At 48.5% G+C, this 288,358-nt stretch overlaps 2 protein-coding genes across 38 annotated transcripts in view; both read right to left on the bottom strand.

The window, feature by feature from the left end:
• Positions 1 to 78,497, bottom strand: part of EIF4G3 (eukaryotic translation initiation factor 4 gamma 3) — a 408,790-nt gene extending 330,293 nt beyond the window's left edge. For 13 of the 32 annotated variants that reach the window (XM_065574796.1, XM_065574797.1, XM_065574810.1 and 10 more), the window contains exon 1: positions 77,903 to 78,497. In XM_065574796.1, coding sequence (XP_065430868.1) covers positions 77,903 to 78,096 — 194 coding nt within the window. In that variant the 5' untranslated portion in view covers positions 78,097 to 78,497. Of the gene's footprint in view, positions 1 to 76,815; positions 76,865 to 77,721; positions 77,753 to 77,902 lie in introns of those variants that run through there. The other 19 variants (XM_065574813.1, XM_065574807.1, XM_065574809.1 and 16 more) reach the window with 7 other exon arrangements.
• Positions 78,498 to 104,961: 26,464 nt separating this feature from the next.
• Positions 104,962 to 261,284, bottom strand: ECE1 (endothelin converting enzyme 1). Of its 6 annotated transcripts, none has more exons than XM_005281717.5 (19): positions 260,941 to 261,284; positions 191,724 to 191,810; positions 160,484 to 160,625; positions 159,434 to 159,646; positions 146,033 to 146,157; positions 143,414 to 143,560; positions 143,112 to 143,177; positions 141,877 to 142,068; positions 138,941 to 139,083; positions 136,144 to 136,258; positions 133,813 to 133,923; positions 132,509 to 132,607; positions 131,169 to 131,246; positions 128,220 to 128,323; positions 114,853 to 114,963; positions 113,484 to 113,551; positions 112,142 to 112,332; positions 110,140 to 110,235; positions 104,962 to 109,073 (listed from the first exon to the last, which is right to left on the bottom strand). In XM_005281717.5, the coding sequence occupies exons 1-19, from the start codon at positions 260,941 to 260,943 to the stop codon at positions 108,897 to 108,899; spliced, it is 2,268 nt and encodes a 755-aa protein (XP_005281774.1). In that variant the 5' UTR covers positions 260,944 to 261,284; the 3' UTR covers positions 104,962 to 108,896. The 6 variants fall into 6 exon arrangements, with proteins under 6 accessions (XP_005281774.1, XP_065430919.1, XP_065430917.1 ...); XM_065574847.1 differs by having other exon boundaries at positions 131,169 to 131,242; positions 132,505 to 132,607; positions 260,928 to 261,279; XM_065574845.1 differs by having other exon boundaries at positions 131,169 to 131,242; positions 132,505 to 132,607; positions 260,941 to 261,277.
• Between the last annotated feature and the right edge of the window lie 27,074 nt (positions 261,285 to 288,358).

Genomic DNA, 288,358 nt, shown 5'->3' with positions numbered 1-288,358 from the left:
ATTGACAAGAAAGGCTGATAGAACCTCTCCTATGGCTGTAGGAAGGGTCTGCTGAAGCACTACTGCATCTGTGCCACTATAGCATTTTAAGTGTAGACATAGCCTAAATCTGAGAAGTTGAAACAGGGCCATCAACCTTGAATGACAGGACAATGGGGGCTAATAGCTAAGTCCTGACTTTCAATGATCCTCTGACAGCAACCCACTTGAAGACTGGATCATGGAAAATTTCAGCATAAGAGAAGCAGGAAAATGTACTTGTTTTTAAACATGACAGACTCTGTACCAAAGGAGCATTCCATCACCAGAATGAGAAGATTGGGGCCTGGTCTACAAAGTTTTGCCATCAGAGCAATACCAACCAGGCACATGGACACACACAAAAAAACCCCACAAACCCTAGCCAACACAGCTATGCTGACAGGACACCCAGTGTAAATGCAACTATGCTAACAGAAGAACGCTTCTGTCAGCATAACTAATGTCATTCAGGGAGGTAATGTCGCTATGCCTGTAGAAGAACTCTAGAAGTGATGAAAACTCTGGAGCAAGAAACTGCACTCAGATGTTTGTTGTTTTTCCATAGATCTGTAAATCTCTTGAACTCTCGATAAGTAAAATGTGTGCGCAAAAAGTTCTTTTGCAAAACCTGTACTCCTTACAGTTTCTGTCACGTGGTCCTGTGGTGGGGCGGCTTGGAGAGGCTGCGCAGAACACTGCCAATCAGGAAAGGGCTCATTGGGAGAGCCAATCAAGAGAAGGCTTACTGGAGCAGCCCATATATAAAGGGCTGCTCAGCAGAGAAAAGGGTGTCTCTCCCTGGAGGGCAAGGGGGAAGGACTGTCTGCTGAGGATCACCGGAGATACTGCAGTGCTGGGCAGGGTAGCGGAGCAATAGGGGAGCTCTTAGCTGACCATGGCCAAACTGAGGCCCTGAAGCAAGGGCAGGGAAGGTGCTAGGGCTATGGGGGAAGTGGCCCAGGGAAAGTAGGCAGCAGGAATAAGAGGAGCAGTAACTGGCTGCCAGCTATAGGGTCTCTGGGCTGGGACCTAGAGTAGCGGGCAGGCCTGGGTCCCCCCCTACCTTCCCCTTTACCCCTACTTGCCAATGAGGAGTGTGGCCTAAATCCAGACTGCAGTTTGCCCCTGAAGCCCGGGCTAGACTAGAGACTGCAGTTGGCCACTGAGGCAAGTGGAAGGACTGAGGACTGTCTGTCCCCTGAAAGGGGAGACAGCAGGCTGAGGCACAGCTGGAGGGCCATGTCTCAAAGAGGACGCCATGGTCCAGGAGCAACGTGGGTCCAGATGCTGGAGACGGTGGAGGAAGTGGAAGTTACGGCGAGTGAGACACCACTAGTAAAAGGCGCGATGGTGGTCCCAGAGAGCTAATTCCCAGCACGACCAGTAGGAGGCGTTGCAGTGGTGGGTCTCCACTGCTAAATTGTGGTGGAGAATGCGATCACGCAGTCGCCCCTGATACAAGGGGCAAAGCAAGGACTGTAGGACCATTTCCCGGATCTGAGACTTGAGAAACTGAAGGTGGAGAAAATGGTGGACTGCTACTGGAGAGCCTGTGTGGCCCAGCTAGCCGAGCCACAATGGGGGTTGGTTAAGCTGCTGTGGGCGAGGGCCCAAAGACAATACGAGCCAGGCACCAAAGACAGGAGGCTGGTGTTGTGGTCTGAACGATGTTTTGCCTGTGGATGACAGGGACACTTGAAGAGGGAGTGTCCCTACCGAGATGGGGAATGGTGACCCCATCGGAGAATAGTCAAGAAGAACCTAAGAAAGCCGCTCCCCGGTGAAGAGAGCAGGGAGGTGGAGGACTTGTTGGACCTGTGGGGAACCGGGCACAAGAGGGAGTGCCCAAAGGGGACTTGCAAGGCCCAGGCTAGCCTTGAGGGAAAGACTAAGCCAGAAATAGACTGCAGGAGTGCTATGGCCAAGGGAAGGCACAGAGGAGGTGCTTCCAGTGCCACAAAGGATTTATAAGACTGCATTGCCCCCAAAGATGGACCGGGATGCTGAATAGTTGGGCTCGGTCAGAGACTGCTCAGAAGGAGGAGGCGGTTAAGATCGAGACCCTAGCAGAGGGAGTGTCTGGGGCAAACGGGCCCCAGATCAAGAGGGAAATCCAGACAAGAGTGAGACGAACTATGGTGGGGACCCAAACAGAAAAGGGACCCCACGCAGGAGCCGAGCAGGCTACAGTGGATACCCAAACCCTTAAGGAGGGAGGCCGGTTGCTCCTCGTGCTGGAGAGCCTGCGGCATGAAAGGGATGTCCTGTGGGCCCAGCCAAGGGAGAAACTGGGGAGATAAAAACCACCATCACCACCACCCCCAATGTGTGGTCTTAAGGGAAAGGGAGTGTGGTGGGGCGGCTGGAGAAGGATTAAGACAACCTTGGAGAGGCTGCGCAGAACCACGCCAATCGGGAAAGGGCTCATTTATTTATCTGCAAACTGATATGCTTTGGAATGAATTTCTCCATTCTCTGAATTGAGGATTAAGTGTCATCATAAACTCTGGGACTAGAGAGCACAGTCATCAGACAATGCTATATCCAGTCAAGAACATGCATGAAATCTACCACACTTTTTAGTATGTTTAGTGAGCTTTAATTATTTGGCACATTACTGTAGCGTCTGCTATACTTCTAGTGGATTTTCATGTAAGATGTTTTATTTACAGTAATGTAACTGAATTTATTCTACCAATTTATATTTTATGGTAAGAAAACATTCAATATTTGTAAAGGGTCATAGCTCAGTTATTTTTGTGTCCAGCGAAGATATAAACTGTGTATATGTTGAGCAGAAAGAAATCATCTAGCTCCTATAGGAAGGGGAATAAATCAAAGTTGACCACCACATTGATCTAAAGAGATGGAAATACCAGACTTAGAGACAGAAGTCTGAGGGGACAGGGGTCTCTCAGAGATAATTAGGTGACAACAGTTATTTAGCTTTTTCCGAAATAGGACATCTGCTCAAAGATGTAAAGTGTTGATGAAACCTCACCAACACGTTTTAATGGACTAACACCTGAGAAAGGCATGGATAGCCTCTATAAACATTCAAGCTGACCCAAGGGCAAGGAGCTGGTATCTGGACAGAAAGCATCACTGACAGGCTAACCAAAGAGAGGTTAGAGGACAATTGTGTTCACAAAACGTAAGATGTTTTTCTTTTTTCTCTATAACTAAGTTGAAAATGTATTATTTAGTTCAGTGCATGAGAAGTGTAATCTAGATAGGATAAGCAAACTTTCTGCATTAATTCCATTTTCTGTTTTTAATCTCATTATTTTTAATAAGATTACTGATTATGATTAATTTCACACACACATCCCTGGAGAAAAGAGAACTCCCTAACTTTTAAGGAGAGATATTGAAGGGTAAAGAACTTCTGGAACCTATAACCCCTTAGTTTCACTCAAAGGGCCTCAGGAAAGACATCCTATCCCAGTTAGTTGTTGTATTAAGGCTGCAGCTGGCAAACACAAGGAAAGAGGCCATAGGGCCACACAGGAGATTAAAGGTAGCAGAGGTGTTTGTCACAAGAGGATTTTCCACTTTGATCTGTGTCAAAGCACTCAACTATACTGTAAAACAAATTCCTCTCTATGAAGGCTCCAGAATACTCTACTCCTGTGCAAGATGCTCCCTGACATGCCTTGAGAGAGAATAATTTAGTTGGCTTTTAGAAGAGGCTTGTGGAATTGGCTCTACTCTGCCTTATGGGTAGTGATCCAACTGTTTCCATTCACATAAGCTTGCTGCAGCTGGAACCGGTCTTACTGTGCCCAGGTCTACACTAGCAGCGGGGGAGGAGGTCGACCTAAGATATGCAAATAGCGTAGCTGAAGTCGGCGTATCTTAGGCCGACTTACCTGGTCATGAGGACGGCGGTGAGTTGACTGCTGCTACTCCCCCGTCGACTCCGCTTCCGCCTCTCACGAGCTGGAGCTCCGGAGTCGATGGGGAGCGCGATCGGGGATCGATTTTATCACGTCTACACTAGATGTGATAAATCAACCCCCGATAGATCGATCACTACCCGCCGGACAAGGACACCTATGTTGCTGTTGAAATAAATAACCTCCTTTTACCTAAAACAATGTACATGTTACTTCAAAATTCTTACCTTGCAACCTTTTTGTGTGTTCCCCTTTTCTCAAATCACCTTCCTTGCTTCTTTTTCACATACATCTCTACCCCGATATAACGCTGTCCTCGGGAGCCAAAATATCTTACCGCATTATAGGTGAAACTGTGTTATATCGAACTTGCTTTGATCCGCCAGAGTGCGCAGCCCCGCCCCCCGTAGCGCTGCTTTACCGCGTTATATCCGAATTTGTGTTATATCGGGTCGCGTTATATCAGGGTAGAGGTGTATTAGCAATTTATATAAAACTATGTTTGTAGTCACTCTATTTTACAAATCTATCTTCTCTTAAAAATAAGCTGTTAGCTCTCACAGGAGACTACATCGGAAATAGTCAGATTGAAGGTCAATTGTAAAGATATCTCCAAAAGATGTTCTCCCACCAACATTGGATTACTGTGAATGAGTGTGAAAACTGGCCTAATGAATCACTAAAGGGGAGGGGTCTCTCTCTCTCTCTCTCACACACACACACACACACACACACACACACACACACACACACACACACAATCAAGCATATATTTGAAAAAGATTCATGTGGAAATACACATTAGGGATTAGATTTATGGGAACAATGCACGCATCCCCATCTTGCATGGTAGAAATGTAAAACAAGTGCAGATTTTTTTGCAGACTTGACTTAGACAACTTTTCACTGGTAACTGAAGCACTGTATTTTGATTTTTATAAAGCTAGGGATGTGAATTCCATGTTCCAGGAAACTCTTGCTCCAGTTTATTCCACGGTCATGATTCTTAAAGATAGAAACACCTGAGTCATATTTCACAGTCTTAATCTATTTGCAGCCTCACAGCCAAAGTTGACAACACACTCTCCAAGACCTTCTCAATAAATGGTGCCACTTGATAGAGATGGGGTTGAAGAGTCTTCATTGTGATAACCACTGACCAACACAGGAATCCTAACACGTAAGCAAACATTTCTCAGGTCAGCTGAAGGTCAGCCAAGCTCAACTCAACTGCACTATACAAACTGAACATTTTTTTAAAAATGGGGTGATGTATAGGGTTGCCAACTCTCCGGGATTGTCCTGAAGTCTCCAGGAATTTAAAGTCTCCAGCGAACAGCAGAGGCTAACAGAGGGAGTTTGCCTGGGATCTGTCCGAGAGGAGGTACGCTAAGTGCTGCATTAGGGGGGTTGTGTTGGTGAGTATCTGAGGCCTTGGCTACACAGCAGCGCTGTGAAGCGCGAGTGTAATCGCGCCGCAAGCGCGCTGTATGTACTCCACCTCTCCGAGGGGAATAGCTTGGAGCGCTGCGAGCAAGCGTGCAGCGCTGCAGGCTCTGATTACACTGGCGCTTTACAGGAAGATTTTAGAAGGAAGAAACTATGGAAGCTGAGCGTTCAGTTGTTGTAACTTGCACAGGTTGTGCCATGTTTCTCTTTCTTCCACAGGTCAGAAGCGACTTTGTCTATACAAAGTGCAAGCTGGTCTCCATATTGGAAGAGAAGGTTCGAGGTCTGGGGAAACAAGTATCGACCCTGCGTTGCATAAGAGAAAATGAAGATTTCCTGGACAGACGTCAGGATATGCTTCTACGGGCACAACGTTCTGAAGAATCGGAGCAGGCTGTGCAGAGGGGATAGAGGGATGGTGAAGAAATTTGGCAGCATGTGACCTCCAGAAGAAGAAGAAGGAGGAGCGTCCATGTACCAGCAATGGAGATACTGTTGAGCAACCTTTTTCATGTTCTCTCAACAGGTACTAATGCGGAGAGTGGAGTAGATGATACATCTGAGGGAAGGGAGCAGAAGGAAACTCCTCTGATTGGAAGGCATGAGATGCACTGTCCTAGGAATGGGAGTTCCACGGCCACCGCTCTCAAGAGAAGGAGGCGGGTGGTGGTGGTTGGGGACTCCCTCCTCAGGGGGACTGAGTCATCTATCTGCCGCCCCGACCGAGAAAACCGAGAGGTCTGCTGCTTGCCAGGAGCTAGGATTAACAATGTGTCGGAGAGACTGCCGAGACTCATCAACCCCTCGGATCGCTACCCCTTCCTGCTTCTCCACGTGGGCACCAATGATACTGCCAAGAATGACCTTGAGCGGATCACTGCAGACTACGTAGCTCTGGAAAGAAGGATAAAGGAGTTTGAGGCACAAGTGGTGTTCTCGTCCATCCTCCCTGTGCAGGGAAAAGGCCAGGGTAGAGACCGTCGAATTGTGGAAGTCAACGAATGGCTACGCAGGTGGTGTCAGAGAGAAGGCTTTGGATTCTTCGACCATGGGATGGTGTTCCAAAAAGGAAGAGTGCTAGGCAGAGACAGGCTCCACCTAACAAAGACAGGGAAGAGCACCTTCGCAAGCAGGCTCGCTAACCTAGTGAGGAGGGCTTTAAACTAGGTTCACCGGGGGAAGGAGACCAAAGCCCTAAGGTAAGTGGGGAAATGGGATACTGGGAAGAAGCACGAGCAGAAGAGTGCAAGAGGGGAGGACTCCTGTCTCAGACTGAGAAAGCGGGACAATCAGCGAGTTATCTTAAGTGCCTATACACAAATGCAAGAAGCCTGGGAAACAAGCAGGGAGAACTGGAAGTTCTGACACAGTCAAGGAACTATGATGTGATTGGAACAACAGAGACTTGGTGGGATAACTCACATGACTGGAGTACTGTCATGGATGGATATAAACTGTTCAGGAAGGACAGACAGGGCAGAAAAGGTGGGGGAGTTGCATTGTATGTAAGAGAGGAGTATGACTGCTCAGAGCTTCAGTATGAAACTGCAGAAAAACCTGAGAGTCTTTGGATTAAGTTTAGAAGCGTGAGCAACAAGGGTAATGTCGTATAAATGTCTGCTATAGACCACCAGAACAGGGGGATGAGGTAGACGAGGCTTTCTTCCGGCAACTAGCAGAAGTTACTAGATCGCAGGCCCTGGTTCTCATGGGAGACTTTAATCACCCTGATATCTGCTGGGAGAGCAATACAGCAGTGCACAGGCAATCCAGGAAGTTTTTGGAAAGTGTAGGGGACAATTTCCTGGTGCAAGTGCTGGAGGAACCAACTAGGGGCAGAGCTCATCTAGACCTGCTGCTCACAAACTGGGAAGAAATAGTAGGGGAAGCAAAAGTGGACGGGAACCTGGGAGGCAGTGACCATGAGATGGCCGAGTTCAGGATCCTGACACAAGGAAGAAAGGAGAGCCGCAGAATACGGACCCTGGACTTCAGAAAAGCAGACTTTGACTCCTTCAGGGAACTGATGGGCAGAATCCCCTGGGAGAATAACATGAGGGGGAAAAAAGTCCAGGAGAGCTGGCTCTACTTTAAAAAATCCTTATTGAGGTTTCAGGAACAAACCATCCCGATGTGTAGAAAGAATAGTAAATATAGCAGGCAACCAGCTTGGCTTAACAGTGAAATCCTTGCTGATCTAAAACACAAAAAAGAAGCTTATAAGAAGTGGAAGATTGGACAAATGACCAGGGAGGAGTATAAAAATATTGCTCAGGCATGCAGGAGTGAAATCAGGAAGGCCAAATCACACTTGGAGTTGCAGCTAGCAAGAGATGTTAAGAGTAACAAGAAGGGTTTCTTCAGGTATGTTAACAACAAGAAGGAAGTCAAGAAAAGTGTGGTCCCTTTACTGAATGAGGGAGGCAACCTAGTGACAGAGGATGTGGAAAAAGCTAATGTACTCAATGCTTTTTTTGCCTCTGTCTTCACTAGCAAGGTCAGCTCCCAGAGTGCTGCACTGGGCAGCACAGTATGGGGAGGAGGTGACCAGCCCTCTGTGGAGAAAGAAGTGGTTCGGGACTATTTAGAAAAACTGGATGAGCACAAGTACCTGGGGCCAGATGCGCTGCATCCGAGGGTGCTAAAGGAGTTGGCGGATGTGATTGCAGAGCCATTGGCCATTATCTTTGGAAACTCCATGGCGATCAGGGGAGGTCCCGGACGACTGGAAAAAGGCTAATGTAGTGCCCATCTTTAAAAAAGGGAAGAAGGAGGATGCGGGGAACTACAGGCCAGTCAGCCTCACCTCAATTCCTGGAAAAATCATGAAGCAGGTTCTCAAGGAATCAATTCTGAAGCACTTAGAGGAGAGGAAAGTGATCAGGAACAGTCCGCATGGATTTACCAAGGGCAAGTCATGCCTGACCAACCTAATTGCCTTCTATGAGGAGATAACTGGCTCTGTGGATGAGGGGAAAGCAGTGGATGTGTTATTCCTTGACTTTAGCAAAGCTTTTGATACTGTCTCCCACAGTATTCTTGCCGGCAAGTTAAAGAAGTATGGGCTGGATGAATGGACTATAAGGTGGATAGAAAGCTGGCTAGATCGTCGGGCTCAACGGGTAGTGATCAATCGCTCCATGTCTATTGGTGGCCAGTATCCAGCGGAGTGCCCCAAGGGTCGGTCCTGGGGCTGGTTTTGTTCAATATCTTCATTAATGATCTGGAGGATGGTGTGGACTGCACTCTCAGCAAGTTTGCAGATGACACTAAACTGGGAAGAGTGGTAGATATGCTGGAGGGTAGGGATAGGATACAGAGGGACCTAGAAAAATTAGAGGATTGTGCCAAAAGAAACCTGATGAGGTTCAACAAGGACAAGTGCAGAGTCCTGCACTTAGGACGGAAGAATCCCATTCACTGTTACAGACTAGGGACGGAATGGCTAGGAAGCAGTTCTGTAGAAAAGGACCTAGGGATTACAGTGGACGAGAAGCTGTATATGAGTCAACAGTGTGCCCTTGTTGCCAAGAAGGCTAACTGCACTTTGGGCTGTATAAGTAGGGGCATTGCCAGCAGATCGAGGGACGCGATCGTTCCTCTCTATTCGACATTGGTGAGGCCTCGTCTGAAGTACTATGTCCAGTTTTGGGCCCCACACTACAAGAAGGATGTGGAAAAATTGGAAAGAGTCCAGCGGAGGGCAACAAAAATTATTAGGGGGCTGGAGCACATGACTTATGAGGAGAGGCTGAGGGAACTGGGATTGTTTAGTCTGCAGAAGAGAAGAGTGAGGGGGGATTTGATAGCTGCTTTCAACTACCTGAAAGGGGGTTCCAAAGAAGATGAATCTAGACTGTTCTCAGTGGTAGCAGATGACAGAACAAGGAGTAGTGGTCTCAATTTGCAGTCGGGGAGGTTTAGGTTGGATATCAGGAAAAACTTTGTCACTAGGAGGGTGGTGAAGCACTGGAATAGGTTACCTAAGGAGGTAGTGGAATCTCCTTCCTTAGAGGTTTTTAAGGTCAGGTTTGACAAAGCTCTGGCTGGGATGATTTAGTTGGGAATTGGTCCTCCTTTGAGCAAGGGGTTGGACTAGATGACCTCCTAAGGTCCCTTCCAACCCTGATATTCTATGATTTTATGTCATGTTATAAAACCTCCAGGAATACGGCCATCCAAAACTGGAAACCCTAGTGATACAGCATATACCAGTACGAAGGAGAATATATATTTCAAGTGCATTTATATCACGTACTAGCCAGTATATATTGAGATTATTTAACTCATTTCCTAGATACTTTAAGTTATTGCATTTAAGGAATAAATGTAACAGAGTACATACCACTCTCAAAAGGGCCGCAGTATACCATTTCCTTTACATTTTATAATTGAAACAGCACTTAAGAAGAAAAAATCAGTTTCACACATACAGAATTGGCAAGAGACTGTCTAGGAAGGAGTACGGCAGAAAGGGACCTAGGGGTTATAGTGGACCACAAGCTAAATATGAGTCAACAGTGTGATGCTGTTGCAAAAAAAGCAAACATGATTCTGGGATGTATTAACAGGTGTGTTTTGAGGAAGACACGAGAAGTCATTCTTCCGCTCTACTCTGCTCTGGTTAGGCCTCAGCTGGAGTATTGTGTCCAGTTCTGGGCACCGCATTTTAAAAAAGATGTGGAGAAATTGGAAAGGGTCCAGAGAAGAGCAACAAGAATGATTAAAGGTCTTGAGAACATGACCTATGAAGGAAGGCTGAAAGAATTGGGTTTGTTTAGTTTGGAAAAGAGAAGACTGAGAGGGGACATGATAGCAGTTTTCAGGTATCTAAAAGGGTGTCATAAGGAGGAGGGAGAAAACTTGTTCACCTTAGCCTCTAAGGATAGAACAAGAAGCAATGGGCTTAAACTGCAGCAAGGGGGGGTCTAGGTTGGACATTAGGAAAAAGTTCTTAACTGTCAGGGTGGTTAAACACTGGAATAAATTGCCTAGGGAGGTTGTGGAATCTCCATCTCTGGAGATATTTAAGAGTAGGTTAGATAAATGTCTATCAGGGATGGTCTAGACAGTATTTGGTCCTGCCATGCGGACAGGGGACTGGACCTAGAGGTCCCTTCCAGTCCTAGAATCTATGAATCTATATGCAGGAAAAGCCAAAAGGGAGGTTTTTGCTACCTTCCATCCTAAAAGTAAAATCAGTACCTGAATGGCCTACAAGAAAGGCAACTTTAAAACAAACACAAATCGAACTTCAGAACCATTTCTGTCAACGCAAAAACTTGGCATCCCCTGTGTTTAATGTGTAATCTTATAGAACAGTGGTTTTCAGCCTGTGGTCTGCGGACTATGTCTAAGAGGTCTGCGAAAGGTGACTATGGCCTGGTCTACACTACAGTTATGTTGATGTAAGGCAGCTTACGTCAATCTGTGTAAGTGTCTACACTACAATGTTCCTCCTGCCGATTTAACTTGCCTGATACACTGACCTAATAACCCCACATCCACAAAAGGTGTAGTGCTTAGGTCAACAGTGTCCATGTTGACACAACAGAGAGTCCTGTGGCACCTTTAAGACTAACAGATGTATTGGAGCATAAGCTTTCGTGGGTGAATGCATTCGTGATGGCTATAGGTCGACTTAAGTCAATTTAGTTTTGCAGTCAAGACATGCTCTCTGAAAATAAAGTTTCAGATCCCAGAAAAGGCATTCAAAAGTATGTGATAACCCCAACCCACAGGTCAAAAACCAGAAGTGTTGTCATTACCATAGAAGCTCATAGTTTAGTACCCTTTCTCATGCTACATTAAATGCCGTGCTGAGCACATGCAACATTTATAGCTGAATTCTGTTCAGTCAGTTTTCAGTCTAAGACTTCTATGGTAGGGATCCATGAACCACAGGTTGAATTTCCAAAGGGGTTCACACCTCCATTCAATTTTTTTTTAGGGGTCCACAAGTGAAAGAAAGGTTGAAAACCACTGTTACAGAATATGGATCTTTTCTAGATATTAGCTATAGTTTTCTGCATTCTGATTATACAGATGGGTATAGCCAGACCTCCATCTCCATACATTCCAAACCAATTTAATCACCTAGCATCATGTGATCAGATCGCTAAAACAGATTATACCAAAACAAGCCAAGTATGTCACTTTGCCAAAATGTGTTTTGAAGAGAAACTTTCAACAACTTAGATCAGAGGTTTGCAAATTTTTTAAATCCTACAGAGATAAAAGATTTTTTTTTAAAGTGAGAGAATGCTTTCAAGTTCTACAAACTCCGCTTTCAAGCTCAGTGTAACCAGCAACCCCTTCAGAGCCACTTCAAGTAATTAAAATGTACAGATGTCCACACTGAGTTTAGTGATTCATTTTTCACATGCATTCACTAACAGATTAATGGAAAATATAAACTATATTATATTATATATAATATACTCCTGACAGAATTCTGGACTGATGCGGGGGCATAGAATTCATATGGCCTGCATATTTCTGTGCCCCCTGCACAGAAAAGCGCAAAAGAAATCTGCAGGGGAACACGCATCTCTTCCCTGGCAGTCCATGCAGCGCGTCTGTTCCAGTGTGCCTGGAGCAGCTTCAGAGACGCAAATCACTGGGGGGGGAAGGGGGACTCTGCCTGCGTGCCTGCAAGGAAGACGTTGATCACCATCAGAGGGCGGGGCTGGCCAACAAGCAAGAGAAACTCTGTCCCTCTCTCGATACTGAGGTTTGAGGGGCCTGGAGGAGGGTAGGTCTTTTTGTTATGCAGAAGGAAGGCTCTGTCCCCGAGGCAGAAGTGTAGCAGCCTAGTAAAATGTAACTTCTTGAGAATTGAAAAAAAACACTTAATTAAATATTAGTATCATGTTACTGAAAACTGTTTTTAAGTTAAAACAAATAGGTTTTGTAAAAAAAACCACATTTTGTTAATGATGCTGGTTAATTGATCTCATTCTCTGAGGCAGAAATGTAGTAACCTGCCTGCATAATAACATTGTTAATTATTCTATTGTTAGTTAACTGTTCCCATTCTCAGTCAATTCCCCCAGGAGCATAAAAACCTGTAGAAGTTTTAAGGCTCCTACATTGACAGAGTGATGTAAAGCCTTATAAATGATAGTAAGGGAATCAGCTAGGAAGATCTATTTGCTTTCTCACTTTTTTCCTGTGCCAAAGTGGCACAATGGGTTTAGATTTTTACTTATACATTTAAAAAAAAAAAAGACTTTTGAGGACAAATAAAACATTTATTTGCCAAGCAGTCAATAAAATGTCAGGACAATCAGAACCAAGCACTTCCCAAAGTACCCAGCTAGGTTCAGGACAATGATTAGCAAAACCGTATGACTTTCACTTCTGAGCAATTTAAAATGACATTCTACTTTTTTATTTTTCTGTTTGTTATTGTTCTGTAATGTAATTTAAATGAAAATCCAGGATTATAACTGGAATGCAGGGTATTAGTTATCAAGTATTTGTAACTTAACTTTCATGTGTTTAGGAAATGCTGTGACTATTTTCTGTATTGTAGTTTAAATAACTTACCAAAACAATTGAAACTGGTGTGATTATATTGCATTATTTTGATAAATAAAATCAGCAGAATTTTGCAGAATTCTTAATTTTTTGATGCAGAAACCCCCCATGAGTAAAATCCCATGGGAGTAAGAATAATTTGAGAAAACCACATCATCACTTAGACTTACTTCATTTTAAACATCCTTAAATGCATTTAAAATGTACACAGCAGCTGTTGGTTAGCTAAAGCAGTGGCTCTCAATCTTTCCTTTCAGGAGTTTGATTTGTCTTGCAAACCAAGTTACACCTCACTTAAAATCTACTTGCTTAAAAAATGAGACATAAAAATACCAGTGTCACAGCACACTTATTGAAAAATTACTTACTTTCTCATTTTTACCATATAATTATTAATCAATCAATTGGAATATAAATATTATGCTTACATTTCCATGTATAGAGAACCTATGAGGTGAAGGATTTGGGGGCATCTCGTACTGGATTACACTTTGAAAAGCTAGCTGCTGCTCAAATTACTCAAATTGTTTGAAATGTTTAACAAGGTGTCTTTTCACATTTAAATACAATTATGCTGCGCTAGTTTCTAATATGTTCACTTAGAAATAAAGTTTTCGCTTCAAAAGACAACCAATTGTGAGTTTGCATCAGTGGTCTTTACTTTTATCCAGTACAAGTCTTCTTCCACTACATGCCAGATCTTACAGATGTCTTATTTTTTTGCTTTCTGGTCACCGTTTTAATCCAATGAACAGTCTTTTGGGAGGAGGGGAATCTATTCCTCATCCATCACAACTGGGATCTTCAGCCGTTTCATTCCGATTTATTAAGGCCTGTCTACACTGGCAAGTTTCTGCACAGTAAAGCAGCTTTCTGCGCTGTAACTCCAGAGGTGTACATACTGCCAAGCCACTCAGTGCGCAGAAACTGCACAGTTCTAGCGCTGTAAAAAAACCTATCCCGACGAGAGGCATACAGCTTTCTGCGCTGGGGGTACAGCACTGCGATGCCAGTGTAGACACTGTGGTCGATTACAGCACTGCGATTGGCCTCCGGGAGGTGTCCAATAATGCCTGTTCTCGCCTCTCTGGTCATCGGTTTGAACTCTACTGCCCCGCCCTGAGGTGACCGACCATTATCCCCACTCTGTAAATTCCTTCAGAATTTTGAAAGTCCCCTTCCTGTTTGCTCGGTAACGCGTGCAGTAGTCTCAGTGCATCTTTCCAGATGGCCATGCCTGCTCCATGCACCAAGCGATCCCCCACTTGGAGCAATACCGAGCTGCTGGACCTCATCAGCATTTGGGGAGAGGAGACTGTCCAGCCCCAGCTGCGCTCCAGCCGTAGGAATTATGATACCTGCAGACAGATTTCACGATGCATGACAGAAAGGGGTCATGACTGGGACACACTGCAGTGCAGGGTCAAAGTGAAGGAGCTGCGGAACGCCTACCACAAGGCACAGGAGTTAAACCGCCACTCCGGTGCTGCGCCCATGAGCTGCCAGTTCTACAAAGAGCAGGATGCAATACTTGGTGGTGATCCCACCTCCACTGCAAAGACCACTGTGGATAATCTCGGTGGCTCGCGTGTCAGTCGAGAGCGGACCGAGCCAGGAGGAGGAAATCTTGGATGAGAATGTGGAGGGGATGAGGGGGACCCAGAGGCAGAGGATCACTCAAACGTCAGAGATGCATGCAGCCAGGAACTCTTTTCTACCCCAGAGGCTAGCCAGTCACAGCTGTCGGATGTTGGCAAAGCGCAAACAGGAGAGGAGGCCCCTGGGAAAGTGGGTTTGATTTTGGGAATTGCTGAAGCAAGTTGTTGGGGGCAGGAGGGTAGCAGAAAGCAGGCTTGTCTCCCACCACATGCCTAGTCTGAGCGTCGGAACAGGCTGTTGATTGACTCCCTCACTTAGAATCATAGAATCATAGAATATCAGAGTTGGAAGGGACCTCAAGAGGTCATCTAGTCCAACCCCCTGCTCAAAGCAGGACCAATTCCCAGCTAAATCATCCCAGCCAGGGCTTTGTCAAGCCGGGCCTTAAACACCTCCAAGGAAGGAGACTCCACCACTTCCCTAGGTAACGCATTCCAGTGTTTCACCACCCTCCTAGTGAAATAGTTTTTCCTGATATCCAACCTGGACCTCCCCCACTGCAACTTGAGACCATTGCTCCTTGTTCTGTCATCTGCCACCACTGAGAACAGCCGAGCTCCATCTTCTTTGGAACCCCCCTTCAGGTAGTTGAAGGCTGCTATCAAATCCCCCCTCATTCTTCTCTTTGGGAGACTAAACAATCCCAGTTCCCTCAGCCTCTCCTCATAAGTCATGTGCTCCAGACCCCTAATCATTTTTGTTGCCCTCCGCTGGACTCTTTCCAATTTTTCCACATCCTTCTTGTAGTGTGGGGCCCAAAACTGGACACATTATTCCAGATGAGGCCTCACCAATGTCGAATAAAGGGGAACGATCACGTTCCTCCATCTGCTGGCAATGCCCCTACTTATACAGCCCAAAATGCCGTTAGCCTTCTTGGCAACAAGAGCACACTGTTGACTCATATCCAGCTTCTCGTCCACTGTGACCCCTAGGTCCTTTTCTGCAGAACTGCTACCTAGCCATTCAGTCCCTAGTCTGTAGAAGTGCATGGGATTCTTCCGTCCTAAGTGCAGGACTCTGCACTTGTCCTTGTTGAACCTCATCAGGTTTTTTTCGGCCCAATCCTCTAATTTGTCTAGGTCCCTCTGTATCCGATCCCTACCCTCTAGTGTATCTACCATGCCTCCTAGTTTAGTGTCATCTGCAAACTTGCTGAGAGTGCAGTCCACACCATCCTCCAGATCATTAATAAAGATATTAAACAAGACCGGCCCCAGGACTGACCCTTGGGGCACTCCACTTGAAACCGGCTGCCAACTAGACATGGAGCCATTGATCACTACCCGTTGAGCCCGACGATCTAGCCAGCTTTCTATCCACCTTACAGTCCATTCATCCAACCCATACTTCTTTAACTTGGCGGCAAGAATACTGTGGGAGACCGTATCAAAAGCTTTGCTAAAGTCAAGGAATAACACATCCACTGCTTTCCCCTCATCCACAGAGCCAGTTATCTCATCATAGAAGGCAATTAGGTTAGTCAGGCATGACTTGCCCTTGGTGAATCCATGCTGACTGTTCCTGATCACTTTCCTCTCCTCTAAATGTTTCATAATTGATTCCTTGAGGACCTGCACCATGATTTTTCCAGGGACTGAGGTGAGGCTGACTGGCCTGTAGTTCCCCGGATCCTCCTTCTTCCCTTTTTTAAAAGTGGGCACTACATTAGCCTTTTTCCAGTCATCTGGGACCTCCCCCGATCGCCATGAGTTTTCAAAAATAATGGCTAATGGCTCTGCAATCTCACCCGCCAACTCCTTTAGCACCCTCGGATGCAGCGCATCCGGCCCCATGGACTTGTGCACGTCCAGTTTTTCTAAATAGTCCCGAACCACTTCTTTCTCCACAGAGGGTTGGTCACCTTCTCCCCATGCTGTACTGCCCAGTGCAGCAATCTGGGAGCTGACCTTGTGCGTGAAGACAGAGGCAAAAAAATCATTGAGTACATTAGCTTTTTCCACATCCTCGGTCACTAGGTTGCCTCCCTTATTCAGTAAGGGGCCCACACTTTCCTTGATTTTCTTCTTGTTGCTAACATACCTGAAGAAACCCTTCTTGTTACTCTTAACATCTCTTGCTAACTGCAACTCCAAGTGTGATTTGGCCTTCCTGATTTCACTCCTGTACGCCTGAGCAATATTTTTATACTCCTCCCTGGTCATTTGTCCAATCTTCCACTTCTTGTAAGCTTCTTTTTTGCGTTTAAGATCAGCAAGGATTTCACTGTTTAGCCAAGCTGGTCGCCTGCCATATTTACTATTCTTTCTACACATCGGGATGGTTTGTTCCTGCAACCTCAATAAGGATTCTTTAAAATACAGCCAGCTCTCCTGGACCCCTTTACCCTTCATGTTATTCTCCCAGGGGATCCTGCCCATCTGTTCCCTGAGGGAGTCAAAGTCTGCTTTTCTGAAGTCCAGGGTCCGTATTCTGCTGCTCGCCTTTCTTCCTTGTGTCAGGATCCTGAACTCGACCATCTCATGGTCACTGCCTCCCAGGTTCCCATCCACTTTTGCTTCCCCTACTAGTTCTTCCCTGTTTGTGAGTAGCAGGTCAAGAAAAGCTCTGCCCCTAGTTGGTTCCTCCAGCACTTGCACCAGGAAATTGTCCCCTACACTTTCCAAAAATTTCCTGGATTGCCTGTGCACCGCTGTATTGCTCTCCCAGCAGATATCAGGGTGATTAAAGTCTCCCATGAGAACCAGGGCCTGCGATCTAGCAACTTCTGCTAGTTGCCAGAAGAAAGCCTCGTCCACCTCATCCCCCTGGTCTGGTGGTCTATAGCAGACTCCAACCACGACATCACCCTTGTTGCTCACACTTCTCAACTTTATCCAGAGACTCTCAGGTTTTTCTGCAGTTTCATACCGGAGCTCTGAGCAGTCATACTCCTCTCTTACATACAACGCAACTCCCCCACCTTTTCTGCCCTGCCTGTCCTTCCTGAACAGTTTATATCCATCCATGACAGTACTCCAGTCATGTGAGTTATCCCACCAAGTCTCTGTTATTCCAATCACATCATAGTTCCCTGACTGTGCCAGGACTTCCAGTTCTCCCTGCTTGTTTCCCAGGCTTCTTGCATTTGTGTATAGGCACTTAAGATGACTCATCGATCGTCCCTCTTTCTCAGCATGAGACAGGAGTCCTCCCCTCTTGCGCTCTCCTGCTTGTGCTTCCTCCCAGGATCCCATTTCCCCACTTACCTCAGGGCTTTGGTCTCCTTCCCCCGGGAATCTGCCTCAGAGATCTCCAAGAAACTCTCATGGAGATACTGGGCAATCCACTGCCACAAGTTCTTTGGCAGAGCTGCTTTGTTTCTTGCCTCATTAACGGTAACTTTTCCGCACCACTGTGCCGTCATGGGGGGGACAGAGGGTGAGAGGGGACGAGACCATTGCTGAACACAGGCAAGCCACATAAGGACCAGGGCAGAAGCCACAGTCTTGGAGAAGACCCTCCCTTGATTCCCTGCTCACCCTCAGCAGCGAGGTATCTTCTATAATGATCACATCCTGTGGAAAATGTGAGGACAGGAATGATTATCAGGCCCCACCTCCAGCGCTGGCTCTCCCCAAGAGCCATGTGCCCAGTGTACAGCAGGGTCCGGAAAATGATTTACCCTACCCCTGCGGCTACTCACCATTTTTGGGGTCTTGTGGCTCATGTGTGCTTGCCTGGGGTCAGCCAGTTAGTGACAGGTGTGTGACTACTGGTTGTGTTTTAAATCACTGAATCAGTGTTGTGTGTGTTGCAAACAATACTGCTTCTGTAAAATGTTGCATTTAAACTTCACAGAGACAACTTTGGGAGCCCAGCCTCCCACTTTGTTATCGGCAGCTGAACGGCTGTGCAGAACTCGAAGGCGGCCACGAAGAACTAAGGAGGACTTTCTGTGTGATGTTATGCTGCACTCCACAGCCGAGAAACAAGAATTGAAGGAGTGGCAGGACAGCAAGAAGAGGGACCGAAAGGAGAATGCGGCATGCCAGAATGAAGCCACGGAGCGGCCCAAACATTATGGAGCACCAAGCAGACATGCTCCAGGCGATATTAGCACTGCAAACCGAGCAGCTCCGCGCCCGCCCTCCCCCTTGCAACTGTTGTCACAAAACTCTTTCCCATGCTCCCCCCAGACACCACCAACACACTCTTATTAACCTCCTGGCTCGAGTCTACACCCACTCTTCCCGCGTCAAAGTGCAGCACTGCGAACCCCCACTACTCAACACCCATCCCTCTGCAGTTTGGCCATACTGAAGTACAGCACCCGCTGCACTATACTCCAAAGGAGAAGGTTGGATATGATCCCTGGACATACACAAATCTTTAGCCGTCCCGGGACCCCACCTCCTCCTGGGACTTTCCCTTCCCCCATTCCCCTCAGTGCTGATTTTTTTTTTGTTTGACTCTCTCCTTCGGTTGTTGTTTTTTAATAAAAGAATTGTGTTGATTTGAAAGCAGACAGAGCCCTGCAAAGCAACATACAATTATGTTAAACCTTCATATTGTATAGTCTGCACCAATCACAATCGCCTCCTAGCATTACAAGCACTGCACTCCGAAGCATAGCAACAAATATTAGTGGCTTTCAACTTCAAATTACTGCCTCAAGGCATCCCTAATCCTTATGGCCCCGCGCTGCGCCCCTCTAATAGCCCTGGTCTCTAGCTGTTCAAACTCAGCCTCCAGGCGCTAAGCCTCAGCGGTCCCACCTTGAGTGAAGCTTTCACCCTTCTCTTCACAAATATTATGGAGCATACAGAACACGGCTATAAGTATAGGAATATTGTCATCAACCAGGTCCAGCTGCCCATAGAGGCTGCGCCAGCGGGTCTTTAAATGGCCAAAAGCACACTCAACTGTCATTCTGCACTTGCTCAGCCTGTTGTTGCTGTCAAGTTGCCCCGTGTATGGCTTCATAAGCCACGGCATTAAGGGGTAGGCAGGGTCTCCCAGGATCGCAATTGGCATTTCGATTTTCCCTTATGGTGATCTTCTGGTCCAGGAAGAAAGTCCCTGCTTGCAGCTTCCTGAACAGGCGAGCGTTCCGAAAGATGCGTGCGTCATGCACCTTTCCGGACCAGCCTGTGTTAATGTCTGTGAAATGCCCACAGTGATCCACAAGCACCGGGAGAACCATTGAGAAATACCCCTTGCGATTAATGTATTCGGTGGCTAGGTGGTCTAGTGCCAGAATTGGAATATGCGTGCTATCTATTGCCCCTCCACAGTTAGGGAAGCCCATTTGTGCAAAGCCATCCATAATGTCACACACGTTGCCCAGAGTCACGGTCTTTCAGAGCAGGATATGATTAATGGCCCTTCACATTTCCGTCAACATGAGTCCAACGGTCGACTTTCCCACTCCGAACTGGTTGGCGACTGATTGGTAGCAGTCTGGAGTAGCCAGCTTCCACAGTGCAATCGCCACATGCTTCTCAATGGCAGGGCAGCTCTCATTCTCGTGTCCTTGCGCCGCAGGGCTGGGGAGAGCTCAGCACACAGTCCCATGAATGTGGCTTTCCTCATCCAGAAGTTCTGCAGCTGCTGCTCGTTATCCCAGACGTGTATGACAATATGATCCCACCACTCGGTGCTTGTTTCCCGAGCCCCAAAGCGCCATTCCACTGTGGTCAGCACCTCCGTGAATGCCACAAGCAATCTCGAGTCGTAGCTAGTATGCGTGGCGAGATCAATGTTGCACTCCTCTTGCCTTTGTAGTTTAAGGAATAACTCCACTGCCACTCGTGACATGTGGTCAGAGCAAGCAGCACACTGGTCAACAGTTCGGGATTCATTCCTGCAGACCGAAGAGGCAGAACGCGCAGTACACAAACTGCTGAAAGATGGCACCAAATGTGGATGGAAACACAGGAACTGATGGGATGTGAAGCAATGCATCACGGGTCAGTGAGACAGGACCTAGGATGCCCCGCAACCCTCTCTGTCTTTCCACAACTCTTAGCGGCAGAAGAGGAAGTGATGCTCTGTGGGATAGCTGCCCAGAGTGTACTGCTCCAAATACCGCTGCAAGTGCCACAAGTGTGAACACACTATTGCGCAGGCAGCTGACAGTGTAAACACACAACAGCGGTTTCCCTTCAGCGCTCTCTGAGCGGCGCTGTAACTCCTGGTGTAGACATTTCCTTAGTCAAACTTGCAGCATCCTGAAGAGCTTAGTCTACACAAAGTTGTGCCAGTTTAAAAGTAATTTAAAAATTCCTTCAGTGCACAACCTACGTGGACATTCAATTCAATTTAAACTTGGTTTATATCTATTTAGCTTAAATAGCTTCCTTAATTAATTAAGCCAAATCAATATAAGCCATTTTAAGATACAAATCTGTGTACACATAAGGCTTTACACTTCAATGCTCTTTTAGTGAGTGGCTTACTTGGGAAAGAGGGTACATAAATTAAGGGTGATTTTTAACAATTCAATCATCATGCAATTACTGGGGTAGTCACCTGCCCTAATGAAACCCTGCTGTGCAATATGTACTATCTTCACGCGATGACAGTTAAGAGAACACTATAGTCACTGCCTTGATGGCTTGACCTAGTTACTGCTCAGATTATTATACCAGTGCTAATCAATCTAAAGTAGAACATGGCAATTATAATAAAAAAAACAAACTCACAAACATAAAAATCCTTTTTGCTACTAAGGTCATCTATTTTGCATTAGCCACATATTCTACTGACAGAAAGAGTTTTCTTTCCACTGTTCTGCCATAGAATTGAATCCTTGTTTTGCTATAGACAACAGCCGTGAAAAGAAATTCTTTAGGACTTTGTAGCACTGTGTACCTCAAAGCAGCATCACAGAACCCCATATTCACCACTGTCATGTAATTATATTGTGGAAAGTCTGCCATGTAAGATATCATAGGAAAGGTCATTATCTGCTGGAACCCGTGACCTGTCAAAATATGTATCTCATTAGTGTGTATGAAGTTATGAGATTTTGTTGCATGATTCTTATTGAAATATGTTGTAAGTTTGGGAGTCATCCCTTGCTCGTTCTCCAGTGACAACAAAAGAGGTGATCCACACCTAGGCAGCTGTTAAACGACCATTAATCAGCAGGGGAGTTGTAAACAAGGGATTTACAATTCTGTAAGAGAAGCAACACACAATGGGGCTGCACAACCCTGTGGCTCAGGAAGGTCCTCCAAGGAATGCTTGGGCTAGTTTCTTTCCAGGTACATGGACCTGGAATATAAAACAAGGGACAGTGACATCATGTGATTACCCTTCTCCTCCCCCACCTATGCTAGAAGCAACAAGAATGCTGGAACAACAAAGACTTAAACTGAGGAGACTGATCCCAGGTTTAAAGGGAAAGCCTGTATATTAAGGACCCACCTGCTACATCCAGTGGGTTGAGAAAAACTGCTTGATCCAAATATTGCTCACTCTAAATAAGGTTTAAGATTTAGACTGCGTTAACTATCTCTGACCTTTTATGCCTACCACTTATCACTTAAAAATCTATTTTTCTCTAGTTAATAAATCTGTTTTATATTTTACCTAAAACAGTGTGTTTTGGTTGAAGTGCTTGGGAAATCTCAGCTCAGTTTACAAAGGCTCGTGTGTCCCCTCTCCACATCGAGGGATGGGCAGCCTGGGTAATGAACTTACACTGGTCAGGCTTCTGACTACGGTAAGACGGTACAGTTCTGGGGTGCTAGGCTGGAGGCTTGGGAGATCTGCTGGTGCCTTTCTCTGTGTGATTTGTGAGTGGCTCAGGGAGCATTCATGCAATCTAGCTGGGTGTGGGGTTCCACAGCCTGTTGTGCTGAGTGATAACAGTGCCCAGAGGGGTTTGCTGCTTGTCACTAGCAAAGCATTGTGAGAGAAACCCCAGGCTGGAGAGTTAAGAGGGCACAGTGGTACTCCAGCAGTTCCAGGTTGTACCCCGGTGATCCCGTCACAGACTTATCTTATTGACACACTCCCGTACACATCTCTCACACAGAGGGGATGACTGACCGAGCCGACCCTCCCTGCTCTGCGCTCTCCACCCTCTATGCCTGGCATGGCCCCTGGGACAGACCCACCTCTCCTGGTACTGCGTCTTCCCAAGGCAACATGTGGTGGGGGGGAAGACAGGGTCACATGCCCTCCCTCCCCAGATTTCTGCCAGAGTTCAAACCAGAATGTGGCCAGCACCACCCGCTCAGCACTGTGCAAGGGGGAAGAGATGGGAGCTGCTTCCAGCCACGGTGAGGGGAGGAGAAGGCGGGGATGAGCTGGCCCGTGTCTTGGCAGAGCTCATCTCTCCCCCTCCCATCCCTCGTGGCTGGAAGCCGCTTGTCCCTGCCTGCCTGCACAGTGTTGAAAGGCAGCTAATACCTTCAGGCTGCTGCTGGCCACCCACCGACATAACCCAATCGCCTTCTGTCCCTTGGCTACAGTGTGCGCAGGAAGGGATTAAGCCCTAAGGATGCATTGTACACCAGGGTCCAGGGAACCTGACTGACAGGGCTTCAGCAAACCCAGCCAGACAGGTGGCTCAGCATTAGAGGAGGCTGCTTAGGAGACAGAGCAGCCCCGCACTCCCTGGGAGCAGGACCCAGGGTGGGGTGGGTGGGTAAAGAGGATGTTAAGCCCCTGCCCAGGAGGCAGCTGTAGAGCCTGCAGGGCTGAAGTGCGAACAGGATGGAAATTGTTTCCCCCCCACCACTCCAGAGCTTAGCTGAGGGGTGGAGAGGCTTCCCCATGCCAGCGCTGTGCAGGGGCTTTGGCTCCTCCTGGCCAGTGCCCCGGGACGAAGGGTCTCGGGCTTTCGCGGGGCGCCGGCCCAGCCAGAGGCAGTGGGGGAAGAAAGGAGCCTGCTGGCCACGCTGTTCGTGAGCTAAGCACTCCGACCAGGGGCTGGTTCTCCGCACAGTGCTGGGAGCTGGATGAGCCCTGCCGGGGAGGAATATTGAGGAGTAGTGGGGCTGGGGGGGGAGGGGATGAAGGGGAAAAGCAGGGATAGGACAACGAGAGGGAGAGCATGTAAAGGGCCAATGGGTGGGCAGCAGAGACGACACGTAACCGGCCGCCACCTGGCACCTGCCCACACTTACCGGCTGCCGCAGCACACAGCCAGCACTAGCTGGAAATGGGACAGGGGGCAGAGCCCTGCTGGCCGAGAGCCAAGTCACAGTGGGGACTGCGCTGACAGACCAGCAGGGGGAGTGGCCAGCCCCGTGCACTGCCTCTTCGTCCCGCCACCAGTTTCGCACACCCACACCCATTGTCAGGCACTGGACTGCCCTACCACCCCCACCACTGGTGGGCTGGCAGCTGGCAAGCAGGGATCCGTCCAGCAGCAGGACCCACCGGTACTTATGGGGGGGAGGGACAGAAAATACGTGACAATTTGACCATTTTTAAGAAAAAGTTGGGACACCTGCAGGAGGGTTTAAATACGGGACTGTCCTTTTAAAAACAGGACATCTGGTCACCCTACCTTTCAGACCCTCAATTAAAAATAAAATATGAATTCTAAGAAGATTCATCTCACAGACTGATATTTTAAATGTGCTGAGATATGGAAAAATATATACATCCAATTTATTATTTCAATTCAGGCAAAGAAAACTAAAAGTTACAAATATTTAAATAAAGAGAAAACTGAAAATTCAAAAGTATATGTCTAACACATTTAAGGAATAAAATATAAAAACACTTCATTAGACACCTTTAATACAAGCTCACCTTAAGAATTTGGTATTTTTACTATAATTGCACCATTAATTCATTAGCTATTTAAGTCATCATTACAAATATTTTGTTTCAACTTAAAGTTGCTCTCTTCTGGATCTACTGAATCCACTATATTAAAAGAGCTACTAAAATACACCTCACCATAACACAGACAAAATTAACTTTGCAAATGTCTTCTATCACAATCTCAGTGCAGAGGGGAGAGAATTTTTGCATTCCCTACTCATGCAAAAAATGTGCTTTAAGAAGTCATGTTTTTGCTTAGGCAGTATCAAGTCTCCCTTTGTGAAGATATCACTACAACGGCTATGTGGTCCAGAAGACCACATCATCCCCATCTATTTCACAGCCTCTTTTAAGAATAGAGAAACTGTTTTGTATAACCAGAACAACAGTCCATTTAGCTGGTTACTCAATCATCATTTGCTATTGCCAGATGCTTCACTTGAAGGCATAAAGCCCTAAGTTACGCCTGTGTTCCAGTATATTACTGGAAGAAAATTTCTTCCTGATCTCAAGCTTATAACCTGAAACATAAGAATTGACAGCAATTCCTTTTTAGTTCTATTCCTTCTATTTAGTCAACTGCAGATACCATTTTTGGTTTATTATTTTATGTTAAGCACCTAAAAATAGTCTGATGAAGTGGGCATTCACCCACGAAAGCTTATGCTCCAATACTTCTGTTAGTCTTAAAGGTGCCACAGGACCCTCTGTTGCTTTTTAAAAATCGTCTGTCTCATTAGGTTCCATAAGTTAACCAATTAACTGCATTGTGATTGCTGCATATTTAATTCAGGTGGGAGGGGGTTAATTATACACTGATTGGACTAATTTTTTTAAGTTTGCTCCCTTTAAATTTTATTGAATATTTTCTCCTTTATTATAAGGGTAAGTTAAGAGTCACATGATTGGCTTGTGCTGTATCATTAATTATTTCAGACACATCTATCATTTCCTTTTGCCTTCTCCTTTCCAAACTATAGAGCTGTAAGGTAAAATTTTCAGGAGTGTCTAAGAGACTTAGGAGTCTAAGGGCTTGTTTACATAGAGTTGTAATGAGCCCTAAGGGGTGTAGTTTCTAAAACACACTAATGTATTACACATTCATCAGTCCATGTAGACTCTGCTGGTGCACACTAAAAAGGTTCCCTCACACACATTAACCCAATGCTGTTTACAAATCTCACACACACACACACACACACATCCATAGTGAGCATTGCTGCTCCATGTAGACAAGCCTCAAGTCCTATTTTCAAAAATGAGTTTGGCATGGAAGTCCCAGTAACTTTTAATGACATTTAGCCTCCTAAATCACTTTTGAAATGGGACTGTTGCTTTTGACATTTTTATCCCAATCCATTTACCTTCTAAGGACTGCATACACAATCCAACCCATACTTATTTTTCTATGCAAACAAAAACAAAACAAAAAAAATAAAGACGACGACGGGAAAATGAACAGGGAAAAGGATATAGAGGAACACAAAAGCAAGAAAAAAAATACAGCATTGTATTTTTATTTCAAACAAGTGAAAATCCATCTTTGGCCACGCTAATATTTATTGCAGTCTAAGCTAAGTCTGGTATCTTTTAGTACAATAGCCCATGTAAAAAGGTTTAACTTAATTATCAACAGAGAGTCCTGTGGCACCTTTAAGACTAACAGATGTATTGGAGCATAAGCTTTCGTGGGTGAATGCCCACTTCGTTGGATGAAGTGGGCATTCACCCACAAAAGTTTATGCTCCAATACATCTGTTAGTCTTAAAGGTGCCACAGGACTCTCTGTTGCTTTATACAGATCCAGACTAACACAGCTTCCCCTCTGATACTTAACTTAATTATATTATGGTAATGTATTGGCTCAATCACATTTATTTCCTGAATCAGGCCCTGGGTTTTAGTAACACCATATCTACACCAGAGTTGTAGGTTTGGGGTTTGTTTGTTTTTTAAATTCCTCAGCAGTATTAGCACAGATGGCAGTCTGACTGTAGACAAGGCTCTAGCAGCTTCTAGCTTTTTTACACCTGTGTCAGTCAAACCTGCAGGTTTACTGTATTGTTAAAAAAATGACAGAACCTACCAGAGTTTTGTGTACAGTAGGACTCCCACTAGTGCTTATACCACTTCAGCCAAACCAAAATTAATACACATGAGTTTGAGAGATTGATTTTTGTTTGTTTGTTTTTAAATTCCCTAGAGAAGACAAGGTCTAAGGGACTAAGGGTACGTCTTCACTACCCGCCGTATCGGCGGGTAGCAATCGATTTATCCGGGATCGATATATCGCGTCTCGTTAAGACGCGATATATCGATCCCCAAACGTGCTCACCGTCTACTCCAGAACTCCACCAGAGCAAGCGGCGGTAGCGCAGTCGACAGGGGAGATGCGGCTGTCGATCCCGCGCTGTGTGGACCCCAGGTAATTCAATCTTAGATACTTCGACTTCAGCTACGCTATTCGCTATTCGCGTAGCTGAAGTTGCGTATCTTAGATCGATCCCACCCCCTAGTGTAGACCAGCCCTAAGTAAAGGGTTGACTCTTCTGGAAGAAAAGAACTGTTCCAGGTAATTGTTTATGGTAATTATTGTCAAAGTCAAGCAATAATTGACTAATAATAATATTCATTCACTAACAAGAAGCCAGGTAACCATGTTAATCCACTTTTTATTCACTTTGTTTCCTCATAAACATTTCCAGCAATCAGCCCTGTGATCCAGTGCATTCGTAATATCACATGACCATATTTTTTTTTGTTAAAGATCTCACTTTATTTGAATAATCAAACCAAAAGTTTTGGTATTCGAGCAGGAAGTGCAGTCACATCTGTCTTAACATAACATATTACTGGAAATCACCACAAACATACAGCTTTAAGACATCAAAGATAGGAAAGAAAAAAAGTAGTTTAAAAAATGGCACTTAAGGTCAAAACACGCATGTGAGCACTTTTAATACATGAGAATTTAGTTGTGCCAATCTTCCAGAAACACTTAAAAATCAAGAGAAGGATATCAGTTGTTCCTCAAATAACAGGACAGATAAAGAATATAAATTCAATATTCAGTTGTAGCAAAGCTAAAAAAAAAAGGCACTATTTCTACTGAGACAATCCAATGACTTGTTATAGTAAGTCACTCCCAGTGACAATTGCCAAATATCAGTGTTTATGCTGAAACACACAGTAGTTTTAAATGAGACAAGGTGGATCATTTATCTTTTATTGAACCAACTTCTGTTGGTGAGAGAAACATATTTTCGAGCTACATAGTCTTCTTCTTCTGGTCTGAAGAAACCAAATTTTTCTTCAGAACAGAAGAGCTCTGTATAGCTCAGAATTTTCTCTCTGTCACCAACAGAAGTTGGTCCAATAAAAGATACTACCTCACCCACCTTGTCTCTTTAATATCCTGCGACCAACATTACAACACTGCATACAATAGTTGTAACAGCTTTTTGGGCCAAGGACACAACAGGATTAAGAGAAGGGATATACCTCATTATCCCACTTTGATCAGAACTATTGCTAAACATATGCAGTCAAATAAACATGGTCCAGTGGGTTTAGAGCAGGTGCAAGTAACTCCTTTACACTAGAAAGACAGAGTGAGAGCACGTATGTTATGGGGCATCACCCAAAGACGACAGAGTTAAGGTTAAATGCACATGTACCTTAACTCTATTTCCCAGTTTTCTGCAGTCTCAGATTTGCTGAACTTGACCTTCTGGAAGGACATGATCTGTCAACAGGAAATCTTGACTTTGCATTAAAAGTTTTTTTGCCATTTAATTTCCTAGGGTTTGGGGGGTTGTTTTTTGTTTTTTTTTAAACAGAAAAAAAAAACTTGTTGATAGGAGTTAGTGGTCATTGTGGCAGTTGTAGATCGCATGTAGGCCAAATGAACTACTGATCCTTGCCCTATACCCTTCTCCCCTCCATCATTCAGCTTTGCCAACCAGCCTTGTCCATTCCAATCCAGCCACCTTCCAGCCAACCCCCACCACAATATTTTGTCCAGCTTCTTCCCAACCCCAGGTGTGGAGGAGCATCCTTGATGCATCTACATAGTGGTGTACTCAGGTTTCCAACTGAACTCTGGTTTAGAATCCAAACTTCCCCCTACGAAGGACAAGAGAACCAAAGGATCTTTTATAACCCACCAAAATTTTCTGAAAAGGAGCTGTATTCTATGCATTGCTTAGCCAGTCTGGGTTTCCCCTCACATTGCACCCTCCCCCACATATTCTCTCTACTCACACAGCTCTACACATCCATCTGTAGCATAGGAGGCTCACAGAGGGGTGAAGTGACCCATTTATCTCAATGATGATCTCACCTGAATGAGACTACCACAAGGAAATAAATGCAGTCTGAAACAATAGCTCTGAGACATGTGAAGGGCTCCGTTCATGTCAGTGGGTGTTCCCATTCCCCATTCATAGTACTAGAGTTTCTGATGTGTGTTAGTATGCCTGTTCTTAGCTCCTCACCCCAGTGCCAATGGGGTGTTCATGGAGGATGCTCCAAGCATGTCTGTTCTAAGCTCCTCACCAGGATAGCAGGGCTTCCCCAGATTCTGGCTCACATGGGAAGGATAGGGAGATGGACTCAGGTAAAGGTCCCCCAGATCCTGGAACCCACAAAAGGGGAGAATGTGGGGCTGATACCCTGCCCCTATTCTCCCGCCATTCACCCCATCCCCCTCCCGAAGTCCCAACCTCTCACCTCCCCTAGCACTCCTCCCTATTTATTCCCCTTCCCCTCAATACATCCCCAACCTCTCACCCCTATTCCCCCCTCAACTCTGCCCCACCAGCAAGCATTTAGATGTCTTATTTATTTTTACAAAAATACTTTGATTACATTCCCCCAAATTAACACACAGAGACACCCCACAGAGATTTTACTAATACGCCATTCAACTTTTTCCAATTTTCTGTGCGCGGAGGGACTCAAACTGACAATGGATGGATTAGATTCAAAGGGTTACAGCTTATCCCTTTAAAATATCTAGCTGGTGGGAAAATTAAAAAGCTAGCAATCCTGTTAACTCTTCTGTCCGCGCATTCTCAATGTAATCATTAGGCACGTGAACAGACTAATTTTTCAAATAATATTTTAATTTGATTTCCCCCAAAGGGCTGGTGGGTGTCATGGACTCTGTTGGGGTAAACCTTGAGCATCTGAGATGTGGTGTGATGATCTGAGTGCTAGTTTGATCTCCAGCTATGAACAAAAATAGGTTACAAGACTCTGTCAACTTTAAAAAAAGCTTGGTTTTTTCAAGGAGTGCATCTCAGTCAAATGATCCCATATTTGGATCACAAACAAAGTCCTGCACCCGCATAATGCACACCTAATTTCAAGGCATTCTGATTAACTATGGAGATTTTAAAGCACTTAGGACAATAGAGCTGTTAACAGAAAACTAGAACAGTGTTTCCCAACTGTGGGCCATGGCACCCCGGCGTGCCATCAGGCCTGAACACGTGTGCCGCAGACATTTTTTAAAAACTACATGTGAGAACAAAAAAAACTATTCCTGTGTATTTTAATTCATGTCGGCGATGGACTGCATTCTGTACTTTTGCTCTTCAGAACAAAGGCCCTTTTAAATATTACGCATCCAACATATTCCATTCCCAAAGCCAGGTTAAGATAGCAAATCTGAGTCCTGTGGAGTGGGAGCAGGGGAGGGGAAAAAAGGAGGGGAAGCTGCCTTCTGATTGGCTGTCTGCTTCATTGTCTTGCCTCCTCCAGGGGCAGAAGAACCCATCAGAGCTCAATTTCCCTCTCCTTCCCACTCCCATCCTGTGAGCAATGGGTCAGCTCCTCTGTCCCTCCCCCTCTCTACTGCAGCTGCCAGCCAGGGGTAGGGGAACGGGGACCCCACTGTAGCTCCCCATGGTTGGAAGGGGGCGGGGAAGAACTCCAAGAAGCAGAAGTGAGGCAGAGGGGCTGAACTGGGGAGTGTGGACAGGGCAGAATTGGGGTGAGGTGAAGCTGGACTGGTGGAGAACAAGGACAAAAGTGATGGGGGCTGCAGGGTGCAGAACTGATTTGGAGACAAGGGGCACAGGATTGATTTGGAGGTTAGGGGGCACAATTTATTGCTGGGCAGGGGACAGGAAATGTAGGGGTGAGAACTCCTGCAGCAGGGGCAAAAATCCTCATACCCAATACATTTAGGAGTATAGGCAGCACTAACACATGCTCTCTCTCCGGGGAAGGGCATGGGCAGTTCAGCACTCATAGACAAACTGAGAAAACAATATAATCTCTTTGTAAATAACGACATTTGGGGGTGGGGCAATCTCCTGATATACTGGGGTGTCATTTATTTTTTGATCACTTGAGGTTGGCAATACTCTGAGTGGGACTTAATTAGATTGCATTTAAAAAGTTACACACTGTTGGAAAGACTATTTTGGCAATGAAAAGAAACAATTACTTATTAATTGCTTATCATCCCAAAAAAATATTCTCAACTGTGTGTCACTTTCTCCACTGAGCATACTTTTGTCCAGAGTTCTTGTATTCCACTTTAATGTTAGTTTCCAGTGTTGAAAATGTTAATTCTGGCACAAAAGACAGATAGCAAACTGTTAACTGCCATGGTTGTTTTGATTTTAACCCTACTAGCCTTGTTCTGGCTCATGAATATTCATATGTTCATCTGGAGACAATATGGTGGTGTGTCTCAAAATAATTAAAGGTATCATGGTTACCATGGCAAAAAAAACACTTGAAAACCACTGAACTGGAGAACTCCTGCTCTGCCACAAAAGGAACAAAACCTGTTCTGTTGGAAAACATTTTAGAAAGGGCTATTTTCTCAATTCAGCTTTATGGATACATTCCCTATTTTTACTCGGGGGGGGGGGGGGGGGGGAGAGATATTCTGCACCAAAAAATCTAAAATTCTAAGCACAATATTTTAAAATTCTGCAAAATTCTGCATATTTTGTCAAAATAAACACAATATAATCACACCAGTTTCAATTATTTATGGTAATTTATTTCAAAATACCAGTCAGCAAGTACGTCTGTAACAATACAGACAAAACAAAACATAAGAACAGCCATACTGGGTCAAACCAAAGGTCTATCTAACCCAGTATCCTGTCTTCTGACAGTTGCCAATGCCAGGTGCCCCAGAGGGAATGAACAGGTAATTATCAAGTGATCCTCCCCTGTTGCCCATTCCTAGCTTCTCGCAAACAGAGGCTAGGGACACCATCCCTGCCCATCCTGACTAATAGCCATTGATGGACCTATCCTCCATGAATGTATTTAGTTCTTTTTTGAACCCTCTTATAGGCCTTAGCTACACTCGTGGATTTACAGCGCTGCGAGCGAGCGTGCAGCGCTGATTACACTGGCTCTTTACAACGTTGCTCTCGCTGCGCTCAGGGGGGGTATTTTTTAACACCCCTGAGCGCAGCAAGTGCAGCGCTGTGAATTGCCAGTGTAGCCAAGGCCATAGTCTTGGCTTTCACATCATCTTCTGGCAAAGAGTTCCACAGGTCGACTGTGCATTGTGTAAAGAAATATTTCCTTTAGTTTGTTTTAAACCTGCTGCCTATTCATTTCATTTGGTGACCCCGCATTCTTGTGTTATGAGGAATAAATAACACTTCCTTATTTACTTTCTCCACTTTCTCCGTCATGATTTTATAGACCTCAATCATATCCCCCCTTAGACATCGCTTTTCCAATCTGGAAGTCCCAGTCTTATTTCTCTCTCTTCATACGGAAACTGTTCCATACCTCTTAATCGTTTTTGTTGCCCTTTTCTGAAACTTTTCCAATTCCAAGCTATCTTTTGAGATGGGGCGACCACATTTGCAAGCAATATTCAAGATGTGGGTATACCATGGATTTATATAGAGGCAATATGATATTTTTTGTCTTATCTATCCCTTTCTTAATGATTCCCAAATATCTGTTCCCTTTTTAGACTGCCACTGCACACTGAGTGGATATTTTCAGAGAACTATCCACAATGACGCTAAGATCTCTTTCTTGAGTGGTAACAGCTAATTTAGACCCCATCATTTTATATAGATAATTGGAATTATGTCTTCCAGTGTGAATTACTTTGGATTTATCAACACTGAAATTCAGGAAATGGTTTTTGACAGATTCCTTACTAGGCAGATTAATATAGAACTCTAATAATTCATTTAAACTACAAAATAGAACCATTTTTCCGGCATCCCTCAGAGCCAGTGCAAACGCATAGGAGAGTCAGGGGTAACAGAGCTGAGGGAGAGAGAATTAACTGCTGGGAAGGAGCCTGGGTATGAACTTGGAGGATTGTTGGGTATGGCTGGGAATAAGTATGAAACAGGTTTTTTGCGGGGTAAGGTGGGATTGTTAGGGAGCTTCCCCCATGCAAACCCTGGCTGACTCCTAGCCTCCCCCATTCAGGCAGGCACATCTGCCCTTGTCCCCATGTGTCCTTGCATCCCCTGTCCACGTGTCCCTCCACTCCCACTCAGACACCCACTCCCCAATCCCCATGTGGCCCTGCACTCCTTCAGCCAGCCTGCTCCCCAGATATCCCTGCACCTCCCCATGTGTGTCTGTGCACTCACTCAGCCATCCCCCTTCCTCCTGTGGCCCTGCCCCAGTCTGTTCTCCCACACTAGCCCTTATCTGTGACCACCCAGCAGCCCCACACTGTCTCATATCCCGTCTCCTGACCTGGCTTAACAAGCGCTGTGAAGAAGGCACCGCAGGCTCTCTCTCTCTTCCCTAGCTGGCCAGGAGCTGCTGCTCTGTTCTATCACCACAGCAGCCTCTGATGGCTAGAAGGCGGAACTGCAGCAACTTTCCAGTGAAGTTATTTTCTGCAGGGGATGCTGCTCGGTTCTAGTGCCACAACTCCCTCTGGTGGAATAAAGGCAGAACTGCAGCAACTTTCCAGCAGAAGCTGTTTTCTGCACCAAAAAAATTAAAAATATGCATGGCACATGAATTATGTGCACATGCAGTGGTGCAGAATTCCCCCAGGAGTAATACTATTTTTAATGGAAGTGAAGGCCCATAGGCCCTAGAATTCATTTCCCTCTTTGATTCACAGGAGCCCAAATACGGTTCGCCTTCTAGCCATGCAGCAAGGCCCATCTCTTTATGCACACAACTGAAAAGGATTCAGCCAGGGCTTTATTTAAATTCAGATTCCTCCATTCAACTGTGTTGCAGCACTGCAATCTTACTCCTGGCATTTACTTCTATATGCCATGGTTCTATTAATTTTTATGTAACCAGATTAATAGCATTAAAAAACAGCATTTACTAAGGCATGAAAAAATCCCATCAGCTACTCACTACTGACAATGAGAAGTTGTCCTACTAAGTGAAGAGGTCTAAAGCTATCAGTTTAATGCTGGTTTAAGTTTCAGCACAGGAAGCCTTCCAAATGTGAACCAAACTTGAAACAATATGCAGAGGTTTTCTTCCTTAGTCAGCAAATAATATAATACCACCTAGCTCTTCCCATCAGTAGATCTCAAAGCACCTTAAAGAAGTATCATTGTCTTCATTTTACAGATAGAAAACAGAGAAACAGAGGGGAACAGTAACTTTCCTAAGATCACCCAGATCACTGGCAGAGCCAAGAATAGAATCCAGCTCTCCTGAAGTCCAGTCCTGTGCCCTGTTCACTAGATAATACTGCTCCTCATCTTCATTGACTCAGCTGATGATCATGACTAAGGCCCTATCAAATTCACAGTTCATTTTGATCCATTTCATGGTCATAGGAATTTAAAAGTCATAAATTTCATTATTTTAGCTATTTAAATCTGAAATTTCACGGTGGTGTAATTCTAGGGGTCCTGACCCAAAAAGGAGTTGTGGGGGGGTTGCAAGGTTATTGTACAGCAGTGGTTCTCAAACGTTTGTACTGGTGACCCCTTTCACATAGCAAGCCTCTGAGTATGACCCCCTTATAAATTAAAAATACATTTTAATATATTTAACACCATTATAAATGCTGGAGGCAAAGCAGGGTTTGGGGTGGAGGCTAACAGCTCGCAATCCCCCCATGTAAAAACCTCACAAACCCTTGAGGGGTCCCGACCCCCTGTTTGAGACTCTGTTGTAGGGAGTGTTGCGGTACTGCTACCCTTACTTCTGCGACGCTGCTGGTGGCGGTGCGGCCTTCAGAGAGCAGAAGAGCAGCAGCTGCTGGCGGGAAACCCAGCTCTGTAGGCAGAATCACTGCCAGCAGCAACGCAGAAGTAAGGATGGTATGGTATGGTATGATATGGCCACCCTTGGTTCTGCACTGCTGCATGCAGAGTTGGGTGCTTAGTAAGCAGCCACCACTCTCTGGCCATCCAGCTCTGAAGGCAGCAGCGCAAGAGTAAGGGTGGCAATACTGTGGCCCCCTAAAATAACCTTGTAACCCCCCTGCAACTCCCTTTTGGGTCAGGACCCCCAATTTGAGAAATGCTGGTCTCCCCTGTAAAATCTGTATAGTATAGAGTAAAAGCACACAAAAGACCAGATTTCACAGGAGGAGACCAGATTTCATGGCCCGTGATGCATTTTTCCTGGCCCTAATCATGACTTCCAAGCAACAGGAGAATGAAAATGACAAGATGTCAATTTCAAAGCTGCTATTGAGAACCATGGCAATAGTACTGAAACTGTCAAGAGTTTTGTCAATTTTATTCTGATGCTGTTTGAGGTAGTTTGGAGCAGAAACTGAAGTACTGGACCTACTCCTTCTGGACCTCACGAACTGTTTTTTCACACCTATCTTTTCATATTTGTCTCCATCTAGCAAGTTTTGTTCTCTATTAATAAGTATTAGGTAACCTTTTTCAGACACTGATATTTAGACTTGTTACACAGGAAGGGTTTGTCCAGGCCAGTGGATGCCTGCATTGCAGGGGAGGAAGAAAGGGGGGGGAGGCGGGGGGAAACAACTGATCATTTTCTTTTCCACATGCTTAGGCATTCATTGGTCTAGACATCATTGCTGGGAGGCTGAAAACAGTTATAGACAAGTCCAGGGAGAAAAAGGCAACTCAAACACCCAACCATCCCAGCAATGAGGAAAAGGGCAATTTATTATTGCAATTATTTTATTTGCTTGCCACTTGGAAGCAAGTGGAAGGCACTTGGAAGAAGTCAAGGTTATGCCTAGGGAAAAAAATGTCAGACTTGTAATATTTAGTGAAGAAATACGCTGAAAACAAGTGAGCACCGCAATCCTCAGGGAAATCATTATGCTTCTCACTGCAGGTGCTCAAGAAGCCCCATGCAGAATGTTTTGGTATCCTACTAAAGGACTTATCATAGAATCGTAGGACTGGAAGGGACTTTGAGAGGACTTCTAGTCCAGTCCCCTGCACTCTTGGCAGGACTAAGTATTACCTAGACCATCCCTGATGGGTGTTTGCGAAATCTCCATCATTGGAGATTTTTAAGAGCAGGTTAGACAGTTTTCCTAGGCAATTTATTCCAGTGGTTAAACACCCTGACAGTTAAGAAGTTTTTCCTAATGTCCAACCTAAACCTCCCTTGCTGCAATTTAAGCCCATTTCTTCTTGTCCTATCCTCAGAGGTTAAGGAGAATATTTTTTCTCCCTCCTCCTTGTAACAACCTTTTATGTACTTGAAAACTGTTATGTCCCCGCTTAATCTTCTCTTCTCCAGACTAAACAAACCCAATTCTTTCAATCTTCCCTCATAGGTCATGTTTTCTAGACCTTTAATCATTTTTGTTGCTTTTCTCTGGACTTTCTCCAATTTGTCCACATCTTTCCTGAAACGTAATGCCCACATTTTCTGAAATATTGAATGCTTAGTATATGGTTGATTTAATTAATTAAAATGATGATTTTTAAAGCCTTCAAGTCTTTTTTTGGTTATTCCCATATGGAAGCGGAGGCATTAATCATCTTTTTTCAGCCAGTCAACAGTGAGAAGGATGCCTGTCAAGAAAATTTTTTGAACCATGTGTGTCAGGGAGCTACTTCTGTTTCAACAAGTTTTAATAGTGTGCTGAACCTCCATACATCAGAAATTTAAGAGGACTGTACCAGAGAAGTTCATATTTCATTTTGGTTTTGTTTAAGCAAATGACAAAATACCTCCTTTTCATATTTTTTTTCCTGCATTCCCCAAACGGCATCTTCAGCCACCTGGACAAAATATTCTGCAGTTTTCTTTTCAGACACAGAAGTAGGAAGCATTTTTACCTGTTTAGCTGCCAGTAAAGGGTCATTTCTCATGCCCAATTACCCATCTTGCATTACTTCAATGTTTAATTTTTTAGTTCCATAATTTTTTCTTCCATTTCTTCACTTGCCACATTTTGAAATGGACATGTGAAGTTAAATCTATCTGGAAGGGTACTTCAATATTTCTCTATCTGCTTATTTTATGCTATACTGAGATGATGTTAGCATAAAAAAAGGTTGCAATTTAAATCAAGATTTTTTAAGCGCATAATCAGAGATTCATATTAGCCTTTTTTGGGTGTCAAAGACTAATAGTGCTTCTGAACAAAACTGATGCTGAAGAGTTGATCAGAAACCTGGAACAGAGGCTTTATTAGTATATTTCAATAGCAAAAATGACAGTGGAAACATCTCACTTCCAGGATCAAACTCAGCTTTCTCTTCTTCCACTTCACTAGACAAAGTGTCAATCAATGGCACATTTGATCTTGAAGAATCCAAAGAAAATTATTTTCTGTACTTTGAGATGAGCAATAGTCCTTTCTACATTACTGCTTAACTTTTGACAATGTTTACATTTTACTTAAGAAGAACTGTATGCAATACTTCACTCTATTTAATTGCTTGATGCTTTTTACTTCCTTTAATTTTAGGCATGCTGAGCCAGAAAATCCTACACTGATGTTTGGTAATCACTGGACATTAATCATCATTTAGGAGCTTTCACATTTACTACTATATGAGGGGGTATATATAGGTATCTTGTTCTTTGTTTATTCCCACTAATAAGTGGAGACAACAAAACACCTGAACTGGTTTAGGCTGATGTTAAAGATTAGCAATGTAGAATCTGAATCAGAATATTCTGAATTACCATTGGAGAACAGTATCATTTTGCTATGCATCAATGCACTGAAAAAAAGCTGTTTTAACAAGTGCCTTCATTTTTAATTGGATAACTTTTAAAAAAGAAATTACATTATAGAGTTTAATCCTCAGCACTGCAATAACCCAAATCATAAATAATAATCATCCAAAGAAAAATGCAGGTAATAGTCTCAAGAACTGGAACAAACCATTTAGTCTCTACATGTACAGAGTCTGCACACAGATCTAAGCATTAACCTTCTATTTCCATGATCCACTCATGCAGTGATTTGCTTATATCTGTTTACATGATTCGCTCTCCTTTTCCAAAGGCATGTAAGAAAATACTCTAAGAAGAATACAAATTTTTTTTTTAAAGAAGGAAGTGAAAATAATTCCAGAATTCTAACTGTTGCTACTGAAACATTAACAATGAGAGTGAAGGGTGGGGAAAGAGAAAGGGGAAGGGAGAGTATTCACAAAAGCCCAACACACTGGCTGTGGCTAAATCCAGAGCCTGAAAGGATTCTTTGTCTTTCTAATCAATACATGCCCTCTGAATGTCCCAGTAAATAGCAGAAAGAAAGTGATGGTGGGAAGAAGAGTGCAGCTGTCTCTTTAGGGGACATCTCCTCAGCTGCAAAGCTGCAAGAGAGGATGCTTGCAAAAACGCAGTGGAGCTTTCCAAGCAGTCAGTAATCCAGTTACTGTCCATTGATAAACACAAATTTAAAGAACATGCTCTGCTAATATAGAACCTTACCTGATTAAGGAAACACAACTTCCAGGAACTGGACATCTAGTTCCCAATGATTCTCAAAGTGCAATATAAATAAACTATAGAAAATAAATCCTTATTCCCAAAAGGTACCTTTATTTCTGCAATCCTTTTCTTCCGACGAGTTAATGTTCCACTTTCTGTATTGACAAAACATTGGAAATCATTTCTCATTGTCCTTAAATTTAGAAACCTGCTCTACATTTCAAGATAAGTATCCAACAAGATCAAAAGCTAAACATCTAAGACATGTACAGTATACAAGCAAATGTTCCACAGTATAAATATTCTTATACACAGTACAATATTCTGAAGCCTAAAACAGAATTCATTTCTGACTTTCACAAAATCATAGAATATTAGGGTTGGAAGAGACCTCAGGAGATCATCTAGTCCAATCCCCTGCTCAAAGCAGGACCAACACCAACTAAATCATCCCAGCCAAGGCTTTCTCAAGCCGGGCCTTAAAAACCTCTAAGGATAGAGATTCCACCACCACCCTAGGTAACCCATTCCAGTGTTTCACCACCCTCCTAGTGAAACAGTGTTTCCTAATATCCAACCTAGACCTCCCCCACTGCAACTTGAGACCATTGCTCCTTCTTCTGTCATCTGTCACCACTGAGAACAGCCTAGCTCTATCCTCTATGGAACTCCCCTTCAGTTAGTTGAAGGCTGCTATCAAACCCCGCTCTTTTCTCTTCTGCAGACTAAATAACCCCAGGTCCCTCAGCCTCTCCTCGTAAGTCACGTGCCCCAGCCTCCTAATCATTTTCATTGCCCTCTGCTGGACTCTCTCCAATTTGTCCACATCCCTTCTATAGTGGGGGGCCCAAAACTGGACGCAATACTCCAGGTGTGGCCTCACCAGTGTTGAATAGAGGGGAATAATCACTTCCCTCGATCTGCTGGCAATGCTCCTACTAATACAGCTCAATATGCTGTTGGCCTTCTTGGCAACGAGGGCACACTGCTGACTCGTATCCCGCTTCTCATCCACTGTAATCCCCAGGTCCTTTTCTGCAGAACTGCCGCTTAGCCAGTTGGTCCCCAGCCTGTAGCGGTGCATGGAATTCTTCCTTCCTAGGTGTAGAACTCTGCACTTGTCCTTGTTGAACCTCCTCAGATTTCTTTTGGCACAATCCTCCAATTTGTCTAAGTCACTTAGACCCTTATCCCTACCCTCCAGTGTATCTACTACTCCCTCCAGCTTAGTGTCATCTGCGAACATGCTGAGGGTGCAATTCAACCCATCATCCAGATCATTAATAAAACTTAAAATAGTAAAAATCTAAACTGGTTAGCATCATTGTAAATTTAGTGGTTTTCAATAGTTAGTCAAAATGCTGCACATTAGAGTAGGGGTAAAGTATGATTCTATATTCGCTTTCTCTCAGTCCTTCCTCTCTTTCTACCAATCCCAAATAGAGTCTCCTCTAAGCCACCAATGCTCAGGATATTTGAGAGAATTAGTCTATTGTTAGAAGATTTGCTGTCTTTTCAAAAATTTTCACTGGAAAAAGTTGACTAATCCACATGAACACAGATGACAAGTGGGACAGCAGATTTTTACTAAATTTATAAACAAGGACCCCATAAACACGTTAGTTGAAAGTTGCACCTGTTTGGCTTTCCTCCAGTTTTAGCTGGCTATAAAGAGAAAACTCAAGCACTGTAAATCCACCTCCCACAGGCAAGTTTCGTGTCTGCAGTAACATACTCCTTTTCCACTAAAATTTTAGGAGCAACTAGAAAGCATTTTAAAGCAGCTTAAATAATCCAAATGAAGTTACTGCATTTATCCAGTTGCATTCCTCTTAAAAATTTTAAGAGCTTGTCTACACCTACAGTGCTGCAATGGCGCTGTAAAGTGCTGTAGCGCTTAGTGAAGATGCTACCTACGCCAATAGGAGAGCTTCTCCCATCAGTGTAAGTACCTCACCTCCCTGACAGGTGGTAGTTGCGCTGTTCTGGGAGTTCAGTTGGTATAACTGTGTTGATTAGAGGTATGGATTTTCCGTACCCCTGAGCAATGTAGTTATACCAACATAAGTTTGTAGTATAGACCACGGCTAATACTAGCTGTGTAAAAAATGGTTATACTGATATATAAAAAGTTAAATCATATGGTTCTCAAACCTTCACACAAAAATCCCAGCAACTGAGGAGTCTTTCCATTGACTTAGGGCCTGATCCCAAACTCCTCAAATAACTCTTACTTTTCCTACAGTTACTGTGGTCCTTCAAGATGTTTTGTCCACAAATTCCACATGTGCACTAGATCAGATTCTTTTGAACAGCAGTGTGTTGGGTCCATGTCTGGCCCTGGCTACCCTCTCACTTCCCTTAGCCAAGAGCTTAAGGGGTACAGCGGCCACAAACTGCACTCAGTCCCTTTGCCTGTAAGAATCCCATGAGAACAGAGCTCTGCCTAGCAGGGACATAAGAACATAAGAATGGCCGTACTGGGTCAGAACAAAGGTCCATCCAGCCCAGTATCCTGTCTGCCGACAGTGGCGAATGCCAGGTGCCCCAGAGGAAGTGAACCTAACAGGTAATGATCAAGTGATCTCTCTTCTGCCGCCCATCACCACCTCTGGCAAACAGAGGCTAAGGACACCATTCCTTACCCATCCTGACTAATAGCCATTAATGGACTTAACCTCCATGAATTTATCCAGTTCTCTTTTAAACCCTGTTATAGTCCTAGCCCTAGCCTTCACAACCTCCTCAGGCAAGGATTTCCACAAGTTGACTGTGCGTTGTGTGAAGAACTTCCTTTTATTTGTTTTAAACCTGCTGCCAACTAATTTCATTTGGTGGCCCCTAGTTCTTATATTATCCAGCTTCTCGTCCACTGTAATCCCTAAATCCTTTTCTACAGAACTGCTTCCTAGCCATTCCGTCCCTAGTCTGTAACAGTGAATGGGATTCTTCCGTCCTAAGTGCAGGACTCTGCACTTGTCCTTGTTGAATCTCATCAGGTTTCTTTTGGCCCTATCCTCTAATTTGTCTAGGTCCCTCTGTATCCGATCCCTACCCTCCAGAGTATCTACCACACCTCCCAATTTAGTGTCATCTGCAAACTTGCTGAGAGTGCAGTCCACGCCATCCTCCAGATCATTAATGAAGATATTGAACAAAACCGGCCCCAGGACCGACCCTTGGGGCACTCCGCTTGATACCGGCTGCCAACTAGACATGGAGTCATTGATCACTATCCATTGACCCCGAAGATCTAGCCAGCTTTCTATCCACCTTATAGTCCCTTCATCCAGCCCATATTTCTTTAACTTGCCAGCAAGAATACTGTGGGAGACAGTATCAAAAGCTTTGCTAAAGTCAAGGAATAACACATCCGCTGCTTTCCCCTCACCCACAGACCCAGTTATCTCCTCATAGAAGGCAATTAGGTTAGTTAGGCATGACTTCCCCTTGGTGAATCCATGCGGACTGTTCCTGATCACTTTCCTCTCCTCTAAGTGCTTCAGAATTGATTCCTTGAGGACCTGCTCCATGATTTTTCCCAGGGACTGAGGTGAGGATGACTGGCCTGTAGTTCCCCAGATCCTCCTCCTTTCCTTTTTTAAAGATGAGCACTACATTAGCCTTTTTTCAGTCATCCGGGACCTCCCCAGATCGCCATGAGTTTTCAAAGATAATAGCCAATGGCTCTGCAATCACATCCGCCAACTCCTTTAGCACCCTCGGATGCAACGCATCCAGCCCCATGGACTTGTGCTCGTTCAAATAGTCTTTTCTAAATAGTCCCGAACCACTTCTTTCTCCACAGAGGGCTTACTTTGCATTTATCCACATTAAATTTCATTTGCCATTTTGTTGCCCAATCACTTAGTTTTGTGAGATCTTTTTGAAGTTCTTCACAGTCTGCTTTGGTCTTAACTATCTTCAGCAGTTTAGAATCATCTGCAAACTTTGCCACCTCACTTTTTACCCCTTTCACCAGATCATTTATGAATAAGTTGAATAGGATTGGTCCTAGGACTGACCCTTGGGGAACACCACTGTTACCCCCTCCATTCTGAAAATTTACCATTTATTCCTACCCTTTGTTTCTTGTCTTTTAACCAGTTCTTAATCCATGAAAGGATCTTCCGTATTATCCCATGACAACTTAATTTACGTAAAAGCCTTTGGTGAGGGACCTTGTCAAAGGCTTTCTGGAAATCTAAGTACACTATGTCCACTGGATCCCCCTTGTCCACATGTTTGTTGACCCCTTCAAAGAACTCTAATAGGTTAGTAAGACATGATTTCCTTTTACAGAAACCATGTTTACTTTTGCCCAACAATTTATGTTCTTCTATGTGTCTGACAATTTTATTCTTTACGATGGTTTCAACTAATTTGCCCGGTACTGACATTAGATTTACCAGTCTGTAATTGCCGCGATCACCTCTAAAGCCCTTTTTAAATATTGGCTTTACATTAGCTATCTTCCAATCATTGGGTACAGAAGTCGATTTAAAGGACAGGTTATGAACCATAGTGGTTAGTTCCGCAATTTCACATTTGAGTTCTTTCAGAACTCCTGGTGAATGCCATCCGGTCCCGGTGACTTGTTACTGTTAAGTTTATCCAAAACCTCCTCTATGACAAGTTTATCCAAACACCTCAATCTATGACAATTTCTCAGATTTGCCACGTACAAAAGCCGGCTCAGGTTTGGGTATCTCCCTAACATCCTCAGCCGTGAAGACTGAAGCAAAGAATTCATTTAGTTTCTCTGCAATTACTTTATTGTCTTTAAGTGCTCCTTTTGTATCTCGATCATCCAGGGGCCCCACTGGTTGTTTAGCAGGCTTCCTGCTTCTGATGTACTTAAAAACATTTTATTACCTTTTGAGTTTTTGGCTAGTCGTTCTTCAAACTCCTTTTTGGCTTTTCTTATTACATTTTTACACTTAATTTGGCAGTGTTTATGCTCCTTTCTATTTACCTCACTAGGATCTGACTTCCACTTTTTAAAAGATGCCTTATCTCCCACTGCTTCTTTTACATGGTTGTTAAGCCACGGTGGCTCTTTTTAAATTTTTTTACTGTGTTTTTTAATTTGGGGTATACATTTAAGTTGGGCCTCTATTATGGTGTCTTTGAAGAGTGTCCATGCAGCTTTCAGGGATTTCACTCTAGTCACTGTACTTTTTAATTTCTGATAAATAACCCCCTCATTTTTGCATAGTTCCCCTTTCTGAAGTTAAATGCCACAGTGTTGGGCTGTTGAGGTGTCCTTCCCACCACAGGAATGTTAAAAGTTATTATATTATGGTCACTATTTCCAAGTGGTCCTGTTATAGTTACCTCTTGGACCAGATCCTGCGCTCCACTCAGGACTATATCGGGAATTGCCTCTCCTCTTGTGGGTTCCTGTACCAGCTGCTCCAAGAAGCAGTCATTTAAAGTATTGAGAAATTTTGTCTCTGCTTTTCGTCCTGAGGTGACATGTTCCCAGTCAATATGGGGATAATTGAAATCCCCCACTATTATTGAGTTCTTTATGTTGATAGCCTCTCTAATCTCCCTTAGCATTTCATCATCATGATCACTGTCCTGGTCAAGTGGTCGATAACAGATTCTTAATGTTATATTCTTATTAGAGCATGAAATTACTATCCATAGAGATTCTATGGAACATGTGGATTCACTTAAGATTTTTACTTCAGAGGACAGGTTTTGGAATCCATGGGGACAACACATCTTGAAGAACCACAGTTAATTTAGGGTAAGGAACCATTCTTCTTCAAGCTCAGATTCGTTGGTGACTAACAAGCACTTGTCTATTCACCTGGAGATGGGCAAAAGAAGTTCTACTTGCCCAGATATTATAGGGCTGCCCTACCAATACTAGCATCTGCTCTGGACACTTGAACTAAGGAACTTGACAGAGCTCCACACTGCCACTTTACATATCTGAAATGGGGATACTACCCTTAGAAGCTCCAGAGGCCACTTAAGCCCTAGGAGGGATCCTGGGGGATCTTTTTTAGCTAATTGCAGTAAGTCTCAATACAATCTGAAACTCACCTGGACGTCTGAGCTACAGACTGTCCCTCAGCAAACGCCACAAAGAGTCTAGGCATGCACCTGAATGAACATGTGGTCATATATAAATTAATAAAAAAAAACCCCACACCTACAAGGCTTTTATGACATCTAGCATGTGGAGTATCATTTCTACTCAGGATAGAATATGGTTTAGGGAAGAAAAGTGGGAGGTGAATAGATCAATGTGAAAGTCAGAGACTACCTTGCACAGAAACTTTGGGTGAGATTTTAAGAGTGATTCTGTCCTTATGAAAAGCTGAATAGGGAGGACCCACTACGAGGGCCTCAATCACTCCTGTTCCCCTAGCTGATGTGGCAGCTACCAGAGAGACTGTTTTTAAAATGACACATGGTAAAGAGAGCAGGTAGTCATAGGCTCAAATGAGGAACCCATCAGTTCAGCCAAAACCAAGTTAAGATTCCAGGGAGGAGGAGGTTCCCAAAAATATAGCCCTTTAAGAAACTTCACGCATCCGACAGTGGTGAAAGACCAGTGTGGCCTGGGATGGGAAGATGACTAGCAGATATTGCTGAAGTCTTACGGAACTGAGGGACAAACCCAATAATTTCAGGAGAAGTAGGTACATCAGATTTGTGGAAATCAGAGCCATCAGCAACGAGAGATGTTGCTGAACTGCCTGGGATAGAAAAACTTCTTCTATTTGGCCTTGTACATCAGCCCAGTCAAAGGTTTCCTGCTCTGTAACAAGATGTCCAAAACTACAGCAGAACATCTTCTCTCTGTATCTGTCATCCAGACAGTATCCATGCTGTCAGATGCAAGGATGTCAGACCCAGAGACAGGATCTGGCCATCATTCTGTGAGACTACGTTGGGCAAGGTGATTGGTCTCCTAGCAGAGTTGTCTGGCCCATGCCGGGGCTATCATGGTGATGTGGCAAGCATCTTGCCTTAACAACCTGGGTATCTTGGAATAAAGGCATATATCAGACCTGGAGACCAGTGAACATGAAAGGCTTCTGAGAGGGATCCCAGGCTTACGCCTCCAGTGAAACAAAACCTCTGGCATTTGCTGTTGTGACACATTACACACAAGTCCACCCATGGGAACCACCATCAGCGAAATATGACGTGGAGGACAATCCTCAAGCATTGAAGATGCGCTCCCCAGCCTTGGACGGAGACAACCATAACCAGACTCTTTGTTGGGAGTGGGATTTAGAGGCACTGCAGTGCACACCTATTAACCCACCTATCCACCAATTTAATGGGAGAATTTCAAGGACTAGCGACCAATCAGACAGACACACTGATTTCAACCACCCTTGCAAAGGCTGAGGGTATTTGAGAGATAATTAGTCTTCACTGGTGTACCGGGGTGAGTCTTGAGCTACCTTATGAGGTCTGTCATAGTCTGGAACCTCTGAACAGGTAAGTATGCTCTTCGAATCTACCAATGAACTCTATATTCTGGGTCATGGTCAATGTAGATTTTTTCCCCCCCTCTGTTGATTCTAAGCCCCAGAATGGGGATGAGGTTTAATGTCTTTTGAAGGGAGTCAGACACTTGCTGCGGGGATTTTCCTCACACCAGCCAATCAAGATAGGGATACACCTGGATTCCCTGCTGCCTCAACTGTGTGGCTCTGACTCCCAGAACTCTAACAAACACTTGTGGAGCCTGGAGAGGCCAACGAGTAGGACTTTGTACTGACAATGAGATCTGCCTACCAAGAATCTCAGGTATTTCCTGTGAGCAGGGTGTACTGAAAGGCAGAAGTATGCATCTTGTAAATCTAGAGTCATAGACCAGCCCACAGAATCCAAGAACAGGATTATAGAGGCCAGGATAAAGTGACACTTCCCAGGAGTACCTAGGGTTGTGAGGCACCTCACTACCACCTACCCTTAGCATGAAGAGGTCTTGTCTGTACCCACTATGGATCAACTCCCTGAAATCACCACCCTCTAGCAGCACAAGCACTACCTTCAGGCCTCCACAGGCCTGCCTGCCTGCCTCTCTCTCTCTCTGTACAGATTAGCAATAGGCACACACCAACCTCAAAGTACTCAGCCCCTGTTCCACTGAAAACTCACAGAATTCTTACATCTGCTATTCCCAAAGGAACAGTACACCGTTTGTAAGCTTCAACTCAGGATCACCACTTTACTTAACACACAGCACTTAGATACCTATATTAGTTGTGACCCCAGGAACCCCTGTATTCACATCCTACACAATATTGTAATGATATGTGTACAAAATATGGCTTATGACAGGGGTTGGCAACCTACGGCACGCAAGCCGATTATGAGTGGCACACTGCCGAGGTCCCGGCCCCCAACCCCACTCAGCCCCCCGCCCACTGCTCTCCCCTGCGGGGGCAGAAGCTTGGTCCTGCGGCAGCCAAGCTTCCCCCCTCCCCTGCTTCTTCCCCCAGTGTGGTGCTTTCCTGCCCCTCCTCCTCCCCCTCCCAGCACCGATCAGCTCATTGCCCTTGCGAGGGGGAGGGGGAGGGGGAGGGGGAGGGGGACGAGTGGTAGCGTGCTCCCTGCTCTGTAGAGGAGACAGAGAAGAGGTAGGGATGGGACCTTAGAGAAGGGGGTGGAACAGGGCATATCCCTTCCAGCCCCCTGCCCTGAGCCGCTCAGGGCAGGGGGCTGGGAGCACCTCCACAAGCCAAGCACCCAAGCCCTCTGCCCTGACCCCCCCACATACACCCAGCATTCTGCCCTGCACCTCCACACCCCTGAACTCCCCCCACACCCAGCATTCTGCCCTGTACCCCCCCAGACCCCCAGCCCTCTGCCCTGACCCCTGAACCCCCACACACACACACACACCCAGCCCTCTGTCCTGACCCCTGAACTCCCCCCCCACACCCAGCCTTCTGCCCTGCACCCCCACACACACCCAGCCCTCTGTCCTGACCCCTGAACTCCCCCCCACACACACACAGCCTTCTGCCCTGCACCCCCACACACCCCCAGCCCTCTGCCCTGACCCCTGCACCCCCCCACACCCCCAGCCCTCTGCCCTGACCCCTGAACCCCCCCACATCCATCCCTCTGCCCTGCACCCCCACAACCATCCCTCTGCCCTGACCCCTGAACCCCCCCCACACACCCAGCCCTCTGCTCTGCACCCCCCCACACACACCCAGCCCTCTGCCCTGACCCCTGAACCCCCCCCCAGGTCTGGGGTCGCGGCTGCAGGCCCCGCTCAGCCCGCTGCCAGCCTAGGTGCACAGAACCCCAGGCTGGCAACGGGCTGAGCAGGCTGGCGGCATAAGATCAGCATTTTAATATAATTTTAAACGAAGCTTCTTAAACATTTTGAAAACCTTGTTTACTTTACATACAACAATAGTTTAGTTATATCCTACAGACTTGTAGAGAGAGACTGTCTAAAAAACGTTAAAATGTATTACCGGCACGCAAAACCTTAAATTAAAGTGAATAAATGAAGACTCGGCACACCATTTCTGAAAGGTTGCCTACCCCTGGCTTATGAGATGATATTTGAAAACTAACACCATGCTGGTCATTAATATCACTGAAATGTATGTGACAATGCTGTATGTGGAGTTATGATGCCCTCTTATATTAATGTTTTAAAGTATGTATTTGAACAAAGTAGAAAACCAGTCTGCTCAAATCTTGAATACAAATTAAGCAGGGTTGACCAGTGACAATGGGACTGCAATGTACATATTCAGTGCACAGAAGCATCAAAGCTCATAAGGTGGTTGGGGAGTCAATGTGTTTAGGTCACAAAGGAATGGAAACTAGTAAATTGTCATCAGGAATTACTACAGGGATATTTACATTGCAAAACTGCAACAGAAAGCATCACGCTGGAACATACCAGGGACACCTTAATCAAGATGGAATTGGCCTCCTATAGAAAACTGTCAACTTATCCCCAGGGGATCAATTTGACCCTAGAAAAAAGGCAGACTTTGAGATATAAGGACACACAGAAAGACTTTGGGTTATCCTTCACCTAAGAATCCAAGGAAAGTCAGAACCTTGGAATCTGCAGGGATCCTGGCTAAGAGCTAGTCAGCCATTGCTGGAAAGGGAAGACTTGTGAGAAAACTACCTTGAACAAAGACTAACTTGTAAGTTAAATCTTAATCATTAGAAAGTGCATTTATACTTTTGTTTGTTTGTAACCCTTTCTATCTTTATTCCTTATACTTGGTATCACAAACCTATGACTGTTTAATAAACTTGTTTTACTTGTACTATAAACAAATTCAGTGATCTGACTGAAATAAGAGTTTGACAAACATCAGTTAAATTAATGGACAGCAGTGTATTGACTGTTTAAAGAAGCAACAAAACTTAGTATCTTCTGTGAACATACAGTGATAGGGGCTGTGTACTGCAGAGAGACATCTCTGAGGAGCTCTGGAGCTGGAGCTCACTGATTGTTACCTGCTAGACAAGGTTGAGGACTTGTCTACACAAACAGAGCTGCAGCTGTGCTACTGTAGTGCTTAGTGAAGATGCTACCTACGCCAACAGGTGTAAGTACTGTACTCCACTTGCTTGAGAGCAAAGAGGTTTCTCTTTGCTAAGAGGGCACCACTAATAATGGTCTTGTCTGTACATAGAAGTTGTACTGGTTTAAGTAAAATCACTTTTAAATAGATAACTAACCCAGTGCAAGCCCTTGTGTGGGCACACTTAACTGTTTACAATTGGTTTACATCAGTAATTCATCACAAGATCTGGTCAGCTAAACTGTAAGACTGTGCACTACCTTTACAGTCAGCAAACAGATGCCCTCATTTGAAGGTACCATCTCTACTTCTGTCAATTCTGAAAATATCTCTCCCAGCCAACAAGCATCTCTTCCATTTTATCCAGACTGAGCTTAAACCAGTTAGTTTAACCTAGGTCCACATATCCTCAAGAGAGACTGAAAGAGTACAGAAAAATCTTGGGTCAAGTTTGTAGAAGAGAAAGCATATAACTAAGCATCACCTGCATAGTTCTAACACTGTGTTCTATAGGCCCCCTAGCATTCCTAAGGCTAGATTTTCAAATGCTCAGCATTCAGCACCCACACAATTGGGGCCAGATTTTCAAGACAGTTAAGTTCTCATTCAAGCACCTGAACAACATCCAGATTTCCAAAAGGCTCAGCATCTAGCAGCTCCCACTGTGTTACTTATAGCCAGATTTATAACAGCACAGCACACAACAGTAGGGCAAACACAGCACCTATCTTTACAAAAGGTGAACAAAGAGGCTCTGTGGAATTATAAAATCAGTCAGCCTAACCTCAATACCTAGAAAGATACTGGGACAAATTATTAAACAAATTTTTAAGCACCATAAAATAACAGGATTAAAAAGAATAGTCAGCACAGATCTGTCAAGAACAAATCATGCCAAAACAACCTAATTTCCTATTTTGTAAGGATTACTGGCCTAATGTATGAGGGGGAAATAGAAGACATGATATATCTTGATTTTTGTAAGGCTTTTGACATAATCCCACATGACATTCTCATAAGAAAACCAGGGATATGTGATCTACATGAAATTACTATAAGGTGAGTACACAACTAGCTGAAACACTTTACTCAAAGAGTCAATGGTTCGCTGTCAAACTGGGAGGATGTATCTAGTGGGGTTCAACGGGGGTCAGTCCTGGGTTTCAGTACTATTCAATATAGGAGCGGAGAGTATGCTTGGGAAATTTGTGGATGACACCAAGATGGGAGGGTTGCAAGCACTTTGGAGGATAGGATTAGAATTCAAAACAACCTCGACAAATTGAGTCTAAGTTCAACAAGATGAAAATTAATAAAGACAAGTGCAAGGCACTTCACTTAGGAAGCAAAAATCAAATGCACAACTACAAAATTGGGAATAATGGCCAGTGGTTAGTACTTCTGAGAAGGATCTGGGTTCAGAGTGGATCAATACGATGCAATTGCCAAAAAAAAAAAAAAAAGGATTCTATTCAGCCTGGTGAGGCCTAGATCAGCAGTTCTCAACTGGGGGGATGGGGGGGAGGTCTGCGAACCCTTTTAGGGGGGCCGCAGTGCTCCACGGCTGAAACCCGGTGCCCCGAGATCCCCCTCCCCTGCCACCCAAGCCGGGAGCGGTGCGGGGCTGAAGCTGGAGGGCCTCCACACAGCCCCAAGCCGGGAGCGGTGTGGGGCTGAAATCAGGAGCCCCAGCCCTCTCCCCCTCACCTGCTGAAGAGCCCCCCCCAGCTACTCCTCTGCACGTGCACAGCGCCTAGCTATCCCCTGCCTCCAACCTGAGCTACCCTCCATCACTTCACACAGATACCCCTTCCCTACACCCTGAGCGGTTTTCAAACTTTTTGAACTGAATCCTCCCTTTGAGTTATATTTTTCGGTTGCGTTCTCCCACAGCCCAGACAGGACTTAGAAACTTTTAGAAAATTTTACCCCAAGTCTTCACTAGGAAACTATGAGTCACATTAAAGGCAAGATATTTGACTAGAAGATATGTCCCCTTATGGCAGTTGCTTTGTACTTGCAGTCTAATATAGCAATTAAACCATGAGAGCTCATATTACTTTTTTGCAAGGCCTTACACTCAACTTGACGGCATTTCTGTTTGGATGTAACTCAACTTTTGAACGCCTCATTCAAACAGTTTCAAAATTTCAGGGATTGTTCTATGCATTCCTGGGCAGACATTTATAGATTTTGGTGAAAATCAGAAAGAATTAAAGGTGAAAGGGGAACACACTGAGCCCCTGGCACGTAGTTAGCAGAGCTACCCATTTTAGCCATCTAACTGTTGGCTGAGGGCAGCCATTACATGCTGGCACCCTGAAGGAGAAAAGAGAATAAGAATGGGAAGGGAGAGAGAGATAAGGAAGATGGAAATGGGTGCGCACACAGAGCCTCTGGCAATGGCGGGGGTGGGGGGGAAGCGAATAGAGGACCCTTGTATCCAGCAGAAGGGGAAAATAAGGGGCATGAGGAGTCCCTGGCATGGGGGTTTCAGGGAGTCCCGGAAATAGAAGAGGATGGGAGGGTGGCAAACAGGGAGCTTGTGGGGAAGAATGGAAGAATGCAAGGAGTATCTAGTGTGTGCAATGCTTCCTTACAGAAGCAACAAACTGCATAACCCTCTAGTCAAATTTCCTTGGAAAACTAAATTGTCAGCAGTGAGTCAGAATCTTCCTTGGAGTACATCTCCAGTTAGTGACACCTCAGGTGACACCACAGGGTCAATAGAAAAGAGAACTGGGATCACTTCAAAGCAACATATGGCACTCCTTCCCACACCACTGTTCCAGCCCTTCTTGACTTGGGAGAGAACTAAACTCTGGTGCCACTAATACCACAAGTCTAGCCTGATTTCCCTTATATATTTTAATGTGGCTGTATTCTGAAAAGCAATCCTAAAAACTACACTGCAGGGTCCCATGTTCAATGTGGGAATGATTTCTGTATCAAGTGTACTGGATCAAGTATTTACAAGCAAAGACATTGTGACTGCCGGTTATTTAAACTCAGTTAGGGCTGAGAATCAAGCTGATTTCTTTCCATCTTGCACATCACCACTCATAATAAAGGTTTTGCAGGCCAAATAAAGCCTGCCTTTATATCTATCTGATCAGTTTCACTGTCTTCCACATAATAAATCACACAGTTGTAACTGACGAATTTAGATTGCTTATGAAGCACAAGAAAACAGAATTTAGCTCACTTAATTATTTTAACTATGCAGTGCTTATGAGTAAAACATTTTTGTCATTAAAGTCAGCAAACTTAACCTTGAATATATGGATCCATTGAGTAGACTGGTACCATTTTAAGTGTCATTTTTCAGAGTAGACTTTAAGATGATGCTTTGAAAACCTGTGGCTCATAATGCATGCCTTTGTTTACTACCGCATCATGGAAAAATTATTTATATGTTTCGTAATAAGGATGGTGATTTCATACCCATTAACATAAGGGTAATATGATCAAGGGAGAGGACCCAGATTGTCAGATGGTATTTTGGACAATCTGCATCCCAAGGACAGACTATTCAGGGAGTAGTACATGCTAGTTCTTTCAGTTCCAAAAATAACTGATTTTCAAAAGTGACAGTCAACCCTAACTCCATTATTCAAATCTTGATTAAATCTAATGTCTCGTGTGTTTCTTAATCAGCCTGCCTCAAGCGATTTTTTCAAGAATAATGTCTTAAAGCCTTTTTCCAATACTGAAAAAATCCTGCTTTAGTTTTCATGCAGCAAAAAGCACCAATCATATTGAAATGATTACAAAAAGGCCTCTTTTTACTCAAATACTTGGCAAGGCACTACAGTGTTTTCTGTTGGTTTCTTCCATGTAAAAATGAATTGAAATCCAACTGTAATGAAGTCCTAAAACAAAGCCATTCAGCACCTAGAAATGAAGCAAACCCGGAAAGGATGCATCTTGAACAAGTAATTTTTCAATTTGTGCCAACATTAGTAAAAATATTCTGAGAGAATGAATTTTTATTTACTTTTGTAATCATACTAGGGTGGAGGAGAAAGTGAATGAAAAAAGGTATTTTAACATTCTTTGTTACCAGTGGTTCTTCCACACCAGTCTCTGACTACTAAGCATCTGGTAAATATTTAAACCCTGTATATAAATGCAAAATGAATACTGTGCAATTTAACAGACATGTTAGAGAATGCTGTGCTGGCTACATGCCAGTTGCCACAGAAATTGATTGGATGCATGCGTTGCAAGTGAACCTGCAGCTTTCAAATTGGTATATTGAGTAAAAGAAAATAAATTAACAGGTAAAATATATTCTTTCTGAATCCTTGGACAGCAACTTCTAATGATAAGATCTGCCTAGTCAATCTCTTCAGACAGAACACAAACTACAAGCCATACAGAAAGGGGTTGGAGGAAGAAGTGAGGAACCAAGGAATCTTTGCTAAAAAGGGGTGTCCAAAGGCACATTTGAAGATAAAGCTTCCAGTCTACAATGTTTTGAGACTGTATCAAGAGATGACCATACAAACCACTTACACTTGTGATGGTGATTTCATACCCACTAACATATGGGTATAAGATCAAGGGAGAGAACCCAGACCCCAGGGAGGAGGAGGTGGATGCTATAAAACTTTAGAGCCAAAAAGTTATTGAGTGCCATATTTCCCTCTCAGATTTGGGCTGTGGGCAAAAATGAAGAAGAGAAGTCTCCTGATTGACAATTAAGAAAAGATACGAAAGGTACTGTATTGCTATAAGCAAGTGTCTTGGTGAACACTGAGGCTAGGTCTACATTCCAATGTAGACACCCATGGTTAGCAGAACTGCCATTAGAAGACCCTGGGTTTGTAAACCTAGGGCTTGATCATCTACACTCATTTATAACCCTAGGTTAGGAACAGCTGAACCCTAGGTCTCAACCTGGGGCTCCAGCATCTATACTGCAGGCCCCAGTCCAACCACCCATACCCCAGACTAAGTGGCACCCTCCCAAAATGTGACCACTCAAACCATTTGTTCATCGTGCAGTGTGGGAAAACTTTACTGTCCAGAGAACAAAGAAAGTTGGCCCATGGAATACTTTTGGTGGATTCTCAGAACATGAGTCCAGTGGGCCAGCATCTACACTGCAAATCAACAGGGCTTGAACCCTGGATCCTGGCTTAACTCAGACTTGGACCCTTCACCCCCTTAGGGTCCTGGGTTAAGCTCTGGTTTAGTGCGATTTGTGTGTAGATGGAAGGGCGAGCGTTAGGCTTGAGCCGGAGTTTGAACCCAGGGGTTACACTACAGTGTAGACATACCCTACATAAGGAGTCACACAAGGGAGGGCTGACTGTTCCCTAGCCTGTTTTATTTGAACATACATAGTAGCAACCAAAGGAAGGGAAGAGAACAAAGTTTTGCTTTCAAACCTGACCAGCTGGAATGACCAACCCACTGTACTGCCCTACACTCTCCCTACCTTCTTGCCCACCCAGAAGTAAAGCTAAATAGCTAAAATAGATTTGGCTGGTCTGCTATCCTCTACGTCTTTAGCCACACACTGAGAAGTGTTTATCTAATTTTGCAGAAGAATTGTACAGTATTGTATATTTAAGATACAGTGTGCAAGGTTACAAACTATCATAATGGCATATGCACAAGAAGGCAGAGTTAAGGCTGAATGCACATTCAACCTTATATTTCACATTTTTTGACAATTAACTGTTTAAGCACATTAATAATAAAATAATAATAATACCGCCACCACCACAAAATTTTGTATTTTAATTATTGGTTAGCATTACTGGGTTCAAGAGGATTCCTTGGATGATGTCCCAATTAAGCAGAATGTACAGTATGAACCATAACTATGTCATACATGCCACACAGTATTTCTATAGAACCAATTAAAATGAACAATATGCTGTGATTTGGAGATGTAGAATAAATATGAAATTAAAGAACCAATTTAAGATAAACTCTGATTAAGGAAATATATGTAGCGTAAAGAAAGGCCCAGACTAGTAAGCAAATGGTAGGCCTTGAAAGCAATGAGTTATAAGGACAGAAGGAACAGAGCAAGGAGGATGCCTGCTTTAAACAAAGAATTAATAAAATAAGTTTCTAAAAAGATGGCCCCTGACCAACAGGGGTGACTGCAGATGGCTTTAAGAAAGACAGAATCTTTCTTAGAAGGAGCCAACATGGACCTTTCTACTCCACATACCAATGTTATCAACAATTAGGGCCTATGTGAACACAGGCGCAAAGGAAAAATTGTTCTCGGAAAGAGGAAGAGATGTGGAGAAAAGATCTTGGGGAATCATAGAATATCAGGGTTGGAAGGGACCTCAGGAGGTCATCTAGTCCAACCCCCTGCTCAAAGCAGGACCAATCCCCCACTAAATCATCCCAGCCAGGGATTTGTCAAGCCTGACCTTAAAAACTTCTAAGGAAGGAGATTCCACCACCTCCGTAGGTAACCCATTCCAGTGCTTCACCACCCTCCTAGTGAAAAAGTTTTTCCTAATATCCAACCTAAACCTCCCCCACTGCAAACTGAGACCATTACTCCTTGTTCTGTCATCTGCTACCACTGAGGCCTGGCCTACACTACGGGTTTAGGTAGACTTTAGCAGCGTTAAATCGATTTAAGCCTGGACAGGTCCACACGACGAAGCCCTTTCTTTCGACTTAAAGGGTCCTTTAAACCGGTTTCTTTACACCACCTCCGACGAGGGGATTAGCGATAAAACCGGCCTTTGCGGGTCGGAATTGGGGTAGTGTGGACGGAATTCGACGTTATTGGCCTCCGGGAGCTATCCCACAGTGCTTCATTGTGACCGCTCTGGACAGCACTCTCAACTCAGATGCACTGACCAGGTAGACAGGAAAAGACCCGCGAAGGTTTGAATTTCATTTCCTGTTTGCTCAGCGTGGAGAGCACAGGTGACCACGCCGAGCTCATCAGCACAGGTAACCGTGATGGAGTCCCAGGATCGCAAAAGAGCTCCAGCATGGACCGAACGGGAGGTACGGGATCTGCTCGCCATATGGGGAGATGAAGCAGTGATAGCTGAACTCCGTAGCAGTAAAAGAAATGGAAAAGTATTAGAAAAGATCTCCAAGGCCATGAAGGACCGAGGCCATAACAGGAACACACAGCAGTGCCGCGTGAAAATTAAGGAGCTACGGCAAGCTTACCACAAAGCCAGAGAAGCAAACGGAAGGTCCGGGGCAGAGCCGCAAACTTGCCGCTACTACGCGGAGCTGCATGCGATCCTAGGGGGTGGAGCCACCACTACCCCAACCGTGTGCTATGACTCTCTCACTGGAGAAACACACAGAGAAGACGCTTCGGGGAACGAGGAAGATGAGGATGGAGGTACTGTAGGTAGCTCACAGCAGCAAGGAAGCGGAGAAACCAGTTTCCCCAACAGCCAGGATATGTTTGTGACCCTGGACCTGGAACCAGTAACCCCCGAACTCACCCAAGACCCTCAGGGCACACAGGAGACCTCTAGTAAGTGTACCTTTGTAAATATTTGTAAACATTACACATGGTTTAAAAGCAAGCGTGTTTAATGATTAATTTGCCCTGGCAATCGCGGCCAGTACATCTACTGGAAAAGTCTGTTAACGTGTATGGGGATGGAGCGGAAATCCTCCAGGGACATCTCCAGAAAGCTCTCCTTTATGTACTCCCAAAGCGTTTGCAAAAGGTTTCTGGGGAGGGCTGCCTTATCCCGTCCGCCATGGTAGGACACTTTACCACGCCAGGCCAGTAGCACGTAGTCTGGAATCATTGCATAACAAAGCATGGCAGCGTATGGTCCCGGTGTTTGCTGGCATGCAGACAACATCCATTCCTTATCTCTCTTTGTTATCCTCAGGAGAGTGATATCATTCACGGTTACCTGGTTGAAATGGGGTGATTTTATTAAGGGGACATTCAGAGGCGCCCGTTCCTGCTCTTCTGAACAGAAATGTTCCCCGCTGTTAACCACGCGGTGGAGGGGAGGGGTGAAGTGATCATCCCAGAGAATCATGTGTGTGTGTGGGGGGGGGGGTGGTTTACTTGTTTGTGCCGCATGTTAACCGGGAAACCGCAGCCCCTCCTTTTACATTGAAAACCCATTTTAAATGGACAACCCAATTCATCCTTGATATGGGAAATGCGCTGCTGTTTGAAACCTTTCCCGCATGTTAAGAAGGTTAAAAAAGCCAAAACACTGTGGCCTACCATGGCTGCCTGCAAGCCGAAATATGCAACCTTGTAATGAAAGAGTGTACCCATTGTTCTCTAAAATGTGTCTTTTTTAACCACCTCTCCTTTCTCCTCCACCAGCTGCAAATGTTTCTCCTTCGCAGAGGCTAGTGAACATTAGAAAGAGAAAACGTAGGACGAGGGACGATATGTTCACGGAGCTGCAGATGTCCTCCCACGCTGATAGAGCACAGCAGAATGCGTGGAGGCAGTCAATGTCGGACATGAGAAAAGCACAATATGAACGAGAGGAGAGGTGGCGGGCTGAATGGCGGGATGAAAAGAGCAAGTGGCGGGCTGAAGACGATAGGTGGCGTCAGCTTGCAGACAGACGGCAAGAGTCAATGCTCCGTCTGCTGGAGCATCAAACTGATATGCTCCAGCGTATGGTTGAGCTGCAGGAAAGGCAGCAGGAGCAGAGACAGCCGCTACAGCCCCTGTTTAACCAACAGCCCTCCTCCCCAAGTTCCATAGCCTCCTCACCCAGACGCCCAAGAACACGGTGGGGGGGCCTCCGGCCACCCAGTCACTCCACCCCAGATGATCGCCCAAGCATCAGAAGGCTGGCCTTCAATAAGACTTAAAGTTTTAAAATGCAGTGTGTCCTTTTCCATCCCTCCTCCCCCACCCATCCCAGGCTACCTTGGCAATTATCCCCCTACTTCTGTGAGGAACTAATAAAGAATGCATGAATGTGAAAAAACAATGACTTTATTGCCTCTGCAAGCAGTGCTCGAATTGGGGAGGGGAGGGTGGGGTGAGGTGGTTGGTTTACAGGGAAGTAGAGTGAACCGGGTCGGGGGGGGGGGGGGTTTGGAGGGTTCATCAAGGAGAAACAAACAGAAGTTTCACACAGTAGCCTGGCCAGTCACAAAACTCGTTTTCAAAGCTTCTCTGATGCGCACCGCGCCCTGCTGTGCTCCTCTAACCGCCCTGGTGTCTGGCTGCGCGTAATCAGCGGCCAGGCGAGTTGAGTTGCCTCAACCTCCCACCCCGCCATAAAGGTCTCCCCCTTACTCTCACAGATATTGTGGAGCGCACAGCAAGCAGCAATAACAATGGGGATATTCTTTTCGCTGAGGTCTGAGCGAGTCAGTAAGCTGCGCCAGCGCGCTTTTAAACGTCCAAATGCACATTCCACCACCATTCGGCACTTGCTCAGCCTGTAGTTGAACAGGTCCTGACTCCTGTCCAGGCTGCCTGTGTACGGCTTCATGAGCCATGGCATTAAGGGGTAGGCTGGGTTCCCAAGGATCACGATAGGCATTTCAACATCCCCAACGGTTACTTTCTGGTCCGGGAAGAAAGTCCCTTCCTCCAGCTTTCGAAACAGACCAGAGTTCCTGAAGACGCGAGCATCATGTACCTTTCCCGGCCATCCCACGTTGATGTTGGTGAAACGTCCCTTGTGATCCACCAGGGCTTGCAGCAGCATTGAAAAGTACCCCTTGCGGTTTACGTAGTCGGTGGCTTGGTGCTCCGGTGACAAGATAGGGATATGGGTTCTGTCTATGGCCCCGCCACAGTTTGGGAATCCCATTTCAGCAAAACCATCCACTATTGACTGCACGTTGCCCAGAGTCACTACCCTTGATATCACCAGGTCTTTCATTGCCCTGGCAAATTGGATCACAGCAGCCCCCACCGTAGATTTGCCCACTCCAAATTGATTCCCGACTGACCGGTAGCTGTCTGGCGTTGCAAGCTTCCACAGCGCTATCGCCACTCGCTTCTTAACTGTAAGGGCTGCTCTCATCTTGGTATCCTGGCGTTTCAGGGCAGGGGAAAGCAAGTCACAAAGTTCCATGAAAGTGCCCTTACGCATGCGAAAGTTTCGCAGCCACTGGGAATCGTCCCATACCTGCAGCACGATGCGGTCCCACCAGTCTGTGCTTGTTTCCCGGGCCCAGAATCGGCGTTCCACGGCATGAACCTGCCCCAGTGACACCATGATTTCCACATTGCTGGGGCCTGTGCCTTGTGAGAGGTCTATGTCCATGTCAATTTCCTCATCACTCTCGTCGCCGTGCTGCAATCGCCTCCTCGGCTGGTCCGGGTTTCGCCTTGGCATGTCCTGGCTCTGCATATACTCCAGGACAATGCGCGTGGTGTTCATAGTGCTCATAATTGCCGCGGTGATCTGAGCGGGCTCCATGATCCCAGTGCTAGCTATGGCACCTGGTCAGAAAAAAGGCGCGAAAGTAGTATCTGATGGACCAGGAGAAGGAGGGAGGGCGTGAGGGCCGAGTGACAACATGGCGTACAGGTACAGGAACAGGGAGAAACACAAACAACTGTCACACAGAATGGTCCCCCCAAAGATTAAACTGAAAACCCTGGGCTTAGCAGGCCATTGATTTCACGGAGGAAGGGGAAGCAAATGAATACAGAACAAATCTATTTTTTACATCTTAAGCTGGCAGCCGACGGTGCAGCATGAGTGATAGCCTCTCCAGTACGATGATGATGGATACCAATCATAATATACCATCGTCTGCCAAAAGGCAAGGGGCTGCTGCTGTGTAGCAATGCAGCCCCACGTCTGCCAGCCCCACGTCCGCCAGCACCCAGCATCGCCCTCGGCCTCTTCTGGGTGCTTAGCAGACAATACTGGGCAATTGGCAGAAAATAGTATACTATGACTGGTAGCCATCATCATCGAAACAGTAGCATGTCTGCCCAGGTGGCCATGATTGACAGCCACTCCAGTACGACGACGATGGGTACCAGTCATAATATACCATCGCCTACCAAAGGGCAAGGGGCTGGTGCAATGCAGCCCTACGGCTGCCAGCCCCACGGCTATCACTCATGCTACACCATCTACCGCCAAAAGGCAGTTAGCTGCTGCTGCTGTGTAGCAATGCAGTCCCACGTCTGCCGGCACCCAGAGGACATATGGTGACGGTGAGCTCAGCTGAGCTGAGCGGGCTCCATGCTTGCCGTGGTATGTTGTCTGCACAGGTAACCCAGGTAAAAAGGCGCAAATCTATTGTCTGCCGTTGCTGTGACGAGGGGGGAGGGGCCTGACGACATGTACCCAGAACCGCCCGCGACACTGTTTTGCATCATCCGGGCATTGGGATCTCAACCCAGAATTCAAAGAAAAGGCGCGAAAGTAGTATCTGACGGACTAGGGGAAGGAGGGAGGGCGGGCCGAGTGACGACATGGCGTACAGGTACAGGGAATTAAAATCAAGAACGGTGGCTGTGCATCAGGGAGAAACACAAACAACTGTCACACAGAATGGTCCCCCCAAAGATTAAACTGAAAACCCTGGGTTTAGCAGGCCGTTGATTTGACGGAGGGAGGGGGAAGCAAATGAATACAGAGCAAATCTATTTTTTACATCTTAAGACGACGATGCAGCGTGACTGATAGCCCTCGGCATCTTTCTGGGTGCTTGGCAGCAAATACTGGGCGCTTGGCAGTTAGTGTATGACGATGGTCTTCAGGCCTATTGCACGATCGGCTGCTCGGGGAAGACTCTGCTAATGTGCGATGACCCAACTTGTAATAGGATGGCTAACAGTCGTAATACACCATCTACTGCCAAAAGGCAAGCCCCACGGCTGCCAGCACCCAGATCGCCGATGAAGGCTACCAGTCTACTGCACCGTCTACCGCCAAAAGGCAGTTAGCAGCTGCTGCTGTGTAGCAATGCAGTCCCACGTCTGCCGGCACCCAGAGGACATATGGTGACGGTGAGCTCAGCTGAGCTGAGCGGGCTCCATGTTGTCTGCACAGGTAACCCAGGTAAAAAGGCGCGAATCTATTGTCTGCCGTTGCTGTGACGGGGGGGGGGGGGGGGGGGAGGAGCCTGACGACATGTACCCAGAACCGCCCGCGACACTGTTTTGCATCATCCAGGCATTGGGATCTCAACCCAGAATTCCAAGGGGCGGCGGAGACTGCGGGAACTGTGGGATAGCTGTGGGATAGCTACCCATAGTGCAATGCTCCGGAAGTCGACACTAGCCTCGTACTGTGGACGCAGTCCGCCGACTAGAGCACCTAGAGCATTTTATGTGTGGACACACACAATCGGCTGTATACAACCGATTTCAATAAAACCGGCTTCTATAAATTCGAACTAATTTCGTAGTGTAGACATACCCTGAGAACAGTCTAGAGCCATCCTCTTTGGAACTCCCTTTCAGGTAGTTGAAAGCAGCTATCAAATCCTCCCTCATTCTTCTCTTCTGCAGACTAAACAATCCCAGTTCCCTCAGCCTCTCCTCATAAGTCACCTGTTCCAGCCCCCTAATCATTTTTGTTGCCCTCCTTTGGACTCTTTCCAATTTTTCCACATCCTTCTTGTAGTGTGGGGCCCAAAACTGGACACAGTACTCCAGATGAGGCCTCACCAATGCCAAATAGAGGGGAATGATCACGTCTCTCAATCTGCTGGCAATGTTCTTACTTATACAGCCCAAAATGCCATTAACCTTCTTGGCAACAAGGACACATTGTTGACTCATATCCAGCTTCTCGTCCACTGTACCCCCTAGGTCCTTTTCTACAGAACTGCTGCCTAGCCATTCGGTCCCTAGTCTGTAGCAGTGCATGGGATTCTTCCGTCCTAAGTGCAGGACTCTGCACTTGTCCTTGTTGAACCTCATCAGGTTTCTTTTGGCCCAATCCTCTAATTTGTCTAGGTCCCTCTGTATCCTATCCCTACCCTCCAGCGTATCTACCACTCTTCCCAGTTTAGTGTCATCTGCAAACTTGCTGAGAGTGCAGTCCACGCCATCCTCCAGATCATTAATGAAGATATTGAACAAAACCGGCCCCAGGACTGACCCTTGGGGCACTCCGCTTCATACTGGCTGCCAACTAGACATGGAGCCATTGATCACTACCCGTTGAGCCGGACTATCTAGCCAGCTTTCTATCCACCTTACAGTCCATTCATCCAGCCCATACTTCTTTACCTTGCTGGCAAGAATACTGTGGGAGATCGTATCAAAAGCTTTGCTAAAGTCAAGGAATAACACGTCCACTGCTTTCCCCTCATCCACAAACCCAGTTATCTCCTCATAGAAGGCAATTAGATTGGTCAGGCATGACTTGCCCTTGGTGAATCAATGCTTACTGTTCCTGGTCACTTTCCTCTCCTCTAAGTACTTCAGAATTGATTCCTTGAGGACCTGCTCCATGATTTTTCCAGGAATTGAGGTGAGGCTGACTGGTCTGTAGTTCCCTGGATCCTCCTCCTTCCCTTTTTTAAAGATGGGCACTACATTAGCCTTTTTCCAGTTATCCGGGACCTCCCCCGATCGCCATGAGTTTTCAAAGGTAATGACCTATGGCTCTGCAATCACATCCGCCAACTCCTTCAGCATCCTCAGATGCAGCGCATCCGGCCCCATGGATTTGTGCTCATCCAGCTATTCTAAATAGTCCCAAACCACTTCTTTCTCCACAGAGGGCTGGTCACCTCCTCCCCATACTGTGCTGCCTAGTGCAGTAGTCTGGGAGCTGACCTTGTTCGTGAAGACAGAGGCAAAAAAAGCATTGAGTACATTAGCTTTTTCCACATCCTCAGTCACTAGGTTGCCTCCCCTATTCAGTAAGGGACCCACACTTTCCTTGACCTTCTTGTTGCTAACATACCTGTAGAAACCCTTCTTGTTACTCTTAACATCTCTTGCTAGCTGCAACTCCAAGTGTGATTTGGCCTTCCTGATTTCACTCCTGCATGCCTGAGCAATATTTTTATACTCCTCCCTTGTCATTTGTCCAATCTTCCACTTTTTGTAAGCTTCTTTTTTGTGTTTAAGATTAACAAGGATTTCACTGTTAAGCCAAGAGGGTCGCCTGCCATATTTACTATTCTTTCTACACATCGGGATGGTTTGGTCCTGCAACTGCAATAAGGATTCTTTAAAATACAGCCAGCTCTCCTGGACTCCTTTCCTCTTCATGTTATTCTCCCAGAGGATCCTGCCCATCAGAAAGGAGATTTAATCCAGATAAGATTTACAGACTGGAAGTAAGGATAAACTGTCTCAAACTGGTTTTTAGCTGAAGTCAGTATTTGGCAATGACACTGCTTTTTTTATACCCTTTAATAAACAAGTGAACTCTTAGATTTCATTACTAATACCTACCTGACCAAGTTGGAGCCAACCAATATGGGGTAAGCACCCCTGCTATTAGCCTGTTTGTAAATATCTTGATCAAATGTTTTGTTGTTAGGGTGTAGTAAATTGCTTATTATTTAGGCTTTTTAGGTATGTTTAGAGCAATTGTATAATACCATTTCAACTTTTAATCATATATTCCTTTATTAAATCTAATTAGTGTCATGGTAATACCCTGTTTAAATAATAATAATTCCAACAGTAGAGTAATCTTTGTTAGTTCATATATGAAATCTCTCTCTCTCTCATTCCCACACACTTTTTTTTAAAATGTACACAACTTACTTAAAATCAATCACAATGCTAATTTCTAATCCAAATTTACACTGAAATACATAACCAGATGAGAACTGTATAATTTTACATTTAGTTGGAGCAGATACAGTGTGGGAACAAGTGCCTGGCCCCTCCCAACCTGAACTCTTAAAAGAAGTTGAATCTCCTAGTTTTACCTGCAGTCCTTATGCCTACCTGTAGTAGGCAACTAAGTTATAAGGTTGGAAAACCACTCCAAAATATAGGTGCTCATGCTGCAGTATCTGTAGAAGTAACTCAAAATATTGACAAAGATTCTGAATTTGAACGAGTACATCAACATGTACTTTTGCTCTTCAGCATTGCACTAGAACAGTTTTATTCATTTTATCATACCTAAACATTTTTGATAACGTAGCTGTTGGGTTTTATTGCAACCATTTGCTTTAACACAAATTAAGACTACTGTTAGTTACTTGGGGTCCAGGTCCCTAAAATGTCGCACATACATTTCAAAATTGCATTCTCCATCTCTATATTTTATCTAAAAATAGTTATCATAAAATCAACTGAATCCAAGTTCTTCAAGCTATGAGGAATTTGAAGTGGGATTCTGATCTGTTGGTGAGAGAGACAAGCTTTCGAGTCACACAGAGCTTCTCCCACCAAAATAGCTACCGCTACTAGTTGGGGGGGTTGTTTAATTATGCAGACAGGAGAGCGCTCTCCCATTGGCGTAGAGCAGCTACATGGGAGCCTTACAGCTGCGCCGCTGTAAGGTCTCTAGTGTAGACATACTCTGTAGTGTAGAGGCTATGTCAGTGTAACTTGTGTCACTCAGGGTGTGAATAAATCGCCCCCCTGAGCAACATAAGCCACACCAACATAAGCAAGGTGTGGACAGTGCTATATCAGTGAGAGAGCTTCTCTCACCAACATAGCTTCTGCTGCTTGCGGGGGCTGGAGTAGTTAAGCTGACAGGAGAGCTCTCTCCCATCAGCTAAGGGCAGCTACATTAGAGAGCTTACAACACTGCAGCGGCATTGGTGCAGCTGTGCCATTAAACTCTCTAGTGTAACCATGCCTTAAGACTACACTGTACATCAGTGACAATTTAGCAACCTTCCACATGATCAAGGTAAACATGGGGCAGAGGGTTTTGAAGAGTGTACATACACTCTGGTTTCCTGGAATTGAATTTGGTATTGAACGTCTTAAGACAAACTTACAGTCTAAATAGGAGCAGAAAAGAAGGAATGAGAGTTTCTAATTTATCATCCTTTCTAAAGGGTATTTTCAGCATTCTTTCTGAGTTGTAAGCAGGTCTGTCAGACCTGAAAACACAATGAAGACAATGAAATAGACTAGGGGGGAACAAAACATTAGCGGATTTACCTTCCAGTGAAAAGTTCAAGATGTCTTCTTAATGCAGATTCATTTAAAAAACTGTACATACCTGCTATGTTCACTACAATTACATCATAACTGTCATAAAGGAGACTTGGACAGATCCCCCAACCATGCAGAGCCTCCTGGCTGCCCCTCTGCCTAGGGGCCAGACATGGCGGCCACTTCCGGGAGCAGCGCAGGGCCAGGGCAGGCAGGGAGCCTGCCTTAGCCCCGCCACACCACTGACGAGGAGCCACCTCAGGTAAGCGCCACCCAGCCGGAGCCTGCACCCCGAACTCCCTGCCGTACCCTAACTCCCTCCCAGACCCTGCACCTCATCCCCAACCCCACCTCAGAGCCTGTACCCCCAGTCGGAACCCTCACCCCCTCCCGTACCCCAACCCCCTGCCCCAGCCCATTCCCATATCCTGAACCCCTTATTTCTGGCCCCACCCAGGAGCCTAGAGGAAGCCCCAAGCCTCCCCTCCCTCCGCTTGCGGGGCTGGAGCCGCAAGCACTGGCTTGCCCCACTGTGGGGGGAAAGTCCAGAGCCTCCGGCCCCCCGGCTCCCCCCGCGGGGATGTGTGTGGCCCACGACTGATTTCTTCTGTGCGTCAATGGCCCCTGACAGAAAAATGGTTCCCCAGCCCTACTCTAGATTCTAAAATACAAGCCCGGTAAATTCTGAATTACTACTTGGATCTTAATTATCCTCTTTTCCTAGCAAAAAGGAAAGCACAACCATAACAATTAACTGTGGTTGTTACTAGGATAATTTATAACAACATATTCAAGATGCTAGTATTTACTCAGTCAGTTGCCATAGGATTAGGTGGGATCAATTTACAGTGGCTTCAACCATTCCTTTCAAGGAGAACCCAGAGGACACAAGAGGCAATTTCTCATGCTCCCCGAGGTGTTTCACGATTCCATCCCATCATCCTCTTATTTAACAGATTTATGGGGACAGACTTTTGGGCTGCAATACACCCTGTATGCCAATACTCAATTCTACAACTCAAATTTCTGTCAAAATATATACACTTCCAAAATTTTACTGTGCAATTCATCTATACCTTTGGCTTCCCTGCAGTCATTAGACCTCACTGACATTCTTTGATTCCCAGACAGCAGAAGAGTCTTTAAGTGCCTTTTACCATCTTCAGCTAGCCCAGAGATTGCAATCTTTCTGATGCTAACTTTACCAGTTACCCATGCCTTTAACAAATTCTGGCTGGACGCATTCTTCCTGGAACTCTCAAAAACCACCCCTGCCTTAGTTACTGCAGAATGCAGCTGCCCACCTCCTAACTGAGCCAAGCAAACATAAATGTCACACTCAGCACTGGTAAAAGGAAACCGGGATCATGCCATTCAAGGTGTTGGTTAACATTTATAAAATCCTGAACTGCATGAGATCGGACTCTCTCTGACACCACCTCTTGCCATAAGGCTCATTAAGGCAGCTAGCTGCTTTTACTAGAAAGCTTTGCTGACTACCTCCACTATTGAAGTCCAGGAGGACAAGCAACAGGACATTCACGATGGAGATCACCCAGCTATAAAATTAACTTTTTTGTACAGTCAGAGAGCCTGAATTTGATAATTTTTATTTATTTTTTTATTTTTATTTTTTTTAAGGAAACAGTACAAGGCACACGTATTTATCTAACTATCTTAACTTGAGCCTGAAGCCAAAGGACACTTATCCATTAAGAGGAGACAGGAATTGTTCCCAGCATTTGGCACAAAAAGAAAACGTAACAATTGTTCTTGTTAATTTCTGTACTACATCCAGATACCACTGTGATTGATTCAATATTGTAAACCAGGGGTCGGCAACCTACAGCACGCGTGCCAAACACGGCACGCGAGCCGATTCTGAGTGGCACGCTGCTGCCCACTGAGAGGAGGAGGAGGAAGGCCGGAATGCACCACATTGTGCGATGAAGCAGGAGAGGAGGGAAGCTTGGCTGCCGCAGGATCAAGCTTCTGCCTCCTGCCCCCGCAGGGGAGAGTGGTGGGGAGAGGGTCCCAGCCCCCTGCCCCACTCAGCCCCCCCCCCACCCGGCCACCGCTCTCCCCAACGTGGTGCATTCCGGCCCCTCCTCCTCCCAGAGGAGCAGAGCCAAGCGCAGCGTGCTCGCTGCTCCGTAGAGCGGGCAGAGAGAGGTAGGGACGGACCTGGGGGAAGGGGGTGGAACAGGTCATATCCCTCCCAGCCCCTTGCCATGAGCCACTCAGGGCAGGGGGCTGGGAGCACCTCCATGAGCCAAGCACCCCAGCCTTCTGCCCTGCACCCCCCCACCCCAACACACACCCATCCCTCTGCCCTGCACCTCCCACACTCCCCCCAGCCCTCTGCCCTGACCTCGAGTGGCCCCCAACACCCAGCCTTCTGCCCTGCATCTCCACACACATCCCAGTCCTCTGCCCTGACCTCGAGTCCCCCCCACACACCCAGCCCTCTGCCCTGAACCCAGCGGGCTGAGCGGGCTGGCGGCGTAAGATCAGCATTTTAATTTAATTTTAAATGAAGCTTCTTAAACATTTTAAAACCTTGTTTACTTTACATACAACAATAATTTAGTTATACAATATACACTTAGAGAGAGACCCCTTCTAAAAAAAATGTTAAAATGTATTACCGGCACGCAAAATCTTAAATTAAAGTGAATAAATGAAGACTCGGCACACCACTTCTGAAAGGTTGCCTACCCCTGTTGTAAACCTTTAACAAAAAAAAAAAACTAGGGAAATCATTTCAAACTAAATAGTGCACAAACCCCAAAAAAACAGAAGTTTACAAAAATATGAATGCTAATTACTACAACGCTACTAGGTACAGACCTCACCCACCACTGTTATTCTTTAACAGAAAATATTGTAGTTTTAAAAAACACGAGTCAAAGACAATCAATGTTTACTCTCAAAGGAATTCCTGTATTGCTGATATTGCTCTTCTATAATTCCTAGAGGAAAAATTATGGGCACTCTAGTCAAGAACAAATCTTCTTCATCTCCTGTCATTAAACAAAATCGAATACAATTTTCATTTGAAAGAATATCAAGATGTGCTAGAGTGGAGAAAGTAACACAGAAGATGGAGCAGTACTTTTTTTGGCAATGCGATGAGTGACATATGCCCAGTCCTCTGCAGAAGAGTCACGATGATGTGACGGCGAGGAAAAACTCAGGGTTCAAGAGAACCCCTCCCTAATATGTACCTCCCAAAGTACGAGACGAAATAAAAATCTTAATATCTTAATATTTTTAAGGTAGCTATAAGAAGGCAACGCCATTTCCTCGTTTGTTCCTTGAACGGATCAAAATTTTCGAAGATTCCTTCTAGGGCCTAAGAACTTGTACTCAAAACAGACCCAAGGATGTTTCATTAAGCTTTAACATGAGGTGACACTGCTGTCATGCTACACCCCAGCTTTTAAACATTCCCTTTGAGGAAACCCTTCAGGTGCCAGGCCTTCATGAGGTCCCACTCTTTCTTAAAGGTAGACCATGCAACCTCAACAACTCAGAGACCGCCCTTGGACTTCCGCACTCCAGGTTCACATCATGAGCTCTGTCCAGCTAGTCCAACTGAGATAGACTCTTGCTCAGACACTTACACACTCTTCAGGGACCAATGCACCTCATCAAGTATTTGTAGCAACACCAGGCAGTCTTTCCAAAACAGAGTAGGGTTTATTAGTTGACTGGAACACAGCATCACAAAGTCCCTAGGCTAGCATAGAGAAATAAAGGTTAGCATTGGCCTGCTAAACCCAGGGTTGAGAGTTCAATCCTTGAGGGGGCCACTTAAGGATCTGGGGCAAAATCAGTACTTGGTCCTGCTATTGAAGGCAGGGGGCTGGACTCGACCTTTTGGGGTCCCTTGCAGTTCTATGAGATAGGTATATCTCCATATATTTTATCTTATTTTGTATTTATTTATTTTGACATAGTCCATTCTACTTAAACCAGTGTTCTACCCAGCCAAGCTGCCATGGAATCTCTTTCTCGCTTTTCCTCTGTCCCAGGTGAGAGTTCTTCAGTCTCTTCCAAAAGAGAACTCTCATGCCAGTCACCTGCCACCTCTCAGTCCACTGTCCCACTCCTGCAGACCCTTGCTGAGTTCATATGTTCTGCCTCCAGAGATTCCAGTGGAAAAGTGCCAGCTGCTCAGTCTTTGGGACTTCCATTGTCTTCACAGCCCCTCCATTGACACTGGTCAGCTTCAGACAGTCGTTTGGTGACCCATTCATTCCACCCACACAGGCATGTGATACCACCTCATGTCACCTGCTCTGCTCCAAGAGTGCTTTTTAACCCTTCTGCACCCACTGGATTAGCAATGTAAAGTACATAGGGAACCTGAGACACGCATAGGCATCATAAAAATATTACATAAAATTTCCACTTTGTCACAAGTGCAGACCAGGTTAATAAGTCCCCCCCCCCCAAACATCTCTGTTTCCAATGCAGTGAAAAAACTCTTTGAAGGCAACTATGACTGGCAATGAACAGTGGACGGTTACCTCACACAGGATTATTATAACCCACTGTACCTTGGGCTGAACGTGAAAGCAAAGCAGAAGCTATAGCTTGTGCACAATGCAGCAGCCCACCTCCTTAAATGCTGCACAATCCTTAAAACCACAGCAACTCCACCCATGTTTTTGATCCTTTCACTGGTTTCCAAGCAACTTCAATCAGCAGTTTAAGGCTTTGGTCGTAATCTTCAAAGCCATCAACAGGTAAATAACATAAAGGACTAGAACTTCATCCACTACCCACCCCATCAACTGAACTCTCTGGGACAAGGCTGCTCACAAAACAAGTAAGTACCAAAGATAAAATGTTCTCTGATTAGGAGGGTTAGCTGTGGAACCAGCTCCCAGAGGAGGTCAGACTAATCCCATGCCTGATCTGGCCATCTTTAGACTATGCTCTAAGGCACTCCTCTGGGAGACATCCTTCTCACTGTAATGGAAATTTTTAAAACAATTTATATTATTATATAGGTATATATTTAACCCAAGCAGAGCTTCTATAACCAAGAAAGACTGAAAAGCAGAAAACTCCATGAAGTCTACTAGGAACCCTGCTATATAGATCTAATTTACCAGGGAAACACTTAGCCCTGGTCTACACTATGAGTTTAGGTCGAATTTAGCAGCGTTAGATCGATTTAACCCGGCACCAGTTCACACAACGAAGCCATTTTTGTTGACTTAAAGGGCTCTTAAAATCAATTTCTGTACTCCTCCCCAACGAGGGGATTAGCGCTGAAATTGACCTTGCTGGGTCGAATTTGGGGTAGTGTGGACGCAATTCGATGGCATGGCCTCTGGGAGCTCTCTCGGAATGCTCCATTGTGACCGCTCTGGACAGCGCTCTCAACTCAGATGCACTGGCCAGGTAGACAGGAAAAGCCCCGTGAACATTTTAATTTCATTTCCTATTTGGCCAGCGTGGCGAGCTAATCAGCACAGGTGACCATGCAGTCCCAGAATCGCAAAAGAGCTCCAGCATGGACCAAATGGGAAGTACTGGATCTGATCGCTGTATGGGGAAGAGGAATCCGTGCTATCAGAACTCCGTTCCAAATGACGAAATGCCCAAATATTTGAAACAAATCTCCAAGGGCATAAAGGACAGAGGCTATAACAAGGACCCGCAGCAGTGCACGTGAAACTTAAGGAGCTCAGGCAAGCCTACCAAAGAACCAGAGAGGCAAACAGCCGTGTGCATGGACTCCGTCAATGGATTCTCACACAACAGGAATGTGGATTTTGGGGACGAGGAAGATGATGAGGAGGAGAAGGTTGAAGATAGCGCACAGCAAGCAAACGGAGAAACCGTTTTCCCCGACAGCCAGGAACTGTTTATCACCCTGGAGCCAATACCCTCCCAACCCACCCAGGCGGGCTCCTAGACCTTGAAGGCAGAGAAGGGACCTCAGATGAGTGTATCTTTGTAAATATAACACATGGTTTAAAAGCAGGCATGTTTAATGATTAATTTGCCCTGAAGACTTGGGATGCATTCGCGGCCAGTACAGCTACTGGAAAAGTCTGTTAACGTGTATGGGAATGGGGCGGAAATCCCCCAGGGACATCTCAATGAAGCTGTCCTGGATGTACTCCCAAAGCCTTTGCAAAAGGTTTCTGGGGAGGGCAGCCTTATTCCATCCTCCATGGTAGGACACTTTACCACACCAGGCTAGTAGCACATAGTCTGGAATCATTGCATAACAAAGCATGGCAGCGTATGGTCCTGGTATTTGCTGGCACTCAAGCAACATCCGTTCTTTATCTCTCTGTGTGATCCTCAGGAGAGTGATATCATTCAGGGTCACCTGGTTGAAATAGGGGAATTTTATTAAGGGGACATTCAGAGGTGGCCGTTCCTGCTGGGCTGTTTGCCTGTGGCTGAACAGAAATCATCCCTGCTGTTAGCCACACGGTGGGGGTAGGGGTGAAGCGATCACCCCAAGAATTTGGTGGGGGGAGGGGGCAGTTAGTTGGGTTGGTGCTGCACGCTAAACCGGAAACCACAGCACCTACTTTTAAATGGCCAACCCATTTTAAATGGCCAACGCAACGGGTGCTCGGTATGAGAAATGAGGGTTCTGCTGTTTGAAACCATTCCCACGTTATGAAGGTTAAAGCCAAAAGACTGTGGCCTGCAAGTCTAATTCTGTTGCTCACCGGCCCTGCGTGTGTGATCTCTCACACCAAACCAGCAGGGTCTCAATATAAGACGCAAAATGCAACCTTGTAAAGAAAGCATACGTGCTATGTAATGTTAACAGCTTGGTTCACCATGAAAGAGTCTACCCATTGTTCTCTAAAATGTGTCTTTTTAAATACTACTCTTCCTTTTTTTTCCCTCCCGCAGATGCAAATGTTTCAACGCTCCCCGTATCACCTCCATCCCAGAGGCTAGCAAAGATTAGAAGGCAAAAAAAACTGCACTCGCGATGAAATGTTTTCTGAGCTCATGCAGTCCTCCCACACTGAAAGAGCCCAGCAGAAAGCATGGAGGCAGACACTGTCAGTGTGCAGGAAAGCACAAAACGAATGCGAAGACAGGTGGCGGGATCAAGATGATTGGTGGCGTCAGCGTGATGAGAGGAGGCAGGAAGCAATGCTCAGGCTACTGGAGGATCAAACTGATATTCTCTGGCGTATTGCTGAGGTGCAGGAAAGGCAGCAGGAGCACAGACCGCCGCTGCAGCCCCTGTGTAACCAACCGCCCTCCTCCCCAAGTTCCATATCCTCCTCACCCAGACGCCCAAGAACGCTGTGGGGGGGGCCTCCGGGCACCCAACCACTTCACCCCAGAGGACTGCCCAAGCAACAGAAAGCTGGCATTCAATAAGTTTGAAGTGCAGTGTGGCCTTGTCCTTCCCTCCTCCACCACCCCTCCCAGGCTACCTTTGCAGTTATCCCCCCATTTGTGTGATGAATTAATAAAGAATGCATGAATTTGAAACAATGACTTTATTGCCTCTGCAAGTGGTGATCAAAGGGGGGAGAGGGAAGTAGAGCGAACCAAGGGGGTGGGTTTTCATCAAGGAGAAACAAACAGAACTTTCACACTGTAGCCTGGCCAGTCATGAAACTGGTTTTCAAAGCTTCTCTGATGCGCAGTGCGCCCTGCTGTGCTCTTCTAACCGCCCTGGTGTCTGGCTGCATGTAATCAGCGACCAGATGATTTGCCTCAACCTCCCACCCTGCCATAAACATCTCCCCCTTACTCTCACAGATACTGTGGAACACACAGCAAGCAGTAATAACTATGGGAATATTGGTTTCACTGAGGTCTAACAAAGTCAGTAAACTGCGCCAGCACGCTTTTAAACGTCCAAATGCACATTCTACCACCATTCTGCACTTGCTCAGCCTATAGTTGAACAGCTCCTGACTACTATCCAGGGTGCCTGTGTATGGCTTCATGAACCATGGCATTAAGGGGTAGGCTGGGTCCCCAAGGATAACTATAGGCATTTCAACATCCCTAACTGTTATTTTCTGGTCTGGAAAGTAAGTCCCATGCTGCAGCCGTTCACACAGACCAGAGCTCCTAAAGATGCGAGCATCATGTACCTTTCCCAGCCATCCCACGTTGATGTTGGTGAAACATCCCTTGTGATCGACCGGTGCTTGCAGCACCTTGGTGCTCCGGTCCCAAGATAGGGATATGCGTTCCGTCTATCACCCCACCACAGTTAGGGAATCCCATTGCAGCAAAGCCATCCACTATTACCTGCACATTTCCCAGAGTCACTACCCTTGATAGCAGCAGCTCAGCGATCACATTGGCTACTTGGATCACAGCAGCCCCCACAGTAGATTTGCCCACTCCAAATTGATTCCCGACTGACCGGTAGCTGTCTGGCGTTGCAAGCTTCCAGAGGGCTATTGCCACCAGCTTGTGAACTGTGAGGGCTGCTCTCATCTTGGTATTCTTGCGCTTCAGGGCAGGGGAAAGCAAGTCACAAAGTTCCATGAAAGTGCCCTTACACATGCGAAAGTTTCGCAGCCACTGGGAATTATCCCAGGCCTGCAACACTATGTGGTCCCACCAGTCTGTGCTTGTTTCCCGGGCCCAGAATCAGCATTCCATGGCATGAACATGCCCCATTACCACCATGATGTCCAAATTGCCAGGGCCCGTGCTTTGAGAGAAGTCTGTGTCCATGTCCTCATCACTCTAGTCACCGTGCTGCTGTTGCCTCCTCACCTGCTGTTGAAATTTCCAGTGCTGCATATGCTGCAGGATAATGCGCGTGGTGTTTACAGTGCTCATAACTGCTGCAGTGATCTGAGCGGGCTCCATGCTGCCGTGGTATGGCATCTGCGCGGAAAAAGGCGCGAAACAATTGTCTGCCTTTGCTCTCACGGAGGGAGGGGCGACTGACGACATGGCTTACAGGTTTGGCTTACAGGGAATTAAAATCAACAAAGGGGGCGGTTTTTCATCAAGGAGAAACACACAACTGTCATACCGAAGCCTGGCCAGTCATGAAATTGGTTTTCAAAGCCTCTGTGATGTGCAGCGCACCTTGCTGTGCTCTTCTAATCACAAACAGCCTACTCAGCAAACAGCGCCAGAGAGCTTTTAAACATCCAAAGGCACATTCTACCACGATTCTGCACTTTCTCAGCCTATAGTTGAACTGCTCCTTACTACTGTCCAGGCTTCATGAGCCATGGGAGCAAGGGGTAGGCGCGATCACGTGGTGTTGCCGGCTGGGAGAGCAGCCTGATGCAAAAGCCTCCAGCTCGTATGATATTCCAGGCAGGACTGAATCTCCATTAGACAAAACTTAAAGAAGAGAATGACCTGGAGTCACTCCCATGTCTGCCCAGGCGCCCCCGACTGCCCTCACCGAGGTCAGCCAGGAGCACCCACAAGATGACGACGGTTAACAGTCGTATTGCACCATCTGCCGCCGGCAAGGCAAGGAGATGCTGCTGTGTAGCAATGCAGTACCGCATCTGCCAGCAGCACCCAGGAGACGTACGGTGACAGTGAGCTGAGCGGGCTCCATGCTTGCTGTGGTATGCCATCTGCACGGGTAACCCAGGAAAAACGGCAAGAAACGATTGTTTGCTGTTGCTTTCATGGAGGGAGGGGGGCCTGACAACATGTACCCAGAACCACCCACGACAATGTTTTTGTCCCATCAGGCATCGGGAGCTCGACCCAGAATTCCAATGGGCAGCGGAGACTGCGGGAACTGTGGGATAGCTACCCACAGTGCAACGCTCCTAAAGTCAACGCTAGCCTCGGTACTGTGGACGCACTCCGCCGACTTAATGCTCTTGGGGGGGGGGGAACCACACACAATCAACTGGATCAAATCGATTTCTAAAAAATCGACTTCTATTAAATCGACTTAATTTCATAGTGTAGACATACCCTTTGCCGCTACAGTAATGGCACTATAACAAAAAATCCTAAAAGTCTCCTCACCAGCCTCATCTATGCTCAAATGCCTGGAGTCTCTTACCACAGAAACAGAATTAAAAAATAAAATTAATTATATAATTATATATATATATATATATATATATATATATATAGAGAGAGAGAGAGAGAGAGAGAGAGAGAGAGAGAGAGAGAGAGAGAGAGAGAGAGAGAGAGAGATCTCAATAACCCCATCCCAAAATAAGCTGCAGCTGCCTTGCTACAATAACCCTGAAAATAATCATGCCAAGATATGCCCAGTCTCACTCTGTAACAGTTAAAGTGATAAACTAAGGTCAAGTTTATTGTTGCCTCTTTTGAGACCACCAGCTACCACAAAGATGGATTGGTTCCAAATACAAACAAGTTTGAAAAAGAAAAAAAAAATTCACTCACACCACCACGGAACTCAGGATGGCTGTAATTTGGCTCTAAGGTACAGTATTCAATTAACCCCAAAGAGCCAGCATTATAAACTTTAAGCAAATATGCAATTTTATTAAAGTTCAGTACAAATCAATCCATTTGTCCTTTATAATGCACTATTTGCTGATGTCCAGGCTGGTGCTGGGAAGAAACTGATCTAATTATACTGATCAACAAAATTTATTCACAATATATAGACATTTCTTTTAAAGACTCAAAAAGTAGTTTAATTAGCTATATAATAAGATTCCAGGATTGTCACTCTGTGTGACTCTGAAGTCTAGAACATCTGTTGAGTCAGTGTGAAGCAATGGAAAACAGCTACAAGCTTAGCAGAGAGGGGTTTTTTAGATCATCACCAGCTTCAATCATCACTAGGATTTGCAGACTGTCACTGTCCAATATTTACGTTTTCAACCATTTTCTACTTTTTTTACACTTTACAAATGACACTCATACAACAGCAAAGTAAAGTACCTAGTAAAGTATAACAATAACATGCCAAAAATTCTCAAGTTTTCAAACACGTTAGAGATGAGTGTACAAGGGTCAGTATGAAAGGAAACACACTCTTTAGTTAATACACATTAGAAGTTCTATTAAGCTGAAATACAAGATCCATGGTGAGCTTGCAGTCTGATGCACACCTTCACGTAAGAAATCTTAGGGCTGGTCTACGCTGAAAAATTACATTGGCATAGCTGCATCTCTCAGGGAAGTGAAAAATCACACACACAAAATGCCTTTGGTCAAATAGCACCACAGAACTTACCAAATGTGATGGCATTTTCCAGTTTTAGCCTCAAAAGTATATGCCAATCTTGCAAGCCACACTAAACTAGCATTCTCTGAAGTTGGAAATCCCGCAAAGACTCTTTTAATGATTACTTTAAAAGAAAATGCTTTTGAAACTCTAGCACCCTCATCCATTCAGGCAAGCAGAAACCATTTAACTGTCAAGACACAAAAAAGTATTGTATAACAAGTGGAAAGTTTAAAAAAAAAAACCTATTCAGACAACCCAGCACCTTGCTGGACAGACCTTCAGCTGAGCACTGACTTTGTATGTAAAAGCCAGGCAGCTAGCTAACTTTCCCACCACAACATTTGGCACAACGCTTAAAACTAAGCAAGTTCCCCGAGCAATAGTTTCACGTATCACTGCCATGCTTACTTAGGAAAAAACATACAAGTCATTCTCACTATTCAGTAAGTTCTTTTAAAAATTGCAGCATATTACAAGCTAGCCAAAAATACTAGGAAAAAGGTAGAGTTCGCCCTCCAGTTACCACTCTTAAGTCTCTAAAGACTTCACTTTGACCCAAACAGATCTGTATCAACAGTTCCCTGATTTAAAAAAATATTTGTGGTTAGCAGCAAGAATGACTCTAGAAACTCAAGAAAACAGCGGGCCTAACAGATTATGAAAGGCCTTGATTTTCTCACCTCAAAATGAAAGTAAGAGCAGTAAACTTATTATACGCTGTATAAGAAATATGTTCTTTGTGTACACATTATACAGCTCTTAGCTTGACCTCCTTATAAAAATATTCTGCATTTCCTTATTTAAAAAATAAGCATTAGCACTGACACAAAGCAAAACTAACACTTCTGGCTGAAACCACCAATACAGTCATCTTAGTGCATGAAACATACTGTTTAGGTTAACATATTGATAGACTTATCATTTCACCTCCACTGATTTTCAATGGGGATCTCTCTTCATACCCTCCCAAAAGTCACTGAAAAAAAATCAACAACTTTTCAGGGATGCTGTCCAACACTAGAAACATAAAACATGTATATACATACACAAACACACTACCCTCCTGCTGACCTCAGCAGTATTTACCTTCAGACTTCAGGCCCAGTTGCAGAGAATTAAAGACTTTTAAAACATTCATTGAAAGAAACACTGGCCTTTCCTTAAAGCACTGACATTTTTGGTGGGTTTCTTATAGAAAATGTCCTCTTCCCACCACAAGCGGCTTTACAGATACAGGTGCCTAGTGTGACATTTCCACTACAAATAATAATCATAATTTTAAAAATCCACAATTCACACTAGCCAGGGAGCTGGGCTTTCTCTTAATTTAAAAAACAAAACAAAAAACCCCACTTACCTCAACATGACCCTATATACTTCACTGCACAACTGACATTTATTATTTACACTACTTCTACTTTGAGGGCAAAGTTTGTAGCCATCCCTACTTCCTCACTTGAAGGGGATGAAGCCCCATTAGCTCTCTCCATGAAGAGATGGGTATAGCTCACACTGCATTCTCTATTTAAAGTAGAGGGGGCTATGACCCCTTCTCACAATACCACTATCAGTAGGTGTAATTCCCCAGTTCTCTAGATATGAAAAATATAGGCCCCTCACCACCACTGTAGCAGTAGGGGATAAAAGCTCCCATCCCTCCCACAAAAATAAGTGCATGCAACCCCATCTGCACAAGCAAGGGTGAAACCTCCACTCTATACATACATACAGAGCCCCCTCAGCCCCCCCCTCCTCTCCACGAAAAAGGGGGTTCAGCTCTCATTCCTTATATACTTTCGGGTACACCCCAACGCTGAAGGAAGCCCCACTTACGTATATAAATTAGGGATTGCAGTTCCCGTCCCCTGTGAGTGGGGACTTGCCCCCATACCTGGCTATATTGGGGGGCGCGGCCTCTGCACACCCTCCTCCCTGTGGGGGCTCAGCTCCCCCCACCCACCCCTCCCTGTGGGGGGGCTCAGCCCGGAAGGGGGCTGGCCGGTGTAAAGGATACTGTTGGGGCGGTTGGGTCTGTAAGGCCCTGATGTTGGGGTGAGGAGGCGGCGGCGCCACCGTTGCCGCCGCCGGGTGAGGGGGAGCCGGGGGGAGAGGCGGCCCCGCTGCCGCCGCCCCGCTCCCGGGGCCGGTCCCCGCCGCCGCTGCAGCCGCTGAGCCGGGCTTCAGAGCCGCTTTCTGCGGTAAACTCATCGCAAAGCGCAGCCACCACCCCCCAGTGCGGGGAGCGGGGCTGGGGGGAGCCGGGCCGAAGGAGCGGGGAGCGGGCCGGGGGACAGCCCGGCGGGCCAGCACCACCGGCTGGTCTCCGTGACAACGCGCCTCCGGGAGGGCTGGGGCGGGGAGAGGGGCCGGCGGGGGCCGCTCAAGCCGTGCTGCTCATGGGCCGCCGGCGGCAGGGATTCTCGGTCCCCCTCCCCGGGGGAAGCGACGCCCTTCGCGGTGGCGGCTCTCGGGCGATTCCGGTGGATTTTCCTCACTGAAGTAGCGGAGCATCAAACATGGCGCTGCGGCCGCCTTCAGCAGTCCGGCAGGACGGACGCTCGGGCGCCTTCGGACCACTCCGGAGCCGCTCGACCCTGACGCGTTCGGAAAGCTTCGTACCTTTCCGGAGCCGCTCGGCCGCAGGACTTTCGAAACACTTCGGCTCCTTCCGGAGATCCTCGGCTTCGCCGTTCTCGGGAAACTTCGGGTCACTCCGCTGATCCTTAGCTAGGGACTCTTCGGGCAATTTTGGAAAGATTGAATGTGGGATTCGGGCGTCGAGCTCGGATCGTTTCGGAGATCCTCGGGAAAGGAATGTACGCTGCTTCGGAAACGTTCGGCCCTACGGCCGAGAGGGGCTCGGATCGCTTCGCGAACACTCGGCTGTTCGGAAAGATTCGAGAAGTGCCCAGCAGAGGAGTGGAGGTGGGCTCTCCTCTCCCTCTCACTTAGAGACCTGGGGAAATGCATAGAAACCCAACCTTGGACTGTTCCCTAACTGGGGTCCCCACATAGCAGGGCCCTTCCTCCCCCTACAACTCAGTTCCAACCAGCCCCTCTTTTCTCCCTATAGCTGGGCCCTAACCCAGCCCCCCTTCCACTCTGCACCTGAGCCTCTTATCCCCCCCACCCAAGCAACCAGTGCCCCATCCACCCCACAGCTGGGCCCTTTCTCCCCCTACAGCTGGGCCTCAACCACCCCCATGTCCAGCCCCACAACTGGGCCCCTTGTTCCCCGATAGCTGGGCCCCAACCAGTCCCCCATCCAGCACCACAACTGGACCCCTTCTTCATCCACAGTTGGGCCGCTTCCACCTCACAGCTGCATCCTCTCTCCCCCCACAGCTGAGCCCCAAACAGCCCCCTATTCCCCCACATCTGGGCCCCAACCAACTCCCCTTCCAGCCCCACAGCTGGGCCCCTTCTTCCTCCACAGCTCGACCCCTACTAGTCCCCCTTCCAGCACCACAACTGGAACCCTTCTTCCTATACAGCATGGCCCCAACCAGCCCCCTTTCCACCTCACAGATGGGCCCCTTCTTCCCCTCTGCTGGGTCCCAGTCAGCTACACCATCAACACCACAGCTAGGCTCCTTCTCCCCATATATCTAGGCCCAAACCAACATACACTTGCCGCTTCCGGGAGCCACCTGAGGCAACCGCTGCCTGGAGTCCGCATCCTGAGCCCCCTCCCGCACCCAAACTCCCTCCCGGAGTTCGCACCCCCTCCCACACCCCAACTCCCCAGCCCAGAGCTGCCTCCCACACCCTGAACCCCTCATTTCTGGCCCCACCCCAGAGCCCTTACTCCCTCACTCACCCCAACCCCCTGCCCCAGCCTGGTGAAAGTGGGAGACAGCAAGCCGACAGAGGGAGGGTGAATGGGGGCAGGGCCTCAGAGAAGGGGTGGGGTGGGAAGAAGGGTCCCAGTTGCGGGGTGGATGTTTATGGATCAATGTCCTTACATAGGGCCATCCCTAGCCATTTTGGTGCCCTACGCAGCCCCTGCCCCAGGCCACCCCCCGGCCCTAGCCTGCTCAGCTCTGCTCCCCTGGCTCCCAGCCTTCGGGGGCAGAAGGGAACCACCCCCCAGCACTCGCCGGCGGTGCGGCTGGGAGCCAGGTCGCAAGTGCAGGTCCAACCCCTGCAGCCCTCCTCAGGGGAGTGGGGGCGGGGCTGGGGTGGAGCAGGGGTGGGGGCTTTGGTGAAGGGGTGGAGTGGGGGCGGGGCTGGGGCAGAGCAGGGGCAGGAAGAGGCTGGGCTGGGGCAATCAGGGGTGGGAGCCATGGAGAAGAGGCGGAGCAGGGGCTGGAGCAGTAGGCTGCTGCGCAGGGCACCAGGAAATGTGGTGCTCCAAATTCCCTGGTGCCCTATGCAGCTGCGTACTTTGCGTATGGGTAGGGACAGCCCTGTCCTTACAGATAAAGCATAAGATGGGATGCTAGTTGGTGTCTGCTACAGACCACCAAATCACAGAGTGACTGGCTCTTTACACTCCTATCTATAATGTGTAGGGAAAAAACTGTATGATCATGGGAGAGTTCAATTTTAATGACTTGTGCTGGAGATCTCATGGTGCCAGTACTAAAACCATCCTTGGAATTTCTAAACATAGTAGATGACAATTTCCTAACTCAAAAAGTGTTGCAGCCAAGATGGGAAATTCTATATTAGATCTTGTCCTAATAGATAGAGGAACTAAAAGTTAAGGATAACTTAGGTATAAGTGATTATGACTTGATCATATTTATAGATCAGAATAAAATCCAGGCCAGATCAGCTGGGAGGAAGAATTTAATCACAATATGTAAATGATAAGTGGGAATCACTGAAGAACACCTTACTAGGTGCCCAAAAAGCCACAATTGAGAAAGAAAGCTATGCTGTTTAAAAAACTGAACTGATTTAGAAGGGAAGTGAAGGCAGCTGTATGTATATATATATATATATATATATATAAGCAGAAGAAAGGGGAAGTTGATAGTAATGAATATATATCAGAAGTTAAGAATCGTAAAAGTTTGATAAGAGAAACCAAGGGACACAAGGAGAAATCTATGGCCAGCAGAGTTAAGGACAATAAAGAGTTTATTAAATATATTAAGAACAAAAATAACCTAGACAATGGTATTGGTCCATTACTAGATGGAAATGGTAGATTTATTAATAACAACGCAGAAATGCCAGAGATTTTCAATAAATATTTCTGTTCTATGTTTGGGGAAAAAACAGATGATGCAGTCTCATCATGTGGTGATGATAACGCTCTTTCCATTCAACTAGTATCTCTGGAAGATAGTAAACAGAAGCTTTTAAAGTTAGATTTAAAAAAAAATTGATTTTTAAATCAGCAGGTCCAGATAACTTGCATCCAAGAGTTTTAAAAGAACTGGCTTAGGTGCTCACTGGTCCGCTAATGATGATTTTCAATAAGTCTTGGAGCACTGGGGAAGTTTCAGAATACTGGAAGAGAGATAATGTTGTGCCAATTTTTTAAACGGGTAAATGGAATGATCTGGGTAATTATAAGACCAGGCAAGATAATGGAGTGGCAACAGGACTTGATTAATAATGAACTAAAGTATGGTAACATAATTAATGCAAATCAACCTGGGTTTGTGGAAAATAGATCCTGTCAAACTAACTTGATATCTTTTTTTATGAGATCACAAGTTTGGTGGAAAACGTAATAGTGTTGATGTGATATACTTAGACTTCTGTAAGGCATTTGACTTGGGGCTGCATGGCATTTTGATTACAAAATTAGAATGCTATAAAATTAACATGTCATATATAAAATGGATTAAAAACTGGCCAACTGATAGGTCTCAAAATGAAACTGAACAGGGAATTATCATTGAGCAAGGCTGTTTCAAGAGGGGATCCCAGGGGGATCAGTTCTAGGCCCTATACTATTTAACATTTTTATCACTGACATGGAAGAAAACATAAAATCATCACTTATAAAGTTTGGAGATGACACAAAAATTGGGGAAGTGGTAAATAATGAAGAGGACAGGTCATTGATACAGAATGATCTGGATCACTTGGTAAACTGGGTGCAAACGAACAATAAGCATTTTAATATGGATAAATGTAAATGTATACACATGGAAACAGAGAATGTGGGCCAAATTTACAGGACAGGGGACTCTATCCTGGGAAGCAGTGACTCTGAAAATAATTTGGGGCTTGTGGTGGATAATCAGCTGAACATGAGCTCCTAGTTCAACGCTGTGGCCAAAAGAGTTAATGCAATCCTAGGATGCATAAACGGGAATCTTGAGTAGCAACAGAGATGTTATTTTACCTCTGTATTTGGCACTGGTACAACCACTGCTGGAATACTGTGTCCTGTTCTGCTGTCCACAATTCAGGAAGGATATTAATTAATTGGAGACAGTTCAGAGAAGAGCAATAAGAAAATGGTTAAAATATTAGAAAACATTCCTTGAAGTGATAAACTCAAATAATTCAATCTATTTAGCTTAACAAAGCGAAGGTTAAGAAGTGACTTGATTATGGTCTATAAGTACTTACATGGGGAACAGAACAGAACAAGGAGCATTGACAGAACAAGGAGCAATGGTCTCAAGTTGCAGTGGGGGAGGTCCAGGTTGGATATTAGGAAAAACTATTTCACTAGGAGGGTGGTGAAACACTGGAATGCGTTACCTAGGGAGGTGGTGGAGTCTCCTTCCTTGGAGGTTTTAAATGGCCCGGCTTGACAAAGCCCTGGCTGGGATGATTTAGTTGGGAATTGGTCCTGCTTTGAGCAGGGGGTTGGACTAGATGACCTCTTGAGGTCCCTTCCAACCCTGATATTCTATGATTCTATGAACAAATATCTAATAATGGGCTCTTCAGTGTAACAGAGAAGGGTATATAAAGATAGAATGGCTGGGACTTGAAGCTAGACAAATTCAGACTGTTTTTAAGATGTACATTTGTAACGGTGAAAGTAATTATTGGAACAATTTACCAAGCACTGATGATTTTAAAATCGAGATTGGATATTTTTTTAAAAGGTCTGCTCTAGCAATTATTGTGGAGAAGTTCTATGGCCTGTGCTGTATAGGAAATCAGACTAGATGGCCTTAGAATCTATAAGGCACCTGTGGAATTCCCTTTAGCTTCAGGAAATGAAATTAAATTAATAGGCAGCAGGTTTAAAACAAAAGGAAGTATTTTTTCACACAATGCACAGTCAACTTGTGGAACTCCTTGCCAGAGGATGTTGTGAAGGCCAAGACTATAACAGGGTTCAAAAAAGGACTAGCTAAGTTCATGGAGGATACGTCCATCAATGGCTATTAGCCAGGATGGATAGGGATGGTGTCCCTAGCCTCTGTTTGCCAGAAGCTGGGAATGGGTGACAGGGGGTGGATCACTTGATAATTACCTGTTCTGTTCATTCCCTGTGGGGCACATAGCATTGGCCACTGTCGGAAGATAGGATACTGGGCTAGATGGTCTGACCCAATATGGCCGTTCTTAAGTGGAGAGGGAAGTGGAGGCTCTACAGGAATATAATTGGAGCCACAATTTCTAAAGTCTGGCTCTGGTTATAGCAAAGCTATGCTTATGCTTCAAGTCATCCTGTATGAAAGCTGACTTCATTATATGCAGGTTTGAGCAAGCTGTATATATGAGACATGAACATAAACATGCATGTAATATATTCAGAAGATATGCAGAGAGCTTGGAAGTAGACTAGAGTCCATTTTTTCTTAATAACGAACAGTTTATTACATGTGTGAAGCCATGCCATTGTCATACCCTGTCCCCATACAACCCTCCTTCACCTTTCCCCCCACCAACCAGCCTGTTATTCCTTACCCTATAATGGACCTCCAGGGAAAAAAATTCATAAACATTAAAATGAATGGAGATATCCCATCTCCTAGAACTGGAAGGGACCTCAAAAGGTCATTTGAGTCCAGCTCCCTGCCTTCACTAGCAGGACCAAGAACTGATTTTGCCCCAGATCCCTAAGTGGCCCCCTCAAGGATTGAACTCACAACCTCACAACCCTGGGTTTAGCAGGCCAATGTGCAAACCACTGAGCTATCCCTCCCCCCAGTAAGTTACTGTATGATTACAAGGAGTGTGGCTTGTGGTGCAAACTACAAACTAGTAGAAATTTGATAAAGTAAAAATCAGCGTGCCTCTGCCTCTGTCCATTTCACAGCCACCTGGCAGTCAAGGAACATCCCAAGGAAACATGGAGCCAGGGGTGGGAGGTTCTGTTTTGGAGGGACAGGGAGAGATACAGTACAGTTCACCGTACCTTTCTGGAGCAGTCCTGGGCTCAAGATAACTTTGTGAAATTGCAGTGTCTCTCCTGAGTTTCCCTTTCTCTTCTGGGGCCCAGTGAGGGAGAGAGGGTGAGGACAGGTACTTGTATCTGGTGGTGTGGGCCCTGCCTAAGGGCTCCAGGCACCATTTGAGCCTTCCTCTCTCCACTGTGAGATAACAGAGCTAATTTAGACTCAACTGAAAGTCTTGTTACATGCTGAGAGCTAAAATTGCTAATACCTAGGTTTAAGTATTAGATCTGCTTTGGGATGGTATTTCTGATGCAAGAAACTGACCAGTGTGTACCAGCAGTGAGGCTCCCCCACTAAGAGCTGAAATCACTGAGAGCTGTGTTAAGTGGTGAGCCCTGAAGACATCTCACTGAGCGGCCAGCAAGGTGGCTGGTGGAGAGGCGTAGCCAGCAGGGCAGCTGACGGAGAAGGCCAGAGCAGAGCCCTGCAGAGAGGGGTGATGAGTGAGTTCCCTAGCAGCGGAGTGAGTAAGGGGCCTCCTTACCCCTGCTCCACCCAGGATAGGAGGTGAACTCTGCAGATGCACCTCTGAACTCTGGCTCTGCATTGTCCAAGGACAACAACTGTGAGTGAGGTGCAGAGAAGGGACAGGTACATTAAAGGGACTTTGGGGTTGCTGGACTTAAGAAGCTGAGGGGAAAAGGACACTGTCCAACTTACTTGAGGGTCGGTTTTTTGCTCATGATTTATGTTTATGAGTCCTGTTTGGGGTGTTTCCCCAAATTAATAACGAGTTACTTCCCTCCTTTTAATAAAAGTTTTATTGCCTCTGAGAGGCACCCAGGACGTGGTGTGTAATTCTCCCAGGTCACTGGGTGGGGGCTCGAGTCGGTTTTGTGGTGTATTGTTGAAAAGGAACCCCTAGATATTGAACCTGGCCCTTGTTGCTGCCAACTCTGACTGACAGAAGGGTTACATTAGTAACGCTGCAGCGTCTCTCCCTCCATCTTTTCACAGCTGGCAGGCAATCACACAGGCAGGGCTCAGGGACAGCCAGAGGCAGGGTGGTTCAAATCGCCTCTTGGATCAAAGCTCTCTACCCTAGCTCAGGATTTTGTCAGTTTCCATTGTTACTTTCTCCCAATCGTGGAAGTTTATTCTAGCAAATTTTTCATGCAGCATGAACTCAAGATAGTCCTTCAGGTTCACCTGAAGTGCAAATCTGATATGGCCACATTGCTAACTCGCCAAACCCATCCATTCACTGATATGTTGTGTGATTACCATTCTCATAAAAATCAACCTGGCATAGCTTGAGAGATCCCTACTACTGAACTGGAAAGCCGCATCCTTTTTCCATTCACTTACGTGAAATACAACTGTATCCTCAATAGGTTGTCCAGCCCTAACCTCCCCCATCCCACTCCATCTCTCACATTGTTACATACTAAACAGTTGAATTTCCTAAAAATACTGTTATATGAATCTCACCAGCCTGTGTGTTTGGTGCCTTTGACCCAGTTTTGCAGGCATAGAAGTGATTGGTGATGTGATCCGGAAGTGCCATTGGCACATGTGTGAAGCAGGGGCACAAATGTGTTCTGCACATGAGTCCAGGAAGGATTGCAACATAGAATCATAGAATATCAGGGTTGGAAGGGACCTCAGGAGGTCATCTAGTCCAACCCCCTGCTCAAAGCAGGACCAATCCCCAACTAAATCATCCCAGCCAGGGCTTTGTCAAGCCTGACCATAAAAACCTCCAAGGAAGGAGATTCCACCACCTCCTTAGGTAACCCATTCCAATAACCGTGATACATAGTGATAGCCAAAGCACCTTATATTTGCTTTCTTTCCTGTTTAGAAAGAAAAGAAACATGTTTTAACCATATTAGGAACTCATAGTTTAATCTTGCAAGGTACGTATGTTAAAACAGGGCTCCCTAACACACTTATAACTTGTTTTTTTTCTGCCCACTATTATCAGTTTTGCCCGTTACTTTGGGGTATGCTCATTTATTAGGGTTACTCTTCTCGGGGAGGGGGGGTGTTCTGTAATTCTATCAATGTACTGCTTGTGTCACTTGTGTTCTCATATGGAGCTCTACTTCTTCCTGCTGCAAGTTCCCTCCCAATGGAGCTATCCTGCAGGACCTAGGTTCCCCATGGCTGGGTTCTTCCAGCCCCAGAATCAGATGAACACACACACATTAACAGAGCACGTCTGAGAGGACCTAGTTAATCAGCACTCCCAAGCTGACCCCTTATATGTCTCTGGATTTAGTAGGATGGGTTGAGCAGCATTTCCAAGCTGCCACCCTCATGTCCCAGGTTCAGCACGTCCCTATCCCCACTTTCACATTACAGTTGTTCTGGTAGTAACCCACTTGATGAGCAAACCCCACAGGATTTTTGGGCTCTGCAGTGATCTTTTAGCTTAGGTACGAGGACCATTGCTGCAGAGCGAATGAGGAAGCCAAAAAAACCCACGAGGTGGAGAGAGATGGAGAGAGGGAAGCAACCAGCTTAACTGTGAAAGTTATTTATTGCCAGGTAATAACCATAGGGGAGCCAAACAAACAAAAACAGTTATATTAAATCTAATTCAAATTTCATTATAAAAGTCAGGTTTAGAAAACTATAACCGATCACACAAGTCAGGGTCAGAAGGCTATACCGAGGGGGGGGGGGGGGGAGAGCGAGAGAGAGAGAGCGAGAGAGAGAGAGAGAGAGAGAGAGAGATTCTTACCACTCCGTGAAGTTTGAATTGATTTGGGGGAGGGATAGCTCAGTGGTTTGAGCATTGCCCTACTAAACCCAGGGTTGTGAGCTCAATTCTTGAAGGGGCCATTTAGAGATCTGGGGCAAAAAGCTGTCTGGAGATTGGTCCTGCTTTGAGCAGGGGGTTGGACTAGATGACCCCCTGAGGTCCCTTCCAGCCCTGATATTCTATGGGGGTCCCAGGTGGTGGTGGTAGCAGTTGAGGGTCTGGAGTGTTAGAGACAGGCAGAACCCCCAGCACGATCAGTCAGGAGAAGATGAAGTCCCAATAGAACAGGTACAGATTTTGGATCCAGGCATCAGAACACTTACTAGAGGTTTTTGTAGAGAAACAATAATGGTTCAAGGGAGAACACTAGATTTGTTTATGTGTAAACTGATGGCCCAAGGGAGTATACCAAAGTTGGTTTGTTCAGACTAGACAATAGGAACTGATAATTCCTGGCTATGTTCCTTGGAGGGAGCTCACAATGTAATTAGGGAGTTTCACTATTTTGGATACCAATAAAGGATTTATTACTAGAATTGGTCTGATAACTATCAAGCTGGGTGTGTGCAGGCATGGGTTCATTAACATCTGGAGCAGAGATCCCCCATCATGCACTGCTTCCCTGTTTTTCTGGTCCCAGAGTTTTGTACGGTTCTTGCCTTGGAATCTCTGTTCTCCATTCTGTATGCTAATGGAGATGCCTCCCTGTCCCATCTTCGATGCAAATGAGGCTAGGGGAGTTTCCTTAATCCTGTCACCCTTGTCCCAGGGGTTTAAGTTTGTCTCCCATGGCTTTATCATTGCTTTTTGTAAGTCTTTCTTCTGATCGCTTTTGGTTCAAGCGGAGGCTGGGGGGGGGAAGGTCTTTCATGAGCCAAACAGGCTGGATACTGCGCCCTGGTTCTCCAAGAACAGGGCCGGCTCTAGGTTTTTTGCTGCCCCAAGTTAAAAATTTGCTGGTGGGGCTGGGGCTCGCAGGCGGCGCTGGAAGCGGAGGGAGTCATGTCACCTTCTCCCAGCGCCTGCAGGGGCTTTATCCCCTCCCCCGCCCGGCCACACAGAGAAGCCCCAATATAAGGGGTGGCACAAGGCAGTGCAGCAGCCAGTGTGCAGATGAGGCGGTGCAGCCCTGGCTCCCTGGCAGGACTCACCCTCTCCTCCCCAGGTAGCGGCTGGACCCTGGCAGCTCAGCATCCCAGGGCTGGGGCTTCCCCTTCCCACTACGGGGATCCCTCAGATCGCTACCCCTTCCTAGTTCTCCACGTGGTCACCAATGATACTGCCAAGAATGACCTTGAGCGGATCACTGCAGACTACGTGTCTCTGGGAAGAAGGATAAAGGAGTTTGAGGAGCAAGTGGTGTTCTCGTCCATCCTCCCTGTGCAAGGAAAAGGCGGGGGTAGAGACCATCGAATCGTGGAAGTCAACGAATGGCTACGCAGGTGGTGTCGGAGAGAAGGCTTTGGATTCTTCGACCATGGGATGGTGTTCCAAGAAGGAGTGCTAGGCAGAGACGGGCTCCACCTAACAAAGAGAGGGAAGAGCATCTTCGCTAACAGGCTGGCTAACCTAGTGAGGAGGGCTTTAAACTAGGTTCACCGGGGGAAGGAGACCAAAGCCCTGAGGTAAGTGGGGAAATGGGATCCTGGGAGGAAGCACGAGCAGGGGAGTGCAAGAGAGGAGGACTCCTGTCTCATACTGAGAAAGAGGGACGATCGATGAGTTATCTTAAGTGCCTATACACAAATGCAAGAAGCCTGGGAAACAAGCAGGGAGAACTGGAAGTCCTGGCACAGTCAGGGAACTATGATGCGATTGGAATAACAGAGACTTGGTGGGATAACTCACATGACTGGAGTACTATCATGGATGGATATAAACTGTTCAGGAAGGACAGGCAGGGCAGAAAAGGTGGAGGAGTTGCGTTGTATGTAAGAGAGGAGTATGACTGCTCAGAGCTCTGGTATGAAACTGCAGAAAAACCTGAGAGTCTCTGGATAAAGTTGAGAAGTGTGAGCAACAAGGGCGATGTCGTGGTGGGAGTCTGCTATAAACCACCAGACCAGGGGGATGAGGTGGATGAGGCTTTCTTCTGGCAACTAGCAGAAGTTGCTAGATCGCAGGCCCTGGTTCTCATGAGAGACTTTAATCACCCTGATATCTGCTGGGAGAGCAATACAGCGGTGCACAGACAATCCAGGAAGTTTTTGGAAAGTGTAGGGGACAATTTCCTGGTGCAAGTGCTGGAGGAACCAACTAGGGGCAGAGCTTTTCTTGACCTGCTGCTCACAAACAGGGAAGAATTAGTAGGGGAAGCAAAAGTGGACGGGAACCTGGGAGGCAATGACCATGAGATGGTCGAGTTCAGGATCCTGACAGAAGGAAGAAAGGAGAGCAGCAGAATACGGACCCTGGACTTCAGAAAAGCAGACTTTGACTCCCTCAGGGAACAGATGGGCGGGATCCCTTGGGAGAATAACATGAAGGGCAAAGGGGTCCAGGAGAGCTGGCTGTATTTTAAAGAATCCTTATTGCGGTTGCAGGAACAAACCATCCCGATGCGTAGAAAGAATAGTAAATATGGCAGGCGACCAGCTTGGCTAAACAGTGAAATCCTTGCTGATCTTAAACGCAAAAAAGAAGCTTACAAGAAGTGGAAGATTGGACAAATGACCAGGGAGGAGTATAAAAATATTGCTCAGGCATGCAGGAGTGAAATCAGGAAGGCCAAATCACACTTGGTGTTGCAGCTAGCAAGAGATGTTAAGAGTAACAAGAAGGGTTTCTTCAGGTATGTTAGCAACAAGAAGAAAGTCAAGGAAAGTGTGGGCCCCTAACTGAATGAGGGAGGCAACCTAGTGACAGAGGATGTGAAAAAAGCTAATGTACTCAATGATTTTTTTGCCTCTGCCTTCACGAACAAGTTCAGCTCCCAGACTGCTGCACTGGGCAGCACAATATGGGGAGAAGGTGACCAGCCCTCTGTGGAGAAAGAAGTGGTTCGGGACTATTTAGAAAAACTGGATGTGCACAAGTCCATGGGGCCAGATGCGCTGCATCCGAGGGTGGTAAAGGAGTTGGCAGATGAGATTGCAGAGCCATTGGCCATTATTTTTGAAAGCTCATGGTGATCGGGGGAGGTCCCGGATGACTGGAAAAAAGCTAATGTAGTGCCCATCTTTAAAAAAGGGAAGGAGGAGGATCCGGGGAACTACAGGTCAGTCAGCCTCACCTCAGTCCCTGGAAAAATCATGGAGCAGGTCCTCAAGGAATCAATTATGAAACACTTAGAGGAGAGGAAAGTGATCAGGAACAGTCAGCATGGATTCACCAAGGGGAAGTTGTGCCTGACTAACCTAATTGCCTTCTATGATGAGATAACTGGCTCTGTGGATGAGGGGAAAGCAGTGGATGTGTTATTCCTTGACTTTAGCAAAGCTTTTGATACGGTCTCCCACAGTATTCTTGCCAGCAAGTTAAAGAAGTATGGGCTGGATGAATGGACTGTAAGGTGGATAGAAAGCTGGCTAGATCGTCAGGCTCAATGGGTAGTGATCAATGTCTCCGTGTCTAGTTGGCAGCCAGTTTCAAGCGGAGTGCCCCAAGGGTCAGTCTTGGGGCTGGTTTTATTTAATATCTTTATTAATGATCTGGAAGATGGTGTGGACGGCACTCTCAGCAAGTTTGCAGATGACACTAAACTAGGAGGCGTGGTAGATACACTAGAGGGTAGGGATCAGATACAGAGGGACCTAGACAAATTAGAGGATTGGGCCAAAAAAAACCTGATGAGGTTCAACAAGGACAAGTGCAGAGTCCTGCACTTAGGACGGAAGAATCCCATGCACTGCTACAGACTGGGGACCGAATGGCTAGGTAGCAGTTCTGCAGAAAAGGATCTAGGGGTCAAAGTGGACGAGAAGCTGGATATGAGTCAACAATGTGCTCTTGTTGCCAAGAAGGCTAACGGCATTTTGGGCTGTATAAGTGGGGGCATTGCCAGTAGATCGAGGAACGTGATCGTTCCCCTTTATTCGACATTGGTGAGGCCTCATCTGGAGTACTGTGTCTAGTTTTGGGCCCCACACTAAAAGAAGGATGTGGAAAAATTGGAAAGAGTCCAGCGGAGGGCAACAAAAATGATTAGGGGTCTGGAGCACATGACTTATGAGGAGAGGCTGAGGGAACTGGGATTGTTTAGTCTCCAGAAGAGAAGAAAGAGGGGGGCTTTGATAGTAGCCTTCAACAACCTGAAGAGGATGGAGCTTGGCTGTTCTCAGTGGTGGCTAGGGTGACCAGATCACCCAAGACAAATATCGGGACGCGGGGGGAGGGGGGGTAACGCGGGGGGAGGGGCGTGGGGGGGGCAAAAAAAAAAACCCTTCCTCCGCAAGCGCTGGAGGGAGGCCCGGGAGACTCAGGGGACGCGCGGGGCCGGGGTGAGTAACAGTCCGGCCTGGTCCCTTGCAGGCAGGACTCAGTTGGGTGGTAGGGCGAGGAAGGGGGCGGCCCGCGGGGCCAGGCGGCGGCTGTTCTCACCCCCAGCCAGCGGGACTCGGGAGCAGCCGCTGCTGCAGCTCCCTCTGCCGCAGGGGCAGGAAGCGGCCATGGCGCTCCGCGGCTGCAGCTCTGGCGCCCCCGAACCCTCCGAGCCGGGGCCTGCTGCGGGGACCCAGCAGCGCGCACGCTGCGCCCAGCCCAGCCCCTGGCCAGTCGCGTCTGGGCTGCTGCCCAGCTGGTGCTATCCCGCGGCGGCCCCGGAGTGGGGGCAGCAGGCCCCAGCCCCCCCGTCCCGCTCGGGTCCCGCAGGGGAACGAACGGGGCTGGGCTGCCGATGGCACGGGATAGCACTAGCTGGGCAGCAGCCCAGACGCGACTGGCCAGGGGCTGGGCGCAGCGTACGCGCTGCTGGGTCCCTGCAGCAGGCCCCGGCTCGGGGGGTTCAGAGGCGCCGCAGCCGCGGAGCGCCATGGCCGCTTCCTGCCCCGCGGCAGTGGGAGCTGCAGCAGCAGCTGCTCCCGAGTCCCGCTGCCCGGGGGGACAACAACAGCCGCCGCCTGGCCCCGCGGGTCGCCCCCCTCCTCTCCCAACCACCCAACTGAGTCCTGCCTGCACTGGGCCAGGCCGGACTGTTACTCACCCCGGCCCCACGCTTCCCCTGCGTCTCCCGGGCCTCCCTCCAGCGCTTGCGGAGGGAGGGGGAATGGTGAGCCCGGGGAAGAGGCGGGGATTCGGGGAGGGAGCCAATCGGGGGAGGAGGGGGCGGAGTCGGGGCAGGGGGGGGGGGGGCGAGCACTTCCGGGCTCTAGGCTCCGGGGCATTTCCTTGTTTGTCCAGTGTCCCGACTGCACGTCGGTCGGGACGCGGGACAAACAAGGAAATATCGGGACAGTCCCGATAAAATCGGGACGTCTGGGCACCCTAGTGGTGGCAGATGACAGAACAAGGAGCAATGGTCTCAAGTTGCAGTGGGGGAGGTCTAGGTTGGATATTAGGAAACACTATTTCACTAGGAGGGTGGTGAAGCACTGGAATGCGTTACCTAGGGAGGTGGTGTTTCCTTCCTTGGAGGTTTTTAAGGCCCGTCTTGACAAAGCCCTGGGTGGGATGATTTAGTTGGGAATTGGTCCTGCTTTGAGCAGGGGGTTGGACTAGATGATCTCCTGAGGTCCTTTCCAACCCTGATATTCTATGATTCTAAGTCATACAAGCAATTCCCTCAGATACTCTAGTTTCCAAGTATCACCAGCAGCACCACTCCTTATGGGGATGAATGGTTATGAAAACCAATACCCCAGTAAAAGAAAAAAAGTTCTCCCAATCCCAAAGGCCCGAGCTCCAGACCCAGGTCAATATACCAGTTAGATCTTACTTACAAATCATGCTGTTGCCAATCCTTTAGAATCTAAAATCTAAAGGTTTATTCATAAAAAGAAAGAAATATAGATGAAAGTTAAAAATGGTTAAATGGAATTAATTACATACAGTAATGGCAAAGTTCTTGTTTCAGGCTTGATGGGATTCCTGCTGATTTAAATCAATCAAGTCTCTAGAGTACAAACATCCCAGCTTGGATGGGTTGCTCAGTCCTTTGTTCAGAACTTCAGTTTCAAGCACAGCTCCTCCAGAGGTTAGAAGCAGGATTGAAGACAAAATGGAGGGGTTTCCACGGCCTTTTCTATCCTCTGCCATGTGGAAGGACACCCCTTTGTTTTTACTATGGAAAATCACAGCAGCAAGATGGAATTTGGAGTCACATGGGCAAGTCACATGTCCCTGCATGACTCTGTTCTTTACAGGTAGAGCAGCCATGGCTCAGGTTACCTTGAACATTCCCAGGAAGGCTCCTCATATGTGGATTGGTGTCTCCCAAGGTCCATTGTCAGTTAAGTGTTTCTTGATTGGGCACTTAATCTGAAGAATTCTTGCTCAAGAAGCTCACTAAATGCTTCACTAATGTTACTTAGAATCAGACACATTGAGATACAAGTACATAGCCAATATTTATAACTTCACATACAAAAATGATACACATATACAGACAGCATAATCATAACCAGCAAATTACAACCTTTTCATAGAGATCTTATATGACCTCCTTTGTACAAGATTTGGTGCAACTATAGGACCTTGGTTGCAACAATGATCTATACGGTCACAGTTCATGTCAATAACGTCATACAAGCCCAGGAGTTAGGAGACCTGGGATTTTGCTACTGACCTGCTGGGTGACCTTGAACAAGTCCCTTTGGCCCAGATCCTCAAAAGTGTGTAGGCACTTAACTCCCATGGATTTCAGTGAGAACTAGGTGCCTAACCCCCCTGAGGATCTGGGCCCTTCCCTTTTGGTGCCTCTGTTTCCCCTTCCACCTTTGTCTGTCTCATCTATTTAGATAGCAAGCTCTCTGGGACATGGACTGTCTCTTACTGTGTGTCTGAGCAGTGCCTGGCACAATGTGGCTCTGATTGCAGTTGGAGCTGCTAGGTTCTTCTGTATTACCACTAATGGCATAGACACTATGGTTATGGGCATCATTACACAGAGGGAGAGATGGATCTGAATGTGTTGGTTTGCAGCCCTCTATCCTTCTAATAGCTCTATTCTGATTGTAATTGTCTCTGACTGCAGAATTCAGCTTAATGGGAATCGGAGCAGCTCTGGTTCCTAAGTCACTGAGAAATGCCCATAGGCTCAGGAAGCGGAGGGAACTGCTTGGCTTGCAATCCACCCTCTTCACCTGTAGAGTGTCACACTGGGTAGCAGCCAACTTTGCAAAGCCCTGTAGGCAGCATCACTCTTCAGTGACAGCTGGAACTCAGGGCAAGGCCCCTTGTTGCAGTTTGCCAGGTCAGCTAAGTGTTTACATGTGTTTGGGGTCGAGATGAATGTGACAGTCTTAGGAATATGAAACAGCTCAGGGGAAAAGACATTTAAAACCTGTGGGACAAATTCAGAGGTAACGTGTGAGGTGGGATAAATTGGACTCCCTTAGACCTTCTAACTGGCGTGTCTCCATTGCAGAATCTGAGCTGGTGTCACATACTGAGGAATGAAGAGCTATAAGTTGAAGTATTTATTATTTGTATTGGGGTAATACCTAGGATAGGGTCCCATTGCACTAGGTGCTATACAAATCCAGAACCCAAAACCAGTCCCTGTTGCAAATTGCTTACAATCTAATTAGGGGTATCCAACTTCAACATACACCTTCAGGTTATTGAGTTTCCTGGCTATATTCCCCTTCTCTGAGCCCTTGGCACCAATGGACTCCCTTTGACCTACTGGGACAAACTCAGCAGTGACGGTGAAGAGGGGGTTTAAGTTGCAGGCTGGGGAGGGGATGCATATCTAATAAGAGAGCCCAAGTGCGTGTGACATACACGTTGAGAGTGGCTAGAAGGTGGTGCACCAAGGAAGTACTTTCCATAAAAAAAAAAACACTTTGAGAATACCTGCCAGTGGTTTCTGGAGGGCTCCCCAGCTGATCTTCAGTGGTTGGACAGAACAATGAGGACAGAGACGGTTTTTCATAGAGTTGCAATACCTGACCAATCAGGGCTTCCTAGTCCAGTGGTCTCCAAACTTTTTAAATCGTGCACCCCATCAGTAAAAAAAAATTGAGCACGCACCCCCTGTCGCGCCGCAGGGCCAGCTCTACCATTTTTGCCGCCCCAAGCAAAAACAACAACAAAAAAGCTGTTCAGACTCCTGCCCGAACTGCTGAAGCAAAAAAAAAAAAAAAGGCGCTCACCCCACTTTGGAGACCATTGTCCTAGACTGTAAACAGTGTAACTAGAACCTAGAGGCATATAGCTAGCCAGTGCCGAGGAGGAAGCAGTGGTGTTACATGCTCATGCTGGCAAGAACTTTCAGCTTCCCCACCCCCCAAACCTCAAAGAGCTGATGTGTCATTGTACTAGGCTCTGTACAGACACAGAACAGAGCTGAACCCCCAATTCCCAAGGCACTTTCCACAGACTACCCTGTGGGAAATTTAATGATGATTAGCAGTGGACACAGCTGCCACAGTCATTCTTTGGCCTTCATGCACAACTAGCTAGCAGCATTTGATTCAACAGGACACGCCTGCAAACAGCAGCCTGGCTGATATTGCCACCTCGTCAGGAGAAAAGTGCTGCCCAGAGGGACTCTTGGAATGGGAATGAAATCTACCACAGCCAGTGTCCAAACTGCAAGGATCCTCCTAATAATGTGATTACAAGGCATCCATAATGAGTACATCACAAGTAAATAACAGACACCTTCTCTGCTCTGAACAGCTTTAGAATGAGGTAATTTTTTAAAGCTCTCTTATTGAGTAAAAACTCTGATATCTGTTCATCTGGCATAACAAATCCATGTTTAATAGCTGCCACCAGCAACAGCAGGGATGGAGCTTGGTTCTTTCTGCTTCAAAATAACCCTTCCTAAACAAATGAAACAGTAGCCTGTTAGCAGGGGTTACTGTAGTGCAGTGGTTCCCAAACTTTAACAACCCATGAACCCCTTTCACTAAAATGTCAAGTCTCGCGAACTCCCCTCCTAAAAATGAATATTTCCAGGGATTTTCTCCTTCACCTGAGTATAAATTATAAAAGCAGTGATCTTGGAAATATAAAATTTGTTTTTATGACACGCTTATTACACACTATTAATTATTATTGATCATTACAGTATTTTTATTACATTATGAAAACGGCAACACTCTTCCAAGATCTCACTTTCGAAGCTTGTACAGTTTGAATAAGCTTGTTATAAGACAAGGCTCCTATGTTTCATCAGATGTGAAACAGCATGAAGGTATTTAAGGAGCCAATTCAAAGAGTTCCTCCTACACAGGCATTCAGGGCTTGAGCAGTCCAGGCAAACAACGCACGTTACAACAAAGCTTAAATTTGTTCTTCGTAATAATTTAAAAAACAATACTAGCTGCCTATTTAATTTTGAAAACAGCAAAAAATATCCATCTCCCTTTCCATTTCTTATAAGGAGTCTTGAAGTTTAAATCTCCTCAGTGTGATAGATAGACTTGCTTTGATTTGCTTAGCTCTTGGAAGTCCAGGGGCTCCAGGCTGCTGGCCCTTATGCTTCCCGGAGTCCCTAGGGACAGCTCTGTCCGCCATTAGGGAATTTTTTCCCAAGAACCCCCTGTAACATTTCACGAACCCCAGTTTGGGAACCACTGCTGTAGTGCTAGGAAGGCTTATGGTGTCTGCAAGCTGCAGCCAGTAGAGGGTAACATTAACATATGCTTTGAACAGGTTGGACATTCTGCAGGGACAGTGTAAGAGGGTTCTGTGGCCAGAAGCTAACATGAACCAGGAGAGAATTTAACCCTTTTGTTGTATTACAGATCTGCTCATTTCAGTGAGAGGAGGTTGCTACTTTGGTTACATTACAAAATCCTCTGCTTTCCAGGAGCCTGTCTGTTGAGACAAAAACATGAACACGTCAGTGCTTCCTGATCTTGACCACCCAAGGGCCAGGAGAAGTCATTCTCCCCTGTGAAGAGTTTGTATGCTCACATCAGAGTTCCAGCAAAGAAGGAAGGATGATGGGAGACTACAAATCATAGAATCATAGAAATGTAGGGCTAGAAGAAACCTTGAGAGGTCATCCAATCCTGGCCACTGTGCTGAGGCAGGACCAAGTAAACCTAGACCATCCCTGATGGATGTTTGTCCAGCTTGTTACACCACCATCAGGAAAAGAAAGGTCTACATTATTGGTGACTCCCTACTAAGAAGAACAGACAGGCCTGTAACCAGAACTGATCTGGAGAACAGAAGGGTGTGCTGTCTGCCAGGAGCTAAGATACGGGATTTGGACCTGAGGCTGAAGAGAATCCTATTGGGAGCAGGAAAGAATCCACTGATTGTCCTTCACATGGGAACAAATGATACTGATAGATTCTCGCTGGGATGCACCAAAGGAGACTATGCCTGACTGGGGAAGATGCTTAAGGAAAGGGAGGCTCAGGTAGTCGCCCCATCTCAAAAAAGATATATTGGAATTGGAAAAGGTTCAGAAAAGGGCAACAAAAATGATTAGGGGTATGGAATGGCTTCCGTATGAGGAGAGATTAATAAGACTGGGACTTCTCAACTTGGAAAAGAGATGGCTAAGGGGAGATATGATTGAGGTCTATAAAATCATGACTGGTGTAGAGTAAGTAGATAAGGAAGTGTTGTTTACTACTTCTCATAACACAAGAACTAGGGGTCACCAAATGAAATTAATAGGCAGCAGGTTTAAAACAAATCAAATGAAGTCTTTCTTCACACAACACACAGTTAACCTGTGAAATTCCTTGCCAGAAGATGTTGTGAAGGCCAAGACTATAACAGGGTTCAAAAAAGAACTAGATAAATTCATGGAGGATAGGTCCATCAATGGCTATTAGCTAGGATGGGCAGGAATGGTGTCTCTAGTGTGTTTGCCAGAAGATGGGAATGAGCGACAGGGGATCGATCACATGACGATTACCTGTTTTGTTCATTCCCTCTGGGGCACCTGGCATTGGCAACTGTCAGAAGACAGGATATTGGGCTAGATGGACCTTTGGTCTGACCCAGTAGGGCCATTCTTATGTTTTTATGTTCTTATGATCTTCAGTGGGATTCAACTTGTCCCTAAAGGAGGAGAATGAAGGTGAGAGAAGATTATAATGATCAACTGCTCAGGCAGTTGTGCTCTCAGGAGGGCTTTGGGAGTTTGACCACTGGGAGGAATTCATGGAGAGAGAACTGTTCTCCTGGGATGAACTCCACGTGAGCGTGGAGGGAAATGGACTTTTGCAATGGAGACTGGCACAACTAATTAAAAAAGCTTTAAACTAGCAACTCGGGGGAGATAGCTGGGAGGTGCTCATGTAATCTCCACACCTGATTCTAACATTGAGAGGGAGGAAAATTAACTAAGAAAGGATACAGCAATGGAAAAAGGAACAGCAGAGGGTAGTAGAATGGACATTAAGAGGAAAGATAATGCCAATACCAATGAAGCTAACAGTCTGGTAGGTGATACTGGCAGTAGAATGACTACCCAATTGGGTGAGGAATGTGGGCAAAATGAAGCTGAAATTACTAAGATGTTTGTACAATAAGTCAAGGAGCCTGGGTAGCAAAATGGAGGAACTAGAACTACTGTTGCAGGAAGTGAAACCAGATATTACAGGGATAACAGAAACATTGTGGAATAGTAGTCATGACTGGCGCACAGATATTGAAGAGTATATGCTGATCAGGAAAGACAAAAATAAAAGCAAAGGTGGTGGAGAAGAAATCTGTCAGCTATCATATCCAGGAAAATCGGGCCCTACTGATATTAGTAGCACTTGTCCTCCAGTCTATATCTGGGAAGTTAAAGTCTCCCATAATCACACAATTCCCAGTGGCATTTATTTCATTAAAAACATTAAAGAGGTCTCTATCCATATCCAGATCAGATGCAGGGGTCTGTAGCAGACCCCAAGCATCTCTAGTAGCTTTCTTCCCCAAAGTGATTTTGGCCCAACCAGACTCTGTCTTATCCACTCCATCACTTCTAATTTCTTTACAGTCTACCTCAGCATTAATATATCTGGAGCTTCTCCACCACCTTTGGAGAACACATGCTGGCTGTTCTACACTATTGAGTGCTATTTGGATTCTTTACTTTCTTATTGTTTTTTATTTCAAACCAAATAAACACTCCCATGTCTCTTATTAGAACTTAGTTCTCGTCCCAGACATCTATTTCTTGCTATAGTCCATTGGTAACGGATGTTTCCAAGGACAATAAACTGGCCATCTATTCATGAAAGCCTTGTTTAACCTATCCGGCTTGATCGCCTGCTCTGACCTTCAGTGACATTGGAAAGTCCGACCCTAATTTACTCCCCAAATGCCCTTCTTTTTACTGTGGGCAAAAATAGGTCACTCCGAAGGAATAATGCAGGGTACCATTAACCTGTAGGGAATGAGGCTGGAGTCCTTTTGTTAACTCTAGTTATTGGTGAAGGAAGTCCTGCTGTATGTCAATACCAGGAGCCAGGGAGCTAGACCTACAATCCTCTTTCACACACGACCTTTCTAAAAGGTCAAACTAAATGGCTTTCAAAATAAGTTCCTGTCAAAGTTTATTCCCCACTCTGAACTTTAGGGTACAGATGTGGGGACCTGCATGAAATACTCCTCTAAGCTTATTTACCAGCTTAGGTCTAGTAGCTGCCACCACCAAATGGTTTAAACAAATGTTTATGGGAGAGCTATTTGGAAACTCTGCCTTCCCCCAAATATTTCCTGAGGCCTTGGCTACACTTGCAAGTTACAGCGCTGTAAAGCCTCCCCCAGCGCTGTAACTCACTCCCCGTCCACACTGGCAGGGCACTTACACCGCTGCAGGTACTCCACATCTCCAAGAGGAATAACAACTGCAGCGGAGTGGCTACGACTCACGGGTGTGAGTGTAAACACTTGCAGCGCTGTACTAATCACGTTGTCAAGTGGCCAATCCTCTCCATTGTTGTGACCGGCTGCAGGAATGCGGAAGTGCCTGTTTCAAAGCTCGTACCACAGAGAAATGCAAACAGTTTGCAGTTGGCTTTGAGTGAGTAAATGAATGAGCAGGGGGCCGGGAGTTCGGAACTTGCAAAATAGAGACAGCGGCATGTGAGCTGATTTTCAGTGGCACTCTCACTGCCCGGGTCCTGGCCACTGGTTGGGGGGGCTCTACCTTTTAATTTAATTTTAAATGAAGCTTCTTAAACATTTTAAAAACCGTATTTACTTTACATACAACAATAGTTTAGTCATACATTATAGACTTATAGAAAGAGACCTTCTAAAAACGTTAAAATGTATTACCGGTACGCGAAACCTTAAATCAGAGTAAATAAATGAAGACTCAGCACATCACTTCTGAAAGGTTGCCGACCTCTGAGATAAGCCATAGGTTTAGAACATCCCAAATCATTACCTAGAATTTGAGATGGTATTGAGTAGTTCACAGCAGGTCCATGATGGCCGGTCACTTCCCACTGGGGAGTATGGTGTCAGAAAAGTTTCTCAGGATTGTTTCAGAGAACTGCTCCAAAGTACTCTATTGTCTAGTCTTTTTATAATTAACTTTTACAAAACATACAGCTTATAGTGACACCTACTGGGTCATCACCGCTCCTGACTTCAATAAATTACTTAAACATTCCTAACAATCTTAGTCATAATAAGCTTTTATGTCAAAGGTGCCCAAACTCAACCTCTCTATCCACTTATTTTCTTTTAGTCTCAATTTGTTGACTCTTTTCTCCCCTCCTCCCATTCTGATTAGCAGAAACTGCAAACCTGCAGCTAGCATTTGATCTTGCCTCCAGAAGCCCTACTTGTTCAAATTAACCCTTATCAAGGTTGTGTTCTATTTTATTAATTCATGGTGGCTGAATGTACACAATGGTTGCAATTAGCTTAATCAACATCCAGGGTACATACATCCCTCAAATCTGGGGCAACAGCTGAACCCTGAGGCACATTTTATAAATGCACATATAGCTTTGAAGTTTTGTAGCAAAAAATGCCATGGCTAATCCCCAGCTGAACCCTGGCCTCCTCCTAGAGGTTTGATCTTCAGGTGTGCACCACAGGAGCAAGGCAAGGTCTCGTGATTAAAGATCTGCACTGGGATTTGGGAAATATGGGATCAGTTCCTCACTCTGCCACAGACTCGTGTATCCTTGGGCAAGTCACCTAATGGCTCCATCTGCAAAATGGAGCTGCTTGGCCTCCCTTTGTCTGTTTAGAGTGCAAGCTCTCTGAGGCAAGGAGAGAGACGCACCTAGCACCGTGGGACTCAAATCTCAAGTACAAATAATAAAGATCTTTTGCCTCACAGCTTGTGTCAGGCACTGATTCCTGTCACCTCCACTCCACTTCACGGCATCTCTCTGTTTCTTCAGAAATCCATGAACAAACAGACCTTCTCCAGGGATGTGTACCTTTGGCTCAGGAGGAGTTCCCTCTCAGGTGAGGTTAGGCCAGTTCATTGCTCTTTCCTCAATCCATAGTGTTTTAGGTGAGAAGTGGCCATTAGCTCACCTAGTCTGACTACCTGGATAACACAGGCCATTACGTTTCACTCTGTTACTCCTGCATTCAGACCCATAACTTGTGTTTGACTAAAGCAGCTCTTTCAGAAAGGCCAGTCTAGATTTGAAGACATCAAGAGATGGCAAATCCACCACTTACCTTTGGAGTTGGTTCCAATCACCACCACTGTTAAAAACCTGTGCCTTATATCTAAGTGTTTCCTAAGCTAGACCAAACCAAGCTCAAGCCTATCTTGTGCCATGATAAGGCCTGTTCTCTATACATTCCCTGTGCAGGAATTTGCACACTTAAATTTACTGTCTTAAAGGAGCCCTGCAAAGGATTTTTAAAAAGCTGGGTTTGTGCCTCTCTGATGGATAAAGGGGCAGGGTCAAATAAAATATAAGGGATGTGTGGGTGAGGGCTTTGCTTGTTTTTTATGTTAGAAATACCACCTTGGGGCTGCCCTTTGCTGAAGGGGTCTCTCAGGGTGTGTATGGCAAGCCGTGATACCTCAGGCCATGTCTACATTGAGGCTTAGCACTGGTCTAGATATAGAACTGTAGCATACCCGCCTGTCCCCCAACACTGGTGCAAATTACTATTCATACTTGTGCAGCACATTTATGCTAGGGTGTAAAGGTGTTGGACTCCACAATGTATACCCCAAATTAAGAAACACAGTAAAAGAACTAAAAGAGAGCCACCGTGGCTTAATAACCATGTAAAAGAAGCAGTGAGAGATAAAAAGACTTCCTTTAAAAAGTGGAAGTCAAATCCTAGTGAGACAAATAGAAAGGAGCATAAATGCTGACAAATTAAGTGCAAGAATGTAATAAGAAAAGCCAAAGAGGAGTTTGAAGAATGGCTAGCCAAAAACTCCAAAGGTAATAACAAAATGTTTTTTAAGTACATCAGAAGCAGGAAGCCTGCTAAACAACCAGTGGGGCCCCTGGATGATCGAGATACAAAAGGAGCGCTTAAAGACGATAAAGTCATTGCGGAGAAACTAAATGGATTCTTTGCTTCAGTCTTCACGGCTGAGGACGTCAGGGAGATTCCCAAACCTGAGCTGGCTTTTGTAGGTGACAAATCTGAGGAACTGTCACGGATTGAAGTGTCACGAGAGGAGGTTTTTTAATTAATTGATAAACTTAACATTAACAAGTCACCGGGACGAGATGGCATTCACCCAAGAGTTCTGAAAGAACTCAAATGTGAAAGTTGCGGAACTGTTAACTAAGGTTTGTAACCTGTCCTTTAAATCGGCTTCTGTACCCAATGACTGGAAGTTAGCTAATGTAACGCCAATATTTAAAAAGGGCTCTAGAGGTGATCCCGGCAATTACAGACCGGTAAGTCTAACGTCTGTACCGGGCAAATTAGTCGAAACAATAGTTAAGAATAAAATTGTCCGACACATAGAAAAACATGAACTGTTGAGCAATAGTCAACATGGTTTCTGTAAAGGGAAATCGTGTCTTACTAATCTATTAGAATTCTTTGAAGGGGTCAACAAACATGTGGACAAGGGGGATCCAGTGGACATAGTGTACTTAGATTTCCAGAAAGCCTTAGACAAGGTCCCTCACCAAAGGCTCTTATGTAAATTAAGCTGCCATGGGATAAAAGGGAAGGTCCTTTCATGGACTGAGAACTGGTTAAAAGAGAGGGAACAAAGGGTAGGAATAAATGGTAAATTCTCAGAATGGAGAGGGGTAACTAGTGGTGTTCCCCCAGGGTCAGTCCTCGGACCGATCCTATTCAACTTATTCATAAATGATCTGGAGAAAGGGGTAAACAGTGAGGTGGCAAAGTTTGCAGATGATACTAAACTGCTAAAGATAGTTAAGACCAAAGCAGACTGTGAAGAACTTCAAAAAGATCTCACAAAACTAAGTGATTGGGCAACAAAATGGCAAATGAAATTTAATGTGGATAAATGTAAAGTAATGCACATTGGAAAAAATAACTCCAACTATACATACAATATGCAATACCCCCAATACTCCCACCAGTCTCTATGGGTCTCCCCTCTCTGGGAAAGTTCCAACCCTCTAATCCCCACCTTGCCTCAGTCTGGGCTACTGCCTGTCATCACCAAGCCCCAGCTCACTGGGGCAGACTACAGTGTAAGAGCCACTCATCACAGGCAAGGGGATTCACACCTGCTGCCTTCCTCTACCACCCAGTACCTCTGTGGCCCTTGGACCAGGCCCTGCAGCCTGGGGAGTTGCCAGCCTGGAGCTCCCCTGCTCTTCTGGCTCTCCCCAGCCCTGCTTCACACCCAGTACCCTTTCTGCAAGCAGCCAGGCCCTATTCTCTCCCAGCCTAGAGAAAGACTTATTTTGGGCTGCTGGCTCACAGCCTTTTTATACAGGCCAGCTGTGGTCTGATTGGGGCATGGCCCAGCTGCCACTGCTTCCCCAATCAGCCCTTCCCTTAACAGCTCTCAGCCACAACCTTCTCCTAGGGCTGACTTTAACCTTTTTTCTGCTGGAGTGGGGAAGCCGCCCCATTACATAGGGATTAGCACCATCCTGGAGTCTGCCTGCACCCTGCCAGCTAAGAGAAAAAAAAAAAAAAACTATTAAGGAATGCTTTAGAGAGGGATTTTAAAAAAAAAAGTGTTATTGGGACTATTTTTGTATTCTTCCACCAGGGGGCATAATTACATGATTTACAGCAGTTAGGAAAATCTTCAGTCCCTATTTAAAAAAAAAAAAAAAAAGTCAGCAGGAGCTACAGGGAGGAGGCTCAGCTCCCAGAATATTGGACTACACAAATGCCCTGGTACTGGGCTGAGAGGGATCCATAAAAGCCTGCTAATGAAAGCCAGTAACAAAAGCTTGAAGGCCCTTCCAGGGCTAGAAATGTGCTGGGTCCCCAGTAGACACTGAGGACCTCCCCTTTTTGGTGCTAAGACGACCTCGGTTCCTAGCTCTGTGAGGTCACCAGATAACAGAGTCCAAAAGCCATGACAGTCTTGTTTCTATACAAGCCATTACTGGCCTGGGGTTGTTTTGACTGACCTGGGTTTTGAGCAGAGGGGATTTTTGGGGGGGAGTGGTGGGGAGAAGAGGGAATTCCACAGTGGGGAAGAGGGAAAGTGGAACCTTTTCTCAGGCAGGTCTTCAAGCAGCAGCAGCAGTTTTGCAGCTGCTCAGAGGTTTGGAATCTTCCAAGCGGTCAAAAAAGTGCATGACAAATAAATGTGTTACTTGGTGATCAATTCCCAGTATGGGGTATACAACTTCACCTGTCTTTTCTTCTCTCTTGTCCCTTTGCTTCCTGTCCTTTCCATGGCTGTCCTTACAATATAAACCCATCTGCATGTTAGGCAGGGAACTCACTGATGTCCCATACAACACACACCATACTGTCAGTGCTTAGAACTACTCACCTTGACGTGAGAAGCCCCTGGGGCCTGCAGGACTCAGAGCAGCTATAAGAGACAGACAACACCTCAAACCCAATAACAAGTATTTTATTTCAATTACAATAAGCGTCACAATGGAGGTTGAAAAAACAGTTACAAAAATCCCTGCTTTAGCATATAAATACTAAAAATCCCTAAAAATCCTTCCCTTTGTCTAAAATATGATGGTGCCCCTTGCTGGAGGAAATGAGACTGGCACCCATTACTGTCAGCAGTTTCCTGTTAAAATCTAAGAGAGAATATCGAAAAGCCCATAGTCTCTATAGGCTCTTTCCAGGCCAGCTCCCTTGATGTCTTGGTAGCACAGACTGAAGGGACTGGCTTCCTGCGCTCCAATGGAGGCTGTGATCTGAAAGCTCACAGTCCTGACCTCCCTGTTCCCTTTCAGCTCTTTGAGTTGACAGCACATCTTGAAGCGATCACCGGGTTTCTATACTCCAGTAACCAATCCCAGATTGGTTTAACTGTGAGACTAGGCTACCTCTGGGAGGAGCACGTAGGGTTAACATGATAGACAAAAGAAGAAAGCATCCCAAGGCTGGCACTGGGTAAGATGCTAGGACTCTGCCTAACAAACCTGCTGTGTGAAAGGCCTCAAGCCACCTAGTGAGCCACAGAGCTCTCCCAGCACTGAGCCCTGCTCTGTGGGCTCACCTGGGGTAGTTTGCTTAGGAAAATTGTCCCTGCTCTGCACTGGAGGCTGTGAGGAAAGCGGGGACAGACATGGAAAGAAATTCCCCTAGCAATGCAGAACAGCCACATGCAATGCTGGACAACTGACCTGGCCGTGGTGCCCAAGCCCACAGGCTCACATGCAGAGAGCAGGTAGTGTTGTGGCAATCCTGTGGCTAGGAGACTGCCAGACAGGAATTTAACAGAAGCCCATGGGGTGGGCCTGAAATGGGGCGGGCCTGAAATGGGGCCCTGGCTTTTAGGGAAGAGGCAGGGACACAGCAGGAGTTACTCTGCATTCATTATCTGAAATCTGGACAAATGCACTGCCTAGGAGCAGACGAGGCTCTTCATAGCTAAGCCTACTCTTGGTCACTCATGGCCTGCCCCTCACACCGAACAAAATGGGTACGGTGGGTTCTTATTGCCTCTATCAGGCCACAGGCTTCTAGGCTCATTTCCATACTTGAAAGAACCTGCCCCACTTGCCCCAGCAGGACCATCAGATCTGTGCCTCTGCCCATCCAGAATGACTCTTCCAGCCCCTGCCAGGTCTCCATTTAGAAGGGGGGTGGAGCATAGCTCTTCCCTCTTCCAGACAACTGAGAGACATCCAGCCTCTATAGCCCTACAATGTGCTTAGCCTTTCCCAGCTCGCAGGGCACTGGGGTTCTCTTGCATGTAGCAATGACCATGGCAAGCCTGGCTAATACCTGCAAAACAGTAAGTAAGCCAACCTGTGACCCAGCCTTCTCGGCATCAGAATCAATAGAGGACTCTAGATCCACAGTGCTCACACCAATGGCTACTTTCCAATGTCTTGCTTACAGGAAAGGAGGCATTTCAACTTGGAAGAGTCCAAGGAAGTGGCAATGCATGGGACTGGGTGGAAATAAGAAGAAAGGGAGCGAGATGAAGTCAGAGAGACTTGAACAAACTGCTTTCCCTGGGGGCCATGGCACCAAGAGTTCCCCCATCACCTTCCTGCCTTCCATAGCTCTTGGTGGTTTAATGCTTTTTGGGTTCCCTTTTCCCCATCCAAGCCTGGGATTTGTGCAGACTCTGAGCCCGGAAATGTGGGCTGAACTCCATGCTGGAGCAAACGTGCATGTACCCAGGCTCTTGTGCCAGTCCAGAGGGAGGAGGCTGCTTTCACAGGTGGAACTGAACACCTGTAAGGCCCTGGAAGGGCTCTAGACTGGGTTTGTCATTGGGCACTACCCAGGGTGGTGCATAGCCAACATCCACCCTCTTTCTGAGGTTACCGATTCCCACCCTTTTTAACTATGGATTGCCACCGTACACAGAAGAGGTAGGACTGGCAGTCTACCAGGCAGTCAGGGGGTGGTGGTGGTGAGATATTTGTGGCTGGAATGGTAGAGGAATACCCATTGAACCACCATATTCCACATGATCTCCTCCAGCCCAGGGACCATGAGGTCCTGTGGTTACACCTATTCCCTTATGGAGCTGCTCAGAGGGGATGCTAGCAGTATTGCTAAATAACTGGCCAGCTGCTTACACAGGAGAGAGGCCTCAGCCTTCACAGGTTTGTGAGCTTTCAGAACAGAGCCATTTCCCCAGCCTGCCAGTTGAACAACAAAACCCAAGGCGACTTACACCTGTGCCTGACCCAAGCTATATTATGCAATGTTGATTTCAGCAATAATAACGATGACATAAAGAGGGTTGGTCTATGCTTGGGCTGTTCTAAAGCAGTAAGACAAAGAGAGAGCTCATAATTTAAGTTTCACAAACTCTCTTGGGAAGGTCTGTGTACCAGCTGGACTTAATAATCTAGTGCAGCTGGCTGCCTTCCTCTCCCTTTGTATACAGAAGTTAAAGATGGCTCAAGTAGGTTAAAAGTTACAATGCAGCTTTCACTATACCCAAGTACAGCTGCCTGGAGACAGGTTAGATGGTGGCTGGGATCCCAGTGTATCCCAGTCACAGTGTGCTGCTCTTAGCTTGCTGTAGGGTGCAGGAGAAGAGAGACAGATGGAAGATTTATAGAATGAACGAATCTCTCTTTGGTTTCCTGTTCTACCACTCTGAAACCTGTTCTGAGAGACTTTCTGTAATGGACCTTGTACATCAGCAGAGCTTAATATGGCTTCCAAGACCTGCAAGCGTTTGCCTGCAAATAAAACTCTAGTGATATGTTCAGGATCTGTCACTCAACTATAAATGCACGCACTTCTCTCATGGCACTTACCCTCACAGTCCTCTACTGCCACTCAATTCCAGCTAGCTACAGTTGGCTACTGCCGTCCTGGCTCTGAACAGACTCTTCCAACTGTGCACTGGATCAGTGTCCACGACAGACTAGAAGGGCAGTTCTTCAATCTTGTTAGCGATCCCAGGGATTCAATAAGAATCTTGGTCTCCAGGGCTGCAAAGCTAATTTGTTGCCTCAGTGACACCCTTAAGTCTCCTGTGTTTCAGTGGAATGGTCTCTACTGAGATTCTCGTATCTAGTTGCACTACTTTTAAAAAAAAAAGTAATAAATAATCCTTTTGCTAAAAAAAAAAAAGGGCTTTTAAATGCATTTTCCCTGAACTTTTCCAGTGTATTTCACAATGTTCAAAAAATATTTTCCCAAAAATATATTTAAAAAAAAATATATATTTGTGTGTGTGTGTGTGTGTGTGTGTGTGTGTGTGTATATATATACACATACGCACACACACACACACCCATCTGGAGAGATTAGCGTATGTCGGGCATATTTAGATACACAGTCAAACCAGTTATCACTTTAATCTGTGGGTCTCCCTTTATCAATTAGAAAAAGTCTTCAAGCCTGTGACAGGGCAGGGGCTTAACAGTGTATGTGTACATATGGGTCAGTGCAGACAGACACATGCATATGTACATACACTCTATGCAAGGTTTAAAAAAAAAAAAAGACATTTCACGAGTGAGATTAAGAAAGGTTTTCACAGTGGATCGAATCTCAGATCATAGAATATCAGGGTTGAAAGGAACCTCAGGAGGTCATCTAGTCCAACCCCCTGCTCAAAGCAGGACCAATCCCCAAATGGTCCCCTTAAGGATTGAACTCACAACCCTGGGTTTAGCAAGCCAATACAGGCCAATGCTCAAACCACTGAGCTATCCCTTCCCTCCCACCGTGATGATACCTAGGGCTCAGGGATCCGTTCCTGCTGAGAGTTTTACAGTTCGTTGAAAGAAGAAACTGCCCTTTGAGCAGAGAGCCTGGGAAATTCAATTCTTGATGAAGGAACAATAAGCCAAAAAGTTGGTTTCCACTATTTCCTGGTCCTTTTCCTTTCACCAAACTTCACACTTCTTCTGGGGGTTCATAGGAGAGCCGGAAGGACAGTGGAAGTGCTCAGAGAACTCTTTGGAATTGGAGATGGTACCAATGACTCGGAAACGCGATGGGCTGTGGGGATCTGTGATGAGTCCTTCGTGGGAGCTCTCCGGGGTGCGAACTGAACACCACACCTGCAAATGCAAGGCAACAGGAGTTAGCTCAAGGGCTTCATTATAGCTGAAAAGTGTCTCTGTCCCACCTATCATGACAAAGGGAAATCACAGACCTTCTTAAATAGGAGGAGTTTATTATAGGAAACAACAACTACGGATACAAACAAGTTTCCTTGCAGCTTGAGTCGCAACTTGGTCTCCCTTGTTTACCAGCAACCACACACTGGATCCATACATTACACACACATCTGGAGGATGAATAGTGTATTGCAAGTAACCTTATCATTACACCAGCAAAGGGGCCTCACCCAGAGACTTCTGTAGCCTGAAGTTGTTCTATCTGGAGGAGTGTATATCTTACTTTGCTGCAAAATGAGCATTAGACTTGTCAAAATGCATCAGACAGTTGGCTTGTCAAGTTTGTTATCTTGCCTCTTACCTGATGCTTTAGAGGAAGGCAAGCTTTCCTCACTGACTGTAATGTATCTCTCTCTTCACAATACATCAACACTCATATTTGCTGCACTCCTCTGCCACTTGAGGGGTAAGGAATCAGGGCCTGCAGCAGAGCCAGTCTCTAGGCAACCTAATGAGTGCAGCTAACCTGTATTTCATCTGATTGGTTGGAAAAGTCAGCAGACTGGCTCTTAAGCCTAACAGCAGCAGCAGTTCAGTGGTTGCTCAAAGCACTGGCCCATGACTAAGATAGCTCCTGCCTTGCTCCAGTTCTGCTCCTTCCTTCCCTTACTCCCGGTAATCCAGTTTTGACCCTCAGCTTTGGTTCCTGACTCCTGCTCTGACACTAGGCTCTGGCCTCTGGTTCATGATTTCTACTGCAACCACTAGGTCTGACTGCTCACATCCCAGTCACTGATGTGGGGACTCAGTTCAGGAAAAGGAATGCCCTAGAACTTCGAAGGGAGTTTGGGAGGAGATGAAGATGGGAGGGGCACTGCCACCCCTACAAAGTGGAGTCTGCTGTAAATTGCATTCCCGCTAACCCAGTAGCTGGAGCCACTGCTATTCCCCAGCTCACACAGTGCACCTGGAGACAGAACAAAGCGTTGGGGGATGGGAGACTCACCTGGGCGAATCCCACAAAGAAGAGTTGGTTGTTGGAGAGGCCAAGCGTTGGCAAAGACTCCTCATTCCCATTCTTCTTCACCCAATTTTGATAAGCCTGCAGGCAGGAGAGAACAGAGGCTATCCTGCATCAGCAGAGGGACATAGTGGATGGAGTTAGAGGATCAGAGACACTCCTACTGCCTTGTGGGGGTACGAAATGCTGGTGCAGCTAGCCAGGGAGGCATTAACCCTTAAGGGACTACACCAGTCCAGTCTCCATGGCACATGCTGGCAGGGAGGGAAATGTCAGCATTGCAAGAGTCTTCCCCTGTGCCCATTTTCCATTTGGTCACAGAAAGCCAGAAAAAAAATCTAAGACAGTCCTAGGGGCTGCGAAGGGAAGAGAAAGCACAAAATAAACCTCCCACTAGAGCGGAGCAAAAAATTGCCTTTGGTTCAGGGACTGAAATGAAAAATCTAAGACAAAAATCTTTTCAGGTTGAATGAAATGTTTCATTAAACTCAAAACAAATTTTCTCCTGAATTTTTTGTTGTGGCTAGTTTTGGGGGGTTATTTACCTTTAAAAAAAACAAAAACAAAAATCTAGCTCAATTTCAACATGAAACATCATTTTGAAACCAGAAGTCAAACTGCTTTGTTCAGAAAACATTGAAATGAACCGATCTGACTTTTTCATTTGTTTTCAGCTGAAACTATTTGCCAAATTCGAACTGAATTTGTGAATAATTTTGGTTGACCCCAAACTGTATTTTTTGGCAAATAAATGATTAATCCAAAAAGTTTTCCCTAGCTCTATCCGTGACACCCAGGATTACATATGGCTTATAGGAAACAAATCAGAATGGGGATCCATTGAGGGAGCGTGACCTGTCAGAGCTGCGCAGGGAGAAACTTGTATCAACTCAAGGCAGACTCATCACCTCCTACCACATTTGCTACACATGCCATTGAAAATGGGAGGATCTGGAGAGGAGTTAAAGCCTCTTCCAGTTAAAATAGTCAGGTTCTTCTAGGGTGACCAGACGTCCCGATTTTAATCGGGTCTGTCCCGATATTTGCTTGTTTGTCCCACGTCCCAACCAATGTTCAGTCGGGACACTGGACAAACAAGCAATTTTGCCCTCCACTCCCGCGCACAGGCCGCTCCATCCCCTCCTTCCCCCATTGGATCCCTCCCTAAATCCCCGCCTCTTCCCCAAGCACACCATTCCTCCTCCCTCCCAGGCTTGCGCCGATCAGCTGTATGGCGGCGCAAGCGCTGGAGGGAGGCCCGGGGGATGCAGGAGAGCGTGGGGTGAGTGAGTCCGGCCTGGCCCCAAGCGCAGGCAGGAGGGCGGGGCGGTACCTGCAGGGGCAGCCCCGGGTCCGGCCTGGGGAACCGGCTCCCTGTACGCGCCCAGGGGTGGGGGTGGGGAGGTAGCGGCTGTCTGCACGGGGACTCCGACGGGGCTTCACCTCCCGCCACGTGGACCCGTGGATCCGGGGGGCTGGGGCCTGCTGCCCTCACTCCAGGGGCGAGCTGGTGCGGGGGGGGGGGGGAGAGGAGGGGGCGTTCCAGCAGCTTGTTTTATTTTTTTCTTCCGCCGCCCCACTCCTCCCCCGCGTCCCGATATTTCAGTTTTGTCATCTGGTCACCCTAGGTTCTTCCCTTCCTTGAATCTCCTTCAAAAGCTCTCTCCTGCACATCCACCCTCTACGGGCTGCAGATTATCAGGTCTACAATTTCCTGGTCCAAGGACAGCAGAGTCCAAATCCAAGAATCACCTGAAGACTTATATATGGTCATGGCCCACCCCCTTCCTCAGAGAGGACACTGCATAGAAGAGGGGCTCAGAATTTTACATTTCCTTAGAGCAATTCACCTTGCCATCACTGTATAACCAGGAATGTCTCTCCAGCTGTAGCATCAGGGGAAAGTCTAGGACTACAAAAGGATCCCCACAGCCATGGCTGCAATGAGAGATACCAGACAAAGCCTGTGCTTGTACTAGATTCCTACCCGATATGCAGCTTTGAGGCCCCCGTTGTCAGCAATATTCTCTCCCAGAGTGTGTTTGCCATTCACTGCCTCGCCGTTCACGGTGTAGTTGCTGTATTGTTCCACCATGCACTCAGTCTGCTGCTTGAAGGCCTCTACAGAGGAGTTCTTCCACCAAGGGCGCAGATTCCCATCTTTATCATACTCCCGCCCTGCAGAGGAGCAGATCAAGTGAAACACTGGAACTAGAAGATACTTAATCTGAGATGGACTTTGGCAGAACCAAGCCTGTGTGTGCGGAGCGGGGGTTGTTTGATATTTAGAGCACACAATCTGTGGGCTTGGAGATGCAGTGAGCATACTGGCAATGGCATGGCCTCTTCAGAGAGAGGAGGAGCGAATTCTGAGACCTCTTGAACTTATTGATCTTTATTTTATTGCACCACCATAAATCCCACAGGAAGAGATTGCAAACAGCAACAGATCATTACAAAATGCTTTTGGCGTTAGTAAGAAACCCTCTTGTGTCATAGTGCAGGGTGCAAACAAGTGACCCTGCACTCTGATCACTTGAATAGTAATTAGTTCCTCAGTAGGAAGCTGGGAGGTAATTAGTCAATCAGGTTGCTTGGCTGAGCCAATTCCCCATCAGCCCTGGGCTGATAAGAGGCGGTACAGCAAGGAAGTGCAGGAGGGAGGAAGGAAGGGGAGAGGGAGGAACAAGTCTAGTTGAGCCTTGCCAGACAGAGGTTCGGAACAAGGAGTCCTTGGTGACCCTCAGGTCCTGGTGAGAGGGCCAAAAGTCAGTTGAATATTGCAAACAGGCTGTTGCACAAGGACTGTTGTGAAATTGGTACAGGGAACACAAAATAAAAAGGCACAGTGAAGGCACAATCAAAGGAGTCTGTGTAGTTTCTGGGGGAGAAGGTAGGAGAGGGGTCACACCCCGTGACACCCTGACTGTCCCATTTTAAGGCCCTCACCATTAATGAGCCACATGTAGGTTTCCTCATTCTGGCAGAAAAGCAGCAAAGAAAAATTCCTCTTGCCTTCTTTCACCCAGTTAGATTTTTCCACCTCAGAGACTAGGCAGAGTCTCAGATGTCAAACATATTTAGACATTCTGGGACAGATCTGTACCTTGTGTAGCTCCATGCAGGTCACTGGAGTTACATGAGGGATGGCTCTGGCCCATTCTCACAAGATCCACTTTGAGAAGGGCTCTTTGATACAGAGGGCCACCACAGTTTAATTTTGACTCCTGGAACTGGGAGCCTTTCAACAAAGAGGAAAACAGAGTTCCACCAGGAAGAGGAAGATGGAGAGAAAGCAACAGGAAGTAAGGTGTCTTCAGGCTGCCCACCTTGGTCATCAAAGGCATGAGTCAGCTCGTGGCCCACGACGACACCAATCCCGCCAAAGTTCAGTGCCCTGCATGAGAGGGACAAAGAGTATTAGGATTTGTGCTTCACTAAGGCCATCGCCTACTAATGTCTGCACATAGGCTCTGTGACCCTACCCACCAGAGCACTAAGGTAGGAGAAATGGACTAGGAGGCAGCTTTCACTAGGACTATGTAGAGCTGCTCCTCCTTACCCCACTTTTTTCCTATTCTTGCCTTGGCTTCCCCCTACGGACAGAAAGAGTCCTAAGGGGAGACAGCCCCATGCATGTTGAAATTGTCGCATCTTCCTATTAATGCCAATTGCACAATGAATCTGCTGCACTGCCAACCTCCATTAAACAGCTCTATGGTGTTTTCTGCAAAGGACTGAAGTGCAGCGGGCAATCTGAACCTATTTTTTAAAAGCCCCCTTCATGTTCCATCGGGAGCTGCAGACAGTTCCAGCAATGGGACTTAGGAGAAGCTATGAAATGTAGAGTTGATTACAGAGCCCCTCAGGCTGTTGGACACCCGAACACAAGGATAAACCTACTGTGGATTCTCTAGGCCCCAAATGAGCCACTTTGCAGCTAGCCAGGCATGTTATTTCCATGTTACCATTAGATACAAGACTGGTAGACATGCAACATTATGAACCCATAATGTTGCATGTCTACCAGGTGCCAGCATAGAAGAACTAAGAAAGTGAAGGTGTGGCCTCCTCCAGACTGGGAATCTCTGGGGATGGTGCCTCTCCTCAGTTTTTCTGGGTTTCCCTCCATGTTGCACAGACCTGCCACTAGGCCATCATCTACTGGTCTGTCCTACAGCTCCGTCTGTCCAGGCAGCCCCAGGGACTTGGCCAGAGAGATGCCTTCTCTGATAATGGGGAGGGGTCAAAAAATGGTTGCAAGTCCTTCATTGTCTCCTTAGGCAAGCAGCCTGACAAGAGGGGGAACATTAGACTAACTCAGGGGGGAAAAGGTCCAGATCCTGTGCTGAAAGAGCACACGTCCACCACTGTCCCTGGCAAAGCTGGCAGCTCTATGCGCACTGGCATCAAGATCCATGGAGTCTCCTAGTGTGAGTCTGGCAGAGCTGGTGCAATCTCTCTGAGCCCCAGCATTCCTCCCCTGGCTGTTTTCTAGCCCCCAGCTCAGGACAGGACCCTCCTTAGCTACTGACGGTTGTAGACTAGGATACAGAGGTGTGTGAGGCACCCACCATCTTCCAACCAGGCTGCTGCCATCATAGAGTCCCCATCCCCCTCCAGCTTAGGGGAGCAGGGTGGAGTGGGGGAAGAACACCGGGAGAGGGGGGCAGCAGATGGGCAAGAGGATGTTCATACTTGGGGGAGGTGCGGGTGTAAAAAGGAGCCTGCAGGATCCCTGCTGGGAACACAATCTCATTCTTGGTGGGGGAATAGTAGGCGTTCACTGTTGGAGGGGTCATACTCCACCTGCAGGAGACAAAGGGGATTGTCATTACAGCCAGGCTGGAAGGTGCAAACCCCCACACACACTGGCAGACTGACACAAGGCACAAGTATTTCCTGGCCTCCCCATGGTCCTCTGAAGCTTCCTAGGACACCTAGCAACTACAGGAACATATATGGAAATCAGGGCCATGGGCAAGGACCTCAGGATTCACTGCCACAGACCAGGGAACAGGTCAGAGACAAAGAACCACCGAGTCTTCAGCCACAGATGAAAACTGCAGCAATACGAATGACTGAAGAAAGTGTAATACTCCTACTGTCCATGAGAGGGAACCAGAGGACTAAAGTATTTTGAGCAGATGGGGATACAGATGTCAGTCAGCCACATAACACACACCTCCCTCCTTGTATAACACTTGGGAGGTCTGAGCAGGGAGTTCCTTGCTGGGAAGGTCCTTACCCACTCACTTCTTTTGAGAAAGCAGGACAGATATTTACAAAAGATCGTAAAGCTTCTGGGGCAGGGACAGTCTTTGTTCTACATTTGTACAGCACCGAGCACAATGGCTGGGATTCCTAGGTGCTCCCAAAATACAAATGATAATTATTCCAGCACTCTCCCTGCTCTCAATGCCATCTCCAACAAGCATGGAGGGGAGATATGCATGTGCCTGTAGGTTAGGGTTGGTTGAGTGTGCTGGTTTTGCTGAAGAAATAGGGTTTTAACTGTATTATGCAGCCCAGAGATTTTGCAAAGATTATGTAGGCACAAGGTGAAGAGAAGGTTACTCACCTTGTGCAGTAATTGAGGTTCTTCGAGATGTGTCCCCCTGTGGGTGCTCCACTTCAGGTGGCGGTGCATCCCAGTGTTATCCATCGGAGATTTTGCTAGCACTGTCTGGTTGGGGCGTGCGTGCGCAGAAGCTGTCATTGACGCCTTTTCTGGCACGCACATGCCCCGACCCCCTCAGTTCCTTCTCTACTGTGGAGCAGTTGATTCTTACTCCAAAGTAGAGGGGAGGAGGGTGGGTAGTGGAGCACCCACAGGGATACACATCTCGAAGAACCTCGGTTATTGCACAAGGTGAGAAACCTCTTCTTCAAGTGGTGTCCCTGTGGGTGCTGCACTTGAAGTGAATGTAGAGCAGTGCCCTCATGCGGATGGAAGGGGCTTTGGAGTTGATTGTGTAGCTGCTGGTAGGACCGTGCAGCCTAATTTAGCATCTGCTCTCGAGCTAAGTGTGATTGCGTAATGATTGGTGAAAGTGTATTCAGATGCCCGTGTAGCTGCTCTGCATATGTCAAGGATGGGCATGTTGTGCAGGAATGCTGTAGAAGTTGCTACAGACCTCGTCAAGTGTGTTCTGATGCCTGTTGGGGCTTCAGTGTTGCATAAGGAGTAGCACAAGTGGATGCAGTTTGATATCCACTTCAATAGTCTTTGTGTTGATATAGCTGTGCCTTTCAACCTTTCTGTTGTTGATACAAACAGTCTGGGGGATTTACAAAAGGTCTTTGTCCTGTCTAGCTAAAAGCCCAGGGCACGGCAGACATCTAACCTGTGTAATGCCGCCTCTTGTGGGTTGTTGTGTGGTTTAGGGTGAAAAGTGGGTAGGTGAATTGGTTGGTTAAGGTGGAATGAGGATGATATTTTGGGTGAGTTCTTAGAGCCACTTTGTCCTTATGGAATATTGTGTATGGGGGGTGAGCCATGAGTGCCCCAATCTCGCTCACTCTTCGTGACGATGTGAGGGCGATTAAGAATGCTACTTTCATAGATAAATGGAGCAGAGAGCAAGATGCTAAGGGTTCGAATGATTTTCTGGTTAAGCATTTGCGCACTAGGTTTAAGTCCCATGCCAGAGTGGGTTCATGGATGTCCGGATACATGTTTTGTGGGCCTGTTATAAATCTCTTTGTAATTGGGTGGGCGAATACTGAGGTCCCTTCTATCTGTTGGTGGAAGGCGGTTATTGCCGCAAGGTGGACCTTGATCGAGTTTGTAGCCAGTCCTGATTTCTTTAATGATAGTAGAAAGCAACAGAGGGTCCTGTGGCACCTTTAAGACTAACAGATGTATTGGAGCATAAGCTTTCGTGGGTGAATGCCCACTTCGTCAGATACATGTGTTTGACGAAGCAGGCATTCACCCACGAAAGCTTATGCTCCAATACATCTGTTAGTCTTAAAGGTGCCACAGGACCCTCTGTTGCTTTTTACAGATCCAGATTAACACGGCTACCCCTCTGATACTTAATGACAGTAGGTACTCCAGGATCAATGGGAGTGGGGCCTGGTTTGCCGATATTTGTTTGTTTTGGCATCAAATGGAAAAATCTCTTCCATTTTTGGAGATAAGTATGTCGTGTGTTTTGTTTCCTGCTGTTAATCGGTACTTCTTGTACTTGATCCAAACAGATTAATTTGGCCCCTCGGAGCCATGCTCTCAAGTGAAGTTTCCCTAAATCAGAATGGAGGACTTGTCCGTTGTCCTGTGAAAGGAGATCATATTGTCGAGTGATATTGAATGGAGTGCATATCACCATGCAACTCAGGTAAGGGAACCAAGACTGTCTGGGCCATGTTGGCACTATCTTGGCTCTGTCAGTTCGTATTTTGTGTACGACTCTGGAGATTAGAGGAATTGGAGGGAAAACATATAGTACAGGGAGGTTCCATTTTATCAGGAACATGTCTCCTAGTGATTGCGCTCCCTGTCCTGCTTGTGAGCAGAATCCAGGGCATTTCTTGTTTGCTCGTGTGGCAAATAGGTCTATGAACGGATTTCCCCACCTCCAAAAGATGTGTTGTGTTATTTCGTCATTCAGTTCCCATTCGTGTTCTTGTGAGAACTGTCTGCTTAGTGTGTTCGCCATGATATTCAGGCAGCCTGGTAGATTATGAAGCTGTTATAGTGATGATGTGCTTTATGCACCAGTTCCATAACTTTAGAGCTTCCGCACATAACGAGTGGGATCGTGCTCCACCCTGGTGGTGGATATAGAACATGCATGCAATGTTGTCTGTTAATATCCTTATTCTGTTTCTTATGAGTGGAAGGAAGTGGTAGCATGCATTGCAGACTCTGCATAGTTCTAGTAGGTTTATGTGAAGGTGCGTCTCTGTTGGTGACCATTTGCCCTGGGCAGTATATTGTTTCAGGTGGGCCCCCCATCTGATCAGGGAGGTGTCTGTTGTGATTTGAACCGATGGTGTTTTCTGTTGGAAAGGTATGCCTGAGCACAAGTTTGATGTGTTTGTCCACCAGTGCAGTGATTGAATCACCTCTGCGGTGGGTGTGATTCTCTTGGTTAGGTTGTGCCTTCGTGGTATGTAGACTGCATTCAGCCATCTTTGTAGGCACCACATGTGTAGCCTGGTGTGCTTGACCACAAACATGATGGCCGCCATGTGTCCCAGTAGTTGTAAGCAGGTGTGTGCATGCACTCATGGGCTGAGCGAGACCACCAATATAAGGGAGATCATCGTTGTAAAGCGGGGCTCTGGAAGGGATGCTCTGGCCGTGAGTGAGTCCAGGGGAGCACCTCTGAATTCCAGTTGTTGTACTGGAGTAAAGGTGGATTTCTTTTTGTTGATTTGTAGCCCCAGGGAGTGGAAGAGGGAGATGGTTAACTGAACATCTCTTTCTGTTGCTGTCTTTGTGGAGCCCTTGATTAGGCAGTTGTCTAAGTAAGGGAATAGGAGTATCCCTTGTCTGCATAGGTGCGCTGCTACTACCACCAGTGTTTTGGTGGACACTCTCAGTGCTGTCGACAGGCCGAATGGTAGCATTCTGTATTGGAAGCGTTTTTGTCCTACTGTGAACCTTATGAAACGTCTATGAGCCGGGTGGATTGTATTGTGAAAGTATGCATCTTGTAGGTCGAGGGCTGTGAACCAGTCCCCTTTTTCCAGCGGAGGGATGATCGAGTTCAGGGTGACCATTTTGAATCTGTGGGCATGGACAAATTTGTTGGGTTTTCTTAGCACTAGGATGGGTCTCCACCCCCCATTTTTCTTTTGAGTCAGAAAGTAATGGGAATAAAATCCCTTTCCTCTGTGTTGTTTTGGGACTAGTTCCACCGCACCTATTTGCAGAAGGTGATGCACCTCTTGTCTCAATAGATGCTTGTGAGAAGGGTCCCTGAAGAGGGAAAGGGAAGGGGGGGGTAGCTGGGATAGATGTAAAAGGGATGGTATAGCCCATTAAAATTAGTTCTAAAACCCACTGATCGGATGTGATCGAGGCCCAGTTGGTGTAAAATGGCCTGAGTCAGTGCCCAAAGATTTGAGTGTTGTCCGCTGACACTGGTGTTATGTGGAGGTCATGCAGACCCTTGACCAATACTTCAAAATTGCAGTTTGTTTGGTGGTGGTTGAGATGCTAAGTTCTGGGGTTGGTTCTGTTGGAGACTTGGTGGTCTATTTCTTTGTCCCCTGGATTTGTATACTCTCTGCTGTTGCTGAGACATGTTGTCTCAATTTCTGTTGTATGGCTGATAACGTTGTCTCCTGTTTGGATTGTGTATAGCCCTAATGTTCTGAGGGTCACTCTGGAGTCTTTCATGGAGTGGGGAACTTTGTCAGTTTTGGCTGAAAATAGTTTGTCTCTGTTGAAGGGAAAGTCTTCCACTTTGTGTTGCAGTTCTCTGGGGTTTCCTGATGAATGCAGCCATGATGCACTGCGCAGAAAAACCTGAGAGTCTCTGGTTAAGTTTAGAAGTGTGAGCAACAAGGGTGATGTCGTGGTGGGAGTCTGCTATAGACCACCAGACCAGGAGGATGAGGTGAACGAGGCTTTCTTCTGGCAACTAACAGAAATTACTAGATCACAGGCCCTGGTTCTCATGGGAGCCTTTAATCACCCTGATATTTGCTGGGAGAGCAATACAGCAGTGCACAGACAATCCAGGAAGTTTTTGGAAAGTGCAGGGGACAATTTCCTGGTGCACGTGCTGGAGGAACCAACTAGGGGCAGAGCTCGTCTAGATCTGCTGCTTACAAACCAGGAAGAATTAGTAGGGGAAGCAAAAGTGGATGGGAACCTGGGAGGCAGTGACCATGATATGGTCGAGATCAAGATCCTGACACAAGGAAGAAAGGAGAGCAGCAGAATATGGACCCTGGATTTCAGAAAAGCAGACTTTGACACCCTTAGGGAACTGATGGGCAGGATCCCCTGGGAGAATAACATGAAGGGGAAAGGAGTCTAGGAGAGCTGGCTGTATTTTAAAGCATCCTTATTGAGGGTGCAGGAACAAACCATCCCGATGTGAGGAAAGGATAGTAAATATGGCAGGCAACCAGCTTGGCTTCACAGTGAAACCCTCGCTGATCTTAAACGCAAAAAAGAAGCTTACAAGAAGTGGAAGATTGGACAAATGACCAGGGAGGAGTATAAAAATATTGCTCAGGCATGCAGGAGTGAAATCAGGAAGGCCAAATCACACTTGGAGTTGCAGCTATCAAGATATGTTAAGAGTAACAAGAAGGGTTTCTTCAGGTATGTTAGCAACAAGAAGAAGGTCAGGGAAAGTGTGGGCCCCTTACTGAATGGGGGAGGCAACCTAGTGACAGAGGATGTGGAAAAAGCTCATGTACTCAATGCTTTTTTTGCCTCGGTCTTCACACACAAGGTCAGCTCCCAGGCTGCTGCAGTGGGCAGCACAGCATGGGGAGGAGGTGACCAGCCCTCTGTGAAGAAAGAAGTGGTTCGGGACTATTTAGAAAAGCTGGACGAGCACAAGTCCATGGGGCCGGATGCGCTGCATCCAAGGGTGCTAAAGGAGTTGGCAGATGTGATTGCAGAGCCACTGGCCATTATCTTTGAAAACTCATGGTGATCGGGGGTGGTCCTGGATGACTGGAAAAAGGCTAATGTAGTGCCCATCTTTAAAAAAGGGAAGGAGGAAGATCCGGGGAACTACAGGCCAGTCAGCCTCACCTCAATTCCTGGAAAAATCATGGAGCAGGTCCTCAAGGAATCAATTCTGAAGCACTTAGAGGAGAGGAAAGTGATCAGGAACAGTCCGCATGGATTCACCAAGGGCAAGTCATGCCTGACTAACCTAATTGCCTTCTATGAGGAGATAACTGGGTCTTTGGATGAGGGGAAAACAGTGGATGTGTTATTCCTTGACTTTAGCAAAGCTTTTGATGCGGTCTCCCACAGTATTCTTGCCGCAAGTTAAAGAAGTATGGGCTGGGTGAATGGACTATAAGGTGGATAGAAAGCTGGCTAGATTGTTGGGCTCAACGGGTAGTGATCAATGGCTCCATGTCTAGCTTGCAGCCGGTATCAAGCCGAGTGCTCAAGGGTCGGTCCTGGGGCCGGTTTTGTTCAATATCTTCATTAATGATCTGGAGGATGGCGTGGACTGCACTCTCAGCAAGTTTGCAGATGACACTAAACTGCGAGGAGTAGTAGATACACTGGAGGGTAGGGATAGGATACAGAGGGACCTAGACAAATTAGAGGATTGGGCCAAAAGAAACCTGATGAGGTTCAACAAGGAGAAGTGGAGAGTCCTGCACTTAGGACTGAAGAATCCCATGCACTGCTACAGACTAGGGACCGAATGGCTAGGCAGCAGTTCTGCAGAAAAGGACCTAGGGGTTACAGTGGACGAGAAGCTGGATATGAGTTGACAGTGTGCCCTTGTTGCCAAGAAGGCTAACAGCATTTTGGGCTGTATAAGTAGGGGCATTGCCAGCAGATCGAGGGACGTGATCATTCCCCTCTATTCGACATTGGTGAGGCCTCATCTGGAGTACTGTGTCCAGTTTTGGGCCCCACACTACAAGAAGGATGTGGAAAAATTGGAAAGAGTCCAGCGGAGGGCAACAAAAATGTTTAGGGGTCTGGAGCACATGACTTATGAGGAGAGGCTGAGGGAACTGGGATTGTTTAGTCTGCAGAAGAGAAGAATGAGGGGGAATTTGATAGCTGCTTTCAACTACCTGAAAGGGGGTTCCAAAGAAGATGGATCTAAACTGTTCTCAGTGGTACCAGATGACAGAACAAGGAGTAATGGTCTCAAGTTGCAGTGGGGGAGGTTTAGGTTGGATATTAGGAAAAACTTTTTCACTAGGAGGGTGGTGAAGCACTGGAATGCGTTACCTAGAGAGGTGGTGGAATATCCTTCCTTGGAGGTTTTTAAGGTCAGGCTTGACAAAGCCCTGGGTGGGATGATTTAGTTGGGAATTGGTCCTGCTTTGAGCAGGGGGTTGGACTAGGTGACCTCCTGAGGTCCCTTCCAACCCTGATAGTCTATGATTCTATGATTACAACGGCTGTTGCCGTCGTGCTAGCTGCTGTGTCTGCCATGTCGATGGTGGCCTGTAGTGCTGTCCTGGAGATAAGCTGGCCCTCATTCACGATGGCCCGGAATTGTTCTCTTTCCCCCTCCGGTATATCCTGGGTGAATTCTGTGAATTTGTTACAATTGTCATGATCATAGTTTGCCAGTAGTGCGGTGTAATTTGCAGTGCGGCTGATGTATATACTTTTCGGCCTAGAAGATCCAGTCTCTTCCATTCTTTGTCTTGAGAAGTGGATTTATATTGTTTGTTTTTTTGATTTACTGCATCCACCACTAAGGAGTTTGGTGGTGGGTGCGGAAATAGGAATTCCATCCCTTTATTTGGCACGTGGTATTTCCTATCCATGCGCTTGTTGGTTGGTGGGATGGAGGCCGGTGTTTGCCACACTACGTCTGCCGAGTCCAGGAGGGCATCATTGATTGGGATGGTGATCTTGGAGGAAGTTGATGTATGGAGTATTTTCAGGAGTTGGTGTTGCGTCTCCTGTACTTTAGAGAGATCTGCCACTCGCCTGAAGAGCTCCTGGAAGTGTTTGAAGTCGTCAGGGGCCGTTGTAGTTGTGGATATAACTGCTTCATCTGGAGAGGATGAGGAATTGTGTTCTGGAAGCTCACCATGTTCTGATGTGTCATCTCTTTCTTCTTCCCCTTACTCTGTAGCTTCAGAGGGATCGGGTACTGAAGTCGGTGCTGATTTTATGGTTTTTCTGTGTGTGGATGTAGTCTGTTGGAATTGCGCCCTAAAAGCTGCCCATGGGTCCCATTGTAGTTGGAATAGCATGGGTGGGCATATCCATGGGTGAGCCAGCCATGGTGGTAGATAGACCCTTATTTGGGTCTGATTTTCTTTTGTATTTGGTCACTGTTGGAGAAAAATGGCCAGAAAAGAAGACAGCTTCCTCTTCTACATCTTCGTCACTTGAAAATGGTGGTGTGATGGGTGAGTGGGTTGGTCTGGTGCTGTAGATACTGACGAATACTTGCAATTTCCAGGCTGGGGGGACCATCCAATGTGAAAGGTGCCTGCTGGTGGAATCTCTCAAGCAGCAGGTGGGAGAGCTACAGGAGGAGGTGGCTAGGTTGAGGAGCATCCGAATCCACGAGCAATTCCTGGACAGTGTCCATGTGGAGACAGCTGAGGTAGCTGTCCCAGTACACAGGACTGCTGATACACCACTGGTGGAGGAGGAGATGGCTCAGGGTGGAAACTGGCAGCTGGTTACTTCTGGCAGCAGGCAGTGCTCCACCCCTGCTCCGAACCCTCCCACCGTGGTAATAGGTAACCGTTATGCTCTTCTTGATACAGGAAAGAAGGAATCACCCCCTACAGTAAAGGAGGAGAAGCCTCATACCCCTAAGGCTGGGAGGTCTGCTGCCACCACTGCGAATAGGAAACGTAGGGTAGTGGTGGTCGGAGACTCTCTGCTGAGGGGGACGGAGGCGCCCATCTGTCGCCCTGACATTTCATCTCGGGAGGTATGCTGCCTGCCGGGAGCCCATATCCGAGACGTTACGGAGGCATTGTCGAGGATTATCCAGCCCTCTGACTACTACCCCATGCTACTCATCCATGTGGGCACAAATGATACTGCGCGGTGTGACACTGAGCGGATCAAGAGTGACTACAGGGCTCTGGGAGTACGGGTGAAGGAGTTTGGAGCGCAGGTGGTATTCTCTTCGATTCTTCCTGTCAAAGGTAGGGTACTGGGCAGAGACAGATGCATCATGGAGGTGAATGCCTGGCTGCGAAGATGGTGTCGCCAGGAGGGCTTTGGCTTCCTAGACCACAGGATGCTATTCTAGGAAGGACTGCTAGGCAGAGATGGCATTCACCTTTTGAGGAGGGGAAAGACCCTATTTGGACACAGACTGGCTAACCTAGTGAGGAGGGCTTTAAACTAGGTTCGACGAGGACAGGTGAGCAAAGCCCACAGGTAAGTGGGGAACATGGAGACCCTGGGAGATGGGTCGGAAACGAGAGGGAGTGTGGACTATATTGGCAGAGAGAAAGGAGGGTCAGGACAAAACTGGGAGGAAAGATCAAACCAGTATCTTAGATGCCTATATACAAATGCGAGAAATATGGGTAATAAGCAGGAAGAACTGGAAGTGCTAATAAATAAATACAACTATGACATTGTTGGCATCACTGAAACTTGGTGGGATAATACACATGATTGGAATGTTGGTGTGGATGGGTACAGCTTGCTCAGGAAGGATAGACAGGGGAAAAAGGGAGGAGGTGTTGCCTTATATATTAAAAATGTACACACTTGGACTGAGGTAGAGATGGACATAGGAGACGGAAGTGTTGAGAGTCTCTGGGTTAGGCTAAAAGGGGTAAAAACAAGGGAGATGTCATGCTAGGAGTCTACTACAGGCCACCTAACCAGGTGGAAGAGGTGGATGAGGCTTTTTTTAAGCAACTAACAAAATCATCCAAAGCCCAAGATTTGGTGGTATGGGGGACTTCAACTATCCGGATATATGTTGGGAAAATAACACAGCGGGGCACAGACTATCCAACAAATTCTTGGACTGCATTGCAGACAACTTTTTATTTCAGAAGGTTGAAAAAGCTACTAGAGGGGAAGCTGTTCTAGACTTGATTTTAACAAATAGGGAGGAACTCGTTGAGAATTTGAAAGTAGAAGGCAGCCTGGGTGAAAGTGATCATGAAATCACAGCGTTTGCAATTCTAAGGAAGGGTAGAAGGGAGAACAGCAAAATAGAGACAATGGATTTCAGGAAGGCAGATTTTGGTAAGCTCAGAGAGCTGATAGGTAAGGTCCCATGGGAATCAAGACTGAGGGGAAAAACAACTGAGGAGAGTTGGCAGTTTTTCAAAGGGACACTATTAAGGGCCCAAAAGCAAGCTATTCCGCTGGTTAGGAAAAATAGAAAACGTGGCAAAAGACTACCTTGGCTTAACCACGAGATCTTGCATGATCTAAAAAATAAAAAGGAGTCATATAAAAAATGGAAACTAGGACAGATTACAAAGGATGAATATAGGCAAACAACACAGGAATGCAGGGGCAAGATTAGAAAGGCAAAGGCACAAAATGAGCTCAAACTAGCTACAGGAATAAAGGGAAACAAGAAGACTTTTTATCAACACATTAGAAGCAAGAGGAAGACCAAAGACAGGGTAGGCCCACTGCTTAGTGAAGAGGGAGAAACAGTAACAGGAAACTTGGAAATGGCAGAGATGCTTAATGACTTCTTTGTTTCGGTCTTCACCGAGAAGTCTGAAGGAATGCCTAACATAGTGAATGCTAATGGGAAGGGGGTAGGTTTAGCAGATAAAATAAAAAAAGAACAAGTTAAAAATCACTTAGAAAAGTTAGATGCCTGCAAGTCACCAGGGCCTGATGAAATGCATCCTAGAATACTCAAGGAGCTAATAGAGGAGGTATCTGAGCCTCTAGCTATTATCCTTGGAAAATCATGGGAAACGGGAGAGATTCCAGAAGACTGGAAAAGGGCAAATATAGTGCCCATCTATAAAAAGGGAAATAAAAACAACCCAGGAAACTACATACCAGTTAGTTTAACTTCTGTGCCAGGGAAGATAATGGAGCAAGTAATTAAGGAAATCATCTGCAAACACTTGGAAGGTGGTAAGGTGATAGGGAACAGCCAGCATGGATTTGTGAAGAACAAATCATGTCAAACCAATCTGATAGCTTTCTTTGATAGGATAACGAGCCTCGTGGATAAGGGTGAAGCTGTGGATGTGGTATACCTAAACTTATTAAGGCATTTGATACGGTCTCGCATGATATTCTTATCGATAAACTAGGCAAATACAATTTAGATGGGGCTACTATAAGGTGGGTGCATAACTGGCTGGATAACCGTACTCAGAGAGTTGTTATTAATGGTTCCCAATCCTGCTGGAAAGGCATAACGAGTGGGGTACCGCAGGGGTCTGTTTTGGGACCGGCTCTGTTCAATATCTTCATCAACGACTTAGATATTGGCATAGAAAGTACGCTTATTAAATTTGCGGATGATACCAAACTGGGAGGGATTGCAACTGCTTTGGAGGACAGGGTCATAATTCAAAACGATCTGGACAAATTGGAGAAATGGTCTGAGTTAAACAGGATGAAGTTTAACAAAGACAAATGCAAAGTGCTCCACTTAGGAAGAAAAAATCAGTTTCACACATACAGAATGGGAAGACACTGTCTAGGAAGGAGTATGGCAGAAAGAGACCTAGGGGTTATAGTGGACCACAAGCTAAATATGAGTCAACAGTGTGATGCTGTTGCAAAAAAAGCAAACATGATTCTGGGATGTATTAACAGGTGTGTTGTGAGCAAGACACGAGAAGTCATTCTTCCGCTCTACTCTGCTCTGGTTAGGCCTCAGCTGGAGTATTGTGTCCAGTTCTGGGCACCGCATTTCAAAAAAGATGTGGAGAAATTGGAAAGGGTCCAGAGAAGAGCAACAAGAATGATTAAAGGTCTTGAGAACATGACCTATAAAGGAAGACTGAAAGAATTGGGTTTGTTTAGTTTGGAAAAGAGAAGACTGAGAGGGGACATGATAGCAGTTTTCAGGTATTTAAAAGGGTGTCATAAGGAGGAGGGAGAAAACTTGTTCACCTTAGCCTCTAAGGATAGAACAAGAAGCAATGGGTTTAAACTGCAGCAAGGGAGGTCTAGGTTGGACATTAGGAAAAAGTTCCTAACTGTCAGGGTGGTTAAACACTGGAATAAATTGCCTAGGGAGGTTGTGGAATCTCCATCTCTGGAGATATTTAAGAGTAGGTTAGATAAATGTCTATCAGGGATGGTCTAGACAGTATTTGGTCCTGCCATGCGGGCAGGGGACTGGACTCGATGACCTCTCGAGGTACCTTCCAGTCCTAGAATCTATGAATCTATGAATCCGTGGTGCCGAGTAGAGGAGAGCTCGGTGCAGCTGCAATCTGAGCTGTTGCGGTTTGTTCAGCAGACATCGGTGCCGCCGCATGTGGTGCCGCTGGTTTCAGTGCCGATCGCTTGTGTGTGGCCTTTCTCGGCACTGTGGTGTCTTGATTAGATTGTTCTATGCTCTGTGCCGCTATCATTGGTGGCGGAGGGGGCGCCATGGTTTGAGGCATGAGTTGCGGTGCCGTTCCCTTCACTGGGATAGATGGTGCTGCTACGCTACTAAAAACTACATCTACTTAAATCCAAGCTTAAACTAACTATTAACACTAAGTACTATCCTAAATATCTAAAATCTAATTTTTTTGTTATAGGTAGGGACACTGCTAACGGACTCCATCTCAAGCCGAGGATGGTTGAGAAGGAAATCAGGGGGTCGGGGGATGCGCGTGCCAGAAGAGGCATCAGTGCTGCCACGAGACAGCTACTGTGCACACACGTCACCCGACCAGACACTGCTAGCAAAATGTCCGATTGATGGCGCTGAGACGCACTGCCACCTGAAGTGCAACACCCACAGGGACACCACTTGATGAAGAAGAGAGCCCTCAGCTGAGTTCCCAAGGCTCTGAGGGGTGTAAATCAGACCTTAGCATTATGCTCGATTTTTGCGGTCTGGAGAAGAGAGGTATTCTAGAGGCTGCTCAGAGCTCTGTGCACCATTGGGGTGAGGAGCTGTTTGTTAGTAGTATCAATAGCAGCCCAAGGAGAGCAGAAGTACTCCTGGGTGTTCCAGTTAGCAAACGGACCAGCTATACATGCGGAAAGGGATGGATTTTTGTTTTGGTATCAGCATTCTGGAACTGGACACCGTAGAGATTTTAGTCCCTAGATCAATGTGCTGTAGCGTCATTATGGAAGAAGCCAAACCTAGTTACTGGTCAAACTGTGGCTGAGTTATACAGCACTGGGTCCCCATGTTGTGTAAATGTGTCGAAGCTAATTGTATAATCTTGGGCAGAGGTGACTCCCCCCACCCCTAGCAGGGAAAGGCAGGGCAGGGAGGACTTACTGGTCCCGATTTGGAGGTTTCCGGAGTTGGTCAGCGGCCACTCGGGCAGAGAAGTTATAAAATTGCATGACGTTCTCGAAGTAGAGACTGGAGACAGCTTCATACTGCAAAACCCAAACTCATCAGTCCTGGAGAAAGAGCCACTAGCATGACCCGAGACCAGTATCCCCCGCTGCTACTTTCTGCAGCCCTGCAGCTGTCTGGCTAGGGGCTCACACAGTGCCCATCACTACAGTATCTGACTGCATCGCAGAGTGGCATCTGTACCTTGCATACAGGTCTCAAAGGTTTGCAATGGGCAGTTGTTCTCTCTCTAGGCACCTAACATACAGTGACCCTCAGGGCTCAATCTCACCCCGTTCCTATTAATGCCAATGTCTGGCCATGCATGAGGAAACACTGCAGACTCCAGCTGTCCATAGGTAGATAACACCCAGCTCCACTCTCTTCCCAGCAAGCCCTGACCAAATAGTTCACTCATTGACTGTGGGGACGACCTAGACCAGTGGTTCTCAACCTATTTATACGCAGCCCACAAAGTGTTAGCTGGGCCGCAGGTTGAGAACCACTGTGCCCCCCACCCTTAAACCCCCTATGCTCAGTGCCCTCCAGAGACCCCTCCACAGAGTGGGCCAGGAGCGGAGAGCTGGGCAGGCGACAGGGACCCAGACCCTGGAGCCTGCCAACTGGAAGAGGAGCCGGCAGCCTGCCAGGTGGGAGGGGAGCCAGGAGTCTGGACACTGAGCTCCACTGCGTGGCAGGGGAGCCAGGAGACTGAGTCCCACTGCAGCGGGCCAGGTGGCAGCCAGCTGCCTAGACCCTGAGCCCCACCGAGGGGGGGAGGGGGAGAACAGACAGCCAGGACCCCACTGGGACTCAAGCCTCGCTGTGCGGGGCCAGCGGTAGCTGGGACCCCTGAGCCTGCTGCGCAGCAAGGCAGCCCAGCTGGGAGCCCGGAGAGCGTCAGGGAAGCCTGGAGCCCACCGCCCGGCAGGGCAGCTGGGATCCCGCCACTAGCCTGGAGCCCACAGCCTTTAGCACACAGCTGAGCTGGGCCACAGCTGTGTGCTAATTGGGTCGCGGTTTGAGAACTACTGACCAAGACAGATGTGTCACGGCTGGCTCAGCCCCAACCCAAATAAGACTGAGATGGTGCTGATCAAGTCCAGAACTGGCTAGACCCACAGTGATTTCCAGGCAGGGAGAGGGGCAATCACCTTGCGGTGTATGTGTGGTGCCTTTCTAAGAATATTATGCACTTGACAAAAGGTGGATGACATGAATTTTCACACAGGGCTGGGGAGCGAACCCATCCTGCACTCCTCTGGCTGGGGCAGCTCCTGTCCCCTTGGGCTGGGCCCAGCTCCCCACTCCAGGTGCTGTGACATGGCTCATAGAGCTGCTTGGCACTGCGACCCTGGCACCAGGTTGCAATGCCACTCACTCAGATTTGGCCCAGCCTCCCTCCCATCATGAGGTGTGGCTAGGCCAAACCTGAATGGTGCTGTACCCCCTCGCACCAGATCGCAGTGTCAGGAGTGGGGAGCTGGGCCCAGCCCCATGGGAGAGAAACTGCAGGTAGGGTTGCCAACTTTCTATTGGCAGAAAACCAGGCTCTCAGTGGCTCAGAATCCTCTCCAGGATGCTCAGCTTATAGTAGTGGCCAAAATTACCCAGCATGCTACATGTTTCCCTATCAGCCATGGAGCCAACCAACAATCCTTGTGCTGCTCACCTCGGGCTGGGCTGCTGCAATGCACTTTTACTGGGGTGGACACCGAACCCAGCATAAAGAACAGGAGTACTTGTGGCACCTTAGAGACTAAAAAATTTATTTGAGCATAAGCTTTCGTGGGCTAAAACCCACTTCATTGGATGCATGCAGTGGAAGATACAGTAGGAAAATATATATACACAGAGAACATGAAAAAATGGATGTTGCCATACCAACTGTAACGAGGGTAATTAATTAAGGTGAGCTATTAGATGAGCTATTATCAGCAGAAGAAAAAAAACTTTTGCAGTGATAATCAGGATGGCCCATTTCCAACCGTTGACAAGAAGGTGTGAGTAGCAGAGGAGGGGAAAATTAGCATAGGAAAACAGTTTTACTTTGTGTAATGACCCATCCACTCCCAGTCTTTATTCAAGCCTAATTTAATGGTGTGTAGTTTTCATGTTCTCCGTGTATATATATTTTCCTACTGTATCTTCCACTGCATGCATCCGATGAAGTGAGTTTTCGCTCACGACAGCTTATGCTCAAATAAATTTGTTAGTCTCTAAGGTGCCACAAGTACTCCTCGTTCTTTTTGCTGATACAGACTAACACGGCTACCACTCCGAAACCTGAACCCAGCATGTTACCACGCACTGCCCTAGAGAAACACCTCCATGCTGGCTGCCAGTACTACCCTGGGTCGATTGCAAGCTCCAAGTCTTTGTATAGCCCATAACAAAGAAGGACACCACTGCACTCAGGAGAGTTATTCCCACAGACCCCTGGAATGTGCTGCTGACAGAGAGGAGACTGAGTCTCATGGCCTTCAAAATGGAGGTTACGCTGCACCAATTCACAAAGGAGTTTCCCGATTAACCAGGTGAGAAATCCTCTCAACAGGGCACAGGAAGTGGAGAAGAGTTTGTCCTTTTAGAAGGAATCCAGTCTTAAATTCATTAAGTGTCCAGATACTGCAATGATGGGGGCCCTAAACACATGCAACAATAAGAACAGACTTTGGCAATATTAAATTTCTTGGCTGCAGATCAATTGGTTTAGGACACATTTTGAATCATGGGGGTTTAATTTTGTGGCTGGTCTATTTGTGAGGGCTACTGTATCAGATTTCACATGGAGCGGCAGTTTCCCCAGTGGATTCCTACAGTGGGGGGCAAGAGTGGAGCAGTAGAGGAAACTCAGACATGAGGGTGTGTAGCCAGTCAACTCACATCATGAAACACCTTGTCCAGCTCCTTGGGATCCAGGATAAACTTGGGGTAACCGATCATGTCATAGATTGCATCTGCCTGGGTTGAAGTTGGAAAGAGAGAAGAGGAGGATCATACAAGGCTGTTCCTCTGATCTGTGCACATCCTGTGGGTTTGTGGAGAGTAGGTGGGGAAAGAGTCCAGCTTGGCCACAAGGCTCTAATTCCAAGGGCTGTCACACATGGTAATCTCAAGTTTCTTACTTTCCATCCAGATCTGGTGTCACTCCCCGCAACTCATTTTTATCGCTGAAAATTATTTGCATCAGAAATGAAGGCTCCTGGAACCATGGCCACAGAGAGGGGGGTTGCAGGGATGGAAGGTATCCCACAGCATTTTTAACTTTCTTGCACGAATAATCGGTATCTCCCTCATTTTGAGTTTTTTCCATGTGTCACCTACTGGAGGCCAGCCTTGTTAGGCAGAGAGGTCTACACACATTTATGCAGGGCCGGCTCCAGGCACCAGCCCACCAAGCTTGTGCGTGGGGCGGCACCTGGAGGGGGGCGGTGTGGTGCTCCGGCTCTGGCCGCCGGGGAGAGCGGAGCCCCGGCTGGGCTCTCCGCCCTCCTCCCGGCGCTCTGGCCGCCGGGGAGAGCGGACCCCCGGCCGGGCTCTCCGCCCTCCTCCCGGCGCTCTGGCCGCCGGGGAGAGCGGACCCCCGGCCGGGCTCTCCGCCCTCCTCTGGCCGCTGGGGACAGCAAGCCACAGCCGGGCTATCCGCCCTCCTCCTGGGGCTTCGGCCGCCAGCGGAGCCGCGGCGGGCTCGACGCCCTCCCCCCTGCGCTTCGGCCGGTTGGGGAGAGCGGCCTGCGGCCGGGCTCGGCGCCCTCCCCTGCCGCACTCAGGGCGGGGGGCGCGGCGGGAGGCTTTTTTGCCTGGAGCGGCAAAAAAGCCAGAGCCAGCCCTGCCTTTATGGGATCACAAATCTTGATTACTGGGATTTACAATGAGAAAGAGCAAGAAATAAACCTCAAAGACTGTGCTCTCAGATGACAGAGCTGTCCCCTAGGGAAGCTATCCCAGCAGTGCACGCCCACGGAATACACATAATAATGGCGTAGTTTGTTAGTCTGCGATGAGTCTTAAGATGCCACGGTGGACCCCCGCAAGCTAGCAAAGAAACAGTCAAGGATGGGTAATAACAAATTAATGTGGGAGCTCCCCAACTCTGAGGCGGCAAAAGGAAAATGCCAGGATCTGCTTGAAACAATCTCATGATGGAAATGCTAGGGGCTGTACAGAGCTCCCCCAAGGCATGGAGTGAGGGGCAGACTGTGCCTTGCTTAAACACCACTAGCCTTCTCCTTGGCAGATTTCCTCGTCTCTTCATCCATCCACTGCAGAGTGGCCAGGCTTTCCTCAAAGGCAGTTTTAATCTCTGTAATCATTTCCTCGGCCTAGACAAAATAAGAGGTCTTGTGTCAGCTGGAAGCCAAAACATTTACCCTGCTCAACAGGATCAAAGATTAAGCAAAAGTCTCTTGAAATAGCTGCGGGGAGATGGAAACATCCCACACCACACCCGGCTGTAGACAGGTGGTGAAGGGCCCAGATGGTTGGGGTGCTGTCCCCAATTCAGTCCTAAAAAATATGATCTACTTTGAAGCTGGTAGATTGCAACGATGAATTAGTGGCGTGGTTTTTGTGTGGGACCCACACGTAGCGGCGGAGAAGCAAACGCTCCCCCCAGAGCAGAGCTGCTGCTGATGGGAGGATGCCACTGGGCACTGCAGGAGACAAGAATGTTATGTTGGCTGAAGCGCCATTAGCAATGAGGGCTGGTGTACATGTGTATGCTGGGCTCTGCCAAAAGGAGGACAAACGTAGGTCAGAAAAAGGAAGTGGGTTTTGATCATCTAGCCAGGAGGCTGTAAGGATGAGGAGAGTTAAGTAGGTCACTGAGAGCATAAGGGACATTATGGAGGGAGCCTTAAGTCTGCAGCCTCTTCAGCTTTGGTGAGATCTGCTCCTAGAGCATGGCCTGTAACCCTGCAGCATGTAATGACAATGAGGCATGTCCATTTGGGACAAGGTCCTCAGTCTGGTGCACTGGATACTCTGGGGATGAGATAGACGGTCCCTTTCCAAACAGAAGAGCTGCCAGTTTTCCCCAAGAAGTAGCATGGAGCAGTGGATAGTGCACAGGATTAGGAGCCAGAGGATCTAGGTTCTGCTCCAGCTCTGCTACTAACTCACTGTGTAACCTTGGGCCAGTCATGTCCCTCTATATCTCAGTTTCCCCATCTAGAAAATGGCCAGAGCTCCCTGTGAAGTGCTATAGAAATACAGGGATTTTTCTTCTCCCCCATTATACAGTAGGTTTGGTGGTGGGACAGGGACTAGGCAGCAGTTAGTTATTGGAGCTGTGAATGATTCGGGGCACAACACCAACCCCTTCCCCTCCACCCCTAGACACATGTTTTCCAGAGGCATTTATGGGGTCCATACTGTGCTATTGTTTGAAGCTTTAAATACCATGTTGGGGGAGTTTCACTTTCCACATGCAAGGTGACTCGAGAGACAGTAAATCAATCTGGCTCTAGATTCACTCCCCACTGGCATGTGAGCCAGCCCAGTAATCCAGTGGGAGGTGGGGACATACTATTTTCTTGCTGTCCTCTGCAAAAGTGGCTTTAACAAACATGGCTCCCAGCGCAAAGCCCAGGCTGTTGTCGGTGTCGCTGACGCAGAACTTCCAGCGTGGTAGACAGGTCTGTGGGGGGAGAAGAGAAGATTAAACCAGACACTCCTGCACCCTGCCAGACACAGCTCTGTGCAGAGAGGCCTCTGACACGGGGCTGGGAGCAGTGGGTTAAACAAGAGAGGGTGCTTTCAGTGCACTAGCTACGGAGGAGGAGGAACTGGGGGCGCTGCTTAGCCAAGCCAGGGAAGGAGGGGCACAGAAGCGGGGGTTCTGTGTGTGTGTGTGGGGGGGGACAGAATGGCACTTGTGCGTGTGTGCGGGGAAGAAATACTGCTTAGCCAAGCCAGGCCCGCTGACAGCAATTCTGGGCCCCAGGGCAGAACAGCAAATGGGCCCCCACACACGCACAAGCCACGCGGATGCGGTCCACCTGACTTTTGGGCGGTGCAGCACCTGTGTTGGCTGGTGCCCAGCGAGCTGCCGGCTGCACTGCTGGGCATGCTCTTCTGGCATGGCCAGGGCTTCCATATGCCTGCCCGGTAGGGCTGCCAACTGTCTAATCGCGAAACCCAAAGACCATTGCCCCACCACCTGCCCCTTCCCTTCCCTGAGACCACGCCCCGTCCCGCCCCTTCTCCGAGGCCCTGCCCCCTGCTCATTCCACCCCCCACCATTCATCTCTCACTCTCCCCCACCCTCACTCACTTTCACCAGGCTGGGGCAGGGGGTTGGGGTGCAGGCTCTGGGAGGGAGTTTGGGTGTGGGAGGGGATGTGGGCTCTGGGAGGGAGTTTGGGTGCGGGCTCTGTACTGGGGCAGGGGGTTGGGGTTCAGGAGGGGATCAGAGGGTCGGCGCTTACCTTGGGTGGCTCCCGAAAACCACCGGCACACCCTTCTGGCAGCAGCTCCTAGGTGGGGGGCCCAGGGGGTCTCCACCCACCGCTGCCTGCAGGCACCGCCCCTGCAGCTCCCATTGGCTGTGGTTCCCGGCCAATGGGAGCTGCGGAGTGGGTGCTCAGGGCGGGGGCAGCGTGCAGAGACCCCCCTCCCCAGGGGAGACAGGGATGCCAGCTGCTTCTGGGAGCAGCGCGGAGAGAGGGCAGGCAGAAAGCCTGCTTTAGCCTTGCTGTGCTGCCGGCAGCAGCGTCCAGGGACTCCTGGCCCCTTTTAAATCGCCCGGGCCCCTGGGCAATTGTCCCCTTTGGCCTCCACTGTCAGCGGGCTTGCAGGAAGTAGAGGGGATCTCGCCTCCCACTCTCCCTTACTTTAGTAGGGTTTCAGAGAGACACTCCCATCACTCAAGCCTGCTAAGGCCTCTCTTTCGCTCCATTGAGATGGTCATTTCTATGCCCTGCTGTCCCATTCCTCCCCCTCTCTCCCCCTATGGGACTGGGTGAGTGCCTGCCCCCCAGGGCCACATGAGGCCCAGAGGCTCCCCCTCTTGCCATCTCCTCCCCCTCAGAGGTGCAGACAAAACCAATCCCAGCACCTTGTCCGAGTGCAGTGAGAGCCCATCTCCTGTGATTCAGAGGCTGCTCTTATCTCAGCATGATAAGAGCAGTCACCCAGGTGATCCTGGATGGAATTGCAGCTCAGCCAAGCTGGGCCAGACTCCCTTTTCCAGGCATCTGGTCCTAACCGTTTGCCTGGAAAGAGGTCAGGGCTCCAGGGACCATTTCTCAGGCTGGTTGGAGGAGGGAGCAATCCTGCTGCACTCTTACAGTGGCATTTGGCAGCTCTGTGCACAGCCTCCCCCACTTCACAAAGAGCTCAGTGCTGTGGGTGGAGACACCGCTGGCCTTTGGACAGATGGATTCATTGTGAAATGATTGAGGTGGCCGCCGCTGGTCCTTAGTGAGATAAGGGTGGCCTTAAGCAGAAGCAATGCAAGTGACTGCATGGGGCCAGGCACCCCACCCAAACTCTGCAACTCTTGGGCCAGCGACAGGGAACTGCAGTGCCAGGCCTTCCTGCTGTGGGGAGGAAAGGGAGGAATTTCTGCCCTTCCCTCCAGGCCAACAGCTTGTGGCCCTGCCAAATCAGAAGGGCAGCCTCACATAAACAGAAAGCCCATGTCTCCTCCTATGTATGGATGAAGCTGTGTGGGGCACCTCCATCACATGGGAAATGGGAGCCCTTTGAAGCGACCCGCTAGGCTGAAAGAGAGCAGCCTGGAAGATTTTAAGCTAGGAGGCACAGTGATTTGGGGGTGGAGACTATCTTGGGTAGTGACGCGTGTTTTGTCATGTAGTTTCTCTCCCATCTCCCTCCTGTTCCCCCACAGACTCACCTTCTTGGTCCCATACATGACTTCCATTAATTTCTCCTCTGCATCCTGGAAGCGCTGGTCCAGGAAGGAGCTGGTTTTCCTCACCAGATTCCAGATCATGTAGTTGTTCAAGAGGCTGCAATGGAAGAGAGAATAAAAAGATTTTCTACAAAACATGGAAGTTCCCAACTGTTTTCTGGAGACGAGTCCCACCAACCTTTGTCGTTCTGGTCCACAAGGGGGTCAGCCATTTGGTACCTGTGACCGGGTGCTGGGAATCAGCCACTGACCCAGCAGCTTTCTGGTCACTGTTTAATCAGTCAGGCCCACTGGCAGTGCCTGATTAAGAAGAGGAGTTCCCCAATACCAGATCAGACTGGGGCAGGGAAGCTAGTGAGCTAATTAGCCCATTAACAAGGAGACTGGATAAAAGAGCACAGGAAAGAAGTGCAAGGGGAGGAGAAGCAGAAGAAATAGTGGCTAGCAGGGCCTGACCAAGGGGAATTCTCTGGAAGGAGACACCAGTTCCCTGCCCCCACTTTTGGAAAGGGGTTAGAAAGTTGAGATATGGTGTGTAAAGGTGTGGAGACACTGCTGTGTATGGATGGAGGGATTAAAACACTGCAAATAAACTACACAGGGTGTTTCTGAGGAAGAAGATCTTCACATCTGTACTCAGATGTTTGGCTGTGTGTGTGTTTTCTCTATGTGCCATTCCACCTCTGCGCAGACAGCTGGCACAGCAGACCTCGACTGAACCACCCAATGACCACAAGAGCCGTTAAGGTACAAAGGTACTCGGTCAGGTTTATTGCTGACGAAGCATGGTCCTAGCTCCCTGGATTAATGTCTACAGTTACACTAGCACATGTATGCCCGTGACAATGGACGCAACTCAGTCAGTGGCAGGACTTCCCACTGTCTCCTAGGCTGGCCAAAGACACTCCCTCTGAGACTCCATTTTATACACCAGTACAAACAAGTTACGCATTGCCCCTCAGGCGTGGTTAGTTTGATCAAAACATCTCTATCCATCACACTGTCATCCTGACCCTTATCTTTAGGAGGGGTCAGGGTGTTCTCAGAGCTGGCGTAACCCATTAGGCGACCGCCTGGGGGGCGGCGACTGCAGCAGTATTTCAGTGGCGGGACCTTCCGCCACCTCTGTGGGGGGCAGCATTTCGGGGTGGGACCTTCCGCTGCCTAGGGCTGCAGAAAAGCTGGTGGCGCTCCTGGGTGTTCTCGTTATCTTTGGGGGGGGGTGTTGTTAGTACCATATGTGGTATGGGGTGTTCTAGTATCACCCTTCTAGAATGTGTTTGTGTGAGTGTCCTGTGCCTAGCACTTCTCAGGAATGTGTGTGTTTTTGCAATATCAGCCCTGTTCTTGCCAGCTTCTGTGAACTTGCATGCAGACAGAGCCTGACATCTGCTTACAGGCTGACTTTTGCTAACTTTGCTTTATATCGGCAAAGCTTGCCCACTATTTTAGTTCAGGCCTCATACCAGACCTCTCATACAAGGGCATGTGTCTTAGGCTCTCTTTCTACTACAGCAAAAGCAAAGAGGGTGGGAGCACTGGGTGCCCTGGTGCAGTATCTGGTGCCCTAAGGGAGGGATTCTGCAATGACTTACAGTGTCCCAAAGCCGGTGGGTGTATGCTGGTGTACAAGAGAGGAACCCTACATTGCCATTCTCAGCACAGGCCATCAGGCAGAGCTGGGGACCTGAGCTTGGCAGTCTATACAGTAGCAACCTCTTGGTATGCAAGTCTCTATTCCAGAAGCTGGCTTTTCCTGTCCCCCTCCCCCAAACATGGCCTCCTGATGCAAACAGCACTCAGATGCATTGGCAGCACTGTGAACAGCTGCACTTGGACTCCTGGGTTCCAAGGCTACCTCTGGCTGTCCAAGGCCTGGTCTACACTACAAAGTTAGATCGACTCAGCTGTGTGAAAAATCCACATCCAGGAGCGACATAGTTAAGCCGACTCAAGCCCTAGTGTAGACAGTGCTAGGTCAACGGAAGAGGTGAATTACTCATGTCAAGGGAGAACCCCTGCTGTCGCTGTAGGTAGAGTCTACACTGAAGTACTACAGTGGCATAGCCACGTCACTGTAGCATTTCAAGTGTGGATAAACCCAGCATCCCTGAGGGAGTGGCTAGGGTATGGCAGGAGACTTAAGGCTGTGTCTACACTACCACTTTTGTCTACAAAATTTATGTCACTCAGAGGGGGGAATATTCCACCCCCACGAGCAACATAAATTATGCCGGCATAAGCATTAGAGTGCACAGCGTTATGTCTGCAGGAAATCTTCTCCCGCCAACATCGCTACTGCCGCGCGTTGGGAGTGGATTAATTATGTCGATGGGAGAGCGCTCTCCCATAGGCACAGAGCAGCTACAGGGCTGCTTAGAGCGGTGTAGCTGTGCCACTATAAACTCTCTAGTGTAGACATAACCTAAGGCTATAGGAGAGCTTCTCCTGATGACATAGCTTCTGCAGCTTGTGGAGGTGTTTTTTTTATGCCAACAGGAGACAGCTCCCCCATCGGTACACAGCCTCTTCACAAGACCCACTGCAGCTGTATTGGTACAGCTGTGCTGCTACAGCGCTGTACATATAGACATACCCTGAGTGGCACCTTGCTCCATAAGCCCCCTCTGATGTGGGAGAGATGTGATTGGTGGAGAGGTTATTCCCATCATTTGCAGAGCATAACAGTGTCACACCCTAAGTGTTTCTTGGTATGCGGACTGGATTCTACAGGATGTTTCCTATACCTGCATTGCCATTCATAGGTAAGAGCTCTCACCATCTGTCTGTGGCTTGGATGAGGCTGGAGACTTGCTCCATGTACTCTTTGGCATAGACAACCACTGGCTCGGATTCATTGAGTTCCACCGGGTAGAACACAGTGGTGAGGAAGGGCATCCAATTGATAGCTGGCGCCAGGTTCTGGAAGAGAGGCAGAGAGAAAAAACTACATGTTGCCCACCCAATGAGACACAGAGCACAGGAGGCAGGGCTATGTTACCTGGACAGACCGTTAGCCCAAAGGCCAGTCTGCAGAGCAGCTGCGATCTCTGGCTATATGTGCCCTCTAAATACACCTTCACTCCGAAGGCGTGGATTAAAGCATGTGTTTTACCTTCAGCTTCACTGATGTCTGTCTGAAGCCAGGTGAGTGAGGGAGGAAAGAGCTGCTGTGTCAGGTCAACAGTGGATGGATCTTATTTTGAGAACATGTCTTGAAGTTAGGGTCAGATGGACTAGGCTGCTCAAGGGTCTTTAGCTATGGTCATAGGACTTCTCCAAGAGGAACCTGAACTGGTAGGCAGTTTCAGTGAGGAATGGACCATAGCACGTTGCCACTGCATGCAAGATAGATGTTTTATAACTGATTGCTGTTGCTCTAAGTTACTGATGACTTAAATTGGTCCTGTATGTCCAGGCTCAGCTAGCTGCATGCCCTTTCTATGCAGAGATGCAAGCTATTATCCCTCAAGAGTGAGGAAAACCGTTCACCCTCAATCTAATGGGTTAGTCAGAATTTGCAGTCAGGTTCCCTTGATAACTCCTGCTTCTAGAGGTTGAAGGGGACAGAATTATTTCCTGTCTTGACCGCTCATAAAAAAAAGATGTAATAAATCCAGAATGGTGTAAACGGAGTGCTCAAGATGACAAGTGGAGTAAACTTATTCCCACCCTTCTAGGAATAACAACAATTGTAACTATGCCCCCAGCTGCACCGTTAGTAGGGACTGAACGTGGGATCTCTTCATCTAAGCAATCTAACCTCTACAACCTGAGTTAAAGGAGCATCTCTTTTAGCTCAGCAGCAGACTCAAACTTTTAGAGTGGCCCAGCCCCTGGCAGGGACAGAGTCACACTGCGTTAGTGAGGGTTCCAGAGCTCCTACGCTCCTCTATAGCACTTTTTGTCAAAACATTTTATAAAGGAAGGTCAGTATTATTATCTCCCTTGTACAGATGACGACGCTGAGGCACAAAGGTCATGCAACAGGTCATTGACCACACTGGGAATAGAACTCAGGTCTCCTGTGTCCTAGTTCTCTGGGCCTCACAGTTTCTCAGAGTAGCTTGTGGCTGCTGGAGGAATCCCAACACCCTCACTTTTATGTACCCAGCTGTTAGTAACAAAAGCTTGAAACCAAATCTCCTATGCCTGCATATTTCTACTCCCCAGCAGATGTTGGCAGAGACAAATAACATCTGCAAGTGGGGATATTGACACTGACCTCTGAGGATGCAAAGCGCTAGATAGCAATCCCACCTAGCTCCTTGGCGTGGGAGAGGTATGAAAACTGAAGTTTCACTGCTGAAGAGTGCCACGCACAGCTTGGTACACTCACTGTGTTGATACACAATGACTCATCAGGCTTTCAGGTGAAGGATTTAGGGACCCAGCAGATACCAGCCACCAAGAAGTTAGTCTTGGGATGCCATGGAGATACTGATCCTCCAGCAGCACCCAGTTATCACAGGTGATCCTTGTCACACATATGTGCAAACAGCTGCCTCTAAATTAAACCAGTGACAGATGGCTGGGTTAACAGCAGAAATGGCACAACTCAAGAGGCTATGTGTAAACAGTGTGCGATACTGGCAGCATGTCACCAAGTCACCTGTTGCAGATCAGAGGAAGAATATGCACACAGAGCAAGAGAGTCAAAGATGGAGTCATTTAGCAGCCCAGAATAGCCAGACTGCAGCACATTCCCAGTCATGGCTCCTACCCCACCCCCAACACACTCCAGTACTGGGGGCTGCATAGGGCCAGTCTCCTAGCCCTACACCACCAGGGAACCTGCCACTTTGAAGACTTCAAACACAGGGGTGATTTGAGTGGAGTGCTGGTAAGAGGCTACAGGCATGGTCCTCTAGGCAGCAAGCTCAGATGCATTCCCCAAAGACAAAATTCTACCAGGTGAAGTTTAGGCCTAGAGAAGCAGGAGCCAGGTAACAGCAGGCTCTCCAGAGTCATAGAGGTTTGATATATTTAGCCAGGCCCTCAGCATGGAGAAGCTTTGCGAGAAAACTCTTGCTGTTGACCCAGTAAAGCAGAGATCAGTAAGTTAGATCTTGATGGGGCAGCAGGGGTTAGGAGCAGCAGTGTGCTGGGCAATAGATCACAGCACCCTGGCCCAGGATTTCAAACACAGGTGCCTATGGTTAGGTTTCCAAGTTAAAACTGAGCTTCCAGAACAAGTTGCTTGGTTCCCTGAAGGGTTGTGAATTGAGGCGGCTTTCTTTTTTTTTTTTTATTTATTACTTTCTCAGCCTTGGGCATGAGCCGGGCCAGTGAGAATGTTTGCTGAGAGCAGGGTGTCCCTGAAAAGTCTCAGATCCAGGGTTATGGGCGACACCAGAGCACTGCTAGGCATGGGAAGGCAAGGGGGTGGTGGGCTTAGCAGTCACATTTGCTTCTGGATATAGACAGGTTCACAGAAACATGTTCTACAGGTTGGTTTCTGAACCATTACAGAACAGAAGCTGCTAGTGTGGTTCCCAGCTTGCATGGTGCATGTTCTACAGTGTTTCTTGCCCCAGTACAGCAGAAACACTTTGGTATTGGCAAAGCTTATCCCATTGCCAGTGGCAGGCTACCAGCATCAAGATCTTAATGTAGCCCCTCCCCCATTCCCCAGCTGAACCTTTCCACCTCTACTACAGCCAAGGACCAGCCTCTGCCTCTCACCCAGGGCGTGTGTGCCGCTACTGCCTTTACCTTGAGCTCTCCGGCTGTCACTTTGTGGTAAATCACTTCCTCATCCCTGCGCTTCTCCTGAGGGATGGTAATGTTGGCTAGCGCCGTCTCAAAGTCCAAGATCTGCTGCATCTGCTGCCGGGTGGCCTCCTCATCTGCCCCTCCCAGGAGCATGCCCAGCCGCACCATGTAATTCAGGTACCCAGTAAGTACCTAGATGCCAGGGAGAAGAAGTTAAGGTGATTGGCCCTGCTGTTAGTTGCTGGCTGGGAATGAGAAATGAGGGAAAGGCCTGAATTCACTCCCCAGGGCTCAGCCTGAAACTAGTCACCTGTAGCAGCCCTGCTACGACAGGGACAACAGGCCAGCTGGGTAATGAGCAATGGAGAGACTCTCTGCCTTGCCTATGTTTAATCTATTATCCACACCAGGCTGGAAATAAACCCTCCCTGCTTAACTCCTCTCCCATCCCCCAGCTCCAGCTCCCGCTGAGAGGGCAAGTTTCTGCCTCCTCCATAATGCATAGCTGATAGAACCCCTGTCTGTTTTCTCTCATCCATATCTACGCACTCTCTTGTCCTGTCTACAGGAGACAGTTTAGCATGGCAGAGGAATAGCTCTCTCCAGGCCCATAGTCAGAGGAGACCATCTCCAGGAGCCTGAGCATATCCTAAATTAGAGATGCTCAGAGAGGCAGAATCTACTCTTCCTGCAGCTCTACAGGAAGCTGGTCTGTGTGCACAAAGCTAATGCCTCCCAGATGTCTGCTTTATAGGCAATGGCAGATTTAATCACAGGAATGCATCACTCACCCAAGGGGACTTGTCCTTGGCCAAAATCACTACCAGGCATATTCAGAGGCATACTGCTAGCTTGTTTTCCTCTCCCTTTTCATTTAAGATCCACTAGTTCATGAGGATGGAGCATGGAGGTAGAGCAGCAGCCACAGTTAGGGAAGTTATGTGGCTGAGCAGTGAGGTTGCCAGCCTGGGGTGTAGTGAGCTGTTAGAATCCCATCTCCTCTAAAATGCCAGCATTGTGTCTCATCTTGCACCTGGAGCTGGGCACCCTCCACCCATGGGGAAGGACGGGTCACTGAGGTGGTTCCTGGGCTGAGAGTGAAGGTGAATAATACGCACAAGGTCTTTCTGGTGCTCAAACAGATGGATCTTGCAGGGAATAGGCATTAAGTAGCCCTTAATTGCTAAACTGAGCCCATGCTGCAAGGAAGAACATGAGAGGAGATGGGCGCATACCTTCTCATTCTCCGTTTTGTTCAGGTAGTAATCTCTGGAAGGTAACCCGAGTCCTGACTGGTCTACCTGAAGAATAAATGGAGCAGGAGTGAACACGGTGCACAGCACGGAGAAAGATAAGAGCGTGGCTATGGTACAAGCAAAGCTCCTGTAGCCAAGTGACTTGGCTCTCACTACAGGGGGGCACTGCTGAGTTGTTACCCCAGTGAAACAAGACCATGCAAAGTGAGGAAAGGACCCAACTCGTCTTTCAGTTGAACATTGTCAGGACTATCTGTCAGGAATGAGGCTGTTGCACTCACCTGGATGACGTTGCTGTTGGAGTTCTTGGAATCAGCATTTACGTAGACAGAAAAGAAGGGTGAGGTGTGGTAGTATGCCATGACCTCCTGCAGGGTCTTGTTGAAGTTATCTTTGTCCCAGGGGCCCGTGATATTCCAGCCACCGAGCTGGGAAAAGAGAACCGCACACAGATGGATGAGATAGGGCCCTAGACGTGCAGAGGAGGGGTCTTGTTTCCCATTAAGGAGATAGCGCAAGGGACTGGTTGCACCACCTAGAGCTGAGCAAAGGAGGCAAACTCATGGGAGCATGGATCAAACACGGACTATCAACTGGATTTTTAGTGGCCAGGTTGCTGCTTTCTGCCTTGAGGAGTCTGTATCCTGCTCCTGACTTCCTATGCAAAGCAGCAGGTCTTGACAAATGAATGAAGGTCCAGTCTACATTTCTCCAAAGAAGGGACATGCTCGGGCAGTGTTTAAAGTGCTGTAGTCACAGACATGCGAAAACAATTCTGAATAGCCAGCCAGTTGCTGAGGGGTGCACGATATCAGTAATGCCTGGGGACCCCTCCCTCTGATTAGCTGCTTCCCCCCTTGCCCGCCTCCCGAGGAAGAGCAGCCAATCACAGCGGATGCAGGAACCAGGTCAAGCTCTTCCCTGCTCCCCCAACAGCTGACATTGTTCTCATGGACAAGGATGTGGGAGGAAAAAGAGCCCAGCAGCCGAGGGCAGCTCCCTGCTTCTACCTCCATCTCTCCTGTGAACAACAGACTGGCTCCTTTGTTCTCAGCTCCCACACTGCACCCAGCCTGGGAAGGGGCAGAGGGGGTGAAGAGCTCCTGGAGCTGCTGGGGGAGCTCAGGTGAGGCTGGGGGAGACAACTGATGTAGAGGCAGAACTGATGGTGAGTCTGGAGGAGGCAGAATGGCTGTGGGGGCTGCAGAGCACAGGGTTGATTTTGGGCAAGGAGACAGGCGGATATTGATAATTGACCCCGTGGGTTTTTCAGACCACTTTAAGCATGGCAATCAGGTAGCCAGGGTCCAAAATTTTTCTTGACTCTCAGCAGTTATACAGGGTGTATAAGCACTCTGTGTTGGTCGTATTCTGGTCCCACTGGAATCAATGGTAGACCTCCCTTTCACTTTAATAACAGAGATAGATCAGTGCTGCTGCATTTGAAAATCCACACTTGGGCATAGATGTTCTCAGAATCATATTATCTATTGAATTTAGAAGCCAACATTGTCACGTGGAAGGTTAATAAAGAAGCTGGATGTTGCTTTAATGTAGGTCCTACAGAAAAGTAACATTCTGGGCATTTTTTACTGCCTCCTGCTTGCTCCACCACATGAGTTTGTCTCAGAGCAATGCTGACCTCACTGAGTTTCAGATATTAACATTTAATTAGAAGAGTTTGCTAGATCAAGCCAGTGGGAGAAACTTTTTCAAGCTTCCAAAGAGGGTTTTACAAAGCATATAAAGTACTGGCAAGTGCCCTTTGAACTAGTGGAAGGGAAGTTTGGGAGGTTAAAGTGCAGTGATTGGAAACTGGCAGTAATTTGGTTAAATACAGAGTAACTTGGCATTTGTTTGATGGGCTGCCTTAGAGCCTTAGGCCATTTACTGGGCTAAAGCAACATGGAATTTGGTCTTCATTGCATGTTCACCATCCAGCAATGGAAGCTTCATGGAAAGACCAGATCTCACCCAATTTCAGCTGCACAGCTGGCTTCTGGAGGCACTGAAAGCAAGAGTGGAAGAACTACCACACAGTGAGTATTGGACCCCATACACGTGCACAAGGTTTAGAGCTTTTATTTGTACCCATTGCCTGTAGGATGTGCTGGTAGCAGGAAGAACTAGGAAACTAGGCAGGCAAGACCAGCCTTTTCTTTCTAATTAGTAAGTTTCTCAAATGAAAGACACCCTCTCCCCTGCCCTGTCAGCTCTATGGATCGATGTCGCCCATAGACCATTCAGTACAGCATCCACTTTGGTTTTGCCAGGAAGAGTCCATGTCCTAGATGGATACATGTCCTGTTGGATAGTGTCCTGAGGAGGAAGGTGGGGATGAGTCTCCTCCTTCAGACCCATTGCAGACTTGAGCACTGAAGATACTGGGTGAGATTTTCAAAGGCACAAATGGCAGCTAGGTGTCTAACTCCCATGGCCAGTCAATGGGGGCTAGGCACCTAAGTGCCTTTGAAAATCTCCCTCACCATTTGCACCCTTGCATGGCTCAGCCTACCTGCTGTAACATCCGCCAAAGCCATGGAAGATGCCGACACCCTGAACTGAGGTTACTCTAGAGTAGCCCTTTAGGAGGTGACCTCCCTGGGGGTGGAATGGCCCACACAGGGCATCTGGACACTAGGAGTAGTCCATGCCCATGATACAGAGAGGTAAGACAGACATTCCCATTCCAGGCCATTTACCCTGCACTGCACAATTATTAGAGATGCAAACCAGCTATCTTGGGGTTTACATCCAGAATGGGACTAAACGTGGAGATTCTGGCAGAGGGAGTGTCCAGGAGCCACTGTGGGAACCTGCAGCCATGCCAGTCCCAGCCATCAGTGTATGAATGGTGGAACCCCCAGTCTCTTCAGGCACTTTGAGTGGAAAGGGATTACCTTCTCAATCAGCTCCATCAGTGGTTTGGCCTTCAGTTCCTCGATCTTGGTCTCGTTCATGCAGGACTGGTAATAGCGCTGGGCCTTGCGCTCGGCCTCGCTGGACATGTTTGATGTGGTATTTTCTGTAAGACAAGCCGGGCATGGTGCTAGGAAGACTCCATCTGAGCCAGAGGAGGGATGCTGATGATTCCATGTCATAGAATATCAGGGTTGGAAGGGACCTCAGGAGGTATCTAGTCCAACCCCCTGCTCAAAGCAGGACCAAACCCCAGACAGATTTTTGCCCCAGACCCCTAAATGGCCCCTTCAAGGATTGAACCCACAACCCTGGGTTTAGCAGGCCACTGAGCTATCCCTCCCCCCAAGCATTGCTGTTTAGGAGGGAGAGACTGTATTTTGTAAGAAAAGCAGTGCTTAACTAGTAATGAAAGAGGAGCCGGGGCTCAAGCAATTTTTTAAAATTCCTAAGTGATGCAGCAAGCCCAGAGGCGCCGGGGCTCTGAACTGCCAGGCCCAGAGGTTAGGGTTGCCAACTTTCTCATCACACAAAGCCAAACATCCCTTCCTCACCCCTTCTCTGAGGCCCTGCATCCGCTCGCTCCATTCCCCCCCCCCGTCACTCGCTCTACCCCCCCCACTCACTTTCACTGGGATGGGGGAGGGGGTTGCGGTGCAGGGTGGGGGTGAAGACTCCAGCTGGGGGTGTGGAATCTGGGGTGGGGTAGGGGATGAGGGGTTTGGGGTGCAGGAGGGAGCTCCGGGCTGGGGCAGGGAGTTGGGGTGTGGGAGGGGGGTGAGGACTCTGGCTGGGGGGGGGGCTCTGAGATGGGGCTGGTGATGAGGGGCTTGGGGTGCAGAAGGGGGCTCAGGGCTGGAGCAGGGGGTTGGGATGCGGGAGAGGGTGCAGATGGCACTTACCGTAGCTCCCAGGAAGCGGCCACCAGGTCCCTGCAGCCTCTACATGCATGTGCAGCCCGGGAGGCTCTGTATGCTGCCCTCGGGCCTGCATGCACCGCCCCTGCAGTTACCATTGGTCACAGTTCCCAGCCAATGGGAGCTGTGGAGCTGGCACTGGGGCAGCACGTGGAGCCTCCCTGGGCGCTCATGTGTCTAGGGACCGTAAGGACCTGGCAGCCACTTCTGGAAGCCGCGCAGAGTTAGGGCAGGCAGGCTGTTTCCCAAAGGTCATCTTTGATTTGGAGTCCCCAGTTTTCCACCTCCTCCAACTTCAGAGACTGATCCTTGGGAAAACAATCCCCCATTGCTCCCACAAGCCTTGCCTACACTGAGTGTTTCTTTGAAGTCCTCCCGCTCCCTTGCTCTAGCCCCAGTGGGAAACCCCCACTGCCTTATAGTGATCATTCTGGGGAGAAACACTACAGGGGGTAGATACTAAGGACTGCCAGCCAAAGTAACAGAGCTCCTCTACAGCCAGCAGTCCTATATACTGTCCCCAGCAGTCCCTCCTGCTGAGAGTGACAGGGACTGGAGCAGCCAGATTAAACAGCAGAGGTTATTCTAATAACCCAGGATGAGAGGAAAACTGCTCCCATAAGCCTGTTCTCATCTCGGTTTCTAGGCAGCTAGTTACACGCACAGCTGAAGCCCATACGCTGCTGGATGCCATTGTTTCCCTAATGGAACTCTGCGTCCAGAGAAGAGGAAGAGGAGGGGCAGCGAAGACAGTGCTGGCCAGACAATATGGCAGATGTAACCAAGTCAGGGAGTCCCCATTATTCAGTGGCTGGGCTTGGCACACATACATCCCACATGCAGGGCCGGCTCTAGGCACCAGCCCTCCAAGCATGTGCTTGGGGCGGCACTTTCAAAGAGGGGGCACTCCAGCCCTCTCTTTTTTTTTTTTTTTTGCGGTGAGGCGGGGCAGGGGAGGGCTGCAGGAAGTAACCCGCGGGGGGGGGAAGGGGGGCAGAGGAAACCGCTTCCCCCCCAGCTCACTGCCGCCTGCTCCCCCGGGTGCGCCGCCGCTCCGCTTCTCCCCGCTCCCTCCCAGGCTTGCTGCGTGAATCAGCTGTTTTGCGGCAAGCCTGGGGAGGAGTGGAGCGGCAGCGCGCTCAGGGCAGGAGGCGGCGGTGAGCTGGGGGGGGGGGAGCAGTTCCTCTGCCCCCACCCCCCGGGTTACTTCCTCGCCCTCCCTGTGCCAACCTGAGCGCACCGCTGCCGCTCCACTTCTCCCCCCTCCCTCCCAGGCTTGCCGCAAAACAGCTGATTCGTGCGGCAAGCCTGGGAGGGAGGGAGGGGGAAGAAGCGGAGCGGCGGTGGCAGGCTCAGGGGAGCAGGCGGAGCAGAGGTGAGCTGCGGTGGTGGGGGGCGCGGGGAGAGCCACAGGAAGTAACGGGGGTAGCGGAACCGCTCCCCCCCAGCTTATCTCCACCTCCTCCCGAGTGCACCCCCGTTCCGCTTCAGCCCTTGCCTGGGAGGGAGGGGTAGGAAGGGAAATGCAGCGTGCCCTGGGGAGGAGGCAGGGCTGGGGATTTGGGGAAGGGGTTGGAATGGTGTGGGGAAGGGGTGGAGCCGGGGGGCGCCGGAAATGTTTTTTGCTTGGGGCAGCAAAAAACTTGGAGCCAGCCCTGCCCACATGCAACCCCAGCAGTACTTCAAGTGACTCCCTGGTTTGTAGACAGCAGTCTGCTAGGTGAGCCTTCCCTGCAAACACCAGTAGTATCTGGGCTAAGGCCTGTGTCAGCTGGAAAGTGCTTTTTGCATAACAGAGAGTGAGCAAGATGCTGCTTGTTTAGAAATGTTTGCAACACACACATCCTTGGTAAAGAGAGAAGGAAGAAATCGTTTAGAAGACCTTCTGGATGGTAACCTGCAGGCTCCTACACAAGGGGGGGCAGAAGGACACCCGACTCTGAAGTCACCACTTGTTTACTGGAGATGGAGATCTCAGTGTTCAAATCTCTTAAAAGGCCCTCCCACTGGACACCCATAGAAAAGGCAACGTAGAAGGCAGTATCTTACACAGAAAGATCACCAATTACCTCTACGCTGGGCCCTACCTCCAAATCTATCTAAACACGGCACTGCAGACTGTTCTGGCATGATCCACCATGAGCTACGCAGCTGTACTGAAGATGAGCTCAAGTGTGACATCCCCCTGAGAACTCCCATCAGCATCAGAGGGGAAAGCAGGTGAACTGTGATGGAAACCCGCTTGACTGGAGACAGTGGGAGGAGTGCACTCTGAGCAATGGGGAGTCACCTTGGAAGGGTTCTCAGGCTCCAGGGGTGATGAAGTGCCAGCAGAAGCTAGAGGGGCAGGGCAGGGAGAGGCCTGGCAGCAGCTGGACTGATGGAGTGGGCTCCACCTGGAGCAAAGCCAAGTTGTGGAGCATGAGATGTGGCTGACCTGGCTTCAGTGCTTTGAACTGCTGCATGTGCATGGGGGGGTGAAGGGGTTGGGCTCCATTCCTGGAGCCTGGCTGGGGCTGCCTCATTTTTAGACTCTGTTCATGAACAAAGGCCTTGACATTTGTGTCAGGACATGTTGCGATTCAAAGGCGTCACCATGGGAAGTTGCAGAGCCCAGGAGATTTCTATTGGAGCTCAATTTCCTGCTGCAGCGGAGTCCTGTCTTCAGAGATAATCCTGTACTTGGCCACCAAGGCTTCAGAGGCCATAGAGGCAGCTCCTCATGTCACCCCATCTCAACCCCACTGGCTGATGACAGCTGGATGCAGGCGGGGCCTGCCTACCCTCCGTACTGTGACTGAGTGGAACATGATGACTCCATCTGTGGTTTGGGAGTGGGGTATTCAGACTCTGTTCCTGAGCCAGGGCTCTGAACTCAGTCTGCCCCCCTTCCTCCCCATCTGTGCACAAGAGCATGCTAGAATGCACTGCACGACATGACAGCCGCTCCCAATAGTGCTCTTCCCGGCGGAAGAGAGCATGGGAAAATGGATTTCCCTGGCCGGTGTTCACTCTGCTACTCAGCACAGCAGGCAATGGGGTGAATCGTGGATGTGCTGATGTGCGTTAAGCAATAGCTGCATCAGGGCCTGCTTACACTTAACACAAGCCTGGCCCTCACTGACGAAGGCCTTTGTCCACTGGAGCTGGAAAGACGGGAGGCATGTAGCAGGTCTACAGAGGTGTGGGACAGAGGGAGTTATCAAACCTGTGATAGTGACAGAGCTCTCCCTGAGGGCTAGGAAGGAAGTCAGGGAGCTAGTAGCCAAACATTTGCACATCTGTGTGCTAGAAAAACCAAACACAACCCACTTGTATGAGCTGGAAAAAGCCAGATCTGGGAAAGGCGCTCTCAGCCCAGGGAACAAAGCGCTCCCATTGCCATGGGAACCGTTCCCCAGCACCAGGCCCACGCCAGCTCCTTTGCCTGGGAAGTGGCAATTGAGGAAGCAAAAGCTCCACGAGGGAGCTCTTTGTTGTGTAGTTTCATCTGCTGCTGGAGATGCCACCAGGGCATTCGAAGTTCAGCAATTCCAACCTGCCAAAATGGGGAGCTAATTTGTGTCTTTGGCTGCCTGGTCCCGTCTCCCCACACTGCAGAGGCAGGGCTCTCCCTTTGGAGAAGACAGACAATGAAAGCAAAACAAAAGGCCTTTCCCAGAAGCCCTTGAAAGTTCTGCAGATGGGTTGGCTTCCGTTGTTGAACTGACTGTAAGTGCGCTGTGTTCCTGGGGCTAGGTTTCTTGTTAGCTCTCATTTATTTGCATAATAAGATCCACAAGTCTGCAAGCAACTCCTTGAAAGACAGATAATAAACTCTCCCTCAGGCCAGAGCAAGATAATTAGGACAGGCCTTAAAAAGGAAGCCATAAAAGTATAGGTCTGCTCTGAGCAGCCATCCACTAGTCGAAGGGACATGCGCACACACACACTTTCTTTGAGATTTAGGCCCTACAGTCTGGGCAGCTTTATAACCAATTGGAATCCACCAGGGAACATCCTTTGAATAACCCAACCTCTCAACTATGAAATATTTTTAAATTAAATGGACAAAGCACTAGAACACTATAGGGAACAATTTTGCATTGGACTTTCTGGACTGGATGAATAGCATGGCCCAATAGATGTTTTCTGTTTCTAGCTTCTACAATCTGTTAAGGTTCCCTCCCCTAGAACTCCATCACTCTGTCAAACTAAATCCTACATCTGGGGGGAGGAGGAGGGACCCACAGGCAAGACCTACTGAATGCAGGATTGCAGCCTGCAAACCAGTGATGCTGTGTCCACTATGACCTTTACATCCTTTTCAAACAACAGAACATGAGCTCCTACTCACTGCAATGCTGAGGCAAAAAGCACTATGGAATCCTTGGATGTATCAACAACGCAGTGAGTCAGAGCTGGGAGGTAATTTTACCTCTCTATGCAGCATTGGTGAGACCAATAATTGAATGCTGCATCCAGTTCTAGTGTCTACATTTTAAAAAGAATATTGAAAAATTGTGAGAGGATATAGAGCAGAACCACAAAAATGATTAGAAAGTTGGATACAATGCCTTACAGGGAGAGATGGAAAGAGCTCCATCTGTTTAGCTTATCAAAAAGAAATGACTTGGTGTTTTCTTCTTGTGAAGCTGTTTATACCAGCAACTAAAGGGCTTTTTAATCTAGCGGAGAAAGGCAGAGCAAGAACAAATGACTGTAAATTAAATCCAGATGTATTCAAATAAGAAATAAGGTACACACATTTAACAAGAAGGGTGATTAACCACTAGATCCAACTCCCAAGGGGAGTGGTGGATTTTCCAATTTAAATCTGCAAATCAAGATTGGATCCATTCTGGGAGATGCTTTAGTCAAACACAAATTATTGGGATCATTACAGGGGAAACTGAGTGGAATTCTCTGGCCTGAAATCTATGAAAATAACTCCACTGGCCATAGTGCAGGCAGCCCACAAGAAAGGCTGATGTAACACAGAGTCCGTTTAGCTTCAAATCCCTTTAGAAATTGCCTCACACCCACCCTTCCTAAAGTAGGACAGACAATCAGCAATGAGAACAGTTAGGGGTGGGGGAGAAAATGTATCAAAAAGGATATGAACAACAGAGAATGTAAATGATTTAAATGCCCCCCATCCCTCCTTTCAGGCGAAGAGAAGATTTTATGTGTTGTAAGTGAGTGAAGCATTCAGTTTAAGAACTAATCTAGAAAATAAAGATAGTGAGAATGTGAAAGTTACTAGTGACCCCCCCTTAACAGAGCAGCCTTTATGTCAACCAGTGGCCATTAGGGGGAAGCAGACACTTCAAGTACACAGTAGCCTGAACTTTTCAACTGTCTTCCCTTCAAGGCCTTAAGGTAGTTGGAGCTGGTCCCAAGCCGGTTTTCACTGACCAGAAAACAAAAGCACGGGTCTGACAACCACCAATCAAGTGTTAACATGGCAAAGACCTTTGTCTGAATGTGTATAAAAGATCTGTAAAATGTGTGTAAGGCAGAGTTTTTGTACTAAAGTGCAAAGCTCTCCTTTCTTCTGCAGAATAAAGCAACTCTTCCTTATCCCTGTCTGGCTGTTATTGGCTCTCAGCTAGGTGGACCCGATATTTCAGTAACAAGAACAAGGAGGCTGTAGAGCAATACAAATAATAAATAATAATAATTAACAACTATAATAACAGACTCCTCACCCCTGTAAGGCTATGTTTGCTTGCAATATATGATTCAGTCACTAGATGGCGCTGTGTGATTCAAAATGTTCCAAAGGGAGCCAAAGACCCTGGTAAATAACAGAGATCAATCTGGAACCCAGGCTGGGTAGAAGCTTGATTATGTAAATGTATTTAATAAATGCATCCCATCTAAGATAAATTGTGGCTACATTTTATATATTCTTAGGGCTCTATCCAGCAGAGAAGAACTCACATACAGCCTGTAACAGTCATGGAATGAGTGGGCTTGTATGTATGGAGACAACAAAAATAAAATAAAATAGAATAAAATTCTGTGGACTACTGGAACTTTGTGGGAGTGGGGTAACCATATGCTCATACCTTCCCTCTTTAGGGAGAAGTTGCCTTCTGCAACCTAGCTAAACTCTGAGGTGCTCTTTTGAGCTCTGGAGCACATGCCCCCTGTAGGCAACAAACATGGCCAGTGGCCTCAGCTGGGATACATGTCTTAGTGGCTAATCCCAGTTCCGGAAGACGGACCAATAGGTTCCCAAGCTAGCTCTGACTTCCTGCTGCCTGTTCTGAATTGGTTTCATTGCTACCTAAAATTTACTCTCAAGCCATCCCGATGGTCCCAGACAGAACAGTTTGTGATTTGGGGGGCATTTCTTGCTAAGACCGCAGCAGCTATGGACACCGTGTAGGTCTAGGGCAGCAATGGGAGTCTTGTCTCCAGCACATATGTTTGTTATTAGCACTGCCGGTTTCACTTAACATTAGCAGGTCAGATTTCTCTGATGGCCGCAACTGCCCTGAAATGTTATAACTAATGTTTTGCTCTGTGGTGTAACTGAATTTTGTTTTAGATTAGAGATCTGCAGTGATTACACAAACCCCAGCTGGGGGCAACTGGAACCTGCCTGCATGTTTTTACTATCCCAGGTCCCTTTAAATTAAAAAACCAATCCCATGCAGAACTGCTCTGCTTGATGCTATATCCCTTTTCAGTCCACTTGGTATGTGGCATATCTACTGTGACCCTGACACTAAGTGCAAAATGTACCCTGCAGTCTACAATGGATCAGAGACTAGAGCAGGGGTAGGCAACCTATGGCACGGGTGCCGAAGGCGGCACATAAGCTGATTTTCAGTGGCACTCACACTGCCCAGATCCTGGCCACCGGTCCGGGGGGCTCTGCATTTTAATTTAATTTTAAATGAAGCTTCTTAAACATTTTAAAAACCTTATTTACTTTACATACAACAATAGTTTAGTTATATATTATAGACTTATAGAAAGAGACCTTTTAAAAACCTTAAAATGTATTACTGGCATGCGAAACCTTAAATCAGAGTGAATAAATGAAGACTCGGCACACCACTTCTGAAAGGTTGCCGACCCCTGGACTAGAGGAACACAGCTCTGCGCCACACCCCTCCAATGAAGCAAGAACTTCCTCACTATCCTCCTATAGATAATTATCCTCAGAACCAGCCCGGTTCTTTGAGTCAATAGCACTGATAAGGACCCATTTGTTTGCTCAAAGTCTGCACAAACACTGCCCTGAGGGCTGCAGCTGTACAGATGCAATTTCCCCACTTCTCCTTTCACATGCTGAGAGCACGCAGCAATCAGCATGGATTTATGAATAGGGTTACCATACGTCCAGATTTTCCTGGACATGTCCGGCTTTTTGGGACTCAAATCCCCGTCCGGGGGGAAATCTCAAAAAGCCGAACATGTCCGGGAAAATCCGGCGCCGCTGGGCCGGGGGCTGGCCTGGGGCTGGGGGCCGGCGGTGCTGGGCGGCCGGGGGGTGCGCCGGGCCGCCGGGGGCCACCAGGGGCCGGCGGTGTTGGGCGGCCGGGGGGTGCGCCGGGCCGCCGGCGGCGTTGGGCGGCCGGGGGCCGGCGGTGCTGGGCCGCCGGGGGCCGGTGGTGCTGCGTGTCCGGGGGGTGCGCCGGGCCGCCGGGGGCCGGCGGTGCTGGGCGGCCGGGGGTGGTCGGCCGGGGGCCGGGCCCGGGGCCGGCACCCCAGGGCCCGAGCCGACCCAGGCTGGAAACGCCGGGGGGGGGGGGGGGCAGCCTGGGCCGCGCCTCCTCTCCCCACACCCCCCTTACCTGCTTCAGGCTTCCCGCGAATCAAATGTTCGCGGGAAGCAGGGGAGGGGGCGGAGACTTTGGGGAAGGGGCGGAGTTGGGGCATGGGCGGGGGCGGGGCCAGGGCCCCGTGGAGTGTCCTCCTTTTGGAGGCACAAAATATGGTAACCCTATCTATGAAGCCCATGGGAGCCAACAGCACCCAGCTGCAGGTAGCTCTCTCTTGTCTGATTGAAAGTCACTTCCCTGTTTTTCCTTGGAGCCCTACTCTTAGCACAACCTCTTGGCTCAGAAAGATGCACCTGGCAGGGAGAAGTTGCTCAGATTAGAAATCAACAACAAAGTCGTGAGCAGTCACAAAGGCTTGGCTTTCTCTGCTGGTGGGACCTTTGATCCAGCCCAGGTTCATGCCAGGTAGAATCACACTATGTGGATACATGCCACCAACAGCCAGCACTCCATATCCCCTACCCCCCCAGTCCCAATAGGGCCTTGCTGCAAATGTAACCTCATGATTGGTTAGACATTAGGAAAAACTTCTTAACTGTCAGGGTGGTTAAGCACTGGAATAAATTGCCTAGGGAGGTTGTGGAATCTCCATCATTGGAGATTTTTAAGAGCAGGTTAGACAAACACCTGTCAGGGATGCTCTAGATAATACTTAGTCCTGCCATGAAGCAGGGGACTGGACTAGATGACCTCTCAAGGTCCCTTTCAGTCCTACGATTCTGTGATGGGAGCCTAGAATGGGGGCCACTCTTTGGAACAGATGCCAGCTTGCTGCCACCAGGGGGCAACAGAGAGATGAATCTCTTCTCTCCTCAAGCCAATTGTACTGCCTCAGCAGGGACATGTGTTTCTTGCATACAATCACTGCGGTTTGCAGTCATTAACCCAGTGGTTCTCAACCAGGGGTATGCGTATCCCTGGGGTACATGAACTCATCTAGATATTTGCCTAGTTTTACAACAGGATATGTAAAAAGCACTAGGGAAGTCAGGAAAAACTAAAATGTCATACAGATAATGACTTGTTTATATCGCTCTATGTACTATACACTGAAATATAGGTACAATATTTATATTCCAAGTGATTTATTTGATAATTATATGGTAAAAATGAGAAAGTCAGCAATTTTTCAGTAATAGTGTGCTGTGACACTTTTGTATTTTATGTCTGATTTTGTAAGCAAGTATTTTTTAAGTGAGGTGAAACTTAGGGTATGCAAGATAAATCAGACTCCTGAAGGGGGTACAATAGTCTGGAAAGGTTAAGAGCCACTGCATTAACCCACCCGTTAATTCACGGGGCTGGCTAGCCTAAGCTTGTGCAACTCACCGCTGAGATTTTGTGCTAGTTTAGTCGCTCATAATAACATTCCCTGTCCCCATCTAACCTTCCTCTCTGCATTTCCCTTAGGAATTCCCCATCTCCCTCTCACTGCAAGTTATCCCCATCTTTGGGCAAGAAGATTTCATCATAGAAAGAGGGGGATGCTGCAAAGCCCATTCTGCTCCAGAATCAGAGGAATGAGGGCTCCAGGGAAGCATGAGTTACCCTTTCCTCTCTGGGGAAGCTTGCAAGGAGTTTTAGAGCAGGAGGAGAGAGCATCTGAGCAAGACCACTTCTGGGTTTGCTGCTGCAAGTGATAAAAGTTTCTCTACTATAATGTGGACCTTGTGACCAGGTCTGCAGGATCCATGCTAGGCTGGATGTCCCAGGAGGAAGGCAGAGTTATCATTCTCAGTCTGCTGAGACATCTAAAAGGGGCCCTTTCCCTAGCCATAAACCTGGCAGCAATTCTCCTCCATTCTCCAGGCCACCTCCGTGGACTGGCGGAGCCAGTGAGGCTGTTGCAAAAGGGGCTGTAGGACAGGAGTAAGTCCCAACTAAGCACAGGAGAACTCCTACTTCTGACACAGACAGCTCCATCTCTGCAGGAGATGTGCTGGGGAAAGCCAAAGGAAAGTGCAGGTGGCCAGAGAAAAGAGACGGCCAGGGTGGATTTGTGCCCTGTAGTTCTATGATCCTACAAAGAAAGCTGCATGGGGTATTGAAATAGTGGCACAAGTTGGGGCAGCCCCAGGGCCACATGACCTGCCCCCAAATCCTGTATAGGGGAGACACAAGCAGCCTCCCCTTTGAACCTGCACCAGCATAAGCAACAGCCATAGTGAGCACTAGGCGTTAGCCTGAAGAGACTCTAGTTTTATATGCAGGGAGTTTAATCCAAGGTACTTGACTAGCCTGTGCTGGGGGCAGGTTCTGTCTCAGACTAGCTCAATAAGCGAAGTAGGCCCTTCCAATGGGATTTGGTATTAGGGTTTGCAAATAATGATTGAGGGAGGGAAAGTCCAGAGGTAGTGATTTTCTTAGATGTCCCAGGAGCAAGTGTCTCTGTCATGAGGGCCCTGCAGCCATTGCTATCTTCTCAGCTACCCCAGCAACACTGAGGCTGTGTCTGCCCAGAGCTGAATGTGGCACTTGAAGTGGGTCAGAACCACAGCTGTATCTCAGAACTGTCTCACACCCTACTTACGTGCCCACATGAAAATGGGTTTGTGGCCAGTCAACTGCAGCAAACCCATCAAATGCTGGACTGTTGTGTCTGTGTGAGAGAACAAGCTAAGCCTGGAATCCAGAGAGGAGTCCTAGAATGCCCAACGAAAGGAGCTCAGACTAACGGAGAGTGAGCTTCCTACCAGGCCACTGAATTTCAACACTGCTTCGAGTAAGAGACAAGGAGCTCCGTCCTGACCAGATACCAAGGGGCTTCCTTAGCCAGGAGTGTCTGGAAGCAAGGACAGAAGATCCTGGCCTGGATTGTTATGCCCCTCAAAACAACTTGGCAGTTCCGCATTTGGCTCCTGCCTTGGTTAATGAAACAAAGAGGCTCTCTCCACAGTGAGGGGGTGGGGCCTCAAACTCACTCGGCAAACTCTCCTCGGTCCCAGACAAAGCGATGAACACGAAAGTCAAAAATCCTGGGGGCGTAAAGAAAAATAAATATGGGAAAGATCTGGTTTCCTGGCTGAGCCCACAGACGCCACATCTGAGCTGTTGGATCATATCCTGCCTTGGCTGGAGCTGGCACCGGAGAGAGGCTAACTCCTCTGGCGGCTGCCGGCACACAGCATATGGCGACCGCTCCCTTAGTGTACAGGCAGGGAGGTGCCCATGTTCCAAGGCTTAAATCAGAGGACAAAGCCCTGGGAGAACTATAGAGAGCTGCTCAGGAGGAGCGTCATGTTTTATGGGATCCTCCATAGCCCCTTGTTCTTCGACACTCCCATTAGGCGGGTGGACGATGCTCCCCTGCAGCTCGGCACCCCCACTGCTTCAGAGTTTCTTCCACCAGCACAGGACTCTCAGTCCCCCAGAGACACTCAGATTTCTCTTTTTGGGTAACTTGTCTCGCTCACCCAGGTCCACAACAGACAGGACCTTTCTACTCAGTAGAGGCATCTCTCCCATCGCACCATATCTTCAGAGCTGCAGCATGCAAAGCCACTCATGCCGGATCCACCTAATTTAAAGGAGTGAGGGCTGGGAGTTGAGCTTTCTTAGTGAGGGGTCCTCAGCTCTGAAATAGCTTGGATATTTGGATCTTCAGGGCATGCTGTGGAGTTCATCTATACTATATCTATGCCTCCAGCAACCCTGGGACATGTTGCAAGCTTCTGTGCTGGGTGGGGTTAGATCTGTGGGACGCGGGCGGGGGGGGGAAGCTGTGTATTTTCTAAAAGATTCAGTTCTCAGGTCTTGGTGTCAGGGGAAAGACAGTATTGATTTTAATTTTGTTACACGTCAGGGCACCTAGATCTTGGATAGGGGCTACTTTTATTAATGTTATGGATAAGATTTTGTCATGGTAAAATTAGGCAAAATTCACTGATCAGCCATGGTAAAAATGTACAAAATCAGGGTATGATCATAGCAACCAAAAATCTCCACTGGGCTCGGAGGCGTTGACACTGACTGACCTATAGGATGGATGGCCCGCTGAGGTGAGTCAGGAGGTGGAGGTGGTGCTCCCTCCCTGAGCCCCACTGCCTGGGGCTGAGACTGAAGTACTCACGGACATCTGTTAAAGTCATGGAATCCGTGACCTCCATGACCAAATCATGTCCATAATTATTGTGGAAACCCAGCAGGAGCAAAAACCCAAGCCACTGCCCTCTTATCAACTGACAGATAGCATTGCAATCATCCTCCCCTAGCCCCCGCCATGTCACCCTGGACCCTTCATTTTTTGGAAGTGAAAGATCCAGGAGCCATTTGAACGCAAGGCAGAGTTTGCTTCTGGCAAAGTTAGCACTGGGAAATGATGCTGCAGGGCTGGTCCCACCCAGCTGCAGAACATGCACTTGCAAGAGGTCCCCACAGAGAGGTGGAAAGAGATTGTTTGGTAGAGCTTGCTTGGCTCCTGGCCTATCTTGCAGCATAGGAGAGCATTGCCCAGATACTATAGTTCTCTGAGGCAACGTTGTAACCTTCACCTCTCTCAGATGGAGTAGGATCTTTACTGGGACTAGCCTATCCAGGTTCATGGAGATGGCAAGTCAGCACCCCAGAGTCACAAGGAAGGATCAGCTGAGGGGCATCTCCCCAGTCCCTGGATTCCTGCTGCTTTTCCTCTCCTGCTAGTGAATGGCCACCTTGCCTCATGGGTGGTACATAAGAAGACACTTACCTAGAAGGTGCTTCATGATGGCCTGGTTGTGCTCCCAGAGGTTGTTGAAGGTGCCCCAGCGTGAGTGGCCATCGGGCATGGGGTTTCCCTTCATCCACCCACCACAGGCATATTTGAAGAAATCCTCGCAGGGGCTCACTGACTGGTCCAGAGAGCTCAGGATGGAGCTGGTCACGGAGATGCAGGCTTCCGTCAGACATGACTTGGATGGCCCTGGAAGGGAAGGGGCAGAATATCAGACCACAAGCCACTCTGGAGGCATCCAAACAGTTTGGCCTGGTGCCTTGGTTGAAAACAGAGTTCGCTGGGAAGGCTTCAGCATCAAGGTGGGTCAGAGTCTGAGCCAAACCCAATGGACAAGACACTTCCGGTATCTGGGCACATGTACAATTGGACCTTTTGGCTACTTCTCTTGGCAAGTGAGTCTCATTCCTCATTTCCTCCCTCCCTTAGTTAGGGTCTCAGATCCCCTAAAAACGGGTGTTGGGACTCCCAAACTATCCTACAGCATCTCACTGCAGGGGCAAGCAATGCAGGATGACAGGGCTTAAAGTCACTCCTATTTTACCATGGTGCCACTTCCTACCAATGCCAGGGAGAATCTGGCTGACTAGAGCCAGGGGACTGTTGCCCTTAAAATTCAGATGGGGTGGGAGGGGGAAGGGGGAGGAGTTCACAAGTTCTTTACACATCTTGAACTAGGTATGCAAAGCAATCTTTATTTCCCTCTGCCCCACCCAGAGGAGTGCAGTGCTGGTCAAAGCGTTGCCTGATGCCCCAGAGAATGGAATCCTCCTTCCAGCCACATTTGTCAGCATCTCTCAGCCCTGACCCAGAAAGGCCCTTGCTGCAGGGGAAGGTGGTTTTGCCTTCATCCCTATTTCAAACCTGAGCTCTCTGAGTCTTATAGCAAGGATGCTGTGATCTGACTTGCCCACGAGGAGCTCAGCTGTTACCCCTGGCTCACTTCCATAGCAGCTGCCATCAGTGCTCTCCACACAGTCACCCTACAGCTACCATACATAGATCCCATGCAAATGAAGGACTTACTATCTCTGTACTGGAATCCCAGGGCTAAGACACAGGCCAAGAGGCTGAGTGCCAGAACCACGATCAGAACCAAGAGACGCTTCTCAATGTGAGTGCGTTCTGTCCAGCAACTTCTGCTGTTCCCAGAGCCACGGAAATTTACCTAGGGAGGGAAAAGGAAGAATCAGTCCAATTACTCTCCCACACCGATGACAGGAACGTCTGCACCTTCCCACTAGGTCAATATCCCTTGAACTGGGGCTACGAAGAAAAACATCCCCCCATCACATTTTCCTGTTTCTATAGACTTGTATTTTAAGTGACACTGTTCAGATCCTGCCCCTCCCCTCCTCCCGTCCCTCCAGCAGACGTGCCAGTGATGGAAGGTAACTGGGGTAGTTTATTTAAAATCGTCTGAGAACTTGTCACTTATTTCTCATGCAACAGGAGCTGTGCTACATGAAGACAGTGCTGCAGAGAGATTGCTATGAACAAGTCACTCGCAGGTTGGCAAAGCTCCAGATTCTTTGGGGAGGGTTGACAGAAGGAGGGGGAAGAGCCCATGTAAAGTTTGTGAACTGGAAAGAACTCTGCACTAACCAGAAATCCTAACAGGAAGGGAGGCACAATCAGAGGAAATGCACCCAGAACACTGGAAATTGGAATATTTCAGACCTTGGCAAGTCTAGAGCCATCATCACCTGTTCCCAGTCAGACGTGTTTGGGTAGTTTTCATCAGCTGGATGAAGAGGAGTTTCCAGGAGCTCTGCTGGCACTTGGAAACTTCAGCCCAGCTCCCTTGCCCAACAGGTGCTCCAAGCCAGAGATGGATGCACTTGTGTGTTTTGTTACCTCCATGCTGTTACCTAAACATTTCCATTGGACTGGAAGTCAGATAAAGGAAAAACTGGAGAATAGGATGCACAGGATGGCTTTGCAAAGCTCCCTGCTGGTTCATGAGTAAATGATTAGGCAAATCCCTTTACTTCAATGCAATGGAAGGCTTTATCCTAATGTGGGCCACATAAGAATATAGGGACAGGGTATTATGGTGCTGCAGCACTGAATAAAAAATCCTGGAGCCCAGAGATGGAAGAGACGTATTAGGGCATCAGTGTTCCCAGGCAGTATTGTTTCCTATAGTACTTCTGTTGTCACCCCAAGTCCAGGGGGAAGGTTGATCTAGTGGCCTGGCGCTCAAGACGTGGGTTCAATTCCTGCTGCTTAACACATTTGCAAAAAATATCCAGAGTGAGTAAATCCAGGGTCTTGATTTCACAGCAATGCAAACTATTTCCATGTAGCCTGCCCGGGACTGAGCTCTGCTGGTGGGTATGGGGATAGTGCCATAGGGATCACTACAGCTATGCTAACAGACACCAGCTGAGGAGCTGACCTACCAAGCTTAACTGTGGAACAGATGTTTTTTTTAAAATACCGTGTTGGTTTTCTTGACAGTACCACCTAACCCAGAGGGGAAGGATAATCCAGCGATTAGAGTGCTGGCCATGGGGGGCCCAGGTTTAACTCCCTGTTTTGTCACAGGCTTCCTGTGTCACCTTGGCTAAATCATTTGGGGCATGTCTACACTGCATGCAAAGGTGACCTCTTAACTCAGGCCTGGTCTACACTGGGGGAGGGGGTGGGGTGGGAGGAGAGATCGACCTAAGATACACAACTTCAGCTACGAGAACAGCATAGCTGAAGTCGACGTATTTTTTAGGTCGACATACCTCGTGCCCTCATGGCGCGGGGTGGACTACCGCTGCTTCCCTGTCAACTCCGCTTCCGCCTCTGCCGCGGTGGAGTACAGGAGTTGACGGCAGAGCAATCAGGGATCAATTTATCGCGTCTACACTAGATGCGATAAATCGATCCCTGATAGATTGATCACTACCCGCCGATCCAGCAGGTAGTGTAGACATACCTTCAGATTAGCTAACTGGGGTTAAAATAGCAGTGAAGACACACTAACTTGGCAGCCGGAGTTCGATCACAGGCTGCCCTACAGGTTTTAACTTGAGCTGCTAACACAAATTAAAAGCAGAGATGCTGCATCTTCACTGCTATTTTAACCTGAGCTGGCTAACCTGAGTTAATAACATACCTTTTTTTTTGGTGTAGACATGCCCATAGTCTCTCTGTGCTGCAGTTTCCCATCTGTAAAATGGGGATAATAGCCCTACCCACACAGGTGTGGGATGATAAATAAAAGGTGGCGAGATGCACAGATGCTGTGGTAACAAGAGGCCATAGAGGTATCTAAAAGGTACTGAGAGTAATTGTCTAGTGCTGTCATTTCGTATGCATGACTGTGTTGGGGGAAATATAGGCTTATTCTTTGGGGCTCCCCTTGAATTCGCCACCCCTCAACCAGCCACACCAGTGAAGCTCTGGTCCCTCTGCTCCTAAAGCCCAGTTTCAGATGGTTTGTCTCTTTAAGGGTAGCTGCTGCCTCTCCTTCAGCAGCTGAGAACTGCCACACCTGCCCAACTCTGGCCCAGCTGCCCAACTTGGGTGTGGGAAATATGCTCCTCTAAGTCCCTGCCTCCCTATGTCAGCAGCCACTGCACCATCACTATGCTAGCTGGATACCCCTCCAGACAGTTTGGGGTGGGAAGCACCTAGGGCAGCGAAATACTGTTTAGTGGGCTTAACATCTGCCCTGCCCTGCAACATCTGCCCAAGGTGGCAACTCTGGAAGCACCCTCCAGCTGCAGAAACCATCATAGAATCATAGAAGATTAGGGTTGGAAAAGACCTCGGGAGGTCATCTAGTCCAATCCCCTGCTCAAAGCAGGACCAACACCAACTAAATCATCCCAGCCGGGGCTTTGTCAAGCTAGGGCTTAAAAACTTCTAAGGAAGGAGATTCCACCACCTCCCTAGGTAACCCATTCCAGTGCTTCACCACCCTCCTAGTGAAATAGTGTTGCCTAATATCCAACCTAGACCTCCCTCACTGCAACTTGAGACCATTGCTTCTTGTTCTGTCATCTGCCACCAGAGAACAGCCGAGCTCCATCCTCTTTGGAACCCCCCTTAAGATAGTTGAAGGCTGCTATCAAATCCCCTCAGTCTTCTCTTCTGCAGACTAAATAACCCCAGTTCCCTCAGCCTCTCCTCGTAAGTCATGTGCCCCAGCCTCCTAATCATTTTCATTGCCCTCCACTAGACTCTCCAATTTAATCACATCCCTTCTGTAGTGGGGGGACCAAAACTGGATGCAATACTCCAGGTATGGCCTCACCTGTGTCGAATAGGGGGGGAATAATCACTTCCCTCGATCTGCTGGCAATGCTCCTACTAATACAGCCCAATATGCCGTTGGTTTCTTGGCAACAAGGACACACTGCTGACTCATATCCAGCTTCTTGTCCACTGTAATCCCCAGGTCCTTTTCTGCAGAATTGCCGCTTAGCCAGTTGGTCCCCAGCCTGTAGCGCTGCATGGGATTCTTTCTTTCTAAATGTAGGACTCTGCACTTGTCCTTGTTGAACCTCATCAGATTTCTTTTGGCCCAATCCTCCAATTTGTCTAGGTCACTCTGGACCCTATCCCTACCCTCCAGCATATCTACCTCTCCCCCCAGTTTAGTGTCATCTGCGAACTTGCTGAGGGTGCAATTCATCCCATCATCCAGATCATGAATAAAGATGTTGTACAAAACCGGCCCCAGGACTGACCTCTGGGGCACTCCACTTGATACCAGCTGCCAACTAGACATCGAGCCATTGATCACTACCCATTGAGCCCAACAATCTAGCCAGCTTTCTATCCACCTTATAGTCCATTCATCCAATCCATACTTTTTTAACTTGCTGGCAAGAATACTGTGGGAGACCATATCAAAAGCTTTGCTAAAGTCAAGATATATCACATCCACCGCTTTCCCCATATCCACAGAGGCAGTTATCTCATCATAGAAGGCCATCAGGTTGGTCAGGCATGACTTGCCCTTGGTGAATCCATGTTGACTGTTCCTGATCACCTTCCTCTCCTCCAAGTGCTTTAAAATGGATTCCTTGAGGACCTGCTCCATGATTTTGCCAGGGACTGAAGTGAGGCCTGTAGTTCTCCAGGTTCTCTTTCTTCCTTTTTTTAAATATGAGCACTATATTTGCCTTTTTCCAATCGTCCGGAGACAACAGGAAATAGAGGTGAGGCAGCAGCTGCTCTGACACAAAGAGGACCTGTCTCTTCTGGTCTTTGAAGGAGCAGTGTTTGCAAGACCTGAGGACTGCAGCCAAGCTGGAAGCAAAGGAGCTTTCCCTGGGGAAGGGAAGGCTGAGTCTTCAGTGTTTAAGGCCAGAAGGAACTACCAGATCATCTAGTCTGACCTCCTGAATATCACCCCCCAGCCACCTTACACCCAGCCCAACCACCGGAATCAGACCCACGTATTACAGCCCTGCAGACTGCAGGCCGCCTGAACACATGGCTCTCCTTGGGCTTGTCTTTCTGAATCACGTCTGTTGACCACTCAGGGAGTCTGAGACAGACTCTCCTGGCTCTCCGGAGGAAAGGCAAGGCCTTGATATAAACTGAGGGAGGGAAGCAGGCAGGGGAGAAGAGGAGAATGACATTCCCTTGGAACTGACCCAGTCCATGTTGGACTCAGAGCAACAAGGCTGTTGATGGTTTTTAGTAGGGAGATTTATTGCCAAGTTGTGTTTGCTCCAGCTATGGCCAACTGGCTCCGGACCAATGGGTCCCTTGCTTTAGCACTAGACTAAGTGACAACACACTGCATTTGTGAGAGCAGCAATGGGTTACAGACTACGCTTCCCATCCCCCAAGCTGGGTCTGAAGTCACTGTCCTAAGCAAGGCATGGAAATGACAGAGCTGAGTCCTAGCGGACTACATCCTGTGAGGCAACCTCACGGCTTTGCTAACACATGTGAAAGTGAAATTAATTATATTAAAGAAATAGAATGAATTAAAGAATGCTGTTTGTGACTTTAAGTAGAAATGAGAAATGCTGCGATCCAGGTGTCAGGAAAGCAGACATTAAGATAGAACAGGGGTAGGCAACCTATGGCACGCGTGCCGAAGGTGGCATGCGAGCTGATTTTCAGCGGCACTCACACTGCCCGGGTCCTGGCCACCGGTCCAGAGGGATCTGCATTTTAATTTAATTTTAAATGAAGCTTCTTAAACATTTTAAAAACCTTATTTACTTTACATACAACAATAGTTTAGTTATATAGTATAGACTTAGAGAAAGAGACCTTCTAAAAACATTAAAATGTATTACTGGCAGGCAAAAACCTTAAATTAGAGTGAACAAATGCAGACTTGGCACACCACTTCTGCAAGGTTGCCGAACCCTGAGATAGAACAATTGCTCCACTTAAGGGCGATTGGTGAAGTATTAGCCTTAGATCGATAAGAGTTAGTAAGGAAGTAGGATATGCATGTTGTGCCTCAGGTAAATTTTAAAATTTTGCTCTCTTTGTTCCTTTGTTTAGTTCGCACCCTTTTATCTGTATAAATAAGACCGTTTGGGTCTTGCATGGGGGCTCACAATATCTGAATGTATTAGCAGAGTGCTGTGCTAATAAAACAGAGTGGTCTGACAATTCAGTGAGTCCTGAGTCTAACTTTGACAATTTGGAGGTCCCACTGAGATAGCAACCGTCTTCACTGGGGTCGTGTAATTCCTGACCATTTTTGTAGGACGACCGGGGCAGTGGCACCTGGGCATGTGGCCTGAGCAGTCCTCCTCCAAAATGGAAGGGCGCACGACCACAGTGAAGTCTACGCCATCGAACCTGTTGGTTCCCACTCTGTTCTGGTAGGGATCCCGGGATCTGACATCAGGAAATTATTTCTGTGTTTTGTCCGGACTGAGGACTGTCCTGTCTCTGTGTCTATCCGTCCTTCTGTGGAGTGTTTGAGCCTGGGTGCCATCTCCGTCCGGGGATCGGCCAACCAAGGGGTTCCTGTCCCCGCGGTCTGAGTGAGTGAAATCTGCACAATCGCAGCCGCACCACACCTTGGGTAAAACCCTTGGTGTGAAAGCAAGGGCGATTGAGGCAGTAGCCTGTGGGCTCCTTTTGTGTGTTGCACCAGGCATCGCTCTGACGAACCCGAATTTCCTTCTTGTGTGATTGGTGTGTGTAAAGTCCTCTTGTATGGGTAACCAGACGTCTAAGTCGGGGCAGTTCTCTAAAGGGACGCCGGCGCATTTTAGGAAGAGTCCGGACTCCTGTAAATTCCTGGAAAAATGGTCTAGGCTAACTCAGGGAGATCCCAAAACTCAGTGGCCACTGTTAGGATCTTGGGACAAGGACTGAGTGGACATCTTAAAAGACAAACTCGGCCAACCTAAAACTAAATTGGCTATAAGTCAACAGTGTGCCCTTGTTGCCAAGAAGGCTAACGGCATTTTGAGCTGTATAAGTAGGGGCATTGCCAGCAGATTGAGGGACGTGATCATTCCCCTCTATTAGACATTGGTGAGGCCTCATCTGGAGTACTGTGTCCAGTTTTGGGCCCCACACTACAAGAAGGATGTGGAAAAATTGGAGAGAGTCCAGCAGAGGGCAACAAAAATTATTAGGAGGCTGGAGCACATGCCTTATGAGGAGAGGCTGAGGGAACTGGGATTGTTTAGTCTGCAGAAGAGAAGAATGAAGGGGGATTTGATAGCTGCTTTCAACTACCTGAAAGGGTGTTCCAAAGAGGATGGATCTCTAGACTGTTTTCAGTGGTACCTGATGACAGAACAAGGAGTAATGGTCTCAAGTTGCAGTGGGGAAGGTTTAGGTTGGATATTAGGAAAAACTTTTTAACTAGGAGGGTGGTGAAGCACTGGAATGGGTTCCCTAGGGAGGTGGTGGAATCTCCTTCCTTGGAGGTTTTTAAGGCCTGGCTTGACAAAGCCCTGGCTGGGATGATTTAGTTGGGGATTGGTCCTGCTTTGAGCAGGGGGTTGGACTAGATGACCTCCTGAGGTCCCTTCCAACCCTGATATTCTATGATTCTAAAGGAGAGGTTAATTGTTTCATCCAGTGGTGGGAAGAGACAAATCATAGGTGGACAAAATCAAAACTCACCTCTCTCAAATATTCAAATAATAAGTTAAAAGCTTTATTAAAAGCCTCCTCTCCCACCACCAGACCGAGCGCTCCCCTTTACCCTGTTCTCAAAAACACACACACACACCACACCACCCCGGATCGATCCCAACCCCCTTCATACTCCCATCTCATTGTAAAAAGGACAAAAAGCCCCTTGTTTTGTTCCCCTTCATTGTCTGCCTCAGAAACTGATTCTTTAGTGTTCCACTACCAATTCAGCAAGGAGGGTGGGCTCCTCAACTAGCCCCCACCCTTCCTGGTCCCTTTCCTTAAACATTTCTTTCAAAATTGTGAAATGACCACAATATCACTCACAAAAATGGTTCATTGGAGAAAGCAGGATCGGGGCCCAGACAAGCAGGCAAGCGACAGATAAAGAAACTGAAAAACAGGTTGGAAGCCCTAAGGGCATAGTGTCAGGAATAAGTGCAAGCATGAACCCCTGGAACAATACTTAAAATGGTGAAATCTGAGTTGATAAAGGTGTCATTTTGGGAGTTAAACTAGGGTTACCATACGTCCGGATTTTCCCGGACATGTCCGGCTTTTGGGGGCTCAAATCCCCGTCCGGGGGGAAATCCCCAAAAGCCGGGCATGTCCGGGAAAATCGGGAGGTCAGCCGGGCCGGCGGGGAGCCGGTCCGCGGGGAGCCGGTCAGCCGGGCCGGCGGGGAGTCGGTCAGCCGGGCCCGCGGGGAGCCGGTCAGCCGGGCCCGCGGGGAGCCGGGCCGGCGGGGAGCCGGTCAGCCGGGCCCGCGGGGAGCCGGGTCAGCCGGGCCCGCGGGGAGCCGGGTCAGCCGGGCCCGCGGGGAGCCGGGCCGGCGGGGAGCCGGGTCAGCCGGGCCGGCGGGGAGCCGGGCCGGCGGGGAGCCGGTCAGCCGGGCCCGCGGGGAGCCGGGCCCGCGGGGAGCCGGGCCCGCGGGGAGCCGGGCCGGCGGGGAGCCGGGCCGGCGGGGAGCCGGTCAGCCGGGCCCGCGGGGAGCCGGGCTGGCGGGGAGCCGGTCAGCCGGGCCCGCGGGGAGCCGGGTCAGCCGGGCCGGCGGGGAGCCGGGCCGGCGGGGAGCCGGGTCAGCCGGGCCCGCGGGGAGCCAGTCAGCCGGGCCCACGGGGAGCCGGGCCGGCGGGGAGCCGGGTCGGCTGGGAGCCGGGCCCGCGGGGCCGGGAGCCGGGGGGTGCGCCGGGCTGCCGGGGGCCGGCAGTGCTGGGCGGGCCGGGGGTGGTCGGCGGGGGCCGGCACCCCAGGGCCCGAGCCGACCCAGGCTGGAAACGCCGGGGGGCCAGCCTGGGCCACGCCTCCTCCCCCCCACACACACCCCTTACCTGCTTCAGGCTTCCCGCGAATCAAATATTCGCGGGAAGCAGGGGAGGGGGCGGAGACTTTGGGGAGGGGGCGGGGTTGGGCGGGGGCTGTGAGTGTCCTCCATTTGGAGGCACAAAATATGGTAACCCTAGTTAAACAAGTGATTAAAGGAAAGAGGGTGAAAAGTTAACTCTACAGAGGCTGGAGAGAATTAAGCAGTTAAACCTTGTAAAAATGTTAAGGACCTTGTTAAAAGAATTCTTGGTTTCTTTGCAGCCATTCTAAAGGAAAAATGGGCCCTTTTCCAAAAGAATATCTGTAAATAATCCAGGTAAAGAGACTATCTAATTAAAATCATTTGACTATGAACAATTTAGTCAAATTTGCTAAAAGAACATAAGGGGGGGGGTTCTATTGGAACTTAACTGCTCCAAATGTATAAAGATAATGTAAGCTACGTACAGCTATGTAAAAACAAAGCAGTGTAAAAGGGATGTTAAGGAAAAGAAAATGTGTATGTATCTGTCTGTCTGTGGGAATATGTGAGGTTTGTAAAACTCCTGTTTTGTAGGCTTAAGATAAATTGGTTTTGTTTTGTTTATAATGCCACTAAAAATCCATTTGACTCTTTAATTCAAAGTTGCAAAACTGACAGACCTTTTTGCCAGACACAGGTAATCAGTGTTGGTTGGCTTTGGTATTTAACCCTTAAGGGGTAACTTGATTCTTTACAAAATTTGAAATGTTTTTAAATAAAGACCAAGTCATGGCTGCAGCAGGGCAGTCAAAATCAGAAGAATAGGAAGAGATTCTGGATTCTTTTTGTTTGTTTGTTTTTGTAACAAAATAGCAGATGAGAGCTGTAGTAAAAGAATAAAGACAGTGGCCCTCTGAAGCAACAGCAGGGGTGAGGTGCACAAAACAAAAAGAAGCAATGTTAGAAACACAGCCTTAAAATGGCTCTGTGTAATCAGACTGTCACTTTGATAAGGGTACATAAAAACGCTGTAAGAACAAAACAAACAGTTACACCTTGTGTAAAAATTAATATGGCTAATGTTTTAAAAGTTAAAGTATAGAAGGAATGTGCAGTGTATATTATAGAGGGGGTAAAAGAAATGCAAATGAAACATGCTACTTAATTAAAATCCTATTAGGGCTCCAAAGGAGCCACAATAGATTGTGTTTTCTTTTTCAGATCTGTGCGTGTTTTGGAAGCAAGAGTTAAAAGTAATCAAACCTCTGATAAAAGTTAATTGTGTTCCTTTTAAGACAGAGTCTCTGAGCTCTGCTGATGACTGAATCCAAAAGCCAAGCCTGTCTTGATGCAAATTACCTAACTGATAAAGGAAGGAGAGAACTGCCAGCACAAAGAAACTGCAAATAAAGGACATACCTCGTCAGCAAACAAATTGTCTAAATAAAAGGCATGGTATAACAAGATACCTTTAACTGAAATAAATTTAATGTTAATAAGTACCCCTGTAACAATGTATAGTGTGTATGATTTTTGGAAAAATCCTTTATGGTAATGATGCTTTTCAGCTATTACCTGTGAACAAATATAAAGCTTAACACAGCAGGAAAGACATTGTAAACTTGGTCTGCTGTAGAGGAAAAACTGAGGTACACCACCTCATGGATTTAATGCCTGAACAGTGGGTATGCTTATCCATGCCTGTTGCTCCACAGCCCTGTAGTAAAGACATCTCACTAGGCTCCTGTATGTGGGATAAAATGAATAATAAGACCAAAGTACTGTATAATGGGCTATGTGTATGTGTTAATTCTTGGGGAAAAGTGTTATAAAAGAATGGAAGTGTTAGCAACCTTCCAATAGGCAAATGTAAATGTAATGTAAGTACTGTGTTTTAAAAAGGTAAAAAGGTAATATAGTTCCTAAAACAAACAAAAAGGCAATGTGGGAAACCGAACAGTCATATTATACATGCAAGTGGCATCATGTTAAGAATTGCCACTGCAGAAAGATATAACAGCTTACCATTGGTATAACATTTTCTGAATCGTCTCCCACAACTACTAGCATACTAATGTTACTAATTGTTTTTGGTTTTAAATTGTATGTGTTTAATTGGAATGTTTGAAATGTGCTGTTGGATAAAACAAATGTATGCAAAGCTAGAGCCACAAGCCCAAATCACCTCCCAGTATTTTCTATTACGCAAACTAAATAAGAAGTGACAGTGGCGATTAATAATCTTAGTGTCAAAAGAGAAAAGGGGGATATGTAGGAGCTGGATTTTATAATGTACTATGAGAATTAATGTATGATTTGATTTCATCCTGTCAGCCACCCTTTTTGAATAGCAGAAAGGAATGACAGACCAGAACAATCCTTATGACTGATTATGGTCACCCTATTGTTTTAGAATAAGTTATAATGTCTACTATGGTTTCCTATATGTATTACAAAGTAGGCACTCTAGTTAAATATACATTTCTTTGTTTTAAGGTTTAGTAAGTAAGAAACAGGATTCTCTATTGTGTCTATGTTAAGTAGATTAGAGGAACATTAAAGGCCTGGGTCTCAATATAAATTGTCTTGGTTATTGATTGTAAAACTTAGCAAGGTTTAATTTGCAATGCCTTTTTGCTCAATATAAAATACTACTGTTTGTATTCTCAATCTGTTTGTGTGAATGAGGAATGTATGCATCAGGAAAAGATAAGGTGTGAAGGCCATTGTTATAGCCAGAGTCAAGGAAGAAGTAGTAAAGAGACTTAAAGGACCTCAAAGAATCATCAGGTACTGCTTACTACCCAAATGGCTTTTAAACTGTCTGCCATTGCAGCGTGGATACATGCTTCGCAGTGTAAGAAGGCACCACCCCCAGCGAACCAATCATCACCTCAGGACCACGCAGAGTCAATTTTGACTCCAGAAGAAGACGTAGAGGAACAGCCTGCAATACCTTACAATCTACGCTCTCGTAAGGGTTGCCAGAAGCAGATGACGACCTAAAGCAAGGCCCAAAAAGAAGCAGTAGCGAGCCTAACACCTGCTGCCTGGTGGACGTAAAACCATGACTGCGGTTCCCACAGTTGAGGTTGTCAGAACCAGAAGGGCCTTGCCTCCAACATGCGCCTCTGGTGGCGCCTGTTCCTTGGCTGCTGGTGTCTTAAGGTCTGGGGAGTCGACGATGACAATTCTTTTATCCAGCAGCAAGTGTGGATAGCTCAGACCCTTAATATTTCTAAATGCTGGGTCTGCAGCCACATCCCAGCCCACTCTCAAACTGGTGTTCCTGTCTTGGCAATCCCACTCAATTCCCCAGACCTCACTGGAGGACCTCCTCCGTTTAACAAAACATGGAACAGCAATGACACTTGGGAAGTGGTGGAAATAAATGTATCTAAATGGATAAGTGTGGTGGAGGGAAAAGGTCATTGGTGTTGGGTGTGTAATGGGACAGGGCTGGATCTGGGAAAAAGCCACTAACTTCAGCCTATTGTGGCCAATGGTATATGGGATTATTCGAACAAAACTAAAGAGTGGCGGGCCGGGTATAGGGATATGAATTTTTTTCTCGACCTGGGATCAAACAGAAAAATCAGTCTCATGTTCCCCCTACAGTAATCTTATTGAAAACAATACAATCTTTCAATGCCATGCAAATAACACCACTCCTCGTAAGGAGAATTACCCTGTGCCCTTTGGAGGATATTACTCCTCCTTTGCAGGCATCTATGTGACAAATGGGTGCAACCAACCCTTCCCGGCCTTAATAGGCCATCATTGGGTTTGTGGGACCAAAGGTTATATTGCATTACCAGCTAACTGATCAGGTATCTGTTATCCCGCCCGACTCTTCCCACAATTCCGAGTGCTAGGGTCCTTCCCACGAGAACGCCTCCGTAATTTCAGGTGAAGAAGAAGGGACTTACCAGATGCCCAATGTTATGTAAATAACATAAGCCCCTTAACCTGGGAAGAGGCCATTGGCGGTTCCCTTATCCCACTTGGGGGAGTAAGGCCTGGTCTACACTACGGGTTTAGGTCGACTTTAGCAGCGTTAAATCGAATTAAGCCTGGACACGTCCACACAACGAAGCCCTTTCTTTCGACTTAAAGGGCCCTTTTTAACCGGTTTCTTTACACCACCTTCGACAAGGGGATTAGCGATAAAAATCGGCCTTTGCGGGTTGGAATTGGGGTAGTGTGGACGGAATTCGACGTTATTGGCCTCCGGGAGCTATCCCACAGTGCTTCATCGTGACCGCTCTGGACAGCACTCTCAACTCAGATGCACTGACCAGATAGACAGGAAAAGACCCGCGAACGTTTGAATTTCATTTCCTGTTTGCCCAGCGTGGAGAGCACAGGTGACCACGCAGAGCTCATCAGCACAGGTAACCGTGATGGAGTTCCAGGATCGCAAAAGAGCTCCAGCATGGACCGAACGGGAGGTACGGGATCTGCTCGCCATATGGGGAGATGAATCAGTGCTAGCTGAACTCTGTAGCAGTAAAAGAAATGGCAAAGTATTAGAAAAGGTCTCCAAGGCCATGAAGGACCGGGGCCATAACAGGGACACACAGCAGTGCCGCGTGAAAGTTAAGGAGCTACGGCAAGCCTACCACAAAGCCAGAGAAACAAATGGAAGGTCCGGGGCAGAGCCGCAAACTTGCCGTTTCTACGCGGAGCTGCATGCCATTCTAGGGGGTGCAGCCACCACTACCCCAACCGTGTGCTATGACTCCGTCAATGGAGAAACACACAGGGAAGACGGTTCGGGGAACGAGGAAGATGAGGATGGAGGTACTGTAGGTAGCTCACAGCAGCAAGGAAGCGGAGAAACCGGTTTCCCCAACAGCCAGGATATGTTTGTGACCCTGGACCTGGAACCAGTAACCCCCGAACTCACCCAAGACCCTCAGGGCACACAGGTGAGTGTACCTTTGTAAATATTTGTAAACATTACACATGGTTTAAAAGCAAGCGTGTTTAATGATTAATTTGCCCTGGCAATCGCGGCCAGTACATCTACTGGAAAAGTCTGTTAACGTGTATGGGGATGGAGCAGAAATCCTCCAGTGACATCTCCAGAAAGCTATCCTTCATGTACTCCCAAAGCCTTTGCAAGAGATTTCTTTGCAAAAGGAGGGCTGCCTTATCCCGTCCGCCATGGTAGGACACTTTACCACGCCAGGCCAGTAGCACGTAGTCTGGAATCATTGCATAACAAAGCATGGCAGCGTATGGTCCCGGTGTTTGCTGGCATGCAGACAATATCCATTCCTTATCTCTCTTTGTTATCCTCAGGAGAGTGATATCATTCACGGTCACCTGGTTGAAATGGGGTGATTTTATTAAGGGGACATTCAGAGGTGCCCGTTCCTGCTCTTCTGAACAGAAATGTTCCCCGCTGTTAACCACGCGGTGGGGGGAGGGGTGAAGTGATCATCCCAGAGAATCGGGTGTGTGTGTGTGGGGGGGTGGTTTACTTGGGTTTGTGCCGCATGTTAACCCGGAAACCGCAGCCCCTCCTTTTACATTGAAAACCCATTTTAAATGGACAACCCAATTCATCCTTGATATGGGAAATGCGCTCCTGTTTGAAACCTTTCCCGCATGTTAAGAAGGTTAAAAAAGCCAAAAGACTGTGGCTTACCATGGCTGCCTGCAAGCCGAAATATGTTGCCTGGGGCACTGCGTGAGTGATCTCTCATACCAAACCGGCAGGCAGAGGAAAAATGCGACCTTGTAATGAAAGAGTGTACCCATTGTTCTCTAAAATGTGTCTTTTTTAAACCACCTCTCCCTTCTCCTCCACCAGCTGCAAATGTTTCTCCTTCGCAGAGGCTAGTGAACATTAGAAAGAGAAAACGGAGGACGCGGGACGATATGTTCACGGAGCTGCAGATGTCCTCCCACGCTGATAGAGCACAGCAGAATGCGTGGAGGCAGTCAATGTCAGACATGAGAAAAGCACAATATGAACGAGAGGAGAGGTGGCGGGCTGAATGGCGGGCTGAAAAGAGCAAGTGGCGGGCTGAAGACGATAGGTGGCGTCAGCTTGCAGACAGACGGCAAGAGTCAATGCTCCGTCTGCTGGAACATCAAACTGATATGCTCCAGCGTATGGTTGAGCTGCAGGAAAGGCAGCAGGAGCAGAGACCACCGCTACAGCCCCTGTTTAACCAACAGCCCTCCTCCCCAAGTTCCATAGCCTCCTCACCCAGACGCCCAAGAACACGGTGGGGGGGCCTCCGGCCACCCAGTCACTCCACCCCAGATGATCGCCCAAGCATCAGAAGGCTGGCCTTCAATAAGAGTTAAAGTTTTAAAATGCAGTGTGTCCTTTTCCATCCCTCCTCCCCCACCCATCCCAGGCTACCTTGGCAATTATCCCCCTACTTCTGTGAGGAATTAATAAAGAATGCATGAATGTGAAAAAACAATGACTTTATTGCCTCTGCAAGCGGTGCTCGAATTGGGGAGGGGAGGGTGGGGTAGGGTGGTTGGTTTACAGGGAAGTAGAGTGAACCGGGTCGGTGGGGGGGGAAGTTTGGAGGGTTCATCAAGGAGAAACAAACAGAAGTTTCACACAGTAGCCTGGCCAGTCACAAAACTCGTTTTCAAAGCTTCTCTGATGTGCACCGCGCCCTGCTGTGCTCCTCTAACCGCCCTGGTGTCTGGCTGCGCGTAATCAGCGGCCAGGCGAGTTGCCTCAACCTCCCACCCCGCCATAAATGTCTCCCCCTTACTCTCACAGATATTGTGGAGCGCACAGCAAGAAGCAATAACAATGGGGATATTCTTTTCGCTAAGGTCTGAGCGAGTCAGTAAGCTGCGCCAGCGCGCTTTTAAACGTCCAAATGCACATTCCACCACCATTCGGCACTTGCTCAGCCTGTAGTTGAACAGGTCCTGACTACTGTCCAGGCTGCCTGTGTACGGCTTCATGAGCCATGGCATTAAGGGGTAGGCTGGGTCCCCAAGGATCACGATAGGCATTTCAACATCCCCAACGGTTACTTTCTGGTCCGGGAAGAAAGTCCCTTCCTCCAGCTTTCGAAACAGACCAGAGTTCCTGAAGACGCGAGCATCATGTACCTTTCCCGGCCATCCCACGTTGATGTTGGTGAAACGTCCCTTGTGATCCACCAGGGCTTGCAGCAGCATTGAAAAGTACCCCTTGCGGTTTATGTAGTCGGTGGCTTGGTGCTCCGGTGCCAAGATAGAGATATGGGTTCCGTCTATGGCCCCACCACAGTTTGGGAATCCCATTTCAGCAAAACCATCCACTATTGCCTGCACGTTGCCCAGAGTCACTACCCTTGATATCACCAGGTCTTTCATTGCCCTGGCAAATTGGATCACAGCAGCCCCCACCGTAGATTTGCCCACTCCAAATTGATTCCCGACTGACCGGTAGCTGTCTGGCATTGCAAGCTTCCACAGGGCTATCGCCACTCGCTTCTCAACTGTGAGGGCTGCTCTCATCCTGGTATCCTGGCGTTTCAGGGCAGGGGAAAGCAAGTCACAAAGTTCCATGAAAGTGCCCTTACGCATGCGAAAGTTTCGCAGCCACTGGGAATCGTCCCACACCTGCAGCACGATGCGGTCCCACCAGTCTGTGCTTGTTTCCCGGGCCCAGAATCGGCGTTCCACGCCATGAACCTGCCCCAGTGACACCATGATTTCCACATTGCTGGGGCCTGTACCTTGAGAGAGGTCTATGTCCATGTCAATTTCCTCATCACTCTCTTCGCCGCGCTGCAATCGCCTCCTCGGCTGGTCTGAGTTTCGCCTTGGCATGTCCTGGCTCTGCATATACTCCAGGACAATGCGCGTGGTGTTCATAGTGCTCATAATTGCCGCGGTGATCTGAGCGGGCTCCATGATCCCAGTGCTAGCTATGGCGCCTGGTCTGAAAAAAGGCGCGAAACTAGTATCTGATGGACTAGGGGAAGGAGGGAGGGCGGGAGGGAGGGCGGGCCGAGTGACGACATGGCGTACAGGTACAGGGAATTAAAATCAAGAACGGTGGCTGTGCATCAGGGAGAAACACAAACAACTGTCACACAGAATGGTCCCCCCAAAGATTAAACTGAAAACCCTGGGTTTAGCAGGCCGTTGATTTGACGGAGGGAGGGGGAAGCAAATGAATACAGAGCAAATCTATTTTTTACATCTTAAGACGACGGTGCAGCGTGACTGATAGCCCTCGGCATCTTTCTGGGTGCTTGGCAGCAAATACTGGGCGCTTGGCAGTTAGTGTATTACGATGGCCTTCAGGCCTATTGCACAATCTGCTGCTCAGGGAAGATTCTATGTGCGATGATCCAACTTGTAATAGGACGGTTACCAGTCGTAATACACCATCTACTGCCAAAAGGCAAGGGGCTGGTGCAATGCAGCCCTACGGCTGCCAGCACCCAGATCGCCGATGAAGGCTACCAGTCTACTGCACCGTCTACCGCCAAAAGGCAGTTAGCTGCTGCTGCTGTGTAGCAATGCAGTCCCACGTCTGCCGGCACCCAGAGGACATATGGTGACGGTGAGCTGAGCGGGCTCCATGCTTGCCGTGGTATGTTGTCTGCACAGGTAACCCAGGTAAAAAGGCGCGAATCTATTGTCTGCCGTTGCTGTGACGGAGGGGGAGGGGCCTGACGACATGTACCCAGAACCTCCCGCGACACTGTTTTGCATCATCCGGGCATTGGGATCTCAACCCAGAATTCCAATGGGCGGCGGAGACTGCGGGAACTGTGGGATAGCTGTGGGATAGCTACCCATAGTGCAATGCTCCGGAAGTCGATGCTAGCCTCGGTACTGTGGACGCGGTCCACCGACTAGAGCACTTAGAGCATTTTCTGTGGGGACACACACAATCGGCTGTATACAACCGATTTCTATAAAACCGGCTTCTATAAATTCGAACTAATTTCGTAGTGTAGACATACCCTAATACACCATGCAAAAACGCTCCTGCTTGTAAGCAGTAGTTGAAATAATGGCAAATGAAACCGGAGACAGTTTAAAAACCCTGGCCAAAGAAACAGGGGCGATCCGACAGATGGCCCTCCAAAACCGTCAGGCATTGGACATAGTGCTAGCGGCCAAAGGAGGGAACTGTGCTCTCATTGGAAAAGAATGTTGTGTGTTTATACCTGACGACACCAATGAGGTAATAGATCGCGCTAGCCACTTAAAACAAATCGCATATCTTCTCCATGAAGAGCCGAGTTCTTTATGGACGTGACTAAGTAACCTATTCAATTTCTCTGGCATAGAACATTGGTTGTTTCAGGAAGCCCTGACTATCCTGTTTAGAATCCTAATGATTTTTGTATGTTTTCAGTTAATCTCCTGTTGTATCCAGAATTGTGTAAGGTATGCCACCCAGGTGACTGCCCCAAAACAGAGTGCTAATATAATGATGTTAAATATCACTGATGAACGAACAGATAAAGAACAATTAATATGTGGAACCCAGTAATTGTTGGTCTTTGCGTAAGCTTGACCAAAGGAAGGGATTGCGAAAGTGAAATGAATATGAAATAAGTAGAATGAATTAAAGAATGCTGTATGTGCCTTTAAGTAGAAATGAGAAATGCTGCGATCCAGGTGTCAGGAAAACAGACATTAAGATAGAACAATTGCTCCACTTAAGGGCGATTGGTGAAGTATTATCCTTAGATCGATAAGAGTTAGTAAGGAAGTAGGATATGCATGGTAAATTTTACAATTTCGCTCTCTTTGTCCCTTTGTTTAGTTCGCGCCCTTTATCTGTATAAATAAGACTGTTTGGGTCTTGCATGGGGGCTCACATTATCTGAATGTATTAGCAGAGCGCTGTGCTAATAAAACAGAGTGGTCTGACAAACTGAGTCCTGAGTCTAACTTTGACACACAGCATGAAGAACTGCAGAGGAACTGGCTCAATCACAATTCTGACTTGCCCCTTAAGTACGACAAAGGTTGTTGCACAAAAGGTTTATATCCCTAGCTATGCATGAGGTGCTTGTGGAGAATGGAGGAGGATTGGATAACTGAATATCTACAGGGTTTAGCTAGTAGCTTATGCTCTCATTTGGACAATATCAAGTAGTTTAGATCCAGAATATTTGCTTGTGAACAAAAAAAGTAAGTTTCACAAAACCTAATGTGAACAGGAGTTTGTGTTTTTACTTCCATTAAATAAAAATGAGGAGGAACTGGAGGGAGATACTTAGCTCTCCTAGGGCATTTTTCATCCACAGATTTCCAAGAACTTTCCAAAGGAAAGCAAGTGTCATTGTCCTCATTTTGCAGATGGGGAAATTGAGGCCCAAAGAGGGAAGTGGTTTCCAGATCAGAAACCACCAGCTGTACTGCATTCTGGTGCCCGAGAGCCAGAAAGGGGAGCCAAACAATCCACTTCATGGCTCAAGCTGGATAAAATGCAACAATAGCAGACAGTGTAAATGGTGAAAAAGCATGTTAATGGTGGGAATCCCAAGAGCGTTCAGTCCTGGCCTGACTCTGCTCCCATCTGGCAAGATTCCCATTGACTTCAGAGGAATGTTGAGCACTCGAGGCCCTAACTCAGCTTTTGGAAGCTGAAAATTTCACTCCAAGGTGAGTTTAGTAGCAAGGAGAAGGGCATCCTCTAGCAAATATGGCTCCCCCAGGGTCCCTCTAAGAACTTTGCTATCTTGAATATCCCAGGGCGCATACATCATGGAGGCATTGGTTGCAACTCCATCGTTCGGGTTGAGCACAGTTTTGCACTTGAAGCAGGAATTCAATCTCTGTGCGGTGTATTCTCCCCCAGCATACAGCATTTAGGCCTGGTCTACACTACAAAATTAGGTTGACCCAGCTACATTGCTCAGGGGCGTGAAAAATCCAAACCCCTGAGCGACATAGTTAAGCCAACCTAACCTCCGGTGTAGACAGAGTTAAGTTGAGGGAAGAATTCTTCAGTCCACCTAGCTACTGCCTCTTGGGGAGGTGGATTAACTACAGCGACAGAGACCCCTCCCGTTAGCATAGGCAGTGTCCTCTACCATAGGCATGCACAGCACATTTCATTAGGATGTGCACCCAGGGAGCCCCGCCCTAGCCCTGCCCCCATCCACTCCCTCCTACTTCCCACCCCCTGACTGCCCCCCTCAGAACCACCAACCCCCCCTGGTCCTTGTCCCCTGACTACCCCCTCCTGGGACCCCACCCCCTATCTAAGCCTCCCTGCTCCTTGTTCCCTGCCTCCCCCCCCAGGACCCTACCCCCTACCTGTCTCCTGACTGCCCCCGACCCTTATCCACACCCCTGCCCCCAGACAGACCCCCGGGACTCCCACGCGTATCCAACCACTCCCCACCCCCTGACAGGACCCCCAGAACTCCTGACCCATACAACCCCCCCTGCTCCCTGCCTGCCCCAACCCCTCTCCACACCCCTGCCTCCTGACAGCCCCCCCCCAGAACTCCCAACTCATCCAACCCCCCCCAGCTCCTTGTCCCCTCATTATCTAATTCTTCTGATTACGTAGTCCCCTTCCAGAGACCCCCCCACCCTAACTGCCCCCCAGGACCCTCCTTGCTCCCTGTCCCATGACTGCCCTGACCCCTATCCACCCCCACCCGCCCCCTGACAGACCCCGGGACTCCCATGCCCCATCCAACCCCCCCTGCTCCCTGACTGCCCCCTCCAGAGACTGCCTCGCCCCAACCACCCCCCCAGGATCCCACCCCCTATCCAACCCACCCTGCTCCCTGTCCCCTGACTGCCCCCACCCCTTATCCAACCCCCCTGGCCCCGGACCCCTTACCATGAGGCTCCTAGCAGCATGTTTTGCTCCACGCAGAGCCAGACATTCTGCCCCGCGGGAGTGGGCAGCCCCGCCCCTCAGAATGCTGCGCGCGCGCGGTGCCATGCCTCCGGATGAACTGGGGGCACGTCTGCCTCCCCGCGGAGCCAAACACTGCCCCACGGGAGCACGCAGCCCCAGCCCCCAGAGCGCTGCCCACGCGTCGGCATGGCTCCAGGGATGGAAGAATTCTTCTGTCAATCTAGCATTGTCTACACATGGCCTTAGGTCGGCTTAATTCTGTTGCTCAGGGGGTGTGGATTTTTCACACCTCTGAGCGACATAGCTGGGTCAACCTAATTTTCTAGCATAGACTAGCCCTGCATCAGTCTTCTTTGTCCCAAGTGGTCTTAACAATGGAGTAGCACAGACACTTCAAGTTTTCCATATAATTAAACTTAATTCAAACCTTGTGCATAGGCTATATTGTAAGAAATTAGGTTTTAATTAAGCTATTTAACTATTGTATCTAATTCTTCGGATTATGTAGTCTCCAGACAGGCTTAAGTGGTGCCACTCTGATAGAGGTAACTGAGCCAATCACCCCCTTTCCTCTCCAGCTAATTTGCATCCAATAAACCCTATTGGTTGTAATGACTCTGTGGTGTGGAGACAGGACATGTGTCAGAGCTCTTATTGGCAGATATCTTGGCCTTACTGTCACTGCTCTTTTAAGGTTTGTGGCAGTACACTATACTGGGCACAAGTGTGTGAAATGCTCCCCTGGCACCAGGAGCACCAGCAGCCATTTCCTGGACACTACTGTGCTAATAAGCGATGGTCACATAAATACCACCTTCTACCGGAAACCTACTGACCGCTATACTTACCTACATGCCTCCAGCTTCCATCCAGGACACACCACATGATCCATTGTCTACAGCCAAGCTCAAAGATACAACCGCATTTCCTCCAATCCCTCAGACAGAGACAAGCAACTACAAGATCTCTATCAAGCATTCTTAGAGCTACAATACCCACCTGCTGAAGTGAAAACACAGATTGACAGAGCCAGACGAGTACCCAGAAGTCACCTCCTACAAGACAGGCCCAACAAAGAAAATAACAGAACACCACTAGCTGTCACCTTCAGCCCCCAACTAAAACCTCTCCAATGCATCATCAAAGATCTACAACCTATCCTGAAAGATGATCCCTCACTCTCACAGGTCTTGGGAGACAGACCTGTCCTCGCTTACAGACAACCTCCCAACCTGAAGCAAATACTCACCAGCAACCACACATCACTGCACAAAAACAGACCCAGGAACCTATCCTTGCAACAAAGCTCGATGCCAACTCTGTCCACATATCTATTCAAGTGACATCATCATAGGACCTAATCACATCAGCCATACCATCAGGGGCTCGTTCACCTGCACATCTACCAATGTGATATATGCCATCATGTGCCAGCAATGCCCCTCTGCCATGTACATTGGCCAAACCAGACAGTCTCTACGCAAAAGAATTAATGGACACAAATCTGACATTAGGAATCCTAACACTCAAAAACCAGTAGGAGAACACTTTTAACCTGTCTGGTCATTCAATGACAGACCTACAGGTGACAATTTTGCAACAGAAAAGCTTCAAAAACAGACTTCAAGGAGAGACTGCTGAGCTGGAATTGATATGCAAACTAGATACAATCATTTTAGGCTTGAATAAGGACTGGGAATGGCTGAGCCATTACAAACATTGAATCTATCTCCCCTTGTAAGTATTCTCACTCTTCTTATCAAACTGTCTGTACTGGGCTATCTTGATTATCACTTCAAAAGTTTTTTTCTCTTACTTAATTGGCCTCTCAGAGTTGGTAAGACAACTCCCACCTGTTCATGCTCTCTGTATGTGTGTGTGTGTGTGTATATATATACACACACACACACACACACACGTTCCATTCTATGCATCCAAAGAAGTGGGCTGTAGCCCACGAAAGCTTATGCTCAAATAAATTTGTGTCGTCTCTAAGGTGCCACAAGTACTCCTGTTCTTTTGGCAGCCTTTTTGGCGCCCTAGGCGGCGGAAGGTCCCGCCCCCAAAATACCGCCGACAACCACAGCAGCCGGATGTTCGGCTGCCGCGGTCGCCATTCCCCAAATGTCAGCGCCCTAGGCGACCGCCTAGGTTGCCTAATAGGTTGCGCCGGCCCTGCCTGGCACTTCTGCCTCAGCTCTACTGGGAATTGAGTCAGCACTGTTAGGGAAAGTGAGGTAGGAGTGTAGCAGGAACACTTAAAGCACAAAGCCAATGGGACTCAGAGACTGGGCTTGCCCTGCCCCCTCTTCACATAGCACCAGCCTCACTAACACAGCCCCCTAAGCCCATCAATCACTGGCAAACTCCCCAGTACATTCTGGCTGCTGGGTGTTGCTCAGGCAATGCAAGGCAGGGGTAAACCCAGGTAAACTGGCTACTCAGTACTGCTTTAGTGCACTGCTGAATCTGTCCTTAGTTCAATCATTTAAGCAGTATTAAGGTTGGCAGTATGTAGCATCAGCCCATCGGAAATGGCACATAGCAGACTTCCCATTGGCTCTCTGTTCAGTGTTAGTGTGTAGAACATTTTTAATAATTAAAAAACACCCAGGAAATTCCCAGGCCACAAAGCCCAAGAACCACGTTAAGATGGGATGAAGGCTGAGTGTGTGCATCCTATGTAGTGTATTTACAGTCAGCTCTTTTTGTTTTGTATTTGTACAGCTCCGAGCACCATGGAATCCTGGTCTGTGGCTGGGGCTGCTAAGCGCCACCACAATACAATACAGATCTGTCTCGTCTTACGCGGGGGTTCCGTTCTGCGGTTAGCACGTAAAGCGAAAACCTCATATAGTCAAAATTCCATCGAGTTCAAGGGCGGGCGGAATCGCCCGCACTACAGGTATAGTATTGAAATTGTTATTTTTCTCTTTTGGGGGGTTTTTGTTTTTGCCGACCGCGTAAAGTTGAAATCGCGTATGTTGAATGCACATAAGATGCGCCAGACCTGTAATTAATTGAGTGTATGTATCAGTAACTGAAGGGTAAAACACATTACAGGGATGTTATAATTAACCCAACTCAAGCGAAAGAAAATCCTAATTAAAGCTACACTTAAAAGAAATCTAAACTCAGTTTTCACTCAGGATTTCCGATGCTTGTTGTTAGCATAATTACACAATAGGGTTACCATACGTCCGTTTTTTCCCGGACATGTCCGGCTTTTTGGTAATCAAACCCCCGTCCGGGGGGAATTGCCAAAAATCCGAACATGTCTGGGAAAAATACTGGCCGGGCACTTTCCCTCCCGGGCTCCAGCTGCTCTGCTCCTCCCCTGACTCTTCAGCTCTGTTTAAGAGCTGAGCTGCCCGAGTGCTCTGGCTTCGGGCAGCCCCCTTGCCTCCGGACCCCGAGCTGCCGGCCGGGCACTTCTCCTTGCGGGCTCCAGCTGCTCTGCTACCTCACCATTATTCCTAATAATCAATATTAATTTTCACTGCATTCTCCATGGTTTAGATTTATTTTCTTGTTTAGAATAAGGTCCCAATCTTAACTGCTTATTTGTAGCATTACCACCACCACCATCAGTATTTGTATTACCATGGATTCTTAAATAAAAACATCTCATATAGATAACCATGTCTCCATCGCTAGCAGCTTATTTTGCTCACAGACTTTTCTCTGTTTCACCCTCACTTTGTAGGTTTTACAAACATTTTACAGTTTATGAAGCACTTAGCAACCCCCAACCAAGAACAGAGCGGGAGGGAGAAGGGGGAATGCGGGGTGCTCAGAGGAGGGGGCAGAGTTGGGGTGGGGACTTTGGGGAAGGGGTTGGAATGGGGGTGGGGAGGGGGCAGAGGCAGGGATGGGGAAGAGGCGGAGTTGGGGTGGGGCCAGAGCCCCCGTGGAGTGTCTTTTTTCAGTGTTGAAATATGGTAACCCTATCTAACATTTTTACCCTAAATTGATGTATTGTCAAATTTAACTCCACCTTGTGTGTGTCTGTGGCTAGCCTCCACAGCCATGCAGTGCCATGTGTAGCAGTTAGGAATAGAGAATTGCTGCACTGGAACACAGCAGTGTCCAGTCTCCACCTGTGGATAAGGTTATATAGCATTTTGCATACCAAGTGACACCAGGACCTTAACCGCAGCCCTGCAAGAGGCTCTCCCTTCCCCCCACCCCAACAGATTTTGAACACCAACGAAGAGACATTACAAGCAAAAAAGAGTTTGAGACACACCAACTCCTGCATCATTTAATCAAAGCAGCCATGTGATTTTATTGTGGCAAGCCGTGTCCTCCTTTCCCTCTCTACATCATCTCTTAGCTTGGACTGAGAGCCCATCAGGGCAGGGACCCTTGTAAAATGCCATGCATGTTCATGTACTGGAATATGCTAGCTTTTCGCCAAGTGTCTGAGGCACTGAACTCCAGCCAGATTTGATTATTCCGAGAGAAGAATACCTTCCTCTTTTTCAGCTAAGAGTTTGGAGAGGACAGGGCGGGAAGCAGGTGAAAGATATGCAAGTTCTCTAGAAGACTGGCCTTTAGCTGCAGAGCCCCTTACTCAGAGCAGAGTTAGAGAGGTATGTTGTATCTTTGATGTGCATTAGCGTGTCTCCTCAGTTAGACAGGTCGTCGTCCCCTTTCCATTCAGACAGGAGTTGGCCACTGGTGAAAGATCTTTGCAGTGACCTATTGTACAGCTGAGCTCCTGCTAAGCAGTCAGGCCGCCGTTCTTTGCAGTGTGTATGCCTCAGAGATGCAGCAAGGAATACGCTTCAGAGTGTGGACAACAAAAGTTATGCACCTCTGACTCAGAACCAAGGATTCAGAGCACTGCCTAGCAGTTGATGTGCATAGTACAGATACCGTAGATAGCAGCAGCAAGACACCCAAGGTTACAGCTCCTGGCAGCAGATGATAGTCAGCTTGCTTTCTATCCGGGAGCCTGGCAGCTGCAGAAATTCACTGGCACAATGGGAAGTCTAAGTCCCTACACAGTCCCTTTTCAAAGAGGTTCTCCATTTTTCATTGTTTTGGAAGAACTAGACTGAAATTAATCTCCTTTCAGGAAGGGATAAAGATTTAGTTGCAGCAATATCTGCATGGTCCATCCCCACCTATCAACAGGAACAAACTCTGCAGGCAAGGGCATGGGAAAAAGGAGAGCTGCATTCAGAGGGATGGGCAGGAGAAAAGGTCAGACAACACTAGTACCCAAGGAACAGTGCCAGCCACTGATATGAGAGAGGTGGCAGCCAGAAAAACACTGCTGAAGCAGAACACAACAGAGGCCAATAAAAGTTAATAAGAATAGCCACACATAATGCACCAGTGAAACCTCGCACAACAGTATCAAGAAACACAGTCATGGCATCTTAGGCTGCAATCTCAATAGAGATTACAAAAACTATGCAAGGCCTGGTTAACCCTTGGCCAGAGATTGAGATGCCCAAGTGCTACAGGAGGTCTCATTGGCTGCCAGCTTGGCTGACACACCAGGATTGAACCAGGGACCTCCAGAACTAGAAGCATAAATCTCTACAGTTTGAGCTAAAAGGCAAGGCTCTTAGGGACTGTAACAGACTCGGAACCTCTGTGGATCAGGCATGGGTGGGAGGGGGGACATGGCAGACCCTTCTCCTGGAGCTAGTGCTCACCTCAGGCTCCTCAGAGTGCTAGGGGATGCTGCACTGCAGGAGGGCTCTCAAGTATTGGAACATTCAAAGGCCTCAGTCAGGATCAAGGCCCCACTGTGCTCGGTGCTGTACAGAGAGACACATACAATTCCTGTTGTGGAGGGCTTAGAATCCTGAGGATCAGGTATTAACTCTGGTATCATGGCCTAACTACAAATGGGAAGTTAACAGCGCTGGGCTATTTTCTGGAAAAAAGTTTCCAGTTAATTGAGCCTCTTCCCCATTTGCAGGTAACTTGCAAGCAGACCAATTTTTACAAGTTTTTGTTCAATTGACACTTTACAGGTTTCAGAGTAGCAGCCGTGTTAGTCTGTATCCGCAAAAAGAAGAACAGGAGTACTTGTGGCACCTTAGAGACTAACAAATTTATTAGAGCATAAGCTTTCGTGGACTACAGCCCACTTCTTCGGATGCATATAGAAGAAGTGGGCTGTAGTCCACGAAAGCTTATGCTCTAATAAATTTGTTAGTCTCTAAGGTGCCACAAGTACTCCTGTTCTTCTTTTGACACTTTACAGGTATCTGTAGAGCATGAAGTCACATGAGGTTATTTCTACTCCCTGTCTGAAATGACAAACTAATGGAAGGGATGTGGGTAGAAATCCAAGATGGTGGCACTGGGAGCTTTTGTTCTGTCTCTGTACAGCCCCTAGCACTACAGAATCCTGGGTCATGACTGGGGCTCCTCGGTGATACGATAATACAAGCAAGAAATAATTATAATCTCTAGTGCAAACACATTTGAGGATATTCATGAGACTTAGACTTTCTTGCAAACAATCAAAGAAAGCTTAAACGTGCCAATAAGGATTGTGTATACAATTAACATTACCGATCCAGATTTCCAGCTGGCTTCAATGGAGCTGTGCCAGTTTACACCAGATGGGGATCTGGCCCAGTGTTTTTATTTAAAAAATGTTCACATCTTTTTGTTGTATTTGTCAAGTGCTAGTAACTTTCTGCCAGCTTAAATTCTCCCCCCTGGAAGTTTCTGTTGGATACAGAATACTTTGCCTCCTGTTCTAAGTAATGCTATGCTAAGTTTGATGACTGCTGCGTTCCACTCCAGAGGTAGGTGCACTTTTGGATGAAGATATTTCCGCATTATGTGGACGTTAAAAAAATGTGGAGGGAATTTTGCCATGGACTTGAATGGGAGCAGGATTGGATTTTATAGGCTGGAAAATACTTTGGGATGCAAAGTGCTACCTAAAAGCAGGATCAAGAGAAGAGCTGACAAGGCATCCCAGGGTATGTCTACACTGGAATAAAAGACCCGCAGCACAGCCATGGATGGCCCGGGTCAGCTGACCCTTTCTTCTCATGGGATCCCGGAGTCCAGGCTGTAACCTGAGCCCGAATGTCTTCACAGCAATTGTACAGCCCTGCAGCCTGCGCTCCGCATGCACAAGTCAGCTGACTCAGGGCACAGGTGTTTAATTGCGGCATAAATGCACCCACAGAGGCTAAGGAATTCCTTTCCCTTGTACTACTAGCACTTTCCTTGTATTAGTATTCAAGTTCTCTTCCACTATCTCCTTTGATAAGATGGGTCATTTTTAAAAGTCACAAGTAGTTGTCCCCAGGCATTGTAACCTGGCCTCATCGGTTCTGAATCAGAGAAAGATTTACTATCATATTCCTTGGAATATTAGGATATTGCTTAATGTATTACAGAGGGGTTTGGAGCATCTGGCTCTCTGCAAGTCTTACACAGAGTCCAGCTGTGCAGGTCTCTCACACTGCATGCTCAGTTGCTCCTGATTGTCACTAATTAGTGCTGTATTTTCACAGTGCTAGGAGCTACATCCTTTTTAACTGGAAGTTATTAATACATGAAAATGCTCTGTAGTCTCTGCCACCATTGTGTGCTGACTGAATTGAGTTACTTCACAGGTAAGTGGCCCAGAATAGGCGATCAAACCAGTATGTGCACAACATAATGTTTATGCTGCAGTTAATGTAAATCTTCTGTATAGATTTGAATAAAGCGGTTTCCAGCAGATCTGCCTTCAGATAGCTCCTAAAGACAGACTTTATGGCTGCTTAGATACAGCAACCCTGCCACACCCAGGCTTTGTAAGACATGATACAGTTTAAGATGATTTACTGTGTGGAGGTGGAGCAATTTTTCCATACCATGTTGAACTCCTGGAACTGACAGAACATCCTGCCTAGCATCTGCACACATCAGAAAGGAGATAGTGGAGAGAGAGTCACAACCTGAGCCTCAACCTTAACTTAGAGATGCTATTTGACACGCTCGGAGGCAGCAATTCTTAACTTCGCACAGAACCAGCATGGTCTTTCTGAGGCTTGATTGCCCCAGTGCCTCAATTAGTTGGGTTTGAAACATGGCAGAACATATAAAAGGCTGTGGAAACCCCTCCATTTGCCTCTTTTCTGCTCCAGCCTCTGGACTATGAACTTATACTAATGGGAGCATTCTAACCAATGGACTGAGGACCTTCCAATGATTTGGAAGCGGCCAGAGACTTTACTTAAGCCAACAGTTTATTCCATCACTGCTACAAGCCCGAACCAAAGAACTTTGCATTTATTGTATGTATTTGATTCCTTTAACTCTCACCTATCTTTCTTATGAATAAACCTTTAGATTTTAGATGCTAAAGGATTGGCATCAGCATCATTTTTGGGTAAGATCGAAGTTATATATTAACCTGGGTGTGTGGCTAGTCCTTTGGGATCAGGAGAACCTTTTATTTGATGAGACTGTTTGTAAAGAACCACTCACCTTTAAATCCAGTGATGGTGATATAAGAACTGGAATGCCTAAGGAAATTGCTTTTATGATTTCTTGTTAGCCAGTATGGTGAAACAGAAGTTTACTTTTGTTGCTGACTTGGTATATCTTATGGAAGAAGAACTACTAATCTTGGGGGTGTATCTGCCCTATTTCTCAGCAGTTTGTCCTGAATTTGGCATCCTCAATTGTGACCCACTGAGGCACGGTTACACCTTGGGCAAGTCTCTGTGCTGCCCTACCTCACAGGGGTGTGGGAATCCTCACAGAGGATAAACACATTCAAGACTGGGAAGTGCTCGGATACTACAGTGGTGGGAATTATAAGTCCCTTTGATAGATAAGGCTGACACCTGCAAGGATGACCATGGTCAGAATTGGTCCTCCAGCATCACAGCGCCCTTGCACCTGCTACAGCATCAGTTCAGGACTGATGTAGAGCCCTGCACACTGAATCACCAGCAGCACTTCCTGCAGCACTCAGACTCTACTGGACTCAGAAATGCTCCACTAGCTCCTGGCATCAGCCAGGGCTCTGTAAGTGTCATACTCACAGCTCAGCTCAGACCTGTAGTGTCTGTTGACTATTTCTTTGTCTGAAGGAGATTTAGGGCTTGGAGTGAAGAGGGGTGATGTATAAAGTAGTGGAGTTCGGCAAGATCCCATCGGGCCCAGCCTGGGAAACACAGGGCAGACGTGAGAGGGGTTTGCTTGCCAGTTTAAGACCTTGGTGTGCAGTTGCTGACTCAGTTTATTTCAAGAGATCAGGAAAGTCAGCGAGGACAGCATCACAGTGCAAGCTAAAACGGAGACCGTACTGGGTTCACTCAGGCAAACACAGGACTTTTTCCTTCTTAGGAAAGATCCTTTAGACCTTTATCAGGTCATTAATATTAATACCTTATTTTCATAATTTTTCAGGCCAGGAAGGACTGACATGATCATCTAGTCTGACCTCCTGCAAAGCCCAGGCTGTAGAATTTCACCCAGTGATTCCTGTGTTGCAGTGTGATCTGTGGTTGGGCTAAAGTATCTCTGTAATAACATCCAATCAGGAGTCAAAGCCTCCAAGTGATGGAGGACTCACCGCATCCCTTGGCAAGTTATGCTGATGGTTAATTACCTTCACTGTTAAAAGTCTACATCTGATTTCAGCGTGAACTTTGCTGGCTTCTACTTTCAGTCACTGGATAGCATTATGCCTTTCTCTGTGCAGTTAGGGAGCCCTCCGGCATCAGAAAACTCCTTTCTGCCTTGGTGCCTGTAGACAGTGATCAGGCAGGATGAAACAGGGTTTACTTTGGGGCTAATCCAGTCCTTCCATTGGCTGGGGACCCGGCCGATGGTGTGGTGTTAACTGAGGGTAGCTGAGACAGCTCAGGAAAGCAAGCAGGCACAAAGCACACACACACTGCTGGTCATCTCACCATGGACTAGGCTCTGCTCTGAACCTCACTGCGCATCAGCTGGGCTGCACCAGGCACACGTCAGGTCAAAGCTTCGGCCCTAGGAGGTGTGCATTGTGCACAGAGGGGGCAGACCGATAAGGGTTTCTAGGAGTTCTCACATCACCACCCCTCTGGCTTGCTCTCCTCACAGCCTCTCCCTAGGGGGCCTGGCAGGGCAGCCCTATTTGTAACATCACAGATATTGGTGGAGTCACAACAAGGCTAGAGTTAGTCCCCAAGTGTTTGTGTTGAAGTCACTGTGTCTAAGGGCTTGTCTACACTACTGCGCGGGGTCGATCTAAGACACTCAACTTCAGCTATGTGAATAGCATAGCTGAAGTTGACGTAATTAGATCTACTTACCGCGGTGTCTTCACTGCGGTAAGTCGACAGCTAACGCTCTCCCATCAACTCTGCTTGCGCTCCTTGTTCTGGTGGAGTACCGGAGTCGATGGGAGAGCGCTCAGTGGTCGATTTATCGTGTCTATACTAGATGTGATAAATCGACCCCCGCTGGATCGATCACTGCCTGCTGATCCAGTGGGTAGTGTAGACAAGCCCTAAGGCTCCAGACTGCTGTCAGACACAGCCCTGGGGCAATGGAGTGTTTAAGAGAATATTTGCCAGGGCAAATCCCAAAAGCAAAACCTGCCTGTTGAAAGTGTTCCTCGGGCAGACTTTGCCTGGGCTCAGATTCAGTGAGTCCCAGCATGTCTCCAGCCTGGGCTGTCTCAGGTGCAGAGCTCTAACCCACCTGGCCAGGTCTCTGCATAGCAGAAGGCCAGGCTCTGGCCTCAGCGAAATGTAAAGAGGCAGGCACTTTTCCCTAGCTGTGCTGCAGCCCTGGGAGAGCAGGCCAGGTGCATGCAGTCAAGGAAGCAGCCTAGAGAGAGAAGCACCTACTCCTGAGGGTGGGGTGAATGGGGCTTCCAGGGTCACAAGGCAGAGGAGGTCACAGTGGGCCCATTCTGACCTCCTGCATCACTGGAGGAGAGAGTTCCTTCCTATCAGCAAGGCACAAGGGCCGTACACATCCCCTTGCTCATGGTAGGGTGGCAGGACAATCACTGGGGGAGAGAGGGCTGTCTCTGGAATGACCCTACAATCACATTGCTTTCAAAGTGGAGTGTCATGGACTGGATCGCCTACCTGGATTCCATTAGGGTAAACTTCTCCTTCCCCGATTGAGTCTACCAGATCTTCCTCATCCAGTGTCGCCCGCCTGTAGGTGGACATCTGAAACGTCAAATGGAGAACAGATTCCCTTAGCGTCTCCATGGCAAGGAACATTTAAAGGCACCAGCCAGACAGACACTGCTTTGCAAACAGGGCAACTCAGACATCAGCTCAGCCCTTGCTGGCTAGATCCCCATCTCCTGTGATCTTTGCTCAGACTAAGAAGCTAGTGATTCCGGAGCCATCTGTCCAAGTGTTACCAGGTAAGTCTCTGAACAAGGTTAATCAGGGCAACCTCCCCTTTCTTCCTGGATCAGTTCCGCAGATCCTTCCCAGAGAGTCGAAGTGGAATGGCACTTGAGGCAGCGAGAGAGGCTTTGGCTGGGACATCTGCCCAGCCAGGTTGTAAGTCCTCCTTTGTGCTGAATCCAAGTGATTGAGATATAAAGTTACTGAACAATTATAATCTGAAGAAACTCAAAAAAGGCACAAGAAAGTCAGCCCACCCACAGGCCAAACCATCCGCCCCCATGTCTCCTCTGAAGCCCTCCTCTGAGCCTTAAGTAAACTTTCTCTTTCAATGGGAAGAAAGACTCCTGTGCAGAGAGGGGCTGCCTAGCTCAGCCTGGGAACATCAGACATGCACGTTTCAAAACACAGGATCAGGGAGCAAGTCAGAGAACAGGAAGTAAAATAAAGTCTGCCTGCGTTTGTAAAGCTGCATTCCACAGCAGGAGCCAACGGATTGTTCAAAACTTTCAGAGGCCAGCCTCCTTTTCTCCTTGTTAGCTCCACCCTACCCCAACTCCATCTCTAACCTGCTGTGTCCCTCCTGCTTATCTAGCACACCAGGGCTGCTCTCCAGAGAGGAGAGTGAGGGGATGGCCAGAGAAGCAGATGGTTCTCGCAGCCATCATCATCCAAATGATATACCAAGAAATAATCATTTCTTTCACATGCTGGACCTTTCCATGTAGGTACACATGCTGAGTGTGCCATGCCAGTCTGGAGCTTGCACCTGTGCCTAGGATGACAAGATGTCCACCTGGCTGGATTGTCTCAGCTTTGAGGGACCACCCCTAGGGGGTCTGAAACAGGGGTAGTGCACTGGATTCTACTGAACCAACCAACTTCTCCAACTCCACCACCACCCACCAGGCAAGGTTTGCAACTGTTGTCTACCAAATCTAGCTGCTACCCAAGCAGCACCCAGTCCATCAGCCAAGCCACCCCTGCCTTTGCCTCAAGCCTTCCTAAATGGAGTAAGCTATGCCCTGGCTCCAGCTTTAGAGGTCAAATCCTGGTACCCTTATGTAGGCTCCCCCATTTAAACTCTTGCCCCATGTAGTCCCCATCCATACCTCTATTTAGAGGCCTCCAGACTGCTGCAGTCTCTGAATTGTTCTAAGTTGGCCCTGCCAAAATTAGCAATGTGTCCAGCCCCAAACCCTGGATCTGAGCATATTCAGTATCTAGGTTTTACAGTTCAGGTTTATCTCTAGCCAGACACAATGAGAGTGCTGCCTTTTGAGGGGACTAGAAATGCATCATGACTGAGGTCACAGCAGCGAGTGGCAGGCAAGCCAGTAACTTATTACTGAATGGTTACTGTGGGAAATCAGGATATGAACCACAGGGGACTAGGACAGGATCTCTTATAAGGACACCACAACCTCAGCTTAGGTTTAGGAGCCTGGACAGGGATTTGTGGAAACTGAGTCCCTGTGCACAAGGGCAGAGCAGTGGTTTCACTCTGGCAGGAGGCCATGCAAAACTCTGGAGTCCTGAGTGAGGTCTTTGTGTTTGTTCAGGCTCCAGGCATGACTGAGAGGCCTGAGTGCATGAACTGTGGGAGACAAAGAGCACCTTATGCCTTCTTTGCATTCCTCCTACTTGGGCCTATCTGCAGGTCAGCATAGCCTCCAGCATATGTTAGAGCAGCCCTGAGGCTGCTCCAACTTAACTCAGCTTCCCCAAGAACCAGACAATATCTGGAGCACCGTGTGTTCTGCCCATGCCTCCTTCTCACCCCTGGCCTGCCCCAAAGGTGCCCCTTATGCTAGAGCCTGGGACAAGGCAGATCTATGGCAGTGGGAGAGTCCCCTTGTAGGATGATTCCAGCCCCTTTACTCCACCAGAGCCCTGTAACGAGGCCTTAGCAGGATAGAGAATCTGCCTTGGAGGGTGCAAGGAAAAAACCCAGCTCCCTCCAGAAGGCCCCAAGGCCATGAGCTGAAATCCCCACTGCCCCAAGCTATATTTTCATACAAGTCTAATTGAAAGTCTGATTCCCTCTACAGTATTCTTACCTCTTCCCCCCAAGCAGATACTCAGGGTGAAGTCACTCAGGCCCCAGAGCAGGGATGGGGAAGGGGAGATCGTGCTCCACCGCAGCACAGGAAGCCTGAGTCTCCACTGCCCATACGTGGATATCCCATCTGCCTGGGCCAAAGGAGGGTGAAATGCTACCTTCCAATTTGTTAGGGTTTCACCTGCACTTTGGCCAGCTGTCTCCATGAGCTGTAAGGCAGAGGGCAATCAAATCACTGACTTCACCTCCTCCCTGCCCTCAACCCATGGCCCTGACGACACAGGCTGTGTTGGCACTAGACTGCCAAGTAGTGTTGCCAACAGTCTAATGGCACAAACCAAACCATCCTTGTCCCACCCCCTGCCCTGCCCCTTCCCCAGACACCCCACCCCCTGCTCACTCCATCTCCCCTCCCTCCATCACTCATTCCCCCCCACCCTCACTCACTTTCACCAGGCTAGGGCAGGGGGTTGGGGTGCAGGCTCTGGGAAGGAGTTGGGGTGCAGGAGAGGGTGAGGGGTCAGGCTCTGGGAGGGAGTTTGGGTGTGGGCTCTGGGCTGGGGGTTGGGAGCAGGTGAGGGGTGCAAGCTCTGGCCAGGCAGCACTTACCTTGGGTGGATCCCAAAAGCAACTGGCACATCCCTCTGGCAGCAGCTCCTGGGGGGGGCGCAGGGGATCTCCGCATGCCGCTGGCTCTGCCCTCAAGCAATGCCCCTGCAGCGCCAATTGGCGGCAGTTCCCAGCCAATAGGAGCTGTGGAATCAGCACTTAGGGTGAGGCAGCACACAGAGACCCCCTGCTCTCCAGGGGCCACAGGGACATGCCGGCCGCTTCTGGAAGCAGCACGGAGCCAAGGCAGGTAGGGAGCCTGCCTTAACCCTGCTGGACTGTTAGCACCTAAAATCTCCCAGTTTGGCTGCAGTAGCCTCCGGGAGATAGAGCATAATACCAGGAGAGTTGGCAACCCTACTGCCAAGCCAGCGCACTGTTCCACTTGCCTTGTGCTGCAGCAATGCCACAAACACCCAAGCTCCAAGACTCTCCTCAGTCTGTAAAACCCTATTACCCCGAGTGCTGAGCAGCATTCTTGGCTGTGGAACTGAAATACATTTCCCCAGTGCCGGAAGGAATCACAGCCAATTGGACAAACAGTGGTACTGAGATACAGCTCCAGGACTAGCAGCTAAGGGGTTAACCAGGAAATTCTAGTCTGACAACAATCTACTAGTCCTGTTTTGAGACACTTCTTCCTCCCTTTCCACATGTCCCACAAACACTCCTCTTCTATATTAAACAGAACATTCAAACACAACCCCTGCCACAGCTGGCCTTGCTCGTTCTTTCTAACAAGCAGCTACTGCCACTTAGCCTCTTGAACTATCCTGCAGGATATTGCACCTGGGTTTTAATTCCTCAGTCAGGGACTGGTGCTCTCCCTACAGCAGTCTGCATTCAAAACACTGATAAATACAGGCCCCAGCAAGGCCGTGTACATTTATGAATTGGCTAATACCAATCTAAAGTAATATACTCCTACATTTCATCTGAGTGTCAGTTACAACTGTGATGTTAATTGAATCCACCTCTCTGAAACCCTGCGAATGCTAGAATCAGGGTATAGGAAGGAAATATTTAGAGATCAAAAGAAAACACAGCTGGAAATGAAGCTGGGGATATTCCAGGTTTCTGATTTATGATACAAGAATGTTTCAGGGCAAGCAGGCCAAACCCACCAAACAGCATGATGGAATCATCGGGACTGTGGGTGCTTGTTACTGTCACAGATCCCAAGTCTGCAAGCTGGCCTGTGGGGGCTGACCCTTATGAAGCTCCAGTGAAGTCAAAAGGGGTCAGCCCTCACCAGAGCTTGCAGGATTGGGGTCACAGAGGGAAAATCCTCAACTAGCTGTTTTGAATTTCAGAGTTGAATCAGAAGGCATCAGTTACATGCTCCTGACTCTTGAATATAGTTTTGCACCCTGTTTCAGTGTTCAAATACTGCCTCCAAAACAGAGTGAGATGATAACTTAGAACAAAGTTGCTCCCAGTACTTCTGTTAGTCTCAAAGGTGCCACAGGATCCTCTGTTGCTTTTTACAATCCAGTTAGGTCGGCTTAGCTACATCGCTCAGTGCTGTGATAAATGTTACACCCTGTGCAATGTAATTAAGTGTCTACACTGCAGCTGTGCTGCTGTAGCCTTTCTAGTGTAGACATGGCTTGTCTAGGCGGTGCTTGGAAGTCTAACATCACTGAACGCCCCTCTTTCCCAGGTGACTCTCCTCCTTTGGGTGGGTGTGTCAGGGCAGCAATGCCTCCAGCAGGGAGCAGAGAAGGCTGGCACACCCCATCACACGCCACCAGCACTCCCAGCTATTTCCGTGACACCACAGATTTCCTGAGAAAACTACAATGCATTGGTGACCTCCCAGAAAACACCATCCTGGCCACCATGGATGTAGAGGCTCTCTACACAAACATCCCACATACAGATAGAATACAAGCTGTCAGGAACAGTATCCCTGATGATGACACAGCACAACTTATTGCTGAGCTCTGTGACTTTATCCTCACGCACAATTATTTCAAATTTGGTGACAATATATACCTCCAGACCAGTGGCACCGCTATGGGCACCCGCATGGCCCCACAATATGCCAACATTTTTATGGCTGACCTGGAACAACGCTTCCTCAGCTCTTGTCCACTCATGCCCCTTCTCTACCTACGCTATATTGATGACATCTTCATCATCTGGACCCATGGGAAGGAGGCCCTGGAAGAATTCCACCATGCTTTCAACAGCTTCCACCCCACCATCAACCTCAGCCTGGACCAATCTACACGGGAGGTCCACTTCCTGGACACCACCGTACAAATAAGCGATGGCCACATTAATACCACCCTATACCGAAAACCCACCGACCGCTACGCCTACCTTCATGCCTCCAGCTTCCACCCCGGTCACACCACACGATCCATCGTCTACAGCCAAGCACTGAGGTACAATCGCATCTGCTCCAACCCCTCAGACAGAGACCAACACCTACAAGATCTTCACCAAGCATTCTCAAAACTACGATACCCACACAAGGAAATAAAGAAACAAATCAACAGAGCCAGACGTGTACCCAGAAGCCTCCTGCTACAAGACAGGCCCAGAAGAGAAACCAACAGAACTCCACTGGCCATCACCTACAGTCCTCAGCTTAAACCTCTCCAACGCATCATCAGTGATCTACAACCCATCCTGGACAATGATCCCTCACTTTCACAGACCTTGGGAGGCAGGCCAGTCCTCGCCCACAGACAACCTGCCAACCTTAAGCATATTCTCACCAACAACCACGCACCGCACCATAACAACTCTGACTCAGGAACCAACCCATGCAACAAACCTCGATGCCAACTCTGCCCACATATCTACACCAGCAACACCATCACTGGACCTAACCAGATCAGCTACAACATCACCGGCTCATTCACCTGCACGTCCACCAATGTTATATATGCCATCATATGCCAGCAGTGCCCCTCTGCTATGTACATTGGCCAAACTGGACAGTCACTACGCAAGAGGATAAATGGACACAAGTCAGATATCAGGAATGGCAATATACAAAAACCTGTAGGAGAACACTTCAACCTCCCTGGCCACACAATAGCAGATGTAAAGGTAGCCATCTTACAGCAAAAAAACTTCAGGACCAGACTCCAAAGAGAAACTGCGGAGCTCCAGTTCATTTGCAAATTTGACACCATCAGATCAGGATTAAACAAAGACTGTGAATGGCTATCCAACTACAGAAACAGTTTCTCCTCCCTTGGTGTTCACACCTCAACTGCTAGCAGAGCACCTCACCCTCCCTGATTGAACTAACCTCATTATCTCCACACTGATATATACCTGCCTCTGGAGATTTCCATTACTTGCATCTGAAGAAGTGAGGTTCTTACCCACGAAAGCTTATGCTCCCAGTACTTCTGTTAGTCTCAAAGGTGCCACAGGACCCTCTGTTGCTTTTTACAGATTCAGACTAACACGGCTACCCCTCTGATACTTAACTGGATTGTGTAGATCAGCCCCCAGGCTCTGGCCGGACAGAACCACAGCTTGATTGTCCAGCTGTTAGAAGGGTCAGGAGGAGGCAGTAGCCAGTCAGGGACCCCAGGCGAGATAAGAAGGCTTGCCTCCTTCTTCAAAGGGGCAGAGCTGGGTAGGGTTGCCAACATTCTACTCGCACAAAACTGAACACCCTTGCCCTGCTCCTGCCCCTCCTCCAAGGCCCCAACCCTTCTCTGAGGCCTCGCCACCACCCACTCCATCCCTCCCTCTGCTGCTTGTTCTCCCCACCCTCACTCACTCGCTCATTGTACCAGGCTGGCTCAGGGGGCTCAGGTGCGGGAGGGGGTGAGGGCTCTGGCTGGGGCTGTGGGCTCTGGGGTGGGGCCAGGGATATGGGATTTGGTGTGCAGGAGGGGGCTCTGGGCTGGGGGGTGGAGCTGAGGGGTCCGGAGTATGGGAGGGGGCTCTGGACTGAGACAGGGGGTTGGGGTGTGAAAGGGGGTACGGGCTCTGGGCTGCAGTTGTGGGTTTTGGGGTGGGGCCAGAAATGAGGGGTTCAGGGTGTGAGAGGGGGCTCTGGGCTGGGGCAGTGGGTTGAGGTGTGGGGGGGATGAGAGCTCTGACTGGGTGTGCAGACTCTGGAGTGGGGCTGGAGCTGAGGGGTTTGGAGTGTGGGGGGGTTCTGGGCTGGGGCGTTCAGAGTGTGGGAGGGGGCTCCAGATTGAAGCAGGGTGTGGGAGGGAGTACGGGCTCTGGGCTGTAGTTGCGGGTTCCGGGTTGGGGCCAGAAATGAGGAGTGCAGGAGAGGGTTCCAGGCTGGGGCTAAGGGGTTCAGAGTGTGGGAGGGGGTTCCGGGCTGGGGCAGGGGGTTGGTGTGCAGGGTAGTGTGAGGGCTCTGACTGAGGGTACAGGCTCTGGGGTGGGGCTGAGGATGAGGGGTTTAGGTGCTCCAGGCTGGGATCGAGGGGTTCAGAGAGGAGGGGATCAAGGCTAGGGCAGGGGATTGGAGTGTGGGGAGGAGTGGGGGTGGTCCGGCTGGGGGTGCCGGCTCGGGGGGGGTTGGGGGTGCAGGAGGGGGCTACGGGCTGGGATCAAGGTGGGCCTTGAGTGGGCCTGACTGGTATATAAGGGCAGTCAGCAGCGAACCAGCTGAGCGGCGAACAGCAGAGGCTAACAGCGGGAGTTTGCCTGGGAGGTCGCGTGGGGAGAGCTCACTGAGGCTTTCATCTGCAGGTTTCTCTGAGTAGTTCCTGCAACAGTTGAGGAAGCTCCTAAGAGGACGGTGATATGGAAGGTGAGCCATCAGCTGTTGTAACCTGCCCAGGTTGTGCCATGTTTGTCTTTCTTCCACAGGACAGAAGCGACTTTGTCTGTACAAAGTGCAAGCTGGTCTCCATATTGGAAGAGAAGGTTCGAGGGCTGGAGAAACGAGTATCGACTCTGAGTTGCATAAGGGAAAATGAAGATTTCCTGGACAGACGTCAGGAGATGCTTCTACGGCCGCAATGTTCTGAAGATTCAGAGCAGGTGCAGCAGGGACAGAAGGATTGTGAGGAGGTTTGGCAGTATGTGACCTCCAGAAGGAGAAAGAGGAGCGTCCATGCACCAGCAATGGAAATACAGGTGAGCAATCGTTTCCATGTTCTCTCTACAGGTACTAATGCGGAGAGTGGACTAGATGACCCATCTGAGGGAAGGGAGCAGAAGGAGACTCCACCGATTGGAAGGCAAAAGATGCACTGTCCTAGGGATGGGGGTTCCACGACCACCACTCCCAAGAGGAGGAGGAGGGTGGTGGTGGTCGGGGACTCCCTCCTCAGGGGGACTGAGTCATCTGTCTGCCGCCCCGACCGGGAAAACCGAGAGGTCTGCTGCTTGCCAGGAGCTAGGATACACAATGTGACGGAGAGACTGCCGTGACTCATCAAGCCCTCGGATCGCTACCCCTTCCTGCTTCTCCACGTGGGCACCAATGATACTGCCAAGAATGACCTTGAGCAGATCACTGCAGACTATGTGGCTCTGGGAAGAAGGATAAAGGAGTTTGAGGCGCAAGTGGTGTTCTCGTCCATCCTCCCTGTGCAAGGAAAAGGCCGGGGTAGAGACCGTCGAATCGTGGAAGTCAACGAATGGCTACGCAGGTGGTGTCGGAGAGAAGGCTTTGGATTCTTCGACCATGGGATGGTGTTCCAAGAAGAAGGAGTGCTAGGCAGAGACGGGCTCCACCTAACGAAGAGAGGGAAGAGCATCTTCGCCAGCAGGCTGGCTAACCTAGTGAGGAGGGCTTTAAACTAGGTTCACCGGGGGAAGGAGACCAAAGCCCTGAGGTAAGTGGGGAAATGGGATCCTGGGAGGAAGCACAAGCAGGAGAGTGCAAGGGGGGAGGACTCCTGTCTCCTGCTGAGAAAGAGGGACGATCGATGAATTATCTTAAGTGCCTATACACAAATGCAAGAAGCCTGGGAAACAAGCAGGGAGAACTGGAAGTCCTGGCACAGTCAGGGAACTATGATGTGATTGGAATAACAGAGACTTGGTGGGATAACTCACATGACTGGAGTACTGTCATGGATGGATATAAACTGTTCAGGAAGGACAGGCAGGGCAGAAAAGGTGGGGGAGTTGCATTGTATGTAAGAGAGGAGTATGACTGCTCAGAGCTCCGGTATGAAACTGCAGAAAAACCTGAGTGTCTCTGGATAAAGTTGAGAAGTGTGAGCAACAAGGGTGATGTCGTGGTTGGAGTCTGCTATAGACCACCAGACCAGGGGGATGAGGTGGACGAGGCTTTCTTCTGGCAACTAGCAGAAGTTGCTAGATCACAGGCCCTGGTTCTCATGGGAGACTTTAATCACCCTGATATCTGCTGGGAGAGCACTACAGCGGTGCACAGGCAATCCAGGAAATTTTTGGATAGTGTAGGGGACAATTTCCTGGTGCAAGTGCTGGAGGAACCAACTAGGGGCAAAGCTTTTCTTGACCTGCTGCTCACAAACAGAGAAGAACTAGTAGGGGAAGCAAAAGTGGATGGGAACCTGGGAGGCAGTGACCATGAGATGGTCGAGTTCAGGATCCTGACACAAGGAAGAAAGGAGAGCAGCAGAATACGGACCCTGGACTTCAGAAAAGCAGACTTTGACTCCCTCAGGGAACAGATGGGCAGGATCCCCTGGGAGAATAACATGAAGGGCAAAGGGGTCCAGGAGAGCTGGCTGTATTTTAAAGAATCCTTATTGAGGTTGCAGGAACAAACCATCCCGATGTGTAGAAAGAATAGTAAATATGGCAGGCGACCAGCTTGGCTAAACAGTGAAATCCTTGCTGATCTTAAACGCAAAAAAGAAGCTTACAAGAAGTGGAAGATTGGACAAATGACCAGGGAGGAGTATAAAAATATTGCTCAGGCGTGCAGGAGTGAAATCAGGAAGGCCAAATCACACTTGGAGTTGCAGTTAGCAAGAGATGTTAAGAGTAACAAGAAGGGTTTCTTCAGGTATGTTAGCAACAAGAAGAAAATCAAGGAAAGTGTGGGCCCCTTACTGAATGAGGGAGGCAACCTAGTGACCGAGGATGTGGAAAAAGCTAATGTACTCAATGATTTTTTTGCCTCTGTCTTCATGAACAAGGTCAGCTCCCAGACTGCTGCACTGGGCAGTACAGCATGGGGAGAAGGTGACCAACCCTCTGTGGAGAAAGAAGTGGTTCGGGACTATTTAGAAAAACTGGACGTGCACAAGTCCATGGGGCCGGATGCGCTGCATCCGAGGGTGCTAAAGGAGTTGGCGGGTGAGATTGCAGAGCCATTAGCCATTATTTTTGAAAACTCATGGCGATCGGGGGAGGTCCCAGATGACTGGAAAAAGGCTAATGTAGTGCCCATCTTTAAAAAAGGGAAGAAGGAGGATCCGGGGAACTACAGGCCAGTCAGCCTCACCTCAGTCCCTGGAAAAATCATGGAGCAGGTCCTCAAGGAATCAATTATGAAACATTTAGAGGAGAGGAAAGTGATCAGGAACAGTCAGCATGGATTCACGAAGGGGAAGTCGTGCCTGACTAACCTAATTGCCTTCTATGATGAGATAACTGGCTCTGTGGATGAGGGGAAAGCAGTGGATGTGTTATTCCTTGACTTTAGCAAAGCTTTTGATACGGTCTCCCACAGTATTCTTGCCGCCAAGTTAAAGAAGTATGGGCTGGATGAATGGACTATAAGGTGGATAGAAAGCTGGCTAGATCGTCGGGCTCAACGGGTAGTGATCAATGGCTCCATGTCTAGTTGGCAGCCGGTTTCAAGCGGAGTGCCCCAAGGTCCTGGGGCCGGTTTTGTTTAATATCTTTATTAATGATCTGGAGGATGGTGTGGACTGCACTCTCAGCAAGTTTGCAGATGACACTAAACTAGGAGGCGTGGTAGATACACTAGAGGGTAGGGATCGGATACAGAGGGACCTAGACAAATTAGAAGATTGGGCCGAAAAAAACCTGATGAGGTTCAACAAGGACAAGTGCAGAGTCCTGCACTTAGGACGGAAGAATCCCATGCACTGCTACCGACTAGGGACCGAATGGCTAGGTAGCAGTTCTGCAGAAAAGGACCTAGGGGTCACAGTGGACGAGAAGCTGGATATGAGTCAACAGTGTGCTCTTGTTGCCAAGAAGGCTAACGGCATTTTGGGCTGTATAAGTAGGGGCATTGCCAGCAGATCGAGGGACGTGATTGTTCCCCTTTATTCGACATTGGTGAGGCCTCATCTGGAATACTGTGTCCAGTTTTGGGCCCCACACTACAAGAAGGATGTGGAAAAATTGGAAAGAGTCCAGCGGAGGGCAACAAAAATGATTAGGGGTCTGGAGCACATGACTTATGAGGAGAGGCTGAGGGAACTGGGATTGTTTAGTCTCCAGAAGAGAAGAATGAGGGGGGATTTGATAGCAGCCTTCAACTACCTGAAGGGGGGTTCCAAAGAGGATGGAGCTCGGCTGTTCTCAGTGGTGGCAGACGACAGAACAAGGAGCAATGGTCTCAAGTTGCAGTGGGGGAGGTCCAGGTTGGATATCAGGAAAAACTATTTCACTAGGAGGGTGGTGAAACACTGGAATGCGTTACCTAGGGAGGTGGTGGAGTCTCCTTCCTTGGAGGTTTTTAAGGCCCGGCTTGACAAAGCCCTGGCTGGGATGATTTAGTTGGGAATTGGTCCTGCTTTGAGCAGGGGGTTGGACTAGATGACCCCTTGAGGTCCCTTCCAACTCTGATATTCTATGATTCTATGATTCTATGATCAAGGGGTTTGGAGGGTGGGGGGGATCAGGGCTGGGGCACGGGGTTGGGGTGCAGGGGGGGTGAGGGCTCTGGCTGGGGGTGCAGGCTCTGGGGTGGGGCTGGGGATGAGGGGTTTGTGGTGCAGGAGGGTGCTCCAGGCTGAGAAACCGGCACTTGGGGCAGGGGCAGCGCACAGAGTCCCTGGCTGCCCCTACGCGTAGGAGCCGGACGGGGGACATGCCAGTCCTTCTGGGAGCCGTGCGGAGCCACAGCAGGTAGGGAGCTTGCCTTAGCCTTGCTGTGCCGCCAACCGGACTTTAAACACCCAGTCGAAAACCGGACACCTGGCAACCCTAGAGCTGGGTGAAGCTGGGGCAGGAGAGGAGGGGCCTGCGGCCTTCAATTAAACCATGTGGCAAACTGTTTATTTGGTCGTGGCTGCCATTTTTTAACTGAATTTAAATTGTTACTAGACTATAAGGGGCTCTCTGCTCAGGACATTTCGCTTCTGGTCAGCTTTGATACAGTGCTTCTCTTCCATGCTACCTTTCATCCAGTTTTACAAATAGAGAAACTGAGGCATGGAGGCTAAGTGACTCTCCCAAGGTCACAGATTGAGGGCCCAGGCCCACTCCCACTGAAGTCAGGGTAGGTTTTGTCATCAACTTTTGTAGGAGCAGTTTGGGTTCATAAATCAATGTTAAAGCCAGAGTTAGGACCTAGGTTTCCCAGCCCTGTGTGCTAAGGACCCCAAATGGCTGCCTCTGTCTTTATAGCTTAGAGCTCCATTTCAGTATTGGATCTTTGTGTAGCCACAGAGGAACAACTGGAATTATAATGATATGACTTTAAATATGGACAGAAGAGGAAGGCTGTTCTTGGGGTTAATGCATGGGGCTCAGGAGTTCCAAGTCTCTACCACATGCTCTCTGTATGATCTTGGGCAAGTCACTTAGTCTCTCTGGAGCCCAGTTCCCCATCGGTGAAATGGTAGTAATGAAACTTGCTGTCTCCCACCCTCAGCCTGCATTGTCTGTTCAGACCGTAAGTGCTGCATGCAGGGACTGTCTCTGTTCTGTGTCTGTACAGTGCCTAGCGTAATGGGGTCCCAGTCCACGGCTGGGGCTCCTAGGTACAGTGCTTAGCACAACAGGCCCTGTCTCAGCCGGCACTTCTGCAATATTGCTTCCAAATCATGATCTTGCATGTAGCTAAAATTCCTGGCATTTAATCAAGAGTGATATTTGCATGTTGGCATGAAATGAGTGGTGGTGTGAGGATTGGTGGCCGATGCCAACTCTGTCCACATATCTATTCAAGTGACATCATAATAGGACCTAATCACATCAGCCATACCATCAGGGGCTCGTTCACCTGCACATCTACCAATGTGATCTATGCCATCATGTGCCAGCAATGCCCCTCTGCCATGTACATTGGCCAAACCGGACAGTCTCTACGCAAAAGAATTAATGGACACAAATCTGACATCAGGAATCATAATACTCAAAAACCAGTGGGAGAACACTTTAACCTGTCTGGTCATTCAATGTCAGACCTGCGGGTGGCTATCTTACAACAGAAAAACTTCAAAAACAGACTCCAAGAGACTGCTGAGCTGGAATTGATATGCAAACTAGACACAATCAACTCAGGATTGAATAAGGACTGGGAATGGCTGAGCCATTACAAACATTGAATCTATCTCCCCTTGTAAGTATTCTCACACTTCTTATCAAACTGTCTGTACTGGGCTATCTTGATTATCACTTCAAAAGTTTTTTTCCCTCTTACTTAATTGGCCTCTCAGAGTTGGTAAGACAACTCCCACCTGTTTATGCTCTCTGTATGTGTGTGTATATATATCTCCTCAATATTTATTCCACTCTATATGCATCCGAAGAAGTGGGCTGTAGTCCACGAAAGCTTATGCTCTAATAAATTTGTTAGTCTCTAAGGTGCCACAAGTACTCCTGTTCTTCTTTTTGCGGATACAGACTAACACGGCTGTTACTCTGAAACCTGTAATTATACCACTGTGGTTCCACCAATGGGATTCCCTGCATATACAAGCCCTACATCTGAATGAAATGAGCATTGCCAGCAGATCGAGGGAAGTGATTATTCACATCTATTTGGCACTGGTGAGGCCACATCTGGAGTATTGCGTCCAGTTTTGGGCCCCCTCGCATAGGCGCCGAGTTTCTAATCTGCCGGGGGATGCTCCCCCCTGGCTCCGCCCCACTCCACCCCTTCCCCCAATGCCCCACCCCAGCCCTGCTTCTTTCCACCCCCGCCACATCTCTTCCTGCCCTCGCCCTGCCTCTTCCCTGCCCAGTTCTGCCCCCTCCCCTGACTACGCTGCGCCCTCGCTCCTCCCCTCTCCCCCCAGCACCTCCTGACACCGCGAAACAGCTGATCCATGGCAGGCGGTAGACGCTGGGAGGGCGGGGGAGGTGCTGATAGGGGGCTGCCGGTGGGTGCTCAGCACCCACCATTTTTTTCCCGTGGGTGCTCTAGCTGTGGAGCACCCACAGAGTCTACACCTCTGCCCCCCACTACAGAAGGGATGTGGACAAATTGGAGAGAGTCCAGTGGAGGGCAATAAAAATGATTAGGGGTGGGGCACATGACTTATGAGGAGAGGCTGAAGGAACTGGTCTTATTTAGTTTGCAGAAGAGAAGAGTGATGGGGGATTTGATAACAGCCTTCAACTACCTGAAGGAGCTAGGCTGTTCTCAGTGGTAGCAGATGACAGAAAAAGAAGCAATGGTCTCAAGTTGCAGTGGGGGAGGTCTAGGTTGGATATTAGGAAAAACTATTTCACTAGGAGGGTGGTGAAGCACTGGAATGGGTTATCTAGGGAGGGGTGGAATCTCCTTCCTTAGAGGTTTTTAAGGCCCAGCTTGACAAAGCCCTGGCTGGGATGATTTAGTTGGGGTTGGTCCTGCTTTGAGCAGGGGGTTGCACTAGATGACCTCATGAGATCTCTTCCAACCCTAATCTTCTATGATTCTATGAAATCACTGGGGTTTTAAAGCCTAAAAGGCTGTTTCTTTAATAGTAGGGAATCCTTGTGCTTTTGGGAGGGCTTGGAGTTAAGCATTAACTATGGTCTCTGCCTAGGCTGCTGTCTGGAAAGTGGCACCCACTCAACATCTAGGAGGAATTCCTGTCAGCCATGTGCTGGAATGGATCCATTAGCTCTTTCATGATGAAATTAAATATTTGCTGAACAGTCATAGCCCTTTTCATGTGCCCTTGTGGTCACTTCCCTTCTTCTCTTGGGGGTCAGGGACAGGAGGGTACTTTTGGGTTGTTTCACTCCTGGGTAGCGCAAACAGGCAGGGTTGGCTGGATTCATTCCTATGTGAGTGCTGGGACAGGGAGAAAGGAAGGCAGTTTGTGCCTCTCCTATTCTGGGGCTGCTGGAACCAGTTTGGCCCCCAGGAAAGGCTGTGGCAACCCCCCTCCCCCCAAAAAAAGTTGTGCTCCTTTTTCAAAGGGACTCTGCAGGGGTAGAGAATTGTCAGGGGGGCAATGACCTGGTTACACCCCATCCTGCCCCTTTTCTCTCCAGCCTGCTCCCTACAACCAGGGTTTCTGAGGAGGCAGCATAGGACCAGCTCTGCCCTGGGCAAAGAGGCCTCGTGGGTCAGGGTTATTCCCAGGGAAGGGGGGCAGGAGCTGTACCCTCCTGAGCCATGAGAATTGTGTTCTAGTGTCCTATCGTCACTGTGAATTCCCACCCACTTACAACAGGCTAAGCCTCCCACATGGTTATATCACCCTTCTGTGCCATCGACTGACCCACGGGCCATGGGCTAACAGTGTGTTACAGCCCTGCAGCAGGAAGGGGCCTACTCTGCTTCCCTGCTCTATGAGGAGTCACTCACACCAGTGCCAAGTGAGAGAGAAGCACTCCCCATAGTAAGCTCTTTGGGGCAGAGGCTGTCTTTTTGTTCTGGGTTTGTACCAAGCCCAGTGCAATGGGGTCTTGATCCATGATTGGGGCTCCTTGGTGCTACCACAATACAAATAAATGATTATTACTAATAGGAATGGAAGCATTTCCTCACTTTGCACAGATGTCGATGACAACGCAGGGTGCAGGCAGTGAAGACTCTGGCTAGTTCAGGATCCTTGCTCTGAGGAGCATACGGTCATAGATGGCGCAAGTCAAATGGGACATGACCTGTAGCACGCTCCCAGCCTTAGGCCAAAATTTGCAGAAGTGCCCAATGATTTTGGGGGCCTTGATTTTTGAGAGCCCAATTTGAGATGCTACAGGTTTTATGTCCAGAGGTCTGAGCATCTACGGCTCCTGTTGGCTTTCATCAGAGACGCTGCTGCCCAGCCCCTCTGAAAAGCTGGGTCCAGGAAGGGCTTACATTAAGCCCTCGTAACACGAGGCGTCCCAAACCAGGGGCCACTCTTGGTCCCCAGGAGTGCACTGTTGTGTCTCTTACTCCAGGATCCAGTCACTAACCATGCACATTACACCCCAGCTTGGCACTCTGCAACTGAAGTTAAGTTGGGCCCATTGTAGCTGGAGCCAAATTAGGAGAGATTCTGTTGACTCCTTCAAACAAAATACTTTCAGGCTGATGTGAGACTCCCTGAGCATCTGCCCAGAAAATTACAATTGGAGAAAGTCAGAAATGGGAAGATCTGCTCATCAATTTCCCCTTCCCCCCACACTTTTCCAGCCACTACATTTATCTAAACATGGTGTCCTCTCCAATTCTTTGACATAACTAATGAAAAAGCAAATATGACCCTCCCCCCTCCAGCCCTGCTGTAGCTCAATCAGAGGGCCTGTTTCTTCTCTCTTCCAAACCAATTAATCCCTCTTTCCTGCACTCCTACCTCACAGCCATTTGTGATCCCTGCCCTGGACAGAGAGCAAGTGGAAATCTCTCCTATCCCTTTAGCAGATACAGACTAACACGGCTGCTACTCTGAAACATCTTCATTTCTAGTGCATCTCTGTATCTCAGCTGCCACCAGCTGACATCCAGATGGGCTTATCTGTTCCTTAGCATTTCCTTCCCTCTGTTGATCGCCTCTGTGGCTGGCACCAGCAGGGCAGCGAGTGCTGCAGAGCATTGTCTGAGATTCGCATGATGCAAACAAAAAAACAACTTTGTGACTTCACAAAAGCTGTTTTTTCCTTGGAGTGGCAGAAAGGCACTTTCCATTACAAAGAGAAACCTAATGCTCGGTTTCCCCTCTATCTGCATATCGGTCAAGAGAGGCGATTCAGTTCAGTTACATTATTTTATCAGCAGTGCATATCGGAATCTCGAGGCACATCTCCAGCAGAACACTAAACAGGACAGTTGTAGCAAAACCAAAAAGTGTGACTGCGTTCTAATACTGTCTGTGCAGATTGTACCAAGACACGTTATAAGCATGTCACCAATCCATGGTGAAGTCTTAATATGAGTGACAAAGTCAGGCCGGACAGCTGCAGGAGGGTCTGTGAAAACAGGTACGTTAGCCCTAGAATGCTAAAGGCCCTTTTTCCCACAGGCTGGGAAAGGGGTTACTTCAGGTCAATGAGGGACACCTGAGTCCAATTAAGGGCTGCTTGAAACCTGTTAAAATCTCTCTCCTGGTGAGAGAGAGAGAGGCAAACTGCTGCAAGGCTGGAGGCAGCAGGGAGATAGGCTTCTCCAGTGTGAGAGACTGCGCTCCTCCCCATAGGGGAGAGACCCAAAACCCAGTTCCTGTTTAGGGGAAGGACTGACACCCCGGGGCCAGCAACAGGACAACACCTGCCCCAGTGAGGGGGCCAGGGAAAGGTCTCCCCTTTTGTTTTGGTGCGTTATAGACTTTTCCCCTTTGATTGGCAGAGGAGCACTCCTCAGACCTGCCCCGAGACCTACTGGGAAGGCTCTGAGAAACAAACCTTAGCGGGGAGGGATAGCTCAGTGGTTTGAGCATTAATCTCCTAAACCCAGGGTTGTGAGCTCAGTCCTTGAGGGGGACACTTAGGGATCTGGGGCAAAATCAGTACTTGCTCCTGCTAGTGAAGGCAGGGGGCTGGACTCAATGACCTTTCAAGGTCCCTTCCAGTTCCAGGAGATAGGACATCTCCATTAATTTATTTATTTAAACCCCAAAGAGGAAAGACAGACACGCTCCAGAGTGGAGGGCTGATTTACCCCAGATCCTGTCCCTGCCAGAGGAGGGGGCGCTAAGTCTGGCGAGGCAGAAGTGCCTTCCCATATGTTATAACACACACACATACACATATTATATATATATTGTGACAGGGCAAGGCCAGATGGCTACAATAAAGTAGTGAGGAACAGGTACGTTAGCCCCAGGCTAAACAAATCCCTGGTACCATGGTAACCAAATGGCAGTTGCTCCAGGTTAATCAAAACACCTGGGGCCTCTAGAGAGAGAAGGGCTACATGGAGAGTCACAGCGAGCCTCTGAGGCTAGCGAAATCCACCAGGAAATGCGGGACCCACGGAGACTAGGACAGAGCTTTGTCACAATTGGTGTCAGTGGTGGGATCATCATTCACAGTATGGCAGAAGAAAGAGGTTTAAAAAAAAAAAGTGCACTGGGGTTTTGGATTTTTGTTTGTTTGTTTGCTTTCTACCACAATGGAGGAGGTGGTAAGAGCTCTGGTATGAGCCACTGCAGCCCAGCAGGAAGCCACCTGGGTTCAGGCAATGGTGCAATAGGAGTCTATGTGGCTTCAGCAGGAAACTGATAAATTATTAATGGACCAGGCGACCCAAGATCGTGCCCTCTTGCGAGAGGTAGCAGACCAGCTGAAGATCCTCACCATCCAGGCCCGGGGGTTGGATGGGATGCGAACCCTGAGGGCCACTGGTTGTCTGCCAAAGATGACGTCAGAAGATGACGTAGAGGCATATCTCCTCTCATTCTAAAGGACTGCTCAGTGTGAGACGTGGCCCAAGGAGCAGTGGGCCAGCATTCTTGCCCCTTTTTTGTGCGGAGAGGCCCAGAAGGCCTACTTTGACTTGCCTGCCACCAACGCCATTGACTATACCCGGCTGAAGGCAGAGATCCTAGCACGATCAGGGGTGACGGCAGCGGTACGGGCCCAGAGGTTCAATGAGTGGAAGTACCAGGAGAACAAACCCCCGAGGTCCCAGCTATTCGACATACTACACCTCGCGCGGACGTGCTTACAGCCCGAGATGTGCAGCCTGGAGATTTTGGAGACCTTGGTCATGAATCATTACATGCCACCAGCATGTAATGCTGCAAATGGGTAGGCCAGAACGATCCATCCACCTATGACGAGATGATCATGCCGGTAGAAAGACGCGTGACAGCCAGGGAATTGACCCGACTACCCACGGAAGGCCCCTTTCGAAGCAAGCACCCAACCCCAACCCTGGAAGGTGGGGCAGCCAAACCCCTGGGGAGTCCTAGGTGGAGGAAGGGGGGAAGGGGGGCTGAAAACCAGCATGGACCTCAGAAGGAAGGGATTAGCCTGAGTGGGGGGAACCCTGGGACTAAACCCCCTAACCTCCACACAGCAGCACCGAGGAGCCTATGCAATGTAACTTGGGGGACTGGGAAGTCCTGTGCTCCCTTATCCACCTTGCAGGCGTCGCATTAGCCCCGCATAACTACACCAGGCCAGTGAAGATAAATGGAGCAGAGACTACAGTGCTTGTGGGCTCAGGGAGTGCTATCACCCTTATATCGGGTAAACTGGTAAAAAGCAGCCAGCTGCTACAAGCCAAACGCGTAGCAGTGACGTGCGTGCTTGGGGCTGTGAACCATTACCCCACCATCCTGGTGGAGACTGAGGTTCAGGAGAACCCCATTGAGGGGACAATGGGCATAGTTCCTAAACTCCCATATCCTGTAGTCATTGGGAGGGACTATCCAGGGTTTGATAATTTACTCCCACTGGAGAGGCTGGAGGGAGGTGGGGATCTTGATGGCAGCAACTTGTCGCAGGGGGAATGTCAACCCCTGATGTTGACTGAGATTTCTCAGGATCTGTTCTCAGCCCCCCAAAAGACCCGGAAGACCAAAAAAGAGAGGATGGCTGTGAAAGCTTTGGGAACCCGGATCCAGGGCCAGAAGACTGCCCTAGTAGGCAGATGGACACGAGCAGCCATCAGAGAAACTACCACCATGGAAGGTGAGCCGGAGGCCGGCCCCAGCCGTGACAGCGGCGAGCCTTCGGAAGAAGCAGAAGCCAGCCCCTGGGAGCTCGGGCAGATTAGTCCTGGGAGAGAGATTTTCAGATGGGACCAGGCAGAGGGCCCTAGATATGATAACATCAGGAAAGAGGTGGCTGAGATAGATGGGATACCTGTGGAGGGGAAGGTCCGGGGTCCAGGACCTTACTTTATAGTGAAGAAAGACCTCCTGTACCTCATGGTGCAAATGAAGGAGCAAGAGATACATCAACTTCTGGTGCCACGAAAACATCAAAAAGCCATATTGAGCTTCGCCCACAGTCACCTATTTGGAGTCACCTAGGGGTACAGAAAACCCAGGCACGGATCCTGCGGAGATTCTTCTGTCCAGGAGATCTCTGGCGATACTGCACCTCTTGTCCAGAGTGTGAGCTACATAGCCCTCGCCCACACTTCGATACCTCTTCCAATAATAGAGGTACCACTTGAACTCATAGCCATGGATCTGGTTGGGCCCCTAGAGAAGACAGCTAGGGGCCACCAACATGTGCTTGTTGTACTAGATTATGCAACCCGATACCCGGAAGCCGTCCCCCAATGCAACATGGCTTCCAAGACAATAGCTAAGGTGCTAGTACAGATCTTTTCCGGGTTGGGCTACCCAAAGACATATTGACTGATCAAGGGACACCTTTCACATCCAAGTTGATGAAAGATCTCTGTTCATTGCTCCATGTACAAGCCCTTTGGACCTCTGTATACCACCCTCAAACAGATGGCCTTGTGGAAAGGTTCAATAGGACCCTCAAGGCCATGATCAGGAAAGTGGTGAGCTGGGATGGCAAAGACTGGGATACCCTATTGCAGGGGTAGGCAACCTGCGGCATGCGAGCTGATTTGCAGTAGAACTCACACTGCCCGGGTCCTGGCCACCAGTCTGGGGGACGCTGCATTTAAATATAATTTTAAATGAAGCTTCTTAAACATTTTAAAAACCTTATTTATTTTACATACAACAATAATTTAGTTATATATTATAGAGTTACATTAACGTTTTTAGAAGGTCTCTTTCTATATTACTGGCAAGCAAAACCTTAAATCAGAGTGAATAAATGAAGACTTGGCACACCACTTCTGAAAGGTTGCCAACCCCTGCCCTATTGCCTTACCTCATGTTCACCATCAGGGAGGTTCCACAAGCCTCCACAGGTTTCTCTCCATTCGAACTACTATACGGGCGCCACCCCCGGGGCATATTGGATATAGCCAGAGAAGCCTGGGAAGAGGAGCCAAATCCCGGAAGGAACATAGTGGAGCATGTACTGCAGATGAGGGATTGGATAGCCCGAGTTACGCCCATTGTATGGGAACACTTGGAGAAAGCACAGGAGACCCAACGAACCCATTATAACCACCAAGCAAAGCTTCGGCGGTTCCAACCATGGGATCGAGTGATGGTCCTGGTGCCCACAGCAGAAAGTAAACTGTTGGCCCAGAGGCAGGGACCCTACGAAGTGATCGAAGCCTTGGGAGAGGTGAACTATAAGGTGTGGCAACCAGGCCGCAGGAAACCAGAGCAAATTTACCACATCAATCTTCTAAAACCTTGGCATGATCGAGAGGCATGCTTAGTCACCCAGGAGACTTGACGCCGATCCAAAAGATTGAGGCAGCTGACATGATTAATCGCAATCTACAAAACCAGGGATGATGACTGAGACCTATCACCATATCCGCACACTCCCCGGAGCCAAGGTAACATTGAGACCCTACCGAATCCCAGCAGCCAAAAGAGAAGAAATCAAGGCCGAAGTAAAGAAAATGTTAGAATTAGGGGTTATTGAAGAATCTTATTCGGTGGTCCAGTCCAATCGTTCTAGTGCCTAAACCTAACGGTACCACGAGATTCTGCAATGACTTTCGCTGACTAAATGAAATATCCCAATTCGATGCATACCCCATACCACGCATTGACGAACTGGTTGATCGACTGGGTAGTGCCCGATTCTTGACTACACTGGATCTGACAAAAGGGTATTGGCAGATTCCCCCAACCAAAGAAGCTAAAGAAAAGACAGCGTTCTCCACCCCGGACGGGCTATTCCAGTACACCATCCTCCCGTTTGGGCTACATGGGGCCCCGGTCACATTCCAGCGCCTCATGGATAAGCTACAGTGCCCCCATACTAGTTATGCAACTGCATACCTAGATGATGTCATAATCCATATGCCAGACTGGGGAACCCACTTGGGAGAAAGTCGAGGCAGTACTGCTCACCTTAAGGCGGGCTGGCCTCACCGCTAATCCCACCAAATTCACCATAGGGCTAGCAGAGGCTAGGTACCTGGGATATAGTGTAGGCAGGGGCATGGTGAAGCCCCAAACGAATAAGCTAGAGATGATTGAAAACTGGCCTCGGCCGACCCGAAAGAAGCAGGTCCGTGCGTTCCTAGGCGTGGTAGGCTACTACTGACGTTTTATTCCCCACTCCAACACTAGGGCAAGTCTCCTAACGGACCAGGTGAAAGCCTGAGGTCCAGACATGGTGAAGTGGACTGCCGCAGCAGAGGGGCCATTCATAGACCTGCGGATGGCCCTCTGTAATGATCCCATACTCATAGCCCCGGACTTTAACAAGGAATTTATTTTACAAACAGATGCTTCCGAGGTGGGGTTGGGGGTGGTTCTGTCGCAAATGGTTGGAGAAGAACACCCGATCTTGGGAGAAAGCTGCTTCCAAGAGAACAGAAGTACGCAGTAGCTGAGAGAGAATGCCTTGCCGTCAAATGGGCCATGGAGACACTGCGTTATTACCTCTTAGGCCAGCAATTTACTCTCGTGACGGACCATGCACCCCTCCAGTGGATGCAGCAGAATAAGGAAAAGAATGCAAGGGTCACCAGGTGGTTCTTATCCCTCCAACCGTTCCAGTTCTGCATACGGCACAGGGCTGGATGCCACCACGGCAATGCTGATGGTCTGTCACGAGCACACTGCCTGGCGTCCCAAGTTGCCCAACTCTATGGTGTTGAGCGGGGGGGTGGGGGAGTATGTGACAGGGCAAGGCCAGATGGCTACAGTGAAGTGAGAAACAGGTATGTTAGCTCCAGGCTAAACAAATCCCTGGTAGCATGGTAACCAAATGGCAGTTGCTCCAGGTTAATCAAAACACCTGGGGCCAATTAAGAATGTTCTAGAAGGCAGTGGAGCTAGCTAGGTTGATTGGGGCACCTGATGCCAATCAAGGGCTGGCTGGAACTAGTTAAAAGCCTCCCAGTCAGTCAGTGTGAGGTGGGTGTCAGGAGCTATAGGAGGAAGCTGTGCTGTTGGAGGAATGAAGAAGTACAAATCCATATCAGGTGCAAGGAAGGAGGCCCTGAGGTAATGGTGAAGGAGATACTGAGTGGGGGCTGCAGTGGGGAAGTGCCCCAGGGAATTGTACACATCCTATTTCAAAAAGTCAGCTACCATAGCTGCTACTATTAGGGTCCCTGGGCTGGAGCCTGGAGTAGAGGGTGGGCCCAGGCTCCTTCCTCCCCTCCCCGATTAATCACTGAGACTGGGAGATAACAGAGACTGTGCAAGGGAGGGTTGCTTTTCTCGCCTCCCTTGCTGGCTTATGATGAAAATGGCTCAGTAAGCTGTGACCCTTGCCTCTAGAGAGAGAGAAGGGCTACGTGGAGGGTCACAGCGAGCCTCTGAGGCTAGCGAAATCCGCCAGGAAACGAGGGACCCACGGAGACTAGGACAGAGCTTTGTCACTAATATATATACATATACAGTAGGAAGATTATATATACACAGAACATGAAAAAATGGGTGTTGCCATACCAACTCTAATTAGACTAATCAATGAAGGTGGGCTATTATCAGCAGGAGAAAAAAAACTTTTGTAGTGATAATCAGGATGGCCCATTTCCAAGAGTTGACAAGAAGGTGTGAGTAACAGTAGGGGAAAAAATTAGCCTGGGGAAATAGTTTTACTTTGTGTAATGACCCATCCACTCCGTCTTTATTCAAGCCTAATTTAATGGTGTCCAGTTTGCAAATTAATTCCAATTCTGATCCCACTGAGGGTTACCAAAAGAAACTACACCATTTGCTCAAGAAACTCCCTGAAAAAGCCCAGGAACAAATCTGCGCACACACACCCCTAGAAGCCTGACCAGGGGTATTCTATCTGCTACCCAAGAGCCATAAACCTGGAAATCCTGGACACCCCATCATCTCAGGCATTGGCACCCTGACAGCAGGACTGTCTGGTTATGTAGACTCTCTTTCTACTTTATTTTCCACTGCATGCATCCGATGAAGTGGGTTTTAGCCCACGAAAGCTTATGCCCAAATAATTTTGTTAGTCTCTAAGGTGCCACAAGTACTCCTTATTCTTTTTGCTGATCCAGACTAACACAGCTACCGCTCTGAAATATATATATCTGTATGCATCATGTTTTGGTTCTATCAACACCATAAGTCCAGACTCTGTTAGAAGGCAGGCCCCCAAGACAGTAGCTTTGCTTGTGTAGATAGACTCTGACTCAGCGACTGGTTACATCCCCTCAGCCAGGCAACACAATAGCAGGAACCTCTATTTCAGAATTCTTGAGGAGTGACACCACACATTCCAAAGAAACTGGTCTCTGGGCCAGTTTCCTGCATACTTGCTATGTGCTCCATGATTTATATAGAAGCAAATGAAATGAAAGCTAAGTTCTGTGCTCCGTATTGCAGAATCCCTGCCACATGTCCAGTAAATCACTGCACTTCTGAGTCTGGAGGGAGGCTGAAACAATATAGCCAATACAATGCAGTATCGCAATGCACTGATAAGGCCTAATTATGATGTGGCATCAACAGTTAACCTCTGATCATTAGGCCAGACTGTACAGTCAGTTTCTAAAGGACATTCATAGTCTGATCTGAATATAAGAGCATGCATTTTCCCTCCATTTCCGACACCAATGTATGTCTCCTATCGAAGCCCAAGCCATATCAAAACCTGCTTAGCCAATGACGGCAGACACCAAACTGGGGGTGGCTAGGGAAGAGGACTAGAAGCACCTGTCCAAGCAGAGTTTTGAAGAGCACTAGTTACTCCTTTCCAGACAGGCAGATTTATTCAGGCTCAAGGTGGCAGACAGCGTAGGTTAGGGCATGGGACATAGAGTTGAGGAACCAGGGTGCTGGTCCCAGCTCAGCCACTGACTTCCTGGGTGATCTTGGGCAAGTGGCTTCCTCTCCCATCCTGTGTGTGTCTTGTCAATTTAGATTGTAAACTGTCAGGACAAGGGCTGTCTTTGCAGCAGCGAGCAAAATGAGGTCTTGTTTGGGTCCCTCAGGTGCTACTGTAGTAAAAGGGGGGGAAACCTCTTCCGCAGGAGCTAACTTCTCATTCTAAGTGAGACAGTACATCACAAGTAATGAAGCAGAGACCCCTGAATGATGTAGCACTTGTTAAGATCATTCTGAGGAAGCCATTTGCAGGCAGGAGCGGCTCCAGGCACCAGCACACCAAGCATGTGCCTGGGACGGCAAGCCGCGGGGGGCGGCAGTCAGGCTGCCTTCGGCGGCATGCCTGTGGGAGGTCCGCAGGTCCCGCGCCTTTGGCGTACACACCGCCGAATTACTGCCAAACCCGCGTTACCAGTGGACCTCCCGCAGGCATGCCGCCGAAAGCTGCCTGACTGCCGTGCTTGAGGTGGCAAAACACATAGAGCTGCCCCTGTTTGCAGGGCACAATATGTTTGATCTGTCTTACAAAACCCAAGGACAAAGATACATGTTCTACTCACAGGCAGCGAATTATATGGGCTCATGGTGCCTGGGCTCCACCAATGTTCAAGGCCAGGTCTCTCCCCCGGCCCCACCTGCTGCCCCCACGCGCCTCCCCTGGCCCCTACTTGCTGCCCCTGCTCGCCTTCCTGAGCTCCATGCTGCCTCCCTGCATCAACTGCCACTGCAGGGTCCTAGTGCCCCCCATCCACTACTGCCAGGGCAGGCTGACCCTGAGCCTGCCCTTCCCCCTCAGATCCTTTCATTTTCCAATAGGACCCTCCACCAGCACAGCCCCCTCCCCCCCCCGCCGCAGTCACCGCTCCTGCCCCATGCTGGACAAGGGGCAGCCCCATCCCCCACCTCCACTGAGGCTACAATGAGGGGCAGCAGCAGGGGAGGAGGCGCACATATGATGGCAGTCTCTCCCTACCCCCCCCCCCAGCACCCACCGCAGGGGAGGCAAGGGGGTTTCCTGGACCTGAGAGGGGCCCTAGGAGCACATGCAGTGACAGTGGTGCGAGGTGAGTGTGGTGCAGGGGGGATGTGGGGGAGGCCCTCCCCCCAGAGCTCGCTGCTGCCTGTGGGGAGAGGGCTGGGGGGAATCCTCCTCTCTGGCCCTTGCCCCCCGGGCAGCCTGTCTGCATCCCAAACTCCTCATCCCCAGCCCTGCCCCACCCCAGAACCCATACCCCCTGCACCTCAACCCTGCACCCCAGCCCTGAGCCCCTCCAACACCCCAAACCCCTCATCCACAGCCCTCACCCCTGCACCGCAGCCCTCTGCCTGAGCCCCTCCCACACCCTAAACCCCTCATCACCAGAGCCCTCACATTTTTACATTAACTCCTCACTTAATGTCATTATGTTCCTGAAAAATGCTACTTTAAGTCAAACGATGTTAAGTTAATCCAATTTCCCCATAAGAATTCATGTAAATGGGGGCTTAGGTTCCAGGGATTTTTTTTTTCCAGACAAAAGACTATATTTTTTATATATATATATACATACACACACACACACACACACACACAGTATAAGTTTTAAACAAACAATTTAATACTGTACACAGCAATAATGCTTGTGAAGCTTGGTTAAGGTGGTTGAGTCAGAGGGTGGATATTTCCCAGGGAATGCCTGACTGCTAAATGATGAACTAACATTTGACTGAGCCCTCAAGGGTTAACACATTGTTGTTATGGCACCTTAGAGACTAACACACGTACTCACAAGTACTCCTGTTCTTTTTGCAGATACAGACTAACAGGGCTGCTACTCTGAAACGTTGTTAATGCAGCCTCACACTCTATAAGGCAGCAGGAATGGAGGGGCGGGGGGAGACAGCATGGCAGAGAGAGAGAGAGACACACACACACCGTGTGTGTGAGAGAGACTTTGAGACAGCAGCTGCTACTAGCAAGCTCCCTCCATTCTGAGCCCTGTCGTGTGTCCCCCCTGGTCTGTGGAGATGGGGGGGCAGGAACCAGGGAGGGGAACACCCTGACAACAGAGCCCCTCTTCCCCCTTCCCCCCTGCACACAGGGTGACCAGACAGCAAGTGTGAAAAATCAGGACAGGGTGTGTGTGTGTGGGGGGGGGGGGGGGGGGTAATAGCAGCTTATATATGAAAAAGACCCAAAAATCAGGACTGTCCCTATAAAATCGAGACATCTGGTCACCCTACCTGCACAGCAAGGAGGCGGCTCCCAGAGCAGCTCCAAGGAGGAGGCCAGGAACAGCACATGGCAGTGGGTGGGAGGGACACCTGAACTGTCCAGCAATTGATAGCCTGCTGAGTGGCAGCCGTACAGGGAACTTAGGGGAGCTGATAGGGGGGCTGTTGGCCCACCAGCTTGCTCCAACGGGCTGCTCTTTCTGCAAGCAGTGGACAAAGCAGGCAGCTGCCAAACAACACTATAAGGGAGCATTGGGCAACTTTAAACAAGCATGTTCTCTAATTCAGAGGTTCTCAAACTGTGTCCACGGACCACCAGTGGTCCACGAGCTCCATTCAGGTGGTCCCTCTAAGGTGCACTCCTGGGTGGCCGCACATGAGAGAATGAAGGGCCACCCACCTATTTAGTGGAGCCGCGCAGGCATGGCTCCTCTAATTAGGTGCCTGGACCCTGGAGAAGATGCACATGTAAGATGAGGTGGTGGCCTAGGGGGAATAGGGAGTAGGTAGGACGGGGCAGTGGTGTAAGAAGAGGTGGTGGGGGAAATTTGGGACGTGCAGGGCTACGGTGGCAAGAGAAAGAGTCTAGGCTGCAGCTGCTGGGGAGAGACCCCCTTCCTTCCCAGCTTCAGCTCTGTAGCTGCTGTGGCAGGGGAGAGACCCCCCTCCTTTCCAGCCAGAGCTCAGGGGCTGCTGCGGTGGGGGAAAGAGGGAGAGAACCCCGCTTCTTCCCAGTCTCAGCTTGAGGGCTGCTGCAGCAGCCTAATCCATCGCATTAGAAAGGTTCAGACTACTGATATTAAAATATGAGTTGTGTGCTTTTATGTGTAGAACAAAAAAGTTGTTTATTATTTAGGGTTTTTTTATATAGCACTTTTATCCAAAGCACTTTACAATAGTTATCTAACGGTACATACAACATTTGGAAAGATGTTAAGTGGTCCGCCAAGACCCTCAGCAATTTTCAAGTGGTCTGCAGAAAAAAAAAAAGTTTGAGAGCCACCGCTCTAATTGATTAGCAACGTAACAAGAAAACAACATTAACTGGGACAACTTTAATGAGGAGTTACTGTATATTGGCTTACAAGGCAGCTGTGTGTGTGTGTGGCAGGGGGGCGGGGGGGTTGGACTTGGACCTGTTCTGGGCACCACCAAAAATTACACAAACCTGCCGCCCCTGGTTCTACTGGCTCCTTATCAGGGCTGGCTCTAGTTTTTTTGTTGTCCAAGCAAAAAATTTGCTGCCCCAAGCTCAGGTAGGGCTGGAAGCGGAGGGAGTGATGTCACCTTCTCCCAGCGCTTGCAGGGGCTTTTCCTCCTCCCCTGCCTAGCCGCGCAGAGAAGCCCTGATATAAGGGGTGGCACAAGGCAACACAGCAGCCAGTGTGCAGCTGAGGTGGCGCAGCCCTGGCTCCCCGGCAGGACTCGCCCTCTCCTCCCCAGGTAGTGGCTGGGCCCTGGCAGCTCAGCATCCCGGGGCAGGGGCTTCCCCTCCCCACTGCGGCCGGGAGCATGGCGCCCTCGCCCAAAAAAAAAGGATGGCCGGAATGCCGCCCCTGGAAATGTGCCACTCCAAGCACGTGCTTGCTTTTCTGGTGCCTAGAGCCGGTCCTGCTCCTTACCAACTAACACAGCTTTTAGAGTACTCCTATAACAGCACTGATCTCTGCCCCAGGTCCCATACAATCAGTACTACAGTCCTTTCTCCCTCCTTTGTCATTTATTCATTTTATATTATATCAGTTTTATGTTGCCACCGTATTTTCAATGTGCTGCGGATTTTTGTACTGGCAACACAACTGCATGGTCCAAGTCCTTAGGAGGGAGTTAAAGAGATTGGAAGCTGGGCAGAGGGCATTTGAGGGCTTTATTTTGGGGGGAAGGGATTCGATTCCTCTTTCCTTTTCCACTTTGGAGAAGGAGCGGACGGGACCAAACACTAGGGAAATGAGAGGCTTTGACGTTTGGGTTTAGTGGGCAGGTGGCAGATAATAGTGGTGGCCTGTGACATACAGGAACTCCAACTGGATTATCTGGTCCCCTCTGACCTTAAACTCTATGATTCTAGGATCCTCAAACACTTCTCACTGCTTATCAGGTCCCCACTTGATAGATCCTGCTATGTATACCGCCACTCCTCTCCCCTGCCTCATCCCCAGCAGCATCCCTCAATTTACCTCTGTCCCACACAAACCTGCCATCGTCAGGAGGGGGGAAGAAAGAAGGAAACCAAAGCTCAAGCTCCACCACCCCAGACGGCCAGACGACCAGCCGGGGGGGGGGGGGGGGGATCAAAGCTGCAGCCCAAGGGCCCAAGGGCTTCAGCCACAGGCCGGGAGCACTGTAACCTGAGTCCCGCCGCCCAGGGCTGAATCCCTCGGGCTTGAGCTTCAGCCACAGCCCTAAATGGTGGGGCTCGCGCTTCGGGTTTGGGCCCCAGGCGGTGGGGCTCGGGCTTTGGCGTCGGCCCTGGAACCCAGCAAGTCGAACACCAGCACTGGTGACCCCATTGAAATGTCCTGACCCACAGTCAGAGACCCCTGGATTAGATGATCATAAAGATCCTTTCTGGCCTGGATCTGTGACAGCCTTATGGCAAGCAATCTGGTTTACGATCCTCCAGAGTGGCTGACACGTCTCCTGTTTGTCTCATTACACATGGACGTCACGGCTGCAAAACAGGAACTATTTGTGAATGCAGAATTTAAAAAATTCTGAAGGCTGAGCAAGGAAATGTAGAAATTGGAGTTTGGGTGGATAGACAGATGGGTGCATGGGGATAGAGGAAGACAGACACAGATACAGATAGAAGATATGATGCAGACAAGAGAGCTCAGAGACAAGATAAAAAAAAAAAAAAGAATCTGCCCCATTGGGGTCTAGATCACTGATACTCTGTGACTGCTACGTGGATTTTCAGTGGACGATACAGCTGAAGTGGCACCAACTTTCTGTCCTGTTGGCACTTGGGATCTGTGAATCATCGCCTCAGCCAGCCAACTATGTGGGAACTTTGCCAGCTCCCTCCATCAAGTTCTCTAAAGTGGAAAGGTGAGCGGGTATTTGTCATCCATTAATTCAAACTAGCCATGTCAGCGGCTCTCGCAAGGAACAGAAGGAATTATGCTGGTCGAAAGGTCATACAGCGAACAGCGCCAACGCAGCAGGGAGGGATGTGCTGCTGTCACACTACTAGGCCTACTTGCCACTCCTACAAGTGAGCTTTCATAACTGGCCTACAAAAATAATTAGCATTTTTGGCTCTGGATTCTGCTTTGTTACATATTATTATTATTCCTTTGTGTCCTTCATCTTTTGGCTACTGTTCAGCTACAGGAGCCAGATTTTCAATTGCACAATTAATAATTGGGACAATACTTCCAGATAATGAAAGACATCAGAGACCTGTTTTTAATTAGCCAGAGGCATGCATGCTATTGCGTGCCTATATTTGCATATGTATTTCTCCCCACAAGCCATGCCAGATAACTTCATATGCAAATGGCCAATTAGGTGCTCATGTGCAATGCACAACCATGGGAGCTGGGTGTGCAGTCGCAGCAAGCATGCAGGCATTACTTCCTCCAAACCTTGGGCCACTTTCTTTAAAAATTTGCCTCTCAGGGACTTGAATTTAAACAAACTAGTTAATTGTATTTCTGAGCCACCAACTCAGAAACAACCTGCAACAGCAGCTGTCAGCAACTGTTTTATCTCAGAAGCTAAATATATAATTCATTTAGTTTGACTGGCAGTAGAAAGGTGAGGAAACTGAAACCGCTGGTTTGACAACTGACCCCTTGCATTCCTGACACTGAAGAGATGAGCTCCATCACAAGCTGGCAAAGTTCCTCCTGGTCTCTGAAATCAGGGGTGTCCCATGTACAGCCCAAAGGGGACTGCAGCTTCCCATCCTCCATGCAACTCCAGGGCAAGGGGGGCAAGGATGATCTACTGTAGTGCGAGTTCAGATGGAGCCCAGCTAGGTTTTCCATGTCAAGTTGATTAAATGCATGTTGAACAGAGTCCTTGCTGCTTGCCATAAGGCATAATAATACACTAGCTAGATGGAGCAGCATCAGCTATCCATCGCTAGCTGAAAGACATTGTATGTTATATCTCCAGGGAGAAAATAATCTACCAAAATGCAACAACATGTCGACAATTCCACAAAACCCTGTTCTCTATTAAATTAAATTAACAAGCTTAGTCTATAAACATAAATGAACCTTTCTCAAATCCTGTGACGCTAAATCACACCAGACTCAGTGGAGCCAGGACTAACACAATAATAGTTATAACTAAGGCTATGATTTTGTCACGGAGGTCGTGGAACTCACAGAATCTGTGACTTCCAGAGACCTCCGTGACTTCAGCCCACAGTGGCTGGGAGCTGTAGGGACTCCCCATCTCCACCGGAACTCTGAGCCGCTGCAGGTGGCAGGGGGATCCCGGAGCTTCCGATGGGGGTACCTTGCAGCTCCCGGCTGCCATGGGCTGGAGCTCTGAGCTGCGGGCGGACCCCAGAGTTCCTGGCTGCCACAGGCTGCGGGTTACCCTGGAGCTGCGATCCCCCACAGGTAGTGGGGCCCCCGGAGCTCTGGCCAGGGGCCACGCAGCTGCCCAGCCACTGCCAGAGGTATGGGGACTCCGCAGCTCCCCATTTTGTCACACATATTTTTAGTAAAAGTCACAGACAAGTCACGGGCTTAGTGACCTGTCCATGACTTTTACTAAAAATATCCATGACAAAATCTTAGCCTTAGTTATACTGCTATTTTTACATTGTGCTTTTTAATTAATAGGTCTCAACACCCTTTACACAAGACAATTATCCCATATTACAGATTGGGAAACTGAAGCACAGAGATGCTACCTGACTTGTTCAACACATAGCAGGCTAGTGGAGTAGAAACCAAGGTTTCCTGAGTCCTAGGCTGGTGCACTATTCACTAGGCAATACTGCCTTCCTAGAGCTCTGCTTCTTCAAGTACTAAAAATGCAGGACCTTAATGGTTTTACTAAAGAAGATCTCTCCATGCTGACAGTTGTAGTAGCAAGTCTCTTACGTGTCTTATGACCCGGCAACATAAAAGACTATTGAAGACTACAGGTTTGTTTGCAACTGAACTGCTTAACTTTAAAAAATAAAAAAGACTTCTCATTTATTTTCTCTTCCTATTGATCTTCTGCAGCCACTAAAATAACTCACATATGCAGAGTTCAGCAGCAAAATGAGTGCATTCATGTTATTGAGTTTGCAGACACACACACACACACACGTAAAACTAATCAATAAAAATGAGGTTTAAAAAAAGAAAATCAACTGCAGGATTTAGTTGCTGGTGAATCCTGCCAACAAGCAGTTTTCTGCAGTTCGTAAGGGAGATTTAAGCAGCTGATGTATATGCAAACGACTGTAGGTACAGTCATCAGTCTCCTGGTCAGTGATCAGTGCAAGAGCTGCAGGCTGCGCCTTGCAGTGCCCACATCCAGCAGTTTCATTTACACCAATGGTTAAACTAACCTAGGACCCAGAAGCTGTGGAAACTATTTCATGGGTCGTGGATGGGCGAGTGGAATCAAATTTGACAAGCAACTTCCAAGTGAAGGCCTTGAGCACACTGTGAGGCAGATTGAAGGCCAGTGATATGATCACCAGCTTTGGGTAACAGGACACACTCAGCAACCCAAGCAGCTCAAGTGTGGCACCTTTCCACCCATCAACCGAGTGAAGTCCCGAGTCTCAGGTGGCACAGAAGGGGCTCTCCCTTTCCCCCAAACTTGGTGCTGCGTCCCTTCCCATTCTATTTTCTGACCGTGATTTAAGGGACGGGCCAAACAACTTGGATACCATGGGTGGGGAGTGCTCAGCGCTGGCCTAGCTCTGCTCCCATTGAAATCAACGTGAGTGTTCACATAGGGCAATAGTGAGCACTTTTGGCAATCCCAACCTTGCTGGAACAGATTTATTTGCCCAGATAACTCTTCAAGTCCAAACACTGGCTAACGTTTCTGCCTGTAGCCGTGCACCCTTAGGCTCAGATTGCAAGCTCAGGGGGGCCCCGATGCTCAGTGCATGGACAAGAGCCTTCCAAAAATAACCCAAGAGGATACAGAAAGTAGTGGCAATTCATAGGTGATCCTAGGGTTGCCAGGTGTCCAGTTTTCAACCGGAACGCCTAGTCGAAAAGGGATCCTGGTGGCTCCGGTCAGCACTGCTCACTGGGCCATTAAAAGTCCGGTCAGTGGCGCAGCGGGGCTAAGGCAGGCTCCCTGCCTGCTATGGCTCCACGCGGCTCCCGGAACCATGGCTAATTGGAGCTGCCGGGGGGTGGCGTCTGTTGACTGGACAGTGCGCAGAGTCACCTGGCCGTGCCTCCACGTAAGAGTTGGAGAGGGGGCATGCTGCTGCTTCCGGGAACTGCTTGAGGTAAGCGCTGCCCGGAGCCTGCACCCCGACCGCCTGCCCCAGCCCTGACTCCCCACCTGCCCTCTAAACCCCTCAGTCCCAGCCCTGAGTACCCTCCTACACCCCAAACCCATCATCCCCAGCCCCACCCTAGAGCCTGCAGGCCCAGCCGGACCCCTCAGCACCCTCCTGAGCCAGCCCAGTGAAAATGAGTGAGTGAGTGAGGGTGGGGAGAGCCAGCGACAGAGGGAGGGGGGATGGGGTGAGTGGGGGTGGGGTCTCAGAGAAGGGGCGGGGCAAGGGTGTTTGGTTTTGTCTAAGTAGAAAGTTGGCACCCTAGGTGATTCTCTTGCCTGATTCAGCATTGAACCAATGCCCAGCATGCTAGCAAAGGTTGTGTTGCTGCAGGAGCTATCTTCTGGATGAGTAGGTTTGAGATGATGCCTGTAAGAATGTGCCTTTTTACGGCTGTCTAACAAGCAACTGAGAGACGCCCATTTTGCTGAAGCAAAAACAAAAGGCTCCATCTGCAGCAAAGGTACAGCTGCATGAAACTGGGTGGTTTCAGTCTGCACCGAGTTTGTTGAATCATCTCTGTCTTTTTCTGGTTTTGATTCCTGCCCCCTGGCAGTTGTGTTCAAATTAACCCAAAAACTCCAAGCAAGAATAACTCTGCAGAGGAGCTTGATGAAAGTTTCCCATGAAGGCAATGGGGAAAGAGCACACTGGAAGGATATCTGCACTTTGAGCTGGAGATGTCATTTCAACTCAGGTATACATAAACTTGCTAGCTTTGATCAATGCACTAAAAACAGAAGTGCAGCTGCACTGTTATGGGTGGCAGCCTAGGCTAGTATGACCCCACACCCGAGGTTAGGGTGACCAGATCACCCAAGTCAAATATCGGGACGCGGGGCGGGAGCGGGCAGGGCAAAAAAAAAAAAAAAAAAGGGGCAGAGCCAAAAAACAAAACAACCACCCCCTCCCCCCCTCCACAAGCGCTGGAGGGAGGCCCCGGAGAGGCAGGGGAAGCGCAGGGCCAGGGTGAGTGAGAGTCCGGCCTGGTCCCGAGCAGGCAGGACTCAGTCGGGCAGTAGGGAGAGGAGGGGGGCGGCCCGCGGGGCCAGGCGGCAGCTGTTCTCCCCCCCCCGGGCAGCGGGACTCGGGAGCAGCCGCTGCTGCAGCTCCCACTGCTGCCGGGGGAGGAAGCGGCCATGGCGCTCGGCGGCGGTGGGAGGCTGTAGCTAGTTAAGTGGGGAGGTGGTCGCTCTGTGTGGCTTTGCAGAGAGCGGCAGAAGAGGGCAGCGGAGGGGTTTGTTGGGGGGGAAGGTTCACTGGCGCTGAAGACGACCAGGAGCACCCAAGACTCACCACTGGACTGGAACTTTGCTCAGGACTCCTGAACTGTGTGTGCAAACACATTGCTCAATGTCTGCCCTTCCAGACTGTGCTACCACTGGGCCTGTGGGGCCTTGGCTTGGATGCAGCCCTGTTCTACTTCTCCCCCTATATTTCCCCTTGTTGTTGTTCTCCTCTCATCCCTCTGTAAATAAATATTTCCCTTTCTTATACCCATTGTACTTTTCCTCTGCGTGTGTGTGTTCACTCTGGGGGGTTTGGAACAGGTGCCCCTGGGGTGGAAGGGATTTCTCCTGCTGCATTCCTGCACATGCCTTCTCTTGGCCAGAGCTGCCTGCAGAGCAGACTCCATCTTGGCCACGTGGGCGCTAAAGTTACACTTGGTGGCCTGTACGGGGACTTTGCAGTACACACACACACACACACACACACCCCTACGTCGTGCACCCCGGGCTCTTCTTCACAGAGCAAAGAAACTCCTGAGTGACTTTCATCTCAGTTTAAAAAAAAAAAATATGAAGACCTGTGCCGAGGGGCATGAATCCCAGTAACCAAAGCTGTGCTGGTGGCAGTGTTCCCAGAAGAGATGGAACCAAATGAAATTGAGGAGAGCTTAGATGCAGCTGAAATACTGGGGAGAGTAAAGGTCCGCACCCGTATTTACAACCGCAAAGTGAAGGGCATGGTAGCACTATGTACTCACTGCAAGGAAACAGATCTTGATAAAGTGCCCAAAGAGGTGCAAGTAGAAGGTATTCCCTGGACAATTCTGGGGGCAGAGCAGTCCCTTCCTAGTGTGCCTGTGTCACTTGAGGTGGATTCTTTAGCGCAGAAATTGCAAGCTCTGATGGTGGATGAGAAGCGGACAAGAGAAGAATTAATTTTGCCATTAGGAGGGGCTCCAACACCTGCAGCACCCAGCCTGGTGGGATGGGCCAAAGAGCTGGGAAACACTCTCAAAGATGCATTGAGGTTGGTATATGAAAGTGCTACATACAAGTGGTTACATTCATTCTCGGGGGTGTCATCTGTACCCCCAGGGGAGGAGGATTACGAGACCTGGAGGGATTTTACGGTGCCACTTGTCCAAGAGTGGGACTGCTCTGATGCTGAGAAGCTGAAACGTGTGCTTGAGAGTCTGAGGGGACCTGCCATGCGAATTATCCGAGCCCTGAAAGACTCACAACCAGCTGCCACAGTGCAAGACTATTTAACCGCTCTTGAGAATGTCTACGGTACTACTGATAGCGGTGAAGACCTGTATTATCGGTTCCGCCATACCTATCAGGAGCCCCACGAACGACTGTCGGATTTCATCAGGAGACTAGAGGATTTGCTACAGCAGGTAGTGCGGAAGGAGGGCATCCCCACCAAGCGCATTGATTCCGCTAGGTTGGACCAAATCCTTTGGGGCACCCGACAAGATGGGTTGATGTTGTGGCGACTGCAGCTGAGGGAGCAGGCCCAAAACCCACCCCCATTCCACAAGCTCATTCGAGAGATACGTGAAGAGGAGGAGCGATTGTTGCAAGTGGATGCAGTGGTGCAGCCGAAGATGGCAGGGAGTCGCACCACCACAGTGCTTGGAGAGATGGAAGATGCCTCGTCAGTGGCAGCAACACTGAGAGATTTGACCCGAGAAGTGGCCATGATGAAGGCTCAGGGACATATTGTGCCATCCTCAAGAGGGGAGAGTAGCAGGAGGGGTGATAGCCAGCGAGCAGGTTTCTGTTATAACTGTGGAAGAGATGGTCACTATGCCTTGGACTGCCCAAACAAGACAGATCATGCAAGCGTATCTCAGAGATTGCAGCAGACCATTAGGAAGCTTCAGGGAAACACCAACAGAGCTTGGGGAAGGAGCAACCCAAGACCCTGAAATTCCAAGGCTCCCCAGAAAAAAAAACACAAACAGGCCTGTAGTTTCCTGTATCCCTTTTCTTCACCTTTCTTAAATATAGGTACTATATTTGCAATTTTTCAGTCATAGGCTACAACCCCCGAGTTTACAGGTTCATTAAAAATCCTTGCTATTGGGCTTGCAATTTCATGTTCCAGTCCCATTAAGCTGTTTGAGTTTGGTTTCCACCTCCGATGTAGTAATTTCTACTTACATATTCCCATTTCCATTAACCATCCTGCCACTGCCCCTAAGCGCCTCAAATAGTTTCCCTTGATGTGTCCCAGCGAGAATTTAGCAGTATCATTTGTTCCCACCTGAAGGACTATCAGTCGATTCTTTCCTGCTTCCATTAGGTTCCTCTTCAGTCTCAGGTCCACATCCAATATCTTAGCTCCTGGCAGACAGCACACCTTTCTGTTCTCCAGATCAGCTCTGGGTTACAAGCCTGACTGTTCTTAGTAGGGAGTCTCCAATCACGTAGACCTGCCTCTTCCTGGTGTTGGTGCGATTCTCCAGCCTTCACTCTTCTCTTCTTTCTGGCTGCAAGTTGTCTTGTCTTCTGTTCTCACTTGCAATCCTCTGAGAGTCATCCTCTGTCTTCCTAGGGCTCCAAACTCCGGCTATCTCTATTGTCTTTTCCCCTCTTCTAGTAGGGCTAGATAGCCAGTCTGTTTCTCTGCCTAGTTATCATAGTCACTTGCTTCCACGGCCACTTTCTTCATCTAGCAGTCTACCCTCATAGTGCCTTGTGCGGCATGCATCTTCAAGTCTTGAGTTTTCCCTTCAGCCTTCTCTCTCCTTTCCTTCATCATCCATTCAAATCCCCTTCTAAGCTCAACCATAGTTTCTGGTTGCATCTGATTTTCTCTTCCATCAGTTCTATCAGATGGCACTTCAAAGCACTTTCAGGTCCCCTCTCCAGAATAACATACATCCCGCATCTTCCACATGCAATCATCTTCATTGTCTATTCCATTCTTCAGATCACTACCACAGCTGCCTCTATAGTTGTCATAGTCTTCCCTCCTTAATTCCTATTTAAGAAAGAACCCTGCCTATTCAGCACTCCCAAGCTCCCCTTATGAATGCCCAGTCCAACTCCTCTATTTTCTGCTCTGTTTGCTGGCTTCAGTGTGCTGCTTGATCAAAGCTAGCACACATAAGTTGTATATACCTCGATGGTATTCATCACCATGTATTTTTGACAGGTTTCCATGCCCCATTTTGGGCTTATGTCCTGCCTTCCGTTCCCATTTCCATTGGGAGTCGAGGTTTGGTGCCGTTGGCCATTTTGGAAAAAAAAATGAAATTATTTTTTATGTTTGAATAGGGAGAATGTTGCGTGTTTGTGCTTTGATACGTTTGGTTAATTGTTTAGAGAAAAAGGTTAAAAGAATAGAAAGAGGGCTTAAAGGAAAGGAGTTTTTTTTTTTTAAAAAAAAGAAAGGTTTAGAGGAAAAAAGGAAAGAAAGGTTATTAAACAGAAGAAAGATTGTTTGGTTAAGTTTAGTAAGGATAGATGATTTTAAAGGACTAGTTTGGCATGTTATTAAAGAATAAAAATGTTTTGAGAAATTAAAAAGTATTAAATATAAAGTTAGATTAAAAAAGAGCACATGGCAGAAAAAAAGGGAATTTTATAAAGCGGAGACTGTTTAGTAAGCACATGGTAGAAAATATAAAGGTTGGTTAATAAAGAAGTATTTAAAATATTAAATATAAGGGTAGGTTAAGAAAAGAGCATTTAAAAATATTAAATAAAAGAGAAAAATATAAAGATAAAGTTAAAAAAGAGAACATGGCGGAAAAAGAGAAAAGAAAGCCCCTTTGCAAAGGGCAAAGATAGCAGCAGCACGTGGGTAAGTCAGAGAGAGAGAGAGATCTTAACCTTGCGACTGTTCCTGGGGAAAGAGGGAGCTCCCAAGGCTCATCACCCCTCAGGCTAGTTATCTCCACCTTTGGGTCAGACCAATCAGATGCTGTTCTATAGCTGCATAGAATCATAGAATATTAGGGTTGGAAGGGACCTCTGGAGGTCATCTAGTCCAACCCCCTGCTCAAAGCAGGACCAATCCCCAACTAAATCCCCAAATGGCTCCCTCAAGGATTGAGCTCACAACCCTGGGTTTAGCAGGCCAATGCTCAAAACACTGAGCTATCCCTCCCCCCGCATCATAGAATACATTTTCATGAACCAATCCTATAGTCCCAAGATTTTTTTAAAAAGAGCCATCTCCCTCCCCTCACTTCTCCCCCTCCTTCCCTTTAACTGCCTTATTCTTATCTAAAAAAAACAGACCCCAAGCATCTTTCTCACCATGTAGCACTTTTGCATAGGTGCTTTAATAAAGGTTAAAACCATAAGGCCTTAGTAACAGTTTTTAAATCCCCCCCACCCCTATCTTTTGGTGAAGACAATTTGAAGCTGCAGCAAAAGCAGTTTTGTTAGTGAATTAGAGATAAAGAAGGCTATTAGATGTTCAGAACATAGAGATAAGAAGTTTGTTTCTTTTTAAACAAAAGCAAGAAAAAGTTATATTAAGTTTTGTAAAGGAATAAATCTCTATTTTATAATCACTTGAAAAGACAAGCCTATTTGAAGAAACAGCCCTTTATATATAGGTGTTTTAATAAAAAAAATGAGCATGCAGAAACACCCCAGGATTAAAACCACAGACATCCAGTTTATCAAAGTAATTTATAGTAATAAAAAAAGTTTTCCCCTATGCTTTTGCTATTTTTAGTGAGGACAATTTGAATCAGCCTTTTTAAGTTAGTGGATTAGAAAAGAAGATCACTTTGGAAGACAAGCCTATCTGAAGAAACATCCTTCCATTTAACACTTTTATATGTGTTTCAATAAAAAATGAGCATGCAGAAGCACCCCAGGGTTAAACACACAAACCCTTACTAACTAAAAGTTTTTAAAAGCTTTTCCCTATGCTTTTAGTGAGGACAATTTGAAGCTGTAGCAAAAACAGCGTCTGTGAGCCAGTGGATCAGAGATAAGAAGATTGCTTCTTCCCCGACTTTTAAATACACACCCCAGAGTTAAAACCACAGAACCTTAGTAAGAGCTGTTTTATATTACCCTTATTCTGTAAACCAGTGGATCAGAGAGAAGTTTGTTTCTTCCCCCACGTTTTAACAAATACAAGTGAAAGTTATATTAAGTTTTGTAAAGGAATAAACACTTTAAAAGACAAACCAATATGAAGACAGTGCCCTTTATTTAACATTTTTACACGTGTTTCAATTAAAAAAAAAAAAAAAAAAAAAAAAAGGGTATTCAGGAACACCCGAGTTAAAACATGCCCCAAATCTTTCTTTTCTTTAATAACTTGCCCCTATTCTTTCAAACTAACCCTTTAAAAACAAAAAGCTTTATTTGTCTTTAAGTTCTCTCTTTCTGTTCTTTAATAACATGCCAAACTAGTCCTTTAAAATCATCTCTCCTTATTAAACCTGACCAAACAATCTCTATTTCACAACCTTTCTTTCCTTTTTTCCTCTAAACCTAACCAAAGCTTTCTTTTTAAAAAAACAAAACAAAAAACCCCTCCTTTCCTTTAAGGACTCTCTTTCTATGCTTTCAACCTTTTTCTCTAAACAATTAACCAAACATATCAAAGAACAAGCACCCAACATTCCCCATATCCAAACATAAATAATAATTAAAAAAAAAAATTCAAAATGTCCAACGGTGCCAAACCTCAGCACCAACAAAAACAGGAACGGAGGGCAGGACATAAGCCCAAAATGGGACTTGGAAACCTGTCAAAAATACATAGTGATGAATACTATTGAGGTATATACAACTCACGTATGTCTACCTGATTGGGAAATTACACCTTCAGCTCCAAGGCAAACACACTTTAAAGCATGGTAAGCATTTACTGCTCTGAGGAGCCGCCATTAAAACTCAGCCAAAGTTGACATGTTTTGCTTGGTTTCTACCCAAAAACCATCAGCCCCTGCCTGGTAGCCGGCACCTCCCTCCCCTGAAGAGATTTCATGCAAATCTTCAGCAAACAGGAGTCAAGGTTTGGGCAAATGACAAATTTCAGGCTTTGTTCTAGGGTGTTTTGCACAGCCCTTAGCAAGGCTCATCCGACGGCCACATTGAGCTAAGAAAGAAGGGGTATCCAACTTGGTCAGTAACCTTGCCCCAAGGAGCTGATGTAATTCACGCTGGCACAGTGGCAGGTCCCCTGCTAGCAGCTGATCCACTCAAGGACTGTGCAGGCGAGACCCTCCCCCAACTGGGAAGACACTATGATCGGCGTGATGACTGCCTCTGAGGTGGGCTGCCACGAGCAGCCAGCCAGAGACTCCAGCTGGCAGGGACAGAAGGAACCAAAAGCTGGGACCTCTGGATATTTCAATCAAAGCTGTAGAGTTCTAACTCTCTCTTCCCTGAGCTCCGACCCTTGCCCTCACTTCTCACACACAATCTCTTCATCTCAGCTTCACTCCACACCTGCCCCTCGTACCCTCTCCTGCCCTGCCCCCTCAAACCCCTTCCCTTCCCATTTAGTTGATCCCCTCCTAACTAAACCTCCCCTGTGCCCCCTCCCCAAATCAATATGGCACCAACCTGACATTTGCCACCATCCCATTGTTCCTTCTGCATGTGTGTGCTCTACCCCTTCCTCACCCTGTGTGAGTCTGGGCTGTTTAGACTGGCAGCTCTTCAGAGCAAGGACTGGCTGTTACAGCCCCAGCCCTGGCACAATGGGTCTCATTCTTGGTTGCCCATAGGCAGTACCATAATAAACACCATAATGATGAATGGCAATGGGTCACATTTAGGGATGCACAGCGACATCTGAGATTGAAGCAGGATGGAAAACAGGGGGCTTTAATGGAGAGACTGGAAGAAGGAGAGCGTGGCTGGCCCAAGCAGTAGGAAGGGGCGTGAAAGGCAGTATGAAGGCATTTAGATTGTAAAGTGTGTTCGTACAGCACCTGGCCCAATGGGGTACTGCTCTGTGACTGTGATAACACAATTAACAATGGGAGAAGGAGCCAAAGGGAGCGGCGAGGAGCACAATGCTGAGGGACTGACAGAGCCAGAGGGGCCCTCAGTCGAGACGAATGCAGAAATGGTGCAGAGCCTTTCCTGTGCAGACAAGCTCCAACTCCACATGGAAGGAGAAAGGGTAGCGGCAAAGGCATTAGCGGGGAGAAGGATTTGGGACAAATTGTGGCCAGTTAAAGTTATTTCCTAGAGAGCTTACTACACACATTGACCGGATGTAACCCGCTAGCTAATGTGCAACACTGCCTCCTAGTGGCTGTGGCCTACAGGCAGCTGAAAGCCCTAGTACTGCACACAGTACTTTTCTTTAGGCCAACTAGTAGAGGTCAATATTTTTGTGGGTGGACAGGGAGAAGCGGAGGTTGAGCAGAGAATCGAGAATTCTAGTCACAGTGCTCCATGTGTGTTGCACAGCCTGTATGCATACAACGTGCAGACTCATTGTGAGCAGGGCTACTGTGAAAGTGGGGAAAGCCGAACTTCATTACTGCCTATTCTACAGCATCTGGTCACACAGCTGTAGCTGACAGGTTATATTCCTGTTAGGGAAAATCCCTTCCTGCATGGAAGACTTTGCAGGTTCTTAGTCTTTTGAAACTGGAGAGTAGGGGCAGGGGAGATGTCCTGTCCGTCTCAGAAAGCTCATTGAGATGGGAGAAGTCAGATCTTTTGGACCAACTGAATTCTGGGAGGGCGCTGGAAGGGCTCACCAGGATGTCACGGCCCTAAGTTACTGTCAGGTATCACTACATATGATTAGTCAGCCGGTAACACAGGGGAAAATAGCAGGAGGCATCTGAGAGGGCCTGGCTGCGGTGGGACAGCTGGTCTGCCCAGGACACTCCTACTGTTGTTGGTAGTAAGAAGAACATACACCTCAGTATTTTCTTTCCTACAGCATGAATCCCATGGCTGATAGTCCAAGGCCAAAATAGACTGGAAATGGATGACCCAGTGCAGCCATTTCTTGGGATTTATTGCGAGTCTTGTGATTGGGGGGGCGGGGGGGAGCGGTCGTCTCTTAATGCCTCCTTCCACTTGCTGCTGGGATCAGGTTATCTCCTGAGTATCACAGCTTTCATTTAAACAAACAAACAAACAGAGTACATTTCTGGCCCTTGTGGTTGGGGAGAAATGCTTGAAAACGTGACTCCCAAAGGCTATGGCTCCATCAGGCAAAGCAATAGAATGCCAAACTGGTTCTTTTTTAAAGTTCTGAAGTTTTAAGGCAATTTCATGAGTCTAGGGCAGGGGTAGGCAACCTATGGCACGCGTGCCGAAGGCAGCACACGAGCTGATTTTCAGTGGCACTCACACTGCCCGGGTCCTGGCCACCGGTCTGGGGGGCTCTGCCTTTTAATGTAATTTTAAATGAAGCTTCTTAAACATTTTGAAACCTTATTTACTTTACATATTGTGACAATTCAGTTCTGGCGGAACCCAACTGAGAGTGCCAACTCAAGACAAATTGCTCAAACAGGGCAGTTACAGCCAAGGCTGGGGTTTTTTCCACCTCTAAGGCAAACCAAACCAGCCAGACTAAGAGGACTTCGGTCTCACCCCACTGGCTAACCGCAAGTCTCACAAGCAATCTCCTTAGACACTCCAGTTTCCCAGTATTACCACCAGTGCCACTCGTTATGGGGACAAATGGTTAGGAAAACCAATACTCAAGTAAAAGAAAAAGGTTCTCCTGATCCCAAAGGACCAAGCCCCAGACCCAGGTCAATATACAAATCAGATCTTATCTACAAATCACGCTGTTGCCAATCCTTTAGAATCTAAAATCTAAAGGTTTATTCATAAAAGGAAAAAGATAGAGATGAGAGTTAGAATTGGTTAAATGGAATCAATTACATACAGTAATGCCAAAGTTCTTGGTTCAGGCTTGCAGCAGCGATAGAATAAACTGGAGGTTCAAATCAAGTCTCTGGAATACATCCCCCTCTGGGATGGGTCATTCAGTCCTTTGTTCGAAGCTTCAGCTTGTAGCAAAGTTCCTCCAAAGGTATGAAGCAGAATTGAAGACAAGATGGAGATGAGGCATCAGCCTTATATAGTCTTTTCCAGGTGTAAGAACAACCCCCTGCCCGATGAAAATGAGTGAGTGAGGGTGGGTGGGGGAGAGTGAGCGACGGAGGCGGGGGGATGGAGCGAGCGGGGGCATCGCCTTGGGAAGGGGTATTTGGTTTTCTGCAATTAGAAAGCTGGCAACCCTAACTCTAGCTGCTGTACACAGGGCTGATGCTGGTTTCCACTGCTCAGTCAAGCTAGCCCTGGAATCAGCTGAGCTAGCCTGATGCAGGTTGTTGGCCTTTGCTGAATAAAACTCAGCATTACTGGCTGCTGAACGTTGCACTGTATGGCTGAGCAAAAGCAGTACGAGCATGTCACTAAATGGCTCCGTCTCCACTGCAGAGGTAGCTCAAGTTAACTCCTCTTTAGTTAGAGAATGGCCACACCAGAGCAGCACAGAGTAGATGAGGCTTGGTCTACACTTCAGTCATATCAGCAGAGCTACAACACTCAGGGGTGTGAAACATTTGAGTCGCGGGAAGCCTGAAGCAGGTAAGGGGGGGTGTGGGGGGAGGAGGCGCGGCCCACCCCCGGCACCGCAGGTCCCCAGCCCGTCCCCCGAGCCCCCGGCCCAGCACCGCCTGCCGAGGGGCTCGGCTGGCGGCTCGGGTGCCGGGTGCCGGGCCGGGTGCCGGCGGTGCTCGGGGGGGCCCGGTGCCGGGCCAGGCCGGGGGGCTCGGCTGGCGGCTCGGGTGCCGGCGGTGCTCGGGGGGGCCCGGTGCCGGGCCAGGCCGGGGGGCTCGGCTGGTGGCTCGGGTGCCGGGCCGGGTGCCGGCGGTGCTCGGGGGGGCCCGGTGCCGTGCCGTGCCCTCGGGGGGCCCGGCCGGGGACTCGGCAGGCGGTGCCGGGCCGGGGGCTCGGGGGACGGGCTGGGGACCTGCGGTGCCGGGGGTGGGCCGCGCCTCCTCCCCCCACACCCCCCCTTACCTGCTTCAGGCTTCCCGCGACTCAAATGTTCGCGGGAAGCAGGGGAGGGGGCGGAGACTTTGGGGAGGGGGCGGGGTTGGGGCGGGGGCAGGGGCGGGGTTGGGGCCCCTTTAAAGTGTCCTCCTTTCGGAGGCACTAAATATGGTAACCCTAAGTTAACTTGACCCCCGTCCATACACATGAACCCGTTGCACATGTGCAGTGGTGCTAGTCACACAAGTTTGCTAGCTCAACATGGGGTGCAGCCTAAGACCCAGTAAGCGCAACTTGTCTGTTCTTAACATGACTGTTCTGCAGTGCAGACACAGGTGGGGTCAGTGACACGTTTGAGAGTCACTAATCCTCCAGGGCCTTCCCACAATTCCTCCTGGACAAAATGGTTACCTAACTATCATAATTGTTGTCCTTCAAGATGTGTTGCTCATGTCCATTCCAAATAGATGTGTGCACACTATATGCACAGTCGCCGGAAGGTTTTTCCCTTAGCGGTACCTGAAGCCCCCTGGAGTCACGCCTTCATGGCAGTGTATATAGGTCCCTGACAACCTGCTGCCTCTTCAGTTCCCCTTTGCCAGAGTATCCGGCAAGAAGGAAGTGGCTGGGTCTTGGAATGGACATGAGCAACGCATCTCGAAGAACAGTTCAGTTTTGAAAGATAGGTAACAGTTTTTTCCTTTTTCAAGTGATTGCTCATGTCGATTCCAAGTAGGTGACTCCCAAGCAGTGGCTAGGAGGAGGGGTCGGAGTTCACCGAGTCACAGACTGAAGCACCACTCTGCCAAATGCGGCATCGTCTCTAGCCTGCTGTGTAATAGCGTAGTGCGACGTAAAAGTGCAAATAGATGACCATGTCACCGCCCTGAAGATGTCTTGAATAGGAACCTGAGCAAGGAAGGCAGCTAACAAAGCTTGCGGCCTTGTGGAGTGCGTTGTTAATGCTGGTGCCAGTATCTTTGCTAGGTTACAGCACTTCTTGATACAGGCCGTGATCCAAGAGGAGATCCTTTGGGACGACACGGGAAGCCCTTTCATTTGTTCAGCAATCACAACCAAGAGCTGTGTCGATTTTCAAAACGACTTCATCTGCTCAATTTAGAAGGCTAGCGCCCATCTGACATCCAGGGAACGGAGCATGCATTCTCCGTCATTGGCATGCAGCTTAGGGAAGAACACTGGAAGAAAAATGTCCTGATTTGCATAAAACTGTGAAACCACCTTCATGAGGAAAGCTGGATGCAGTTCGAAAGAGAGAAGCTGCTACAACAACTGTCACTGGTGGTTAGAGGGAACTGAAGAGGCCATGGGTCAGCAGGGACCTATATACACCTCCATGAAGGTGCGACTCCAGGTGGCTCCACAGCCGACCCAATGGGTACCACTAGGGGGAAGAACCTTCAGTGACCATGCACATGGCACCCACACACCTACTTGGAATAACATGAGCAATCACTCAAAGAAAAACATTTTATTTCTTGCTCTCATTTGAGCAACAAACCCAGTTTAATCCAACTAACTGCTTGGCCACATTAGCTCTCCCCTATTTTGGTTGAGGGGACCTCAGTCTTCTCCTATTCATCTACCTCCTTTGTCACGCAGTGGCCCCATAATCCTTTGTGCCTCATCCCATAATCCTTGCACCATTTTGGTATGAAATGACTAAAATATTGCAAAATAAGAGTTTATGTATTTATTTTGTTCTTTCTGGGTCTCTTACTTCATGGCACATTTCTCCTGCTCAGTCCAGCCCTACATTCATTCCCCTTCTCTATTTGTTCTCAGTTCCTCCTTTCATCACCCACACCTTCAATCCCTTCATGGTTCCAACCCCCTCCTGGTATTGAGACAGATTAGGGGGAGCATATTCCTCATTCTCTCTCAGCATGCAGAGGATTATTCCATTTTCCTGCTCTCCTCCCTCAATGGTTTGGAAAGGAAGGGGGGGGCACAAAAGCATTACCCCAATTTCCTGCTCTGTGCTGAAGGCTGGAGTTGGAGTGGCTGAGTCTTCTCCCAATAGCCCTGGAACTGCGTACATATGCATCAGTTACAGTTGACACAGCTGCTTAGGTTGGAGCTCCAGGGTAACGTATCATGCTCTGCAGTTGCCCCCTCCCTCCCGGAGTTTACCTCTGCTGCCCTAGCACAGAAGGTCCCAGGATGCTCCTATTTAAAGAACAAACCCCTGCCGGAAATCTAAGCAAGGGCAGTTAGTGTCTGGTGTTGCCTCCCTTTGTCCAGCCATCAGAACCTGAGTCTCCTGCCGGTGTATTGCCTTCTGTCCCTCAGCCCTGGTTGTGAGAGGCTTTGCACAAATCGGCTTCAGTGATCCCATTTCAAGCCCCTAAAAACTCCAGCCCGCCCCATCTCTGCCACATTCACCCCCTGCCCTGGTACTGCTTCTCATTACAGTCCGGGCCTCCCTTGACCCCATTTGCTTTACAGTGGGATCCCTGCACCATTGTATTCCTACTATGATGTTTGCAACATTTCCCTGTGGGCTGCTTTCCTTTCTTATCCATCATCTTAACGACCCTCCTGGGAGGATGTGTCCTGTCCCTTTAAATCTGTGCCAGGGAGCTGGGCACAACAGCAGCACATGGTCCCAGATTCATTTAGCCTCCTCACATCCATTGACTTCAATGGAAATTAGGGGCCTACGTATCTTTGTGGATCTGGGCCAGGGTGACTATCCCCTTTAAGAGGGGGCAGAGTTCAGTGCAGCTACCTTCTGCCCAACTGGGCTTCAGGAAAGGCACCTGGACCTTATAAAAGGGGAAGCAACTGCAGATGGGGATTTGCAGATGCCTGCAAGCATGGCAGGGAGCAAGAACGTTCCTAAGTCAGTAGGGGGAAGACACCAATGGCAATGGCCTATGGAAAGGCTAAATTCCAGGCAAGAGGTGCTGGGAAATGGACTGTCAGGGAGGAGGCCCTGGGCTGGCCCCTGCTGAAAAAGGAGTGAAGGCAGTAGGTTTGAATTCTCTTTAGAAAGACACTGCGCAGGACTTAATACATTGGATCCCAGAAGGGGAGTGTTTTGAATATCTGGACTGTATGGCCCTGAGTAAAGGGCAAACTAAGGCAGTCCCAAGCAGAGCCACACTAGCCTGAAGGTGGCGCTACAGGGCAGACCGGCCATTTGACAAGAAGGATCTAAGCTCTCCAGAGAAGCAGAGGAAAAGGACAGAGTGGCTCGGTTTTCCTTATTCTAACAGAGTTCCTTGTTCAGTGATAGAAGAAAGCAGCTCTTCATGTGATTCTTTACCACTGTCCTGGCATAGATGTAAGAAGCAGGGACCATATTCTCCCAGATGCAGGTTCCCCTCCCCAGGCACAAGGGGCAGGAGATGCCTTGAATTTTGCTTTGTGGAGCTTCCTGATCATCACTTCATGGAGCAGAGGAGAGAATTGTTCCCCTTGGAGGCCCATAAGCTAGCAGATCTCCTGCTGCGCTGTCAGAAGAGCACATGCCACCTTCCCCATAGTAACCCTTCCTCTGCCACTGGCAGACAGACACTCTCATGGAGGGGAGGCTGTGGCTGCTAATGCTTCTTGAGGCAGCAAATCCAATTTCTGACAGGAAGTCAGTGAGGTGCAAAGGGGAGGAAAGCCCAAGAGCAGTCACTGCCAGAGCCGTCCCTAGGGTACAGCGAATCAGGGCGACCACTCTGGGCCCCCCGGGCCAATGTGATTGGCTGTTGCGCATGGGCGGTTTGTGAACCTTTGGCTAGGGGAGGTTAGCTCCCAGCCCCGCCCCTTCTGCATGCCCCAGAACCCAGAGCCCCCCACCATGGCCACCGGCCCCTGCCTGCCCTCCCCAGCGCCAGAGTGCCAGGAGGGAGAGCGGCATGGCCACAGCCCCCTGGAGCCCAGCGGCACTGCTGAAGCAGGGCCCTGGGGGTGGCCGGGGCAACGCCTGGCCATTTGGGGAGGCACTGCCTCCCCCAGCCTCCCCTATCCGCCACCCAGCATGGTCAGTCCCAGAAGTGACAGATTCATCACTTCTGCCCCGGGCCCTGCACCCCGCTAGGAATGGCCCTGGTCACTGCCCCTCCCAGAAAGGGGAAGAGTTGAGAAGCAGGGCTAGACCCAGGGTCTCCCAACTCCCAGCTGGCTACCCTAACTACTGGACTACAGTATCAGGCTCACATTCTCTCTCTCTGGCCCAGTAATTAGTTAAGTATTTAGTCACAGTGGAAGAGTCATTGGGCCAGAGAGAGAGAGAGAATGGGTCTGTAGTCAGTCAGTAGGGCACCCACCTGGGGGTAGGAGACCCTGGCTCCAGGCCCCCGTTCCAATTGCTTGTTCATTATTTATCCAGAGTGGAACAGCTTCAGCAGGAGAGTGTGAGGGAGCCCCACAGCAGAGTGTCCCAGAGCCCAGTGGTTCTGAGCTTGCACCTGAGAGGTGGGAGACCCCTGTTCAAATCCCTTCTCTCCCTCAGGCAGAGCGGGGAATTCAACCCAAAGCTCCCACATCCCAGGCAAGCGTGCCAACCACGGGGATAAAAGTGAGGAGGTGGGCACCAGCACCACCTCCTGCTCGGGCTGAGTTATCAAAAGGACCCAACCCTGTAAGTTTGAGCAGAGGCTCCCTATAAGATAGGGCCCCATACCCAGGTTAAGGGGCCAAAGGCCCGTCTTCCCCTGGTGCGTGAATTGCTCTGCGACTCAGGCAGGAGATGGTATCCAGATGCCTAGAGGGAGGCAGCAGCACACATAGCCAGAGGCAGGAACACAGGCACTGAGTGACTTTAGGCACCTACAGGACTCAGTGGCAGTTTTGTGGATCACAGTGGAGCCAAAACTAGGACTTGGGTGTCTAAATCTTGGGTTTTGGTGCCTAAGTACTTTTGTGGGGCCCACACTTAAATTGCAATGACATCAGGGGGACTAAAGCACACCGACATGGTGGAGTACTCTGTTAAGCAGAATGCACTTAAACTTGTGCGATAATGCCTTCCTGAACTAGGGCCTAGTTCAGCCACGAGCTATTGGGCTTGATGCAGGGCTCACTGCATGGATTCCCTGGCCTGCATTATTAGGGTTACCATACATCTGGATTTTCCCGGACATGTCCGGCTTTTTGGTCCTCATATCCCCGTCCGGGGGGAATTGCCAAAAAGCCGGACATGTCCGGGAAAATAGGGAGGGGGCTTGGGGCTTGGGTCCGGGCTGGAGCCGCTGGGGCCAGCGCCGCTCAACCAGGGCCGGTGCCGGGCCGGAACCGCTCAGCCGGAACCGGGGCCCGAGCTGAGCTGGGCCGGAGCCGCTGGGACTGGGGCTGCTCGGCCGCCGGCCGGAGCTGCTCGACCGGGGCCCTGGGGCCTGAGCCGGAGTTGCTAGGGCCGGGGCCGGAGATGCCGGGGCCAGCCCCAGCCCCAGCTTACCTGCTGTCTCCCTGTTTCAGGCTTCCCGCGAACATTTGATTCGTGGGAAGCAGGAGAGGGGGAGGAGCAAGGGGCGGAGCGTTCAGGGGAGGGGATGGAGGTGGGGCGGGGACTTTGGGGAAGGGGTGGAGTTGGGGCCGGGCTGGGGGCCCGTGGAATGTCTTTTTTTTTTTTTTTTTTTAATTAAAATATGGTAACCCTAGCATTATGATAATAATTCCTAGATCCATCTAAGCAGGCTGCCTGAGAACAGTTCCCAGCCCATGTCCTGTCCAAGGCAGGTGGAGGGTCCAGGGCTCCCCACAGTGGCCCAGGCTCCCTGGGCGGCTTATTGCAGCTCAACTAAAGCTTCTTGGCTGGCCAGGGGGTGGGGCCTCAGAGGGAAAAGGCAGAGCAGGGCAGGGCTTCTGAGAGGGACTGAGCCTTGTGGCAAGGGGAGGCTGCCCCACACCAGGAAGAGGCTGGCACCACTAGCAGGGTTGGGGGGGGCCTCCATGAACCCTGTCAGCTCTCCTGCCGTGAAGTGCAGCTCCTGCTGGCGCCACTCTGTGCCTGCCTGAGGCTTGCAGTTTGGGGGGCAGTGTGGCCACCTGCCCCCCAAACTATGTCCATGTGAAAAAGTGGGCAAGCAGTGCCCCCATGGCTGCCCCGGGTTCCGGCACCCCTGCAAACTCTGTACAGCACCTGGACGGATGCAGCACAGTTTACCCAGCTGAGATGTCCCAGAGTCTGTCTCCCTCCCATTTGTATACTTGAAACCTTCCCACAAATAACCCCTCTCAACCAGCTGGCTTCAGATAAAGAAATCAGTCTTTGGAAATAGTTATTTAATGTAGCTCTAATTCGCTCTTCCCCTTCGGGTTTCCTTTGAAATATTGAAAAGCCAAAGGGGAACAGCTTCCCTACCACAGGCTCTCTGCTGATCTGTGGCATCAAAGGTGGGTAGAACAGAGGACTGCAGCGAGAGGTCAGGCTAAAGAATGCCAAGGTCACAGCCCTTGCTCCCAGGCACAGACTCCAAAGAAGAATTCAGTGGTTGCATGACAAAGCTAGCTGAAAAAGAATCACCCAAACAGGCCTCAAGCTGCAGGATGTTCATAGGCAGATCATGCTTACAGCATGTCCTCCAGAAGGAAGTTCTTCTTCTAAGCAATTTCAGGACGCTAAAGGAAAGGACCGTGCCCTAGACCAGGGGGTGACATTTTCATAGCAAGGACCACATCTTAAAGAGACTGTCCTGTGTCTCTCTTATCCGTTGTCATCACTAGGACCTAGTTCCCCTTCCGTCTGAGGTAGCCTGGCCCTGTTTCCCTCCTGTTTACTGTTGCACAATATCCTTGTCTGATGGCAGTAATTGACAACATGGAAAAGTAATGTAAGGAGATATTTTTAGCTTCTGTTAATGCAATTTAGCAGCTGGAAACAAGGAAGGAACCATCACGTGGCAGCCATCTCTCCACAGACCACCACCAAGTTCCCGCAGACCATAGTTTGAGAACTGCTGTGATAGACTGATTGCTCTTCTTTCCTAAGACACATGCTTTCCAGTTAATGACATTCTGCGGAATAAGATCCACCCTGCAATTTCATTCCCTTTGTTTCCTTTCCTAACAGTGGACTATTCGCTGCCATGTTGGGCCCCAGAGGCTGCCTTTTAGCAATACGTGAAGTGACTTATTAGTGTCTTTCCCTTCCTAGAAGAGCCGCTGTTTGCAGAGTAGTGATTCTTGGGTAAATGGTTTTCAGTGTGCGTTGGGTTTCTTTAGGACAAGTGGCACTATAGAAATCCAAGATTACTACTCCCATTGCCATCACTCCCAAACTATAAAGCTATCCCATTCCAGTACTAGGGAGCTCTAGACTAAAGCCAATGGGTCAAATTCATCCCAGATGTAACTCCACTGACTTCAATAGAGTAACACTAAGGATAAGCCACCTTGGAGCCACTTTTACAGGCTCTGAGCCTTGGATTACACTACAAACTTATGTCCGTATAACCACATCTCAGGGGTTTGGACAAGCAATGCAGTTATACCGACCTAACTTCCGGTGTAGAGAGCACTATGTTAACAGAGGGCTACTCCCACCGACATAACTACCGTCTCTGGGAGAGGTGATGTACCTCCACTGGTGAGAGAAGCTCTCTTGACTCTCAGAGACCTACACTTTAATGTCCACTCTGCTAGAGAATCTGCCTACCATAGCTCTGCCAGAGGGGGATACCTTGGCCACACGGTCAGTACAAGGGGAGCTACCTTTGTTTAATTCTGCTCAGAGGACTCTTACACACCAGAGCATATTAAAACTGGGCAGCCATTTTTCTGGCTGTTTCCACTGTGGTTTCAGAAACACGCAGATAAGCTCATGCTTTATCAATGTGCTGCTTCCCCTTTCTCCGGTGGTAGAGTTACACTTCTGCCTTTCTGATGCTGGGCTATTAGTCTGCAAGTGGCATCTCAAAAGACCACCATTGCACAGTGTCGTGGGAACTATGGGAAGTGAGAAGCCACAGCTGGTGCACACTGAACATACGGCTTCAGCACTTAGTGAATAGGGTGAAAACTAAGGCAAAGACAGGCTGGGCATTTCCTTAAGGTTTAAAAAACCCTTCTTAGAGGGCCAACCTTGGTGCAGCTAATCCTGCTCTTCTTCCTGCAGTGTCCAGACCCTCCCCAGAACCCAAGTGGTCCATTTTGCCTGGTAATCCATCTGGCTCCAAGGAGTTCTGGTATATCTCTCGGCATCGGCATTTGTTACACACGCACCATTGTGGTATCAGAGCACCAAACTGGGTTTATACATCCCAAGCACAAGTACCCCAGAATGAGCCATTTCATTAAAGAACCCCACAGAATAAATGACACTGACTAGGTCCCTCAAATGCCATTTTTGGGGGACACCTAAAAGAAGTGATCAACACACCCAACTGGAAGGAGACTCCCTAGGGATGCCTTCCCTGATGGAAGGCTGATCAACAGGTTCTTACAGATACCTGTACGCTCCCATTGACTTCACTGGCAGCAGGATTTGGCCCTAAATCTCTGTGCTAAATCTGCCCAGAGCAGCTGGCTACCTGTTGGAGGATCCCTCCCAAAGCAAGTCTTGATCCATTTCTTAGCCTCTGGTGATGGAATGTGCCTTAGCATCAGATCCCATAATCCTCATGTGTGCAAAACTTCCATTGACCTGCAGCTGCTTCATTCCCATCCTTCCCACATTCCATTATATTATTAACCCGGTTTATTTCAGTGGTGTCTAGGGACCAACCAAGGCCAGGGCACCATTGTCCTAGGCACTGCACAAACCTGCCCTGAAGAGTTCACAATCTCCATAGATGGGGCAGGCAAAGGGCAGGGGAAAGGGGTGGACAGACAAGCAACAACATAGCCCATTCAATGACAATGTGTGACAGGGAGATTTGCCAGCAGAGGGATGTGTGCTCACCTCCATCCTTCCAATCAGCTGATAATCCCACCATATAACTGCACCATGGAGTCTCAGCAACTGAAACTAACCAGACAGGACAATGCCACGGCCCTTGGAGCAAATCCCTTTCACCTGATAGAAGCAACTGTAGTGTTAACCCAGCGTCCCCTAGGCACCAGACCCTCTTCCCCAGACTATTTTTTTAAAAGGTTAAAAACAAGAACAATTCCGTGAAGTAAGAAGCTGACTCACCTCTTACCAATTCAGCCTGGAGGGCAGCGGCTTTTAGATGAAAAAGAGTCCCAGGAAACTCTTTAAAGGAACTCTCAGTCGTATCCTGGGGGGGGGAGCACCAGACCTTAAGAGGACTGTGCAGCTTGTACATGCAAGCCCCCGTTGAAGCTTGTGTTAACAGACCCCAGCCCACACACTGTCAAGGTGCAACTACGTGAGAGCATACGCAGGAGAGGTTCCCTTTCACTGAATCACTTCCTCTGCTAACGATTGCCAGATATCCTCTGAAGCAGGGAGAGGATGCTGGGGGTGGGGCTGTCGAGGTCACATTCTTGTTTGTAAATCTTCCCTTTCGCCTGGTTCTGTGCATGTTGCACAAGAGCTGTGTCTGTGGGAACCCAGTACAGAGCTCAGAGCCTTCAGCACCTGGCAGGATCTCACTCTCCATGGTGCAAAGTAAACAATATGCACATTCCAGCTGTCTGAACAATCACACTGTGAAGTGGACTTAAGTGGATCCAGTGGCTAGAGTGTACTTGGGCTTTGACAAGCGAGGTCCCTCACCAAAGGCTCTTATGCAAAGTAAGTTGTCATGGGATAAGAGGGAAGGTCCTCTCATGGACCAGTAACTGGTTAAAAGATAGAAAACAAAGGGTAGGAATAAATGGTTCATTTTCACAGTGGAGAAAAAAATAAATAGTGGGGTCACTCCAAGGATCTCTGCTATTCAACATATTCATAAATTATCTGGAAAAAGGGTGGTAACATTTGCAGAAAATAGTTAAGTCCAAAGCTAACTATGAAGAGTTAAAAAAGTATGAACTAGGTGACCGAGCAACCAAATGGCAGATGAAATTCAATGAATCAAACAGATAATTTTAAAAGGGCCAGCAGCACAACGGCTAAGGCAGGTTAATGGCTAAGGCTGCTTCCCTCCTGCTCTGCTTCCAGAAGCGGCTGGCACATCCCTGCGGCCCCTGAGGGAGGGCATGTTTCCACGCGCTACCCCTGCCCTGAGCTGCGGAGCAGTGCCTGCGGGCAGCAGCGTGTGGAGACCCCTCCAGCCCCCCGTCTAGGAGCTGCTGCCAGAGGTGGGTGTGGGTCGCTTTCAGGAGCCACTCGAGGTAAGTGCTGCACCCCTCAACCTCTCCCACACCCCAACCCCCTGCCCCAGCTCAGACCCCACATGCAAACTCCCTCCCAGAGCCCGACCGCCACACCCCCTCCTGCACCCCAACCCCCTGCCCCAGCCCAGTCCCCACACCCAAACTCCCTCCCAGAACCCAACCCCAAACCCCAGCCCAGACCCCACACCTAAACTCCCTCCCACACCCCAACCGTCTGCCCAGCCCAAACCCTGCATCCCAACTTCCTCCCAGAGCCTGCTCCCTGGACCCTCTCCTGCACCCCAACCCCCTGCCCTAGCCCAGAGCCTGCACCCAAACTCCCTCCCAGAGCCTTAGGCAGGTGGAGAGTAGGGTGGGACTTGGACCCGTTCTGGGCACCACCTAAAATTATACAAACCTGCCACCCCTGAACACAGTCAACCTGTGGAATTCATTGCCAGGGATATTGTGAAGGCCAAAAGTGTAACTGGGTTCAAAAAAGAATTAGATAAGTTCATGGAGGTTAGGTCCATCAATGGCTAGTCAATTAGCTAGTGATAGGTTTCAGAGTAGCAGCCGTGTTAGTCTGTATCCTGTTCTTTTAGCTAGTGATACAATCCCATACTCCAGATGTCCCTAAACCATGAGTTGCCAGAAGCGGATACTGGACAACAGAGGATGGATCACTTGATAACTGCCATGTTCTGTTCATTCCCTCTGAAGCCCCTGGCACTGACCATTGTTGGAAGACAGGATACGGGGCTAGATGGATCATTGGTCTTTCCTAGAATGGCCATTCTTACATAGGGGGGAAGAAATGGATTGTGCCACTTTTTGCTTCTTTATTGCATATAAAAGCTCCTTAGAGGACTGTAACAAACAATGATGAAAAAGAGTCCCAGGACTCTTTTTTGGTCTCCATGAAGAAAATGGAAGATCAGGTCTTGTTTAGCCTAGAAGAATCTGTGGTGGCTAGAGAACTAGTGAAATATTTTGTTTTGTTCATACCTATTTAACTCCAATGTCTAATTAACACATAGGAGAAATTCAGTATCTGCCATTGTTATTTGCAATGGTGTTGGAACTGTATTTCTCCCAGGATAGGAGATACACAAAGTGGGCAAGGTAACTTTTGTTATTGGACCAGCTTCTGCTGGTGAAAGAGACAAGCTTTTGAGTGCCACAAAGCTCTTTTTCAGGTCTGGAAAAGGTAACCAGTGTGTCACAACAAATACAAGGTGGGAGAGATTGTTAAGCATAAGGGGTTATCACATGTTGCAGGAGATCATTTAAAATGAAGTGGGCAATTAACACCTCTTCTGTCATAGGACAAACAAGGGTTACTAGGTTACCAATGGTTGTGATGAACCATAAAGCCAAGGTTTCTGGTTGAGTCTATGATTTTTTAATATGTAACAGAGGCCTTGGCTACACATGCAAGGCCTGGTCTACACTACGACTTTAATTCGGATTTAGCAGCGTTAATTCGAATTAACCCAGCACCCGTCCACAAGACGCCATTTAATTCGAAATAAAGGGCTCTTTAAATCGATTTCTGTACTCCACCCCGACGAGCGGAGTAGCGCCAAAATCGATTTTAGCATTACGAATTAGGGTTAGTGTGGCCGCAATTCGATGGTATTGGCCTCCAGGAGCTATCCCACAGTGCACCATTGTGACCGCTCTGGACAGCAATCTGAACTCGGATGCACTGGCCAGGTAGACAGGAAAAGCCCTGCGAACATTTGAATTTCATTTCCTGTTTGCCCAGCGTGGCGAGCACAGGTGACCACAGATAGCTCATCAGCACAGGTAACCATGCAGGCCGATAATCGAAAAAGAGCACCAGCATGGACCGTACGGGAGGTACTGGATCTGATCGCTATATGGGGAGAGGATTCAGTGCTAGCAGAACTTCGTTCTAAAAGATGAAATGCCAAAACTTTTGAAAAAATCTCCAAGGGCATGATGGAGAGAGGCCACAATAGGGACTCAGATCAGTGCCGCGTGAAAGTCAAGGAGCTCAGACAAGCCTATCAAAAAAACAAAGGAGGCAAACGGTCGCTCCGGGTCAGCCGTGGACATGCCGCTTCTACGCCAAGCTGCATGCAATTCTAGGGGGGGGGGGCCACCACCACTACCCCACCTGTGACCGTGGATTCCGGGTCGGGGATAGTCTCATCAGCTACACCTGAGGATTCTGCGGATGGGGAAGAGGAGGAGGAGGACGACGAGCTTGCAGAGAGCACCCAGCACTCCGTTCTCCCCAACAGCCAGGATCTTTTTCTCAGCCTGACTGAAGTACCCTCCCAAGCCAGTATCCGAGACCATGACCCCGTGGAAGGGACCTCAGGTGAGTTTACCTTTTAAAATATAAAACTTGTTTTAAAAGCAAGCGTTTTTTAATGATTACTTTGCCCTGAGGACTTGGGATGCATTCACGGCCAGTACAGCTACTGGAAAAGTCTGTTAACGTGTCTGGGGATGGAGCGGAAATCCTCCAGGGACATCTCCATGAAGCTCTCCTGGAGGTACTCCAAAAGCCTTGCCACAAGGTTTCTGGACAGTGCAGCCTTATTCCGTCCTCCATGGTAGGACACTTGATCACGCCATGCTTGCATCAAGTAATCTGGTATCATTGCCTGACAAAGCCTGGCAGCGTATGGTCCCGGTGTTTGCTGGCATTCAAGCAACATCCGTTCTTTATCTTGCTGTGTAATCCTCAGGAGAGTGATATCGCTCATGGTAACCTGGTTGAAATATGGGAACTTAATTAAGGGGACAGAGGTGGCCATTCCTACTGGGCTGTTTGCCTGTGGCTGAAAAGAAATCCTTCCCTGCAGTTAGCCAAACACAGGGGGGGGGAATTGGCCCTGAGCTTTTCGCGTTTGGCTAGCAGGGATCTTCCCTGTTACCAGCCACGCGGTTGGGGGGGGGGGGGGAGGGAGATAAAGCGATCATTCAGAGAATTGGATGGGGGGGTGGTTAGTTTGTTTTCTGCTGCTGCTGAATGTTAACAGGAAAACCGCAGCACTCAACGGGCTTTGCTTGGTATGTGGGAAAGGAGGGCGCAGAAGCCGAAAGACAATGGCCTACCATGGCCGCATGCAAGCCGAATTCTGTTGCCCGGACCTGTGATCTCTAGCAGCAAAGCCACAGGCACTCAATATTAAGAGGCAAAATGCGACCTTGCACAGAAGTCACATGTGCTATGTAACGTGAATAGTGTTGGTCACCGTGAAAGAGTATAAGCATTGTTCTGCAAAATGTATCTTTTTAAACAATTCTCTTTTTTCCCCTCCCTACAGCAGCTGCAAATTCTTCAAGCCTCCCTCCTCCATCCCGAAGGCTATCACATATAAGGCGTCGGAAAAAGAAGACGCGAGACGAGATGTTTGCAGAAATCATGGAATCCACCTGCAGTGACAGAGCTCATCTGAATGAGTGGAAGGACACGGTTTCAAAGTATAGGAAAGAAGCCAGTGAACATGAGGACATGGAGGGACCAACGTGAGGACATGAGGGACGCTCGAGATGAGAGGTGGCGGCAGGAAGATCAGAGGAGGCAGGATGCAACGCTGGGGCTGCTGCGTGAGCAAACAGACATGCTCCGGCATCTGGTGGAGCTTCAGGAATGGCAGCAGGAAAACAGAGTGCCGCTACAGCTCCTGTATAACCCCCCTCCCCATGTTCCATATCCTCCTCACCCAGACGTGCAAGAACGCGGGGGGGGAGGGGGGAAGGGAGGGAGGCTCCGTACACCTTCCCATTCCACCCCAGTGGACAGCCCAAGCAAAAGGCTGTCATTTTTTTAACCTTTTTTTAGTGGCCTTTTCCTTCCCACCGATCCTCCTCCCAAACCCCACCTGGGTTCCCTCCCTCTTTTTATAATCTATTAATAAAGAATAAATGATTTTTAAACGATAGTGACTTTATTTGGTTTGAAAGCAAGCTGGGGGAAGGGGGAGGGTGGGTTCCTTACAGAGAATGAGTCAATAAAGGGGGCGGGTTTTCATGAAGGAGAAACAAACAGATATTTCACACTGTAGCCTGGCCAGTCATGAAACTGGTTTTCAAAGCTTCTCTGATGCACAGCGCTTCCTGGTGTGCTCTTCTAATCGCCCTGGTGTCTGGCTGCGCGTAATCAGCAGCCAGGCTGATTTTCCTCAGCCTCCCACCCCGCCATAAAGGTCTCGCCCTTACTTTCACAGAGATTGTGGAGCACACAGCAAGCAGAAATAACAATGGGGATATTGGTTTGGCTGAGGTCTGAGCGAGTCATTAACGATTGCCAGCGACCTTTTAAACGGCCAAATGCACATTCTACCACCATTTGGCACTTGCTCAGCCTATAGTTGAACAGCTCCTGACTCCTGTCCAGGCTGCCTGTGTATGGCTTCATGAGCCATGGCATTAAGGGGTAGGCTGGGTCCCCAAGAATAACTATTGGCATTTCAACATCCCCAACGGTTATTTTCTGGTCCGGAAAGTAAGTCCCTTGCTGCAGCCCTTTAAACAGAGTAGTGTTCCTGAAGACGCAAGCGTCATGAACCCTTCCCGGCCAGACCACGTTGATGTTGGTGAAACATCCCTTGTGATCCACAAGTGCTTGCAGCACCATTGAAAAGTACCCCTTGCGGTTTATGTACTGGGTACCTCGGTGCTCCGGTGCCAAGATAGGGATATGGGTTCCATCTATCGCCCCACCACAGTTAGGGAATCCCATTGCAGCAAAGCCATCCACTATGACCTGCACATTTCCCAGAGTCACTACCTTTCGTAGCAGCACCTGAGTGATTGCTTTGGCTACTTGCATCACAGCAGCCCCCACAGTAGATTTGCCCACTCCAAATTGATTCCCGACTGACCGGTAGCTGTCTGGCGTTGCAAGCTTCCACAGGGCTATCGCCACGCGCTTCTCAACTGTGAGGGCTGCTCTCATCTTGGTATTCTGGCATTTCAGGGCAGGGGACAGCAAGTCACAAAGTTCCATGAAAGTGCCCTTATGCACGCGAAAGTTCCGCAGCCACTGGGAATCATCCCACACCTGCAACACTATGCGGTCCCACCAGTCTGTGCTTGTTTCCCTTGCCCAGAATCGGGCACCGGGGCAGGTTTGACAGAATTCTGTATCCGTGTCCATGTCCTCATCACGCTTGTCGCTGCGCTGCCGCTGCCTCCTCGCCTCGTTTTTCTGGTCCTGGCTCAGCATAAACTCCACGAGAACGCGCGAGGTGTTTACAATGTTTATGACTGCTGTCTTGAGCTGAGCGGGCTCCATGCTTGCCATGGTATGGAGTCTGCAGTGTTCACCCAGGAAAAAAGGCGCGAAATGGTTGTCTGCCGTCCGTTGCTTTCATGCAGGGAGGGAGGGAGGGAGGGAGGGGTGAGGCTGTACCCAGAACCATCTGCAACAATGTTTTTTGTCCCATCAGGCACTGGGATCTCAACCCAGAATTCCAATGGGCGCGGGAGACTGCGGGAACTATGGGATAGCTACCCACAGTGCAACGCTCCAGAAATCGATGCTAGCCCCGGTACTTGGACGTACACTGCCGAATTAATGTGCTTAGTGTGGCCGCATAAATTCAACTTTATACAATCTGTTTCCCAAATTCGAATTATATAAATTCAGATTAATCCCGTAGTGTAGATATACCCCAAGTTACAGCGCTGTAAAGCCTCCCCCAGCACTGTAACTCACTCTCCGTCCACACTGGCAGAGCACTTGCAGCACTGTATCTCCCTGGGTACACCGCTGTAGGTACTCTACATCTCAGAGGAATAACAGCTGCAGCGGAGTGGCTACGACTCACGGGTGAGAGTGTAAACGCTTGCAGCGCTGTACTAATCACCTTGTCAAGTGGCCAATCCTCTCCATTGTTGTGACCGGCTGCAGGAATGCGGAAGTGCCGGTTTCAAAGCTCATACCACAGAGAAAAGCAAACAGTTTGCAGTTGGCTTTGAGTGAGTAAATGAATGAGCAGGGGGCCGGGAGTTCGGAACTTGCAAAATAGAGAGCAGACATGCTCCAAAAAGCACTCTCTCTCCCCCCCACACTCCCTGTCACAATCCACCCACCCCCCAGTGATGAAAAGCATGTTGCAGCCACATGAATGCTGGGATAGCTGCCCATAATGCACCGCTCCCAACACAGCTGCAAATGTTGCAAGCGTGGCCACACCTCTGTGCTGGCAGCTGTCAGTGTGGACAGACTGCAGCGCTTTTCCCTACTCAGCTGTACGAAGACAGGTTTACCTCACAGCGCTGTACAGCTGCACGTGTAGCCAAGGCCAGAGTTAGGAGTTTAAGCTCCCAGACTCATCTTTTGAAGGTTTTTTGCCATTTCCTTTGAGGACTAGGACCAAGTGGTCGATACGGAGTGATCACTTTGTGAAAAAAGTTTCAGAGGGGTAGCCGCGTTAGTCTGTATCAGCAAAAAGAATGAGGCGTCCTTGTGGCACCTTAGACTAACAAAGTTATTTGAGCAAGTGGATTTTAGCCCACGAAAGCTTATGCTCAAATAAATTTGTTAGTCTCCAAGGTGCCACAAATACTCCTCGTTCTTTTTGTGAAAAGTGTTCACCCATGGGTGATAGTGCGGTTTTTGTCTTTTATGGTTTTTCTGTGTGAGTTCATTCAAGAGTGTAGTGATTGTCTGGTTTCACCCACCTCAGAAGCCCCAGCAACAACCATGCTCTCACCCACCTTGTCTCTCATTTGTTAAAATTCCAGCAACAACTACCATTAATATCACAACAAACAGCTGAGATAACCAGAAATTCCTCCAGCAAAACCAGATTTTATGTTACTAATAACAACAAGCAGAGGGGAAAAAAAAAAAAAGGTGTGCGCACATATTTGGTGCTTATTTATAAATCATAAAATGCAAACATACCCTCTGCACAAATGCAACTAAAAAAAAAAAAAAAAAAAAAAAAAAATCACCATTCCTTTAAATCTCCTTTATGTTCACGTGAAAGATGTGAATGGCCCAAACTCATTCACATTGTCCAAACCCACCCAGAATTACCCAGCATGGCTGGGCTGAGAGCCAGAAATCAGGTGTCCCAATCCTCTGCTCCAATGCTAGCACAAAAGCCCAGAGCCCCACGATGGAGCCGTGTGCACCTGAGCAAAGTGAGTGTAGCAGCTCCCAAGTGGACTCAGAAGCATGGTATACCCACTATGCAGAGGTGTAGATGGCACCACAAAGGGCAAGATCCTGGGAAATCACTCCAGGCTGGACACATCAGAGAACAGAGGAGCAGTGAATGTGGTGGGGGCTCACTGGTCAAGGCAAAGACTATGGGGCAGGCTAGGGCTTTATCTTGCCTTGCTAACTCATGTTAAAATTACAATCTGCCTTGTCTTCATTAGGATTTTACCTCATGTTAGTTGCTATGTATTGGCTAATGCCTTAGTGGAGAAAAGGTCAAGATGGCAGCTCCAGAGCACTGAGCTAGGGAGAACTTCCCATTCAAAGCCCCATTAAAAAAAAATCTCATCTGACATGACCCCATACTGACATGAGAGGCAGAGGAAGCTTTACTCATTCTGAAAGCAAGGTTGGCATAAGCCCTAGGCTGGAGATTCATCTACATTGTGATGCTGACTTTCACTTTCAGGAAGGGCTTTTCTTTCAGTTCTTGAAAATAAATGCATCGACCCTGTTTCAAATTAAGTGCCTCCAATGAGAAGCTATTTTAACTTTAACTGGGTTAATTATTTTATGTTTATAATACCTATCTGGTGGATCAACAAAGTGCTTAACAAACCTGGTTGCATTCTCTTCTGGCTGTGTGCTAATTAAAACACCAATTGATTATTTTACATAGATTTCAGGTCTGACGTGACTCTGCAACAGCTAGTCACTGGAGTGCTGTCTTTAACTGCTGTTTGCTTAGCTGGCAGCACTGATCATTCTAGTCAATCCAAATGGGGTCTGCAATACTTCTAATTACCAAGATTTTCAAAGGTAACTGAGGAGTCTGGTTGGCACAATTTACCTTGTTATGAAGGAGGTCAGACTAGCTGATCACAGTGGTCCCTTCTTGGCCTTGGAACTATGGCGTTTTGGGTCCCCATGCCCAACCTGAGACCAGAAAAGCTGGCCCCTTTAAGGTATCTTCAGTTGATTTCAATGGGCGTTAGGAGCCTAAATCCACCGAAGATCTGTGCTGTGCCTTGGCCTGTGTCTCTGGAAACCCCACAGAACTTCTGCTCAGATCCCAGTCAGATTCACCAGCCTGGGCCTGCCCACTGGAGTTTCCCCAAGAGTTGTGTAGTGCATTGAGTGGCTCAAAGCAGAGGGAAATGCTGACCTCATGGTGTTTACACATTGTTATTTCTCCTGCCACCTCCTCCTCCTGGCTAGAGCTCTGCAATCTTGGCACACCTTTGGCTGCCTGCTGCGCCCACTCACGTGTTTACAACCATGTGTAGAAAGTGTATGAGGCGGATCCAAAACATTCCCTCGAGCAGGTGATGAGCAAAAGGATTCCATTCTTAAAAATAGCAAGACATGTGGGAACTGGTTCATTCAGCAAACCCAGGATTTCTGAAACACAGAGCATGCGGCATGCTGTCATCCTAGACTGGGTACTCAGCCACATTTTCAAGGCCAGAGCCTGCTCTCAGTTACGCAGTAGAAAATCTGGAGAGACTCTGCCAAAGCCTACAGAGTTATTCTGAATCCCATATGGGGATGGATTCATCGAGGAAAGTTAAAGCACTGGACTCCAGCTTGGATTTCAGACCCCTGCAAGACGAGATTTCAGACCCCTGCAATCACTTAACACCTCTGGGCCTCAGTTCTCCAGCTGTAAATGGGGAATCACAATATCTTTTTCTCCCACCCTTTTGTCTTGTCAATTTATAGTCTGTGAGCTCTTCAGGGCAGGGGCTGCCTCTCACTCTGGGTTTGTCACTCCCACCCCCCCCAGAGCCCTGATCTTTAGTTGGGACCTCTAGGTGCTGCTGAGATATAAATAAGATTCTGCCCTTGATGTGCTAGAAACCAGTGCAGAACAGGGACATTAGACAGGGCCGGCTCTAGGTTTTTTGCCACCCCAAGCAAAAAAAAAAAAAAAAAATACCTCAGAGAGCGCAACTCCCGGAATGCCGCCCCTGGAATTGTGCTACCCCAAGCACGTGCTTGGTTTGCTGGTGCCTAGAGCCGGTCCTGGTATTAGAGTCTGATTCTGCTATCAGCTCTCAACCTGCACCAGTGCAAGGTGGCTGATAAAGGCCCTATCAGCATGTAACCACCATTGATTTCCATGAAGTTACTCCTGATTTACAAGGATATAAATGAGAAGAAAAAAAATCAACCCTGTGACTTTGCATTCATTCATCTTGAACCATGCAGCACTTTCCCTCATTTTGCAGCTATACATCAAATTCCAAAGTCATTCTACTTCTCTCTCCCATCTTGGGATCCTACATCCAAACACCACGATTACATGGGTGTTTGTGCATGCGGCCACACTTTCACTTCTCCTCCTAACCTCAGTTTACTCATCTGTACGAGTCTGGGGGGAGGTGCCTTGTGAGGCTTAAATTATTAATGTTTGAAGAACACTTTGAGAGCCACTGATGAAAGAGGATAAATAGGAGACTATTATTGTACTGTAATAACAGTGTAAAACAAACACCACCTTGATTTCTTTAGTGCCCAAAACTATTCTTCGTTTATAGATTTGTGCCTTTAATCTTCTGTTTGATCTAGGCTCTAGTAGCCTTGGCTTAATCATCTCTTCTTACTATCTCATGAACCTCCCAAATCTTCTCCAACCCTGCACTTGCCCTTCCTCCTAGCCATTCACTTCTCTTTTTAAAATCTAACCAGAGCCCGTCCTTTTTCCTTCCGTTTACCATTAGCCCTGCACTAACAAAGGATGCTATGTTTAAATGAAAGTACTGCACTGAAATCCTCTCTCCTTTAGTGGGCTTGCTCTGGCTGAGCAAAGAGCTGATAAGTAATCCAGATAGGGAGAAGTTGACAGCCTCACATAACTCATTTTCCTTCATGCACTGGGGAAACAGGTTTGTGGCACCCAAACTGGAGTGGGGTGCTCAGATCCTGCTTAAGCGTGAGCCTATGTTGCCTCCTAGTGGCTGCAACCCACAGTCTATATACCGTAATATTACCACCACTCAAATAAAATCTCCTTTAGCATAAGTGCTAGGGTTTGTGCTTTGGAAGAAAAGCCTCTGAGTTCTATGTATGCTGTTGTATATGTCCCAGTTAGCTAGTGATCAGTGTCTGTTGTTTGAAGCCACTGATTTAGTAAAGAAATGGACTATGGAACCAAGTTAAGCAGGTATGAACTAGAAGATCAAAGGCCTAGAATAAACATTTCTGCTTGACAAACATTCCATTGGAGGGTCTATGGGACCAGAGAAAGCCCAGTCCCCATCCCATGAGAGCGTAACAGATGCCACAGAACAGTGGGCCTGTTTCTGACCTCACATCAGAGTTAGTCCATTGATTTCACTGGAGCTGTTCTGCACTTGCACCAGTGGAAGTGAAAGCAGACTTAGGCCCCCAGCATCCAAGTTTCCTTCTCTACTTAGTACAGGGGTGGGAAGGAGAGGCTGCTGGCAATTAAAACATAGTTACAGTTAGCTTTTTAAAGTCCTAAGAATCCTGGCTGTTTTGCTAAACACAGAGTCCTAAAAAGTCTGATAATCCCCATGGTTTCTCATTTGTGGGGGCCCTGACACACATCAACCCAGCTTATGAAACAATATGCAAATGTCATTTATCGGGAGTTTGCTAATGTTGGAACAGCCTGTCCCGCCCTGGTTCTGCTGGGAAACATGTGCAATTTAATTATCAACTGGAAGCACGGGCCTGAGGGAGCCATGAAGCCCAGCCGACTCCACCCCCATTGTCCAAATGAGCTATTAGGGCCTTGGCTTTCTCATCCTCTGAATGCTTATCAAATCAGCCTTGATTGTTGCTTTGTGAAGCTTATTCCAAATAAGCCACTTAAATGCTTCAGATCCTGCTTCAGCTTCCTTAGCAGAGAGGGAGGGCAAATATTGCTTCCTCTTGTACCCACTATGTTCCTGCTGAGCTATCAGCAGAAGCTTGGATCTTAAAAGATCACCATCTCCCCAACAAAGTGGAAGAGGAAGTGTGATCCAATGGTTAGAATGGGCAACAGGGGAGTCAGGACTGCTGGGTTCCATTCTTGGCCCTGTCACTGAGTCACTGTGTGAACTTTGGCAAATCACTTAACTACTCAGTGCCTCAGTTTACTCATCTGTACGAGTTTGGGGGAAGGTGCATTGTGAGGCTTAAATTATTAATGTTTGAAGAGCACTTTGAGAGCAACTGATGAAAGATCAATAAATAGGGGACTATTATTGTACTGTAATAACAGTGTAAAGCAAATACCACCTTGATTTCTTTAGTGCCCAAAACTATTCTTGGTTTATAGATTTGTGCCTTTAGTCTTCCGTTTGATCTAGGCTCTGGTAGCCTTGGCTTAATCATCTCTTCTTCCTATCTTCTCTCCCAAAGGGCCAAGAGCGGTGTGACTCTTTAGCTATGACTCGCCCTCTAGTCCCTGCCCCATTCAAGTTGCCATCTGCTGAACCTTTCCATCAACACAAGCACTGTCAAACATTACATTGTTCTGAATCCCATTAGCTCAGTGACTTCCAGCTGCCCCCAGTTAACGTAGCTCTTCTGCAGGGTGCAGATCGTCCCCCACCACAACCCAGGATGTGTTATTTGTTCAGACCAAACAGCTGCTGGCAGATTCATAAGCTTGGCTATCAAAATCCCTATTGCCTAATGTTAAATGTTTGTAGCTTAGAAGGGCTATCAAGGGGTGTGTCAACAAACTGCATCACCAGTCACCTGCTTATTCCTTTGGAGCTCACTGCTGGGCGCCTTCCCTCAGCCTCTGCTGTTTTCACTTTACACAGTCCCTCTGGCCCAGCCAGATCATTTGGACAAGTAGCTTCTATGCTTGCATATTACAGAGGCGCTCAGATGTTTCAGTGATAAGGGCCATGCAAACACCTTACCTGATGGAGAATCTACACACACACAATCTGCTTTGAAGGGCTAAAACCTGAGATCCTGACGCAGTTCCTGACTAGGCCAGACTCCCATCAGCATCAGATAGAGCTTTGCTTGAATAAACATCGCACCTGTAACACGGACTGAACCTGGGGGACCTCTGAATCTAAAAGCATAAGCCTCTGCTGCCAGAGCCAGATCTGGCTCTACTAACTACCGCTGCAGCAGACTTAACCTCTCCACAGGACCCAGCCACCACTAGAGAATCACACCGAGTGGGTAGGCATTACACAGGTGGTGACCAAGGCCAACAGAATATAGCTCTTTGACAGTGAAGGAAAGTCTCAGGGCCGTTCAGGCTGCACACTGCAAGCCTCATGATTGGAGTGAAATTCACACTTACAAGAAAATTGTTCCCCAGGGGGAGGGAAGAATACCTTTGCTCTCAGAGGCCTTCAGTGTACCACACCCCCCTCTATCGGGTAGGCTAATGTATTAAGTTGAAACAGCACATATGTCCACTGTACCCCAGTTAACTGCCTCTTGTTAATTCCTCCCCAATGTCTGATTAGTTAGGTCCTACCCCTTTAGTGATTCTTGTTATGTTCCATGGTGCACATACATACAGAGAAATTAGATAAAAACATAGGATACTTTTACTAGAAGGTTGCAACATAACACTACTGTATTTCTTACAATTCAGAACAACAACAATCAAGAACCCAAAACACAGAGAGAGAAAACAGGCTGCTCCCTAAGGCACCAAGGCACAACTCATCCCACCTTTTTCCAGGCTGGCTTTTTCCAGACTGACTGCTGCAGTGCTCCCAGACACTTCTCCACACTTCTCCACCCCCTCCCGCCTCCCCACATTCTTAAAGTGATAGCTTTCTATTCCAACACAGACCTCAATATACCATAATTCTGCAACTAGTCTAGGTATTTCCCACTCTTCTCTGATTCAGAGACTGTGGCTCCTCAGCTTAGTCCCCTGCTGCCACTCATCAGTTTTAGAGTTGGCGCGGTTGCCAAATGATGATGCTGAACACTCGCTCCCCATCTGAGAGCTTCTGGGTAGGCTGTGCTGAGTTCAGGTCTGGGTGAGGTGAGCCATCCAGCCAGCCCCAGTCCAGCCTGTTCTGGAAGGTTGGTGGCTTTGTGCACGTCCCTCTCCTTAGTCCAAGACACTAAGCTTTTGCACTTTCCTATCATCTCTGTGCACATGGGCAGCCTCACAGCACTGACTTTACTCTCAGGGCCCTGATTCGGCCTGCTCTGGGCTCAGTGTAAAACCTGAGACAGATTCCTTGAAGGGCCGAATCCTCATTGTTTATTTCAAAGTCCTGCTCAGGAATCTGGAAGGGAGGAGTCCAGCCAAGACATTACAGGTGGCTATAACATGGAGGGTGGGGTTTATGATGGGATACATGGGAAGCTTCTAGATGATGGAGAGCACCTCCATGCAAAACAGGCTATTCAGGCTCCCAAGTGGCACAGATATTAGCCAGACTATCTGTCTCTCCAGATATTCCTAATGCACCCCTCACCATGCTATCTAGATACTCCATCAGGTTGCCCTAGTGGTCACTTTCGCTTCATTCACTCCCGTTCCCAAACGGGGCCACTGCTAGATGTCACCTCACCCTAGATCCCATTTGCTACTTTGGACCCACCGCCACCAGAAGTTTCTTGGCCTTTAGATGTTCTTATCACATGGGAATCTGTCCATGCTCTGTCATCTGTTCCCAGTCAACCCCTGCACACTCCCCCCTCTACACATCCACACCCCTTTTGTGTAGCACAGAGGCACAGAATTACTTCAGTTCTTTCGTGCCTGTTCCCAGACGCCCTTGCCCTCCTCCCACACAGCCCATTAAATCCCCACACCCAGGCCAGAGCGGACGCCTTCCTGCCTTGGAACATTTCCCACAGCGCGGGTCTGTTTGTGCGAGTGTCCCCAGCCCAGCAGCCTCCAACAAGCAATGCCAGCAAGCGAGCGAAAGCAGAGCCTGCTCGTGCACACAACCTACCACAGCCACTCACCATGTCTGAGCCTGCAGCCGCTCTCTTCCCGGCTACTCCCCAGCGGCAGAGGGCTCGGCTCGGCTCCGCACTGGAGGGGACGAAGGCTCGGCGCGATCCCCTTCGGACGCGGCCACTCCTGCAGCGAAGCGCGCAGCCCCAGGAGCCGGGCTTGTAGAGCCGGAGAAGCAGCGCCTCTGACCTATGGCGCCGCTGCCGAAGGATGTACCTGAGCCAGAGGAGCCAATCAGGAAGCGGGAGGGCTGGACTTCCTCGCTTGGCCTTAACCCTTTCTAGGTGGCGCTGGCAAGGTGGAGGATGTGCTCGGACAAAACTCTGCTGCTCCTGAGGTCAGGAGGCAGCTGGAGAAACTGCCTGGCGGAGGCAAAAGTTAGGAGTCTGCTCCTGGATTAGGGTGGCCAACTTTCTAATGGCACAAAACTGAACCTGCCCCTTCCCCCAAGGCCCCGCCCCCACTCACTCCAGCCCCCCTCCCTCCCTTGCTCACTTTCCCCCACCCTCACTCACTCACTTTCACTGGGCTGGGACAGGGGGGTGGCTGGGTGGGTCTGAACTGGGGCCGAAGGGTTTCGCGTGTGGGAGGGGACTCCGGGCTGAGCCTGGGGGAAGGGGGCAGGGGTTTGGGGTGCAGGCTCTGGCAGAGAGTTTGGGTGCAGGAGAGGGCTCAGGGCTGGGGCAGGGGGTTGGGGTTCTGTGTGTGTGTGTGGGGTGCAGCCTCCGGGAGGGTGTTTGAGTGTGGTGGGAGGGGACTCTGGGCTGGGGCAGGGGGTTGGGGTGCAGTAGGGGGGTTGGGGTCCGGGATCACGACGGCACTTACCGCGACTCTGAGGAAGCAGCCACCAGGTCCTTGCAGCCCCTAGGCACATGGAGGGCCAGGGAGGTTCCATGTGCTGACCTCACGCCCACAGGTGCTGCCCCTCCAATGGGAGCTGCGTAGCCGGTAATTGGGACAATGGCAGCGCGCGTAGTCTCCCTGGTCGTCCATGCACCTAGGTGCTGCATGGAACTGGTGGCCGCTTCCGGGAGCTGCGCGCAGCTAGGGCAGGCCGGGAGCCTGCCTTAGCCCTGGGCCCCTGCTGCACCACTGACCGGATTTTAATAGCCTGTTCGGCAGTGCTGGCGGAGCCACTAGCATCCCTTTTTTGACTGGGCGTTCCAGTCGTAAACCAGATGCCTGGCAACTCTATCCTGTATCAGAGCCACACGTGGAGACAGTGCTGGTGCTGCTGGGAAATTCGCCCAGTGTAGGGTGACCAGATGACAGAGGTCAAATATCAGGACACGGGGGGGCGCAGAGCAAAAAAAAAAAAAAAAACAAGCTGGCAGCGGAGCAAAACAAAAAAACCCGCCGGAGCACAGGAAAAATTGGTGGGGGCTGAGAACCCACCGGCAGCTCCACACCCCGCCTTCCCCCCCGCACCACCTTGCCTCTGCTCTGTTTCCACCTCCCCCCTCAAGGAAGGAGGGGGTCAGCATGCAGAGCCCTTCCCCTCCCCCCAGCCAGAGGGACCTGCCAGGGGACCAGGTGAGTCCCAGTAGTGCTAGCCTTACCTGGAGCAGCTCCCAGGAAGCATCCAGCAGGCAGGTCCCATCCCTCTGTCTCCTAAGGTCCCGCGTGTCGGGTTGGGTCGAGGGGGGTGGGGGCAGGGGTGGGGGGGCTCTCTGCCGGCTGCCAGCACCTACAAGCCCCGCCCCTGCAGCACACAGCGGAGACCTCCTCGCTGCCTCTGGGCATGCCTGGGGAGTGGGGCTGCAGCACTCTGCAGGCTTCTGCCGGTGGCCGGGCGCCGGGAGTTCAGCTGAGCTGCCCCAGGGCCCAGGAAGAAGAGGTGAGCGGCGCCGGCTTGCGTCCTCCACCAGACAGTCCCCCGATATCGGGACAAAGTGCGTCCCGACCGATGTAAGGTCGGGACACAGGACAAGTCCCCTAAAATCGAGACTGTCCTGATAATATCGGGACGTCTGGTCACCCTAGCCCAGTGGCGTATGGGAGATGCTGAGAGCCATTGAACCACACTGTAACCCCTGTATGTGATGGAAACCACTTCAAGCCAGGGTGTGCTCCTAGTTCCAGCACCTCTGCCTGTGCCTAGGGCTTGTCATCACCTGTCAGGCCTGATTCCCCGTCACTATTTACACCTTGGAAGGGGCTGGCTCGTCCCCAGCCCACAAAGGACCCATAGTCAGGCTCAGTCTCGTCCCAGGCACAACTTTATTTTCCAAACATAGGCAAATGGCGTAATACAATTCCTGAGCCCACCTTGGGCTACAGCTCCCCAGGGGTGTTCCCCTTCGCCTCTCTTTGTCCCGCCTGCCTCAGGGCCTTTGGCAGGATTCTTCCTTGTCCTGAGCACCAAGCCACCTTTTTGGTGAACACCACCTCCCAGGGCTTGCTGCCTTGAGGCCTTTCCCCCCAGCTGATGCCTATTGCCTCCCTTCCCAGGGAACTGAGACTTACCCCTGCTCCTCCTTCCTTACCCATAGCCTGGCTTTTTATGGAAAACAGCTATCTCCACCTCACCCACATCGAATTCATGACCAGGATTGGCTGGCTACCCTGTTCCACACCTGTATACAGCAGGTGAAATGCCACCATTGGTGTGAGCAGAACCCTGCTCAGAGGACATTTCCCATGCACTTTGCATGGATCTCAGTGGTGGCACAGGAAGCAGGGTCATTGTGTCTTCAGACCTGGCAAGCTCCTCTGCATTTGGACCCCACGACTCACTTGCCACCAGGTGCCTGTCTGTCCCATGCTGTGTGCTGGTGCCCCAATGCCTCTTTCTCCTATTCCATTGGGATACTGCACGTTGTCATGGAAGAACTCCTGCTTCATTATGCAGCTCGATAGTACTTGGTGGGGTATTCAACGAAGCTTTCCCCCAGACAAACAGCCCCTTCCCGTGATAATACTCTAACGGAGCAAAGATTGGAGATTAGTTTTTAACAAAATGGACCAATCGTTACCATTTTTGCAGCATGAAAAATTGTTTGTGGAGGGATGTGCCCTCAAGAACCCTTTAGAGTTGCAAGGAGCTTATTCCCAGCCTTTGGATGGGGCCAGCTGTCTGGATAATTTAAGAGAAATAATTCTGTAAACACTGATATGTAACTTTTACTCCTTAAAAATTAGCCATAATTTGCCTCAAAAGCAAAGGCACAAAATCAGAAACAATCCATGCCAGAAAGCAGAAATCCTCGTGACCCCCAGATTCTTGATACATTCACCGTGACAATGCTCAAATACCTTATCGTGCCAATAATAATAATAGTGCTTAGCTCTTACCAAGGGCTGTTTGGCCATAGATCCCTCAGGGCCTAATCCATCAAGCAGTTAAGACCTCTCAAATCCCACTGACCTCAATGCTCTATATAAATGGTTATTGTTACCATTCCCATTTTTCAGATCAGGAAACTGAGGGTCAGTGAGGACTTTGACGGGGTTGGGTCCCAAGTGACCTGGCTCAGGTCACGTAGCAAGTCAGGAAGAGACCCAGGAATCAAACCCAGGTCTCTAGATTTCTAGTCCTGCACCAGGACCAAACTGCATCCCACCACAACTGAAAATGAGGAATTTGCCCAAGGGAGTGTCATGCTTGTTATTGCAAAGCCAATGGCTAGACATCTCGATCCTTCCACAGGAGCATCACTTAGTGGGAGAGTCTAAGGCCAGGTCTACACTAACCCCCTAATTCGAACTAAGGTACGGAACTTCAGCTACGTGAAGTTCGAAGTACCTTAGTTCGAACTTACCTTGGTCCACACTCGGCAGGCAGGCTCCCCCGTCGACTCCGCGGTACTCCTCTCGCCGAGCTGGAGTACTGCAGTCGACGGCGAGCACTTCCGGGTTTGACTTATCGCGTCCAGACTAGACGCGATAAGTCGAACCCAGAAGTTCGATCGCTCGCCGCCGAACTACCGGGTAAGTGTAGCCAAGGCCTGAGACCACAGGCTGATGGCTGGCCTCTGTTCAGGCTCAGGGAAGGGAGAGGACTTTCCACGATTGAGAAACTCCATTGGGATAGCCAACTATGCCTGGGGGAGCCAAGTCACCTCCTGTTTCCACTGCACCCAGCGGTCTCCCCTTGCGAGATGACTCATGCCTTCATTGTTGCTTTCCACTCCATTTGTACTGGGGGCAATAGGTTGCAGCACCTTATGGCAATTCTGTGTAGCATGTTTTAGCTTCACTGATAAGGATGATATGATGACTTTTTTTAAACTGGATTCTGTGCCATACAGCTGCTGTTATGCCAGGGGCTGGACTGTTTCCTTGGTCACAGGAGGTGAATCAGGAGTCAGCCTTGGTGTGAGAGCAGAATGAGGGGTATAGCGATCTCCAGCGTATCTGAGCACCTCACAGCCTTCAATGTATTTACCCTTACCACACCAAGGGCTGGCCTTAGGGAAATGGCACCCTGAGTGAATGTGTATTTTGGCACCTTCTTTGAGTGCGAACAGCAGCGTGGGGCAGTTCCTGGCCCCAGAGACTGGCAGAGCTGCTGAGGGAGCCTTGACTCCCCTGGCCACACAGCCCCTGATCACCTAGCAGGAGGAGAGAGGGTGTGCAGCTACCGCCCATGCCCGCAGGAAGGGGGAATCCTGTGGCTGGCCTGCTGGCTCTGCCGGGGCAAGCCCTAGTGCCTGCCCTTCCTCACCAGGCTGGCAGCTCTGGGTGGCATCATCTGCCCCCCCCTGGCTAGGGGCTCCAGCCCTGGGCTCACCAGCACTCACCCTTACTCTGGTGGCCCAGGTCAGCTAGCTTGCAGCACTTGGACAGAGCCCCTCCCCCCCCCCGACCACAGTGTCCTGGGCAGTTGCCCACATCACCCACCATAAGACTGGCCCTGACCACACCCCTATGAGACAGGGAAGGGCTATTATCCCCTGATGGGGAACCAAGGCACAGGGAGTCTAAGTGATTTGCCCAAGCTCACACAAGAAGTCTGTGACAGAGCAGGGAATTGAACCCAGAACTCCTGTGTCCCAGTCTAGTACTCTAAGTGCCACTGTTAGGGCATTCTCCTTATGTTATGTCTCTGCCCAATATTTCCTTCTGTCGATGCTTTCTCCTTTAAATCTCTAAAAAACTCTGCTCTCTGTAGAGCCAGCCAGCCATTTTGTTTACAGAAGCGATGCGCACACTATGCTCTGTCCTGAAGATTGTACTCTGTCCTTTATTTGTTTGGTTTCCCTTAACCTAAAATAAAAGCAGCTCAAACTGGAAGTATCTGATTGCTCACTGTGCATGAAGAAAAGAAACTGTTATATATTTAATACGCACATTACCCAAGTGTCTAATAAACCATGAAAGGCTAGCTCCAGAGCACTAAGTTATGCGTGTCCAACTGCTCCAGATTTTTAACTGTCGTTCATTTCTCCCAGCATGTAGTTGGAGACTGCAGGACCTCTTACTGCATGAAAACAAACCCTTTACATATTCTGCGTGGTGGTTGCAAGCTGGCAATTTACACTGAACTAGGCACTTTGCAAGTGTCTAATTTATTGTCACCCAAGGTCCAATAAATGTGAGTAAACCTCTCAGGGTTTCTATCAGTTTACATAGGCGGATAAACAACTTAATGGTTCAACTTGCTCATTAGCATAAACGTTAATACAATATTAATACTTCGACATGTATATGGTTTTTATGAAGCTTTAATGGCTGGGAGAGAAGCTACTGATTTATGCTGCTGGGTAAACCGCACATGAAGTAGTTGAGTTTTGATGGTGGTTCATCGTCCAGGGTAGGTATGTGGCTAGAGAATGACTCGGTGTCAGCTTTCTACTAGTTCCATGTGCACATGCAAAGTTAGGCACATTCAACAGGAGGCAAATGGCCAGCCTCTGGTGCAGAGCACAGTGTGACAGAGGTGATTGCTGCACCAGTGCTGAGCAAGGCTTGTTCTGGTCCCGACTGGGTTCAGCTCCATTTCTTTTCACCTCTGCTGCACTGGAGCCCATAGGCACAAGCACCCATGGGAAAAAAAATAGTGAGTGCTCAGCACCCACCAGCCACAGCTGTTCAAGGGCGCCATGAATCAGCTGTTCGGTGGGGCTGCCGGTCACCTGTTTGGCGGTTGGGGGAGGCACTTGAAGGAGGGCAGAGAGCAGCGAGTGCTGGGAGGGTGGGGACATCAGGGGAGGGGGCGGAGCGAGGCAGGAAGAGGTGGAGTGAGGGCGGGGCCTTGGGAGAAGGGGTGGAGTGGGGGGGTGGCCTCGGAGTTGAGCAGGGATGAAGCACCCCCAAGGAAAAATAAAGGTCAGAGCCTATGCTGGAGTCTGTTGTATGAGAGGGTGTGTGGCGAACAGAGGAGGGGTCTTGGAACAGGGCAGATATCCTAACAGCACCAAGAAGAAGAACAGGAGTACTTGTGGCACCTTAGAGACTAACAAATTTATTAGAGCATAAGCTTTCGTGGACTACAGCCCACTCATAGGCATGGGTGGAGCATGGGGAGAGTTGACACATACAAAACCTCCCATCATGGTGTATGGGGGAGGCTGTGTTATGCCTTTGTGCTCCCAGTTCTCTGTAGTCAGGGGCGGCGAGTTAGATGGGCCCGTGGTGCCCGGGCTCCAACAAATTCAGGGCCCAGGGGCCTGGCTCCACCAATGTTCGGGCCAGGGTCTCTCCCTGCCACCCCTGTGCACCTCCCCCGGAGCGTCCACTGGCCCCACCCACTGCCCCTATGCTCCTCCATTGGAGCATCCCCCGGTCCCGCCTGCCGCCCCCGTGTGCCTCCCCCGAGCGACCCTGCCTACGCCCTGGGCAGCGGGCAGCTGCCCTGCTGCTCCGCGCTGCGCTCCCTTGCCAGCCACTGCTGCTGCTACAAGGGAGGCAGGCTGAGGTGGCTGCTGTGCCTGCGGACGGAGGAGGGGAGGAGGCGCATGCGCATGTCAGCCCCCCCCAGCAGGCGACTCCGAGTGGGGTGGCGGGGCTTATCCTGGCTGGACCTCCTGAGCAGCAGCCTGGGGGGGCTTGGTGAGTGTCGTGCCAGGGGGGGCTGGGGAGGAGGCCCCTCTGCCCCTCCGCCTCCCGGGGCTCACTGCTGCTGGCAGGGAGAGGGCTGGGGGGAGTCCTCCTCTCTGGCCCCCAGCCCTGAGGCAGCCTGCTTGCTGCACCCCAAACTCCTCATCCCCGGCCCAACCCCATGCCCCGCATCCCAACCCTCTGTCCCAGCCCAGAGCCCACACCCAGCACCCAAACCCCCTCCCACACCCCAACCCCCTGTCCCAGCCCAGAGCCCTCATCCAGCACCCAAACTCCCTCCCAGAGCCTGCACCCCTCCCGCACCCAAACTCTCTCTCAGAGCCTGCACCCCAAACCTCCTTCTGAACCCAAAATCCCTGCCCCAGCCTAGAGCCTGCACCCAGCACCAAACTCTGTCCCAGAGCCTGCACCCCTCGTGCATCCAAACTTGGGGAGCCTGCACCCCAAAACGCTCTCCCGCACCCAAACTCCCTCCCAGAGCCTTAGGCAGGTGTGTGTGTGTGGGAGGGGGGGGCTTTCTGCATCTCCTGCCGCCCCTCCCTGTAGTCGAACTGCAGTTTCCCCTTGGCAGATGTGCTGCATGTGTACGTCTGTGGGGGCGAGGGGGCTTTCTGTATCTCCTGTCCCCAGCACATCTGTGCTGCAGCACCCCTAGCTTAGCCCTCTGGGGTGTTCCAAAGGAGCCCGTAGTTGGCCTGAGCCTGAGGTTTTCATTTTCTGTTGTGCACTGTTGGGCTGTGTCTCACTCCTGCTCGGGGCTAGGGTGACCAGACAGCAAGTGTGAAAAACCGGGACAGGGGGTGGGGGGTAATAGGAGCCTATATAAGAAAAAGACCCAAAAATCGGGACTGTCCCTATAAAATCGGGACATCTGGTCACCCTGCTCGGGGCTGAGGATTGCTGTGCTCAGTTCATGCCTGTGGCTATGGAAGCCATGTAAGCGCCACATGAGGCCATTTGCATGTGAATGGCTCCAAAAATTCCTGTTTGACCAGATATGGGTGTCAGCAGGGGAAGACAGGAGACAGCAGGATAAACAAACCCTTTAGAAGATAATGAGCCAAATGAAGGCTTTGCTCCTGTTTGGAGCAGGGGACAGCTGAACAGAGTCATATTGATGGCTTGTCTTCACTGCAAAAGTCACTAAGTTAGACCTGGACTGCTGCCCACAACTCCCGTCCACACACAAAATCCATCACTCAAGTGCAGCGGTGCTTTGGCTAGCTTGAGAATTGTATAGGCTAAAACTTGACTGAGCACAATTCATCAGCTGCTATCATGACTCCTCTGTAATGTGGACACAGGCTAGATCCCGCAAGTGCCACTAGTCCTCCAATACCTTCCCACAGTTGCCCCCAGGGCAATGGTTTCTTGTCACCTACAGAGTCCCTGCTTCTGGACTGGAAGTCATCGCTCAGTTCACCATGGGTTGGCATGATGGGCGAGAACAGAAAGCTGGAACATGCCAAGGCAGAAGTGAGTTGCCAGGCTAACACCACTTCTGTCCATGGGCTGGAAGAACAGAAAAGTTCTCTCACACTTCATTGGGAAAGAATAGCTAGATCAGCTCAGCTCTGCAGTGCTAAGAGCCCCTGGCTGTGCTCCTGGAAGTCCTAGTACCACACACTAGTATGTGCAGGGCCCGGGTGGATGCAAGTCATTCCAGCAACTTGAGTGGTTTTGTCGGAGTAGCCCCTCACTCATGTTCGGTTAACTTGAGTGCAGATATGTTGAGTTAAGTCTGCAGCGAAGACAGACCCAGCAAGGCCTGGGAGGTAGTTTATAGTGCTTCCCACTCCCAGAAGAACTGCACATGCTCTCTTCCCACACCCTCTGCGGCCAGAGGTTATCAGGTGGGGGATGGAGAGGAGGAAGTCAGGGCCCCAGCCATCCCCCTTTAAACTGTGCAGTGCTGCCAGGTATCAAAAGGCAAGGCAGTGAAAGCTAAGGAAAGAAGATGCTTTTCTTTCTTTGCACAATGCATAATTAACCAGTGGAACTCCTTGTTACAAGGACAAGAGCTCAGCAGGATTGTAAAAGGATCAGATATGTATACGGAGAACGAAAACATCCACCACCAATTCATATTCATAGACTAGGGACCGAATGGCTAGGAAGCAGTTCTGCAGAAAAGGACCTAGAGGTTACAGTGGACGAGAAGCTGGATATGAGTCAACAGTGTACCCTTGTGGCCAAGAAGGCTAACGGCATTTTGGGCTGTATAAGATGGGGCATTGCCAGCAGATCGAGGGACGTGATCATTCCCCTCTATTCGACATTGGTGAGGCCTCATCTGGAGTACTGTGTCCAGTTTTGGGCCCCACACTACAAGAAGGATCACTACGGGTAGTGATCAATGGCTCCATGTCTAGTTGCCAGCCGGTTTCAAGTGGAGTGCCCCAAGGGTCGGTCCTGGGGCCGGTTTTGTTTAATATCTTTATTAATGATCTGGAGGATGGTGTGGACTGCACTCTCAGCAAGTTTGCAGATGACACTAAACTAGGAGGCGTGGTAGATACACTAGAGGGTAGGGATCGGATACAGAGGGACCTAGACAAATTAGAGGATTGGGCAGAAAAAAACCTGATGAGGTTCAACAAGGACAAATGCAGAGTCCTGCACTTAGGACGGAAGAATCCCATGCACTGCTACAGACTAGGGACCGAATGGCTAGGTAGCAGTTCTGCTGAAAAGGACCTAGGGGTCACAGTGGACGAGAAGCTGGATATGAGTCAACAGTGTGCTCTTGTTGCCAAGAAGGCTAACGGCATTTTGGGCTGTATAAGTAGGGGCATTGCCAGCAGATCGAGGAACGTGATCGTTCCCCTTTATTCGACATTGGTGAGGCCTCATCTGGAATACTGTGTCCAGTTTTGGGCCCCACACTACAAGAAGGATGTGGAAAAATTGGAAAGAGTCCAGCGGAGGGCAACAAAAATGATTAGGGGTCTGGAGCATATGACTTATGAGGAGAGGCTGAGAGAACTGGGATTGTTTAGTCTCCAGAAGAGAAGAATGAGGGGGGATTTGATAGCAGCCTTCAACTACCTGAAGGGGGGTTCCAAAGAGGATGGAGCTCGGCTGTTCTCAGTGGTGGCAGATGACAGAACAAGGAGCAATGGTCTCAAGTTGCGGTGGGGGAAGTCCAGGTTGGATATCAGGAAAAACTATTTCACTAGGAGGGTGGTGAAACACTGGAATGCGTTACCTAGGGAGGTGGTGGAGTCTCCTTCCTTGGAGGTTTTTAAGGCCCGGCTTGACAAAGCCCTGGCTGGGATGATTTAGCTGGGAATTGGTCCTGCTTTGAGCAGGGGGTTGGACTAGATGACCTCTTGAGGTCCCTTCCAACTCTGATATTCTATGATTCTATGATTCTATGATTCTAAGGATGTGGAAAAATTGGAAAGAGTCCAGCGGCAGGCAACAAAAATGATTAGGGGTCTGGAGCACATGACTTATGAGGAGAGGCTGAGGGAACTGGGATTATTTAGTCTGCAGAAGAGAAGAATGAGGGAGGATTTGATAGCTGCTTTCAACTACCTGAAAGGGGGTTCCAAAGAGGATGGATCTAGGCTGTTCTCAGTGGTAGCAGACGACAGAACAAGGAGTAACGGTCTCAAGTTGCAGTGGGGGAGGTCTAGGTTGGATATTAGGAAACACTATTTCACCAGGTTTCAGAGTAGCAGCCGTGTTAGTCTGTATCTGCAAAAAGAACAGGAGTACATATTTCACCAGGAGGGTGGTAAAGCACTGGAATGGGTTATCTAGGGAGGTGGTGGAATCTTCTTCCTTAGAGGTTTCTAAGGTCAGGCTTGACAAAGCCCTGGCTGGGATGATTTAGTTGGGAATTGGTCCTGCTTTGAGCAGGGGGTTGGACTAGGTGACCTCCTGAGGTCCCTTCCAACCCTGATATCCTATGATTCTATGATTCTATGTTGATTTCAACCCATAAAATATAAAGGCTGGTCAATTCCAGGTTCCTGTGGGAGATCATTAAAAATGCAGCCCTGTGAACAGGAGTCAAAAGCAAGAGACTTCCCCTACACAATAGGAGCCTGGCCACAAAAAGCTGATCCTTTCTGTGACAGGGTGTTCATCCCATCGAAGCCAGAAGAGTTAAAGAGGCTAGGTGGGCCAATTAACTGCCTAGCCTCCACTTGGAGGAGGAGCCTGGGAACAAGGAGGACCAATTAAAGGATGATGCTCATCTGGACAGGAACAGGCGGGGCACATATAAAGCCAGGTAACTGAGGGCAGAAAGGTGCTGCAGGGACGAAGGCTGCAGTCCCTGTCTCAGAGACTATGGAGAGAAGGGTGCTGGGCTGGAGGGAAGGTTGTACCCAGAGGCGGGGCCGGTGCAACCTATTAGGTGACCTAGGCGGTCGCCTAGGGCACTAGGATAAGAACATAAGAACATAAGAAAGGCCGTACTGGGTCAGACCAAAGGTCCATCTAACCCAGTATCCTGTCTACCGACAGTGGCCAATGCCAAGTGCCCCAAAGGGAGTGAACCTAACAGGCAATGATCAAGTGATCTCTCTCCTGCCATCCATCTCCACCCTCTGACAGACAGAGGCTAGGGACACCATTCCTTACCCATCCTGACTAATAGCCATTAATGGACTTAACCTCCATGAATTGGAGGAGGGATAGCTCAGTGGTTTGAGCATTGGCCTGCTAAACCCAGGATTGTGAGTTCAATCCTTGAGGGGGCCATTTAGGGATCTGGGGCAAATATCTGTCTAGGGATTGGTCCTGCTTTGAGCAGGAGGTTGGACTAGATGACCTCCTGAGGTCCCTTCCAACCCTAATAGTCTATGAATTTATCCAGTTCTCTTTTAAACTCTGTTATAGTCCTAGCCTTCACAACCTCCTCAAGTAAGGAGTTCCACAAATTGACTGTGCGCTGCGTGAAGAACTTCCTTTTATTTGTTTTAAACCTGCTGCCTATTAATTTCATTTGATGACCCTAGTTCTTGTATTATGGGACTAATTAAATAACTTTTCCTTATCCACTTTCTCCACATCACTCATGATTTTATATACCTCTTCATTTCCCCCCTGAGTCTCCTCTTTTCCAAGCTGAAGAGTCCTAGCCTCTTTAATCTCCCCTCATATGGGACCCGTTCCAAACCCCTAATCATTTTAGTTGCCCTTTTCTGAACCTTTTCTAGTGCCAGTATATCTTTTTTGAGATGAGGAGACCACATTTGTACACAGTATTCGAGATGTGGGCGTACCATCGATTTATATAAGGGCAATAACATATTCTCAGTCTTATTCTCTATCCCCTTTTTAATGATTCCTGACATCCTGTTTGTTTTTTTGACCGCCTCTGCACACTGCATGGACATTTTCAGAGAACTATCCACGATGACTCCAAGATCTTTTTCCTGACTTGTTGTAGCTAAATTAGCCCCCATCATATTGTATGTATAGTTGGGGTTATTTTTTCCAATGTGCATTACTTTACATTTATCCACATTAAATTTCATTTGCCATTTTGTTGCCCAATCACTTAGTTTTGTGAGATCTTTTTGAAGTTCTTCACAGTCTGCTTTGGTCTTAACTATCTTTAGCAGTTTAGTATCATCTGCAAACTTTGCCACCTCACTGTTTACCCCATTCTCCAGATCATTTATGAATAAGTTGAATAGGATCGGTCCGAGGACTGACCCTTGGGGAACACCACTAGTTACCCCTCTCCATTCTGAGAATTTACCATTAATTCCTACCTTTTGTTCCCTATCTTTTAACCAGTTCTGAATCCATGAAAGGACCTTCCCTTTTATCCCATGGCAGCTTAATTTACATAAGAGCCTTTGGTGAGAGACCTTGTCAAAGGCTTTCTGGAAATCTAAGTACACTATGTCCACTGGATCCCCCTTGTCCACATGTTTGTTGACCCCTTCAAAGAATTCTAATAGATTAGTAAGACACGATTTCCCTTTACAGAAACCATGTTGACTATTGCTCAATAGTTTATGTTTTTCTACGTGTCGGACAATTTTATTCTTAACTATTGTTTCGACTAATTTGCCTGGTACAGACGTTAGACTTACCGGTCTGTAATTGCCGGGATCACCTCTAGAGGCCTTTTTAAATATTGGCGTTACATTAGCTAACTTCCAGTTATTGGGTACAGAAGCTGATTTAAAGGACAGGTTACAAACCTTAGTTAACAGTTCCGCAACTTCACATTTGAATTCTTTTAGAACTCTTGGGTGAATGCCATCTGGTCCCGGTGACTTGTTAATGTTAAGTTTATCAATTAATTCCAAAACCTCCTCTCGTGACACTTCAATCCGTGACAGTTCCTCAGATTTGTCACCTACAAAAGCCAGCTCAGGTTTGGGAATCTCCCTAACATCCTCAGCCGTGAAGACTGAAGCAAAGAATCCATTTAGTTTATCCGCAATGACTTTATCGTCTTTAAGCGCTCCTTTTGTATCTCGATCATCAAGGGGCCCCACTGGTTGTTTAGTAGGCTTCCTGCTTCTGATGTACTTAAAAACATTTTGTTATTACCTTTGGAGTTTTTGGCTAGCCGTTCTTCAAACTCCTCTTTGGCTTTTCTTATTACATTCTTGCACTTAATTTGGCAGCGTTTATGCTCCTTTCTATTTGCCTCACTAGGATTTGACTTCCACTTTTTAAAGGAAGTCTTTTTATTTCTCACTGCTTCTTTTACGTGGTTGTTAAGCCATGGTGGCTCTTTTTTAGTTCTTTTACTGTGTTTCTTAATTTGGGGTATACATTGAAGTTGGGCCTCTATTATGGTGTCTTTAAAAAGCGCCCATGCAGCTTGCAGGGATTTCACTTTAGTCACTGTACCTTTTAATTTCTGTTTAACTAACCAACTCATTTTTGCATAGTTCCCCTTTTTGAAATTAAATGCCACAGTGTTGGGCTGTTGAGATGTTCTTCCCACCACAGGGATGTTGAATGCTATTGTATTATGGTCACTATTTCCAAGCGGTCCTGCTATAGTTACCTCTTGGACCAGCTCCTGCACTACACTCAGGACTAAATCTAGAGTTGCCTCTCCCCTTGTGGGTTCCCGTACCAGCTGCTCCATGAAGCAGTCATTTAAAGTATTGAGAAATTTTATCTCTGCATTTCATCCTGAAGTGAAATGTTCCCAGTCAATATGGGGGTAATTGAAATCCCCCACTATTATTGAGTTCTTAATTTTGATAGCCTCTCTAATTTCCCTTAGCATTTCATCATCACTATCACCGTCCTGGTCAGGTGGTCGATAATAGATCCCTAATGTTATATTCTTATTAGAGCATGAAATTTCTATCCATAGAGATTCTATGGAACATGCGGATTTGCTTAAGATTTTTACTTCATTTGATTGTACATTTTCTTTCACATATAGTGCCACTCCCCCTTCTCCCCTCCCCCCCCCCCCGCACGACCTGTTCTGTCCTTCCGATATATTTTGTACCCCAGAATGATTGTGTCCCATTGATTGCTCTCAGTCCACCAGGTTTCTGTGATGCCTATTATATCAATATCCTCCTTTATCACGAGGCACTCTAGTTCACCCATCTTATTATTTAGACTTCTAGCGTTTGCGTACAAGCACTTTAAAAACTTGTTACTATTTATTTGTCTGCCCTTATCTGATGTATCAGATTCTTTTTTATGTGAATGTTTATCATCTGATCTGGCCCCTACTTTATCCTCTTCCATCCTCTGCTCCTGACTATAACCTGGAGATTCTCTATCATTAGACTCTCCCCTAAGAGAAGTCTCTGTCCGAGCCACATGCTCCTCTGCAGCAGTCGGCTTTCCCCCATCTCCTAGTTTAAAAACTGCTCTACAACTTTTTTAATGTTTAGTGCCAGCAGTCTGGTTCCACTTTGGTTTAGGTGGAGCCCATCCTTCCTGTATAGGCTCCCCCCATCCCAGAAGTTTCCCCAGTTCCTAATGAATGTAAACCCCTCCTCTACACCATTGTCTCATCCACGCATTGAGACTCTGAAGCTCTGCCTGCCTACCTGGCCCTGTGCGTAGAACTGGGAGCATTTTTGAGAATGCCACCATAGAGGTCCTGGATTTCAGTCTCTTCCCTAGCAGCCTAAATTTGGCCTCCAGGACATCTCTCCTACTCTTCCCTATGTCATTGGTACCTACATGTACCACGACCACCGGCTCCTCCCCAGCACTACACATAAGTTTGTCTAGATGCCTCGAGAGATCCGCAACCTTCGCACCAGGCAGGCAAGTCACCATATGGTTCTCCCGGTCATCACAAACCCAGCTATCTACGTTTCTAATGATCGAATCTCCCATTACTAATACCTGCCTTTTCCTAGCAACTGGAGTTCCCTCCCCCGGAGAGGAAACCTCAGTGCGAGAGGCAACCCCAGCACCATCTGGAAGGAGGGTCCCAACCATGGGAAGGTTTCCCGCTGCTCCCATTGACTGCTCTGCTTCCCTGGGCCTTTCATCCTCCTCATCAGGATTTGGGGGGGGTGGCATTTTCTTTGGCTGCGACCGTGGCGGCCGGATCTTCGGCCACCCTGGTCGCCGCTGGCATTTAGGTGGAGGGAGCTGGGGCAGGGGGGCGCGGGGAGGGCCGCCTGCAGCAACTAAGGGGGGAGGGAGCGGCATGCAGGGGAACTCCCTGCCCCAGCTCACCTCTGCTCCGCCTCCTCCCCTGAGCACGCCGTCCCGCTCTGCTTCTCTCCCCAGCCACTCCAAGTCCCAGCCTATCCTCCATGAATTTATCTAGTTCTTTTTTGAACCCTGTAATGGTCTTGGCCTTCACAACATCCTCTGGCAAGGAGTTCCACAAGTTGACTGTGCATTGTGTGAAGAAATATTTCCTCTTGTTTGTTTTAAACCTGCTGCCTATTAATTTCATTTGGTGACTCCTAGTTTTTGTGTTATGAGAAGTAGTAAACAACACTTCCTTATCTACTTTCTCTACACCAGTCATGATTTTATAGACCTCAATCATATCTCCCCTTAGCCATCTCTTTTCCAAGCTGAAAAGTCCCAGTCTTATTAATCTCTCCTCATATGGAAGCCGTTCCATACCCCAAAGCATTTTTGTTGCTCTTTTCTGAACCTTTTCCAATTCCAATATATCTTTTTTTGAGATAGATAGATACCTAGACCCCCCACTGAGCTGCCTGCACCCAGATTGTCCCACACAGAATCCTCTCACTCCACACCTGGATCTCTTCACACTGAGCCCCTCCACACTTGGATCCTGCCTGGTTGAGCCTGCCTGCCCCACACCTGGTGTGCCTGGCGCAGAGGAGCAGGGCCCAGGGTGTTTCCGGGGCAGGCCCAGACCTTGTGCTGTGTTAGAGTCAGGTGCAGCCTCACTGCTGAGTCCATGTCCCAGGGGTTGGGGGGGCTGCAGGGTGATCTCCCACCTTCGTGCAGCCAATGGCCTGTGCTCCCCACTGCCATGCTGGAGCCTCTGCATTTATTTATTGAGAAATAAATAAAACTTACAGTATTTTGCAGAATTTTAAAATATTGTGTGGAGAATTTTAAATTTTTTGGCACAGAATGTCCTCAGGAGTAGATGGGAAACCCATGACTGTAGCAGTCTTAGCAGCTCCACTGAGCTGTTGCCTGTCTGTGGCTGAAAGCCAATCCCCTTTCCTCTCCCTGTTACTTGTACAACTGCTGCTGTTGGTTCCCAGGCATTCTGGGGCTGTACAGTCCAGAAAGGAGGGATCTACTGTAGCACAAATTTTTGGTGTTACCTGTTGGCAGCTTATAGACAGCACTTGGTTTGGCTGTTGTTTGAGCTGCGATGCCCTTTGTCCTGGACATCAGCTCCCTGCAGGGGGTGGAGATGGTGCCCTCTATTGACAGGCAGGATATCTGTTGGGGTACTGCTGCCGGAGATTGGCTGGGCCTGTGGACGAAGTGAAAGGTGATACCCCTAGTTTCCAGGCATGGTATCCATGCCTTTGCTAGGTGACCCACAGAAGTAGCACCAATTGGTGTTGTCCATCTGTCCCCATGTGCTTTCAGAATTTGACCATGTGTGTGCCTCCATGGGGTGGGCAGCTGCAGAGCCAGGGCTGCTGCTGATAATGTTCTGCATGTGGGTCCAAGGGTCTGAGAGCTTTTCGCTAACACAACTGCAGGAAGCCCCTCTGGGGTGAATCATTACCCCTTCTATAGGTGGGGAAACTGAGGCACACACAGGGAATGTGACTTCCTCAAGGTCACACAGTGAATCAGTGTCAAAGTCAAGAATAGAGCTCAGGAGTCCTGACTCCCAGGCCTGTCCCTTTACCATACAACCAGCCTTCCCCCTGCTCCTTGTCTGCTTCCTGGCCTGGGGTGAAGCTGCAGGGAGCCTGGGGGCAGTGTGGGGCCACTCTGCTGTGAATGAGATTCCTGGCCTCGACAATGTAGATCCTGGACTTGCCCATTCTGTGACCATCAGAGTTTTCTCTGAACTTCAGAAAATGGTACATTCCCTTGCACACAGTTCTATAGCAATCAGGCCACCTGGATCAGTAATGTCATTCTGGGATCTGGGGGCCTTGAGGGGCAGCAGCCCCACCGTTCAACGCTACAGCAATGGCCTAAATTCAGAGGGACTCCTAAGCGCAAGGAGTCGGGAAGTGCCAGATCAGGCAGCTACATCGCACGCACTCATACATATGGGCTTAGGAATCCCGAAGGGGCCTGAGAGCGCCTCCTTGGTATTGCTGGGACACGCATGGAGGAGGGTTGCTAGAGAACAATCTAAGGCACATTCCTATCCCCAGGGCTGAACACACTGCCTCAGCAGCTGTCCTCCCTCTGCCAGTCCGGCGGGACAGAGCTGGCATCCAAAGCAGACTACTGTGGTCATGTCAATTATCACTCTGATCATTTTTGTCATTCACCCAGATACCACAATGACAGGCACACCGAGAAACCATTAAATAAATACAACTCAGATGGTTTGCATGGGGAGTGTTGTGCTTCGGGGATCATGTTTAGCCTTGCCATGCTGGTGTTTTCACAGCTGTGCATTTACTGGCAATTCCCCGCCACACTATACTGGAACTTTCTCCAGTCTCCAGGAGCCCTACCTCCTACCATAGCATATGGGCAACCAGTGAGGCCCTTGCTCTCTGATACTAAGAGTGTGGGCTAGTCATTAGAGCAGCACACAAATAATCAGAACTCCTAGATTCTATTACCAGCTTGCAACTGACTCATTCTGAGCACATTGCTACCCTGCTCCATTCCTCAGTTTCCCCAACTGCAAAATGAAGGGTAATAATACTGACGTCTAGGATGTTGTGGGGCTTCATTAATGAACACTTCTAAGGTAACTGTTGAGTGAAAATGGGCTCTAGAGTCCCAAGTAACTTTAATAACAATCCCTTTACAACTTCTGATAAGAACTGGTGTAGGGTCATGTGTAATGTTTACATGTGAAATATTTTGCTTTAGTTGTAAGCACTGAGGGCTGTGTTTCCAGAACTCTCTTTGCTTGTGCCTGGAAAGTGTTGATGCAAAACGCAGAAGCTGGCTTCTTTGTGGATAAAGTGCCACATCAGGAGCTCTGGGATGGATTCTGAGCTCTGCTCTGACCTTGGGAAAGTAGCATAGGCTGGATTGTCAGATGAGCTGAGTCCTTTGAAAATCTGTCCCAGTGTGAGCTGCTGGATGCCGAGCACTACTGAAGATCTGGGGCTTGTCGGCGAGCCTATAGATGGGAATAGAAGACTTAAACTTTGGCCCTGAGCTCTTGGAAACCTTTGCCCCATAATATCCCTGAGCCTCAGCTCAATGGGGCTACTACAGCTTCCCTTTTCTGACCTCTTATAGACTCATAGACTTTAAGGTCAGAAGGGACCATTATGATCATCTGGTCTGACCCCCTGCATGCTGCAGGCCATAAAACCGTCCCTACCCCTTCCCTGGACTCTGCTGTTGAAGTCCCCAATCCTGTGTTTTAGTGACTTCAATCGGCAGAGACCCTCCTGCTAGTGATCCCTGCCCCATGCTGCGGAGGAAGGCGAAAAACCTCCAGAGGCTCAGCCAATCTGCCCTGGAGGAAAATTCCTTCCCGACCCCAAATATGGCGATCAGTAAGACCCCGAGCATGTAGGCAAGAGTCTCCAGCCTGACCCCTGTTAGCCATTATACTATTTACCCACCATTGCTTGGTTTTCCTTGCCTACTATGTTTTACCATTAAACCATTCCCGCCATAAACTTATCTAACTTAATCTTAAAACCAGACAGGTCCGTCGCCCCCACCGTTTCCCTCGGAAGGCCGTTCCAATATTTCACCCCTCTGACGGTCAGAAACCTTCGTCTAATTTCAAGCCTGAACTTCCCCACGGCCAGTTTATATCCATTCGTTCTCGTGTCCACATTAGTACTAAGCTGGAATAATTCCTCTCCCTCCCTTGTATTAATCCCTCTAATATATTTAAAGATAGCAATCATATCCCCCCTCAGCCTTCGCTTTGTCAGACTAAACAACCCAGTATGCTCTTGGCTGCTTAGCTTTTCAGCTCATAGGGGCAAGGATTGTCTCTCACTGTGTGTTTGTGCAGCACCTAGCACAACGGAGCCCTGACTTTCAATGGGGCTTCCACAAGACAATCAATACCAATATGATTATAATAGAATAATATGATAAATAACAATGACTTAGATTCTCAGCTCTGTGCTGCAGGACCTGTCTTCCTTCTGTTTGTACAGCGCCTGGCGCAGTGCAGCCTTGCTCTGTGACTGGGGTCCCTAGGTGCTACTGCACTAAGGAATAACAATTAATAGTTGTGGGCCCAGTCAATCTTACACCAGCAGGCACATCGCTAATAAAGCCCCCAGCCCTGCTTACGGTAGGCTAGCAATCCTGGCCTGACTGTATTTCCTGAGACTAACTGCACAGAGCAAGAGGGTGTAAGTGCAATCCATACTTGCAAACTCTAGAGGGCGCTTAGAGGCGAGCAGAGAGGAATGAGAACTGTGGTTAGTAGCTGACCTGAAACAGGAACCTAGTTTAATCATCCTGGCCTTTTGGCCCTTGCAGCTGCAGAAAGGCAGGTTTATTTCCAGTTGGAACCTCCTGTTACCGGCTCTGGGCCCCCATGTTGTCAGTGTCACCACTCCTGCTCCTGCTACACAGAGCAGTGATTTCCATCAGCAGGGGTCATAGAGGAGGTGCACTCACCTCCAATGCAGATTGAAGTGTGTTTGCAGTGTGTTGGGCTCCTGTCCATCTGCACTGGCTGGTGTGGTTGGGGAGCTACAGGGGGAACTCTCAGCCCAGAGCCCTTGGGGAGGCGATGTCCGGATGGTGCCTGGGCAAAGGGATTGTGCATCTACTCCTACCCCCAGGGTATGCTGCTCATAGAGGCACAAACAGCTTGGTGACCTCAGGTTGACCCTTTGCAGCACTGGAGCCGCCTCACCTCACCATGCACTGACTCCACAGGGACAGAGCCCCTTTCTTGGCAGGCAAGTGCAGCATCTGTGAAAGCTCCTCCCTGTTGCAAGGCACAAGGTTCTGGATGGAGCCCAGGGGCTGGATTCACTGGCCAAGGCTGCCATCTGCTGGCAACAAACTGTATTTCCAATCAACTGCAATAATGGGGCGAAGGCGGGAGAAGTCCAGCTAGAGTGGTACTCAGCCTCCAGCAGCGTGACCTCAGAGCACAGGGGGAGCTGGGCCAATAGCCTGACCCCTGCAGCATGACATCAGAGCACTGTGGCCAATCCAGTTTGACATCCTGCCCCAGCCCCCTAGATTCAGACCACTGGTGAATGCATTGTGGTACCCAGTTCCAGCAGTGGCTGGATGCTCCAGAACAAAACTGTGTCCTCACCTTCTCCCTTGCACATATTAGGATGTTTAACAAACAATAACATCCTGTTTAAAAGGCATTTGACTGAAGGGATTTGTTGCTGGGGACGTGTCCTAACATCAGTCTTTGGGCAAACACATCAAAGCTGCAAGGCCTTGACCGTGGCATTCACTAGCACCTGGAATCAAGGCTAGCGAGCCTATCCCTGGTCACCTTCAGAGTGTGATGCAAGAACAGTGAAGCTGGAGCACAGTCCTGCAGCATCTCTGAGGTGCATGCAGCAGCTTGACATGAGGCACCAGGGAATGAGCAGATGCTCTGGGGTCTGAAGGCCTGGCCTCACCAGCCACGCCAGTGTGTGAGCTGGGGAGTTTGGGCTCAGCTGTCACACGGCACCAGAGAAAATGGCTGAATTGTCCAACGAGCTCCGAGTGCTGGGTGCTGGTCCCTTCAAAGCTATCTGGTTAGGGAACTAGCCTAGGGCGTGAAAGACTCAAGCTCCCTGCCCTGCCAGACTCCTGAAGTGACCTTGGGCAAGTCCCTTACCTTCTCTGGGTCTCAGTTCCCATGTTCCAGGGTGAAGATGGTGATGGGTGCCATATAAGTATAGACAGGCTATTTGACTATGGAAGGGCTGGACACGCCAGTACTAGCTGGGAAGTTCCCAGGACTTTCTGGGTCTTATTCACCCCTGACCTCGGTGGCGTTTTCACCAGCGATGGCCCTGTCTCTTGCTGTGGTTTGAACCATGTTCCCAAGGGTCTCAGCTTGGCATCACAACCCCCTAGGGGTTTCAAGTAGATGCCAGGAAATTGTGGTCACTCTGCCCTTCCTACATAGGGGGGAAGCCCAACTAGATGAGAGGGGGACACTGGCTGCGGCTCTGGGGTTCTAGGCTGTCAGGCCTGCTAGTTGGAGTGGTGTCTGAAGCCGAATGTAGGGTTGGGACTGGGCGGAGGGCACAGCTGAAAGCAGGGTCTGGGGACAGGTCGTTGGCCAGATCAGGATCAGAGACAGAGTCTGGAAGCCAGCCGAAGGTCAAAGTTGGGTTGGAGTCAGTCCAAGAGTCTGGGGGTCAGGAGGCAACATCAGGTAGGGCATGGACAAGACTGATGCAGGCTGGAAGAAAGTTTGGGCAGGAAAGGACAGATCGAGAGTTGCTGGCAGCCTAGCGAGGCAGCAGGAGGGCTCTGTGTGGCAGTTGCACAGACTAACTTGCAGCTCTGGAGTGGAGGTTGAAATACCTGGGTGCTGGAGTCATAGAATATCAGGGTTGGAAGAGACCTCAGGAGGTCATCTAGTCCAACACCCTGCGCAAAGCAGGACCAACCCCAACTAAATCATCCCAGCCAGGGCTTTGTCAAGCCAGGCCTTAAAAACCTCGAAGGACGGAGATTCCACCACCTCCCTAGGTAACCCATTCCAGTGCTTCACCACCCTCCTAGTTGTAACTTTAGTGCCCTTGTGGCCAAGATGGAGTCTGCTGGGCAGGCAGCTCTGGCCAAGAGAAGGCATGCGCAGGAATGCAGCAGGAGAAATCCCTTCCACCCCAGGGGCACCTGTTCCAAACCCCCCAGAGTGAACACACACACCCTCAGGAAAAGTACAGTGGATATAGGAAAGGGAAATATTTATTTACAGAGGGATGAGAGGAGAAAAACAACAAGGGGAAATATATGGGGAGCAGCAGAACAGGGCTGCATCCAAGCCAAGGCCCCACAGACCCAGTGGTAGCACAGTCTGACATGGCAGACATCCGGCAATGTGTCTGCACACAGAATTCAGGAGTCCTGAGCAAAGTTCCAGTCCAGTGGTGAGTCTTGGGTGCTCCTGGTCATCTTCGGCGCCAGTGAACTTTCCCCCAACAAACCCCTCCGGTGCCCTCTTCTGCCACTCTCTGCAAAGCCACACAGAGCGACCACCTCCCCACTTAACTAGCTACAGCCTCCCTCCTTGTCCCCAATGCAGAGTCCCAAGCCCCAGTACTCACAGCTCCATGCAGCTCTGGGCAGCCGTAATACTGGGTCCAGCTCCGGCCTGTCCTTCTCAGGTGATTCCTCCCTGGCACAGTGCTGCTCCTGTCCTGGGGTGTCCCCGATCGGCCCTGTCCTTCCCAGGCTTCAGGCAGGTTCTCTGCTGCTTCCTTGGCCAGGGCCTGCAGGCTGCAGCCCTTCTCTCTAGAGCTCCAAAGCCACCCCCTCCTTTCTCTCATTGCTCCCCCTCCCCCCTTAGGAAAAAGATTTAAAGGGACAATGCTCTCCAAACCCCAAAGGGGTTACATAGTGAAAAAGTTTTTCCTAATATCCAACCTAGACCTCCCCCACTGCAACTTGAGACCATTGCTTCTTGTTCTATCATCTGCCACCACTAAGAACAGCCGAGCTCCATCCTCTTTGGAACCCCCCTTCAGGTAGTTGAAAGCAGCTATCAAATCCCCCCCTCATTCTTCTCTTCTGCAGACTAAATAACCCCAGTTCCCTCAGTCTCTCCTCCTAAGTCATGTGCCCCAGCCCTCTAATCATTTTTGTTGCCCTCTGCTGGACTCTCTCCAATTTGTCCACATCCCTTCTGTAGTGGGGGGACCAAAACTGGATGCAATACTCCAGGTATGGCCTCACCAGTGCCGAATAGAGGGGAATAATCACTTCCCTCGATCTGCTGGCAATGCTCCTGCTAATACAGCCCAATATGCCATTGGCCATCTTGGCAACAAGGGCACACTGCTGACTCATATCCAGCTTCTCATCCACTGTAATCCCCAGGTCCTTTTCTGCAGAAATGCTGTTTAGCCAGTCAGTCCCCAGCCTGTAGCAGTGAATGGGATTCTTCCTTCCTAAGTGCAGGACTCTGCACTTGTCCTTGTTGAACCGCATCAGATTTCTTTTAGCCCAATCCTCCAATTTGTCTAGGTCACTCTGGACCCTATCCCTACCCTCCAGCATATCTACCTCTCCCCCCAGCTTAGTGTCATCTGCAAACTTGCTGAGGGTATGTAGCGATGCGGGACTCACCCCTGCGGTGCCTCCTGCTGGTTGTCTCTGTGAATTAGCTCATCCAGCCTCCGGAGCACCCTCTGCAGGCCGGTGTCCGCTTGGCCCCTGTTTCCCTCCTGGACCTGGTGCCCCATTATCTGGGGTGCTGCCCCCTGGCCATACACCCCCTCAGTTTCAGGGTCTCCCCTCCCCAGGGAACCCCCACCCATTATCCCCACCTCGCCACAGTCATAGGCTACTGCTAGTCACCAACTAGCCCCTGCTCCCTGGGGCAGACTGCAGTATAAGCCACTCATCACAGGCAAGGTGGGATTTGAACATGCTGCCTCTGCTTGCAACCCAGTACCTCTATGGGGCCTTGGACAAGGCCCTGCAGCCTAAGGAGTTGCCAGCCTGGAGCTCCCCAACCCCTCTGGCCTTTCCCCAGCCCTGCCTTACTCTAGGTACCTTGAGCTTCCCAGCAGCCAGTCCCCTCTCTCTCTGAAAGCCCTCGTATAAGGGCCAGCTGTGGCCTGATTGGGGCGTGGCCCAGCTGTGGCTACTTCCCCAATCAGCCCAGGTTTTCCCCTACCACAGCCCTCTCCCAGGGCTGTTTTAAGCCCTTCAGGGCAGGAGCGGGGTTACTGCCCCGCTACAGGGTGCAATTCATCCCATCATCCAGATCATTAATAAAGATGTTGAACAAAACCGGCCCCAGGACTGACCCCTGGGGCACTTCGCTTGATACCGGCTGCCAACTAGACATTGAGCCGTTGATCACTACCCGTTGAGCCCGACAATCTAGCCAGCTTTCTATCCACCTTATAGTCCATTCATCCAATCCATACTTCTTTAACTTGCTGGCAAGAATACTGTGGGAGACTGTATCAAAAGCTTTGCTAAAGTCAAGTTATATCACATCCACTGTTTCCCTCATATCCACAGAGCCAGTTATCTCATCATAGAAGGCAATCAGGTTGGTCAGGCATGATTTGCCCTTGGTGAATGCATGTTGACTGTTCCTGATCACTTTCCTCTCCTCCAAGTGCTTCAAAATGGATTCCTTGAGGACCTGCTCCATGATTTTGCCAGGGACTGAAGTGAGGCTGATTTGGGCTCTGCCCAGGGACTGAGGGTTGTCACTGCAGGCTGTGCTGGAGGGGTGGGTCAATGTACCTAGTGATGCGCTGGGGAAACAGGCGCCCGCCCACCCACATCTAATGGCCTTTCCCCTCAGCCTAAGGGGAGGAACTACCAGACCCTGGCATCAGCTAAGCACGGGGGACAACTAATGACAAAACAGGGTCAGGAGTGAGGATCGCAGGTTTGAAAGCAGGGAACCACAGGGGGACACCGAGCAGAGAACCTCAGACAGTGCCCACTGCTCCTTGAAGGCATCCAGGGAGCCAGTGGATGTGGCCCAGAGGAACTCTGCCTGGAGAGGTGAATTCAGGAGGGACCTGAAGTAGTGCACTGGGGGACACGAGGGGTGGAGAGCCTGGGGGTCCATCCAGTTCCTCCGGTCGTAGTCCAGGAGGTCTTGGATCCTGGTGGCACCTGCCAGGACCAACCTCCGGGGCACCAAGGGGGATGCCTCCCCATGCACATGGAGCTGGGGGTTTTGTAGCAGGGGCTCTGCAAGGAGATATTCTTCCTCAGCAGCTGCCACAAACCTGATTGCCAAGACCAGCTTCCAGGTCTGGAGGAGGTCCTGGTAGAAAAGCAGCAGCTCAGAGAGTCTTGCAGAAGACCCCTCAGATGGAGGTAGAAGAGCTGCTGGTCGTATTGGAGCTCCCAGGAGTGGTGGAGGAAGGCGTGAGCTAGCATGCTCCATGACAGACTATTTGCACCATAAAGGAATGTCTCCAGGGCCTGGAGGCGGAAGATACAGACCTGACTGTGGAGAGGTGGGTGGCAGAAAGCTGAGAATCTAAAAGCTAGTGTCTGTGTTGATGCAAATTACCTGGCTGACAAGGAGAAGAAAGACTTGCTAATAGTTGTTAGCACAGAGAGCCCGCCCCATCAGCCAGTGAATTCTGTTAAGCAAAAGCAATCAAGGTTTGGTCCTTCAGGACAAGGGAAAAAGAGAGAACTTACTTTTGTCACAGGTTAACCCTAAAATGCCCAAACCCCAATGGTATTGAACCAAAGGTGTGGCATGACAAACATGATGGTAAATGGACACTTGCAATGGATTTGTTGCTATTGCTAATGGTAATTTTTGTAACTAATGTGTTGCTATTACCAAGAACTGTAAAAATGTACAATGTGCCTAATCTTTTGAAAAATCCCTTGAACGTGTTAAGAGTAATACATGAGAACACACTTGTTAAAAGGCCTTGTTATCCTAATGTTTCACAGTTAATGCCTGTAAACAGACTTGGAACTTTTCACAGGGGAAAAGACATTCCAGACCTAATGTGCTGTATGAAAGGGGAAACTGAGGCACACTACCATATTGCTTTCACGGCTAAATGCCAAGATTCCTATACTATGGACAACATTAATATCTACATTGATTTGATGTTAATTGGGTTCTAATTTGCCAGAGCTTGTATAGATAAAGTAGCTATGTTCTTTAGCTCTTGGCAAGATCACATGAGACATACAGGAACCATGCTGCAAGAGCAGATCCAATTCCCTATTGTTCTAACCAAGTTTTACCTTGAGTTTGTAAAGAGATTCAATCATGTTGTTGAACATGACTTTGATAAACCATTTCTGTTATACACTGGTACGGCTTCTAACCCAATACTAGCTGTAGTGAGACAGACCCAACGACGGGGAGCTCTTGGGATGTGTCAGTGATGCTGGTGTCACCTCTTCCTGCATCAATTTTGCGTTGGGGGTGTGACGTTACTGACATAATCTGGGATCATTGTTGCAGCTGAGGTCCTGTGGTGGCACCGGGTCTTGTGTGGGGGTTGGCTCTATCCTGTCTGTGTTTTGGACTTGTGCTCTGCTTCTGGGTGGCGCCGTGGACGGGTTGGTGTGGGCTCTGCCTGGCCTGCTTGGTGGCCCATTGGGGACCATCGGCAGCATGGCTGACCCATTGAGAGGGGGCGGATGCGCCTGGTGACTCAGCAAAGTATGCAGGGACTAAATCGGGGGGCTCAGCTAATCTTCATCCAAGAATATTAAAGGATCTGGCACATGAAATTGCAAGCCCATTAGCAAGAATTTTTAATGAATCAGTAAACTAAGGGGTTGTACAGTACGACTGGAGAATTGCTAACATAGTTCCTATTTTTAAGAAATGAAAAAAAAGTGATCCGAGTAACTATAGGCCTGTTAGTTTGACATTTGTAGTATGCACGGTCTTGGAAAAATTTTTGAAGGAGAAAGTAGTTAAGGACATTGAGGGCAATGGTAATTGGGACAAAATACAACATGGTTCTACAAAAGATAGATCGTGCCAAACCAGCCTGATCTCCTTCTGTGAGAAGGGAACAGATTTTTTAGACAAAGGAAATGCAGTGGATCTAACTTACCTCGATTTCAGTAAGACATTTGATACGGTTCCACATGGGGAATTATTAGCTAAATTGGAAAAGATGGGGATCAATATGAAAATTGAAAGGTGGATAAGGAACTAGTTAAAGGGGAGACTACAGCGGGTCGTACTGAAAGGTGAACTGTCAGGCTGGA

The sequence above is a fragment of the Chrysemys picta genome, chromosome 21, assembly GCF_011386835.1.
Source record: "Chrysemys picta bellii isolate R12L10 chromosome 21, ASM1138683v2, whole genome shotgun sequence".
NCBI classification, from domain to species: domain Eukaryota; kingdom Metazoa; phylum Chordata; order Testudines; family Emydidae; genus Chrysemys; species Chrysemys picta.
This window is presented reverse-complemented; position numbering and strand designations above follow the sequence as displayed.

Coding starts and splice junctions, on each gene's coding strand:
- ECE1 (XM_005281716.4), bottom strand. CDS start 245,902: ATGTACAAGCTGCACAGTCCTCTTAAGGTCTGGTGCTCCCCCCCCCAG. Junction 160,626..191,723: donor TTTACCCTAATGGAATCCAG/GTAGGCGATCCA, acceptor TTCCCTCCCTAG/GTAAATTTCCGTGGCTCTGG. Junction 142,069..143,111: donor ACAAAACGGAGAATGAGAAG/GTATGCGCCCAT, acceptor CCTGGCATCTAG/GTACTTACTGGGTACCTGAA.